This window comes from Malania oleifera, chromosome 9, assembly GCF_029873635.1.
Source record: "Malania oleifera isolate guangnan ecotype guangnan chromosome 9, ASM2987363v1, whole genome shotgun sequence".
Lineage (NCBI taxonomy): Eukaryota > Viridiplantae > Streptophyta > Magnoliopsida > Santalales > Ximeniaceae > Malania > Malania oleifera.
Genome location: NC_080425.1, coordinates 3319927 through 3600000, shown reverse-complemented (window position 1 = coordinate 3600000; position 280074 = coordinate 3319927). Strand labels below are relative to the sequence as shown.

At 36.3% G+C, this 280074-nt stretch overlaps 6 protein-coding genes across 10 annotated transcripts in view; 3 read left to right on the top strand and 3 right to left on the bottom strand.

Annotated features, from left to right (window-relative positions):
- LOC131164502 ((S)-ureidoglycine aminohydrolase) overlaps positions 1–8373 on the bottom strand; it is a 25224-nt gene extending 16851 nt beyond the window's left edge. The window contains exons 1-6 of one of the 2 annotated variants that reach the window (XM_058121753.1): positions 8141–8373; positions 7916–8047; positions 7284–7371; positions 7126–7202; positions 6335–6374; positions 6005–6071 (exon numbers count right to left, since the gene is read on the bottom strand). In XM_058121753.1, coding sequence (XP_057977736.1) covers positions 6005–6071; positions 6335–6374; positions 7126–7202; positions 7284–7371; positions 7916–8047; positions 8141–8177 — 441 coding nt within the window. In that variant the 5' untranslated portion in view covers positions 8178–8373. The remainder of the gene's footprint in view (positions 1–6004; positions 6072–6334; positions 6375–7125; positions 7203–7283; positions 7372–7915; positions 8048–8140) is intronic. The other variant, XM_058121754.1, reaches the window with a different exon arrangement.
- A 31051-nt stretch (positions 8374–39424) lies between these two features.
- LOC131164899 (uncharacterized) lies at positions 39425–203417 on the top strand. 4 transcript variants are annotated; one of them, XM_058122436.1, is made up of 35 exons: positions 39425–39685; positions 40246–40339; positions 47906–48000; positions 48923–49434; positions 49578–49788; positions 49887–50198; positions 50994–51147; positions 51295–51432; positions 62064–62145; positions 63161–63447; positions 63567–63680; positions 74906–75165; positions 83470–83721; positions 83833–83988; positions 100856–100993; positions 101126–101365; positions 101581–101708; positions 112122–112245; positions 120198–120359; positions 120461–120608; positions 120746–120846; positions 121446–121607; positions 137610–137657; positions 137762–137869; positions 144340–144414; positions 155169–155219; positions 172733–172876; positions 173005–173135; positions 176867–176954; positions 186651–186710; positions 186783–187008; positions 193899–194050; positions 194155–194225; positions 202328–202484; positions 202788–203417. In XM_058122436.1, the coding sequence occupies exons 1-35, from the start codon at positions 39509–39511 to the stop codon at positions 202950–202952; spliced, it is 5523 nt and encodes a 1840-aa protein (XP_057978419.1). In that variant the 5' UTR covers positions 39425–39508; the 3' UTR covers positions 202953–203417. The 4 variants fall into 4 exon arrangements, with proteins under 4 accessions (XP_057978419.1, XP_057978420.1, XP_057978421.1 ...); XM_058122437.1 differs by lacking the exon at positions 63567–63680; XM_058122438.1 differs by lacking the exons at positions 186651–186710; positions 186783–187008; positions 193899–194050; ... (1 more) ...; positions 202328–202484; positions 202788–203417 and adding an exon at positions 177917–178055.
- Positions 203418–223702: 20285 nt separating this feature from the next.
- LOC131164414 (subtilisin-like protease SBT2.5) lies at positions 223703–227857 on the top strand. The gene is made up of 9 exons (XM_058121579.1): positions 223703–223827; positions 223929–224079; positions 224748–225142; positions 225245–225340; positions 225513–225582; positions 225728–226010; positions 226138–226472; positions 226620–226887; positions 227127–227857. The coding sequence occupies exons 1-9, from the start codon at positions 223703–223705 to the stop codon at positions 227813–227815; spliced, it is 2412 nt and encodes an 803-aa protein (XP_057977562.1). The 3' UTR covers positions 227816–227857.
- A 463-nt stretch (positions 227858–228320) lies between these two features.
- Positions 228321–230260, bottom strand: LOC131164226 (uncharacterized). Its single transcript, XM_058121255.1, has 4 exons — positions 229911–230260; positions 229554–229790; positions 228736–228903; positions 228321–228634 (listed from the first exon to the last, which is right to left on the bottom strand). Exons 1-4 carry the CDS (start codon positions 229923–229925, stop codon positions 228581–228583), a joined length of 474 nt encoding a protein of 157 aa, XP_057977238.1. The 5' UTR covers positions 229926–230260; the 3' UTR covers positions 228321–228580.
- A 20113-nt stretch (positions 230261–250373) lies between these two features.
- On the top strand, positions 250374–254507 carry LOC131163799 (glutamate dehydrogenase-like). The gene is made up of 9 exons (XM_058120554.1): positions 250374–250702; positions 250847–250960; positions 252621–252842; positions 252986–253060; positions 253221–253337; positions 253437–253687; positions 253820–253895; positions 253994–254080; positions 254175–254507. The coding sequence occupies exons 1-9, from the start codon at positions 250595–250597 to the stop codon at positions 254358–254360; spliced, it is 1236 nt and encodes a 411-aa protein (XP_057976537.1). The 5' UTR covers positions 250374–250594; the 3' UTR covers positions 254361–254507.
- A 1866-nt stretch (positions 254508–256373) lies between these two features.
- On the bottom strand, positions 256374–259750 carry LOC131163800 (light-harvesting complex-like protein 3 isotype 2, chloroplastic). The gene is made up of 3 exons (XM_058120555.1): positions 259169–259750; positions 257041–257178; positions 256374–256940 (listed from the first exon to the last, which is right to left on the bottom strand). Exons 1-3 carry the CDS (start codon positions 259560–259562, stop codon positions 256690–256692), a joined length of 783 nt encoding a protein of 260 aa, XP_057976538.1. The 5' UTR covers positions 259563–259750; the 3' UTR covers positions 256374–256689.
- Positions 259751–280074: the final 20324 nt, after the last annotated feature.

Here is a 280074-nt window from a genome sequence, read left to right as displayed (position 1 = left end):
GAAACATGTTATTAGTATTAACCCTATTAAACACAACCAACCAAATAAAAACCTTAATTTTGGGGGGAACTTTGGCCTTCAAAAAATTCACACTAATCAAAAAATCACAAAAAGATTTGCAAGAATAAACCCAAGAAGAATCCAATGCCTGATACCAAATATTTGAACCAAAGGAAACACAACAATTATCCAAAACCAACAATAAAGACGCAAGCTCATCTGCCTCCTCATCATTAAGAAGAAATAACTACATTATGCCCTAAAGTGAATCAATAAGACGAGGAAAAGAGGCAGACAAAGGCAACATTGCCCATCCAGATATCTTCCCACAAACCAATAAGAGAATCCTCGAGGCTCAAATTTTAGTATGAGGAATAAAAAGGGGATAAATCTTACTAACAAACCTCTACGGACTCTCTAATGAACATCTTAATCCCAAGTTAGTACCCCAACCATTTCTCTACAATCCAAACTTACTTTTAATGACTTTATGGCAAAGAGAGGCAGCCTCTAAGGGGAACCGCCAAAGCCATTTAGCCAAGAACCAAGCCTCCCTCTGATTTAGAACTACACACCGCATCCCAGCTAACCAAATGATCCATCTTACCCCCAACACCAAACCAAAGGGAATCTATAATTACTTTCTCCAGCTTACTAATGACATCCAAAATAATTCTAAAAATAGACAAGTAATGCTAAGGGTACAAGCAAGGCAAGACTCAATTCTTTCAATTTTGCAACAGGATGGCCAATTCTGAAATTTTCCCCACCTAGGAGACTTAAGGCTTCTTCTTGTTGTTGTTGTTGTTATGACCAATCTAGGGATTTTCATTTTGGGAGAAATCTCAATGAGAGAAAAACTAATGAGCTTGCTTCATTGACTATCGTGCTCGATTCATTTCATGACGAGTTGGGTAATGGTAAACGTGTTTCGAGTCGTCTTCTTCTGGGCATTTCTCGTTCAAATGTTACTTTTCTCATTTGATCCATGACCCTAATGTTAGACCTTTTTCCTTTATTCTCAAATCAAAGCTAAAGCCTTCAAAGATCAAGGCCTTTTCTTGAATTGCTATCCTTGAGAAAATCAATACTAATGATTTACTTCAGAAGTGAAGACCTAACAAGGCCATATCTCCCCGTGTTTGTGTACTTTGGTTTAGGCAACAACAACAACAACTAAGCCTTAAGCCCAACTAGATGGAGTCAACAACATGAATCCTTCTCCTCCAATTTGCACAATCTTAGGCAATAACCTTTCAATTGTTTTTTCACATTACTGCTTCTCTTGGACTTTTTGGAATAATTTGTTTGGGATATTTGGTAAAAACTAGTGCGTGCCTAGCTTCTTTGAAGTGTTTTTGTATTATTATATTTGGAGGTTTTGGTAAGAGGAAAGAGAGGAAAGTTTTGCAGCAATATAATGTTCTGGCTATTATTTTGTGCGTGTGGTTGGAAAGAGATGCTAGAATTTTTAAAATTGTAGCCACTTCTAGTAGTGTGCTTTGGAGAATAGTAGTCTCCCTTGTGTCCCTTTGGTGCTTGGAAATGGATTCTTTCATCGTGCTTCTTTGGAAGACTTGCAGCAGGGTTACTTGGCATTAATCCATTGGATTTTTGTCATGCATTTACTTTCTCTTTGATTAGTTGCTTCCCTTTTGTAATGGGAGGAGATCTTTTTCTCCCTAGTTCTTTCCTTTTTCCAGCTTCTTTCTCATGCTCATTTCTTCCTTTAATACAATTTTTTGTTTATAGAAAAAAATATATATGTTGACTTGCAATCACCATAATCATTTGGGATTGCACTTTGGGACTGAGTAGCATAAAGAGGTAATTATATAAATCAATTTTCTGGGCAGGTTTCTCAGCAGGGTACCAGCTTAGGAAAGCCCAAGTGACTACAACATCATGCCATGGAGAAAATTTAGGATTGCAAGTATATCACACTTCACATCATGTTTGGAGCCCAGTGCGCAAAGCTCCAGCATATGCGGGATTCAGGGAAGGGACAGACCACAATGGGTCTATATACGCAGTCTTACCTTGCATTTTTTGCAAGAGGCAGTTTCCACGCCTCGAACCCATGACCTCCAGGTCACACAGCGACAAGTTTACCATTGCGCCTAGGCTACCCCCACATCATGTTTGGAACATAAGCCCAAAATGTCGTGAAGAACTTTGACCCATCAATCTAATTATATTTTCAATAATCCTTATATCATGTTTTCTTGAAACTCTACAAATTGCAAATAATGTGTTTTCTCATAATTAAAAGAAAAAGCATAACATTAAGCCTTATATCATGTATGATAACATTTCCAAGAGGTCTTATTGACAAAACTAACAAGATTTAGGTTATGCTTGATTCACTAAATGAATAGATTAGAAATAACATGGTCATCGTACAAGGAACTAGGGATATAATAGCTTATAAAAGAAAAATGTCATAAAGCAAATGATTGTGCAAAATTTTCTATTAGTCTAGAACATGAATAGACAATGAAAGACTATTCCCATATTTCACCATGGGATACTACTCCACATCAGATGGAATAACACAAACTTTTTCCATAAATAACATTTTTTAAATTAATATATTCATATAAAATTTCTATTTCATTCCCTCACATATCATTGTAAAGAAGTTAATTCAGGAAACTAGGATTAGATTAGCAACTTGGAATAAAGGGACACTTATGGGTAAAAGCATGGAAATTGTGAACACAGTAATCAAAAGAAGAATTAATATAATTTGCTTTCAAGAAACTAAGTGGGTGGGGAAGAAAGCTAGAGAAATTGATAAATCGATATTTAAATTTTGGTACACTGGAAAAGAAAAACATAAGAATGGAATAGGAATTATTATAGACAAAAACTTAAAAATAGCGTTGTTGATGTAAATAGAGTAGGGGATAGAATTATAAAAATCAAGATGGTATTAGGACAAGAGATAGTAAATATCATTAGTGTTTATGCTCCTCAAGTCAGCTTAGCAGAAAATCTTAAGAGACAATTTTGGGAAGATATGAATAGTATTATACAAGGCATACCTGGGACAAAGAAAATATTTATATGAGGATATCAGAATGGACACGTTGGAAGGGATAATAAAAACTATGAGAGGATACATAGAGGACATGGATATGGAAACAAAAATAAGCCTGGGGAGATGATCTTAGACTTCGCTATGTCATATGATTTTAGTATAATGAATACTTGCTTTAAGAAGAGAGAATAACACTTAATAACCTTTAAAAGTAGACAAAATAGAAGTCAAATAGATTTTTTTTTAACTAGGATGGTAGATCGTTTATCATGTAAAGATTGTAAAGTTATTCCAAGTGAAAGTCTAACCACGCAATATAGAGTCTTAGTGTTAGATATATGTATTAAAAAATAGAAGAAAAATGATCAAATAAACCAGTGTAAGAGAACTAGGTGGTGGAACCTAAAAGGAGAAAATATAATAAAATTAAAAGATAAAATGATCAAAGATGGGATTGTACTATAGAGGATGGGATAGATACAAATACTCTTTGGAGTAGTTTAGCTAGCTCTATTAAAAAGATAGCAAAAGATATTTTAGGTGAACCAAGGGGAAGATTATCAAATAGCAAAGAAAGTTGGTGGTGGGATAAAGATGTACAAAAAGTCGTAAAGACAAAAAAAATTTGGTATAAAACGTGGCAAAAATGTAGAAAGAGGGATAACTTTGAAAAGTATAAGGAGGCGAAAAAATGCAAAAAATGTTGTTAGTGAAGCTAAATACAGATCATTTAATAGTTTGTATGATATATTAGATACAAAATAAGGGGAAAGAGATATATTTAAATTTGCTAAAGCTAGAGCAAGGAAGAGTAAGGACTTGGGAAATATAAAATGTATAAAAAGTGAGGATGATATTGTCTTGGTTAAGGACGAAGACATTAAAGAAAGATGGTGAAGTTACTTTAGTAAGTTGTTTAATAAAAACCAAATAGAAGGCTTAAACCTAGAATTGTCAAATAAGGAAAAGACTAAAAATATGAGATTTATTCGTAAAATTAAAGTTAACGAAGTTAAGTTTGCACTAAAAAAGATGAAAAAGGGGAAAGCTATAGGACCATATTACATCCCAATTGAAGTTTGGAAATGCTTAGGTGATAACGGAATTATATGGTTAACTAATTTATTTAATACAATTATAAAAACTAAGAAAATGTCAGATGAATGGAGGAAAACACTTTAATACCTATATACAAAAATATAGGAAATATTCAAAATTGTAATAACTATAGTGGAATTAAACTTATGAGTCATACGATGAAACTATGGGAAAGGGTAGTTGAACAAAGATTAAGGTTAGAAACGAAGGTCTCAGAAAATCAATTTGATTTTATGCCTGGGAGATCAACCACGGAAGCTATATATCTTTCAATAAGATTAATGGAAAAGTTTAGGGAAAAGAAGAGGGACTTGCATATGATATTTATTGACCTAGAGAAAGCATATGATAGGATACCTAGGGAAGTTCTATGGTGGGTTTTACAAAAAAAGGTGTATATTGTAAGTATACTGATGTCATTAAGGATATGTACGATGGAGTAATGACTAGTGTAAGGACTATAGATGGAGAAACTAGAGAATTTCCAATCACCATAGGTGTACATCAAGGATCTGCTTTGAGTCCTCATCTTTTTGCTTTAGTGATCGAACAACAGACTAAGCATATTCAAAAGGAGGTTCCATGGTGTATGTTGTTTGTAGATGATATTGTATTAATTGATGAAACTAAGGACGGAGTAGAGGTTGAGTTCGAATTATGGAGAGAAGCTTTGGAATCTAGAGGCTTTAGGATAAGTAGAAATAAGACAGAATAAATGAAATGTAATTTTAGTAATGGTAGGAGGAATATTGGAGACAAAGTTTAACTTGATGATGGAGAAATAAATAGCACTTGTAGATTTCGGTGCCTTGGATCTATTAAGCAAGTTGAAAGAGAAATTGAGGATGACGTAATGCATAGAGTTAAAGCAAGTTGGGTAAAATGGAGAAGTGCTTCAAGTGTGCTTTGTGATCGTAAAATACCCTTAAAATTAAAAGGGAAGTTTTATAGGACGGCTATAAGACCAGCTATGCTATATGGATCAAAATGTTGGGCGACGAAAGAAACAGAATATCCAAAAAGTAAAAGTTGCCGAGATGAGAATGCTTAGATGGATGAGTGGTATAACATTGAAAGATAAATTAAGGAATGAACGTATTAGCGATAAGTTAAGTGTAACTCCTATTGAAGATAAGATAAGGGAGGGACAACTCAGATGGTATAGACACTTGCAAAGTAGGCCCTATAGTGCGCCAATGAGGAAAAGTGAGTTAGTTACTGTGGGGGACAGTAGAAGGGGCAGGGGTAAATCTAAAATAACTGGAAAAGAGATAGTGAGTAAGGATTTAATATCCCAGAATCTATCAAAAGAAATAGTCCATGATCACATAAATTGGCGGAAAAGGATTTATATAGCCGACCCCCACCTAGTGGAGCTTAAGGCTTGGTTTTGTTGTTGTGTTGTTGTATTCCCTAGCATAGCATTGCATGCACCAAATGTAACTTTGGTGATTTGTTACAAACTAGGCATGATTTAAGTCAATGCTCCAACCTACTAGGAATGCTAACTCCAAAATACTTTGCTAGTATTCATTCAAAAGGAAAAGAGAATGTTTCATTTTCCTCCTTCTTCCTCATCCTATCATATTCTAGTCGCACTAAATAAATATTCCAACAAGTGAACTAACTATCATCTCTTTCTCATAGTCGAGCAAACAAGTCAAACAACATATAAAGGTGTAACATGCGAATGTGTATCAATGTAGTGGTGATAAACTCACCTAGGATTATTGTGCTTGAGAGTTTTCAAATTTCCCTACACACTTAAGAGTAGCCACAACATAAAATATATTCATATTTTGAGAAATAATAAATAAAGACCAGCAGCCCCATATGTGACACAGTTCACAGACAAGCTCTTACCACCAGCTTGCCGCTAATGCCGGTTGCATTAGTGAATGTCACAGTACCCTGAACCACGAATACAAACCTGATCCAGTGAAAATAAAACAGAAATGACAAGTAGGTAAACAAATGGAGGATAAATCCAGTTTTTCAGACAAACAGTTTACAGGTCCATCCCATTTAGACTTTTTTTTGTATTGTAAGTGAAATCTTGTACTTGGTGGCAGTTGGCACCAACTTGGAACCACTTACACTTTTGACATTTACTTCTCAAAATACACGTGCACACACTAGATAACTAAGACTAAACAATAGAAGCACCGAAACAAAAAAAAAAACAAACAACACCTCTCAACATCATGTGGAGGAAGCCCAGATATCGAATTCTCTGCACAGGTAAAGCACAAATCATTAAGAATAGGGACAAAACAATGAATACCCAAACATAAGTAGCAGTGGTGCAAACATAAATGCAACAAGACCAAATCACACAATTTACAATCCTAGCATGCAAGAATCGTGGAGAAAATGCATAAACTTGTTCAATATTCACAATCACAAATTGCAGTATTACTTAGCAATCCATCCCTTTTATCAATATATTATAATAGACTCCAAAAGAGAGTAGGGTCCTACCAACCCAGTTGCCAGAACATAACAGGCAAAGCATCATTGATTACTAAATACACGTGGAAACAATGTAAAAGACAAAATATCTAACTAAATAACCAAGTTTAGTGCTGGCACTATCATTCATGGTCTTATTCTAGATGTCTGAGACACAAATACCAGATATCAGCAGTAAGGAGCCACATAAGTAAGTTTTTTCAACCAAATAGAAATAATAAGTCAATCATTTGGCAGGGCATGGGTGGGCTATTTTATATCAATAAAGACAATTATTTACATTCAAATTTCAAAACCCAAAATAAAGCATAACGGTCGGTTGAGCAATGACCAGAACTATAATGAATAACGACAACATGGGTGACAATGTCATTTTACTTGAAATGGGAAAAGAGAAATAAATGACCCAACCAAGGTGTTGACAAACATAAACACATCTGTCATTAAACACCAGACCCATGTCAAAACTCTTAAATGCAACAGAACAACCAACAGTTCCAACTTAACCAAACCTTGCATCTTCACCAGATACATTGCAAAGTGGGAGCCCATTGCTGGTGTGATTAAATACGCCCCCAGTGTATTGATCCTGTTGAAGCAATTCAAAGCGCAGAGTAAACAAGGATTATCCCTTTTCTAAAATGAAATAAAAATGTTAAATTGAGCATACCAGTCAGGTAAAGGACTGAATACATGACTTTCAGGTGTAATTAAAGCATGATCTCTTGCGTACACACTGCGGGTGAAGCCTGGCAAGTCTGCCACAAAATGACCCAATTAAACTTCCAATCATCATATCTGTATAGTGCTTTCTGCTTTAATTTTGCAAACGACTAAATGAAACTTCAACAACCCAAACTCCCCCCCCCCCCTCCCACCAAATAAATAAATAAAACCTACTAAATTATAAGTTCACATTTATCCTGGACTTTTATCCCGTTTCTCAGCAACTGAACGGCGTCATGCAAATTTCAAAGTTAGCAACCAAGTGTCATATTGAAGAAACCATGTATAACAAGAATTATGCAGCCTAAATTTTTCTAAAGCGGATGTTGGATTAATTGGAAATGGATGAAAGCGTTAAAACCCAAGGCGTGGAATTTTCGACCGAACTGATTCTAGTACAACTAGTTGGCTTTGAAGAGTTGATTTTCACTCTCTCAATACCGCCACAGATAGCACAATTTATGAAATTTTGTTTTCCGTTCCTTCCCCTCATTTCCCTGAACTTTATTGGGAACCAAACAGAGAAGTGAGGGTTTGCATCACCGTATCAAAGCAATAGAAGTCAAGATAGCTGACCCTCGAGATGAGAAGGAGAAAGAGTGGGATCCGTGACTTTGGAATAGAGAGGTCGGGAGTTGGAACCGGCGGCGATAACAGAAGGCGCCGAGCAGAAGCCATCTCCGGCAATTACGGATTTCAGCAGCAGACCTGGAGAGTCCAAACGGAAGAAACTCCATAACTCTTCTATACATACATACAGAGGTGCATAAATGGAGACAGAGAGTGAAAATGAAAAGTAACTACTGAGAATGATGGATAAGAGAGGGGAAAGCGGCATTTTGAGAGGGAGGGCTACAGTGGCTTGAGATTTGCGGCCAATGTCAGGGTCTGCTCTGCTTCACTAGCTCCCTCCTCAATCCAGCTTCTCCTCTGCGCGCGTTCTTCGTGAAGGGATAAGACGGAGTGGGAAGCGACCGGTGAGTGTGAAGTGAGTATTCTTTGAAGTAGAATATAAGATCGTCTTTGACAATATAACGTCTTTGATTTGTAGTTTCATTGAATTGGGATAAAATGTGATGAAAAATTTTATTTAAATTTATTTCAATCTAAATTTAAAATTTATAATTTAAATTTGTTTGAATTTAAACTCAATACTATTCTTTAAAAATGATGATATTTAAGGATTTTTAAACACTCGATTAATCTACCGAGATAATAAACTCATTTCTTTATCCTTCTTCCCTTAAATATCAAGATATTATTTTAAATGAAAAGTCCTAACTCAAAAAATTTGAATTTTGATCATTTAGTCAAAACCTATTTTATGCAGTTGCTTCAACTTATTGCGCTGGTTGATATTGTCAAAAATTTCCACAACGATTCGAACCCATATGCCTTAAGAAAGATTAGTAGGAATGTCTAATAGTGTTAACATAAGAGAGAAATAGTTGTATCGTGAATGAGAGAGTTAATGACTAACAATGATGTTCTTTATATTTTTATACATGCACCTTAGCCTTTTTTTTCCCCCCTAGTCATCCCTTCTTTCTCATAATCTTGTTAGCACTTCAATATATAGTTCTTCCAATAAAGGCTCCAAAGTATAGTTGTAAAGGTCAAAAATTATAAAATTATAAAAAAAAACATATTGCACTACTCTCAAATAGAATATAATTAATATAGAAATATATATCTATCTTAATGATCTTGAATACTCAATAATCTACTTAACAATTAATATTTAGCATTTTAAAGCATTTTATTACTTTGTGAAGTTGATTTTTTGACAAAATATTTTTTGTATTGTCGGCATTGGGTTCAAGTGGCCAATTGTGGTTATCAATATTTTGGTAACTAATGGAAATCAATACGTAAAATTGTAGAGACCCGGAAAATTTAATTAATGAAAGTAATAAAAGAAAATAAATGAAATAGAAGGAAAAGGGAAAAAGGGGGATCGGCAGGAGTTCGTCGACGAATCAATGGTCTTCGTTGACGAATGTCCCTCTAGGTCTTCGTCGATGAATGTCCCTTTAGGTCTCGTCAACGAAGTACATGTGTCTTGTTGACAAGAAGATACCGAGAGTCAAGGAATTTTGGGGAATTTCAGGTTCATCGACGAACCAGCTTCTTCGTCGACGAAGTGTTATCATTGGTTCGTTGACGAATCACTTTAACACGTCGACGAATGCTGACCTATAAATAGACCCCTGGTCATTTTCAACGTAATTTCTCTCATTTCTCTCTCTCTCTCTCTCTCTCTCTCTCTCTCTCTCTCTCTCTCACGAGGGTTTCGGTCCTTCTTCTTTCTCTCTTTGATTTCTGCTCCGTTTTAGGCCGAATCAAAGATCAGAAGATACCACGAGCTTCGTGGAAAGATTCTCTGCAACTTAACCGGAGCAGATTTTCAATTTAGAGTTCCGGAACACCATTCCAAAATCAGGGTAAGTGAAGTATTTTAGGGTTTAATGGGCTATTTGAAGTATTTGGAACCTAAGAAGTGCTAAATGAGAATTGCTATGAGAATTGAGTTGATTAAATTGGGGAAATGTGAATTTCAAGCTTTTGAGTTGCGAACGCCGTGGAGCATAGGATTTAGGGTGTTAGTGGACCTCTCAGTAAGTCAGGTAAAAGGAATAAATTATAACAGTATTTTAGAAATTATAGATTGAATAAATATGTGAAAATGGTGATATGATATTTTAACTGTATATATTATTATATGAATAACAGACGAAATTGTGTGGCATAGGAGTTATACTGAGAATATGTTTGAAATTGGGTTGTGTGAACTGCATGGTGAATTATGAGAATATGAGATAAACATATATTAAAATGTTTTTATACAGAAAAGAATATAAGAGAAACCCAATGATGTTTTTATGTTGAACTGTAATGATAAGAGAATTGTTTTATTGAAAAATAATGAAAAGTGATATATCGAAGAGTATTTTATGGGAAATGATGAAATATGTAACATGGATGTGTCTACTGGAAAAATGATGGAACATGATATATATGTATAGAAATTATTTCTATGATAAAAGTGGCAATATGAAATAATGATATATTTTATACTGAGAAATGTTGAAATACATGAAATGAGAACCTATTGCGAATACTGAATTGTGAATATTTAAATGTGAATGTGGAAATGTGATTATTATAATGTGAATATTGCAATGTGAATATTGAAATGAGAATATGAAAATGTGAATGTTGAAATGTGAATACTGCAATGTGAATATTGCAATATGAATACTGCAATGTGAATACTAAATTGTGAATAGTCAAATGTGAATGTTGAAATGGGAATACTGGAACGTGAATATGTAAATGTGAAAATGAGAACCCTGATGGATGGATTGTGATAGAAAGCACGGTACCGATGCTAGCAGATGATAAGTGCAACCACACGGTCTCATGGAAAGTGTGGCATGACAGTCGAATGAGCCAGTGAGAAGGGTAGTTTTGCCCCCTGGAGTCTGAACCAGGGTTAGGCAGGCCATTCGTACTACAAACGGGCATGTGGATTGTTTATTTTGATCTAACCTAGTAGGCCAACCACGATTTAGATCCAACCTTCGGACTGCACAACCTGAACCATGGGGGGAAGCATGGCATGGAGAATATCCTCGAGGTAGCCATGAGTTACGGACGCAGATGTATTAGTAATTGAGGACACTCATGAGTTAGATGATGAAATGGTAATGAGAAAAGAAAGAGTGTGAGTTTAATAACATAAATAATTAAGGTGAAGTAAAACTCTCCGCCTGAGGGCTAATTGAGTAAGGTGAGTGTCCTGATAAGTATCAGTTGTAGTCGTACTCGAGTTAATCAGGCAGGGTTACAAACAATATTAGAGCAAAGGGAAGCTACATGTATGGCCGTGTAACCTCCCCTATCATCGGGAACCTTCGCTGATGAACATGTGTTGCCTATGAATGAAACTAAAGCTTATAAAAGCTTGTGTTTTATATCTATATGAGTATGAATACATATCGGTATATTTTCTCAAAGTATATAAGCACTTCAAATGAGTATTTTATGATATAACTAAACTCGTATTGCCACACACTGTAAATAATTTATTCCATCTTACTAAGATGTGTCTCACCCAAATATATAATATTTCAGGAAATTGTGACAAACCAAGAGATAGAGCTCCGAGATAGAGGGGAGATGTAACGACCCAAAAATTACACTATTTTTTTTAATAAATAAACGCATAAACTACTTTGATATCTCTGCTATAGCATCCCAGGCCTCAGAAGGGCACTGAGGTATTCCTGTACATAATAGACACACCTATGCAGTGGAAAACATAAATCATACAACCATATATATACAATACTAGAATTCAGTGTTTCCAAACCATGGTTACATCTTTACCTCTCTCACCAGTACCATCTATCTCACAACACAACACTCTGTACACACTTACCCTATAGGTAAGGCAATCAAGAGGTCACTCTATCTGCGAGCCTGATCTGCTCGCCTAGCTGGCTCACTTGAAAAATGTCAAAGTAATGGGGTGAGACGGCGCTCAGTAAGCGGAAATATGTTATTACTAGTGTGTGGCGACCAAGTTGCATAACTATTATATTAACATCTGAAACTGTATAAAATGGTAAATCTGTATAAAGTATATCATACATTCATAGTAGTTTAAAATATAACTGTATCATCTGATTTTCTACTTTTCATACTTCTAATATCATACTCTATTTATCAAACACTGTAAATCTCTATACACATACATAACAGTGATTTTCCCTGGAAATATGTATGTCATGATTTGACCCCTTATGACAGGGTTGTGCGGCCCATAGGCGGGACTTAACTCTGGTTGGCCTACCAGGTAAGTCACTATACTCTACCCTTTATTAGTCCGACCAAACTGCATCCACTCCTAAGCACGAAATTGGAAAAACTACCTCGTCAAACCAGGCCCCCTCAACCAAGAGTTCTAGGGAGTTTGCAAGCTCTCCGAGCGTGGTTGACGGTACCCACATGCTATCTGAGATATATGGTTGCACTATTATCTATAATAGCAATGGTATCATGCTCTATTATCTATATCTGTTTGTAATATTTCATTAGGGATCTGATACTATATATATATATATATATATATATATATATATATATATATTTATATACTACTACTACTACTACTACTATAATTACTCTACTGTTTTCATCATGTTTCCAAAATAACCAGAACCCCGTAAATCTGAACTATATATACTGTGATATCTGGACCACATATCTATAGTAACTGACTATAATAACTATATATATTTGTCTATATAATCAGTCTGTATAATCTGTAAATCTGAGTGTTATGGTTTTAGGAAATATGGTATTCTATAATTACTGTAATATACTGATCTCAGTAAAAACTGTAATACTTGTTTGATAAATATCAGTCTATAGCTTTATATGCTGTAAATCATGATATACTGGGAAAAACTATATAAATTTTGTATCAGGTAAACATCCACTCAGGCCACACAAATATTAAAACTCACAATCTGTAAAACTGGATAACAAACTAATATAAATATAAATACACATAAAATTTCTGGTATCTTTGCTAAAATTTCGTAGCATAGCATATTTCCCTTACCTAAATTCTGAAAAACCCCTTTTTTTGTATCTGGTCCCACACCTGCAGGGTTCCCCACTCAACACCCTGAAAACCACATCTCCCATTACAAAACATCAGTATTTTTCCATGTACTACAGTTGCTATAACTATAGGAAAGGCAAATACTAAATAAAATGCCTTACTCTGAAACTGGGATGGAATTCAAGTCAGCCCCACCAACGATCCATTCCAGCAGACCTGAAGAGAACTTTCCCAGAAGCGTCGTGGTGGCCTCGAATTGTCAAACCGGCGAGAATCTGGCCTGAAAACTTAGAGAAAAGGAAGAGGGGACGAACTGAGGAGAGAGAGAGAGAGAGAGAGAGAGAGAGATTTGTGCGAGAATTCCAGCTGAAAAATCAAGTTTAGGCTATTTATACACTGGCCTTCATCGACGAGCCACGTCACTTCGTCGACGAGGTCAAGAAGGAAGTTCGTCGACGAATGCCTACTCTTCGTCGACGAAATTCAGAACTGAAAAATAACCTCTCAGTATCTTCTCATCGACAAGACAATTCCCCGTCAACGAGACCCTATTTAATTTTTTCCAATTTCAATTATTTTCTCTTCTTCTCCTATTATTAAATTATGAAAATTATCCGGGTCTCTACAGCCTACACCCTGATAAACAGGGTGAGTGTTTTGAGCTAGGGATTTATGTTACCCCTAGGGTGTTTTGCTGTTTTGGAAATGGATTGGACTTGTGTGTGTGTATATATATATATATATATATATATATATATGGATGCATATTACTCTCTATATTTGTACTCTGGATGGTTTGTAATTATTGACTTCCGTTGTTAGTGTAAAAACCTGACCCGTGAGATATGGAACAAATAAATAATAAAAGGGTAAAATTATAATTTGAGTAGGCTTCGTCGACGAACACAGTGTTTTCGTCGACGAAGGCCCTTCTATTGTTCGGCAATGAAATGTAGGGGTTTGTTGATAAGGAGAAGCCAAAAGATTTTGGGAAATCCTGAAATCTTAGGCTCATCAACGAGGCCATCGCGATGTCAACGAATTTTCTTCATTGGCTCATCGACGAGGCTCGTCGACGAAGAGGCCGCCTCGTCGACAAGGTTGGTCAGGTCAAAGGCTCTATAAATATCCATTTCCTTTGTTTCTTGTCCAAATTATCAAAATTCTCTCTCTCTCTCTCTCTCTCTCTCTCTCTCTCTCTCTCTCTCTCTCTCTCTCTCTCTCTCTCTCTCTCCAAAACTCAAAGCTCCACTCTCTCTCTCTAGATTTCTTTGTTGTTAGTCATTAGAATAGACAATCTGACGTTACTGTGAGGATCAAGGAAGGAATATCTACGTGTTCTATGGAACAGATCTTCGTTTTGAGGTCTTCGAGTTTTGACCCAAAAATCGAGGTAAGGCACGATTTTCATTTCCATTTCGGTAAATCTGTAAAGAGTAAGATTGTAAGTAATTATCGTACTATGATTTATAGGTTTTGGGAACTCAGTTCGCTGTTTAGGAGTCGTAGAGTTCGTGTTTGGATTTTCAGGGAAAGGTAAGGGGATTATGTTTATATCGATTATTTTTTAAATCGGATTCAGTAGAATTGTGGTTCACGATTCTGTGTATGTTTTGGCTAGTTATTTGGGGAAATCAAATGGGTAAAAATTAAGGGGTTTTCACGTTACACTTTTAGGAAAAGGAGGCGTTAGGTTGCATCTTTGGTTTCGTTGGAAAACCATGGATATATTGTTGAGTATATTGTGTTATGGAGATGGTCGTACCTTGACTTAGTTTAAATTGTATTTTGAAAAATCATGATTTTGTGTTTACCAAATAAGTGTGGAATAAACTATTATATAAATATGCATTGAGTTGTGATATGCTGAAGTGAGATATAGGAACGTGTGTTCCGAATTGTTCCAGGTTGTGAAAGAGTGCCCGACTCTATATCTGAGGGTGTGAAATACCACCTGACAGTGGCAAGAGTGTCCAACTCTATATTCGAGGGCGTGAAATATCGCCTCTTACCGGCCAATCACCATAGGGTGTGGATCCACCAGATGTACTAGTACGATGCCATTGGAGCCTTAGGCTACACCACGTGTCGAGGACACCGTGTAATGCGGGCTAGCTTCATGCTGAAGAGTGTGATGACACTAGGTTGATTGATTATTCGTGTGTTAAGAACTATACTAGAATTATATTGTGGAATACTAGAACTAAACTGTGTTATATTTTATGTCATGACAACACTCATATGCCACACACCGATATAATTTGAATCTGCCTTACTGAGATGTGTCTCACCCCTATCATATGTTTTCAGGTCCTTCGAGTAATCGGGACTAGCGTCGTAGTATTGGGAGCGTGGTGGTCGGTTTACTACGTAGAGTACTTGTGTAAGTACTTGGATATTAACATGGTTATCGTTTTGGGTATTGGTGGCACCCTTTGCTATGTTTTGTAATATAGAGCTTAGACCCTGTTTCTATAGACTCTAGTATGGTACGACGTATGTATGGAATGAATTCTTCTGCTGCGTATACGTCATGTGTCTGAATGTGTATAGGGTGTACGGGAACCCCACTGGGTCAGACCCTCATTAATTATAGTATCATGTGTGTTTTGTATGATACAGGGACAGGTTAGGTTACTACATCACACCCTGGGGCCCATCGTCGGGTTCGGGGCGTGACAGTTTGGTATTAGAGCTAACCAGGTTGTTAGGTTTTATCGACTTGGTTTGGCGTAGTTATGTGTATATACTAGAGTATAGGATGTAGAAAATGGGTAGAATAGGTCGAGGGCTGTTTTGTTGTTAGATAAGGACTCATTGGCAGTGTTTTATGTTTTTTATGAGATGACGATTTCAGTAAAATCACAGCAAACCATTGATGGTTTCATGTTGGTGTGATAGGATAGACCTGGACCCGTGAGAGTAATAGTTGACATGATTAGTTCTAATAAGTTGGTTAATTGCGTATGATATAGGAATTCTAACTGATTCCTATTCTATTTTCATAATGGAGCCCAAGGATAACAACTTTGAGAGTGGCTCCGAGGGGACTGCAAGCGATGAGTCTCCTTCTATGCCTCTAGCGTTAATAAGGTAGGTTATGTGGGAGGTCGGGCAGAGTGTTAGGAGACATGAACGTTCTCCTACTGCCGCGGGGTGTACCATCGAGAGGTTCACACGTATGCACCCTCCGACGTTTTTAGTAGGACCCGATCCAATGATCGCGGAGGACTGGGTTGAGAAAACCGAAAGGATTTTGGAGGTCCTACACTGCATAGATAAGTAGAGAGTCCTCTACGCTACCTTCCAGCTATCTGGGGATGCTAGGCGATGGTGGACTGCAATGAGTCTGCTAGAGAAGCAGAGAGCCGGTCCAACAGAGATGACGTGGAGCTGCTTCAAGGAAATGTTCTTTGAAAGATACTTCCCGTGTAATAATTTGCTTATTTTACCATTTTTTTCCATGATAATAAAAATAGATATAATAAACCTAGTAGATAATAATCAACCTGAACCCATGGGTACTAGGGATAGATCAGTAATACAACATGGAAGCCTAAGCAGCAGGAAACATAAAATCATATACATCTCATAGTACCATTTAACACAATACCAGAGTTTACTACATCCACTATATATATATATGTATCTCAAAACAATCAAAGCCAGCCCTAGGGTTGTCACCCAAAAATCCATCTAACCTTAGCGAAGGACTTACCCTTCAGATAGGGTAAGACTAACGAACTCTAGCGTTGTGGAGCTTTATCCACTCATCTATCCGGGGCTCCTGAAATGTTCATATAATTTGGGGTGAGACACCTCTAAGTAAGGGAAATAAACTAATGCAAGTGTGTGGCAACATGAGTATTTTCGTGTTATACATAAAATCATACGTAAACATATTCAATGAAATTGTCTGTATCATATCTAAGAAAACATATATAATCATAGCATGACAAAACATACTGGATTTCCATAAGCATAATTCATCTTATATAATAATAATACAAAACAACCCAAGAAGGTTAGCTGGCTGGTGTCATGTCTTATCCCCACATGATTGGGTTGTGTAGCCCGAAAACGAGACCTGACAATGGCTGGCCGACCACTGCCAAGTCAAAGCAAATTTCTGTAAGTACGATGGGTCTGCCAGACCTGGTCAGTACACTAAGGGCGCCAACACTACCATAAACCACATCAACTATCCATCCTCACGCTGCCTCGTATGATAGCGATAACATAATATCATAATGATCGTGATCACATAGCTACGGTACTGTGCTCGTGTAAGCCTAAATCAAGCCAAGTAGGTTTTGATAACATATAGCATATTTTTAAATTGTGATACATTGCTATTCCGTAATAATAATTGTCAAATTAATATCATCATATCACATTTCATATATAACATGAAAATCATCGGCCTTTACGCTGGCATTTCGTATTTTATCAATCACGGCCAGTACGTCGTATCACATATCAAATAAGAGGCTCGGACCATACGCCGGCATATCATATAAAAGGCTCAGCCAGTATGTCGGCATATCATGTGAGAACATCCTTGGCTCGTACGCCAGTATATCATATAAAAACTCTCAGCCCGTACACCGATAAATCATATAAAACTTTCGACCCGTAAGCCGGTATATCATTTAAAAACTCTCAGCCCATACCCCAGTATATCATTTAAAACTTTGTATCATTTAACATTTTTCCAAAAAACAATAATTAAAAATAAATTCTACTTATGCCACACAAAATAGGTGTTACGCATATTTAAAACATATCATCATTTATAGCAGTATTTTCCCAACATAATGCATATATATATATATATATATATATTCTTCGAAAATTAAATGCTATAAGATTATACATACATTTTTATAAAAACAACTAACTTAGTTTATCCCCTTACTTGGTTCCTGAAAAGTCCCTAAGATAATCAGTCCTGCACCCGTAGGGTTTCCCGTTCAACACCCTGAAAATAATATCCCCCAGAACAAAACTTCAGTATTTTCTTGACTACTACAATTCCTATAACTGCAGGAAAGTCAAATACTAAATAAGAAGTCTTATCCTGAATCTGGGATGGAATTCAAGCTAGCCCTACCAACGATCCACTCCATCAGATTTGAAGAGAACTCTTTCAGGAGGGTCCTAGTGGCCTCAGATCGTCGAACCGGTGAGAATCCAACCCATAAACTTTGAGAAAAGGGTAGGGAATCGAAGAGGAGAGAGAAAGGAAAGTCTGCAGGTGAATTTTAGGCAAAAAATGAAGTTTAAGCATATTTATACACTGACCTTCGTCAACGAGCCACGTCACCTCGTCCATAAGGTCAAGAAGGACGTTCGTCGACGAATGCCTATCCCTCATCGATGAAATCCATAACCGCGACATATCCTCTCGGTATATTCTTGTTGATGACACACGTCCAAGTCAACGAGCCTCTCATGTGTTCTCGTCGACGAATCCCCTGTGTTCGTTGATGAGGCCCTGTTACAATTTCCTTCCCCCCTTTCTTTCATTATTTAAATACTATAATTTCTCTGGGTCACTACATTCCGGCCTCCACAGGCGATGCTAAGGCTGATGAGTTCTCTGTTCTGACACTGGGAGTTATGACGGTGCAGGGGTATGCTACTTAGTATATTGAGCTATCCTGTTTTGCGTCATGCTTGATCTCGAACGAGTACGAGAAGATTCGGAGATTTGAGAAGGGCTTGAGGAAAGACATCCGCAGATTAGTGGGTATGCTGTAGATCCGTGAGTTTTCGGTTTTGGTGGATAAAGCCACTGTGATCGAGACCGACATTTAAAAGGATGAGGTGGATTAAGAACCGAAGAAGAGGCCAATGCCATATGGTTCTCGTAAGTAATCATAGAAGAAGAGGAACAATGGCTCAGGCTATCGCTAGAATACCGAGCGTCAGGGTTCTCAGGTGGATCAGTCGTGCAATCGTTGTATTAGATGCCACAGATGACATGAAGGTGAGTGCCAGTAATTTGGTGGTAACTATTACAGTTGTGGCAAATCAGGCCACATGGCTCATGACTGCCGCGCACCGAAGAAAGCCACGCCTGTATCCAGTGTGAGCCGTGGTAGCAATTAGATACCTCGGGGAACCATCCAGGCGAACACAACTCCGGCAAGGGTATGTTCTCTTACTCTAGCAGATGTTGACCGTGTGGGGAATATAGTGACATGTACCTTGTTATTGGTTTCAAATAGAGCTGTTGTTTTATTTGATTTGAGTGCAACCCATTCTTTTGTATCTGTGAGCTTCATAAAGCTATGTGGGGTTGAGACACAAGTTATAAATAAGGGATTATCTGTAGCTAAACCGTATGGGAGTGTAACGTCCTGTACGAGGAAGTTAGGAGGCTGCCTAGTAGAAATTCTGGGAAGGTTGCTACCGGCGAATCTTATGGTGTACGATATGTATGGTTTTGATGTCATACTAGGGATGGATTGGTTATCCTCCAGTTATGCTGTGATCGACTGTTGGGGAAAGGTAGTAGTGTTCAGACCTCTTAGGGAGCAGGAGTATGAGTTTGTAGGATAGTGTGTGCATTTGACGCCACAGATTCTATCGACATTACAGGCGAGGAGGTTACTCTTGGACGGATGTCAGGGGTACCTAACTTGCGTGAAGGAATCACCACGGGATGAGTTGAAGCTCGAGGATATTTGAGTGGTTAACGAGTTCCAAGATGTGTTTCTAGAAGACTTACCTAGTATACTTCCGGATCGTGAGGTGGAGTTTGCAATAAAGTTGCTACTTGGCAAGGCACCAATCTCTAAAACTCCGTATCAGATGGCTCCAGCAAAACTTCAGGAGATGAAGGAGCAGTTGCAGGAATTACTGGACAAGGGCTTTATCCGACCTAGTGTTTCGCCCTTGGGAGCTCCCGTTTTGTTCGTGAAGAAGAAGGACGGGTCGATGTGCATGTGCATTGATCACCGTGAGATCAACAAGGTGACTGTTAAAAATCGTTACCCATTGCCTCGTATTGATGATCTCTTTTACCAGCAACAGAGGACGCAGATCTTTTCAAAGATCGACCCATGGTTAGGGTATCATCAGGTGAGAGTTAGATCTAAGGATGTTGTAAAGATTGCTTTCCGAACCAGATACAACCACTACGAGTTCTTAGTCATGCCTTTTGGATTGACGATTGCTTTGACAGTGTTCATGGATCTGATGAATAATGTTTTCCATGAGTACCTAGACCAGTTTGTAATGGTGTTTATCGACCACATTCTTGTATACTCGAGGAGTCAGGAAGAGCATGAAAACCTCCTGAGGTTGGTCTAACTAGCAACGCTACCGTGTTCACAATACACTAATCCCCAGCGTTCCTAAAGCATATCATGCAATTTAGATAATAGAAATCACCATTTAAAATATTGATTCACATATATTTCTTGTTATTCCAAAAACCTGGCCCTCGACCACAAAATACAATCCGGCATATAGCCATCAATTAAAACTCGGCCCTTGGCTGTTAAATAATAATCCTGGCCCTTGGCCAATTAAACAATACCCAGCCACTGGCCGTTAGTTCAAACTCCTGCATTTCATAAACAGTTACAGTATTTTCACAAGCCATTCTAATATTTCTCAAACAATTCAGTATTTCACAAACAATTCATTATTTCAAAATCCCAAATCTAGATATACAATAAGCCATACAAATTAAAACATCTGCCACATGATTTTCCATATTTTAATATATCCATATAAACAAACAAACTTTCCACCATTTATTTTATTCAAAAATACCATACCATATATCCTAAGTTTGTAAAATCCATTTCGAATGGTTGGTTTTCAAAATAACCTTTAAATTCCCAAATGAATAAATAAATATATTTATATAAACATAACAATTAAATTGATTCAAATTTCATAAAATTACAGACTCAACTTAATCCCCTTACCTGATTCATGAAAAAACCCGCTAACACGTCGACCTATGCCCCACGGCATTCAAAATCTCTAAAACCCTAAAATTCAAACATTACCACATTATTCATCACAATCCCTAGAGTAACTTTCCCTAAAATTTTCCTAGGCTCTGAATACCCTAAATGGCATAATAAAGCCTAAATTATTAAACTTACCCCCCATTTAGGATTGGTAACCCAAAACTCCAATTCGAAAACCCTCTCCGGTTAGATTGTAGAGAATCTCCTCATGAGTCTCTTGGCAATTTCTGTTCATCAATTGGGCTTATAGTTTAAAAGAAATTGAGGTAAGTTTGAGAATTGACCTTACCCCACGAGATATGCCTACGTCGCTCCCACGACAGATCCGCTCCTGTAGAAGTGTCGGCGGCGACGAGCAGAGTCCAACGGTATTTTCAGATTTTTGATCGGCCGAATATCGGAAACGAGATAGAGGAGAGTGGGAGAGAGGGGACGTAGGCGCCTCTCTATGTCTTCTTCTTCTTCCTAAAGGATCCTTCAGGTTCTTATATATATATTATACATTATTATAATATTATATTATTATTATTATATTATATTATTTAATTAATTAATTATTATTTATTTATTTTAAATTTTAATTTTAATTTAATTTAAATTTTTGTAATAATTTTTTTTTTAGGATCGCTACATTCTCCCCTCACAAAAAGTTCATCCTCGAAATTTGTTAACTATTACCAATCATATTCTTAACTCACTACCCTTGTCTACAGAAGAGTCGGTAGCCACCCACATAGTGACCTCGTCTCACGTTTATTAAGAACCCAACGCTCCCTGCAAACTCTTCTAGAAGCTGGAAGTGAACCGCGGATCCCAATCTGAAACGATGGACACGGGTAGGCCATGTATTCTGACTATCTCCTGAACATAAAGTTTTGTCATCTTATCCATGGAATAACTAGTTCTAACCGGAATGAAATGGGCAGTCTTCGTCAATCTGTAAACTACTATCCATATGGCATTTTGTCCATGCAACGCTGAAGACAATCCCGATACAAAGTCCATCGAGATATGCTCCCACTTCCACGTAGGGATGTCAAGTGGTTGAAGTGGTTCCGCTGGCCTCTGTTGTTCTGCCTTCACCTACTGACATGTCAAACACTGACCCACAAATTTAGCAATTTTCTTCTTCATGTTACTCCACTAGAATGTTTCACACAAGTCTCTATACATCTTCTTGCTACTCGAGTCAACAACATAAAGAGAACGGTGAGCTTCCCTCAGAATCGTCCTCTATATCTCTGCGTCATCTGGCACACACAATCGAGTGTGAAATCTGAGAACTCCATCCTCAACAACATTAAAGTCTGTGTGTTGCTCATCCTATATCTTCTCTACTATCTCCATCAACTCTGCATCTTTCAATTGAGTTGTTCTGATTCTCTCCCATAAAGTCGGTTGAACCACCAGATTAGAAATGAACACCTAATGATTCCCTTCTACCAATTTAACACACAACCTCTCCAGTTCCATCACAATCTAGTGGTAAGCCATAACTATTGAGGCTGACATACTCCTAGATTTCCGGCTCAATGCATCGGTTACCACGTTCGCCTTTCTTGGGTGATAGGTAATGGTGCAGTCCCTTTATCAACTCGAGCCATCTGCGCTACCTCATATTCAACTCATTCTAGATGAAAAAGTACTAGAGACTCTTATGGTCAGTAAAGATGTCGCACCTTACACCATAAAGGTAGTGTTGCTAGATCTTCAACGCAACCACAACTACTGTCAGTTCCAAGTCGTGCGTAGGATAGTTCTTTTCATATTCTTTCAACTGGCAAAACGCATACGTAATGACTTTCCTTTGCCGCATTAGAACACAACCAAGTCCCTTTTGCGATGCGTCACTATAAATTACAAATCCACCCTCACTTGATGGAAGGGTCAACACTGGGGCAATGACTAGATGCTGCTTCAATTCTTAGAAGCTCTGCTCACATTCGTCGGTCCAGTCAAACTTCACATTCTTCCTCGTGAGTCGTGTCAAAGACCCTGATAATCTAGAGAACCCCTCGACAAAGCAGCGGTAGTATCTGACAAGACCTAGGAAACTTCTAACTTCTTGCATGTTCTTCGGCCTTGCCCAATCAACTACAGCCTCTATTTTGCTCGGGTCCACTGAAATCCCCTCCTTGGATAGCACATGACCTAGAAATGCAACCTATTCTAGTTAGAATTCACATTTCTTAAGTTTAGCAAATAACTCCTTTTCCCTTGAGCACCTGAAGTACTAATGTCAAATGAGCTTCATGCTCCTTAGGGCTCCTCGAATAGACCAAAATATCATATATGAAGACAATAACAAATTGGTCTAAGTACTTATGGAATACCCTATTCATTATATCAATAAATACCGCTAGAGCGTTCGTCAACCCGAACGACATAACCAAGAACTCATAATGGCCGTATTGAGTCCAAAAAGCAGTCTTCGATACATCATCTGATCTAACCTTCACCTGATGATATCCAGATCACAGATCGATTTTTAGAGAAAATCTGCGTACCCTGAAATTGATCAAACAGGTTATCAATTCGAGGTAATGGATACTTGTTCTTCACTATTACTTTATTAATCTCCCAGTAGTCGATGCACATCCTCTTCAACCCGTCTTTTTTCTTCACAAACAACACTGGTGCACCCTAGGGCGATACACTTGGTCTAATAAATCCCCTGTCGAGAAGTTCCTGTAATTGTTCCTTTAACTCCTTTAATTCAATAGAGCCATTCTGTATGGGGCTTTAGAAATTGGTGTTGTCTCTGGGATCAGATCAATTGCAAATTCTACCTCTCGATCAGGAGGCAACCTCGGTAAATCCTCTGGAAAAACATCAAAGAACTCCTTTATCACTGGGATATTTTCCAACTTGAGTTCCTCCTTCGGCGCTTCCTTCACCACTGCAAGGTAACCCTAGCATCCCCCTAAAAGTAACCTCTTTGCCTAGATAGCCAAAATGATCTGTGGTGCCGAACGCACACCCGACCCAACAAATAAAAACTCTTGCTCCCCAAGAGGTCTGAATACCACCTCCTTCCTATGACAGTCAATGCCCGCGTAGCTGGATGTTAGCCAGTCCATGCCTAGAATAATGTCAAAACCATGCATATCAAGGACTATCAAACTAGCAAGCAACACTCTCCCCTCAATCTCTGCTAGATAATCCCTGATCACCTTGCTACATATTAACACTGACCCTGTCGGTGTGCCCACTTCTAACTCAGTCTCTGACAATTGAGCCTCTAACCCACATAGTATAACAAATCCTCGAGACACAAACGAGTGGGTTACACTTGAATCAAATAATATAATGGCACTATTAGACAGTATGTAAATAGGATATAACCCGACTTAGAAATTTCACGTTTAACATAATTAATGCAATTATGGAATAATGGAATTGATATAATATACAAATTCTAATTTAATAATTCATATTTCAATTCTATCACAAAACCATTGAGGTAAAAATCTTCATCCTAACATTAATTTCACACACATACCCACTCATCCTAACGTTCCAACCTAAATTTCCTGAGTTCTAGTCCCTCCACCAAGAAACAAAACCATCGATTGATTTGCCATGATTTTCTAAAACTCGTGATTGATTCAAAAAATCACAGAAGTCTGTCAAAGGATTTCCACCTCCAAGCTTCAAACCAAAACCCCTCTTAACCTACCCACTCTTATCTTTATCTTATCTTAACATATACTCTGATAATTATCAATCCTCAGAATCTGCATAACCTAGCAAACCTAGACTCTCAATGACGTCTGTGTACCTAATACCTTAGTCATCATATATAAAGTACATACATGCAGCGGAAATAAAATACAAAATCCTCAAATTACATTACCAGAGTTCTATCTATCCTTATACACAAATATATCCATTTTCACACAATTACATACCATAAAACTGAACAAAAATAAATTTCTATCTATACATTACCTACATAAAATTTACACCACTAGCTCGACTCATCTAGTCTGTTAGACCCGATCTTTAGGATTCCCTGAAAAGACAGTTTGTAAAGTAGGGGTGAGACACAGTTCAATAAGGGAAAGACTAAGTTAATGTCAGTGTGTGACCAACATGCATTTAGTGTACAAAAAAATAGTCAGTTCACTAAGTAGAAAAACACATTTATGAAATCATTCTTATTTTACACTTACGCACATAATTAGTGAAGGATAGGGAAGATTACCCGCCCATACAAGTAGCCTCCCTTTACTCTAATACCATTATTGCTATTAAGGCACTCACCATTCTTAGCAACCTCTCAAAATTATCTTATTAATTATTTGTATTCACATAAATTAATAGATATGCATTAAAGACACTCCCTGTGACAAACACGCCATTTACTTTCTCCATGGCACGAGTTGTGCGGCTCGAAGACTGGACTAAGCCTGGGTGATCAGCCCAAACAAAGTCAAAAAACAACATCCTCGGCAAACACATCTGCAGGCATCCACAGCAAAACTACAGGTCCGACGCTCTTACTTCAACCTCACGCAGGCAGTCAGTTGGACCCCTTACACTTCTATCCAGACAGTGTGGGTGCACATGGTTTAACTAGCTGGTACTGTGCTCACAATACACTGGTCCCCAGGGTTCCTAAAGTATATCATGCAATTTAAATAATAGAAATCACCATTTAAAATATCAATTTACATATATTTCTTGTTATTCCAAAAACCTGGCCCCCAGCCACAAAATATAATCCAGCATATAACCATTAATTAAAACTCGGCCCTCAGCTATCAAATAATAATTCTGACCCTTGGCCAATCAAACAATCCCAGCCACTAGCCGTTAGTTCAAACTTCTGCATTTCATAAACAATTACAGTATTTTCACAAACATTTCTAGTATTTTTCAAACAATTCAGTATTTCACAAACAATTTAGTATTTCAAAATCCAAAATCTAGATATACAATAATTCATACAAATTAAATCATCCACCACACGATTTTCCATGTTTTAACATATCCATATAAACAAACAAACTTTCCACCATTTATTTTATTCAAAAATACCATACCATATCTCCTAAGTTTGTAAAATCCATTTCGAACGATTGTTTTTCAAAATAACCTTTAAATTCCCAAATGAATAAATAAATAAATAAATAAATTTATATAAACATAGCAATTAAATTGATTCAAATTTCATAAAATTACTAACTTAACTTAATCCCATTACCTGATTCCTGAAAAAGTCCGCTAACACCCCGACCTATGCCCCACGACATTCAAAATCCTTGAAACCCTAAAATTCAAACTTTACCACATTATTCATCACAATCCCTAGAGTAACTTTCCCTAAAATTTCCCTAAACTCTGAATACACTGAATAGCTTATTAAAGCTTAAATTATTAAACTTACCCCCGATTTACGATTAGTATCCCGGAACTCCAATTCGAAAACTCGCTCCGGTTAGATTGTAAAGAATCTCCCCACTAGTCTCTTGGCAATTTCCGCTTGTTAATTGGGCTTATAGTTTAAGAGAAATTGAGGTAAGTTTGAGAATGGACTTTACTCCAGGAAATATGCCTACTTCGCTCCCATGACAGATCCACTCTAGTAGAAGTGTCAGTGGTGACGAGCAAAACCCAACGGTATTTTCGGATTTCCAATCGGCCAATATCGGAGACGAGATGGAGGAAAGTGGGAGAGAGGGGACGGAGGAGACGCGGCGCCTCTCTGTGTCTTCTTCTTCTTCCCAAAGGATCCTGAGATCCTTCAGGTTCTTATATATATATATATATATATATATATTATATCATTATAATATTATAATATTATATTTATTATCATATTATATTACTTAATTAATAAAAATAATTAATTAATCTTTAAATTTTAATTTAATTTATATATATTATGTCATTATAATATTATATTTATTATTGTATTATATTATTTAAATAATAATATTAATTAATTTTTAAATTTTAATTTAATTTAATTTTTTTTAAAAATTAATAATTTTTTTTAGGATCACTAAAGTGATCATCAGGCTTTCGTTCCTAACTTGGTGATCTAGGCGACTTTATTTGAGCGTATTAAAGTCGCGCAGGCTAGTGATGCGGAGTTAGTTGAGACTGTGGAGAAAGTGCAGCAGGGGTTGGCTGTGGATTTTAACATCTCTAAGGGAGGTGTGTTGAGGTTTGGAATTAGGCTGTGTGTTCCAAACGATGACAAGATCAAAAGGACAATTTTGGAAGAAGCGCATCGTTTTTTGTGTACGGTACATCCTGGTAGCACGAAGATGTATTGAGATTTGAGCAAGTCCTTCTAGTAAAGTGGTATGAAAAGGGAGATTGCTCGGTTCGTGGAGCAGTGTCTGAATATGTCCGCAGGTGAAAGCTGACCATTAGAGGCCGGCAGAGCCATTACAACCTTTAGCTATTCCGGAGTAAAAATGGGAGCACATTTCCATGGACTTTGTTACCGGATTGGCGCTAGCGCTTCACAGGCAGAAATGCCATTTGGGTAATCGTGGACAGGTTGACAAAATCTGCTCACTTTATACCGATGGAGGTTAACTACCATATGAGTAGGCTAGTAGACCTGTACGTGCATGAGATAGTCAGAATGCACCAGGTACTAGTGTCCATTGTGTCAGATCAAGACTCGAGGTTTACCTCTCGATTATGAAAGAGCTTGCAAGAAGCACTGGGGACAGAGCTTACTTTTAGTACAATGTTCCACCCCCAGACTAATGGACAGTCGGAGAGAACAATACAAATCTTGGAGGATATGTTACGGGCTTGTGTGTTAGACTTCGGGGGTGGTTGGATGCAGTTTTTGCCACTAGTAAAGTTTGCATATAACAATAGCTTCCAGGCTAGTATCGGGATGGCACCGTTCGAGGCTCTGTATGGTTAGAGGTGTCGGTCTCCTCTGTATTGGGATGAGGTTGGTGAACGTCAGGTTTTAGGACCTGAACTCATGCAATAGGCGTCTGAGAAGGTGGGTTTGATCCGGGATAGGATTAAATAGGCTTAGAGTTAGCAAAAGAGTTACGCGGATGTTCGCCGCCGTGAGTTGGAATTCAAGGTGGGGGGGGGGTAAGATATTCCTGAGAATCACTCCAATGAAAGGGGTGATGAGATTTGGGAAGAAAGGTAAGTTGAGCCTGAGGTATATTGGACCATTCGAGGTTCTTAAGCGAGTGGGTCCGATAGCCTACATGATTGCACTACCCCCACTACTCTCGAGGATCCATGATGTGTTCCACGTATCCATGTTGAGGAGATATGTGTCGGATCTATCACATGTTATTAGTTACGAGAACTTAGAAATTGGGGATGCTTTAGCGTATGAGGAGGTACCCATTCAGGTTCTGGACCGTAAAGTTCAGAAGCTACATAACAAGGATATACTGTTAGTGAAGGTATTGTGGCGAAATCACGAGGTTAAGGAAGTTTCTTGGGAATTGGAAGTGGAGATACGCCAGAAGTATCCATAGTTGTTTTGAGAGGTAGTTTGGATAGTAGAGTTAGTTGAGTACGTGTGAATAATGCTGTTATTGTATTGTGATAAGTGGTTAGTCTCTGGGAGTGTGTGTAATTGTGAACTTACGAGATGGTATATGTATGCAATCACGGTATTCCTCCGCCATAAGCGAGGGTATGTATGTATTGTGATGGGGCTGCGTTGTAAGTGGCCGCCGACTTTTCCTAGAGTCAGGTATGTGTTTTTGAGTGTGTGGATGAGTTCATAAATGAGAGATTACAAATTTCGAGCACGAAATTTTTATAAGGAGGGGAGGTTGTAAAAACCCAACCCGTGAGATATGGAACAAATAAATAAGAAAATGGTAAAACAGTAATTTGAGCAGGCTTCGTCAACGAAGCTAGTGTTTTCATTGACAAAGGCCCTTCTATTGTTCGGTGATGAAATGCAGAGGTTCGTCGATGAGAAGAAGCCGAGAGATTTTGGGAAATCTTGAAATCGCAGGCTCGTCGACGAGGCCACCATGACGTCGATGAATTTCCTTCGCTGGCTCGTCGATGAAGACGCCGCCTCGTCAACGAGGTTGGCCAGGTCAAAGGCTCTATAAATATCCATTTCCTTTGCTTCTTGGCTAACTTATCAAAATTTTCTCTCTCTCTCTCTCTCTCTAAAACTCGGAGCTCCACTCTCTCTCTCTGGATTTCTTCGCCGTTCGCCATTAGAATCGATGATCCGATGTTACAGTGAGGATCAGGGAAGGAATCTCCACGTGTTATGTGGAACGGATCTTCGTTTTGAGGTCTTCATGTTTTGACCCAAAAATCGAGGTAAGGCTCGATTTTCATTTCTATTTCAGTAGATCTGTAGAGAGTAAGATTGTAAGTAATTATCGTACTATGATTTATAGGTTTTGGGAACTCGGTTCGCTGTTTAAGAGCCGTAGAGTTCGTGTTGAGTATATTGTGTTATGGAGATGGCCGTGCCTTGACTTGATTTAAACTGTATTTTGAAAATCATGATTTTGTGATTACCAAATAAGTGTGGAATGAACTGTTATATGAATATGTATTGAGTTGTGATATGCTGAAGTGCGATATAGGAACGTGTGTTTCGAATTGTTCCAGGTTATGAAAGAGTGTCTGGCTCTATATCCGAGGGTGTGAAATACCACCTGCCAATGGCAAGAGTGTCCGACTCTATATCCGGGGACATGAAATATCGCCTTTTATCAGTTGATCACTGAAGGGTGTGGATCCACTAGATGTACTGGTACGATGTCATAGGAGCTTGGGGCTACGCCACATACCGGGGACACCGTGTAATGGGGTCGGCTTCGTGCTGAAGAGTGTGACGACATTGGGTTGATTGATTATGTGTGTGTTGAGAACTATACTGAAATAGTATTGTGCAAATACTAGAACTGAACTCTGTTATGTTTTATGTCATGATAACACTCATATACCACACACCGATATAACCTGAATTTGCCTTACTAAGATGTGTCTCACCCCTATCATACGTATGTGTTTTCAGGTCATTTGAGTAACTAGGACTAGCGTCCTAGTGTTAGGAGCGTGGTGGTCAGTTTATTGTGTAGAGTACTTGTGTAAGTACTTGGGGACTATAATATGGTTGTCGTTTTGGGTATTGCTGGCACCTTGGGCTATGTTTTGTAGTATGGAACTTAGTCCTTGTTTGTATAGACTCTAGTATGGTACGATATATGTATGGAATGAATTTTTTTGCTGCGTATATGTCATGTATGTGAATGTGTATAGGGTGTACGGGAACCCCACGGGTTGGACCCTCATTCATTATAGTATCATGTGTGTTTTGTATGATACAGGGACAGGTTAGGTCACTACATCACACCTTAGGGCCCATCGCCGGGTTCGGGGCGTGACAGTTAGGGTTGTTTATTTTCTTCCAAGCGCACAGGCCCGGTGTCGTGTGCCCTTATGCATGGCTGAGTCACATCACCTCTCCACTGGCTTGCATTTTGAAGCCCAGCTCCAGCTCCCTTTCATTCAAGCCCACATTGCACTCTCACAATGCTTCTTTAATTTTTAAGCATGCATGGACCTCCAGCTTTGTTTTATTCTTCCAGCTCATGCATGTATGGCCCAATTTTTGATATTTTCATGGCTTAGCTATGTACACGGCTCCATTGAATTCGCGAGGCTTCACCCTGTATTTTTTTTTCCTTTTTGTTTATCTGTCAAATTTTCAAAAGACTTTACAATAATTAAATATAAAACCCATAAATTATCGAATATTGTAAATTTAGCTCAATAATGAAATACTGAACATAATTAGGCATTTAGTTAAAATTAGAATCTTTAATGCATGATTTTAAATGCCTAATTATGCAACTTTGACTCGTAATCATTTCTCCTAGGTCTATAAAATGTGTACATGTTTTCAGTTCAGCACAAACCAATAGGATTTAACATGTACTAATCTATTTAATTTTCTAACAACCTCGGAAATGACATGAAGATTGTGCATGTTTTTATATTAAGCACATACTATTTATAATTCAACATGCACCAGCTAACTAATTAATTGTTTTGCATGCATTATAAAAATAATCAAAAAGTTCACCTAGCATGCATTTTATCATCACTTATTCTAGTACATGGCTTCATTTTTAGGAAAAGTTCTACTAAAATTTCGGTAGCATGCCGTCTATAAATAGGACATTTTTCCAATTTTACCATGTACCAAATACCTGATAGGTTCAAGCAAACAATTCACAATAATTTGCATCATGCAGATACCCTTCAGTCTAAGCATGCGAGAACCTATATCTACTACCAACATGCAATTCACATCACTGCATCAGCTATGCAAGAGGCATACAGTCCAAGCATGCATTTCAGTAGTTTAAACAACAATTCATAAGAAATAAACTATATATAAAAAATATAATCATTTGACAGGTAATGGATAGTGGCATTAAGCACAATTGCAGATTATTTCAAAAAAATAATCCTTCCATCTAATATGATTAAAGCTTTAAACAAAGAATGGATGGTGGCATTCAGTACAGATATCATAAAGGCATTAAATAGAACCATAATAAAATGGTGTTTTGAAAATAAGCACATTGCCATAAAATATTTATTAAAACAATTTTATGCTCCCCCTCATTTATGTAGTCAAAGCACCATTATATTTTCAATTTTCACCTATAATGCTTTCAAATCTAAGCCAAGACCACCATGTTTGCTTTTTCTGGATGGTAGCCAATAGTGTAGTCATAATCTTTAATAAGTTACAGTCATCTTCTTTGTCTCATATTTAGCTCATTTTGAGTGAAGAAATATTTTAAACTTTTGTGGTCCATAAAGATTTCACATTTTCCTCCATATAAATAATGCCTCCAAATCTTAAGAGCGTACACCACTGCAGCTAACTCCAAATCATGCACAGGATAATTTTTCTCATATTTTTTAAGATGCCTAGAAGCATAAGAAATAACTCTGCCGTGCTGCATCAATATGCACTCAAGTCCCTTTAAGGACGCATCATTGCATATCACGAACCCGTTCTCACCTGATGGAATAGCTAACACTGGGGCAGTGATTAACCTCTGTTTCAATTCCTAAAAGCTCTTTTCACAATTATTAGTCCATTCAAACCTCACATTTTTTCTTGTGAGTCGCGTCAATGGACCTGATAGTCTGGAGAAATCGTCAACAAAGCGTCGATAGTAGTAAACCCAAAAAACTTCTAACCTCTTGGACATTCCCTAGTCTCACCCAATTCACCACTACCTCGATCTTACTTGGGTCAACCGAAACACTTGCCTTGGAGATCACATGGCCGAGAAAAGAAACCCGCCTCAACCAGAATTCACATTTCTTGAATTTTGCGCACAGCTTCCTCTCTCTTAATATCTATAACACCAATCTCAAATGATGCTCATGCTCCTCTAAACTCATCAAATAGACCAGTATATTGTTAATGAATACAACAACAAACTAGTCCAAGTACTAATGAAACACCCGATTCATTAAATCCATAAATATTGCTAGTGCGTTAGTCTACCCAAATGGTATCACCAAAAACTCGTAATGCCCATATCTAGTTCAAAATGTCGTATTCGAAATGTCCTCTGCCCTAACTTTCACCTGATGGTAACCCGACCGAAGATCAATTTTAGAATAGACCTGGGTCCCCTAAAGCTAATCAAACAAGCCGTCAATCTTGGGAAGAGGATATTTATTCATAACTGTTAGTTTATTTATTTCCCTGTAATCTATACACATCCTTATAGTCCCATTTTTCTTCTTTGTGAAAAGGACTAGTGCTCCCCAGGGTGACACACTGGGTCTGATAAATACTTTATCCTGTAATTCCTGTAATTGATCTTTCAGTTCCTTTAACTCGTTTGGAGCCATTCGGTAAGGTGCTTTAGATACTGGTGCTGACCCTTGTAGAAGATCCATGGTAAATTCAACTTCATGCTCCGGTGGTAAACCAGGTAATTCATCTGGAAAAACGTCTTAAAATTCTCTGATCATAGGAATATCAGCTTGTTTCAATTCTTCTTTTGGCAATTCTGTTATGTAGGCAACAAATCCTTGGCAACCATCTTGAATCAGTTTCCTCACCTAAATAGCTAACGCAAGTTGTGGTGAATAGCGCACACATGAACCAAGAAATTTGAATTCTTGTTCACCAGGAGGTCTGAAAACCACTTCTTTCAAATGACAATCAATACTAGCATGATTAACTGCCAACCAATCCATACCCAGAATTATATCAAACCCTTGCAAATCTAATATCACAAGATTAGCTGGCAAATACTTTTTCCTGAATGGTCACTAGAAAGTCCCTAAGTGTCCTCCTACATCTCATCACTGATCCAGTCGGCGTAGCTACAACCAACCCAACATCCAACAATCGTGTCTCATACCCCGTCAATTTAGCATACACCAACGAAATAAAAGAATGGGTGGCACCTGTATCAAATAAGACAACAACTTTATACAAAAAAGCAATAAGTGTACCTATAACTACGTCTCCAGTTGCCTCGGCATCACCCGGCATCAATGCATAGACCCTCGCCGGTGCAGTGTTCCTCTTCTGGTCTCCGCGGGGTGCCTAATAACCACCTCGAAATGGTCTGGGAGCTAGTCCCTATGCTGGCAATCCCTGAAATGACCAAAACTGATGCCCGAGTCTCCCACAACGATAGTAGATGTCCTCTCCCATCTTATATTCACCTGGATGCCTCCGGTCACATCTAGGACAAGTAGGAATAGTCCATCCACCCTGAGGACCATTGCTCCCCATCATCCATCCTTGACTACCTCTATATCGGTCTCCTCTCCATGGGCCTCGGTTGGAACTCACTTGAAAATCCTAAGGCGTGGGCCTCTTCCTTTGACTCTAAGTTGCTGCACCTCTCTGCATGCCACTCTCGATAACGACAACTCTATCCACCACCTCTGCGAATGCCTGAGCCTGAAAATCGATGACTTGCTCAAACAAATTCTCTCTCAAGTCTTCCTCAAATTTTCTTGCTTTCTTCTCCTCGTCGGGTGCCAAGTGTGGGGCAAATCGAGACAACTTTATAAATCGCGTGGCATATTGTGATACCGTCATTTGCCCCTGAGCTAAATGTAGGAATTCCACTACATTTGCACTTTGAGCGATAGTTGGGAAATATCGCTTGAAGAACAGCTCCTTGAATCGACTCCACATCATTGGCACATGATTAAGCCTCTGTTCCTCAATCAATCGCTCTGATCTCCACCAGCGCTTTGCCTCTCCTGTCAGTTTAAACAATGCAAATGACACCTTTTGTTCGTTTGTACATGCAAGCACCGCCAAAATTTCCTCAATATCGTGAACCCAATTTTTAGGCACAACTGGGTCAGCTCCTTCAGCAAAAGATGGAGGCTTCATCTGCGTAAATTGCTCGATTGTGGAGCCTTGCTCTCCCCCGCTCCTTGCCATCTCATCTATCACCTACTTGGTGACGCTGTGCAATATTGCATCTATATCTCCACCTCCCATGCTGAAGGGTCCTGGTCTATCATCTCTAGCATCCGTACCACTACTCCCCAGATCCATCCTGAAAATACAAAGAACACTATTTCAGGATCCTATCTCCCGTACAGATCTAATTTATTCCATTAAACTAAAATCTCAAATTTACTATTAACTATTCCCCCTGTTCTTAACTTAAAATCCAATCCTGCAACCCAGACACACAACTCGTCAATAGTTTACTATGGTTTTCCTGAAATCGTCGCCCCAGGAAAGACACAGAAACCACCACAAAAATCCTGTATCCAGGCCACAGAACAAAACCTCAAATCCTCTTCCTATATTCTGGTATTGTTTTCGCTACACTCTAGGATCTACAAAACCTAGCAACCTAGGCTTTGATACCAAACTGTAACGTCTTGCCTCTAAAAGCCATTTATTATATATATTTTTCCATTTAAACATATTTAGTGTATATATATGAGAAATCTTTCTATACTGCCTAATGAGAGCATCTCAGACCCACAAGAGCATTGAGGAAACTCTATACACAGCACATTCCTAAGTAGCGATAAACATAGAACTGTAAAACAATATTTACAATACCAAAACTCCAAAAGGTTCCAAAATATACATCACAAAATACCCAGCGACGTCATCAAAATCCTGGTATCTACCCCCAAACCACTGACACCACAGAAACACCTACCCTTCCAGAAAGGGCAGCGCTAGAAATCCTCTACCCGCGAGCCTGATCCGCTCGCCTAGCTGGATCACTTGAAAAATGGCAAGTCATTGAGATGAGACAACGCTCAGTAAGAGGAAGTATGCTATTACTAGTGTGTGGCAGTTGAGTACACATTTAATATATCGATATAATACTGATATTATAAAATAGGTAGGCTAGGATACTGTACAAATCACATTCATTATAGTTTAAAATACAACTACATATCTGAGTTTTCTAATCACACATAATTCTAATATTATAATAAAACTGCCGCTGCATGGTATATCCATATATATATATATATATATATATATATATATATATATATATGAACAACTGTGATAATACCCTGGGAACTAAATGTTATGATTTAGCCCCTCATGACAGGGTTGTGCGGCCTATATGCGGGACTTACTTTGGTTGGCCTACCAGGCAAGTCAATCCATATCTATATCAACAACCTGACCCATTACAGTCTCTCCGGGCATGCTCTTACTATATCTCATCTAACCGGCCACCTCAACCCAGCTTTTTAGGGAGACTGTATTCTCTCCTGGCGCGGTTAGACGAAATCCACACACTTTCTGAGATATATGGTTGCATTCTAATCTGAAATAGCAACGGTACAATGCTTTGTTGTCTGAATCTAACTGAATATTTCCACAGATTAGTATTGATATATATATATTTATTTATTTATCTTACTGTTTTTACCATAATATAAAAATAACCATAACATCTTTACTGCTCTGCATAATCTGAATTTCTAACTGAATAGTTGAATAAATTGAATATCTGAGTGTTATGGATTTGAAGTCATGACATTCTGAATATTATTTTAAATCTTATTTTTTGAAAACTGATATCAATACTTTCTTGCTATTTAGCTGTAAAACATGATATTTGTAAAACTGTATAAATATCATATTAAACTGTAATAAACTCATGCCCCACAATAAGGTAATTAAATCCTATGCTTTAAAATTTGCATCTCCTGATATAATAATAATAACATTCTAGAAGAACTGAATAATAAGCTGATATAAATAAATATATGTGTATACATAAAATCTTTTGATATACTTTCTAAAATCCCTAGCATAGCATATTTCCCTTACTTGCTTTCTGAAAACCCCCTACAAAGTCTAGTCTTACACCTGCAGGGTTCCCTGTTCAACAACTTGAAAACAATATCCTCTTGAACAAAACTTCAGTATTTCTCCGAGTACCATATTTCTTACAACTGTAGGAAAGCCAAATATTGAATAAAAAGCCTTACCTTAAATTTGGAATGAAATCCAAGGCAGCCACACCAACGATCCACTCCAATAGACTTGAAGATAACTCTCCCAAGAGTGTCGTGGTGGTCTTGGATCATCGAACCGGCAAGAATCCGACCCAAAATTTTAGAGAGAAGGGGGAGGGGACGAACAAGAGAGAGAGTGTAACGCCCCAACCTAGGTCTACCAAGGAGCACTGCATCTCTCCTCCTTCACTTGGACTAGACAACAAGGAGGCAGGCCTTATCGGACTAATGACTAGCCCACAAACCAACACATGTCCTTTTCAGTGTGTTTTGTCCTCACTCACACACTTCCTAAGAAAACTTTCCAGGTGGTCACCCATCCCAAGATTGCTCAAAGCCAAGCACGCTTAACTATGGAGTTCTTATTGGAAAGCTCCCGAAAAGAAAGGTGCACCTTATTGATATGGTTAGTAACATCTAATCTTTTGAAGTCTTTTCATCCATGGGGTATCACATTCTCCCCCACCTATAGAACGCAATGTCCTCATTGCGAACGCACATTTCCAAACCCAGGCGATGTGAATCTCATCACACTTCTGGCTGGGTGTTGGCTCTGATACCATTTGTAACTCCCCAACCTGGGCCTGCCAGGGAGTATTGCATCTCTCCTCCTCCACCTGGCCCAGACAACAGGGGGGCGAGCCTTATCGGACTAATGACTGGCCCCACAAACCAACACGTGTCCTTTTTAGTGTGTTTGTCCTCACTCACACACTTCCTGAGAAAACTTTCTAGGTGGTCACCCATCCCAAGATTGCTCCAAGCCAAGCACGCTTAACTATGGAGTTCTTATGGGAAAACTCCCAAAAGGAAAGGTGCACCTTGTTGATATGGGTAGTAACATCTAATATTTTTAAGTCTTTTCATCCATGGGGTATCACAGAGAGAGAGAGAGAGAGAAAGAGAGAGGAGGGTTTTCGCATGAAAATTCTGTAGAAAATTCGAGTTTAGGCTATTTGTACACTGACCTTCGTCGACGAGACACATCACTTTGTCGACGAGGTCAAAAAGGAAGCTCGCCGACGAAATTCAAAACTGAAATATAACCTTTCAGGTATCTTCTCATCGACGAGACACATGTTCCCGTCGACGATCCCAATAAACCACTTCGTCGACGAACACTTCGAGTTTGTCGACAAGGACCTGCTGTGACCCCTTTACAATTTCCTTTCTTTTTCCTTTTATTATTTAATTAATATAATTCCTTCAGGTCTCTACAATGTATATCAAAGCAAAATTTGAAACATAATATGTGAATGATACGAGATCAGAGCAGGGTTTCAAATATGCTAAGCAAATTGATTCAAACAAACTCAACAAGATATTTCAATATACAAAGCACAATGGAGTTGTTTGAAAAACTAGCTTTTGAAAATGATTTTTGCACACAAAAATATAGGTTTAGGTATCTTGCAATGACAATGCAAGAATCACAACCCTTAGAATCTTCCCACACAAGATTTATCAAATGAAATCGGTGGAAGAACTTTAATGCTAAACTCTCAAAGAAAATCAATTAAGCAATAATACAAGTGAGAGTTCTAGCTAGTAAGATTAAGCACAATAGCCTTAGAGGCACTCACAACACTTGAAAAATCAAGGGAAATGAAGTGTATGAGTGTTTTTGAGTAGTATAAGCTAAAATAGGGTTTTGAAAATTGAGAGAATTTTTGCCTTAATCAAAATGTTAATCCTTGCTAATTATGACAAATGAATAGGTATTTATAGGCAAGGAGGATTTTTTGACTGTATGTGACACAATAGGAATAATTTAATTTGTTTCAAAAGCCATTAAGAAAATTAACCCAGTTTACCCCATTAAAAAATTGGTAAAAAATATTTTAACCCGCGAGATTCGGGTGCCCGGCCTGAGGTTCGGGTGCCCAAACAGACACTATCAAAAATTCATTTTAAAACAGTTCGGTCGCTTGAAATTATGCTTAAGTGGCTGAATAAAAGTCAGTAGCCAAATGTTCATAGGTTCGGGTGCCCGGTACCAAGTTTGGTTAACCGAACTGACCAATTCGGTCGCCCGAGCCCATTTTGAACGTGATCATTCGGGCGCGTGGATTGTTAAAAAGGATCCTGACACAGGTTCGGGTGCCCGAGGGAGATATGCTCAAAAGTGGTTCGGGTGCCCAAACACCAAGTGAACATATTAACTGTTTGGTCGCCCGAACTCTCTCAATATTTTCTATTAAGTTCATTTTTAACCTGAATTGATTCTCTTGATATGATAAGTGATGTTGGAAACTTGTGTACTAAATGTAGGTACCTAAGGTCCAACTAGGGTTTATTATGAGCATACCTACCAACCAACAGTTTATTTAATATTAATTAAAATTATATATGATTCTCTTTATTCATTAAATAATTTAATTATTATTTTATTAATAATTAATAAGTTATAATGCATAATAAAATAATATCTAAATTATTTTAAATAATAATTTAATTAATAATTATATTAACTGTTATTTTTAATTAATATTGAAACAATTTATTAAGTAAAAATAATATAATATTGTTTTTTGATTATCAATAATCTTGTTCTTAATAGACGATTCTTCTTTTTTATTCCAAAATTGAATTATATTTTATTTATAATTAATATATTATAATAGGTACTAAAATAATGTATAATTATCTTATAATGTATTGTTTTAAATTATGAAATAACTACTAAATTTTTATATTTTCACAAAATTAATCTCATCTATGAATAATGTTACTTATATGTCAAAAAATTATCTCAAATTGATTTTTAAAATTCACTTAATTAATTTTTAAAAAAATAATTTTAAAAGAAATGTTTGTTGAATTGTTTTAGTGCTAATTAATCTATCTTTTTTTTTAAACATCTTTTTTTTTTTGAAGTGCTCTCAAAACGGGGGCTAAACCCCATTTAAACCCTTCTAGTTATGGTGCTCTCACGCTGCGGCTCCAGCCTCCAGGGTTATATTGTCACATAGCCGTTTGAATCGCACGCACCACATTTTCATTCAGCCACAGGCTGTTCTTCATAGAGCGAAGATGTCTGCAATAGAGACCCATCCCATGGCCGTCCACGTCGCTTCACTTGTACAAAGTTTTCGGCAAGTCCCGCCGGCGGCTGTTCCGGTGATGCTGGATTGCGTCATGGCTTCAGCTGGATTAGCTCCGTCTTCGCTCTTCTATCCTCTTATCGATTCTTTCCACTTGGCAACTAAGGTACATATCGTTCTTTAGAAACCCAGACTGCAAAATCTGTTATTTACTTGGTTCATCAGAAAGCTGTGAAATGGGAATACATGTTCAAATTCCATTTCTCTTTGTTGCCTTAGTTTTGCTGAAGAAAACAAGAAACTTAACACAGACTGAGTCAAGCGGTACTATTGGCTTAGTTGAATAAACACCGTTCTCATATCCTATAGAATTTATTTATTATCACAAGTCTAAGGCAATGCTTAGATGCCCGCAAGATAAAAAAGGTATTGTTTCGATGTGTTTGAAAGAAGTAATTTTTTTTAGTGGCTTTTAAGCCTACTTGGTAAATGTCATTGCTAAAGGTAGCACAACTTTTTGCTTCCAAAGGCAAGAGAAGTATCTCTGAAATGCTTGCAAAAATGATAACAACATTCTGGAAAGGCTATGAAGATATTGGTTAAATGCTAAACAAATGACACCTTATTATTATTGTTTTTATTTCTTTCACTTTGTTTTTTCCTGAGTAATGAATTAGACAGTAAATTAGACTTAACTCTAAGTCATGTTTGGTTGTTTTCTGATAGGAATCTGCCACGAAGCAAGAAAAATTGGATTCTGACCAATGTAACTATATTTCTTCTTTCATGCGTGCACTTTGTCACCTTTTAAAGAAGCTCGGTGAGTTATGCTTGTAGTTCATATTTTGGATCTAAGATTGCTCTTGTATTATTATTCTCTGTAGAAAAGGAGCATTACGTTGCATGATAAAAAAGGTTATGACGACCTTCTGGGTTTATTTCTGTTATTTTTGATTATAAAAGAATATGATTCCATTAAAGAAGGAAGAATGTACAGAAAAGGAGAATAAGAAATCCTCCTAAACAAAACAAAAGTAAAAAAAAAAAAGGAAAAAAATAAATGATACCGACAAAGATAGCCAATCTTGTTGGATGTCAGATTAGTTCACCCCTTTAAAGCATTCATAACCAACACACAAAGTGAAGCTAAGTATTAATCTTATCCCATAACCAAGAAATACATAGCTCCTTCCTAGACAATATACACACATTATGTTTGAACCATATACCCCACAACACTGCAAAGCATGTTTGTCTGCTTTGTTTTTATTGTTCAGAATTTGCATCTCATCTTTTTATGCAATGTTGTTTTGCATGGAGGGGGTGGAATAAGTTGGTTTATTGGGAGTGTTTTTGGTTTGTCCAGGCATAGTGGGGGTTTTTTTGGCAGCTTTTTTTGTTGGTTTTGAAAGGAGAAGAGCAAGGTAGTGCTTTGGAAATGTTCCTTCTTTGCAGTGATTGACCACACATGCGTGATGACTGATGAGGTTATTGAGTAACCTGAACTTGTCTCACTTGCCAACAAGACAAGGTGGAGTAGAAGAAGATTGCAAGGCTGTTGGACCCTCTTCAAGTACCAATGAGACCGTGGGAGAGTGTCTCACTTGACTTCATCTTTAACCTACGTTGAAGCTGGGTTTGAACTCAAAAACTAAGCTTGAGAGAGTTGTTTTTGTTTGGGGGGGGGGGGGGGGGTGAGGGGCATTTGAGAGGGAAGATGGAAGTACTCAGGTTTGGTTGGGGCGTTCTTATCATGTGGATATCTGGTCTAAATCCAAAGCTGATGTTAGGGAACTATTGATTAGATATTCTCCTGATATTGTGTTACTCAGAAACTAAGCTTGAGAGTGTTGTTTTTGGAGCTTCTGAGGAGCATTTGAGAGGGAAGATGTAAGGACTCGGGTTGGGCTGGGGCATTCTTGTTGTGTGGATATGTTGTCTATATCCAGAGCTGATAGCTTGTTAAATTTTTCTCCCATTTGGTATTGGTAGATGTGAAAGGTAGGGTGATGTAGGACGTTTCTAAGTAGCCCTAGCCCCACGGTTCATTCACTTGTTTCATCAACTCCTCATGTTCCCTCGAGTTCATTCTATAATGTGGTAAATTAGGCAGAGATGAACCAAGAACAAGGTCAATGACATGTTGAATGTCTCTTATTGGAGGTAACTCACTAAGTGGCTCAGAGATGACATCCTTAAACTCGGAAAGTATGGGTGATACTTCTAGTGGTGTTTCATGCTCAAGAAGGGTTGCCTTAGTCTCTCTAGTGACAACCACATGCACTATCTTTGTATCTCGACTCTCATGCTCAAACTGTTTTTTACTCATGATATTCAATGATTTTCCACTAGATTTTGTATTTTCCTTCTTCCTTTTCCCACCTTTCGGTTCTAGTGGACTCAAAACAATTCTCTTGCCATTAAACCTAAAGGAATAAATGTTGGCACGCTCATTATGTGAAACATCTGAATCATACAACCAAGGTCGTCCTAACAAAATATGGGCAACGTCCATGGGAAGGATATCACACCAAATCTCGTTCTTATAGTCGCCAATCTTAATGGGGACTAGGCATCTATGGCTCACGAGCATGGTAGTGGCACCAACCCATGCTACCTTATATTGTTGTGGGTGTGGCTCAACTTTCAATTCCAATTTCTCAGCTATAGATATTGTTGTGGGTGTGGCTCAACTTTCAATTCCAATTTTTCAGCTATAGATTTAGACACAACATTCATACAACTGTCACCATCTATGATCATCTTGCAACTTTTACTCTCACACTTGATGTAAGTATGGAAAATAGAAGTGCGACACCAGTCCTCCTGATCCTTGGGAATGATCATAATGCGTCTCATCACACTTAACTGGGCACTCTCATCTGGTTCACTTGACAACTCATCCTCGCTAGGTACAACTTCAGGAACATATACTTGATCCTCCTCAGACTCGTCCTCACAATCTTTCCTATCAAGTGCCAAGATCCTGGTGGGATATTGTTTGGCAAAGTGTCATTGTCTATGGCACCTGAAACACATTGCATTGCCAGAATTCTGGCGAGAGGATCCAGTCATGGGTGCTTTTCCCTTGTCCATAGGCTACTGGACTATGGGATTGCTCCCTCGGGAGGTGACTTGACCTGATTGTGCTGGTCGGGACTTGTCATAACTCTGTACCTTTCGAGAGTATGGCTCATTTGAAGAGGTACCAAACCGTTTTCCCATGGGCCCTTTATTCATATGCTCAAAGTCATGAACTAAATTATAGGCCTGTTTAAGGGACTCAATGTGATGGGGAAACAGTTCTCCTCTCCTCAGTTCAGACTTTAATCCTATGCGAAATCGGGAGATTTGCTAACAAATAGTCTCATAGACACCACATCTTATAGACAACTCATCGAATTGACTCATGTATTTTGATACGGTCATGCTACCTTGACGCAAACTATAGAGCTGATCCATAAGGTGTTCTTTATAGCTGAGGGGTACATACTTCTCCCTCAACCTATCCTTCATTAGGTCCCAATGCTGAATGGGCCTATGATCTAACCTCGCCTCTTGCCTCTCGACATTCAACCAATGGAGCTTGGCTTGCCTCGTCAACCTCATTTTTGCAAACTTAACCTGATGAGTGTCAGTCATCCTATACCAATCAAAATAGGAATCCATCTTAGTCAACCAATCTTGGAAGACTTTAGGGTCCATTTGTCCATCATAGGTGGGGCCTCTATCTTTACTTGACTCATCACATCCTCGTACGGATCGCGATGGTCCCTACGGTAAGGTCTCCTACCTTGAAAGCCATCAATGTCATGGTCATCATCACCCCAATGTTGGGCATAGGGCTCATGACGTGGGGGTCTCCTAACAAAGTCATCTTGGCGATTCACCTACCTTTGTGGAGGAAGAGAGAGATCTTTCTCTAGGAGGCACATGTGGGTCTCTAGGCTGTTCATCATCATTGCCTCGCTCAATGGGCGGCTCTAAATTATCTTGGGGTGGGTTATAGACTAGTTGGACTTCCAACCTGTCTAGTCTTTGGTGGGTCTCAACTAGCTCTTGATTCTAATCATGGACTTGATCTTGAAGCTCATCTATTGAGGCATCTCTCTCAACATCTGTCCTACGACCTCGGTAAGGATTCCTGGCTCGAGTAGACATCCTAGGGGTTGGGGAAGGATTCGGCAAACACTAGGGCGGCCCGTTGGAATGATATTTGGTCACACAAAGTAGGGTCAAATTTGAACCTAACCTAGGCTCTGATATCAATATGATGTAGGACGGTTCTAAGTAGCCCTAGCCCTACAATTGACCCTCTTTGTAGCACACACACAATGTCACAATCTATGAGGAGAATTGAACTAACCAAGCATGAACATCACAAACATATTCTAATGATCAAAAGTTGTTAAGATTTTGAAAACATATATGATTTGGTTCAAAAGCCCTTAGTTGATCATTTCATTCAAGTTATCAAGTTCACTTTAAAAGATGTTATATTAGAAGTCATAAATCACAAGTCCCAGCATACAAATCAAATATCCTTAAGCACGGTACTAGCAAGCATGTTCATGTGAACCTAACCTAGGCTGTGATACCAATATGATGTAGGACGGTTCTAAGTAGCCCTAGCCCTACGATTGACCCTCTTTGTAGCACACACACAATATCACAATCTATGAGGAGAATGGAACTAACCAAGCATGAACATCACAAACATATTCTAATGATCAAAAGTTGTTAAGATTTTGAAAACATATATGATTTGGTTCAAAAGCCCTTAGTTGATCATTTCATTCAAGTAATCAAGTTCACTTTAAAAGATGTTATATTAGAAGTCATAAATCACAAGTCCCAGCATACAAATCAAATATCCTTAAGCACGGTACTAGCAAGCATGTTTATGTTGAAAATCTAGGAAGAGTCTAAAGAGAATGAACAAGGCTGTTCAATCAAGGATTTGGGTAGAGTTTTAAGGCTAACGAGGTACTTTTAGGGGCTGTTTTAGATGGTCACAAACAAGGAATTGAAACGAGCTTACCAAAAGGTTCGGAATGTCAAACACCAAGACACACGAGTACTCTATTGCACCATGGACAAGCTTGTAGATCCTTAGGAATCTTGAGACAAGAATGAAGCTTGAGGTGGTTGTGGCTGTGAGCTATGAAAGAGGTGTGGGTGTGTAGTGTTGATGATGATGTTGATGATGTCGTGGTCTCTCACGACCCAATCTCCGTGGAGACGGAACGTAGCCTCACACTACTCACTCACATGGAGAGGAACAAGATTCACAAGTTCATGCAAAAGCTTCTTTTTTTAATTGATAATGCAAGATGCCTTTTACAATACAAGTAATGACATATTTATAGCCTTACATGCACATGACTTGCACATGACTTCTTAAGATATTAAAGAAAATACAAAAGTAAAATAAAACATCTAAAACATAGGTAATGAGGTTCCTAGGAAATAGTTTGTCATAGGAACTTGGTGCTTAGGAACTAGAATAATTATGCTAGTGGAGTCTAGGAACTTAAAATGAAATAAATGCTTCTTGAAAACCCAAGACTCTTTTGACTTGCAAGTTGTCATGCTTCTTGAAAAACCAAGACTCTTTGACTTGCAAGTTGTCATCCTCTTTCCAAGCTAGCTTCTAAGAGAAGCTTCAATTGCTGCAAATAAAGTTCACATCAATGGTGGACTTTGGGTGGTCGTCCATGTGTCACAATATCCGCGAAAGATACTTGAGGTACATGTTGATCCCCATCATAGGGCTCATGGGTAAGGTCTTAAATTTCGATTTCGACTCAAATTTCGAAGCTCCAAAAGTACGAAAATTTTGATTTTGATGTCAATTTCGATTTGAAAAAATAATGAAAATTAGTAGTATAGCATGGAATTCTTTGTGAAACTTTAGAAATGGTTAGCAAACATAATAATATAGGTTTTAGGACAAATATATAACACATTAAATACATCTATGTTTTGCATGAGGTTGAAAAGTTGTAAAATATTATGTGTATCAAACATATTTGTGAAATAATGTATATTAAACATATTTAGTTAATACAAATGAAATTCATTAATCATTTATCACATTAAATACATCTATGTTTTGCATGAGGTCGAAAAGTTGTAAAATATTATGTGTATCAAACATATTTGTGAGATAATGTACATTAAACATATTTAGTTAATACAAATGAAATTCATAAATCATTTAAATATTATTTACTATACAAATAATGATAGTTTAGACATAAATGGTTAAATAAAATGTTACTGTAAGTTTATTTTTTCATATAATTTCAAAAGCACTTGTAATAATCTTTTGTTTCGATAAAATAAATAAAATAAATTAAGAGAGAAATTTCAACTCCTAAATCTCTCGTTTGAATTCCGAAGAAATTTCAATGTATAGTTAAAATTTCGACAAGTTTCGCTAAAATTTCAAGATTTCGATAAATTTCGGATGATTCGTTGAGATTTCAACAGAAATTATGCAAGACAGAAATTGATTGCCATTTCGATTTCGAGGGTGACGGAAATTGGAAATTTTGACGGAAATTTTGACAATTTCATGGAAGTTTAAGACCATGCTCATGTGTGGGTCTCCTCTGTATTTGGGCCTTCTAGACCCACTTCTAGAACTTCTTTTTGGAGTGAGTTATTTGCTGTTTTGCCTTTTTTTTGTTAAATTTTTTTTTTACCCTGGGTGGATTGTAAGTGGTGGCTTCAACATTGTTAGGTTTCTTGTGGAAGGGTGGGGTTGGGAGGGCTACTTCTAGCATGCAGAATTTTGATAGGCTCATAAGAGATTGTGGCTGAAGAGACCTCATTTTTGGATTTGGTAACATGCTTTCTCTTGGTCTGTGGGTGGTGTTAGGATTCTTGCTAGTCAGCTAGACACATTTTTGTTGTGTAATGAGTGGGAAGAATTTGTTTTCAAATCTCTCCCAAACTGTTTTATCTAGATCTGATCATTTTTAGTCTTGTTGTAGTCTAGCAAGATTACTTGGGGTCTTAACTCCTGTTCGTTTTCAGATTTTATGGCTGGATCATGTTTTTCCATATTTTGTTAGGAATTCCTAGAGTGAGGATTTTGAAAGGGCGTGGGAAGGGTACATGTTTATGAGGAAGCTTAAGCATTTTAAAGAAACCTTGAAAAAGTGGTTTGGTGATGGTAGGATTGGGAAGGCTAGCATTTTGGGTGAGTTGGATTACCTAGATAGAAAAGAAGAAGATGTTAGTCTTTTGGAGAATGAGGAGGTTAATTGGGAGGATCTTATCCTTCTTGTTTTCCTTAATCTTTTCTCTTCTTGTACTCTTTTCTATCTCTAATAAAATTCTTTGTTTATAAAAAAAAAAAAGGAAAATAAAAATGAAGAGGGCACCAAGGACTAAACATAGGACCTCCTAATGGTCATGGCTATGAACCCTTGGCTTCCTTACATGTGGTCTCAACATGCATGGCTGCAGGTGAGCACCATTATGACACAAATGCTTAAGTCAAAGGTGTAGACCAACAATGTATATTAAATTATTCAACATACCTCCCCACATATGACCCCGCATCGCATGTGAAGAGGCAAATAGATGAACTTAACATGTGTATGAGCACAAATTGAGTAGAGTGCAGTATAATAGTTATAACTGGGGAAAAAAAACAGACATAACAATGCTTGAACCCAAGATCTTTTTGAACCGAAGGTCTGATAACATGTTGTATAACCTTTCTATTAAAAGCGTAAGCTTTTTGGTTTTGGGCCAATAGTGTATATCAAGCCTTAACATTCATCTACCTTTAAATCTTCCCAAAACCGAATCTGAGAACCATACCGCACTTTATTGTTGATCAGTGAAAAGGATGAGGGCTACGTTGATTGCATGCATATCTCTCACAGTACCCATTCCTATTCCACATTTTTCCTACATGGGTGCTTCATAGTTTTGAAATTTCCATGTGGCAGGTGCATGAACATGTACAAGAATTGTTTCCTTAACTTTTTTCTTGTGGGTTGCACTCCTAAAATCACATGCTAGAAATATTATTTCCTATTTTCGTTGTACTATTATTATTGCATATTCGTGATGCACTAGTATTCTTGCATATTTGCAATGCACTAGATTATTGCATTTATTGGCATGATATCAGTTGGGAAATCTAGTATCCTGTAGTCTTGGTCTCAAATGCATTTTTCAGTAATATATGCCATTTTGTTATAATTGTTATGGTGGTGCTTGAAGTTGTTTGTGTTTGTCATATCTATCAGACTAGTACAGGGTTGGCCATGAACTACAATTTCTTTCAAATCAAATGCTATGCACTAGGATAATTGTTCATCTTTGTCTATTGGGTTGGTTATTTACTAACTTTTCTTTTCAGGGGCAAATCATGGTGCTCTGGAATTATTTATTTTTAAATGTTATATTCCATTGACGATGATGGTGCATGGCTATGCTGGGGGAATCCTTAATGAGGTAAAGTCTTACTAATTCTTAGGTGGTGTAATCAGTTTCATTTGGTTCAGTTTTCTCCAAAGCTGAAAACTGAGCTGATCTTATCGGCTTTAAAATCTTTAAACTGAAACTGGACTGGAAACTGGTGGTTCAACAAGAATCAAATCCGCGGTTAAAATGGTTCCATTCGGTTTCTGTTGGTTTTTTCAAGTGGTTAATAAAGAAATATTTTTTCCTTATCAGTGTACGTTTCTCTAGTCGACAAAGAGGTTCATACTTCCACTTGAGCAAGGTACTAAAAAAAAAAGACCAGCCCATGCACTTTGCAATGCAATTTTGGACTTGAGTTATAGGAGTGAGGAGGACTCATCTTTCCTCATGTAGATGATGTGGGACAAACTACCCACTGCAGCCTTTCCAAATGCCTACTGCCTAGTACCCACGCCTCTCCCTTGGTTGATTGTCCCACATTGACAAAACAGTGAATGGGGGAGCCTTCCTTGATCTATAAATACTTAATCTCTTCTTCCTCAGCCATCTTCATTGATAATTAATTATGAATATAAATTATTAATGCATATTTTTTTTACCATAAATAAATATTAAAAGATCAGATATATATAATTTGGTTTCACAAAAAAATCAAAGCTGAAACTCTAAACCGATTTAAAAAAAAAAATTCAAGATCGAAACTGAGGCTGAAAGCTGAATGACCAAATCCGAAACGTAAGATGGCTCGGTCTTTGTCTAGTTTTGGTTTTTGGTAATTTTTGTATGCCCTTACCTATTAACATTTGTATTAAATTCTTCAATGTTTTATCTGAATTTTTTTCATGCTTAACAATATTTTTTTTTGTTTGTATGTTTGTATTTTTCCACTGTCATTGTTTTCCTCTTTCTTTCCATTTATTCATTTCTGTTGGTTGCATGTCACTTAATTAAGACTTCAGAATCATTCCTAGAGGTATTGATTGCAACAAATACCTGGGAAATTTTAGAGGCAACCTTGGTGCGTATGTTTCTCAGATCTGTGGGTCTTTCTATGGGCATGTATCAAAATGACAAATTAACTATGCATGGAAGGAGCAGCTGCACCACTTTTGAGGGTTCGCATGAGAAGACAAATTATTCAGAATTGAATAAAGAGTCTCCATTTGTACCTTTTCCATTAGCTTTATCATGTTATATTTTAACCTCATTATTGGATGCTGCTCTACAAAGTCACGGAGCTGTGGAAAGCGGCTCTGAATTGATGTCAGCAAATGGATGTTATGTGAAAAAATTTTCTGTGAACTTGCTATGGGATTTATGTAATATGTCTGTTCAAATGCTTTCACAAACTTTGGAGTGCCGGTCCTGTGCAGTTGGTTCCTTCCTTCCTTGTATTTTCAAAGCATTTGTTCTGCACGACACATTTGAAGTGTTAGTTAATGGGCAGAGACACGTATTTTCCAGGTAAAGTAAAATTCATCATGCATCTAGGTCGTTGTACTTCATAATCCTTTCCTAGGATTGAGATTATGTGATTGGGATTGTGTTTCTAGAATTTTTTCTTGAGTCCTTTTTATTTTTGTTTTTAATATATTGTTGCTTTTCAGGAAGCATTTCTTTATGAAACTGTGGATGTGCTGCAAAACTCTGTTTTGCCTGGGGCCTGCAGAAAGAAGAGATGCATATAGTGTACTCTCTCTGTATTTGTCTTTTTTCTCTGATACCGCTGGGTATGGGGATGCTTATGCAAGTCATGGAGCAGAAGAATTTGATGTGATAGCTGAAAAAGATTTTTGGAATGAAATAAAAAGAGGCTTGGTAGATTAATATGATTTTCATCCTCCCATGTGATTCCACTTTGATTTTCTAATGAAATATCACTTTAACATCTGTTTCTTTTTGTTGGGGTCTGTTAGGTTGATAAAGAGGGCCTTGTGCGGAAGCAGTGCTTGCATATATTGAAGATGGTGCTGAATTTGAATGAGGGAAATGAATGCTACTCTGGGTCTTCGGCAAAAGTATTGCATGAAAATAGTTCAATCCAACATGGTGTTACAAAAAGGGAGTTATGGGCTGAGAAGGAAGCCAAGTCGCTGGGGGTGGGGAAAATCTGTAATTCTGTTAATAACTCTTTGAGTGGTCAACGGAGGTGGGAGGCTTTCTTACTTCTGTATGAAATGCTTGAAGAGTATGGTACTCATTTGGTTGAAGCAGCTTGGAATCACCAGGTTTTTCATCATGTTTTTATACTCTGTCTCATCAGTTCATCTCTATTGAATTTTCTAGTGAAAAGGTTACATTCAATATGCTTTATTGTATTAGCGCTATTCACATAGTTAGGGAGGAAATGAGGGAGGGAAGGATTATCCTGTGCTAGTGTTGATTTGGACAGGGAGAATGGTTATCCTGCGCTATTGTGTTTTGGTAATCACTCCCTGCCCCCTTGCCCAGCAATAATGATGGGTGCGGGGTTCTAGCGCGATGGGGGAGCAAGATTGTGTCAAGGTTCAAGCAAGGTCTTTTCAAGGTTCTTTGTAAGAAGTGCTGAATTGAGGTTTTGGAATGGAATGAAGATTCTTGTTACTGAGGGCCTGATTTATGCTTGGCCAATCACTTAACCCTAGTCCCTCAGTTCAACTAGTCAATTTGATTGGGGGGACTGTCTTATACATGGTATAAGAAGCAATGCTTACATACGCTATTGAAAGTATGTACAGATGTAGCCAACCTCAACAACAAAAGCAAACCGAAAAAGAAGACTATGTAACTTGCGCTCCAGCCTCCCTGTTTTGGAGATGGGGAGCGGTGTCCTTTAGAATTCATTACTGGACTCACTGCTACTAAATATGCCTTCCTCTATGCCCACATAAGAACCACTTAAGCCTCAAATGGAATTATATTATGATTGTTTTCTAGTTCTTTTTTCTTTTGAGATTCACAGTTGTCACTGTATAATTTATTGAATGTCAGTTTCAAGAATGTTTATTTATTGTTGTTTGGTAATTGCTATTGGTTTCTTGCAGATAACTTTGTTGCTTCAATTTTCTTCCCCAAATGATGAGTATCTGAAAATTACTACTTGTGGAGTTTATGAAAATCAGATGGGGACTTTGGAGGGAATCTTCAATTGGTTAGGAGTTTTGTGGGAGCGGGGACTTTGTCATGATAACCCTCAGGGTATCACTAGTTTGTTAATGCAATTGTTTGATTGTGTAAATTTATTTATAGCAATTAAATTCCTGTGGGTTGTGTGAGCTTGTTTTTGTGTGTGATACTTTCTTGACATTGTGCATTTTTCCTTGTTTCTTTTTGTGTATATTGCAGTTCGGTGTTTGATCATGCAGTCATTCTTGGGTATCGAGTGGAAGACTCTTGGAAGTTGCACAAAATTTGTGCCTGAGAATTTTGTGTTGGGTCCATTCATATGGGGATTGAATGACCCTGTGCACCACAAAGATTTTGGTTTGTCTTCAGTCTATTTGCTTGTTTACATCAATTCCTCTCTGCAACTATAGCTGAACCTTTTGCTATATATTATAGGATTTAGCTGGCTTCTATATTATCAACATTTCAAGGGCTATGTGAACACGATAATAAGGCTACAGTGCCCCCATGGCTGATTACCAATAGTCGCTTTCCAGATGGAATTTGTGGACCTATCTTTGGCAGTATTTTTTATGTTATCTCATGGAATGCTCTAGGATGTACTTATGCATCACTAGTGCAAATTTATGCTTTGGTATCTATGATGTACATCTATACAGGAAAAACCCATATATTATTTGATGAACAAAGAAATGTATTAATAGAAGAAAATGTGAAGATACAATGAGATGGACTGGGTATCCTCCAAGCATACATGAATACAGAGGGAGCAACATACTAAAAAAAAACAGCATTCCAAGATTAATGAAATTCATTCCCTCCACACAGCACTTTAAGAAGCTTTCTAAAAAATCTAGTAGCAGAACAGGCATCTTGGTTGGAGAGGCTTTTTGAGGTGGAGGAGGTCAAGGCCATGGTGTTTAGTTTAGAGAATAGGGCTTTAGGGTCCACTTGGGGTGATTATAGGTTTGACAGCAGAAAGAGAGAAGGTTGAGGTGTCACACCTTCCATTTTGCTGATGATACTTTATTTTTTATTAAGGATAATGTTGAGAAATTCCAAAAATGTCTACTTTATTAAAGGTTTTTGAAAAGATTTGAGGATTGAAGGTCAACATGTCTGAAAGAGGTGACTGGCATTAGTATAGGTTATGGTGATATTGAGGGGTTCAAGGCTTTATCTGGTTGTGTTTCTTTAGCCTGGCCCTTTTGTCCTATTTAGGTCACCATTTAGGGGATAATTCTGCATTTGTGGCTTTTTGGTTCTGGTGGTAGAGAGATTGGGTTGAAGTGGAACAGGGCGTGCTTATCTTTAGAGGTTCATATTATGCTTATTAGTGCTACCCTCTCTAACATGCCTGTGTATATTTTTTATCCCTTGTTAGAAGTTCCCAAAAGTTTTGCGGGGTTCTTGAAAGGTTTATGAAGGATTTTCTTTGATTTAGTATGGGGCAGAATTAAAGAGACCACTTTGTAAGTTGGGATGTGGTTCGTAGACCTAAGGGCTTAGGCTTGTGGTATCTAAAAATATTTCCTTCATTGGAAAATGTTTGTGGAGGTTTCCTTTAGAGGTTAATTTCTTAAGGCATAAGGTGATTAGAAGTGAGTATGGAGTTCATCAAAATGCTCGAAGTACTAGAGGAAATGGTAGTGTTTCTCTTATGAGTCCTTGGAGATTTTTTTCCTAGGTTGCTCAAATTTTCTTTCCCTTTTCTTATTTTAGAGTGGGTAACGGTAACATGGTTAGGTTTTAGGAGGATATTTGGGTGGCAGAGGTCTCCTTACAAAATGCCTTGCCTTTTAAGGTTTTCTTTAGTTCACAATGCACCAACCACTTCTTTCTTTTCTTTCCAAGGGGGCTTTCTTTTTTGGAACTTTTATTTCTTTAGAAACCTCAATGAAAGAGAGCTAATGCCCTTCCTACCTTGCTTAGTATTTTTGACTATTTTGTTCCCCAAACTTGGAGCAAAATGAGGGCTTGGCTGGGACATTCTTTAGGTTTTTTGATAGCAAAAGAAATAGATTTCATTCAAGGATAAGAATGTTCAAAAGACCCTAGATTTGATGAGCTTCCCGCCATCAAGGCCATCTTGAATGAGGGTAACATGCCCATCTAGAGAAAATAAAGCACCCATCTAACCTCCTAGACACCTTCTTTACCAAAAGATCTAATAACCCAACAGTCCTAGGATTACCACCTAAAGGCATACCTAAATAAACCAGAGGCAAATCAAGACTACCACACCCAATGTTGGAATTGGTGTGATCCCAAGAGGGGGGGTTGAATTAGGTTTCAAAACTTTTTGGCTAATTTAAACTATGCACCGATTCACCACGTATCATATCCCATTCAAAAGTAAAAGCGTGTGTGTAAAATAATTTAAGCAGTGAAAACAAGCACACACGTTTGCAGTATCTTATTCAAATTATATAGGTGTACGCAAATAGTTATGAGAGTAAATATGAACAGGCATACATGTGTGGAAACTAAAGTGCAGGAATTTAAATAAGATAGAGAGAGAGTGACACACAATATTTGTTATTGTGGTTCGGCCAAACCAGCCTATGTCCCCGCCTTGGGCATACCCCCCAAGGATTACACTATCTCTACTTAAACGGGCAGAGCAGAAGCCGTTACAACCTCTCCTTACGGGGCAAGGTAAACCCCAGTTCAATTACAAGGCTGAGCCCAACTTGTCTCCCTTACGGGGCGGAGACTCCCCAGTTCAATTTCCCGGACTGAACCCAACCAGTATCACTTACTGAGTTGAGACTTCCCAGTTCAATTTACGGGCTAAACCCAATCGGTGCAATAAAAATATTTTTTGTACGTAAAACATGTTTCTGAAAATATAGCAGAGATGTACACATTAAGATCATAAAATGCACTCTAATATGATATAAGTTATGCTCACTAGAGAAAGGGTGGCACTCAAAAATTTAAACCCTATAAAGCATTTTCTCGAAAAAATATTTTTCAATAAAAATCAGGAGAACCTAGGGTTTGCTTTCAAAGAAGTTTTGCGCTAAAGAATATGTTTGATCTTTAGTTTGAAAAATAGTGTGCAAAAATATTGGCAAGCTAAAAATGAGTTTCTCCAAAAAAAATATTCATGAAGATGAAACAAGTGGAGAAACACCAAGCAAACTCTCTGAAGAATGATTTTCAAGAATAAATGAAATGATGAGAGTGTGTGCTTATCAAAGCAAATAAAGCCCCAAATAAAATACTCTCTTGTAAAATGTATTTTCAAAAATGAATGAAAGAGAGTTGGAGAGTATAAAACATATAACCCCAAAATGATTTTTGAAATAAAAGTGTAAGTGGGGGAATTTTGATTAAGTAAAAATTTGAGAGAAAAAAATTTGTTAATCAAAGTTGCTAATCAAAGCAAATGAAGGGGCATATATAGATTTTTAGAAAATTATGACCCTTGAGGGACACACTCGGTATTTTGGAAAAGTTTAATTAAAAAATAATGACGTTTTAGCCCTTAAAAAAATTTCCAACCCAAGAGGTTTGGTTGACCATGAACAAGGTTCGGTCGACCACTTTTATAAGTTCGGTCGACCGTGGCACTTTTGAACTATGGATTTGATCGATTGTATCAGGGTGATTCTGAACCCTTCGTAGGTTCGGTCGACCAAGGTAAAAGGCCGGTTGACCATTTTTGAGGTTCGGTCGACCAAAGGCTATTTTGAACAACAAGTTCGGTCGACCAAGTTGGTGGAAAAGTGAAATTCTCAGGGGATAGTCGACCGAGGAAGGTTAGTTCAAAAGTGGGTCGGTCGACTGAGCGAGTCAAACTTTTGACTCAGGGTTGGTTCGGTCGACCAAGCTGATTTGAACTAAAAGGGTTCGGTTGACCGAGCAAGTCAAACTTTTGACTTAGGCCTGGTTCGGTCAACCAAGTTGATTTGAACTAAAAGGGTTTGGTCGACCGAGGCTTTTGAATTAAGCCTAAAAACCCTTCGGTCGACCGAAGTCTGTTTTTGCCCCAAATATGACCCTAAATTTTTTCTAAACCTTTTGTATGATTTTAGTCTTTTAGAAAAAGGTTTTTCTTAGAAATGTTAAGTGCCCTAAGGTCATTTGGTTCCCTATGGTCAAACTATGGTCATCTGAGCATTCAAATCATATCATTCGGGATGTATGCATTACTACAGACTGGATATGAAAACTAAATGCATTTACAAATTGAAACATATGTCTTCTTCTTCTAGCTCTTCTCTTCATGGAATACGCCAGTATGATGTGTGCTTTAAGTCCTTTCTGGCATCTATCTTCCTCTTTTGTGTGTGCATTTTGTAAACCTATTCAAAACACTAGGCACACACATGTGACACTTGTGTTTGTCAACATCAAAACAGAGATCGGACTCAAAAAGCTAACACCCAACTAAAAAGGACAACTCCAAAATTTTAGAAATATCCAAATTAATACAAGCTATCCCATTACTCCCCCAATTTACTTTAAACTAGAGGCCCTCTCAAACATGTGCAAGATAGTAAGCTCATTTAAAAAAGACTCCCTATGATCATCTAAAAAAGAAAATAGTATTATTTGCAAACCACTGAAGATGAGAAACCACAACCCGCTTCCCACCCCAACATTCTCTTTATAGCCTTGCAAACCAATCTATTCGAAAGATACTTCGCTAAAATAAATAAACTGAAATACAAATAGTATCAATCAAATCAAAATTGAAATTTTTTTAAAATAAGGAATAGTGCTTGCAAACTGGTGTTTTTCTCCATGATGGACTTTCCCCTCCTCCTCCTCCTCCTCCTCCTCCTCCTCCGTCAATTAGGATATTAGAAGAATCATATGCGACTTGTTCCATAGCCTATCCACGAGTGTAGGATTTTGACATGTTATTTTTTTGATGGTTAATTGTGCTTTGGAGGCCTCATTTTTCTATAGTTATCTTCATTTTTGTTGTTTTCACAAAGATAATCTTGAAATAGACTAATTTAGTCGCAGCAAGTCTTTAGCATCTTCTTTGCTCCTCTTTGTCCATCGTAGGCTTCGAAACGGCTAGTGGAGTTTCAAAATTGGAGGAACAAGTGGATGATGAATTAAAAATTGATATAGAGTTGGCATTCGCATGGGGATGGCAATCGATTGTTAAGGTGGAGTGTAAAAATCTCTGTGCAAATTGCCTCAATCCCTTAGTCATTTCACTCATTTGGATATCGGATTTTTTCGAGGTACACTTCTCCTATATCTTGCTGAAGAGTGGGGAGTTCTCGTGGATTATCAAGGCTCTAGGGGTGATTTGCGAAGGAACTTAAGGTGTCGAAGAGCATATTTGAGGAGGCCTTAACCTTAGAGGCGGAGGCGCTTGGGTCACCATCAATCTACAATTTAATGGGAAGAGGAGATTCATATGCATGGAGAAGGGTACCGAAAGAGGAAAGAGGCGAGCCCTATGTATACCTAAAAGAATAGAAAAGGTCGGAGAAGATTCTTCAAAGCTCTTTTGAAGCTGTCGTCTATTCTTGGCAATGGGTTTGCTTTTTGGTGTATAGAATGTGGCTCCTTGAACCTTTTTTCTGTGAGTTTCACATGAAGAAGTGGAGTGGGGAATTGAGGCTGTTGGAGAAGCGATCTTTCACTGATGTCTTTAGAACAGTGCTGATGAGGGGGAGGAGATTGACAGAGAGGGACAAATTCCCTTGATTTCAAGGGCGGAAGGACTGCTTTCCTTACTAATTTGAATTTCAAAATTGTTTGCTATGCCAATTCAGGGTGTGGGAAAGAGGATTGGGCCTGTCTTTTGTGGGCCACCCAAAATAGTGGCAAAATGGGTTTTTAAAGAAAAGGGGGGCTTGGGCCCAACAGAATTCAGAAGAAACCTTTGTCTCTTTATGGACTTAAGGAAGTAAGCTCATTAATCCAAAGCCTAGCGAGAATCAGCCTGCTGGAAAGTAACTGAAGTAAGAGACGGTACCTAGTTAAGTTCTTGATTCCTCCAGTTGTAGTAGGCATGGATGGAGACACACCATCGGCTAAATTTTAGAAGGTCTCTCAATTTAAATACAGGAGTGGTGATTCTGAAGAATTGTGTTCGAATTTGGGGGAGAAGAGTATTGTAGCTAAAGATGCTGCGGAGCTTTTAGCACAAGGCAATTTGATGAGGGACATAATCGACTACTTGGATTATTAGTCTCTGTATCAAAAAGGCATTCGCAACTAGTTAGAAGTTGATCCATCAAGCAATAAGAGAATTGAGAGTAGTATTGACAGAAGTCTTGTTCATCCAATATCGTTCGATTTTGAGGCGACAAATGCGGATGGGAATGGTGATTATAAGGAAAAGTTCTCAAACTCGGAAGATGATTCTGTGACATTGAAAATTGTTTTTTGGTTGATTAGCTACGATCTGATTTAGTCATGGAAGAAGAAGATGATTGGGTTTAACCCTCAAAGAGACTTTCTGCAAATGAAGAGGATGAGATATCAAAGAAAAGCGTAATTCCCTTACAAGGTCAACATTTAGGAAGAGATCTATTAAGTGTCCTCTAACACTAAACAAGTGGATAATGATATTGTGAAGCACAACTCAGACTAGACTAAAGAATTGACTGAAAAAGGCCTTTGTCCCTTGGTCTTGAGCCTATCTGTGATAAGGTGGAGCTTGTTGGCATTACTTGTGATGTTAGAAGGGGTATTGATGAAGAGACAATTATTCCTTTGGGCGACTTGAATTCATCTGAATCTGAAAAAGGTATTCTTCCGCTTCCTATTCAATCCTCTTTTTCCCCCCCCTTTTTGATGCTTTATGCTGCAAGGAAGGTTTTTATGGCGGTAGTTTGTTTTTGGTCTAGGGTGTGGTGAGAGAGACTACAAAGACCCAAATGAACTCTTGAATGACTTGGGTTTGAAACTTGTGAGTTTGATGATGTGAGATTGGGATTGAATCCTAAAACTTACGAAAGGAAAAAGAAGAAGGTTCATAAAAAGATAAAGAATCTCTCCTCTTCTACTAATTATGGGGGTGGAAAGGGCACAGAGAAAGGGGCAAAATGCATTAGATTAAGAAGTTTGACAATTGATACCTTAGGGGTTTAAGGGATGTTTGGAAGAGAAGTTTGGTTAGGGAGGTTTTGTTTAGGAGTTCTCCAGTTATTGTTTTGATCCAGAGACTAAGCTTGTAGTCGATGGAGAGGTTGGTAGAGGGATTTTGGAAAGGCATAGTACGGATTGGGTCTTTGTACCCTCCTAGGGGTTAGCGGGGGGCATTCTCATGTTGTGGGACACATGTATTATCTCTAGAGTGGATAGTCTAGTGATTTTTTTTTTTTCGATTTCGTTAGAAGTGGGAGATTGGGATGGGTTTCTTCAGCATATGGTCATTCTAGGCTTGCTCTGCTCTGAGGAGTTCCTTTTGGGATGAGCTTTATTTTGTAAGGACTGGGGGGGTGATTTCAATGCGGTAAGGTTTCCTTGGGAAAAGGAAGGGCCGGGGGGGGGGGGGGAGATTGGGTTACTCCAACAACGCAGAAATTTGATTTATTCATTATGAGCGACTTGAGGGATATTCCTTTGAGTAATGCTTTTTCTTGGTTGGTGGATGGAGCTAGGGTGGTGGCTAGTAGACTTGATAGGTTCTTGTTCTCTTGCGAGTGGTAGGATGAGTTTCCTAATCCTCAAGTCTTTCTACCTAGACCCACCTTTGACTACTTCCCTATTTTTTTTGGAATCTAGGAAGGCATCTTGGGAATTAGGGCCTTACTCCCTTCAGATTTGAAAACATTTGGCTGAATTGCGATACTTTCCAACCTTTGGTGAGATATTCTTGGAGTGGGGAAGTGGTTAGGGTTGGGAAGGTTTAAGGTTTATGAAGAAATAGAAGAGGCTGAAAGAAAAATTGAAATAGTGGAATTGGAAGGTGTTTGAAGACATTAGGCTTAAAAAGGCTAGTATTGTAGAAGAGTTGGTTGAGTTAGATAGAAAGGAAGAAGTTATTAATCTCATTGGGGAGGAGGAATTGAAAAGAGTCCTTAAAGAATGAATTTAAAGAGGTTTTTTAAAGGAAATGAGAAGTTGGAGGCAGAAGACACAGTTTAAATGGGTAAGAGACAGTGATTGTAATTCTATACTTTTTCAGAGGATAGCAAGTGGAAAAATGAGGAAAAGTTTGATTAGGGAGTTTGAGGTTGATAGGGGGGAAATTATATTGGATAGTAGTAGGATCATAGATCATTGATTTTTATTAGAATTTATTTCCTAAGGACGATAAAAATAGATTGATGGTGGAAGGGTTAGAGTGGGATACTTTGTCTAATGAAAAGATAGCTTGGTTGGAGATACCTTTTTAGGAAGAGGAAGTGAGGTCTACCGTCTTTTGGATGGAAAGGGATGAAAATAGATTGATGGTGGAAGGGTTAGAGTGGGATCCTTTGTGTGATGACTAGACAGCTTGGTTCAAAAGACCTTTTGAGGAAGAGGAAGTGAGGTCTACCTTCTTTTGGATGGAAAGGGATAAAGCTTTAGGAACAGATGGTTTCAATCTAGCTTTCTTTCAAGAATGTTGGGCGGTGGTTAAGGATGGCTTGATTAGGGTTTTAATGAATTTTATTGGAATGTGATTTTATGCAGAAGTTTTAATTCTACCTTTACAAATTTGGTGCCTAATAAAAGCAGGTTTGTGAAGATATCTGATTATAGACCTATTTGTCTAGCACCCAACATTTATAAATAAAGTACTAGCTAAAAGGTTGAGTGCGGTGCTTGATAAGATTATCGGTAAGGCCCAAAGTGCACTCATGAACCCGGGGGGGGGGGGGGGGGAGACAGATTGTGGATGCCATTTTGAACGCAAATAAAGTCATTGAGGATATTAGGAGAAGGAAGAAGAAGTGGCTCATTTTTACGTTGGACTTTGAGAAAGTCTATGATAAGGTAAACTGGAACTCCTTGGATAAGATTTTTATGAGGAAGGGCTTCAAAGAGAGAAGCTGTAGTTGGATGAAAGGCTGTGTGTCAAATGTGTGTTATTTGTTGTTAAATCTTGGTTTAGAGCTACGAGGGGATTAGACAAGGGGACCCTGTCTCCTCATTTTTGTTTGTTTTAGTGGCAGATGTCTTGAGTAGGATGGTATATAGAGCTGTGGATAGAGGTTAAGTGAAAGATCAGGGAGTGGGGATGGAGGAGGTAATGAATTTCGAACCCCTAGTTGTTGATGGTACCATCTTTTTTCTTAGAGGATCGAAGGCCATCTTCTTTGAATATTTTGGGACTTCTTTATATTTTCGAAAAGGTTTTGGGGCTTAAGATTAATATGAGACTTCTTTATTAATATGCCTGTGGAGCAGGTTTGGGAGTTATCCTTGAAGGTTGGGTGCGTTGCATTATTAACTGTAATCCTATTCAGGGGTTCCTTTGAGGGAGTAATCCTAGATCTGCAAGCTTTTGGGACCCAATTGTCAAAAGAGTGTCTAAGATTTAGATGGGTGGAAAGGTGCTCTTTTTTCTCTAGGAGGTAGGATTACTCTCATTCAGTCTTGTCTTTCTTGTATCTCGCCGTGTTTTCTTTCTATTTTCAAAATTCTTGCAGGGGTGGCCAGTAAAATTGAGAGAATTATGTGAGATTTCCTTTGGTCAGGGATTGGGGGTTTTAGGGACCATATTGTGAGATGGGAGGTGGTTCGTAGGTCTAAATGGGAGGGTGGTTTCAGTCTTGGAAATTTGGTGTCTAAAAACATGACTCTCTTGGCCAAATGGCTTTGGAAGTTCCCGCTAAAGGGTTCTTCCTCGTGGCATAAAGTTGTTAAAGGCAAGTTTGGACTTGACGAGGATTCTGATTTGGGTCCTAGATCTTCTTTGGAAAGTCCGTGGAAGCTATTACTAGGATTTATCCCCTCTTTATTCCAGATACTAAATTTTTGCGCTAGGCAGGGGTTGCAATATTTGATTTTGGAAAGACATTTGGTTGGGGAATGTTGTTTTGTCCCACCTCTTTTCCTTTCCTATTTCGTTTGAGCTCAGGACAAGATGGATTTAAAAAAAAAAAAAATATTGTAGAGCCGAATGGTCCTTTAAGATTTCCACTGTTAGAGATCCTTGAATGATAGGGAGATGGAAGAGATATCCTCTTTTGTTAGTCTTGTTGAATAATTCTTTTATCTCTTTGGACGCTGATAGCTGATCTTGGCCCTTGGACTCCACGGGGTTTCATTCCTGCAAATCTTTTTGTGAGTTCTTGACTAGCTCTTTTCTATAAAACTATTTGGAAGGCCAAAGCTCCCTCTAAAATCAAAGCTTTTCTCTGGTTGTTTGTGCTTAATAGGATCAACACCAACTTGTAACAGACTAGAAGACTGTTGAAAGCTCTTTCTCTGGATGTATGTATGCTTTGTTTTAATTGCTTTGAAACTGCTCCACTTATTTTTTTTCGTGCATTTGGATTTTTCCTGGAGGATGTGGAACAAGCTATTTAATTATTTTGGGGAATGTTTGGTTTGTCCAGAGACAGCGAAGGAGTTTTTGGCAATTCATTTTGTCGGTTTTTGTAGGAAGAAGGAAGGTAAAGAGCTGTGGAATTGTGCCTTCTTTGCTGTATTTTGGGGCCTGTGGATGGAGCGAAACACGTGTATTTTCTTGGGAAGAAGCTGTCATTTCTGTTGGTTTGGGAGAAGATTCAATATTTGCCTTCTCTTTCGTGTGTTCATAATGGGAGCTTCAAAGGGGGGGGGGGGGGGTTTTGTTTTTCAGATATTCAGCGTGATTGGTTCCTTGTTGACTTGTTAGGGCATGTTGATTTTTCTGGATTGTTTTTCGTGCTTTTTGGTTTTCCCTTTTTGCTTTTTCTGGGGTAATCAAGAGTATGGAAAGTAGATGTCTTATTCTTGTGTTTGCACATTCTTAATCTATCAATGAATTTCTATTGTTATAAAAAAAATCTTGAAATGGGCTGTTGAATCTAATCTGGTAACACATGTCTTATTTTCATTATAATAAGCGTTTTGCATTTTTTTTCCAGGTTTAAAAGGAGTTTACACCTCAAGGATGATTGAAGGTGCTTCCAAGTTTTTACACCAATACACTAGTCATCTAAGTGTGAGGTATACTGCCCTATGTTTGATGATTTTCCCATTAGCAGTTGATCTTCAGTGTTCTGCAGGTGAAAAACAGCTGGAGAGTATTTGTTGCGTAACATATCTTGTATGAAATGTGCGGGAGATCATTCTTTTTATCATCGCTTCTTTTCTATGTACTCTGCACTAGGATTTAAGAGCCCAACTATACCTCACATGTATTGGACTTTTCTGATTATTAGCTAGAAGGATGATGTGCTGTTCATGCATTTTTCCATTTTACCTCAATTTATTAATTTTTTTTCGTGTTTTTTTTTGGGAGAGGGGGCATGGGCGTTTGTTATCTGCATTTTGAACTTGTAAACGTGGGTAACTTGGAATATCTTTCCAAGTTGGAAAGGATATCTTTTACTTATTGCACTACGTAAAACTTAAATAAACTTCTTCTACTTCACAATTATTTTAAACTAGAAGTTTACAACGCATATTATATGAGTATATGTGACGGGATTTTAAGAAAAAAAGTTGAAAAATTTGTACAGTGCTTATTTTTTCCCTATACCAGGTTACTAGTAATATAAACAGTATCACCATCTGTTTATGAACTCTGTTGGCTAATTCTATACGCTCAAAAGCTGTCCTATTGTTTCTTTCTACACATCCAAAAAATAGATATAGGGTTCAGATTGATTTATTTTTTCCCCATCCTTGCTTGTTTTAAATTTTTAATGGGAAATGGCAGTCACTCTCCCCTCTTTCCTTTCTCGAAGCTTTTTTTTTTTTGTTTTTTTGTTTTTCATACCCATGGTAATCTCTTTGCCATGAGAGACGATTTTGTTTGCCATACTGTCCAGATCAAAGGGAAATCAATTAGAGACTAAAGACTGGCTGTCAACTATGTTGGTAAAATTGCTGAGTAAATGACATTTTTGCCTATATCAATTAGGTGCTCTTCCTTTTGTGTGTTTGAGTATTGAAAGCTTTTAGCATCCACAAGGGCTCAACTAGTAGTTCATATATGACTCGCTTCACATGTTTATAGGGTGGGGATTTCATTTTTAAGCAGTTTAGCATCTCTTGCTAAACAGCATTCTTTTGGACGAGTTGGATTGATGGGCCTTGCCAAATGCATCGCTTCAGCTGCTTGTGGAGTGCGAACACATAGCATCAGTGAAGAAAATTGGTGCAAAGATGCTTTAGATAACGCGATCCAAGAGAAATCAGCTCCTAGAAGTCTTTCTCAGAATGATAAGACACAATATCTGGAGGTTCTGAGATTTTTAATTGAGAGCAGCAAGCAGCATTTCAATCCTAACTATCGTCTGCAAGGTATCTCTAATTGCTAATGTGGTTATATTTCATTCTATCTTTCATATTGGAATAAATAATCCTGCAGTAACTAATAGGGCATGGCATGATTATCCTGAGACCTTTGTGATGGCTAACAGTTTGCGTGAATGTGCTGGAGGCTGCTGCTTCATTGGTGAATACATTTGGTGTCTCTTTTGAGATACTCTTGCACTTTGTTTCAGCTTTGCCACGGGAATTTACTGATTGTGGTGGTATGTGAAGAATCTACAGCCCACATTCTTGAATATTTAATATTGTTTTGGAGCTTTCTTCTCTTTTAATTTTGTTTACGTTGAGTTAAATGCTTTCACCTCTCTTTCTGTCTGAATGATGTATTATGATTGCGTCCTCATTTAACTTAATGTGTATTTTGTTGGATGATTGTAAATATAAGTGGAGCTGATTGGTTGCGCCAACTGAAATGCTAATTGCTAATGAACACATTGGGAGCCCCCATCTGGTTAAACTAAATCACCAGAAGAAAGCAATGGGGCTAAGGGTTCTATCACTTAAATTCTTACTATGTCCTAGAATAACTAAAGATGGCACATCGAAGCTCATCCTGACTTGAACTCAATTTGTGTAGAAGGATGGATAAAATTTAAGAGACAAGTTAGATGGGAAAAACATAAGAGGCAAATAGAAAATGTAAGAAGATATGACATGGAATATGGATGGCCATTTTAAAATAGATGGTAGAATTGCAGTTGACAAGCTAGAAAGCTTTACGGATTACATCATTATGAATGTAAAAGAGTGGAAGCGATTAAGCGGATTCTTAATTTTTGTTGTAGGTTTGAGGACATGATGCTTGGTGAATGGCTAGATGAGGGGCAAAGTAATTTTGTAATTCATGTTTTGGATGGTTAAGATTTTAGTCCATAGCCATATGACACTTCAAGATCTTTGTAAAATACCTGAAATTTAAGAAAACATGGTGAATAATGATAGTTTATTGAAGAAAAAACTGTTGATTTTGAGTGGTCAGGAATATAGTAGTCATCGTAAAGTGATATTATAGTCATTCTTGCATACCTATAATAATAATATTCGCCTGCTCCAATCTCTCTGTATATCTAGCTCCCTATGTTAATAATTTGCTTTGCCTCCGAAAAACATCACATTAGAAAACTGACTGATTTCTCCATTATATTGACAACCAGGACGTAATAATGCAAAAATCTTATTGCTGCTGCAGCACTGCTCATATTCCTTAGTATCACTTGGAAGATCTTTAACAATAAGCTTAAAATTCTTCCTTGCTGAAGTGAAACTATGACAAGTTGTGTCCAACTTGTGCCTTTCAACTTTTGGGCACCAGCCTGATTAGATGAAGGGAATAGGAAGAGAAAGCGGCTGACTTATATGAATTTGAGCCATCCATATAGGAAAACACAACCAGTAGAACTAAGATAGACACAAACAGCCCCTAGAACTTACACTGCTAACTGCGAAAATAACTTTAAAACTAATTACTAGCTGCCAAGTAACAAATTAATTTGCGTGAGGATCCTCTACATACCACTCTAGGGCTCAGAGAACTGATAACAAAAGTTGCTAGTTTACTTGGGATTTACAGAATTTCAAAAAACCACACAGTGATGACTAATTGGAAATATTAGTGTTTTTTGCTCATCTTTTTTCTGCTTGTGCTTTCAGTTCTTTGTTTTCTGTTTGCCAGAGGACTTCTTATCCTCCATATTTTACTTCATCTCTTTCTTGTCCTATTATATTTCTTTGTTATAAAAAAGAAAAAAAACTCAGGGACACCTCAGACTTGCTTATGCTGCTGACATATTTTGTGGCTGACTTCAGCAGGTTGCTGTCCAGCCTGCTTCAATTGTGTCTCTAGTTCTCAGTCCTCTATCATATTTCTTGGATCAAAAAAATTCTCAGGGAGAAACTAAAAGGGAAGGGGAGAGGAATAGAAAAGGAAGAGGAAGAAAGGAAAATGATGAAAGATCTTTTGCTTTTTGTTGATTCCAGTTTCTGCTTGGGGCAATTTGGCGAGGATTGGGATGGAGGAATGAGAATAAGAGAAGAGTGTTGTGACAACTTCATCTTTTGGGGAAGGGAGAAAACAGAAAGAGATGATGGTTTCAGGATTCTGATTATGTGTAAGGGAGAGGTTAGGCACCTTATGACATCCATTCTACAAACGATTGTAGTGATTGGTTGGATGTTTGTCCTGAAGAAAAGAAATCAAAGGTGAATTGATGGAAGAGAGAAGAAGGAATGTTCCTGTCTACGCCCAAAACGAACACCAATAATGGTGTGATTTTGGGATAGAAGGGATGGCCCAAGGCCATTATTATAAAGCTGTATGACTTTTAAAGGAGAATTTGAGATAGGAAGGAAATAGGCCTCATAACCTTTAATTTTAAAATTTGAAATGACAATTTAGAAAGTCATTAGTTGCTTTGAATATGATGGATTTTGAAAGAGATTGAGTTTGAACATTGATTGAATGGAATCATGTTTGGAAGAAGGGAAATTTTTGAAAAAAAATATCGGATTTGCATATTGATTTGACTAAAACTATGATTTTTTTTTTTTTTTGAAAAAGGATAAAGTTTTTGAACACATCCAAAGGAATCATCATTGGCCAAATTGGAAAGGGACAAACTAGAGAAAGATATAGAAATCAAGAAACCAAGCTATAACAATATGAGCGCAAAACCCTAAGGAAGGTCTCCATTCATGATTTTTTTCTATATTTTATATATTTTCGTATATTTATTTGAAATTTTTGAGATTTGTTTAAAATTTTAAGGTTTTTTAGAAATTTTCTACAAAAATAAATAAATAAATAAATAAATAATATGAAACACTAGAGGAAGGGGAAAAAAACCTAAACCACTAACAAATGATAAATATAACAACAATGTTATTATAATAACAAATGGTGATGAACCATTGAAGATTGAACCCTAGCTCTCATGATCCATCCTCCTAGCCTCCAGTTGCTAAACATCTCAAAGCTTGACCTCTCCCCTAGATTTGATTCACGAGATATCTCAGCCTTCGACCTCTTTCCCAGTCTCCAATCACTGATTCACTAGAAATTGCGGTGATCTGTCAAAGCCCTAGAGAGACTCGCGACTTTTCTGAAGGTTCGAAGCCTCTTCTCTCCTAAAGATTTGAAGCCCTAGCTCCCTTGCTCTCTCTCTCTCAGGCTTGCTGCTTCCTACCCATTGTACATGTTAGAGCTTGGTTGCTGCTGAAATCTTTTCTCTCAAAAGCCAATAATGACGGCGAAGGAGGGACTCTTGAAGGCTCTTCATGCTTCCTAGGTGCAACTTTAGTGGTGTTTAATCTGAGAGGACGCGATGGTTCTCTCTCTCTTGGAAGGACCTTGACTCACTCTCCTCATTCTCTTGATCAAGATGCTATTAGTTATAGACGATGGGGATTTTTTCAGTCTAGATTGAAGGGAAATCTTTTGATCTGAGATTGGATAAAGTAGGTAGTGTTGGAACTTTGTTCATTTTAGAGAAGAATTGACAATGCGATCGATGGGTTCGATTTTCTTTAGCTGCAGCAAAATGGTTCTCACATGGATTCCTATTTCTTGTTGGAAATTTAAGCAAGGGTGTCTTTAGATCTTGGGTGGGTTTTGTTGATTATTGGATAGTGATTCATGTGATGAGGGCTAGGATATTCCTAGAATTAGGGCCCAGATGGAGGGGCAAATGATATTCAGTCCCTTGTTTGTCAGGCATTGATGGAATTGATAGTAAAAAGGAGGAATAAGAATCAATCTTGGTCTCACAGGGATTCCTATTTCTTGTTGGAAATTTAAGCAAGGGTGTCTGTCGATCTTGGGTGGGTTTTGTTGATTATTGGATAGTGATTCATGTGATGAGGGCAGGGAAATTCCTAGAATTAGGGCCCATATGGAGGGGCATATGATATTCAGTCCCTTGTCTGTCAGGCATTGATGGAATTGATAGTAAAAAGGAGGAATAAGAATCAATCTTGGTGTCAAAATAGTATCAGGAAAAATTGATGCTGATGTAGTTCCTTTGATTCATAAGGTTGGTGTTTGCTCGGTTCCTAATGACGGGGTTCGCCTAGGGACTCTCGTGATGGTGGTGCTCTCTCGCAAAAAACCCTCTCTTTGCACAGCTCGTTGGTGCTCAAAATCATGGTGATAGTATGAATTGATGGTGGGGTTTTGTTCAATACAGATCGAAAGGAGGTCCTTCAATATGAGATTTAATAAGATAGGGAAGGTTGGTGCTTTGTTTGTCCTTGAAAAGAACTGAAAGTGCAATCAGTGGGTATGTCTCTCTTCAGCTGCAACTTCATGGTTTTCTCATTGATGGTTGTGCAAGGGTTTTCAAAGAGTCCCGAGTGGAGTATGTTGATTATTGGATGGGGATTCATGTGACTAGGGCAAGGAAGTTCAGGGAAATAGGGCATGGATGGAGGGGTAAAAGGTATTCCATTTTTGTTTGTGAAGGGCTGAAAGGGGATGGATGGTCTCGATTTGGGGACGGGTTCATTGCTTTGGGGAGCTCTTGTCTGCTGGATCCAAAAAAGCAGATAACAAGAAGAACAATAATTGTTCATGGAGTTAGATTGTTTTAGGCAGCACAAGTGATGGTCAAGGTCGTTCGATCCCCTAAGAGTGCGCAGGAGCAGTTCTGCGCTTGCTGTGGGAAAAGAATGTCTGAAAAGTTCATTTTGTCAGATTTGCACAACCAATCGACACGGAAAAGGTTATTGCTTCCGGTTGAGCAACCGAGATCAGAGATGGCTAGGGTATCCTGTAGGGGTGATGGGTTAATGAAGATTGAGTGGGCACCTAGTCTTACTATTAATATAGATTTGGGCTGGCTGTTAGAGAATAATAAATCTCCTTTAAACTCTTTGCTGGGCTTGCTGATGAAGGAGGCCCAAGAGCAGTCTTGTGATTTGATATTGAGCTTGGGCAGTGGTAAAATGGAGACGAGTCAGGAGCAGGCCCATAAGACCTTATAGGTCCCAAACCAAAAGGAAGCCTTCTAGCCCAAATCTAGGAGGTGAGAGTTTTTCAAAGTAGAAGCAGGATGATTAGTTGTTATCTTCGAACGAGACAAAGGATGATAATCCTCAGCTGCGCTCGTCTTCAAGCAACATTCTTGGTGGGCATCAGGGTGGGTGTTCCAGCAACATCAAAGAGCAGGCAATGAAAGTAGGAAATCAAGGCGCTTTGCCTCGACCAGAGAAGAATGATAATAGGGGAAGCTTTAGGGGGTGAAAGGGGGGATTATGGCTGTAAAATTTTTATTTCTTGGGAATGTGAAAACTAGGACTTCGTGCTTGGGTCAGTTGGAAATCTTGATGGTAAGGGAGTTAGTTCGGATAATTTGAAGAGAGGAAAGGTTTACGCCCATCATAAGAAAGTGCAAACTAGTGTTGAAGGGAGGAAACTTAATGGATAAATGCGAGACTTGTCAGGTGAAAAAACACATAAATTATTCAGAGAGATTCCAAAGGTGTTCTAAGTATTGTGAAGGTGCCAATTGGTGAGAGAACCAAATGGTGCAAGGATAGTATGAGGTAGGGAGATGTTACGGATGAGGATAGTTGGGAGTAGCAATTTTGAATGCAAAAAAGGATTACTTTTGGATCATATTTGGGAGCAATATGGATATTGCTTTGATTCTTCCTTTGATCGCCTAGGGGATTTATCTTATGTGCCGCCGCCTCCTTTGGTAAGCTTAGAGGGAAATAATATGTTTGATGATGAGGTTAATAAGTTGAACAACAGGTTAAGGATGGAGTTCTACCTACTCCAGTCCAAGAAATCTCTAATCAAGACATTGAAACTTAGTGTTGTTGGATGAATTGGACCTCAAGTTGTCTGATCAAGGAGAAAATGAAGTTAGGCTTGATGGGGGAAAATATAAAGTGAATAAGAGTCAAAGGGAACTAGCTAATTTGAAGTGTTCAATGAACTATGATGGAAAGGGATTAAAGAGGGGATTTTTGGATTGATGTTAGCAGTTTCTTTATTGTTTTGCTTTTATTTATTTTTTTCCTGAGTTTTGTTTTGTTTTTTCCCTTTTTTTTGAGGATTTTGTATCGTTGATATGACTGTTCATTCTCTTTCTTAGTAGATTTTCTTTTACTATAAAAAAAAATAAAATTTGGGTTTGCTCATCCCTAAGGATGTGTCAGAGGTGGTTGTGTGTTCAGTGTGGTGGGGAAGATGCAAGAGGAGACCCTTTAGACAGTTTTGCATGATCAATTGGTGTGGCTAAGGGAGAAGGTTCTGGCAGAGGAGGTTAGTCAAAGGCGGCTAGGGTGTTCTGCATGAACAATGTGATGATGAAGGTTGGGTGGGCTGGGCTTGTGTCTTTGACAATTAATTAGACATGGGTCAGCTGTTTGAAAGAAATAAAGTCCTAAAATTTCTAATGGGCCTTTTGGTTTAGGAGGCTCAAGAGCAGAATTTTGATTCTATATTGGGCTTGATTGGAGAGGTGAAAATTCCATACAGTAAATCACAATTGGGCCAACTGGAAGGGGAGGCCCAAATGCTTAGTTAGGTTCCAATAAAAGAGCCTTCTCATGAAAACTTGTGAGGCTGTGGGAGCTAATCTATCCTCAGAACGGAAGGAAGATGTTTGTGATTCGGCGTTTAAATCATCTTCTAACAAGATCTATGGTGGTCAAGAGGGGAGAAGCAGTTGCTCTGAAATTAAAAAAGAAAAGGAGGTGAATCAGGTAGGTGGCCTGCTAAAAAGTCTACTAATTTTCTAGAGAGTGCTTACAGCCCGTTTATTGACTCGGGAAGCAAAAGGAACACTATGGTGCTTTCCCAATTGACAAGACTCACAATCAAGAGTAGGCACAAAACAAACTAGGAACAAGACATTTTAACTTTTCCAATGAAGGATGATCAAGGCGACAATGAATTTGGAAAGGTGTGGCAGCAGCAGTGCAAGCGGTAGAAGAAGATAGCGGTTCAAAGTGATAAGAGTCCACCAGCTTCATGCCCTTCACCAATCGTCTTCCTCGTCTTCAAATTGTAAATAATCACAAATTTGGGAAAGAATGTCACTGAACAGTTCATGGATTTAGTAATTTTGCTGACGGGCATAAGATTGAGAGGAAACTTGGGATATATAGAACCAAATGAAGAGAAATCGAAGAAGTGGGATTCACAATGCCAATTCCCTTGATTGCAGTGGTGGATCCATCAACAAGAGTAACACAAGGTGAATTTGCAGGATTTTAAAGACTGGAGAAAAAGCTAGGTATACCTGTGATGTGATTAGTGGCAGCAGAGTCTATGACCCAAGGACTAGGATGATAAGTACTAGATGAAAGACATACAGTGAGATTACCTGTTTGGGCAAGAGATGCAATGGGAAGAGAAGTTTGTTGTTACGCTTGATACTGTTGGAACTTGGAATACTCTTCCTCTTTCATGGATACAGTCATACAGCACGTTGCCTCCCACTTGGCCCCAAAGGTGAGGAGTTGGTGGTGGCTGCATTGGCTGCCCCCAAAGGTGGGAAGTCAGTGGTGGCTGCATTGGCAACACATGAAGGTCTGTCATGAATATCCCAATACTACTCAATAGTATGATTACTCTGTCCACATTGAATGCACTTGCTAGGAGTACCTCTACCTCGTCCGTCTTTACCACTACGACTACTTGAACCACCTCAATCACTTTTGTGGTTGTTTGGTAGAGAACTACAATCACCTAGTATAGCAAAGGCTGTCCTTTCAGAGCTAGATGCAAGAGTAAGAGAATGCGTGCTAAAGGAAGCATGAAGGACACGAGAATAAACATTGGCAAATGATGGCAGCTTGGCAGTACTAAGTAGAGGAAAGGTCCTCTATTTTAAGGGGAAAACGGGTCTAAATGCAAGCTTTATCAAAATGGTTGTTGACGCTCTTATAGTTGTTGTACCATCGTATGTAAGATGTGGGAGAGTTTGAGGAATAGAGGGGGAGAAATAGGGAGCTTTGGGGGGAGCGTAGAGAGAGAGAGAGAGAAGGGGAAAAGAGAGTTTGAAAGGAACTCTACACTAGGTTGACACTACCCCATTATATAATTGATGGGAAATAATGCTAAAAATTATGGTTTTGCCCCTACTATTTTGATACCTGATAGTGATGAACATTGTTAAGCAATCATGGTGCCTAAAGCTTAAGATGTTATGCAGCGGGCCTATGTTGTATATCAAGCTATCCAACATTGCATTTTTCTTGCAATTGGAACCTAATATGACATCATATTAGGCATCTTGAAAAAAATTGTTTGTAAAATAAAAGTGTCACCATTAGTTTGAAGTTAGCTTTATCCTATTTTTTTGGCAGGCAGCAGTCAGCTTGACCTATTTGTTTAAGAAAATTTCTCTGGATGCTTGTGCTTCTTTAAGATTGGGAAGTCAACTTTCAATTATAGGGAAATGGCAAAATAATTCTTAGTTTTTTTCGTGGAGTGGAAAAGGTTCAAAGGTCAAATATTGAGAAAAATGTAGTATGTAATATTGTCAAAAATTGCCAAATTACCCCCGGTTATACATTATTGTCTTTCTCCAGATTTTATTTTGTTCTTTCCCTCTGTGCTGCACTGTCTCGAGCCAAGCTTTTTCAGGGCCATTATTCTTGCCTGTGACCGTTTGTTTTGTGTACATGGGATGGTAACCATCATGTAAATGATATTGTAGGTTTTATTCTTTGAGTTGGATAGGCGGGTGAGATTTCCCACAGGTGCTGTGAAAAATGGTTTTCTGATGGGTTGTCTATTTTCAGTTGTTGGAAAGAGGTTTTTGTAGCATTCGATTTGGTAATGTGCGGTTTTGGTTACCAATTCATCTAAAGGTGGGGAAGTTTTTGGAGTTTGGGTTGGCGTGGATAGGGAAGAGATATTTGTTTTTTGTCCCTTGTGGTTCTAAAGATGATGAGTGCTGAAACTTTGAAAATGAGTTTTGTGAGTTAACTAGGGATCTCCGTGACAAGGTTGGTGGCAAAGATGAAGGTACTCAGTGAGATCATCATTTTTGGAGTCTAAGTTCTGGCGGTAATGAAGAATGTTGAACTCCAAGGCTGTGAACTAGCAATCTTCCATGGAGCCGGGGTGTGAGGGCATATTTTTTTGTGATGTGGTGGTGAGTTGAATTTCAAGGATCCCTAGCATTCAGAACTGCAGATTATTGTTTCTCAGTTGGTGACGACAATTCCTGCAGTGAAAGCGGTTAGGTTTTCTCCTGGGAGGATGTGGTAATGATGTTTGGGCCAGGGAGCTTGCTGATTGTTTTGGACCTGAGTCAGTTAATTTAGGGGAGAGTGTGTTTGCAAATATTATGATTGATTACTAGATCTTTGAAGTTGTCTTGTTTTGCTGGGTGTGGTATCCTAGATTGTCATGTTCCTCTTGATGATAATTCAAGGTTTGTTGGTTTTGGGATCCAGTGGCAGAGAAAGTGTCTGTCTTGATGGGTAGAAGGTGTTTCTTTTTTTCCCTATAGGTGGTTCTATCACCTTTATTCAAGCTTGTCTTTCTAGTATTCCTCTCTCTCTCTCTCTCTGCTTAGAATTCCAGCCAGTAGCTCTCATTATTGAGAACATTGAGAGATTGGGATCGAGAAGAAGGATCATTTTGTTGGTTGGAAGATTGTTTATAGGTCTGAGAAGGAGGTCTTAGTAAGTTAGTATCTGAAAATATTGCTTTGATGGGGAAATGGCTATGGTGGTTTCTCTTAGAGGAGAATTTCTTTTGGCACAAAGTTATTAAAAGTAAGTTTGCATACTGGTAAATGGGTGAGATACACATACTGGAATAAGGGGTTCCTTTGAGATACCTTGAAGGTGTATTTTGTAGGTCTATTCTCTCTTTATACCTTATACCAAATTTTCTGCTGGTAGTGATTTTCACATTCTTTTTAAAGATCCTCTGTGAAAACTTTCGGGTGGGTGATTCTGTGTTAGTGCGGTTTTCATTTGTTTGTGTGTATCTTTTCTCCTCATTGCACAATGGTGTTATTTCTTATTTTTTGATCACTTATGTGGATAAAAAATCCTCTTGGGATTTCTATTTTCATAGGTGACTTAATGATAAATAGGTGGAGCAGCTTTCAGTTCTCCTTTATTGTGTTTGCTGGAGGGTTGCTGTCGATCTAGTAGGAGGGGCATTTGGTCATGGTTTCTAGATTTGTTAGGGAATTGTTCTTTTAAATCTTTCTTGGAGCATTAGATCTGTGAAAAACATGTCCTTTCCACTTCATCGTAGTTTTTGGAAGGCCAAACTTCCCTCCAAGGTAAAGCTTTTATTATGGTTGGTTGTTCAGTTGTTCTTAATTGAGTTAAGACTAACAATCTGTTGCGCTATTGGAGGCCTTCTAGGCCTTTTTTTCTTTATATTTGTACTCTATGTTTTGACTATTGTCCAATCTGATTCTCATCCTTTTCTGCATTATTCTTTCTTGTGGAAGTTTTGGAGTAAATTGTATTATTTTTTTTTGGAAAGAGCTGGGTTTCCCTAAAATCAGTGAAGGATTTGCTGGCTATTTCCCTACCAGGATTTTAGTAGGAGTAGAGAGGGCTGAGCTTTGTAGAGGTGTTGATTTTTGTTATTTTGTTTTTATTTGGTTGGAACAGAGTGCTTGTATTATAGAGAAGAATATGGATTGATCTATGCTTCAGGATAGGATTCAGCATATAGCTTTGCTAGGGGCTTCTGCAGCTGGTTGTTTTAAAGGGTTGTGTTTGAATCTACAGCGTGACAGACTGGCTAGCTGTGTTATTTTGACTCTGACTTTTCTTTTATCTTTGTTTGCTTTTATTCTTACGAGGATTTCTTATGTTCCCTTTTGTACATTCTTTCTTCTTTAATAAGAAATTTCTTCTTTTTCTATAAAAAACTTTTATATTGGTACATGACAGCCTGGACAATAAATGTGCATAGTAAAATGACTGTTACTGACTACAACTGTTTTGGACTCACTAGACTTAAGAAAAACTAATAAATGGACAATGGACATTGTAACTAGATTCACAAATCAACTTTATCAATAATAAGCTTGGACTTGGGCAATGTCACACCTTGAATGGACCATAATAATGATACCTAGATAATAAAATTTGAAGCCCGGTGCGCAAAGCTCTCTCCCGCATAAGGGGGGGGGTCCAGGGAAGGGGTGGACCACAAGGCAAAGAGTGAACTGTTTATTAACTGATAATTCAGTGATTCACCACTGCATTATTTTGAAAAATTATTTCGTTGAACATATGGTTTTCGGTTCATGTACTTTCTAGTAAGTTCTTTTGCACCCCGACCATGCCCTCAACCCCCACCAATTTGAAAAAAAAGAAGAAGCAAAGAGAAAAATGGGAAAAAAAAATTGGAAATGTGATTCAGTAGTTGTCTTAACCCACAATTTTGTTTGAGGAGATTAAAGCTGGTAACTCTCTCTTCTTCTCTTTGTAGGTATCCTAAGAGTAAAAGTACAAGAGTGGCTTGTGGGGTCTGGTAACAAGTACTCTGGTGCCAATTCCTGTACAAAAATGCAGCTCCTGACAAGTCTTCTGGACTTCCCTAAAAATTTTATAAGTCATCAATTTTCTGTTGGTTTTTTTGATGATTATGATGATCAAGATTTGGATTCATGGGGATCTGAAGCTGAAAGATGGGCAAGAGTGCTTTTTCTTGTAATCAAGGAGGAACATGATTTGGAACCAACATTGATGGTTCAACTTCTTAAACTCTGTTAAATCTAACTGCTTTCTTTATATTCTTCTTAGTTCTATGAATATATTCTGCTGCTTGGTATGGCATTTTATCAGATTTTTTTTTTTTTTTTTCAGTTTTATATCATTGTGCGGTTAAATTTGTTTCATGTGCAATGGCTATGGAACTTGGACCAATTTTTGGTTCAATATGTAACTTATGCATTCATAAATTGATTGAGATTCTAGTATCATTTTATGAGGAAAATTTATTTTTTTGGTTCTTGTAGCTTAGCCAATATTGCTTTGTAATTCTTGAATAAGAAGGTTCTCCAATGAATTTTGCCTCCACAGCCTAGTCCTTCTTTTGTTCCATGTAGGTCTATCATGCTATCATTTTGTAAGAATAATATTGCATCACATCTCTCTCTCTCTCTCTCTCTCTCTCTCTCTCTCTATGTTTCTTTTTAATCAGAATCTTGACTCTATGATGGTCAACATGCAAATAAAGGCTATTTTACTTTTCTAATTTTATTGTATTTTTGTTATTTATTTAGGGTCATATCATTAAGATTTTAGGGTATTATTTTTTCGAAGCAAGATTTTAGGGGTATTATTATTTGAGAAACTAGTAGTTTAGTTTATCACTGTTGAGATTTTGATTAAATGAATGATTTAAAAATTGGCCTCTCCCTCTATTTATAATACAAATCAAATACATTCTGATGACCGTATTTCCCTTACTAACACTCACTAATTAACATACTAACACAATAATTAATGCTAAAAGTCTAAAAGACTATAATGACCATTAACACTCCTCCTCAAGTTGGAGCATAGAGATCATATGCTCCAAGCTCATTGCAAATAAATTTAACAAGAGCACCCTCCAAAGCGTTGGCAAACAAATCAGCAAGCTACATATTGGACTTCACATAAGTGGTAGAAATGAGCTTTTGAAAAAGTTTCTATTGAAAAGGCTGCCAATTCTTGAATGTTTTTCGTCCACTCATGGAAGACTGAGTTAGGGGAATATGAAGAGCAACTTTATTATCACACATCAAGTCCATAGTCTGAGAATGTAGAAAACCCAATTCTTCCAACATGTTCTTCAACCAAACAAGTTCACAAGTAGTGTGAGCCACAACTCTATACTTTGATTTAGCACTTGACCTGGCCAACACAGTTTGTTTCTTACTCTTCTAAGTAACCAAATTACCATCAACTGAGATACAATACTTGATTGTGGATCTTCGGTTGGAAGGCGATTCGGCCTAATCTACATCAATATGTCCCTGAATAAAAGTGCGACCCTGATCTTGATATAAAAGACTTCTCCCAAGTACACCTTTGAGATTCCTAAAGATGGGAATTATTGCGTCCTAATGACTTGTCCTTGGAGAATCCAGAATTTGACTCACAACACTTGTTGCAAAAAATATGTTCGGTTGAGTGGCTGAGAGATAATTCAACTTTCCAATAAGTCTTTCTTAGCATCTAGGATTAGGCAACAATCACCCATATTCGGCACAAACTTGCTGTGAGGATTCAGATGTATCAATTGATTTGGATCCCAACAACCTAGTCTCATCCAACAGATCAAACATATACTTCCTCTGACAAAACAGTTTTCATATAAGATCTAGATACTTCTATACCCAAGCAATATTTCAACTATCCCAAATCTTTGGTTTGAAACTTAGTTTGTAGAAAGTATTTAAGGCTCTGAATACCTTGATCATCATCACCTATAATTACAATATCATCCACATAGACACTAAGAAGGACCCTACCTGAAGAAGTATGACGATAAAACATTGAATCGACTAAACCATGCTTTGGAGACTGTTTTAAATCATATAGCGCTTTCTTGGGCGGACGCACAAAGCCTGACTCCCCTTGAGCCCAAATGGTTGCTCCATATAGACCTCCTCCTCAAGATCACCATGCAAGAAGGCATTTTTCATATCTAACTGATGCAGAGGCTAGTGACAAGTGGTAACCAAGGACATGAACGTGGAAGTATTGATGTAAGTTTGGCAATTGGGAAAAAAGTGTTAGAATAACCCAAACCATATAGTTGAGTATACCCCTTAGCAACAAGACATGCGTTTAGACGAGCCACATAATCATTAGGGTTGGCATTCATAGTGTATACCTAGCGACAACCAACCACAGGCTTGTTAGGAGGAACAAATACCAAGTCCCAAGTATCATTGTCTTGTAAAGCATTCATCTCTTCAGCCATGGCATTCCTCCACCCAAAGTGGGCTAAGGCTTCCGAAGCAAATTTGAAAGGGCAATAGATGATAGATTAGTAACAAAATAATAATAGGAGGGCAATAAGAAGTCATATAAAAGATAGTTGGAGATGGGATGTTGTGTATATGTGCATTTACCGTTCTAGAAAGCAATGGGAGGATTAGCATTGTGGGAAATATGATCACTAGACGAGGAAACTGAAGGCATGGTAGTGGAAGCTAGAGGGGACTCTTTTCCTTGTGCTGCCATCGTGAATACACTTGCAAAATAGGATCAAGACGATGAGAAGGACTCAAACTACATGGGGACACGAGTGGTTGATTGGATAAGGACAACAAACTAGAATATGGAAGATTAGGCAGAGGAAAAGACTCATTTAGATCAAATGAAATTATGGACTGAGTGTAGTAAGTTGTAGACTCAAAGAAGGTAACATCTGCAGAAATAAAGAAGCAATGTAGCTAGGACTATAACAACAATATCCCTTTTGAGTATATAAGTAGTCTAGAAAGACACATTTTATTGCGCGAGGATCCAACTTATGCAACTTGGGAGTTAGTTGATGAGCAAGAGACACACCCAAATATATGAGGAGGTAGAGAGAATAGAGATGAATTAGGAAAGAGAATAAGTAGGGAATTTTACCACTAAGAACAGTGGATGGCATCCTACTGATTCTAGCTAGTAGTAAGTACAGTATCACCCCAAAACACTTTAGGTACATGCATTTGATAAAGTAAGGTGTGAGTGGTTTCAAGGACATGTCTATTTTTCCTCTTTGCAAACCCATTTTGTTGAGGAGTTTGGGAACATGATGATTGATGAATAATATCAAATTGAGTCATATAAGTAGTGAATTGACCATAGAAATACTCTTTACCATTATCACTCTGAAGTATTTGAACTAGCAAACCAAATTAAGTTTTATTTCAAAACAAAAGACACAAAGTTTATGAAATAACTCAGAATGATCTTTTATCAAATGTAGCCAAGTCATCCTTGAATAATCATCTACAAAGATTAAAAGTACTAGAAACCTAACTTGGACACGACTCTACTAGGACCCCAAACATCAGAATGGACTAACATGAAAGGGCATGCAGCCTGTTTATTGACTAAGGAAGCAAAAGGGACAAGGTGATGCTTTCCTAAATGACGTGACTCACAATCAAGATTTGACACAGAACTCAAATCAGTATCTAGATGTTTTAACTTTTCCAACGAAGGATGACCAAAGTGACAATGAATTTGTAGAGGTGTGGCAGCAGCAGTGCAGGCGGTGGAAGGAGATAGCGGTTCAAAGTAAAGACTACCAGCTTCATGCCCTCCTCCAATCCTTTTCCTCGTCTTCAAATCCTGAATAACCACAGACTTGGGGAAAAATTTTACTAAACAATTCATGGATTGGGTAATTTTTCTAACGGACATAAGATTGAAAGAAAACTTGGGAATATACAAAACCAAAAGAAGAGAAATAGAAGAAGTGGGGTTTACAGTCCCAATTCCTTTAATGGCAGTGGTGGATCCATCAATAAGAGTAACATGAGGTAAGTTTTCAAGATATTGAAGAGTACTGAAAAAATAGGTATACCTGTGATATGATCAGTGGTAGCAGTCTATAACCCAAGGACTAGGATGAGAAGTACTGAATGATAGGTGTGCTGTAGGACTTCTTGTTTGGGCAAAAGATGCAATGGGTACAGAAGCTTGTTATGACTATTGATACTGCTAAAGCAAAAGATGCAATGGGTACAGAAGCTTGTTATGACTATTGATACTGCTAAAATTAGGAATACTCTTCCTTTAACATAGATACAATATGTTGCCCCCACTTGGCACCGAAGGTGTGAAGTGGTGGCTGCATTGGGTGCCCCTAATGGTGGGGAGGCGGCAATGTCTGCATTGCAACACATGAAGGTTTATTATGGAGATCCCAACGCTGCTCAATAGTATGATTACCTCATCCACAATGAGCACATTTGTGAGGAGTGCCTCTACCTTATCCATCTCTACCACCATACCGCTCGAACCACCTTGATAACTTCTGCCGTTGTGTGGTAGAGAACTGGAATCACCATATGTGGCAAAGCCTGTCCTCTTAGAGCCAGACGCAAGAGCCAGAGAATGTGTTCTAAAGGAAGCACTAAGGACTGGAGAATAAGCATTAGCAAATGATGGCAACTTTGCATTACTAAGTATCTGGGACCAAACTACCTCAACTCGGGTTTCAAACCCATTAAAACTTGAAGAACTATCATTTGCTCCCTTTGCTTTTGCATCTCACAAACATTAGCGATTATAATTTGCACGATGTTAAGCTCCTTTTAAATACGTTTCATCTCTCCGTATCTGTAATGCTCCTATCCTCTATTGTAACTGAATGTACGCCTGGGATAAATCATACATATGTGGAATGTTACTAGAGTAAAAATCCTTGACATAAACTCAAATCTCCCTACATGCATCTAGATGCATGCACATCCGTGGAATCTGGGGTTCTATTGAATTCCACTAGAGGGAAACAATCAAGGCATCTTCTTGAAGCCATACTTCTTTTCTCTTCTCATAAGGACCTGATTGAGCAAGTGGTCGAATTTTCCTAATTCAACTAAATAAACTTGAACAACCTTTGACCATTGAACATAATTCTTTCCATCCAACTTTTCAGTTGTTATTTTTGGCAGCGATGAAGGAAACATGTTTTTGTGATTCATAGACTCCATCCCAACACTCACAAACTAGTAGCCACACTACTCTCAAACAAGAAGAACAATCAAAACAAATTGGGACAACCACAAACAAGGTGAAGCACTGAAACAACGACCGATGAGGTGAACCACGTGCAAACTGATATAGCACTGCCATAGCCTCACCAATCAACTTATGAACACTGCCACAGCTGTAGGAAAATCACAGAACACCTTTACGAACAAAGAACAATGAACAACAACTAATGGATTACCACGAGAGCATGGTCGAAAAGGTTGGATCTTCGAGCAAAAAAACATGCCCAACAGCGTGATAATATGGTCTAGGAAAGGAATCAGAGCTTGCTGGAGGGAAAAAAAAATCAGGAGGTGGCTGGAATCATTCTCGCATGCCAGCATGTGTGTTTGGAACTGCTGGCAGTCGGATGGCGTGTGGTGAAGTTTCCAGCAATGGGATTTTGTAGGGTTATGTTTCAGAGGGTTCTGGTGGTTCAGAGAAGTGCAGAGAAGGGAGGGTGTTTCTGGCGACAGCTGAGTATGATTGGGTTTAGGTTTGATCACACTCTGATATCATGTTCAGATTTTGATTAAATGAATGACCTAACTTGAAGATAAGTCTCTCCCTCTATTTATAATACACATGAAATACATTAAAATGAGCCCAATACCCTTACTAATTCTCACTAATTAACATACTAACTCAATAATTAATACTAAAAGACAAATAATCATTAACAATCACAACAGCAACAAATGCAGCAGAAGCACCACCACCAACAACAACAACCAAGCCTTGAGTCCCATTAAATGAAAGAGGATTAATGTGCCCTAAATTAATTTCCTTATCTTCCAAGAATTGTAAGCTTATAACATAACTCCTACGTGTTGGCTGTCTGTGAGTTTACACTTAAGCTCGCAAAGTTTGCAATTTCATCCTAAATCGCCTTGCATTCGCAAACATCTCCATTATGATACCAATCTCTGCTGCCCCTCCACCATCTCTAGCTGTCATTAATAACTTGCAGGAATATGATACCCCGTGTTATGTTGTTGATGAGCTGTGAATAGGCTTCAGCATGAGCTCCTACATGAGCCTATTCGCATGCTTATCCATAAGCTTATAAATGAGTCAGATTATAAACCGAAATGAGCTATAGCTTAGCATTGCTCATGCTTGGCTCATTTATTAAATGGGTTTGAAAACTAAAACTGAGTGACGGGCTTTAAAACTATGGTTGAATTTCACTCATTACCTTAAGCATAAAGTTCAGTGAGCATTTGTTGAACCAAGATCCGAGCCATGTATGCGTTTGCAGTCCAATTTCCAAGGCGATGCAATAGAAAAGATATATCAGAATGAGAAAAGAATGTATCTAAACTTTGGTCATTTTCATTGAATGTTTGTGATTTGGTTGGTGATTGACCCACTTTGCTGGATAAACGGCCCTTTGCTTCTATATTAATTGAAGACTGTTGGAACAAGGCCTCTATTCTCGTGAGCAAGGGATCTCAATGCTTTAAAATTTATCCTCCCCAACATATTAGGATTGCCTTATGTGGAACCTTTACCACTTTCATTTGTGTGAAGCTGGGTTCTTGTTGGTGGATGTATAGAGCATTGGATGACTATGGAAGGGAGTAAAATACTAAAGTTGGTCTGTTGTTGTTTCAAAGATGCATTTTGTAAATTCTGCACTTGTTGCTTCAATTGATACCGCATTAGGTTTGGATAGACATTTGGGTGGGAGATTCTGTGGTTTGCACTTCTTTTTCTTGTTCGTATTGGCTCACCTCTTGCATAATGGTCCTATCTCTTTGTTCTTTTTTATTTTTATTTATTATTTTATTATTTTATTATTTTTATTTTTATTAATGTGGATGAATTCTCTTGGATTTTTCATTTTCAGGGGGATGGTGGGGAGCTGTTGGAGCTCTCCTTCTTATCCTATTTGTTGGAGTATAGTTGTCCTTCTATGGCAGAATTCAGTTATGAGTCCTTGATTCTTTAGGAGAGTATTCTTGCAAATCTTTTGTTGAGTATATGACCCATCTGTGCATATCTTTTCCACTTCATTGTACTATTAGGATGGCCAAAGCCTCGTTTAAGATTTAAGATCAATATTTGGTTAGTTGTTCTTGAGAAGTTAACTCTGACAATCTGTTGCAGAGTGAGCGGCTTTGTAAGGCTTTATCTCCGGATGTTTGTTCACTATGTTTCGATAGTTCAGAATCTTTCTCTCATTTCTTCATTATTGTTCCTTTTCATGGTGGGTGTGGAATAACTTAATTTGGACTATTCGGGGAGAATTAGCTGTGTCCGTGGTTGGTGAAGGACCCATTGGTTTTCTTTTTAGGGTTTTGGGAGTAGAGATGGTGTGGCATTGTGGAGGTGTAGGCTTTTTGCTATGTTATGACTTATGAGGGATTTGGTTGGATCAAAATGCATGTTTATTCACAGGAAAGAAGATGTCTTCATCTATGCTTTGAGACTGAATCCATTACTTCACCTTGGTTAGGCTTTTGCAGCTGATTGTTTTAAAGGGATGTCTTTTTCAGACTTACAGTGTGACTGGAGGGCAGTGCTGTTTTGATATTGTGCTTTTTTTCTTCGTATATATTTTAAGGAGGGTTTCTTATGCTTCTTTTTTTACTTGCTCATCTCTTTGATAAATTTGTATTTATTCCCTATAAAAACAAGAGGTGTCTTTTTTGGATCTATGGCGAGATTGGAAAGCTGTGTTATTTTAATTGTAGTTTCTTCCTTTTTGTTTTCTTAGGAGGATTTAGGATGTCTTATTTTCCTTTTTGTACTTTCTTTCTTTTTTAATGAAATTAAAATTTATTATAAAAAACAAAACAAAACAAATAAAAGACAAAATATTTTGGCCATCTACATTGCTGTCCAATGTAATTAAAAAATAAGAACTTTGATCCATCCATGTTGAGCTTAAGGAGGAGTGCTTCTTCTTCCTTGAAAGCTCGCCATCTTTAGCCGAAATATGTTGACAATGTTTTGACAAATGCAAAATTTCCTATCCGCACCTCTGTTCTTTGTATCATATGGTTTTTTGAAAAATGGTAGCACTATTGCTACTTTCTTAATGAAAACATATTGTGAACTATAGGGATTTTTTTGCCATGCCAGATTTAGGGCATCTTAGACATTCATTCTAATAAAATGAAAAAGAAAGGTTTTTCTATGTTGTGTTTGTCCATTGCATAGAGACCTGATCCTACTGTTCTATTGTCAGCTATTGATATGCAGATTTAAATTTTCCTATGGACTAATGTTGCTGATTTATTATTATTGTCTATGGGAGGTTTGAGTGACTTTGGTCTTATTTTATTTGTGCAGTTGCTTGAAAATCATGGTATTAATATTTGCAAGATGAACAAACATTTGGATTGGAAGCCCGTTAAATTTCTCATCCTTATCCTGAGCCTGGTTCAGGAGCTTCAAATAATGCAATATAGAGCGACTGACTATCTTGTAAAAAAAGTTGATTCAGAAGCAGAATGCGGTTCATTTGAGAGAGTGGGTCAGTTAGTTCCAGAACAAGACTCCATTTTGTTTGAGAAGTTTGCCAAGTGTTTTCTTTCTATATTGGTATGGAAATCCAAGGGCACCAGTCTCTTTTGATTTTTCCACTAGACTGTTGTACCTACAACTTAATATTGGCAGTGCTCCTATTTGAAAATATTTCTACTTTTCATGCAGGATGATTTGATCTCTTTTGCCAACTTGTCTTGTTCCATATTCTGGTCAAGCGTTGTGATAGAGGACACAATTCTACCTTCATCTGTTACTGGAAAGCTTGGAGGCCCAAGTCAACGTCGATTGTCATCTTCTATGACTACTTCAGTGTTGCAAGCTGTATGGTTCTGTGCTTGTTTGACTGTCGTTGGCTTTTTAACTAAGAATTTTTGAGAAGAATATTGAATAATGTGTGCTTATGGCCTATAATGAGCAGTGTCTTTTTTTTTTTTTTCCCTTTCTTTTTGTGGGTTTTATTAGCAAAGAATTTTTTTTTTGAAAAAAAGTAGAGGAGAAAATTAGAACATGGGGGAGTGGGCATCCTTCACTGAAACAAGAAAGCAATTCAATCAAATCAAATAAAAGAGAAAATATCTGGAGTAAAAATATAATGGAGTAAAGCAGTCCAGTTTTGCTGCATATTGGTTTATGAGATGCTTCTGAAAAAACCACCGAACATGACGGTGACACGAAAAGACCACCTTACCCCAAACCAGTGTAGTAGGATTGACAATAGCCTTGAAGATCTTGCATTCCTCCCTAACCATATGCTCTGAAAAATATGAAAAACTGTATACTTTGTAAGAGCTTTTGCCCCCTTGGTTTCTTGTGAAAACCCTTAAAATGGAGAAAACAAAGGCTGTCCAAGGAAGGACATATTAAGCCTTATTTTTGGTTTTTTCTTTGTAGTGTTTAGGTTTCCTTATTTCATTTCTTGCTTCCAAAGCATATTAAGCCATTATGTGATTGTAAGGGATTTTATTTGGAGTTGAATATTATGAACTGAAATTGTGTATCAGGGTTATCCCTTTTGTGTGGAGATGTGAGGTCTTGCATAAACTTGGTATCAGAGCTAGCCTACTGCTGTACTGCCATCATTGTCCCACCACCATTAATCCTCCCTCAATGACATCATTGTTGCTGTATTTTGCGGCACTGCCAGCCACTGTGAACTCACAAGAGTCGTTGCCCTCATTGCCCTCATTGCCTTGTCACCGTCTGTCCAGAGAAGTTCAACATTGCTGCTTTGGTGCCGACCCACTAGCTCAAGGTCGACACCCACAGTAGGGACTTTCCATCACTTGTGGCCAAGTTATCTTCTTTCGATACAAAAAGAAGAGGTTTCACTGAAGAATAAAGAAAGTACAAAAAGGATAATTAGACATCCTCCTACAAAGAAGATAAAACAAAAGTAGAAAAAAAAACTACAATCAAATCAACAATGCCTTCTAGTCTCACAGCAGATAAAAAAAGACATCCCTTTAAAACAGTCATCTGCAAAGGACCAAAAGAAAGCCAAATAATGAATCCTATCTCGTAGCAGGAACAGGTTATCTTCTTCTATGTAAAAGTGCTGTATTGCAACCAAATTCATAGAAAAACTGCAAAAATCCCACATCTCCGCAAAACCAAGCTATCTCCACCCTTAGGAAATAGTCAAAATCCTCTACACCATCCTGCGGAGGAACCCAATTTTCTCCAAAGAGACTAAACAACTTATTCTATGCCTTTAAGAGAAAGGACAAATGAAAAAATTATGAGAAGTTAATTTTGAACTATCAGAACATAAGTACACACATCTGGAGATGAAGTCTTCAAGGGCCTCCTACTCTGCAATAGATTGTTGTTGTTAGGAATATTAAGAACAACCAACCAAATAAATTAATATTAGAGTGAACATTGGCCTTCCAAATATTAAGATGGAGCAAGAGGATATATTAGTTCTAAACTTCTATTCAAATGCTCCAAAAAAAAAGATTTACTAGAATAATCCTTGAAGAATCTAAACCGAACGACGAAATGCCCCTCCTGTCGGGAGGACTGCAACAACAGCAACGCAGAAGAGAGTTCCTCAACCTCCATATTTAAGAGACCTGAAAACATGGAAACTCGCTGAGGTATTAAACTCATTAGAAATCAGAAAGGGAGAAACAACATCTTTATGCACCAAAGATAGATGATATAGACAGCGAAAAGAGATGATAAAAATGCAGAATTACCCAATCAAATATCTTCCTAAAAGCGAATTCTAGACCCATTAAACAAAACAAATTTGGTAGAAGGAATAAAGAGAGAATAGATCTGCATAGTACAGCTCCAAGGACTCTCAACAATACATCTTGTTCCCAAATTTGCATCCTACCCATTTTCTTAGAGGCCAAATTTACTTGAGATATCATTATTCCAATGGGAGTTCTTTTCTAAGGGAAACCTCTGAAGTCATTTACAAACTAAAGTAGTGTTTTGGACACCAACTTAGGAAGATTTGAACCCCCTCCATCTTAGACATACAATCTTCCACTTAATCAAATGATCCCTCTTATCCAACCAAAGAAAATCTCTATAACTATCTCAATTGTACTAGTTATCCCAATAAAAAATCTAAAAATATTAATTGTAAGGAGGTATACTAGAAAGACGAGCCTTAATGAAGCTGATATGGCCTCCTAGAGAAAATAAGGCACCCTTCCACCCACCCAAATGCTCATACACCTTCTTTGTCACTAAATTCCAAAAAAATCGATAGACCTAGGATTACCACCCAAGGGAATCCCTAAATATGTCAAATGCAAAAAATCACTAGATAGCACACCTAGGTAAAAAAGCCAAGTCCAAGATCTGCTAGTACTAAGAGTAGTAGCAACAATCCCACTCTTGATCAATTTTATTTTTAAAATAGCGTTGTACTTAAAATTTTGGAGGATCGTAAGAACAATTCAGAAAAGACTCTATGATCACCTAAGAAAATAATGGTATTGTTGGAGTTATTCCATAGTCATTGTCATTGTCTAGACCTCCTCATATCTAGTCCATAGTCATTGTCATTGTCTGGACCTCCTCATATATCCATCATTGATCACATAGTGATGACTTCATCATTGTCCATGCCATGGAATCTAGGTTAAATTCTCACCTTCCTTTGTTGGACAGCTGTACTTTGTCGAGAAGCCTCACTAGCATTCGCCCCCTCCATCATGAACCATTATAAGTTCCTAGCCCCTCTTCCCCTATTCTTTTCAACAGAAGCCCACATGGCTAAGCCCTATACCAACTATGCCATCATTTACTTGATCCAAATTTATCCAAAAACTCACCCTATCCTAACTCTAGCCCCAAACTTGGACCCATGCTTGACGGAATATGCCCATAATTTCTTGATCCAAGAGAATATGACCCAACCCCAACATATGAGCTGACTAATTAAAATCTAGGTCCAACCTTCTAATTCATAAATCAAGTTGCTTTGTTTTTGTCCAAGCCAAACTTGTTGACCTGCTCAAATCAAACTAGTCCTAAAACTGGACTAACCTAACTTCAACTTCTTCTTGTCTTGATTAGGGCAGATTTAAAAAGAAAAGGGAAAAATGCTATGGTTATAGTTGTGAATTTAGACTTGGGTGTGTGACTGATTCGGCAAAACTGGACTGGTTGGACAGTCAAATTAGAGGGTTGAACCTAGGATGTTAGCATAAGATAATAGTATATATTAATTTATATATAGACCATGGTCAAATTATTGTTTGGGACACTAGAGTGGCATCTATTAAGAAAGTCCCTGAGGGGTCTTATTCTCTGTTGGCCCTCCTAGACATTAGACGTGTAAGGGAGTGGTGCTTCAGCGTATGGCTTCAATGTCATCTCTTTGAGGAGCCAATTCCTTGAGAAGTTAGTAGATGTTTTTGGTTTGTGTAATCTTTCCTGGGCTATTGGGGAGGGGTGGGGGCCGGGGGGGGAGGGTGTTGGAGAGTTGGTTTCAATGTGTCTTGCAATCCTAAAAAGATCCTAAGGAGGCTTTGGACCTCGACGATCATGAGAAAGTTTGAGTTCTTTATTTGAGATTGTGGGCTTAGAGTAGGGATGTTTTTGGTTTGTGTAATCTTTTCTAGGCTATTGGGGGAGGGTGGTTTCAATGTCTTGCAACTCTGAAAAGATCTAAAGGAGCCTTTGGACCTCTATGAGCATGAGAAAGTTTGAGTTCTTTATTTGGGATTGTGGGTTAGAGATCGCCCTATTCATATCGATCGTTTCACTGGAAGTGAAGCTTTTGGGGTTACATAGGCTTGTTCTCGTATTGACAAATTTTTGTTCTCTAATGAGTGAGAGGACATGTTTCCACGTCTCATTCAGCAAAGACCCACCTTTGAGCATCGCCCTTTCCTTTTAAAGGTCAACCCTATGAAGTGGAAGCCCACCCCTTTCCTTTTTGAGAGCAGGTGGTTAACCTATCCTTCCTATAGAGTGTGTGTTGAATTGGTGGAGCGAGTGTTAGTTAGAGGAGTGGGAGGGTTTAAATCCATGAAGAAGTTGAAAATTTTGAAATAAAATATTGAAATTTAGGTAATGTCATAGATGCTAAAAACTACATCTTCTTCAAAATTGCGGGGTTGGATAGGCTAAAAAAGAAAAGATTTTGTTGCTCAAAATCTTCAAGTAGATTTTGGCCTTTTTTTTTTTGGATAAAAGAGAAGATATATTAAGGAAGAGAATGTACGACTAGCCCAAGGATACTAAACCCTAAAAAAGTAAAAGGAAAAACAAAATCAAGAAACAAAAGAGAAAAAGATAAAAAATCCAACTAAAAAAAAAAAGCTAAAACTAACCAAGAAACCCCCTCTTTAAATCCTTACCATCATAGTTCACTAAACAATTCAAATTAGCTAATTCCTTATGACCCTTCTTCACCTTAGTTTTACCACCATCTAGCCTACCTTCATTTCCTCCATGATAGGACAAATTGAGGCCCAAGTTTTCAGCATGCTTGGGCTTGGCTCGGAAGAGTGGGAGCTTCGGCTCCAACTCAGGCTCGAGCTCGGCTTGAGATTAAAAATATTAGCTTGGGCTTAAGCTTGAGTTCGACTCATTTGTGGGCTTGGGTTCAGACTCAGGCTGAAATTTTGTAAATAACCTAACAATAACGATTTCATCCACCTATTTTGTTTGGCTTGGGATTTGTGCCTTTCTCCTTGGGCGGTTGGGCTAGTATTGTACTGTTTAGATTGGGCCAACTTAATGAGCCTATTAATGAGCGCGTTACTGAGCTCCTTAACAAGCGTAATCAATAAGCCCATTTGAGCCAGTTATCGAGCCACTCATGTGCCGAAACAAGCCAAGCCCAGTTGTGCTCACGCTTGGCTCGTTTACAAACCAAGCCTAAAAATTGGGCTTGACTCTCACTCATTTAGATAATAAACGAGCCTAAATGAGCCCTTAATGAGCTGAGTTCTTGATCCGAGCGTGAGCGGTTTGGTTGTTTGCAGCCCTACCAATGAACTCTGAATTTGAAGGTCTTTTCCAAAAATTTCTTGAGTTGGAGTAGGAAAAAATCCATCTTTTTTCCTTTTGTTCTTCCTTAGAAACATCATTCTCAAAAATAATAATTCTATCTAGCACTCTTCCCTTCTAGAGGAGGAGGCGGCATGTAAGATAAATCCCCAAGACAATAAAAAGAAGAGTTGGAAGAATAACCATGTTGATCTTGAATCTGAGGCAAAATTAAACCCGTGACACAAACAAAATCACTACTATCTGCACCATCATCATCCAAAACATCCCCATCCCTTACTAACCTTGCAGTTACTAGCCCTTTACCAATTGGCTCCTCCACTATACTTAGCTCAACTTTTGATCTCTTTAAATTTTTTTTTTTGCTATTTCACTAGATGAATCTTGAATTTCTTCAAGATGTTTCTTAATTTCAAAACCCCTTTGCACTTCTTTATAGCAAATGTAAACCTTTTCATCCCTTAGATTATCTGAATTGGCTCTATTACCATATGAAATTCCTTGTGAAGCTCCCCTAACTTCATCCTTGAAACCTTGCTCACTAGCATACTTCTTTTAAAGAGGAGAAAAACCACCCACAAGAATATTATTTGAATTTTTAGGAACCAACCTTTCTAATATAGCGTCCTTTTCTTTTTTGTTTTCAAGACAACTACTCCTGTCCTCTTGATCACCATGTATTTAATTTAAGGTTGAGTGAAGCGCTAATGTAGTTGCAGCTTGCTTTTGCTCTGAAAGAAGATGAAGTCTGGCTGCCTCATGGGATTTAGAAGAAAAACTCCGGGCTTCATTCAGATTGGGGACCTAACTTTTAACAAGATTAAAGGTAGTAGGAATAAACTTTTGGGCTTGCCCATTCAGTTGACCTAGGCTTAACCAAATTATTTTCTTTCTCCTTAATCAAGCTTATAGTATGATCATTATACTGATTTTGTGGTCCTTAACCGAAAGGCCCATGATATGTTTTAAAAGGTCTTTGGGCTATCAAACAGCCAACCCAAACCTAAAGTTATCATTAAAGACCATGGCCCAATTCGTTCAATCTTCATCAATTGTTTGAAGTAGGAAACCCTAGCCTCCTCCGTACTCAACCTCTAGTTGGAATCCTTGCCCTTAGCAACTTTGACTTTTGGAACGAAGTAGGCCAAAGGATTACCTTTTGCATCTTCCATTGACAATGAACACTCACCACCTCCCACATACCTTTAGAAATTGCATAAGCACTAGCATCGTCACTATTTCAGGCTTAAAAATCAAATTGACCAAGAGTGACATTGCTGGCATCAACATGGTGGGGAGGGTCTTTCAGGATTTCAAATTGGTAGTAGGTTGTGATTCCCTTGAATGGCGTCTATCATATCTTGGCTTTGCTCTTGGAGGTAACCCAACTCTAAAGTCTTTTGGTGCCCGTGCTAAAAAATATGGCTAGGAAATTGGAGGGTTGGGAGAGGGCATCCCTTTTTTTTTTTGAGGCTGTGCACTCTTATTAGTTCCTCACTCTTTAACATCCCAAGTTTTCCCCTCTCCTTGTTTGGAATTTTCTTGAATGTTTCCAAATATGTATATAGGGCTGATGCCTGATTTCATTTGGTCGCGTTCAACGAAGGGTAGGAGAGACCATCTAGTTAGCTAGGATGTGGTTAGCAGACTTAGGTCTGTCTGAAGGGTTTGGGCATCGGGAACATGATGCCAAAAAAAAAACGTCTCTTGTGGGCGAGTGGCTTTGGAGGTACCTTTGGATGTTCATTCCCTATGACATAATGTGATAAAGAACAAGTACAAGATCTAGCGGAACGAGTGGGATGAAAGGCAATGATACTCATGTTTGCCCTATGATATTCGTGTCCTAGGTAGCTAGTCAACTCTTTCTTCTCATCAGGTTCAAAGTGCACAAATGTGAAAAAGTTTTGTTTTGGGAGGATGTGTTGGTGGGGAAATCCTCATTGGTGTTGAAGGTTCCTTGTACATTTAAGCTTTCATTGCTACATAACACTCTCATCAACTCCTTCAATTCTTTTCATGGGGATTCTTCTTCATGCGATTTCCATTTGTTTTTAACGAATCTCAATGAAAGAGAGGTTGGAATAACATATTCCTTGCATTAGAGAGGATGAAAGTGTGGCAGGTTGATTCACTGGGTATGTTCACTTCTAATTCCTTTCTCTCAAGGCTTTCGAAATCCCTATTCCTTTACCGTTTATCTTTGAACCACATTATTTGGAGGGCTAAGGTGCCCGTGAAGATTTAGGCCTTTTTCTGTACCATGATACTAGAAAGGATTCACATGCATGATCTTCTTTGGAGAAGAAGGCCCTATAAGGCTTTTAGAGTCTTAGTCCAAACATGTGCATCATGTATTGTGAATGCAATGCAATGAGGGCTTATCTCTTCGTGGATTGCAAGGTAGCATTGTAGCTTTGGAACACTCTCTTTTCTTATGTTGGTGAAGGGTGGGCGGCACTAGGAAAGATGGGAGAGCTGTATGGGTTAAGTTTAGGGGTTTTGAAAGAATAAAAAGGGTAGAGCTTGTGGATTGAGAGGCATGCTAGGATTTTCAATTGTTGCTCAACTTGTTCACGACTATTATGTGATAGAGATCATAGAGGGATATTCCTTGCTTTCTTTTGGGTGCACTCTCTTTGTGTTTTTTTTGGGGATTGTCACAATCCAACCCGATAAGAGATTATAAGGCAGCACTTCTGTAATAAAAACTTGTATAGTTATTATTTCTTTGATTTGTTTCTTTTTTTGGCGTCCTTTGGATCTCTGGGGAGGACCCATTGTCCTCCAAGTCATGTACTTTGTTTTTTGGATACTAATCTTCTTTTATCCAAATAAAAAAAATATTACACCAGCAATACCATATAAAATTGATGCCAAAACGATCAGTAATGACCTTCTAAATAATTTGTATTAGTTTTCTTATTTTTCGGAATATTCTTGAAACTTATTATTATTCTTGTTATTTACATATATTGTTTACTCATTAAATAAATGAAAGACTGAAAATGATGTACTGGACTGGTGATAAGCCACTGTGAGGTCTTGGGTTTGAATTGGAGCATCAGGGTGCCATTGATGCCATTTTCATTTTTAAGCAAGGGACTAGGTTGACCTGTCTTTGGTCCTGGTTTATGCTAGGTCGGCTGGATCAATGCCATTTCACGTCATTTCCATTTCCCTTGGATCCAAATGTTAAGGTTGCTGTTGCTGCATGTTTTAGTGCAGTTATGATAATCACAGCTCTAGTTATTTTTTATCCAAACAATGAAATGAAATATGTGTTTGAACTTTTTTTTCCCTGCTAAGGGCAGGAGGTGTTTGAATTGACCTTGTTAACTTTTTCTGTGATTCATGGTAGGTCTAATTGACACAATAGGTGGATTTCCATTCTTGCAAGTATTATCAAGATTAAGTCTTCTCTTGTTACGCTCAAGCTCAAATGTGATACATTGATCCTTGATATATGCCACTATTTCCTTGTATATTGATTCATGTGCTACCGTGGTGCAACCAAACCTAGTCATGGCACCCTTTGAAGATTTCAGTGAGCAAAAACATGGTCATGTTGACAATGATTCAATAGGCATTGCAAAGCTCCAAGCATTGTTTAGGGAGTTTGCATTTGTGGGTCTATTATCCGGGAGAGGTACCTCAACTCCACCAGTGTTCCAAGTTTTGGACTTGTTACGTGGAGTTTTGAATACAAAATGACTCTGTTTTTGCTTTCAATATCTTGACAGGCTTGATTTTTGATCATTTTGCATTTTAAAATTTGATGGGTTCATATTTATGATGAAATTGAAGAGTCCAAAGGAGAACTTGAAAGATTGGAATAAGGAAGTGTTTGGTGATGTTAGAATTAGAAAATCCAGCCTCTTAGGTTAGGAGGAAGAGATAAATCTCTCGGAAAGTGAGGAGGCAAAAAGGATGCCTTTGAAGAATGAGTTGGAAGCGGTGGTTCTTAAGGACATGAGGAGTTGGAGGCTTAAGACCAAACTTAAATAGGTCAATGATGGTGATTATAATTCTAGTTTCTTTCACAGGATAGAAAATGGGAAAATTAGAAAGAATTTCATTAGGGATTTGGATCTAGGGGGTGGGAGAGTTATTACCGATCCTAGTTGAATCACCTTTGAGATTACTAATTTCTATGTTATTTCATATTCTGAGGAGGATATTTGCAGACCAATGATTGAGGGGTTAGAGTTGAATCCCATTTTTGGAGATCTGATGCGGTGGTTAGAAAAAAGGTCTTAAATTTAGATTTCGACTCAAATTTCGAAACTCCAAAAGTACTGAAATTTCAATGAAAATTTCAATTTTGATGTCAATTTAGACTCAATCTGAAAAAATGATAGAAATCAGTAGTATAGCATGGAATTCTTTTATGAAACCTTAGAAATGGTTAATAGGCATATTAATGTAAGTTTTAGGACTAATATATTGCTAGTTAAATACATCTATATTGTGTATGAGGTGGAAAAGTTGTGATATAATATGTGTATCAAACATATTTGAAGATGATGTGCATTAAACATATTCAGTTGATACAAATGAAATTCATAAATCATTTAAATATTATTCATTATACAAATAAGGGTAATTTAGACATGAATGGTCAAATAAAATGCTGTTGTAAATTTATATGAATTTAAATATTATGTATTATACAAAAGATGATAATTTAGACATGACCGGTTAAATAAAATGTTGTTTTAAGTTTATTTTTCATATAATTTCAAAAGCCCTCGTAATAATCTTTGGTGTTGGTGAAAAAAAAAGAAGATAATTTAAGAGAGAAATTTCACTTAAGTCCTAAATCTCTTAGTTGAGTTCTGAAGAAGTTTCGTTGTATAGTCAAAATTTCAACAAGTTTCTCAAAAATTTCAAGATTTATATAAATTTCAGATGATTCATTGAGATTTTGATGGAAGTTATGTAAGACAGAAATTGATTGCCATTTCGAATTCATTGAGATTTTGATGGAAATTATGTAAGACAGAAATTGATTTCCATTTCGATTTTGAGGGTGATGGAAATCAGGAATTTCAACTGAAATTTCGACAATTTCGTGGAAATTTAGGACCATGGTTAAAAAGAGCTTTTGATGAGGAGGAAGTGGGGGGGGGGGGGTAATTTATGGGATAGAAAGGGATTAGGCTTTGGTTCCAGATGGCTTTAATATAGCTTTTTTTTTTTTTAGGACTGTTGGGATGTAATTAAAGGTTATTTGATTACAGTCTTTACCAAATTTTATGGGAATCAAATTTTGAGAAAGAGTATTAATTCCACCTATATTGCTTTGGTGCCTAAGAAATCCTGTACTCATTGATCTTGTTAGAGGTTGTATATGTCTTTTAGTGTTACTATTATTGAGTGTGTTAGTATGTTAATTAGTGAGAGTTAGTAAGGGTATTACTGTCATTAGAATGTATTTAAAGTTGTATTATAAATAGAGAGAGTGACTTGATAGGTTAGGTCATTTATTTTTAATCCCAGGGGCGCCATATTCTAGGAGCCCAAACTATGTGATTGAATAAATCCTCCTCTATCTGTTGTGGTCGAGAGCTCCTTCTTTGTATCATAGCATGATCTTATCTTAACCGTATTTTCCTCAACCGTTGCCGGAAAACACTATTTCTAGGGCTGTTTTTCCCTAATCCACCTCCATCCCATACTAAATCACAAAAACAACCATATACCCATAATCAGACTCCCCCGATGACCCACCCCGCAAAACCCCACAGCCGGAGGGCCCTCCACGCACCTCCATCCGCCGGCCAAATGCCAGCAGGGTCGAACCCCGGCACTTGAGAGCAGTTCTGGCCACTTTTTTTTTTCTTTTCTTTTCTTCTGCTATGCTCTGATTCCTTTTTTAGAGTATATTATCTAGCTGTTAGGCCAGTTTTTTGCTAAAAAATTCAACCATTTTTGACGATGCACTTGCGGTATTCCGCTAAATTCTGTTCAGGGTTTGTGAAGGCTTCCCTGTAAATTTTTTGGAGCCGTGGCAGCGTTCGTATGTTCATTTGTGAGGCTGTAGCAATGCTATATCTGTCGGTGAGTTGTTCAACTTGTCCATGGTTGCGTCGGTGTTATACTGATTGTTCTTCATGTTTTTGGTGTGGTTGCTGTTTGTGAGTGCTGTCACTGCTGTGGCAGCGCTGTATCCATCGGTGAGTTGTTCACCTCCTCCGTCGTTATGTCGGTGCTTCACATAGTTTGTGATTGTCCCGATTAGTTTTGACAGTTCTTGTTTTTGGTGTGATTGCTGATTTGTTAGTGTTGGGATGGAATCTATGAATCCCAATTTTTTTTTATCTGCATCGCTATTGCATATAACGACTCAAAAGTTGGATGGAAAGAGCTATGTTCAATGGTCTAAAGTTGTTCGAATTTATTTAGCAGGATTAGGGAAATTTGACCACTTGCTCTAATCTGAGTCTTTTGATGAGAAGAGAAAATTCATATGGGTTTAGGAAGATGCCTTGATTGTTTCCATTTTATTGAATTTGATGGAGCCACATATTGCACGGATGTGTATGCATCTAGATTCGTGCAAGGATATTTCGGATTATGTCAAACTTCTGTACTCCAGTAATATTACATGTATGTATGATTTATCCTAGGAGTCATTTTAGTTACAACAAGGAGATAGGAGCATTGCGGATTATTTTTGAGAGATGAAACGTATTCATTAGGAGCTTAATGTCATGCAACCTAGATCTGCCGATGTTCATGAGATGCAGAAGCGGAGGGAGCAGATGACAGTTCTTCATGTTTTGGCAGGCTTGAGACCTGAGTTTGAGGTAGTTCGGTCCCAGATACTTAGTAGTGCTGAGCTGCCATCATTTGCCGATGTTTATTCTCGTGTCCTTTGCGTTTCCTTTAGGACGCATTCTTCTGTTCTTGCATCTGGCTTTGAGAGGACAGCCTTTGCTACACAGAATGAATGATTTAGTTCTCTGCCAAAAAACTACAAAAGTTATTGCGGTGGTTCAAGTAGTCATAGTTGTGGAGACGGATGAGGCTGAGGTACTCCTTGCAAGTGCACTCATTGTGGACGGAATAATCATGGTATTGAGTAGTGTTGGGATCTTCATGGTAGACCCTCACATGTTGCCAGTGTAGCCACCATTGACTTCACACCTTTGGAAGCTACCAGTGCAGCCACCACAGATTCCTCACCTTTGGGGTCGAGTGGAGGGCAACATACTGTCTCTATGTCAGAGGAAGAGTATTCTAAGTTCTAGCAGTATAAAGTGTCACAACAAGCTTCTCTTCCCATTGCCTCTCTTGCCTAATCTGGTAAGCACACAGTATGCTTGTCATCTAGTGCTTCTCGTCTGCCATTGATCATATCACAGGTATACCTAGCTTTTTCTTCACTCTTCAATATCCTGCAAATTTACCTTGTGTTACTCTTGCTGATAGATTCACTACCAAGTCAAGGGAATTGGAACTATAAATCCCACTTCTTCTATTTCTCTACCTTTGGTTTTATATATTCCCAAATTTCCTTTTAATCTTATGTATGTTAGCAAAATTACTAAATCCATGAATTGTTTAGTCACATTCTTCGCTGATTTTGTGGTTATTTAGGATTCGAAGACGAGGAAGATGATTGACGAAGCGTGTGAAGTTGGTGGACTCTTATCACTTTGAGCCGCTATCTCCTTCTATCGCCGGCATTACTGCTGCCACACCTTTCCAAATTCATTGTCGCTTGGTTCATCCTTCATTAAAAAAGTTAAAATGTCCTATTCCTAGTTTTGAGTTTTGTGTCTAGTCTTGATTGTGAGTCGTGTCAGTTGGGAAAGCACCATCATGTTTCTTTCGCTTCCCAGTCAATAACTAGGCTGCAAGACCTTTTATGTTAGTTCATTTAGATGTATGGGGTCCTAGTAGGGTCATGTCCAAGTTGGGTTTCTGGTATTTTGTAACCTTTGTGGATGATTATTCAAGAATGACTTGGTTATATTTAATAACAAATCGTTCTAAGTTATTTCATGTATTTTATGCCTTTTTTTCTGAAACAAAGACTCAACTTGGTTTGCCAGTTCGAATACTTCAAAGTGATAATGCTAAAGAGTTTTTCAGTGGACAATTCACTACTTATATTACTCAGTTTGATATTGTTCATCAATCATCTTATGCCCACACCCCTCAACAAAATGGGGTTGCAGAGCGAAAAAATAGACATCTTATTGAAATCACTCGCATTTTACTTTATCAAATGCATGTATTTAAAGTGTTTTGGGGTGATGCTGTAGTTGTTGCTTGTTATCTGATCAACAGAATGCCATCCTCTGTTCTTAGTAGTTAAATTCCCTACTCCATTCTCTTTCCTAATTCACCTTTATTTTCTCTTCTTCCTCGTATATTTGGTGTGTGTCCTTTGTTCATTAACTAACTCTTGGGGTGGATAAGTTGGATCCTCGTGCTATAAAATATCTTCCTAAGCTAGTCGTACACTCGAAAGGGATATCATTGTTATAGTCTGGGCTGTATCGCTTCTTTGTTTTTACCGTTGTTACCTTCTTTGAGTCTACACCTTACTATACCCAGTCATTGAGTGCTTCTGAGCTCAGTGAGTCTCTTCTACATTGCTGTCCTTGCCCAACAAACCATCTAAGTCTCCATGTAGTTTGAGTCCTTCTTATCGCCTTGATCATCCTAATTTGCAGGTGTGTTCACGACGACGGATCCAAGGAAGAGAGTCCTCTCTCGCTTCTACTACCACGCTTTGTTTTCCTCGTTTGATGATCTTACTTCTCATGATGTTGATCCTCTTATTGCTGTTCAGAAAGGTAAACACACATGTACTCAATAGGCCATTTCCAACTATGTTTCTTATGACTCCTTATCACCCTCCTATTATTGTTTTGTCACTGCTCTATCATCTACTATCCTTCCTAAATCTGTTTCGGAAGCCTTAGCCCATTCGGAATGGAGGGATGCTATGGTTGACGAGATGAGTGCTTTACTTGACAATGGTACTTGGGACTTGGTACCTCTTCCTCATGAAAAGTTTATGGTTGGTTGTCGCTGGGTTTACACCGTGAAAGTCAACCCTGATGGTACTATGGCTCGTCTTGTTGCTAAGGGATACACTTAGGTGTATGGTTTGGATTATTTTGATACTTTTTTTCCTGTTGCCAAACTTACATTAGTACGTCTGTTCATCTCCTTGGCTACTACTTGTCACTGGCCTTTGCATCAATTAGATATAAAAAATGGCTTCTTGCATAGTGACCTTGAGGTGGAGGTTTATATGGATCAACCACTTGGGTTTGTTGCTCAAGGGGATTCAAGCTTAGTGTGTCGACTCAAGAAGGCTATATATGGTTTAAAGCAGTCTCCTAGAGCATGGTTTGGTTGTTTTAGTGCTGTAATACGTGAGTTTGGTCTTCGACGGTGTGCTGTGGATCATTTAGTGTTTTATCGTCATACTTCATCAGGTAGGATCCTTCTTGTTGTTTATGTGGATGGTATTGTTATTACAGGTGATGATGATACAGGTATTCAGAGTCTCAAAAATTTTCTACAGACTAAGTTTCAGACCAAAGATTTGGGACCGTTGAAATACTTCTTGGATACAAAAGTATCAAGATCTCGTATCGAAATTGTTGTGTCACAAAGGAAGCATGTTCTTGATCTGTTAGAGATGAAATTGGCTTGTTGGGATCTAAAGTGGTTGATACACCCATGGATCCTAACAGCAAGTTAATTCCTGATATGGGTGATTTGCTACCTAATCCCGGATAATGGCGGAGATTTGTTTGAAAGTTGAATTATCTCATGGTTACTCGACCATATATATATTTTGCAACAAGTGTTGTGAGTCAATTTCTAGATTCTTCGAGGACAAGTCATTGGGATGCAGTAATTTGCATCTTGAAATATCTCAAAGATGCACCTGGGAGAGGTCTTTAATATCGTGATTAGGGTGAAACTTATATCCATGGATATACAGATGCAGATTGGGCTGGATCGCTTTCTGATCGGAGATCCACCACTGTATCTTGGTTGGTGGTAATTTGGTTTCTTGGAAAAGTAAGAAACAAACTGTGATGGCATGGTCAAGTGTTGAATCAAAATATAAAGCTATGACTTACATTGCTTGTGAACTTGCCTGATTTAAGAACATGTTGGAAGAATTGGGTTTTCTGCATTTTCAGCCTATGAAGTTGATGTGTGATAATCAAGCTGCTCTTCATATTGCGTCCAACCCAGTCTTTCATTAGCGAACAAAGCACACTGAAGTTGATTGCCACTTTCTTTGGGAGAAACTTGTGCAGAAGCTTATTACAACTACTTATGTGAAGTTGAACATGCAGCTTGCTGATTTGTTTACCAAAGCATTGGGGGGGGGGGGGGTGTTCATGTTAGATTCATTTATAACAAGCTAGGAGCTTATGACATTTGTGCTATAGCTTGAGGGGGAGTGTTAGAGGTTATATGTGTCTTTTAGTATTATTATTATTGAGTGTGTTAGTATGTTAATTAGTGAGAGTTAGAAAGGGTATTATTGTCATTAGAATGTATTTAAATTTGTGTTATAAATAGAGGGAGAGACCTATCTTCAAGTTAGGTCATTCATTTTTAATCAAATCTTAACATATCTATTAAGTTATTGTATTTTAGAGCCATTAGTCTAGCCTCTAGTGTTTATAAGATTATCACAAAAGTATTAGCTATTAGGTTGAGCGTGGTGCTTGATAAGACTCTCTCTAGTGCTCAAAATGCATTTGTGGTGGGAGGCAATTAGTGGATGCTATTTCGGTGGCTAATGAGCTGGTGGAGGATATTCGTGTCAGAAATCTTATGATAAGAGTCAGTTGGAGTTTCTTAGATAAAATCTTTGTGAGAGAGGGATTTGGTGAGTGATAGTGCCAGTGGATTAGGGGCTGTTTTTCTAGTGTGTGGTTCTTTGTAATTGTGAATGGTGAACCTAAGTCTTAGTTTAGTGCCTCAAGAGGTATTAGAAAAGGAGACCCACTGCCTGATTTTTGCTTGTCCCAGTGGCTAATGTTTTGTGTAGGATGGTGGATAGGACACTGTGGGGGTTCGTGAAAGGAGACCCACTGTCCCCTTTTTTGTTTCTTTGGATATTTGTGTGACAGCTTGCCATTGTTTCTTTTTTTTTGGTCCCTTTGTCATTTTGCTTGGAAGATTTGGAACACGTTGTCTGGTGTTTTGAGTGCAAGTTGAGGTTTGTCTTGTATTGTTGGAGGAATTGTTGGTTACTTCTATTTTAGGTTCTGGAAGGAGGAAGAATCTGGATGCCTAATGCAAATATGGTTTGGATTATTGTGGGGGTTATGGTTGGAGCATAATGCATGGATCTTTTTGGGGAAGAAGTTGAACTAGCTGCTGGTTTGGGAAAAGATTCAATGTATGTCCTCTTTGTGGTTTTTTAGGTTGAGTTTTTTGAGGGGAGTAAGCTTTCCAGAGATTTAGTGAGATTGGAGGAATCTGTTGGCTTGATTTTTCTTGTTCGTTCTTTGTTGTTTTTCAATTTTTCCCTTCTGGTTTATTCTAGAACTCTTTTGGAAAATGTGTTATTCTCTTTTCTATTAATTCTTCTCCTATTAATTAAGTCTATTCTTTTGCTATAAAAAATTACATGTAGCCTGTATTTATATTTTGTTGGTATTTTTCTTGTATTTTTTTTAAAAATTATTTATATTGATGGCAGATAGCTTCCATGAGGACGGTTGCTTCAGTCTCATCATGGTGTGCACAGTTTAAAAATGATGCTTTGCTCGACTTTTCTTTCACTTTTTTGTGGAACTTCTTTTGGAAGATTGTTTCATCTCCAGCGTGTGATTCTGAGGTATGCTTTAGCCTGTACAATCTTCCTGCTTTAAAGTTTGACGGATTTATGCTGCGTTGAAGATCTCATTTCCTTTTGGATTGTAAATTTTTATTAACAAATTTTACTGAATGATTTGCTATTCTGGGTCAGACTGGAGCAGAAATTTTTGTTGCAGCATATGAAGCTTTAGCTGCTGTGCTGAAGGCCCTAGTTTCTGCTCTCTCTCCTTCAGCTTTTGATCTCATGTGTAATGATAAATCATTGCTTCCACAAGTAGAGGGCAAACCTTTGCTAGATACTCTGGTTCTTGCTTTTCTTCAGAACATCAATAATCTCCTCACTGTTGGAGTTTTGGTGCGAACTCGGCGGGCAACTTTGATGAATTGGAAGGTGATCAATCTCTTTTTTTTTTTTTTTTATCATTTACTTGGGTTACTAGGACTAGGAGCACCAATTGAATAATTTAGGGATAGATATAACAAGAAGGCAACAAAGTAGCTGTATGACCACATTGTTCTATCGTGAATTACTTCTTCAATTTAGAATTGTCGTTGGCAATGATGAATTGCTTGAAAAAGTTTGACTGACTTTTTATGACTATTCAGTGGCTCTGCCTGGAATCTCTGTTGGCAATTCCTGCCCATGCTGCTGCAAAAGTAAGTCATTTGGAGAACAGTATCATCTTCTTCTCAGAGAGCACAGTCAAATTTATATTTGGTGATCTTGTTGAGAGGTAAAAAATGTGATAGCCAACTTGTACCAGTCAAATTTATATTCACTACGATGATCTTCATTGTGGATAATACGCATGAACAGGCTCATAATCTGGCAGAATTTTTTTATACTTCTTGAGATGTTTGTGTTTATTCTAATGTTTAAGAAGAAGAATATCATTGCATTTGTGGTGTTTGTTTAGTGAAAGAAAAAGCATGTTAATAGAGAAAAAATGTAAATCTCTCGAAGCAACCAGCAGCACCAGCCTGTAAAGAAGCCAAATACCGAATCTTATCGCAAATGAAAAACCAAGAAATCTTCTTCTCCAAAAAAATGGGATTGATCCTTTCCATCTAAACGCCCCAAAATATAGCAAACAACCACATCTCCATAGAGGATGTCTTTGCTTCTTCCAAACCCCAAAAAAGAAATAACCAGCGTATCCTCCACAGACTTTGAACAAAGCCAACATTCCCCAATGAAAAAAAAATGACTAGTTCCAAATCCTCTAAGAGAATGAACAATGCATAGACAAATAAGTGGCAGATTCAAAACTGCCAATGCAAAGAACACACACATCCAGAGATAATCCCTTAGAAGGCCTCCTATGTTGCAACAGATTGTTAGTGTTTACTCTATTAAGAACAAACCAAATAAAAACCTTTAATTTTTGAGGGAACTTGGCCTTCCAAATCATATGAAAGAAAGAAAAAGACAAATTCTCTTGGGTCAAGAGCTCAGAAAGAACTCCAATTAAATTCTACTGAAGACTCCAGCTCACATCCTCCCTATTGGAAGGACAGCAACCATCCTATATTCTCAAAAAAGTTGCAAGTTCCTCTAGCTCTCTATCATATAAATATCTATGCAAATGAAAATCCCACAAAAAGTTCCATTAGAAAGCACAAAGGAAGAAATAGGGCCATTATGTACTGAACAAATACGATACAAACGACTCTCAATTTTGGTATTAGGAATAAAATGTGGATAAAACTGATATAAAAATCTCGGACTCTCACAAGATCTAAAGCCTAGATTGATATCCCATCCATTTCCTTATATTCGAAATGTACTTTTAATTACTTTATTCCAAAGTGAGTCCTGCTCTAAAGGAAACCTCGATAACCATTTACTCATTAAGGCAGCGTTTTTAGAAACTTATTTCCCAAGGCCCAAACCCCCTTCTGTTTCAAACCTCCAGACCATCTCCCATTTGACCAAATAATCTTTCTTGTCCCCTACCTCTCGTCAAAGAAAATTTCTTATGTTCTCTCAATAGTTCTGGCCACCCAATACGAACTTTAAAAGTTGGCAAAAAGTGAGGAATACTAGAAAGACATGACTGTATAAAAGTTACTCTACCATGTAAAGAAGAAAAGCACATTTACACCCATAAAGACACTTAGACACGGTCTTTACCACAAAGCTTAAGAGCCCACGGAACTCGGATTACTACCCTACAAAACCCTTATGTACCAAAAAGGCTAGTCAAGGATAGCACACCTGCAATGGAAGCAAACTCCAAAGATCTATTGCCTCCAAGATTGCTAGGTACTACACTTTTTTCTAAATTTCCTTTTAATCTATAAACACTCTCAAAAAGTTGCAAAATTGTGATCACGTTAAAAAAAGAATCCCTATCATCCTACATGGAGATAGTATCATGCACAAACTGATGGTGAGATGCTAACCCCTTATTAGTACCCACTCTAGTACATCTCACAACTCCTATGTGAACTGGCCTATCTGTCAATCCATTCAAACAGTTAGCAACCAAGACAAACAAAAATGAGGACGAAGGGTCTCCTTGCATAACACCTTTTGAATCTGTAAACCACTACTTAGGCTCCCCATTGGTAATAATAGAAAAAGAAGTATTTGATAGCAACCCCTTATCCAAGTCTTCCACCTAATCCCCAAACTTTTCCTTAGCAAAATCCTATCTAGGAACTTCCACCTGACTTGATCATAAGCCTTTTCAAAATCCATTTTTAAAACTACACCCCTGCCTTTAATCCTCTTGACATCCCCCACCATCTCATTAGCAACTAAAATAGCATCTGCAATCTTTACGTATTGTTGACAAAAGCACTTTGAGCTTGAGGGATCGTACTTCTTGTTACTAAATTCAACCTATTGGCAAGCAGGTTAACAATAATCTTATACACTCATTATTCACTTATAGTCCTCCAATTTTTCTTTTCTTTCCCCTAGCTTCTTTGAAAAAATGTTCATAGTTACAAGGAAATGGTGTTTTGAACATGTTCATAATTTTTTTTTTCACCTACTTGAAATGGTGTCTACTCTCTCTCTCGCAAAACGACCTCCTCTCTCTCCCTTACGAATCTCCCTAAGGTTTTGAGTGTAATAGGAGATGTCAGGTCTCTATTCAGATCGAAGGGTAGACTTTCGATTTGAGATTGGACAAGGTGGAAGTAGATAGGTTTCTGTTCATGTTCTAGATTAATTTCTCTTGGACTAGATGGATTAAACTTTCAAAAAGAGGCAGTTCTCTGGTTTGCCAATGGTCTGCCAAATTTTGTTCGATCAGAGAGGGGTTCTTGAAAGACTTGTAAGGGAAATTTGCTGCATTGGATGTCAATTAAATGGACTAGGGTGGGGAAGTCTTTGGAGTTAGTGCTGGGATGGTAGGGTAAGGGGTTTTTTGGTACCACTATCAAAAATTAGAGAAACGAAAACCAAAAGCCAGAAATGGAAGCTAAAAATTAGAAACCAGCAACTTGTTTGGTTAACATTTATAAAACTAATACAAATTAAAAAGTTAATTAAAAAAATGCTCATTTTCATCTTTAAATCAAAATATTATAAAATATGATTAAAATAATAAAATTACAAATAATACACATTAAAAAAATTACTGTAATAATAATAAATTTAATGATAATTATTTTACTTAATTGTTCTACTTTCAAAATTTACTTTACAATTAAAATTTTATTGGACATGACAATTGAAAAATAGTAAAAGTATTTGGTAATTGGCTTTATTATTAATTTTTGAAATTTATGTATATTTTTATTTTAAGTATATTTAAATTCATATGATCATTTAATTTTGGCTTTGATTTAAAAGTGTATAAAATGAATAATTTAATCCAAAAAAACTATTTCTGGATATTAAAATTTCTGGCAGCAGGTTGCTAAAATGACTGAAAATCATAAAATCTGGTTTTCTGTGTGAAATAGCTAAAGATTTTTGTGTTCAACCTGGAGGTAGAGGTGTGGAGAGCCCTTATGTGAGCAGATTGTAGAGTCAGAAGGGAAGGCAGATGAAAGAGAAGGTTGTGGAAGTAGAATCCAATAAGGAAAGCAGGTTGTCGTGAATGGAATTGAGGAGTTGCATGTAGAATGTGGGATTGAGCTCAAGTCAAAGACTTTCGGGGAGCTGAAGCAGGAGGATCTGTGTTCAAAGATGCACTTTCACACTGCGCAGGCAGCTGAGCTTGCTGATATTGCAACATTGCCTAGGGTTTCGAAGGATGGTGCATTTCTTGTTGAGGCAGCTAGGGTTATGTTAGAGGAAGAAGAAGATAAAATTTTGGTCTAGGCCACTTAGTTCTGGTTTTGTACCTGGGCCAGTTAATTGAAGAGGGAGGAGCCTCATTTTTATATAAATTCGACCTCTAAATTGAACGGGCCCATTTTGTTCTAGACCTTATTTGGAATAAGAAGAATGGCTGGTCTCATATGGGGTCTTCTCAGAAGGATTAGGACCTGAAGCGGGCCCATCCCAAGAGAAAAGGTGATCAGGCTAATCACCTTACAGATTCTGTTAATGGGCAAGCCCAACACCCAAATCCCAATACAAAGTCGTGGAACGTAGGGAAGAAGGATCTTCACCCATCTGTAAATGAAGATCAATCTCCAGCTCCCCAAGATTCATGATGAATAGGTCATATTGCAGAGCAAATACAGGATGGTAGCTCGGATTTGAAAATTCTTGGGGACAGAGGAAAAAATTAAGTGTATCAAAGTGGCTGGTTATTCTGGGTCTGCGGAGGGTCAAGAGGATGGTGCATCTAAGGCTTATGGAAGTGATTGTGTTTTGGGGAGGATATCTGATGTCTCAGGCCTTAAGTCAGATAAGTTTTAAGGATTCCAAGGTTTATAATCATCTGACGGCTGCACTAATGGGTGGGAAATGAGGATATTATCCGAAGAAACGAGAAAGCACTTTGATGAGGTTGTGTCAGGGATTTTAAAGAGGAATTTAGAAGGAGAGTTAAGTATAGTGATAGACACACACGCTAAGAAGATGGGTAATTCTTGTGATGGGGTTAGCAAAGGAAAGGAGGTTATGAAATGGGGGATTTATCAGATAACAATAGTGATGTTCTTAGTGAGTTTGATTGTGGTGGGATTTTACTGCTAGATGAAATTAGGGAACAATATGGCTATGTTTTTTATTTCAGTGATGTTTTAGGGGATTATTATATGCGCACCCATCTCCGTTGGAATGATTGGAGAGGTTTTCTATCGTTGAAAACAACGGTTTGGTTAATGATTTGCAGGGCAGGGATGGTTTTTACCAACTCCAGTGGAGGAGATTTCAAGGAAGGATTTAGAAGTTCAAGATCTTATGGATAAATTGGACTTAAAATTTTGTGATCCTGGAGAAAGTGAGCACGTTTTAATTGCTGAATTTTTATTATTAATTTATTTTTTATTTTTTTTTGCAGTGGATTTTTTGTCCTCTTTTGTTGTATCTTCTCTTTCTCTATCTAATGTACCTTCTTTTATTATAAAAAAAAAAAATCTTATGCACTCTAGTAACCAGACCAGTAGGCCAAAAAACAGCAACATACAAAGATATACTCTTCTTAGGCACCAAAGTGATGAAAGTAGAATTAATACCCTTGCTCAAAACACCATTAAAGGACCCCTTAACAATCTTTATTAAATCCACTCTAACCACATCCTATCAATCCTGGAAAAAAGCCATATTAAAGCCATCCAGACTTGGTGCCTTATCCATCTCAAACACGACCTGCCTAACCTCGCTTTCCTCTAAAGTTCTCTTCAACCAAGACTGCTGATCAAAGAAATGGTTTTCCACTCCAAACCCTCAATCATTGTCCTATTTGCATCCTTCTTAGGAAAAAAGGGTTTGCAAAAAGATCAGTAAAATTCAGTAGCTATCATATCAGGATCAGAAATAACTTCTCCTTCCCTTGCACCCAATTCCCTAATAACACTCTTACTTTTACCATTATCCAAACTATCAAAGAATTTAGAATTACAATCACCCTTGGTTGCTAACTTGTATTTAGTCTTTTGTCCATCTTGTCACTTACCCAAAATAACTTCCTCTAACTCATTAGTTAAACCTGCCCTCTTAATCCCCTAATTCACTGAAAGATTCCCTTCTCCTGCGTTGCTGTCCAACACATCCAAATCCAATATCTCGACATTCCACCTCTTCAAGATAACCTTAAACCTTTTAAGCTTTTTCACAAACCTAAAACCATCTGAACCCACATCAACATCCTTATTCCAGGAATCTCTCACCAAAGACAGAAAAGACTTACGATTCAGCCACATTTTTTCAAACTTAGAAGGCATAGACCCCACCTAGCCTTTAAAGACTCTAATAAATCATGGCAATGATCAGACATAAGCATAGACAATAACAATTGAGAAAGAATTGGAAATCCCTCTTCCCACTCTACCACAAATAAGAACCTATCCAAACAACTAGCAACAGCCTTTTCCCTTCGACTGGCGAAGAAATTGTGGCATTATCCATTTGAAAGTCTCTTAACCCACGCTCCCCTAATAAACCTTGAGAATCTAGGTATACTCCCAAGAGGGGGGTGGGGGGGTTGGGATTTCCACAATTACTCAAATATAATTTTGATAATCAACCAAGTATAGTCAATATTTAATCCAATTTTAAATCTTTGATGTTTGAAGCCCAGCTGATAAATTCTAAGTTTCAATTTTGAATCGTTATAAACAAATCTCAGAATCTTTTAAATTAAAACTTAGATGACAATGAATGATGAAATATAATTTCAGAGATATGATAAAACTTGTAACTTTAGCAAAATACTTTTCAGCTTTGATATTCAAAATCAGAATTTTACTTTTGAATATATCAATCAACCAATACTATAGTATGCTGATTTCAAATACGAATCAAAAACCAAAACTCCAGCAATTCCCAAAATTCAGAAAGTGTTAAAGATCATACACGCAGGTTATATACTTGCAGTAAATTAAAGAGAGTAGGGAGAAGAGCTGAGAATCGGATTTTTTACAAGGTTCGGCCAGCAGCCTACGTCCTTGCCCCAAGCAACCGCTGTGAGGTTTTTCCTTTCCAACTTATTTTCAGGCTAAGTTACAACCTCTCTCCTTATCAGGTGGAGTCTCCTCTCTAACAAGAATACCCTTTCTTGCTAGGCAACGATCCAACAACCTGAATCGTCAATACAACAAAGAAAAGCGAGAACAACTTTGGTTCGTACAAGAACACTCTCAGTTAGAGCAGAGTGTGAGATAACTCTTCAATATCCCAAATATGGAAATCCTATGTAATCTCCCCTTGAATTTCAGATTTGGGGTAATATGGTTGTTGTTCAAAAAAGGTGACATCCATGGAGTGATAATATCTTTTAGTAGTTGGTGAATAGCATTTATAACCCTTTTGGTTTGGAGAGTACCCGAGAAAAATGCACTTCAGGGCCCTAGGATCAAGTATACCCTGGTGTTGACTATGAACATGAACAAAAGCTGAGCACCCGAATACTAAAGATGAGTCGAGTATTGGGAAAGGACTGAAGTAGAGTTTGACAGGGAGTTTGGAATTTGAGAACACAAGAGGGCATTCTGTTTATGAGGTAGGCTGCAGTGAGAATGGCTTCACCCCAAAAGTGTTTCAGTACATGTGTAGAGAACATGAGGGTGCGGGCAGCATCTAGTAGGTGCCGGTTTTTTCTTTCGGCAATTCCATTTTGCTGAGGAGTGTCCTCACAGGAACTTTGGTATATTATACCTTGATTCGAGATAATCATCAAGAATGGATTTGAAATATTCTTTGGCATTATCAGTTTTCACAATCTGTATTTTTGCTTGGAATTGTGTTTGGATCATGGTGTTAATATTTTTGAAAATCTAACCTGCCTCTGACTTTTCTTTCATGTGGAATATCCAGGTAAGTCTAGTGTGATCATCTATAAAAGATATAAACCAGTGAGATCCAGTAATATTCTTGATCCTAAATGGCCCCCGCACATCACTATGAATCATTGAAAAGGGTTGGGATGCTTTGTAGGGTCGGTTGGGACTTGGGATAAGAGTTGCGTACATGTTTTTAAAATTAACACTTCTCACACTGAAAATCATTTGGATTTTTATTATTGAATAATGAAGGAAATAGTTTCTCGAGACACAAGAAATTTGGATGTCCTAACTTGTAGTGCCACGACATAATTGCACTATCATTATTAGAACGAATGACGGAAAAATAACTTTGACTTCTAGACACTAAACAATCGGATTTGTGGGTTGTTCCTTGAGGAGGATCATTAACCTTGAGAAGATAGAGCCCCGAACACAGCTTAGCACTGCCAATCGTCTTCCCCGAATCCAAGACCTGAAATTCATGCATATTTAGGAAAAATTTAGTAACACAATTGAGATCCCGAGTGAGTTTACTAATAGACAGTAAATTGCAATCCAAATTTGGCACTAATAGAACTGAGTTGAGTGTTAGGTTCTCTGAAATTTTAACAGAACCTGTACCAGCCACCTTTGAGATTGAACCATATGCTATCCTGACTCTTAAATTTTCATAACAGGGACTATATGTAGAAAAAAATTTTCCATCTCCGGTCATGTGGTCCGATGCTTTTGAGTCTATAATCCATGGACCTAGCTTCTCCTTTTTAACATTAGGAGCACTTAAAAACTTACCTTCGTGTGCCAAAGAACCGGTACCAACCACAGTAGTAGGGGCTGCTGAAGATTGGCTGAACATTTTCTGCAATAATTCAATTTGCTCCTTGCTGAAGAGATTGGGCTCAGGTGGTGTTGGTTTATCATCTACCAAAAAAAAATTTCCCCATCCTTCTCTGTTGTTGGCAAAGCGGGAAGGTTTCCAATTTGCAGGTTTACCGCATATTTTCCAGCAGGTGTCCTTGGTGTGACCAGGACGTCGACAACGGTCACACCACGACCTCCCTTTCTTCAGTCTACTGTCACTGCTATTATCTGAGCTGCTGCTGTTGCCTGAGACCATGGCTTCTTGATTGGTGGTGAAGTCTGAGACTGAAGAGGTGGAGTCGTGTCTGCCGGTGGCCATACCATATTTGGTCATGTGGGAAGATTAGGGTTTGGAGGATGCTCTGATACCATGTTGAAATGTGGAAAAGAAAACTGAATATTCCACTAACATATGAAAAAGATTACATTCCCTTTAAATAGATGATAATTCTCATCTAATTACTAGGGATATTTACAACCTTCTGAAAATAGAATATCCTATTTAAAATGGAAAGCAGTAAAAAAGGAAAGATTATCTACAAAATCGGGTAACATGCTACCCAAATCCCCTAGGATAGTCGTGGAAACAAAAATAGCTAACAAATCAACTGATTTGTTAGCTGTAAATCTCCTAAAGATCATCCTCTAATAAAGGCTGACAGATATCTAACAATTCTACACATACCTTGTCTTCTTCAAAGATTGAGAAATCCCATTGAAAAAAGAAGTAAGAAATCAGCAACTTGAATCTTCAAGCTTTAATATTTAACAAAGTATTCCCCAAGAAAACTTAAAGGAGTGGAGAAAACCGTAAGCTTGAACATGAGCCTCGTCCTTCTCTCTCTCTCTCTCTCTCGCATTAGTGAACATTTCCCCCTCTTGCGTACGTGTGTTTCTCAACTTTCTCTCTTGTCTTGCCTCCTTTTCATAGGGCAAGGGGAGACCAAGTGTTGCCTTAACTCTTCTATTATTCAAATACTGCTTAGCACAAAAAGTTTATTTTCCTTGTCCAACATGGGTGTTTGGGCAACAAAGCTTTATCTTTTATTAAATATTCAATAAAAACATGTAGAACACCCAATTCTAACTAAAAAGGACCTCAAAACGTTAAATTGAAGCCGTAAAGTGGTTCGGACCAACAATTTGCGTACTGAAACACTAGAAAGGGGAGAAGGGCTCAATTTAAATGCTCTAAAATCAAACTCACCCCTCATTCACAATTATTAAAGGATATTTGCATTTCTTGATGAAACTGACCTTGAACAAAATAGGGTGTCAACACCTTGAAGGGACTTCTACTGTGCAAGAGATTGCTAGTGTTAACCCTATTAAGAACAATTAACCAAATAAAAGGCTTACTCTTAAGGGGGATCTTTGGCCTTCCGAATGGTGGAATGAAGAGGAAATACAGATGTTCAAGGATCAATAGCTCAGGCAAGGACTTGCAATACTTCTCATTTGAAGCATCTATAACCCACGATGATGGACGATTTCCATCCAACAAGCATAACAGAAAAGCGAGCTCCAATACCTCCCTATGATCTACAAAAATGAAAATCCCAAGAGAACTTAACCCCATTTGAAATAGAAAAGGAAGAGGCAGTTCCATTATGCAATGAGGATAGCCGATACAAACAAAGGATGCAAGTGCGAAGCGTGAATTCATCCATCCAATTGTCTCCCCAAAAATGATGTGATTCCCATTACCTGCAATATATCAAAATGCTTAGTCTTTTTTGGTAGAAACAAGAAATTCATTAGATTAAGAAAGAATGTACAATCAGGAGAGGAGACATCTCCTTAACGAGATCTGGGAATATACGGAAACACAAAACAAAAAAAAGAAAACACAAAAAATGCAGAGAACTCAAATCAGCATGCCCTTAGTGGGGACTTCCAATTCCGCTGAACATCTCTCAAACACATCCCCATAAAATTTCCATTGCCTGCACAATGTGAACAGTCAAAACAAAGCATACATATATCAGGGGATAGAGTCTTTAAAAGTCTCCTCGTCTGCAGCAAGTCATTAGTATTTATTCCATTAAGCACAACCAAACAAAGAAATGCTGATTTTATGGGGGATTTTGAGCTTCCAGATTACTTTGTAGAGTGGAAAAGAATGATTGGTACCAACCAAGAAATCAAAGAAAGATTTACAGGAAAAAACACCCGAGGAATCCAATGTGCATAGAATATATAAATGCATTAAAAATTCAAAACATGTGTAAAATATACTGAAATATAAGATATATTTAAATATTAACTCTGTAGTTCATACTTCATCTGCTGGGTCACTGGTTGAATCCCTATCTGGGTTTTGAAACATTGCTTGTATTTTAATTGGTTTCTCATAACAAAATAGCTGTATGCTTATGGTAGATTCTTTATTCTTATGCCGCAAAACTTCCTTCTAAATGATTTTTCAGCCTTGAGAATGCTGGGGAAGTTTCTATTTTGCCCATTCTGAGATCAGTCAGATTGGTTCAGGGTCTGCTTGCTTCTGGGAGACTGCATTCCGCTGTTTCCTCTTGTGATGATGTGGATACCCAGGTTCACTTTGCACTCTTGTTATTACGGCCTTGCATTTTTGTATGTTCTTTGAACATGTTTTCCTTTTTTTTTTTAAATCTATTTCTTGGTGGATGTTAATCACACAACCTAAAAGCTTAAGCTATTTTGGGTAACAATGTGTGTTGTGTTTGACACCTTTGCTCATGTGCGGCCTGTATCCGTCAATATTTGGCCTAAAAGTTTAAGCTGTTTCAGGTAACAATATATATTGCGCCTTGACGCTTGCTCATGTGTGGCCTGCATCCTTCAATATTTGGCCTACACATGGAATGATATTTTTTAATGTGGGTAAATGCTATGATTGAGAATTGAAATGAGAACATTGCGGCAACCGGGACTCTGATGCTCTGTTAAATTATCACAACACCTCAAAGCTTAACTTTTAGGTGTTTTATCCCCCCAAGCCTTAGCAGCTGGTGTGAGCTTGGATGCCATGGGTACATACTGATGTATGCATGTCTAATGTATTTGATGCAAGAGTACTAAATGCTTATAATGGTTGGGGAATTAATTTCTGTAGTTTTTATAGTTATTTTATTATGTGCGCAAACATAAATTTGATTTTTGTCTTCTCTTTCTTCTAGCCACTTGTTTGAGTTCGGTTGCTATAAAAGTTTCTCACATAAATTTATTGCTTATAGAATGGTGATTTTAATGGTCTAGTATGCAGTACGGGATAGTAAATTTGATGCCATGTGTTTGTTAAAGGCAATTCGAATTTTTAACTAAACTGCTATCTCTTAGGATTGAGCATGCTGGGGACTGGTTGGTCCTTTTACAGTTCAAAGCACTGTTCTCAAATCCATATTTATACCCAAGTCATGATAATTCACCACTTCATGTATAGATGGATAATTTTGTGAGAGAAGGCAAAGTAGATCCTGTTAGGATATTAAATTTTTAGTTGTTATTGTTCATTCTATTATTAATTTGTCTTTTTCATGTCATCTGTCACATCTGATCCAAGGTGGTATTGATATTTTTTGTCCATAGGTTCCATGGCTTCAAATCTGAAAACATACTTTAGGGGCCTATGAGAGTCACTCTCCCTTGCTGCTGCCGCTCTCTTTCATCTCTCCTTTCCCTATTTCAACCAGGTCCTAAAGAGATGGAATTTGGAGATGTTTGGTTATTTTGGGCTGTTATTGGTTGCTTAGTATAATTACTTGTTAGATTAGCACTTCGCCTGAAAGCTTTAGCTGTTCGGCTGTGGCATGTCCAGCCTTCTTGCATGTGGAGACGGAAACAAACACTGAATAATACCCATTATTGGGAACATGAAAATTTTATAAACTTACAATAAAGCGGGCAATAAGACTGCATCTCAGGACCTCTTGGCAGCCATGGCTCTAATACTATGTTAGATTACCACTTTACCTTGAAGCTTAAGCTGTTAGGTTGTGTGCCAACAAGGCATATCAATCCTTAACATTACTTATGCTAGCCAGTGCGCGTTAGTATATGTCTTATTGCCATGATGCACTTGACGTGTATAATAAATATAGAGGGGTCCATTGCTATGATTAGGTTTTCCATTGATTTGACACTGTTAGCATGTATAGTGAATTGTCTCCCTAGTGTTTTTTTTTTTTTTTGTGTGGGAATAGCTCTGAGGGTGTGCTTCATTTGTTTCTTCGCTGTTCTTTTGCTTGGGGCTTGTGGAATTCCCTTTTTTGGATTTCCTGGTGAAGTGGGGGTTTGTCCAAGGTCCATGGAGGAATTCTTTCTTATTTCTTTCATTTATTTTGGAAAGGATGAGGATGTTAAGAGGCTGGGGACGTGTACTATGTGTGCTGTGCTTTGGGGAATTTGGTTGGAGAGGAATGCTAGAATTTTTCTGGGAGGAGATTGTCACTGGGGCTTTTTTGGGACATGGTGCCATATTTGGCTTCACATTGGGCTAACGGTGCAGGCTGTTTTAAGGCTGTTGGTGTCAAGATGTTAACCGAGATTGGTTGGCTCTATTATGTTGATATACTTTTCCTTTTATTCTGTGTTCTTGAGTGAGGACTTCTCGTGGGCTTATGATGTTGGCTGTTTTTAGGGCTGTTGGTTTCAAGATGCCATCCGAGATTGATTGGCTTTATTATGTTCATATATTTTTTCCTTTTAGCCTGTGTTCTTGAGTGAGGACTTCTCGTTCTCTGCAATGGCATCTGTTTCTTGTGAAGTTTAATATAGCTTTTTCTATCAAAGGGAAAAAATGGTATTAGAGCTTGGCCTTGAAACTTAAACTCTTAAGTGCTGCTGCCACTGCCAAACCAAGCCCAGAACCTCACAACTCTATGCATGTTTACCACTTTATGATGGTTGTGCGCACGATATCAGGCCTTGCACAGACCCAGTGGCTGACTGAAAATTCCTCTGGACACTGCTGCATGTTCAGAAACATAAAAACTAAAACCAATAACAGAGGTACACTTTGACATTGCCAATTTGTGAAGCCCTGAAATCTCATTGCTGGAGGTTCCCCCATACACCTTCACACCTTGGTTGAAGGTTGATGGTCAAATGTATGGGTGCCGGAGGATATGTTGATTTTCTACGCTCTGTGGAATTCGATGTGACCCCAGATTGCACGGAATTTGAATGTATCCAAGGAGGTTTGGACTATGCCAAACTCCTTTCAGTCTACTAACATAACCAGCATGTACAATTTCTCCATGGAGTACTTTCAGTTTCAGCTACACTAGGATGTCACGGGTGGCATTGAGTATTTTTTGGATATGAAGCACATCTATGAGGGTCTCAAGATCGTGTAGTTCATAACAGCTGATGTCCACAAGATAAAAGGGCAGGGGAACACTTGATAGTTCTTCAGGTCCTAACAGGTTTGAAATATGAGTTTGAACTAGTCATCTCCCTAATTTTTTGCCATATTCTGGTGAATTTTGATGCCTCCTCCATCACATGCTTTGCACTTGTTACATAAGATGATCTCAGCCACGAGGAGTAGAAGGTCCTGGGGTAGTTCGAGTAGTTGTGGAGGAAGGCATGGGCATGGTAAAGGCCCCTCATAAGTATGCTCATTGATGACAGATGGTTCTTACAAGTGAGCAGTGTTGGGATCTTCATGGTAAGGCCCATGCATCATGGATGCTAGTCCTGCCAGATTTTGGCTTTAATAGTTCATGTATTGGAGAGTAGCATGCTCATCAGCTCATACTGTATCTGTCTCAAAGGATTATTTGAAGTTCGGAAAGCTTCTTTCCGACTGCATCTCATGCATAGATATGTAACCATATAGCTTGCTTGCCATATGGTATCTCTCCAACTGGTCCTTGGGTTATAGATTCAGCTGCCACTGACCATATGATACCAACTTCTTCTCCGTCCTCATTCTGCATGTTACCCTTGCTGATGAGTTCATTACTACATACATTAAATCTACTTCCTTTGTGTCTCCTTTTATGTTACTGTATTCATTACTCTTGTGTCTATTAGCAAGATTACAAATCAATGAATTTTTATGTAATCTTATTTTCTGATTTTGTTGTCATTAGGATATGAAAAGGAGAAAGATGATTGGCAGAGGACATGAATTTGGTGCACTTTACTACTTGTGTGCCTATCTCCTGTTGCTTGCCTTCTTTGTCTTTGTTGGTGACATAAATTGATTGGCTTTCAGAATGCTCCTTTATTCTTCTTACCTCCTCGCATGATCTTAAATTTTGAATTGGGCTAAAATTTTGAGGCTTCAAAGCACAGAAATTTAGACACAGTTTGATGTCAATGTCAATTTTGGTTTCTTTTTTAAAAATGATGAAATATGCTGTTCTTCTTACCTCCTCGCATGATCTTAAATTTTGAATTGGGCTAAAATTTTGAGGCATCAAAGCACAGAAATTTAGACACAAAGTTTGATGTCAATGTCAATTTTGGTTTCTTTTTTAAAAATGATGAAATATGCTGTAACCGTAAAATGTGGAGTTCTTTATGAAACATTTGAAACTACAAATAGAATAATAATGCAATATTGAGAAATAAAATATTATAAACAAAGTACAAAAGGACAGGTATGCTGTGTATAAGGTGCAATAATTGTAATATAATTATCATATTAAGCATTTTCAATTAATATAAATGAAATTCATAAATAATACAAAGAAATATAATTTTCTATTTTTTTTTTGTGGAACATAATTTATTATTTGTTATTATTTAAAAGTTAGGAAGGTGTTCATATTTGTCTTTTAGATTCAAGAGAATGAAAGATAAATTGAGAGAGAAATTTATTTCGTTACAATTCTTTTGTTACCAAAGAGAAAAAAAGAATTCGATTTGGGTTTTGAGAAGGAAATTTCATTTCATGGTTAAATTTTGGAGAAATTTCATTTAAAATTTGAGATTTCTCTAAATTTTGGATTCTTTGTGGATAATTCAATGGAAATTTTGTAAAATGGAAATTGATTGACATTTTGATTTCGAGGGCGGTGACAATGGATTTGATGTGGTGTGGCAGCAACATTGCTGGCAACAAGAGAAGAGAGTGACTCAAAGTAGTAAAGTCAACTAGCCTCACGTCCTGTGCTAATCATCTTCCTGGTCTTCAAAGCTTGAATAAGAATATAAATAAGAAAAAGAGTTTACAGAACAATTTAGTAGCTTTGTAATTTTATTAACGTACATGAGATTGAAGGGGGATTCAGGAATGTATGAAACAGAAGAAAGATATATGGAGGGAGTAGGATTTACTGTTCCTATCCCCTTAACAGCAATGGTGGACCGATCAGCAAGGGTAACTCGAGGCAGATTATTCTTGTGGGATGCCTAATACTGTTGGAACCTTAAATGCTCCTCCTCTGAGGTAGTTATAGTACATTGTTCACTCGAACAAGTCGCTGATGAGGGAAACACACTTTTTGATTTTGAGGACTCCATCCCAGTGCACATACTACCTTGATAGAGAAGCAGATCGGAAATATAAAGCGAACAACTTGTTTTTCAAGTTCGATTCCATCCTAATGCACAACCTTCGACAATTAATGAAACCACATGCACACAATGGGGTCAGCACGTGGGGTCGGCCTTGGCTGCCTTCAACCGGAGCATGAGGGCGTGTGGAGGAGTCTCTGGAGATGACATTTCAATGGGCGGCAGATCGGCGGTGTCTGTGGGTGATTATGGTGTTATTTTTGCAAAATCTATAGTTGTTTTTCGTGTTTTTGAGCTGGCTGTTTTTCTGGTCTATGGTGCTGTTGGAAATGCTTTTATGATTGTAGACATGCAGCAGATGGTGGTTGTGACAATTAGGGTTTAGGTCTTAGAATTATGCTCTGATACCGTGTTGAATAATTTGGTAAATGAAAGGCCTAATCACAATGATAGGTCTCTCCCTCTATTTATATTATATGTAAGTATATTTTGATGACCATAATGCCCTTTCTAACTTTCTTATTAATATAATGCTAACTCATTAACAATGCTAAATGACTAAAATAACCATTAACGTATGTCATATACATGAAGAAGTTAATGGTAAAGCAAAATGCATGATGAGCTAATATGGTAAATGCTAGACAGGGCAATTCAATGTGGGAACAATTTGAAAATGTTAAAGTTCACCCTTAGAAGGGAAGTGCCTGTAATACATAAAGTACAACAGCAAAGAAGAATGGATATGGTTTTATATGATTTTGCCACTTTGGAATCAATATCCAGAACCATCCTTAGTTGGGTTAGTCACATGCTTTTGTAGCAGAGTGGATGTAATTGCATTGACTTGTGATGCATGAAGAGATTTATGGATATTTCGAATATGTGAAGTTGCTAGTAAGAGATTTATGAACTTATTGTTGAGTTTTCTAACTGTTTGGATGTCCATATTTTGGAACAGGCTTGCATCTTTAATATTCATTCAATGATAAAATATATATTTTTTAAATTCTTGCTTGTTTTTTATACACTCAATCCCCATTTTAGGTTGTTGGAACACATACTTTATTCTCTTGCCATACCCAGTTACCCCTTAATGAGGTTGAATTCTTTATGTGCTCCATTCATAGGACATCCCTTTGAATGTTGTTGGTACTTGGTACTCCATCCTATCCAGCTGTTACTATGTGACCAAGATCTTAAATTTTGACACCGACTAAAATTTCAAGGCTATATGAATTCAGAAATTTCAATATCGATGTCAATTTGAATTTTAAAAAATGATGGAAATTATTAGTAAAACATGAATTCTTTTATGAAACTAGAGAAATAGTTACTAAACACAATAATGCAAGATTTAGAACTAAAATATCACAATTGAAATGAATTAATGATGCGTATGCAGTGTTTAGGGTGCAATAACTGTAATATAACTATCAGATTGAATGCATTCAATTAATATAAATGAAAATTTTAAATTAGTTAATATCATAGCTGGATATAAATGATGAAATAAAATGTAGCTAATATCTAACTTCAATTTTTCATACAATTTCAAAGGTCTTAAAGGTGTCATTTATATCCTTGTAGAAATCTTTAGTTTTAAACAAACAGAAGATTGATTAAGGGAGAAACTTCTATTTGGGTTTCAATCTCATTTTAATTTTGATGAAATTTTGTTCTATAGTTAAAATTTCAAAAAATTGCAATTAAATTTCAAGATTTTGGTAAATTTCAGATGATTTATGGACATGTTGTTAGATTTTTTGTAAGATGGAGCTTAACTACCATTTTGATTTCAAGAGTGGTGGAAAGCATAGTCTTAAATTTCCGCAAAATTATAGAAATTTTTTATTTTTGTCGTCCTCGAAATCAAAATGGTGGTCGATATCTGTTTTACATAATTGCCATCAAAATTTCAATGAATCATCTGAAATTTATCTAAATCTTGAAATTTTAGTGCAACTTGTCGAAATTTTATATGTGGAACGAATTTTCCTCGGAGTTCAAATGAGAGATTTAGGAGCAAAGTGAAATTTGTCTCTAGTTTACTTTTTTTTATTGAAACAAAAAGATTAATACTAAGGCTTTTGAAATGATATGAAAAAAAAAAACTTGCGATAACATTTTTTTATCTAACCATTCATATATAAATTATCATTATTTGTATAATAAGTAATATTTAAATGATTTAGGAATTTCATTTGTATTAACTGAATATGATTAGTGCACATTATCTTATCAATATGTTTGACACACAATTATATTACAACTTTTCCTCCTCATACACAATATAGATATATTTAACTTGTAATATATTAGTTCTAGAACTTATATTATTACTTATATTAATCATTTCTAAAGTTTCATAAAAGAATTCCATGCTTTACTACTGATTTCTGTTATTTTTTTTCAAATCGAAATTGAAATTGACATTGAAATCGAAATTTCCGTACTTTTGGAGCTTCAAAATTTGAGTTGAAATTGAAATTTAAGACCTTGGTGGAAAGTGAAAATTCCAACAGAAATTTTAAAAATTCCATGGAAATTTAAGACCATGTATGTGATGTATTAACAGAGTTTTTAGGTTATAAATGTTTGAATGAAGCATATTAGATGTTCTGAATTTCCCACTTAGGGTTAGATCAGCAATTTGGTCTGCAAGACCCAAGAAGATTGGTGGACCTCTCTTCCATGGGAGTAGCATATTGGTTGGCAAAAAATGGGTTGTGGTTTTCTTGGTTTTTTTAATGTATTTTTTTTTGGTTCTCTATGGATTATGAAGACTCTGCTACCCTTTATTGTTCGATCATTTTAATTTGTTTTGTTTGGTCATTTGCTTTTCTTTGTATTTTATGAAGCTTACTTGTAATGTAAAGCACTTATTGATTCCCTTGCATCACTTACTAAAATTTTGTTTCTCATCAAAAATAAAGAAAAAAGGAATTCCTAAGAGTCAATAGGGATCATACTTTTTCATTATCTATAACTGCTCCATTTCTCTCTCTCTCTAAAATCACACATTTACATAGAACTGTAAATGATTTTTGATGCAGATGGTGTGGAAACTTGTTCGCTCTTCTTGGATATTGCACATCAGTTGCAACAAACGGAGGGTTGCAGCTATTGCTGCTCTTTTGTCCTCTGTCTTGCATTTTTCTCTGTTTAGTGAGGAGAGGATGCATGTTAATGACAATGCACCTGGGCCTTTAAAGTGGGTGTGTGGCAGCTCTCTCTCTTCTCCCTCTATACTCCCTCAAAAAAGAAAAAAAAAGGAAAACTTCTTTATTACTTTGACAAAGCTACAACTTGCCTACAGTTCATTGAAAAAGTTCTGGAAGAGGGTACAAAAAGTCCACGTACTATTCGTCTTGCTGCATTGCACCTATCTGGGCTGTGGCTTTCAAACCCCAAGATGATAAAGTACTACATAAATGAGCTAAAGTTGCTATCACTTTATGGTTCTGGTACAGCCCTATGAAAATCTCTTCTTTTTTATTTTTGTGTTCTGCCTTTTTTTTTTGGTCTGCCATCTTAAAAATTTATGAGTTTACAATGTCATGATGCAATTGTATTTTCTTTTTTTGATATTTTTCTGCACCAGTTGCATTTGATGAGGATTTTGAAGCTGAATTAGCTGAGAACCATGATGCAAGGATTGAAGTATCTTTATTGGCTAATAGCCCAGAACCTGAACTCACTGAAGTAAGCTTAAAGTGTTTAAATTTGAACTTAATGCAGTATGACAATGTGGCATGTTTTCTTGATGAAATTTCCATTTTTTTGTTAAGGCTCTGCAAGATCTAGGGTGTTATTGTCATTATAGAAATCAGAGGTTTTTTTTTTTTTTTTTTAAGAAAGCATAATAAACGGGTGGCTGGTCTATGAGGATTGATAATTCTGGCTGTGGTTTCTCGTCTATGCATTGGAGCATAGTGTTGGTGCTTTGCATGCTAAAAGTTTTTCATGTGAGAAGGACCTTTTTATGGATTTAATGATAGAGGACCATTTTGAATGGGATTTTTTACCTATCATCTTTCTCTCTAAAAGGGCAACCAGGTGAAGAAAGCTCCCGCATATGTGGGGTCCATGGAAGGGGCAGACTACGTTGGGTCAATAGTACACAGCTTTATTTAATGATTTTTAAAAAAAAAAAAATTATTGTGGTTGCTGCATCCTCAAAATAGGCACTAGTGATATTGGGTAATTGCTAATTATTATAAGTTTTGATGTCCTCGTTTGGTATAAATTTCTTTGTGGGACTTTCTGACAATAAGCTATTAATTATTGAATTTTCTTATCAGGCATTTATCAACACAGAGTTGTACGCACGTGTATCTATTGCTGTGCTTTTTTACAAGCTGGCTGACTTGGCTGATATGGTGGGATCAACGAATGAAAATGATGATTGCCATGCTGCTCGTGAATCTGGAAAGTTGTTTTTGTTGGACCTTCTTGATGCTGTGGTACGGACATGTGATTTTTTGTGACTTAATTGTTAATAAAACGTTAGGCTCTATAATAATTGGAAAAAATGAAAATAAAATACTCAAAGAATATATTAAATTAGAGTTTTGCATCATATGTTCTATGAATGGTATTTCTGTTTCTTTTTTATGACTCGTAGTTAATATTATGCTTAGACAATTTGTCATAGGTGCTGTGTTTTTAGTTTCTAATACATTAGAAGCTAATTTTTAGTTTCAGATATTTAGATTTATTCAGTTGCTTCTGTTTATTTTCCACTTTGACGTTTAAAGAACTTAGGTCTTATAGGGTTATTTATGTAAATCATTTTGTATTTTTTGGTTTTTTGACATAAGTTTGATCACTATATGCAAGTGACTATGATATCATGTCATAGTCTAGTATGGATTGTTGACAATCATTGTGGACACATGATGTTGTAGGCTTAGAACCATTTTTAGTTCGGGAATATCATATGCAATGTCCAGTGAATTATATCCTCTTTTTTTCTCCTCTATCTAAAATTTCTTGGTCGTTATAGCTGTGGTTGAGTGGCAATTTTAAACATGTTGTATACCATATTTTAGTATTAGTGGTTAACGTAACTCCCTGATTTTTGGTACATGTTTTTGGTAATGTGCTTTGTCTTCCTTAGGTGACATTGATGCAAACAGCGTAGTATGAGTGCTGCGACAATAACATGTATGATAGATCTCATAAGTCATCATGGAATTCTATGAAGCCTAGGAAATTTTTATTATTGTTATTGTTAGATTACCACTTCACCTAAAAGCTTAAGCTGTTTGGTTGTGGGCCAACAAAATATGTCAAGCTTTAACACTCCTCTGCACAGTGCAGCTCGATTGCACACAAAGAGATAAACAAATGATTAGTGTCACCTTATTGTAGGGAATAAGATAACTTTTAACCACTGCACAATAAATGCGAGCAATAAGACTAGAACTCTGGACCTTTTGACCAAGGTCTTAAATTTTAATTTTGATTTTGACTAAAACTTTGAAGCTCCAAAAGTACCAAAATTTATAGAAATTTCAATTTGATGCCAATTTCAATTTCAATTTGAAAGAACGATGGAATTAGTTGTGAAGCATGGAATTCTTTTATGAAACTTTAGAAATGGTTAATAGACGTAATAATATAAGTTTTAGGACTTGCATATATTTTAAGTTAATACATCTATGTTGTGTCTGAATATTTTAAATCAATACATCTATGTTGTGTCTGAGGCGCAATAGTTGTAATATAGTATGTGTATTAAGCATATTCATATAATAATGAGTATTAATATATTTGTAATATAAAATCACTATTAAACATATTCGATTAATATAGATGAAATTCTTAAATCAATTAAATATTGTTCATTATACAAATAAAGATCGTGTGGACATGAATGGTTAAATGCGATAATGTGGACATGAATGGTTAAATGCACGGTCTTCAATTTCCATGAAATTATCAAAATTTCCATCGAAATTTCCGCTTTTCGTCACCCTCAAAATCAAAATGGTAGTCGATTTCCATCTTGCATAATTTCTATCGAAATTTCGATGAATCATCTGAAATTATTTAAATCTCGAAATTTTAGCGAAACTTGTCAAAAATTTAACCATAGAATAGTATTTCCTTAGAATTCAAATGCGAGATTTAAACACAAAGTGAAATATCTTTCTTAATTTATCTTATTTCTTTTTTATTGGAACAAAATATTATAAGTTATTACAAGGGATTTTCAAATTACATGGAAAGTTAAACTTTCAACAACATTTTATTAAACCGTTCATATCTAAATAATTTTTATTTGTATAATCAATCATATTTAATTAATTTTTGAATTTCTATTATATCAACCTAATTTGTTTAATATACAACAACAACAACGACAAAACCAAGTCTTTGTCGCCCTAGGTGGGGTTGGCTATATGAATCATTTTCCGCCAATTTAGGCGATCATGGTCCATTTCTTTTGATAGATTCAAGGATATTAAATCCTTACTCACTATCTCTTCTCAAGTTATTTTTGGTCTACCCCTACCCCTTCTACTACCCCCCACAGTAACTAAGTCACTCTTCCTCACAGGTGCACTATGTGGCCTACGTTACAAGTGTCCATACCATCTGAGTCGTCCTTCCCTTATCTTATCTTCTATAGGAGTTACACCTAACTTACCACGAATATGTTCATTCCTTAATTTATCTTTCAATGTTATACCACTCATCCATCTAAACATTCTCACCTCGGCAACTTTTACTTTTTGGATATTATGTTTCTTCGTTGCCCAACATTTCGATCCATATAACATAGCTAGTCTTATAGCTTTCCTATTAAACTTTCCTTTCAATTTTAAGGGTATTCTACGATCACAGAGCACACTTGAAGCACTTCTCCATTTTACCCAACTTTAACTCTATGCATTACATCATCTTCGATTTCTCCTTCAGCTTGCATAATAGATCCAAGGTATCTAAATCTACAAGTGCTATTTATTTCTTCATGATCAAGTTTAATTTTGTCTCCAATATTCCGCCTATAATTACTAAAATTACATTTCATATATTCTGTCTTATTTCTACTTATCCTAAAGCCTCTAGATCCCAAAGCTTCTCTCCATAATTCTAACTCAGCCTCTACTCCGTCCCTAGTTTCGTCAATTAATATAATATCATCTGCAAGCAACATACACCACATAGATGTATTTAATTTGTCATATGGTAATCTTAAAGTATACCTTATTTTGTCTATTAACCATTTCTAAAGTTTCATAAAAAAATTCCATGCATTGCTACTAATTTCCATCGTTTTTTTCAAATTGAACCAAAATTGACATTGAAATCGAAATTTCCATTGAATTTTCCGTACTTTTGGAGCTTCGAAATTTTAGCCGAAATCAAAATTTAAGACCTTTGTTAAATGGAATGTTGTTATAAATTTAATTTTTCATATAGTTTCAAACATGGTCTTAAATTTCCACGAAATTATTGAAATTTCCACGACATTATTGAAATTTCCGTCGAAATTTCCAGTTCCCGTCACCCTCGAAATCGAAACGGCAGTCGATTTCCGTCTTGCATAATTTATGTCGAAATCTTAATGAATCATCTGAGATTGATCGAAATCTCAAAATTTTAGCGAAACTAGTCGAAATTTGAACTATGCAATGAAATTTCGACAATTTCGTGGAAATATATAGAATAAATATTATTTAAATGATTTATGAATTTCATTTTGAAAACTAAGGTGTAGTCCCAAGAAGGGCGAGTGAATTGGGTTTTTAAAATTTTCTTTTAATTCTTTTCAAGAATCCTTAATCTCTTTTAATTCTTTTAATGAATTCTTGACTTCTTGTTGATTTATCCAATACGTAACAAATACTTAAGTCTTTATACAATTTTGAAAAACAATATTCAATCCATAACCAACCCTTCGTTCTTTATTCAATTTCCAACTAGTCACAACTTGAGTATCAATTTCCAACTAGTCACAACACAACTCAAGTAAATAAAAACTTAAACGTTCAACCAATCATTCAACAATCAAAGTGTTCAATCCACAAATACCTAATCAAGATGGCCTTTTGGCAATTTTCATCTTTTCAAGAATTCAAGATATTTTCTTGTTTGCAGCTTTGTAAATATATGTAAACCCTGTGGTAATGAAATTGATTCTTCAAAGCAAACAACAACTCAAATTCCCAATAACTTAGAATTTAAATAAACCCTTAGTTAATTTGTCTTTGGGTGTTAACCAATCAACGTATTCCCTTTGAGGTTTCCGCAAAGTATTGATCAATCAACATACTCCTTTTCAGTTTCCGCAATCCCAAATCAAAATTAAACTTTGGTTTATTTAATTTCCAATTCACGTAATTTTTATGATCCTTTTAAAACATCCACGCAGTTTATATATGCTGAAAATAAAGAGAGTAAGTAAAAGAGAGTGAGAGCGGGTTTTTTATGAGGTTCGGCTTATCCCCAACCTATGTCCTTGCCTTTGGCAAACCACCAAAGGATTCCACTAAATCAGTTTCTTTCCAGGTGGAACAACACCGTTACACACTCTTTCAATAGGTTAGAGCACCGTCTCTCCAAGTGATACCCCACACTCGGTCACTCCTTCAATAGGCTAGAGCTGCACCTCTCCAAGCGATACCCCATGCTTGGGCAATGATTCAAACACCTTGAATCGTCCAAGAACTACAAGAAATATGAAGTAAACGCTGCGTACAAGAACACTCTCAAGCAAAGCAGATTAGTATAATATTCAGCACTATGAACTTCAAGAATTTAAATATCAAGATGAAATAGAATTGATGCTCAAGATAAGAGATCACCAAGGGTTCTTTAGTGATTGAGAAAACTCAGTATTAGAATCGTAGGCTTGTGAATCAGCATCAATTCAAATGAATTCTCTCAGATGGAGTGTGAGCAAGAAAGAGCTTTGTGAGAGATTGAGAGTTGAATGCTTGAATGCTGTGTGATTGCTTGGTGATTTGATTTCTTGGGTTTAAAGGAGTATTTATAGACTTTTTAGGATGAGTTTCCTTGTTTCCCAAGTTACTTGGAGTGTCTACCAAGTTTTTATAACGTTCATATTTGAAAAACTAATTTTTAGAAATTTCCCGTTAAAGTTCAAAATTTAAAAATTTTGTAGAGTCAGTCGGTTGGATAAGCGACTGGGTAGGTATTTTTACAGGGTCAGTCAGCTGGATAGGGGGTTGAGACCCTTTTGTCCGCCAGAAATAAATTCCAGGAAATTTGTCAATCGGCTGACTGATCTCAGTTCAAATGGTCAGTCCGCTGACTGATCTAAGTTCAAATGGTCAGTCGGCTGGGCAGTTATTCAACAGGTATGTTTAGTTAGTCGGCTGGGAAAATTCAGTGTATTCTAGTTAGTTGGCTGACCAGTCAATTTTTTCAAAATTTCTATTTTTTTAAGCTTTTAAACCTTTTGTTATTTGAAAGACTTAAATGTGACTTTTCAAAAACATTTTCCAAGGTTTTAAAAAACTGGTCTCTAAGTCTTTGTTGCATTCTAATGAGCTTCAAAAATATTTTAACAGATATTTAAAAGATGAAGCACTTACATAAAGACTTCTTAGGACATTTGACATTCTAAGTGCTTGAGTCTTAATGTTTGTTTTCTTTGAGCTCTCTTGCTTTGCTTCAACCTTCGATATACTTTAAGCTCTTTAACATCCATGCTTAAACTTTGTTTGGTCATCCTTGTATGCATATACTTGAGCTTCAAAAACTTGAATCCTGAAATATTATCACTCAACCAAATATGTTAAGTTCCTCTTGTTTGTTAGCATTAAAACAGGATGTTAAGTCTTGTAAGGCCAACACATTTGTATTAACTGATTCACTAAATATGTTTAATGGACATTATCTTACAAATATGTTTGATGCACATATTATATTACCACTTCTCCAGCTCATCCACAACATGGATGTGTTTACTTGTAATATATTAGTCCTAAAACTTACATTATTCTGTTTGTTAATCATTTCTAAAGCTTTATAAATGAATTCCATGCTTTACTACTTATTTCCTTTATTTTTTCAAATTGAAATCGAAATTGATATCGGAATCGAAATTTCCATACTTTTGGTGCTTCGAAATTTGAGTCGAAATCGAAATTTAAGACCTTGGTTTCAAAAGCCCTTTTAATAATCTTTTGTTTCAACAATAAAGAAAAAAAGATAAATTGTGAGAGGATTTTCACAGTGTCTAAATCTCACATTTGAATTCAAATGAAATTTCACTATATACTTAAAATTTTGTCAAGTTCACTAAAATTCAAGATTTCGGTAAATTTCGGATGATTCATTGAAATTTGGACAGAAATTATGCAAGGCAGAAATTAACTGCCATTTTGATTTCGAGGATGATGGAAAGCGGAAATTTTGACAGGATTTTGGATATTTTCGTGGAAATTTCAGACCATGGTTCTGACAACCATAGCTATGATACCATGTTAGATTACCACTTTACCTAAAAGCTTAAGTTTTTATGCTTTGGGGCAAACTATGTATATCAAGATCTAAAGATTATTTAGTTTTTCTTTTCACCCAATTTAATTATTTTAGTTTTATTCTTAGCTGAGTGATGCTGTAGCACAGCTACGGTTTCTGTGCAAAGCTAGTTAGTAAATCATATCATGTAATGAAGTTTTATTGGTTTTTGGGAAATGAATTTTAGTGTTGAAAAATTGAAACCCCAAAATCTGAATCCTCTATACTCTTATGTCAAGCACTAACCCCTTTCATTATGCAATGCTCCACCAGCAGTTGTTTGTGTTAGTAGAGCACCAATTTGGTCCATGCTACCACCTACCTGCACACTAGTTTTGTCGTTTTAAAGCTGAATTGTCAATATTCAGTGGTGAAGAGGAACCTAATTCTTTGCAAGATTGATTTGTACATGGATAAAGTGTTTTCCTATAAAGAGGTGCCAAGCAAGACTGCAAGAAGAGGTTTGAGTATGCTATTTCTTGTCTTCATGAATATTCAAGCCAATTGTGGTGTTTTGGTGATCAGTGCAATATATCTGTATGAGCCAATATTTGGGTACCTCCAAATATTGGAAAGATATGGATACCTTCTTGAATGACAGATTTATCCTTCAACAACTAGGAGATGAAAAATTGAATATCAAACACTGTTGCGTATCCTAGAATGGTGAGGACGTAGGACTTGAAAAATCCATGAGCTGTATTCTACATGTTTGACTCTGACTTATAAAATTTATGAGAATTTATGTGACGTCTCATGAGTTAAAAATTGATCTCTAGACCTTAGATTTTCAGTTCGTCAAACTCACGATGGTTAGGGGCAGGAGAAAAACAGGATTTTCCTATGCAATCATGGAAAAGTAACTCCATACCATTTATCTTTTGCTCAGTTTGAGGTAAGTCAAACTCCTTGTTTCTATTTCTAAATTTGAAAATAAGAAAGAGAAGTCAGATAATTTATGCACAAAAGAAGTTCACTCTGCTGCGTGTTGTCCTCATCAGAGACCTTACGATTAATATGGAGAATCCTATACCCTATGGAGGATGATAGGGATGAGCTGTGGTTGGACCCCTAAATAAGCAGTGCATGGATTGTGTGGAGGAAGGTGGAGTTGAAGAAATTTTTTTGTAAATGTCCATGTCTTCAATGCTCCAATGTGATCATTGGCCACAGGTGTCACCTGTTTTTTTCAGTGTTATGGGGTTAGTAATCATGGAGATGTTAGTCATGCTGTTCACGTTAATGTGGTTTCTGGATCTTCCCTGAATTTGTTTTTCTTATTGGTTTGTGTTTCTCTGGTGGTTCTCCCAGCCACTTACGAGTTCTTAAAGACTGTTTGAGCCATGTTAAGGAAATTATTCTTACACTTGGTTGAGTTTCATTTATTTTGCATAGGATGGAATTCCTTATCATGTGATATGCAATCAAGTTGGGACTTTCTTTTTTATTTTTTTTTTCTTTGGGAGGATTTTTGGGCTCTATGATGGAAAAGCATTGACTGTATGCATGATCTGATCTGTCTCTAGTGTCTCTCCCATCCAATGTTTTGGATGTTCAACCCCAATGATTGTGTGACGTGCCATGTTTCTCGTATATGTTCAATTTCAATTCATACCCAAGTTTCAGGTGAAGATTTAGATGGATCGCCTACCATGACATATTTTAAGGCAGGTTTTTTTGAAGCAGTGGCAATTGACTTGCATAAAAAAGTATATAAGCTCTCAATGAGTCATCCAGGAATTTAAAGAAGCGTAGAAGATTTTGATCATTTATAACTTAATTCAATTTTAAAGTGATTTGCTTGGTCTCCAAGGCCAGTAGCCTATGAATTGTATTATGTAATGAATGTTTCTGATTGGTCACATGTGCCCTACATTAGATTTTCTTAGGATTATTGTACTACCAACATATGGTATAACAAAGGAGGCTAAAATTTTTGAGCCTGTGTAGCGGAGATAATTCGCAGATCTTCCAGGATTTCCTACATTATAGAATGAAAATAGAGGGATGCCATGTTAGTTATGGATGATTAAGTGACCATATTGTTGCAGCCTTGTATAGTTTGGACAACACATTGCAGATGATAATGATTATTTGGTTTTGTTATGGAATTTCCAATTTCTTTTATTGGTTGAGTATTTTTACAGTAACCCTTTTATACTGTGCTTTCTCGGAGACTAATATTTGCTCTTCTGCATATACCAAATTATAGTTCTAGAGGATGATATAATCTCTATGTGATTTGTTAAGTTTTGAGTTTCTATTTCTTTTATTTTAACAAAATTTGAAAACCAGTTGACATATGTTGTTAAAGTATTTTGTAAACTAGAAGACCTAATCAAAATGGTAGGTCTCTTCCATTGTTTATAATATATTCCAAGTACGTAACAATGACCATAAGACCCTCACTGACACCCTAACAGATGCCTACTAGCACAACAATAACACAGCAATAATGCTAACTAGTAACAATCCCCCTCAATCTGGAACTCAGCTTGAGTGGTTGCTGCAAAGAGACCTCCTCTTGAAGATCCCTATTAGGAAGGCACTCTTAACATCTAACGGATTGTCTGAAACCACTTTTGAAGAAGTGTTTTTTAGTAAAAGAGTGTTGAATTTAATAAGTGCCGATAATAAGTGTTGAACTGGAAAAGTGCTGAAAGTCATAAGTGGTGTTTGGTCGTGCTTAAAATAAGCATTATTTGGAGACTCACTTTTATTATATGGTGGTATATGAATTTATATTATTATATATCATCAATAGTTTAATTAATATATATGAATAAAATAATATATGATTTTTAAATATACTTTAAATTATAAATATTAATATTTTTAATTAATAATTATTTTAATTAAAATTTAAATATTTTCTATTAAGTGAAATATTAGAAGATTATTATTTTTAATTGACAATAATTTTGTTATTATTGTATATTCATAACATATAACTATCATACTCATTTATGTCGAAAAATAACATTATTTAATTAAATTAAAAATTTTAATTTATTTAGTGTTAGTTTAAATTAATAGATGTTTCTTCTTCACTCCAAAATTGAATTATATTTCATTAATAACCAATATGCCATGATACATAATAAAAGAATATATGATTATTTTTAATATATTTTAAAAAAAAATATTAATATTTTCTAATTGAAAATTTAATTGACAGTTATGTTAATTGTTTTTAATTAAAATTTAAATATTTTCTATTTAGGAAAATAATATAATATTACTATATTTTAATTAACAATATTGTTGTTATTAATGTATATTGATCTTACTATATTTTTATTAACAATATTATTTTTATTAATGTATATTTCATTAAAAATAGTGTTAATAATTAAACTTATAATTTTTACTTATTTAATGTTAATTTAAATTAATAGGCGGTTTGTTTATTCATTCCTTAATTGAATTGTGTTTAGTATGTTATAATATAGAGAAAAATAATATATAGTTATTTTATATGTTATTTTGTAATATATTTTAAATTAAAATAGTGGTATTTTCTATTTAAAATTTTAATTAATGATAATGTTAATTGTTATTTTTAAAATTTTAAATCAACATTTAAATAATTTTATTAATTAAAAAAATGTATTATTGTTTTGTTTTAATTAACAATAATCTTGTTCTTAATGTATGTATATAAAATATGATTATCATATTAATTTATCTTAAAATAATATTAAATTTATTAAATAAATATTTTAAATTTATTTAATATTAATTTAAATTAATAAATGGTTCTTTTTCTTCATTTTAGAATTGGATTATGTTTCATTAATATTTATAGCTCTTAATAAAATAATATATGACTATTTTCTACTATATTTTTGAAAATTATAAATTACCTCTAAAATTTATTATATTTACAAAACTAATCTGCTTTGAACAGTGTCACTTTTAAGTTTCCAGAAAGCTATATTTCATTATTTCTCAAAATTCACTTCAAATATTCTCTAAAAAGTTATTTTGGAAAAGCACTTTTTGCAATACATACTTGTTACACTTACAGTGCAAACCAAACGCCAAGTGTCAAAATAATCGAAACAATACACTTGAGTATATCTTTTAACAACTAACCATTGCTTCAAACAAGTCACTAAACCCTAAGGATTAACTTTCTCAATATACACCAAGCGACAACCAACCAGACTTATGAAAAGGAGAAAGTGGTACTAGGTCCCAAGAGTTATAATCTTAGAACATGCAGTTCTGCAACCATTGTTGTCTTGCAACTAGGATGGGATAAGGCTTTAGAAACAGAGCTCTAAGAAAAGGAAGATAGAGTATTAACAGAACAGTGATATGGTGTCAACAAAATTATAGAGAACGAAATCAAAGATTCAAAGATGAGTACCTTTTTGGACAGCAATGGGAAGATCAATATCTTGGGAAATGGGATCACCAAACATGGAACGTAGAGGAGTAGTAGTAGACGTTGGAGGAGGTTCTCACCCCTTGAGCCACTGTCGTGTATACACATGCAAATTAGGATGATCAAGGTGAAGAGAAGGACTTAAATTAGAAGGTGGTTGTGAAAAGATAATATTCTAGAGTTTAGAAGGCTAGGCAGAGAAAGGGACTCATTTTGGTCAGAAGAGCTCTAAGGATTAGAATAGCATGGCGTAGTCTCAATGAAGGTAACATCGTGGAAATGAAAAAATGATGCAAGGTTGGATTATAAGATTGATATCCCTTTTGAGTACATAAGTGCCTAAAAAAAATGCAACCTAATTTTTCCAACTTGTTCTTCAACCAAAAACGTTCACATATATTGTGAGTCATGACCCTATACTCTGACTTAGCACTTGACCTAGCCACCACAGTTTGTGTTTTACTCTTTGAGGAAACCAAATTGCCACCAACAAAGATATAGTACTTTGTTGTGGATCTTTTGTTGGAAAGTAACCCAGCTCATTCTGCATTTGTATATCCTTGTATTTAAGTGTGGCCCTAATCCTCATATAAGAGACCTCTCCGATGTGCACCTTCGACGTATCATAAGATGTGAATTACTACGTCCTAATGACTTATTCTAAGAGAATCAAGAACTAACTTAGAACACTTGTTGTGAACGATATATTCGGTTGAATGTGTGTGTGTGATATTCAACATTTCAACAAGTCTTTGGAATTGTCTTGGGTTTGGCAACAAATTAGTCATATCTAGCACTAACTTAACGTTAAGATCCATGGGTGTATCAACAAATTTGGATCCCAACAACCCACTATTTGGTTTGAAAGTTAGTCTGTAGAAAATGCTTTAGGCCTTGAAAATGTTGATCATTATCATGAGTAATCACTATCATTCTCATACACAATAAGAAAAACCCAATTGGATGGAGTACGTTGATAGAACATGAAGTGAAATATGGTCAAAGGCCAAACTTAAGTACTATAACTCTGAATCGACCAAAGCATGCTCTGGGAGACCGTTTTATGCCATATAATGATTTCTTGAGCCAAGACACTAAGCCTGCACTTGAGCATAAAATCCAAGTGGTTGCTTCATATAGACTTCCTCTTGAAGATCACCATCTAGGAAGGCATTCTTCACATTTGGCTAAGGAGATAACAAATTTACTAAGGCAAGTTTCACAACTAGGGAGAATGTGTCTGAATGATCCAAAGCCATACGCTTGAGTATATCCCTTGGCAAAACAGATGTGACTTAAAGTGTGCCAAATAACCATTAGGTTTGACTTTCACAATATATACCCAACGACAACCAACCACAAATTTATCAGGAGGAAGAGATACCGATTCCCAAGTATCAGTTTCCTATAATGCACTCATCTCTTCAACCATTGCACTCCTCCATCCATAGTGAGCTAAGGCTTTAGAAATAGGTTTAGGAAGAGTAATAGGAGATAGAGTAATAACAAAACAATATTAAGAGGGTGGCAAGAAGTCATAGCAAAGTTAGAGATAGGATGTTTTGTACATTGACCTTTGCCTTTCTAGACAACAATGGGTGAATCAACATCATGGGAAATGGGATCATGAGGCAAGTAAACCAAAAGCTTAGCAGTAGTATCTGGAGGGGACTTGCTTTCCTTGAGTCACCGTTGCTAATATACTTGCAAATTAGGATAATTTAGGTAATGAGAAGGACTCAAACTACATGGAGACACATGTGCATGATTGGGTAGAGATGATAAATTAATATCTATTAGGCAAAGGAAGAGATTCATTAAGATCATAAGCACTTAGGGATTGACAATAATATGGTGTAGACTCAGAAAAAGTATCGGTAGAGATAAAAAAATGATGTAGAGTAGGATTGGGACAATGATATCTATTTTAAGTACACAATTAGCCTAGAAAGACACATTTTATAGCATGATGATTCAACTTATCTACCTCAGGGGTTACCTAATGAACAAAGGACATACACCCAAATAACTAGGTAAAGAGAATAGTGGTGTTCTGGAAGAGAATAGAGTGGGGAATGTTACCACCAAGAACACTAGGGCCCCAAACTTTGGAATGGACTAACCATAGTTTTAAAAATCGATGCGTAACAATTGTTATGGACATTATGTAAAAGTATCGGTGGCTTCTGAGACTGTTATGAGGCTATATCTTGGAGGTACTTCAATTCAAAATTGAAAAGGCCGTTACGGGCCATTACAATGCCAGTGTAGCTGTGAATGACTAAGATAGGTTTTCGAGTCCTTTTTCTTGCATTTTCCCCCTCTCTTTTCCCTTTATTGAAGCCTAGAAACTCAATTTTAAGGTGGTTTATCTAGTTGTCATTTTTTTATTTAAAAAAATTCATTTTTTGCGTTTATTTTCCTTGACATCTAACAGTCATTTATTTATAATTTCCATTCAAATAAAGACCGATTTTTCTCATTAAATTTTATATGTTCGTATTCTATGTTCTTTGAATTTTTTTTCTATTTTTCTTACACCTTGTTTTGAGAACAAAATATGTTCTATTGGATGTATTTTTGTTCTTGTTTAACATATGAACATTTTATTTTTAATATAAAATATTAGGACTAAAAGAGTGGAAAATATGGAATTCTGTACAACATTTTTATTTATATTTGTGACTACTTAGTTCGAATTTCACTTAAAATGAAGAAAGTAGTGAAAAGTAGCAAATGCAGATGTTTTCTATGCAAATAATGAATTCACAAATATGGTTGCCATTGCCTATTATAAAACCCGTGTGATTGCTGTCACTGTTGCATGGACGCCATTTCCATTATGTGGACTACTACTGTCATTTAAAACCATGCGACTAACATGAAAGGGCTTGCTGCCTATTTATTGACTTAGGAAGCAAACATGATGATGCTTTCCCAACTGGTAAGATTCATACTTGTGACTAGACATAGGACTCAAAGTAGGAACTGGCTGTTCTAAATTTTTCAATGTAGGTGACTTAGGCGACAATGGATTTGGAGTGGTGTGGCAGCAGCAGTGCAGGGGGTAGAAGGCAATGAAAACCATAACCATAAAATCAATATTCGCGGGGGTTGAAACACTAGATGCTAGGGCTGGGGAATTTGTGCTGGAGGAAGCATAAACATCGGCAAAGGATGGCAACTCTATACTACTAACAATCTGGGACTGAACTGCCTCAAACTGAGGTTTCAAATCCGCTAAAACCTGAAGAACTGTCATCTGCTCCCTTTACATTGGCATCTCTTGAACATCAGTTGTTATTAACCAAGGTCTTAAATTTTGATTTCGACTCAAATTTCGAAGCTCCAAAAGTACAGAAATTTGCACGAAAATTTTGACGAAAATTTCGATTTCGATGTCGATTATAATTTCGATTTGAAAAAATAATGAAAATTTGTAATAAAGCATGGAATTCTCTCTGAAACTTTAGAAATGGTTACCAAACATAATAATATAAGTTTTAGGACTAATATATTGCAAATTAAATACATCTATGTTTTGTATGAGGTGGAAAAGTTGTAAAATAGTATGTGTATCAAACATATTTGTAAGATAATGTACATTAAATATATTTAGTTAATACAAATGAAATTCATAAATCATTTAAATATTATTTATTATACAAATAATGATAATTTAGACATGAATGGTTAAATAAAATGTTACTGTAAGTTTATTTTTTCATATAATTTCAAAAGCACTTGTAATAGCCTTTTGTTTCGATAAAATAAATAAAATAAATTAAAATAGAAATTTCACTTCACTCCTAAACTTCTCATTTGAATTTTGACGACACTAAAATTTTGAGATTTCGATAAATTTCAGATGATTAGTTGAGATTTCGACGGAAGTTATGCAAGATGGAAATTGACTGCCATTTCGATTTCGAGGGTGATGGAAATCAGAAATTTCGACAATTTCGTGGAAATTTAAGACCATTATTGGTGCACAATGTTATGTTAAGTTCCTCTTGGATGCACTTCATTTCTACAAAGTATTGTGTGACACTCCTATCTCCTTTTTGTAATGGAAAGCACTCCTTGGTATATATATATATGCATAATGTTGTTGAGTACAGGAGCTTGGCATAAACTTAAATCTCCTTGCATACTGCAACATGCATGCAAGCATGCAGCTGTGGTTCCATCAAGTTCACAAGAGGGAGACAATCAATGCATCATATTGAATCCACACTTCTTTCCTTTTATCATCAGAGACCCTTGATTGGAACAAATGTTCATATTTACTTTAGCCTGTCAAATATACCTCAAACAACCTTTGACCATTGAACATAATTCTTTCCAAATTTCCAGTTCTTGTCTGTGGCAATGATAGAGAAAACATCCATTTGGGATTCTTGGACTCCATCCCAACAGTTACAAACCAGACCAACGAAAAACAAGGTGAACGATTGAAACAACTGTAACATCCACAAGCAAGGTGAAATACTGAAAACAACCATCACTGCTTTACTGACATTACTCTGCCACAGCCCTAAAGAACCAACAGACAAACAATAACATCACCACTGCCTTAAGAGACTCATCGGTGACCTTAATAGTACAAACAATAACTAACGAGTTGCCATGAGTGAATGATTGGAAAATGTTGGATCTTTGGATAAAACAACTTGATATTATGGTCTATGAAAGGATTTAAGTTATTCTGGAGGAGATTCCTGAAAAACAAGCTGGGGAGAAGTCTCATGCATTGGTGTATGGGGTTGGAGCTGGCAGCAGTTGGCTGGCACATGGGAGTGCATGGAGAGTCCTCTAGCAATGATCAATGATGTTTCACAAACCCATAGATTGGAGGGGTTTGGGAGTGTATTTTGTTGGTTTTGCAAAATATGGAAGGCTTTTGGAGATTCTGAAAAGGGCAGCAACATCTAAGAGGTTTCTATCAACTGCTGTGTTTCTCGCTTTCTCGGGGACCCTTGGGCTTGTTTTTGAGCTCTAGAGGTGCGGTTGATCACCTATAATGGCAGATTTGCATAGGATGATCGGGTTTAGGGTTTGGTTTGGCAGTAGGGTTTTGGTTGGACTTGCAGCACTTGCTTTCATGCCATGTTGAAGTATTGGGTAAAATGGAAGACCTAATCACAACAATAGGTCTCTCCCTCTATTTATAATATATGTCAAGTCCTTGCCAATGACCATAATACCCTTATTAACATAACACTAGCACAAATGAATAATGTTAAATGCCCCAGATAACCATTAACAATACCCTACTCACACTTTACCATGCGTGGCAGCAATGCCAAATAGCTATTAACAGTTATGTTCAAGTTCACTCATTTAAAATATTGTGGGGAATTTTTATGTAGTTATGTGCATGCTTTCTCATTCGGATAAACATGAATGCATATTTTCTCTAAATGGTTAGTTTGAACAGCTTTGATCATAGGCACATATTTTTTGGTTTGGAAATTCTCTTTAGTGATTAATCAATGAGTTTCTTGGACAATTTCTTTTTTCAGCTATCAGCAGCCAACTGAGCTATTGATTGTTTTACATCTTAATGTAGGTAAATGAAAAAGATCTTTCAAAGGAGCTGTATAAAAAGTACAGTGCAGTAAGTTATATTTTGATGAATAAGGATTTGACATTTGTTTATTGTGGAATGATTCACAAAGCTTGGGGAATTATTTTGGTTATTGTATTTCTTTGCATTGTCAGATCCATAGGCGTAAAGTTCGTGCTTGGCAAATGATATGTATTTTATCACGTTTCGTTGATGAAGATATAGTTCAACAAGTTGCACGCAACTTGCACATATGCCTCTATGTAAGCAGGACTCACATTGAATTTTCCTTTATAGTACATTAAGAATATCTTAGAAACATTTGGCCCTGGCTTTGGAAGATATTTTCAACTGAGTTAAAATTCTTATTTATTTTGCATTGCTTCTAGGTTGAGTTGGGGTAATGGAGATCTAAGGTCAAAATTTTACCAACCAAATTTTTTTTCCCAACAAGTTTATTTCTAGGTTTTCATTGATTAACATATCAATTTTTTAATTTATTTTTCCTTGCTTCTAGGTTGGGTTGAAGTAATTTTCCTTGCATTATTTCTAGGTTTTCATTGGTTAATATAGCTTTTTTTTTTTCTTTAGAAATCTCCTACCATTCCTCCTTAAGAATGTCTATGTTTGTTGCTTAGTGATTTGGGATTCATGATTGTTTAATTTCATTAAAAAATGTGTAATTCAGTTTTAAAACTGTCCGTACAATAAAATTATTCTTGCCAATGATTTGTTATCAATTAATTTGTTGCAATCATCACGCCTTTGTTGAATATGATTGTTTTGATTTGGATTTGTTTCAAAAATATGATAGCATTGTCATGTGGTGAGGTTCAAATTTTTTATTTTTGAACATGCATGCATACATATGTGTGTGTATCTATATATATATGTTATAAATTCCAATTCAGACAGAAATTCTGAGGGTACAAAAATTGGCATTTTGATATGGGTGCCAAATTCGATTTCAATTCCTATTTTTAAAAAATAACAGAAATTACTGGTGAAGCATAGAATTCTTTTGTGAAACTTCTGATATTCTTAATAAACATAATAATGCAAGATTTAGAAGTAAAATGTTTTAAATACGTTAATGGCACTGTTTAGTTAATATAATGAAATTCGTAGATTAGTTAAACATTATTTATTATACAAGTATGGACAATTTAGATATAAATGATCAATTAAAATGTGAAAGCTGATATCTAACTTTAATTTTACATACAATTTTTCAAAATGTGACAGCTATGATTCATATCCTTCTTGTAAGAGTCCTAGTTTCAACAAAAAAGGAGATTAATTGAGAGAGAAATTTCACTTTGGGTTTCGATTATCAAATTTTAGTTTTGAGGAAAGTTTATTTTATTCTTAAATTTTGACAAATTTTACTGAAACTTCAAGATTTTGATAAACTGCAGATGATTTGTGGAAATTTAAGTAGAAAATTTTAGGATGGAACTTTACTGCCATTTTAAAGTTAGTTTTCTAGTTTTCTTTTTCTTTTTCTTTTTTTTTTTCCCCCTGCTCAGTCAGACGCTATCTTTAAAATGTTTCTGTGTAAGGCATCAATTATTTAGAATCAGCATTGGTTGTTAGCTATAAAAGCCAATTAGTTGGCTAAGGCATTTTGCATTCTTCTATATTTTTAGTTAATTAATAATGGGTGGCCAACTGTTCATGTCCATTTATAATTTGTTGTGTGATAGAATCTAAGTTGTGAGAATAAGTTCTAAGGACGTTACAAACATGCTATTTATACTTCTTAGCGTTGATCTCTTAAATGCTCTTAGGGAGTGTTTGGAAAAATTAAGCATTAAATGCTGAATGCTGAATTAAACTTTGAATATTTTGAACTGATTCAGAACTTGATTGAACCCCTTAACACTGAAAAGTATAACTTGTTTGGTGAAACCTAAAAAAGAAAGGGCAGCCTAGTGCACAAACCTCCTGCATATGTGTGGTCCGGAGAAGGGGTGGGTCATAATGGGTCTATAGTACGCAGCCTTACCTAAGTTACCTCACATTTTTGCAAAAGAATGTTTCCACGCCTCGAACCTGTGACCTCCAGGTCACACAGCGACAACTTTACCTAAATTTCTAAAATACATGAAAATTTCATCTCCTCGAAAATTTCAAAATTATCAAATCAATTTGAAAAATTTGTCTCTTGTACTTGCAGCATATCTTTGCCTCAATTCAAACTTATCAAATAAAAAAATCCATTCTTGTTTTTGCACCAAATATGGTACATCAATTCAGATTTATAAAATCCGAAAAAAATGGTTTCTTAGATTTGTACCAAATTTGGTGCATCAACCATCTCCCCAAGTATCATCATATCAAATTAATAAAAAAAAAAAAAAAAATTCATTTCTTGTGATGGGTGGTGCAAAGATGAGTGATGGTGGAGCTGGATCAAGATGATGGCCATCATGTATCCATTTCCTACTCCAGATAGAGGAGAAATTGAAGACCTCGCACTCCATGACCTCCCTCGTCGACGACATCTTCCAGTTCTTCTCCTCTTGACACAGCTGCAGCCCAGACGGAGAAAATGGGTTGCAGGCTGGTGGGCAACTTTTGAAATCAGATCTTTGTTGCTCCAGATCTGGTGATGGTTATGGGAGGCTGGTGTGGAGAGATGGGTGGCCACTGCGGTGGTCATCATGGGAGGTGGTGTGTGAAGGCAGCGATGGCCAATGGTGGTGTCATGGTGGTGGTGAGAGTATGGGTATGGTAGAGAGAGAGGTGAACAAAGCTGTTGGATGAGGCAATCGTGATAGTACTAGGAATGCCTTCGAATGTCTTTTCAGCAATCAAATGAGTGCTCGCTGAACCAGTGGTAATAAGTGGACATTTAGATGTTCAACCAAATATAATTGGTTATTTAACAAAACCTATTCAGTTAACCAGTTCTGTTTAAAGCCTATTCAGTGCAAACAAACACCCAATTAGTAATAGTATTGTGAATTGGCATCGAAAATCCAAAAATACCAGTTTATGTTATGCTACAGAGATGATTAATCTCGAGTTACCAAAACAAACACAAGGGTGCTTGTCAGAGAACATGTATATTAGGCTTGACCATGTTAAGAATATCTAAAATGGACCTTTACTAGTCAATGGATGGTCTCGATCGCAGTTATGTGAATTGTCCCTAGACCTTATGCATTGTAGTTGTCTTGTAGCTGAGCTTCAAATTTTTGATCATGCAATGTGTTTATTTTCTCACCAAAGAATTAAACATGTATGGCATATAGTGGTTTAACTCAAAGAGAATGTTAGTAATTATGTTGCAACTCACAGAATCATTGGCCAAGGTGAAATGAGGATTAGAAAAAAGTGTCTAATATCATTAACAAGTATAACTATGTGTAATATGAAAGGAAATGATTCTAGAAATGTCTCTTGCGCTCTCAAAAGTGTCTTTGTCATTCTCGCTTTCACTGTCTTGCATGCTTCTCCCTCTTCTTTTTTCTACAGATGTGATCGAAAGAGGGTACTTAGGAGAATCTCCTCAAATTGGTGCAGATTGAAAGCAAGACTTTTGATCTAGGCCCATAAAAGGTTCAGGAAGGAGGTTTTGTTCATTTGGAGGAGAGTTCTTGATTCAGGAATTGGTTAAGGATTGCTCTTTTTTCAGCTGCAAGATGGGTGTGCAATTTGTCTCGAGAGTTTCACTCTCCACAAACCATTTGGCAGAATGCATTTTTGGGTGGTGAATAGGTCAAATCGTGAAGGCTAGTTTTTGGAATTGGGAGTGCGATCAAACAATAACAAGTACTCTATCTTGCTCGTGGGGGCTTGAAAGGGTAAAGTTGGAATCATTTTGTTGCAGCTTTGGAATCAGTGGAAGGTACGACCAGTTGGAAGGATGCGCTGGTGGGAGATTCGTAAAGATCAAGTGGGGTGGGTGGTGTTGCAGCACCTGTGGAGGTATGGTTCAATCTCTGTTGGATGTGGCGGCAGGCACTGTACTGGAAGACTTCGTTGCAGCTAAGGTTTGTCACAAGAGTAATGGAGTGGGCTTGGAGTTGGATGGGGTGCGTGTTATCTACATATTTTTGCACTTGGGTGTGATGTTTGGTGCTACTGGGCTAGATCTAATTAAATTTCCTGGGTAACCCATGGATTTAACTAAATTATTGTCTCCAATATATGCCGATACTTGGGTTCTAGTCTTGTTGCCTGCATTTTTTGTTCGTTTTTCAAGAATTATGTTATTCCATGTAACCGGTGTTGTTTGTCATTTGTTTATCTCTCCATGGGCAGTCAGGCAGTGCGTGCAGGGGAGTGTTATGGGTTGATGTACATTGCTGGCCCCAATCTAACATCTTCAGCTTTTAGGCAAAGTGATTGTTTGACACTCTTGGTGGAATTCATGCTCTGAATTATTTCAGTGGGCAGGCTATGGATTAAAGTAAATTTCCTAGCAAAGAGGCCCAAAGCCCATTTAATAATTTCGGGCCGATGGGTTCAGTTATTGATGAAAATAGGTGTAGCAATAGAAAAATACTTCACAAATAAAGACAGAGATTTTGGAACAGTATTTTAACAACTTTGTTTGACTCAAATAAATCCTCAAAATAATAAAAAGGTTAGTGCCATGAATTTCAGTCCAGCAGATAGGGCAATTTTCTAGGCGCAATAACAACTTAATCCTCAGATCAGCCTCCAATACTAGATGATACTTTGCAGAGACTTAAGAAAACAATCGAGGAATATCAAGCCCATGGTCAAAACAATGTATGTTTTAAGTTATAGGTGCAAGCATGAAGCACCTTAATTCCACGCTAAATCTGAACAATTACTTGTTGTGGTGCTGTTTCAGAACAGTATCAAACAGTAAAAGTGGCTTTTTGCCAGCATCTCTTGCGTTTTGCAATGATGGAGTGGCTGGTAGGCACCACAGAGTTGAATCCTGGAAACCAAAGCTTCCATATCTTCACGAACATAGCTGCTCTGGAGCTGAGCTTTGCAGAGAAATCTTCTCAAGGAAAAATGCCAAAAAACCTCTGGATAGGTATCTGAAGGCTTTTATTTATATATTTATACCAACCCAAAGGCTTCCAAGAGAAGCCAACTCCCATTTTGCACATAACGCCGTATAAAAACCAACCCCCTCTAAAAACCAGTTAACCAGTTATCTTTTAAACCCTACCAAAAAATAATTCTCATCACAGAAGTACACCCCTGTGGATGGAACAATTTTGGGGTTTATTTTAGTCAAATTAGCAAGGCTTAAGAGCAGTACATTGCTGCCCAAAATTTTTTGGATGGGATGGGATTGTCGTTGGTTGATCCTGGAGGAAATGAAGTTCAGTTGGATGGAGCTAAAAGAAAAGTGAGGAAAGGTTAGTGGGAATTAGCAGAGGCCTAAGAGCTTTATCAATTATGAAGGGAAAGGTGTAAAGAGGGGTTTTCTTATTTAGGGTTTGTTGGTTTTTATTTTTTTATTTTATTTTTATTTTTTTATTTATTTTTATTTTTTGTTTTCCTGCCATGTGTATCTCTTGTCCTCTCCTAGATAATAATTCTCACTTCTCTTTCTTAATATATTTCTTTTTCTATAAAAGAAAACTATGGGACATATGAATGTACTAGAGGTTTGGCAATAATTCCATGCTATACTCGTTTAATTGAGGAACATTAATTGATAAGGAAATATTCTATTCCATGGTAACTTCAGTTGTGTAGATTAGCCTAATATTATTTGCCTTGGTGTCCTCACTCATAGATAATCGAAATCTTGATATCATTAGGGTAATTTTTAGGCTCTGTAATTCAACTTAATTATAAGGTATTCTAATGGAATCATTTTTTGAGATTAATGTGATTGTACTCATTAAAAATGAAGAAAGGGCCATGCATAAAGGTGAGAGGTTAAATGTATAAAGTAGAGTAGAATTGGATAAAAAGAAACATAATTAGGATTAGGCTTTATTGGGTCCAAGAGCCTCTCTCTCTTTAATATTTTGAGATGAGCATGCTTGATGGAGTATTTTAATTCGAGTTTACCTTGTGTGGATGCATGCAAGGTTTTAAATTCAGTTTTGACTAAAATTTTGAAGCTTCAAACATACTGAAATTTCAATGAAAGTTTTCATTTCAGTGTCAATTTTCAATGAGGTAAACTAAGAAATTTCACATTGTGTAAATCTCACATTTGAATCCAAGGAAATTTGATTCTATAGTTAAATTTCAACAAGTTTCTCTTAAATTACGAGATTTTGATACATTTCAGATGATTCATTGAAATTTTGACAGAAATTAAGTGCGATTTCAATTTCGTGAGTGATGGAAAACAGAAACCTCGACAGAAGTTTTGACAAGTTCATGGAAATGTAGGATCATGGATACGTACGGATGCTGTTCATTTATGCAGCTATCAAAAAAGAATATCCCCAGATCATATGTGTCTTTGAGTGCATTTTTTTGTTTGCTTATTTTTGCCAATGAGTCTGTGCATGCATGGTTGCCTTAGAGTAGTTTCATGTTCTTTATTGTAATAATAGCCTGCTGAAATTGCTCCCCGATGTGAGGAGAAGACTTCCATCATGAAAATGCTGAATTTATCCTTTATTCCTTCATTAGTTCTTTTATTGGTTTGAGGATATGATTTAGTTCGCAATTAATAATTACTGAATATTGATATCATCTGATTTTTCTAATTGTTATTATTATTTTAATTTGCAACTTATAATAATTTTCTAATGTTAATTTTCCCTTTTAGAGAAACAACTTCCCTGGTGTTCGCCAGTATTTGGAAACATTTGCAGTACATATCTACTTGAAGTTTCCATCACTGGTAAGAATATTTTTAAAATGATTTTAAGGGGGAAATGTGGTCATTACTTTTTCTGGTTACTTTATGAAAGAAAATTTCTTTCTAGAGCTCTTGTATAAATTAATATTTTTATTTGATGTACTGTCAAATTCATTTAGGTAGTGTTTTGGGAGGAAGGATTGCAGGGCTTGGATTTGGATTAATGGGGATTTGGAAGAAACTCAAGATAATTTTATACTATGTTTTCTTCAATCCATACAAATCTAAATCTGAACTCTAAATTCCACACTCCCAATGCAAGTTTAAAGAAGTTCCACTTGATCTTGTTATTATTATTATTATTATTATTATTATTATTATTTTATTATAAAAGTAAAATTGAGCGAGGATACTGAATTCCTCAAAAAGAAAAAAATAAAAAACAAAATCAAAGAACAAAAAGGAAAATAAATAATAATAATAATAATAATAATAATAAGATGAAATTATCCAAGAACGCCCCTCCTTAATCCCTTACAATAATAGTTCACCGAACACTCTAAATTTGCTAATTCCCTTGACCCTTCTTCGCCTAAGATTTACCCCCATCAAGCCTATCTTCATTTCCTCCATGATCAACAAATGTGAGGCCCAAATTATACAACAAATTCTGACTTTGAATGTCTTTATTAATAGAGACTTGAACTGGACTGGGGAGAATTCCATCTTTTACCTTAAGTTGTTCTATAGAAACATCATCCACAAAAATGTTGATTCCATTTAAACCTTCTAGAGGAGGAGGTGGCAAATAAGTTAAATCCCTGAGACAATCAGAAGAAGAATCAGAAGAAAATCCTTGCTGCTCCTGAGTTTGATAAAAAATTATGCCCTTGTCACATTTAAAATCACTATTACCTATGCTATTGTCATTCAATACATTCCCCCATCTCTTACTGTCCCTAATTGTATTAACCCTCTCAACGGCAGGCTACTCCCCTAAAACCACCTTTAGAATCTCTTAAGAATTGTTTTTTTTTTCGTTGCAAGAAGAATCCTGATTATCTTCAAAATGCTTCCTCCTTTCAAAACCTTATTGTGCACCCTTACGACAAGCGTAAACCGTTCGTGTCTTCAAATTATTTGAATTGACTCCTTTATCATCTGAATTCCCTTCCATACCCACAATAAAGTCCTGATTTTCAACTTCACAAGAATCAAAATCCTTGGAAGAAGATCCCCCAAACTCAATCCTGGAACCACACTTAGTATCATTCTTCTCCAGAAAAGGAGATGCATCACTCTCTAAAAAATTAGTAAAGTTTCTTGCCACCCATCCTTGTCTCCTTTGTTTCCAGAGCGCCTGCTTCTCTCCTCTTGACCACCATAGTTCTTGTTTGAAGATGATTGAAGCAATGATCTGCCTGCATCTTTCTTCTGTTAAGAGGTGATATTAATTCCTGTAGCCTCACAGGTTTTCAGAAGAGGGGCTTCTTTTCGAATGGAGACATTGTGGCCTGCCCATTCTTTTGGCCCAACTGTGATTTACCCTGTTGAATATTCCCCCCTCTAAACTGGCCCAATATTGAATCAAAGTTCTGGTCTCGTGCCTCCTTAACTAAAAGGCCCATCAGAGAATTTAAAAGGCCTTTATTACTCTCAAACATTTGGCCAATATCTATATTGATTGTCAAAGACCTTTGCCCAGCCCACACAACTTTCATCATCCCTTCATCTATGCAAGAAGCCCTAGTTGCCTCTGGTCTAGCCTCCTCTGCTTCTCCTTCAGCAACATCAATTGATCGTGCAGAGTTGTTGGCAATGTCTCCCCTTGGATCTCCCCCCACAATGAACACCCTCCATATGACAGCCCACTCCCACTGTATAGGTATTGTCCACTTTGGGGGAAAACCCCTCACGGTTTGTCCTTAAAAGGCACCTACACAGGAGAGGGACCTGATCTCCATATAAGCCGAGGCCCCTTCACCTCCCCGTGCAATGTGGGACTCTTCCCCACTCCAAGAAGCTCAGTTTTGGGCTCTCTTACCCCACAAGGCACAGTATAGTGGGTTAAATTATTAAGGAATAGGGTGAGCTACCACAAGCTCAACAGGAATTCTTAATTCCCCCTTGTTCAAATAAGGATTTCAACACTTAACATTTGATTTCTTATATGCATGCATAATCATAAGGTGCATGAACGCACTTTTTATTCTAAGCAATATGCATGAACACACTCTTTACCCTAAGCAATCTCTTCATCTAAAGTTACTATCACAAAACATCTAAATAGCATGCATTTACACAATTTTTCAACATAGCAGCGCTGTCCCAACTAAGTGCACATTTTATCTTAAACAAGTGCAAGATTTCAGCTTCACCAACCACTGCTTAATGCAGAAATAACAAGAAGTGCCAAAAAAGCTTGGCCAACCACTGCTTAATGTGGAAATACTCTCTGGAGGTTTAAGGCCTTTCACCTGCTATCCTGTGCCTTGTCGGGGCAGGAGACAGCTCAGAACTGAGGTTCTTGGGGTGGGGAGGAGTCCTGCATCACTCAGGGAGGTGAAGGGGCCTTGGATTATATGGGGATTGGATCCCTCTCGTGTGTAGGCACCTTTGAGGAAGGCCAAAACTGTGAGGGATTTGCCCTCAAAGTGGATATACCTACACAGTGTGAGTGGGCTGCCACATATCACCTCTGGCACATCCTTAGGGATTGATCGAACTCCATTCTTGAGAATCAAGTGAACTTCATCATTGGGAATTGAGCAAGCACCAACCTCAGGAATTGGTTGAACTCCATTAGCTTCTGATCGTCCTAATACTAACTACAGGATCGTTTCTCATTACTCTTGTTACCATCAACTCCATCAGTGTTTGACAGAAAGGAAATTATCAAAGCATCGTTCTGTTCCTGAAACTGAGACCACCCATTGCCTTTGGATCCTTTAGGGGCAAAGATAGCAATTATTTTGCTTCTCCATCTGTGCCTTAATTCCATGAATTCCACTGCCCTCATTGCATGAATCACCAAATTAGAAAAACCCACCAGAAGGCTACAAAAATCCCTGCTTAAACTTCCAGTAAGAGATGTGAACCCATGTGAGAATCATTTCACTGCAGCTGAAGAAAATCGAGCCCACCGATTGCGTTGTTGATTCTTCTCTAAAATGAACAAAGCTCTAACCTTCCCTACTTTATCCAGTCTCAGATCAAAGGATTTTACTTCGATCTGGACTGAACAAATCCCCATCATGAATACGTAACGACACTAAGGTCTTGATTGAGAGAGCGAGGAGAGTGAGTGGGGTCCTTCACTTGAGGGGGAAAGCCATCCTTCTTACTATCCCTAGGTGTGACTTGCATAGGCACCTCTACAGCTTTGGATGCATGTGGTGTATCAAGGTAGGTGGCGGTGGTACTCATGGCAGGCAGCCCAGCAAGACAATGGAGGCGCTGTGGTGGCGGCGAGATGGTCCAGATCTTGGTGGTGCTGGCAGCACATGCAGCAGCAGCAGCAATGGTGCGGCCAAAGGAGATTGAGGTGGTGGTTACTAGCAGTGAGGGAGTGAGAGAGAGGTGCCGAAGAGGTGCCTGGTGGCTAGCGGTGGTGGCAGCTGCGCACGACACCATTTTTTTATTTTTTAATGCACCATTGTATTTTTATTTCTATTAGTTCCTCTGTTTTTTCTTCATCTGAATGAAATGAAAATTTTGAGAATTGAGGGACTGCCTTATATTTAATTTTTGTAAAGTGATGACCTATGTAAGTTGTGAATGTTATTTTTACTGAGCTTCTTTTTAGAACATAGATCCATAAAGGAATTATTTGCTTTTGCAGAAAATATTTAACATTATCATGGTTTTAGTGCTCATGCTGCCATCGTTCAGTGTAAACAGCGTACTTAAAACTTGTTATGTAAGAATTCAAAATTAAAATTAAAATTTCATTAAACATTATTTACAACCTAGATGAGAAATGCATGGATAAGCCAATAGTGGTTTCCAGTTCAGCTCAACTTAAATTGCAAGAAGTAATAGCGGATGCTTAGAATTGGCTCAAGCTTGGTTGAAAGTTGTTGAAGGTCTAGGGTCTAATGATCTTCTTGGTTCTCTTTGAATTATTCACGTCTGACATAGGCAATTTCGTAAAAACACTCATTATTATTAATTTTTTTCATGCTGAATTGTTTTTTGCTATTGTTGGAAACTCTTCCAATAGAGAGATTACGATAAACAACAGTGCTTCAATATTTTCATATACTAATTTTAGTTTATTTTATTTTTTGTTAGTGCAAACTGGAAAATTTTGCATTGTCAAAGCAAATAGAATATTTATTTATTTAGAAAAATTCTCAATAAAGATGATATATTAAGAGATGAGAAAACGCTACTACCTGAAAAAGGGCGAAAGGAAAAAACTAAATACAAAGAGAAAAACCTAACTAAGAATTCTAATTAATAAAACCCCTCATTAAACCCTTTCCTTTGTAATTTGCCAGGAACTCCAAATTTGCTAATTGATGTTGACCCTTCTTCCCCTTTTACCCCCATGCAAACTAACTTCTCTACCTCAAAGATCAGATAGCCATAAACTCTGCTTATCCAAAAATTGTTGAGCTTGTAAGTTCTTCATTTTAGCCTCAGCTATATGAGTTGGACAACCCATCCTTGCATTGCTGCTTTTTACCCATTCCATTCTCATTTATCAAAATAATGCTCCCATCAAAGATAGTGGCAGTGTGGCACATGTGATATATCCCTGCATGAACAGACAATTCAGGATAGCAACATTGTTCATGAATTTCATCCCAAAGCAAACAAGGGAGCCACATGGAATTCTCAAGATTCTGTGTGCGTGGACGTGGGAATTAAAAAAGAAGTGGTTGAAGGACCTTAACCTAACAAGCGTGGCCTTTTGTATATGGGAGTGAATAGAACTAAAAGAAAAAGGAATTAAATTTCTCTATTGACCGACAATGAAATCGTTTTGGAACTCAAATTTGGCTGCAAGTGTGATGGCTACTATGATTCCTAAAAGATCACAATTGAACTTACTGCTAATGCCCATTGCAACTGTGGAACTCAAGTTTTCACATCCTGTATTACGTCCTCTGGCTTGAAATGAGCTGGGAATGCCAAAAAGAGTTTTTGTATGTGGTGGATTATGTGGAGAAATTTTTTAAAAGTGAGCCTTGGGTTACTCTGAAGTCATTTAGCTAATGTCCTAAGAATAGAACTGACGGATAATGCCTTAGCTTGGCGAAATTATGTTGCCAGAAAAGCTTAGTTTATTTAAAGAGGCATGCTCCTGTTGAAAGAAAAGTGTGCTTTATAGGTGATGAATCTACTTATAATCATATTGTCGTACCGTTGATTGTTTGCTTTTGTTTTCTCTCTTATTTGTAAATGGGGCGGCACCCCCTTGTTGCCCTTTTAGTGAGTTATATTTTTGCTGAAAAAAACTATTATACATGCATTATACACACACACACACACAGAGATATATATATATATATATTTCTGTGTGTGTTTGAAATAGAGAAATATTAGTAATAAACCATGCAACCAAGTTGATTCCCTAAAATATTGTTTAGTTACAAATTATTGCTTCTGTATTTCTGAGCAACATGAAATATGATAGCCATTACAACTTAGTTTTTTTTTTCTTTTTTTTTTTTACATGTAAAAGAAAAAAGAATAAAAAAAACAGCTTGTGTTCTCTTTACGACTCATAAGGGAATCATCTCCCCATCCCTGTGGAAATACATAGATAAATAAGCCTAAGTTCACATCATTTCGCATTAGTCCTAAAAATCTACTGGTGGTGAAAATCCAACCAATATAGGAGGTGCATAATCACCTCCTTGACCATATCCTGAACCTGAATCATTTTCATATCCATATCCATAAGTTGGGGCTGGGGCTAGCTCCCGGTAGTGATTAGAAGATTGACTAGACCCAATAGGATAAGGTCCATGACAATATGCATGATATGGATCATAATTATGAGGTGGTAGAGGTGATTATACAGGGTAGTAATCACTATCATGAGATCCATATGATCATGATGAATCATTTATATGTATCTTCAGCAAAGTCACGATCTTGCTATCGGTGACTTCTTCTAGGTTGTACTCCATGACTCCCACTAGGGCCACTACTAGTAGCATCCTCCTCCTAGGTGTGAAGATTGCTCATGAGGAGGAATACAAATCATAATTTTCCGGTATATTTTGTAATCCATAATGACTAGAAGGATACATATCTCCTACAAATGATGTTCCTGTCCCATACGCATAGTGTCACGGACCCCCAAAATGGGACTCAAGTATGGGCCGTGTGGCACTCGTTGAGAGCTCTCCCTCGACAAGTCAGCCAACTCTCACACGTTCAAGCCTGCAAGCACGAGCACCAGGTGAGTCTCAATACTCAAGGAAAACAAGGAACAATAGGATTTCACATGAACAATATATTCTTATACACCGAATAAGACTATAACAATCAGAGACATCATAATCCAAGGCAACAGAACACCACAATGAAAAGAACTACTTGTATTATTCATCCACAAGAGAATCACCATACAAGCGATAACACAGATATTCATATATTCATTCTAAATCCCTGAAGAATACAATTATAGCAATATCTCACTCCCCCATTTTCCCCATTACATTGTCACACCCTAACACATAGCCTATAGTTGGCCTTGCTTGTAATCATATATGGCACCTCCACCACTACCACCATCACCCCTAGCACCACTTCCACCACAACCAATATTATCATCATCACTCCGTGGGCCCAAACCCATGTTGTCATCACTTTGTGTACATTCAAGACTTGAACTTGAATAATGCTCATTTGTTGGTGGTTGATCACCTCCTTTCACTGTACCACCACCGTCTTCATCTTACTAGTTCAAACTACCTTGACAATTGAGTAATGGATTATGGTGCTTCTCTTTGCTCTAACTGTGGAGTCAAAAGGATCATCTTCTTCAAAAAAATAGTCCACTTAGATCAATTATTTTCCAATAATCCTTGTAAAGATGGCAATATTTCTAATGGCAAGCTTCGCCCTATCAATTGCTCTATGTATGAAAGCCATGGTTGGTTTTTCATCGTATCAACGAGTTTAAGAACTATTACCAAGGGTTTCTACACTTAATTATGTATAACGCCTTTTGCCAAAACTCTTTCCCTAATATAATCTTCTTTACTTCATATGTTGGGCTTGATTTTGCATCCCAAACCTTGAATATTTCCAAGCATCCAGTGTGAGAATTTCCCTCAAAGCTTGTTTATGTCTTACAATGGCATCTAAGGCAATAAAGTTTGTGACAAATCGAGTGATGGTAGGAAGAAGCAATTCTCTATTTTTTGAGAATTTTTTTTCATGAGATTCACTATCCACGTATGGTTCTAAATGAATGAGTTTATTGTCTTGCATCTCCTAAGATTTTTTTGACATTACTTTCCTTACCAATATCTTCCAAAATAAGGTCTATGCAACATAGAAGTTAAAAGCGTGCCTAGGCGTGAGGTGCAGAGAGGCGAGGAGGCCAGCACCTCATACCATGCGAGGCAAGGCGACCTGCAAGAGGCGCAGTGAGGTGCGATGAGGCACAGGGGGGCGCTAGGCGCCGTGAGGCATGCCTTGAAAATTTCGAGTCTATTAAATGAAAGATATAGCCAGAGGCCAAAGCCTTAGCCCTCATTCGACTCGAACAAACAGGAGCCCTAAGCACTCTTCGACCCTTTGAAGCCCCATGATCCTTCGCGAGTTCGTCTTGCTAATTTCGAATATGCAGGAGCCTTCGCGAGCCTTCGAACCAGCAGCGTGAGTTCGTCTGCGAGCCTTGAACCAGTAGGAGCTCGGGAGGTTGTCTTCGAGCCTTCGAACCAGCACCGTGAGTTCGTCTTCGACATTTTGAACTAGCATGACCCTTCTCGACTTCGTCTTCCACATTTTGAACTAGCAGGAGCCTTTGTGACTTCGTCTGTGAGCCTTCGAACCAGCAGCATGAGTTTGACACTTTGTCTTCGATATTTCGAACCAGCAGCGAGCTCGTCTTTGAGCCTTCAAACCTTCGTAAGTCGTCTTCTTCTTCTTCTTCTTCCTTCTCCTCCTCCTCTTCTTCTTCTTCTTCTTCTTCTTTCTGCTGCTTGCTTCTTATAATATTATATGTAATTAAATATGTAGTTTAATGTAAGTTTATAACTAATACATAATATTCTTTTTACTGAATTTGGCTACTGCTGCCTGCTGCCTCTTCTTATGATATTGTATGTATCTGCTGCCTGCTGCTTCTTCTTATAATATTAGTTGATAATTTATTTTAATCTTAAACTTCTAACAAGTATATTTTACAAAATGAGAAAAAAAATGCAGGTTGAAGATTCGTAATAATTAATATAATAATCAACAAGTATTAAATTAGAGAAGGTTGTTTGACCAACATAACTTAAGAATTCACTAGTATTGAATTAAACTTAAGCTGATATTTAGATTTTAGACTCTGAAATCTTTTATTGTACTCTTTTATTTTGATGTTGAACTATGTTGAATTGTTGATGCTTTTGGCCGTGGCAATTTCATTAAATTTCCAAATTTGCTATTGAATGTTTTGGCATTTTAAATTCTAATATTACTAGATATTGATATGTTCATATATCAATTACCCCAAATAGGCATTTTACAACATTTTAATAGTTGTGTGCCTCACCTTCGTGAGGCGCGCGCCTTTGCCCTGCACCTTGGCTTCAAATACCCTTTGCGCCTCGGCTCGCCTCGCGCCTCTGACTACTATGCTATGCAAAGAGTTGCACATGTTGTTCAATAGAGCTTAGGCCTCTTTTTCATCAATAATTCCCCTTCTGCCCTTTTGCGTCTTCATTGTTAGTCAGTACTTGAACAACATGCTCCTCTCCAATTTCATCAACAACTTCGTCCACTAATCCAAAATGAAATTATTGATTTAGTAAGTAGTGTTACTATTAACTAAGAATATATAAGTCTATAAAACTATTTACATAGACAATCTAAATTAGAAAATTACATCAAATAATATTCCCCATCTTGGCTAGGCATATCTAAGGCATCAATTGACTTATAGAACACAATGCCACTTGCAATAAACAACAAAAAATTATTGTGCTTTCTAGTTGGTCCTGACCATCACTCATAATGCTTCCACCTCTCTCCTTCCATATGCCAGCAAAAGATGATATGCCAGCCAATGTCCTCACTAGATAGCTCGTCATTTCCTTTCTTGTTACGTGGCATCTTGATTTGAAGAGTTCTACACAATACAAATATGAAATACGAAGTTATGGTCCTTATGGAGGATATAACATAGTAAGTAAACAGTAATTAAATAGCAAGTTTAACGATAACATAAACGATAGATTGCTGGATACCTAATTAACTAACATTAACTAAGAATATTTAAGTTGCTAAATACTTAATTACTAATTTACTCACTAATAAGTATTACTTATTGTTATTACTTAAATAGTGAAATCATACTATATAGCTAGTATTTACCATTTAGTAGTAGTGAGTTACTAACTTACTACTACTAAATGGTAAATACTAGCTATATAGTAGATATGTAAAATTAGATTTAGTTATTAAATACTTACTAAATAAATAGTTAAATACAATTATTATTTGAGATTTTTTTTTTAACATGGAATATAATCTTTTGTAAAAAAAAGTAGATAGTTTAGATCTACTTCACTACTTATTGTATTTCTTAGCTTGCTAAAATAAATTCAAGATCTTTTAATAATTAGATCTATAAATAAACTTAGATATTAAATAATTAGAACTGCTAGACTACTTGTGATATTTCTTAGCTTGCTAAAAGAAAAACAATGCAAGATCTTCAAATAATTAATGTTATAATTATTGAGCTTGGTAGCCTTGCTTCAATAAAAAAAGAGGGGGGGGGGGGGACTATACCCAAGGCCCCTAACTACCGAAGTCCCCAACAATCAAATTCCAGCTTAAATAATAATTAAAAAAAAAAAAAAAAAAACTTGAACAGGAAAAGCTGAGCTGCCAAATAGAGGATTCAAGATTTCAAGCCAAGTCCTCAACAAGCTCAAAATTTCTTCCTCCTTGATGAAATTTCAAGTGAATAACTTGAGTTCTAAGTGGAATCAACAAAATTATTCCTAAAACAAGGGGAAACCGGAGGATGTTCTTCCCCTTGAAGTTCAAACACCAAATCAAAGGTAAATTTTGTGTCTTGGAGGTTTAAGATTCATAGATGAAGGCTAGACGACTGTTGGGAGAGGGAGAATGAAGCAAAAATCAAAAGAAATGTGTGAGAAATTGGAATGAAATGGGACAAAAGAAGTGTCAGCAGTGCATAACGGTCCGTTATGGGCTGTAACAGAGCTATAACGGCCATTACAGACCGTTACAGTGGCATAACGGCTGTTACAGATGTGAGTTTCATCCTTGCTGCATTAGCGGTCCCTATCGGTTTTGCTGGCTTGATTATCCATTATGTTACAATCATTATTTTAAACCATGTTCATATATCACCAGTAGCATTGATATGTTGATTTATATGATATATGATATTTGAAAGTATATCTTGGTGTTATCAGAAATTTAGATGAACTTCAGGATAGAGTTTCCTATCTTATTTTTTCCTTATTGCTTGCTGTTGAAATCAGTTTCAAACCAAGCCATAATTATGTAGTTACATTTTACAGCATTGATTATTTCTTGAAACTATTTTCTGATTAATGTGTTTATTATTGCATCTATCATAGGCTAAGGAGCAATTAGTTCCTATATTTCAAGATTACGATATGAGGCCTCAGGTAAATATTATGCTTGAGAGGTATTTGACTTCTAATTGTTGTTTTTGGCCCTTTTTTTTTTTTGTATACTGTTATTTGTGGTGCAAACATAGGTTCTTGGAACTTGATTTGTAGAGGGGAATATTTGAAGACTTTTGATGGCAGTAAAATATAGAGAGGAACATAGTGGATAGCATTCCTGGAAGAATAGGAAATCTTTCTGGGGAAGGAGGAGAGGTTTTGTTTTATTCTCTCTTGTTGCTTTTGAGGTAGATGGTACTTCCGTTTTATTCTTCTTTTTTGGCATGATGCTTGATGTGGCAACATGCCCTTTAAGTAGCTATTTTGAAGATTTTTTTCTCCTTTAAATGAGACTCTAGTGCATACATGCTCAAGCCAAGAGTAGAGACCTGGCAAGCAGCTGGGAGCACTGCAGAGCCGACTTGCTGCAAGTTGCAGATATTTTAATCTCTTTCTGCCTATTTTGTACCAGTAAACAACACAGTATACCAGTTAACTTTTTTATGTAAATCTTAGTGTTCTAGAGTGAGAGGGGAAGGATGAGATAGAAAACTTTGCAAAAAATCAGAAATATTCAGGGAAAAGCAGAAAAAATAAAGAAAAATCAAAGGAAAATTGGAGAAGATGAAAACCAAGGTAGTTTTATTTCCAATTATTCACCTAGGGATTTTGCATAAAAAAATTGAATTCCTCAAGTGAAATGATAGAAAAATGTATGTAATTAAATCCTAATAGAAAAATTAAATCTAATTGCCACTTTATCTGGGAGAAACTTGTACAAAAGCTCATTACAACCGCTCATGTGAAGTCTGAGTTTCAACTTGCTGATTTGTTCACTAATGCCTTGGGAGGTGCTTTTGTGAAATTCATTTGTGACAAGCTGGGAGCATATGATATATATGCTCCAGCTTGAGGGGGAGTGTTAATGGTTATTTAGTCATTTAGCATTATTATTATGTGTTATAATTTTGCTAGTAATAAGTGTGAGTTAGTAAGGGTATTATGGTTATTTCTATTGTACTTGACATAAATTATAAATAGAGGGAGAGACCTATCATTGGGCTTTTGGCTTTGGTTTTGGGTTTTACCACTTTACCTAAAAGGTTAAGCTTTTAGGTTGTGGGCCAACAATGTATATCAACTTTTAATAGATTTATTGGAATCAAATGAATATAAGGGCATTTGTGGGCGACGCAAATGACAAAAAGGAAATAGCTTTTTACTCTACATTTTTTTTTTTTTTTTGTGTGGAACCACTTGATCTCAATTGTTTAGCATATTTTATCTGCAGTATTTTGTTATCTTTTCTGAGTTATATACATGTATCATACTTAGGTGGATCTTTCCTGTCTTTAAAACAAAACCTTGCTTGTTTACAAAAGAAACAGGAAAAAAATTGAGAAAAGGGGCGCCGGGGGGGGGAAGGGGAGAGGATACCTCTTGTTTTAGACTGCATTCCAAGTTTCCCTTGTCAGGAGTTGTGACTGTATATCAAGGTGTTACCTTGAACTTCGGTGGAAGTTCAAATGCTCATGAAACTTAATCTTTTATTCATGGAATAGTTTTCAATTTTTGGAAAGGATACAAAAGAGGCACTTGATGTAGGATGAGAAGTGGGTACTTGATGGATAATTTTGACCCAATTTGGAACCATATGTCAAAGAATAGGGTAAATGGATTACATGTTGCAATATAGTGAACCGCTTAGATTGAGGAGGATATGCAATGTAATCCTCCTAGAGCTACATCAACAACTTCTAAGGGCCAACCATCACTCCAATGCTTTAAATGTCAAGGTTTTGGGCATTGAGCAATGCCCTAACCAAGTCACGGTTGTTGCAAAGAAAGAAAAGGAGATAATGACACTCAAGTAGTTGAAGCCATAATTTTAAAATCAGTGTGTTACAAAGCCGTTATGTTCTTTTATGAACTGTACAGGCCATTGTAGTGCTAGACTTGCTATGAAGACCAAAACAGGTTTTTGAGTCCTTTTTTTTGAATTTCATCCTATATTTTCCTTTTATTGAAGCTTAGAAGCTCAATTTAAGTTGCGTTATTTAGTTAGTGATTTTTGAATCAAAAAAATGCATTTCTTGGTTAATTTTCCTTGGAATTTAGCATGTAGCTTTTAAATAACTACCAATAAAATAAATCTGACCTTTTCATATGTTTGTATTCTATGTTCTTTCAATTTTTTTTTTTTCTATTTTCTTACAACTAGTTTGGTGTCTAAAGTATGTTCTATTGTATGCATTTTTGTTCTTGTTTAACATATTAACACTCTATATTTATTTTTCAGATAACAAAAACTCCATTAAAGACCAAAAGAGTACAAAAGATGGGATTTTAATATTTCTTTATATTTATGATTGCTTGTTTTTGAATTTCAGTTATGGTCAATATAGTATTGAAAAGTAGCAAACACATGCTTCTTCTTGCCAATAGCAACTAAAGCAACCAAGATGGCACTCAATAGTTGTTGTATATTTTATATTTAAAGTGATTAAAATTTACTAAAAATCATTTAGAACATTAGCATATAGGATTATGGGATGAAAACATGTGAATCTGTATGTTTTTAAGAAATTTGGTAATGCAAAAAAACGAGTTCACGGTCACGGTGTCCATTTTCTGTTATGTAACGTCTACGACGGCCGCTGCCTTTACCTTACACAAGTTGTTACCAAATTACCAATATTTAGAACCATGGTTGAAGTTGAAATACAAATCCCAAGTGACTTAGATGAAGATGGCAGTGTGAAAATATGTTTAGTGCTTCGACATATGCTCTCTTTCCACAAGGTTGAAAAAAAAGGGAAAAAGGAAGATTGGAGGCGGACAAACATCTTTCGAACTCAGATGATTTGTCAAAGCAACTTTGTAATTTGGTTGTTGATCGTAGTAGTTTTACAATTGTAGTTTCTGAAAAAGCTGTGAAGAAGTTAGATTTGGAAGTCAAACCTCATCACGATCCATACAAAATTCCTTCAGTGAATAATACCAACTTAATCCATGATCGTTGCTTTTTTATGTTCAAGATTCGTTCCATTGTGGAGACAATGCAATGTGATATCCTTCCTCTCACGGGTACGAGGCGTGGAAACAGCCTCTTGCAAAAGCTGCAAGGCAAGTGTACTATAGACCCATCGTGGTCCGTGCCTTCCTTGGACCCCACATATGGAGGAGCTATGTGCACTGGGCTGCCCTTTTATATATATATATATGGTTACTTGATACTGAGGTTAAGCATGATGGATATGAGAATTCTTATTGCTCATTGTTGACAAGAAAAAGTGTAAGTTGATTCCATGTCGAGCTCTTCCACTCACCAAGTTGAAGAATATAACCTTACTTTCTTATGAAGCAACATAATTCTATTCATGGTGATGGAGTCCTTGGTACTTTCCCCCAACTTGATGAAGTAGAGTTCTTTCCAGAAGGAGGGAGTTGATGTAGGACTAGAAGGGGGTTTCTAGATGGCTTAGTTCGACCCAATTTGGAAGTCTATGTTGAAGAATAGGGACAATGGATTATTGGGTCAATGAATTTTTGGGGTGCTTGTTTGTAATATTTTTGTATTTTAGGGATATATTTGCAATTTCATCTAGTTTTACGGGTATATGTGTAATTTCATATATTAGAGGCTTTCTTATAAATAGTGTGTGAAAGCCGTGTAGAAAGTGATTGTTGAATTTGAATTTGAAAATAAACGTGTGATTCCTTCTTGTATCTCCTCTCATGGCTGCTGATCCTTGATGCTGGCCTTCATCAGCATTTCATCTCTATTGCTTGTTATAGTGAAGCTTTAGAAACTTGAATGGATAACTAATTTGTATCAAATTTTCAGTCCAGATAGCCACTGTTGCACGATTGTGAAATAAAAAAGATCTTGTTAAGGTATTATTTTATCTGGTTTGATTGGACTATGAAATGTTATTGTTTTACCAGTACACATGCTTACATATTTCTGTGTCCTATAGCATATACAAATGTTATTATGGATGTATGTACATACGTATGTATACAGTAGTGCTAGTCATATTCTATAGACAAAGCAAATTTCATAAAATTATTGGAAAGTATAAATAACTTAATTGTGCTTTGGAATCAATTTGGTTAAGGTTTTGAATACAGTTTTCTGTGTCTAGAAACGTGAAAGAACCATAAAAATTTCAAGTTTTTAGGAAACAATTTCAAGGTGTTTCCTTGCTTTTGAATAGAGTTTCCCGAATACAATGAAACCCAGGGATATCCTACGTTTTAATAATAATAGTATAAATTATAAATATAACAATACTATTAATTATAATTATAGTAATACTCATTATTATTGTTGTTGTTATTATCGTTGTTGTTGTTGTTGATTAGTAGTTTATTGAGAAATTGTCACTTGGACCAGCCTTAACCTAACACCATACTGCCTTTTTTTTTTGGGAACAATTTTGAAAACATCTAGCCAAATGTGTGAAGTATAAAATATACATGATATCTCGTCATTTTCAAGAAAAAACAATACAGTAACTCCTTTTTGGATCCTTGACCCAACGAGCCCATAATTGCTTAGTTTCAAACTTGATTGGCTGCGATTGTTGAGGTAGCTTAGTGTGTAGTACTCCTTAAATCCTCCAAAGCTTGCTTTCTTCTCGATAGGAAAATTTTTATGGCTTCTTGGTATGGAGGTTTTCTTATTTATTTTGCTTGGTTATGTTGATAGGGCTTGGAAATTAGGATTGTTAATTGTAAAATTTTGAGGTCTTTGAGAGGATAGGTTTTGATGAACAGTAGTGGCATATATGTGGTAAGAATCCCCTTGGTATCTTTCTCATTGCCTTCTTATTGTTTCTTGTATGCGTTATAAAATTGTTGCTAGCAAATCTATTATGAGTAGGTCTCTTTTATCATTCTCATTCTGAGCCTTTTTTTTTTTCTCTTGAAGTTGATGTTTCAGTTCTTAACCTCTGCTGAGGTTTTTGATTAAATGAATGACCTAACATAACGATAAGTCTCTCCCTCTATTTATAATACATATCAAATGCATTCTAATGATCGTAATAGACTTACTACCTCTCACTTATTAACATAACACTACCACACTAATAAAACTAAAAGACTAAAATAAGCATCAACACTCCCCCTTAAGTTGGAGCATGGATATCATATGATCCTAGCTTGTTACAATTAAATTTAACATGAGCACCCTCCAAAGCTCTAGTAAACAAATTAGGAAGCTGTATATGGGACTTCACATAAGTGGTGGAAATGAGCTTCTGCACAAGTTTCCCCTGAACATAGTGGCAATCAGCTTCAATGTATTTTATTCGCTTATGGAAGACCTGGTTGGAGGCAATATGAAAAGTAGCTTGATTACCACACATCAACTCCATACACTGAGAATATGGAAAGCCCAATTCTTGCAACATGTTTTTCAGCCAAACAAGCTCACATGTAGTGCGACTATGTGAGCATCATGGCCTTATACTCTAACTCAGCACTTGATTAGCCACCGCAATTTTTTTCGTACTCTTCTAGGAAACCAAATTATCACAAACAACAATACAGTATGTGGTTCTAGATCTTCTGTCTGAAGGTGATCTGTTCTAGTGTGCATTAGTATGTCCTTGAATATAACTGTGACCCTAATCTCAATATAAGAGACCTATCCCAGGTGCACCTTTGAGATATCTCAAGAAGCACATTACTGCATCTAGAAATTGACTCACAACACTTGTTTGATTGTGAGATATCTCACCTCGAGATGCAAAAGATCTAGAAATTGACTCATAACACTTGTTTTGATTGTGAGATCTCTCACCTCAAGATGCAAAAGATATGTTTGGTTGATTGATTGTGAGATCAACTTTCCAACAAATCTCTCGTATCATCTAGGATTAGGCAACAAATTACCCATATATAGCACTAATTTGTTGTTAGAATCCATGGGTGTATCAACCGATTTGGGTCCTAACAACCTAGTCTCATCCAAAAGATCAAGAACATACTTCCTCTATGACAATAATTCCCAAACGAGATGTGGATACTTCTATACCCAAGAAGAATTTCAAAATGGTCCTAAATCTTTGTTTTGAAACTTAGTTTGTAGCATGGTCTTAAATTTCCACGAAATTGTCGAAATTTCTGTCAAAATTTCCAATTTTCGTCACCTTCGAAATCAAAATGGTAGTCGATTTCCGTCTTGCATAATTTCCGTTGAAATCTCAACGAATCATCTGAAATTTATCGAAACCTCGAAATTTTAGCGAAATTTGTCGAAATTTATCGAAACCTCGAGAGTGAAGTGAAATTTCTCTTTTAACTTATTTTATTTATTTTATCGAAACAAAAGGTTATCACAAGTGCTTTTAAAATTATATGAAAAAATAAACTTATAGTAATATTTTATTTAACCATTCATGTCTAAATTATCAATATTTGTATAATAAACAATATTTAAATGATTTATGCATTTCATTTGCTTTAACTAAATATGTTTAATGTACATTATCTTACATACATGTTTGATACGCATACTATTTTACAACTTTTCCACCTCATACAAAATATAGATGTATTTAATTTGTAATATATTAGTCTTAAAACTTATATTTTTATGTTTGTTAACCATTTCTAAAGTTTCACAAAGAATTTCATGCTTTACTACTAGTTTCCGTTATTTTTACAAATCGAAATCGAAATCGACATCGAAATCGAAATTTCCGTACTTTTGGAGCTTCGAAATTTGAATCGAAATTGAAATTTAAGACCTTGGTTTGTAGAAAATGTGTTAGGCTTTGAATATCTTGATCATCATCATCTGTAATTACAATGTCATTCACATACACAATAAGAAGGGTCCTTCTCGATAAAGTATGATAATAAACACAGAGTGATCCACTGCACATCGTTGGAGGCCAAAATTAAGTACTATAGCACGGAATTGACCAAACCATGCTTTCAGACATTGTTTTAAACCATATAATGGCTTCTTTAGTCGACACACTAAGCTTGACTCCCCTTGAGCAACAAACCTAGGTGGTTGCTCCATATAGACCTCCTCCTTAAGATCACCATGCATGAAGTCATTCTTCACATCTAACTAATGCAAAGGTCAATGACAAGTGGTGGGCAAGGAGATGAACAAATTAACTGATGTAATTTGGGAACCAAAGAAAGTGTGTCAGAATAATCCAAACCATACAACTGAATATACCCCTTAGGATGGTCAAAATGATGGGAAGGACTCAAACGACATGCAGATATAGGTGGATGTTTAGGTAAGGACAGCAAGCTAGAATTTGGAAGATTAGGAAGAAAAAGAGACTCATTAAGATCAGAAGCACTCATGGAATGAGTGTAGTATGGTGTAGACTCAAAGAAGGTAACATTGGCAGAAGAAAAGAAGTGATGCATCGTAGGACTATAACAATGTATCCCTTTTGAGTGCACGAGTAGAATTTTATAGCATGAGGATCCTACTTATCCACCTTGTGAGTTAGCTGACGAACAAAGGACACACCCAAATATACAAGTAGGTGGAGAGAATTGAGGTGAATAGGAAAGAAAAAGTAGTAGGGAATTTTACCCTCCAAGAATAGAGGATGGCATCCTGTTGATAAGTTAGTAAGCAGAAGTACAACATCACTCCAAAACACTTTAGGTGGGCACACGATAAGTGATGAATAATAACAAACTGTCGCATATAAGTAGTGAATTTAGTCTCTTGAACTAACTTCCTTACTTGCCCACGTCCAAAATGATGCAGGAATCCTCACATATTTGATACCGTACCCGGGCACCAACACGGCGCATCACTTTGGGGTGAAACCTAGCCCACTCTTAGCCACTTTTCACTACATCTGAGTGGTATAACTGCAACGTGTCGCTCGTAGGGATTGCCCCAACGAATATATAGTAAAACTTCATATATAGTGATCTGACAAATTTACACTAGCTGTCAACTACTAGATGCAACCCTCCTCCTTTACCTGGGCTTGGGACCGATTGTATGTGAAAAGATTAGGACATTAAGTGCTGACTCTCTCGAAAAATGAGCAGCTCGGAAGCTATCCCAAGTATAGGAGTTTTGTTGTGTAATATTCAGCCCAAAGGCCAGATCGTCTCCTCAGGGAATGCGGTTTAATCTCAAATTTTAAGTATTTCCAATTGAAAATAAACAGTTACAGAACTCAGTTCAGATTCGGGGTTTTCAGGATTGGTTGAGATTTCTTTTGACAAATTAAACGAACATGCAAATTAAACCCTAATCCTAGCACGCATTGAATTAAATAACGAAAAACAGAAATCCTACTTCTAATCAGGCAGGAATTGAAACATGCGTTGAATTTCGGAGAAAACTAAAAACGATAACTTTAGCACTTAATTAAAACACGCAATAATAAAATGCAATCAACACAAACACGAATGATAAAAACCGAACTTGAACCAAAATCAAAATTCAAAGGCAAACAAGAACTCGAGCGAAAATTAAATCTTTAATGATTTAAACAATAACTAGACACGATAAAAATAATAACTTTAATAAAACTCAATCAAACTTCAACAAGATTTAAATTTTAAAGAAACAACTAATTTAATTTTTAAAAACAAAAATATTTTTTTCTTTTTGTATTTTATTCTTTTTTTTTTTTTAGAACCAAACCGGATTTAATTAATTAACTAAATAACCCGAATCACTAATTAAATCTACCGCTAAATTTACTTAAAAGAAAATAAATAAATAAATAAACTTGAATAATAATAAAATCCCTAAACAATATTCAAAATTTAAAATTGCAATTAATCCTCAAAAAAAATTTAACAAGATTCAACTAAAGATAAAAAAAAAGAAAGGAAGAGAGAGAGAGAGAGAGAGATGCAGGCCGTAGCAGCAAGAAGCCTAGCTCTCGGGTTGCTGGCCGCAGGAGGAGAGGGTGGCTGGGTATTCGTGGTGGCTGGAGAGGGCAGCAGCAGTGTGCAGTGGGTGGTTGGCCAAGCTGGAGGAGGGGCTCTCAGGACCAGCAGCAGCAGCAGCGGCACGAGAGGAGTTCGGGTTGCTCACGGATTACAGCAGCAGGTTGTGGCTTCTCGGGTGTTCACCAGCAGGGGGTTCGGGGCGGCTGAAGAGAGGCAGGGAGGAAGAGAGTTGGCCGAGAGAGGGAAAGAAAAAGGAAAGAGAGAAGGAGCAGGGGGTTCGGGGCTGGCAGAGAAGAAAGGGAGAAAGAGAGAGCTGATAGGATTTGAGAGTTGCAGGAAAAAGGAAGGAGAAAGGGAAGAGAAGGGAAAGGAAAAAGAAGGAAAAGAAGGGAAAAAGGAGAAGGAAGAAGAAGGGAGGGGAGCTGCGGGCCTCAAGAAGAAAACAGAAAATAAATAGGGGAGGGGGGCTGCCCTACGCAGCGAGATACCCGGATACAAGGACCCGACCCGGCCCGGCTGCATGGCCGGGTCACATCAAATATATATATTATTATTATTATTATTATTTTTTCTTTTTTTCTTCTTCTCATTTTTTTCTCTGCGAACGAGGCCAATTTGGATCCTTTTGGAGCCCGTTTCTCTCGAAGCTCAAAACACGGAAGTTGTAGATAATCTTCTCATCTTTCTCCAGAATTTTGAATTATCTCGATTGGAGCTCGAACGGAAAAGTTATGCACGAATTATGAACTGATGCCAGTTTAGCTCCTGATAATTTTTCTGTGATAAAAAAAATGCCAAAAATTCATAAATTGCTCAATAAAACCCAAATATTATAAATAGGACATCGTGTTAAAATATTGAGAGTAATTAGGCATTTAATTAAAAATATAAGCCCAATGCATGAATTAAAATACTTAATTACGCAGTTTAAGCGCGTAATCACACCCCTCAACTAAAGTTTGGCTAGTCCCTAGGAAATAACGTGAATGAATTTTAGGCTGGCATCCACAATTACCGACTCCAGCAAACATGAAATTAATGCCTATGCACAATCATACCGTTTCACATACAGGAATATAAGTGAATTTGACACAAGTTCGTTCATATTCAATGCATACAACTCCGAAGCACGTCACTCATGCAAGTTTCATCATTATATAGCATTAAGAACAATATACTCTCATGAAGTTAACCAGCGGTACAATTCATAGTTAATGCGGTCATGTAAGTTCGAGTATAAATAGGTGAAATCTTGAGGAGTGTGTGATATGTGCGACTCATTACACCTAGGATACCAGTGGAAACCTAAGAACGGTCGTTTTGACTCGGCCTAACTGGTAATTTTCCTCAAGAAGACTCAAAAAGAATGGGTTCATTCGTCCTTTGTGAGGAGGAGTGTCGCGATGAAACATCCCACATATTGCAATGAACAAACGTTAACTATATGGAGTGGATTAGTTTGAAAAGGATTTAGCCTATTTGTCAGGTGTCAGGTCCATCGCCCTGACATCTTCTCACCTACTCGCCATGTCCAACTGAGACCACCTTAGATCAACTTATTCATAAACTTGACGTGAATACATTTGAGGCATTAAACTGTTGAAGAATTTTCATATGTGGAGAACATGTGTCGTGTCTTTGACTTTTTTGTGGTATTTCTGTGGAGCAGAAATTAACATGTCATTTCATGTGCATTTCTATTTTTTATTCTTTCTTCTGTTCATTCTTCAATTTCTGTCTTTTCTTGGTCAATTCGGATTGTCATTACACTTCTTTTGTTGTCTTCATACCATCAATAGGAATTAAGCTCAAACAATAGTCCATGAACTAAGTCTATTTCTAGGGGTGGCTCAACCTTCACTTCTTGAGTAGGTTACAAGACCTAAGTTTCTATCTCCCCACTTGATGTCACCTCTAGGCTAGCAAATAAAAAACAAAGACTAGTGTACAAAGAGTCGTCCAGAAGAAAAGAGAATCGAGTTTTGTGAACTCTGATTTGATGTTAACACTCAAAAGGACCATAAATAGCTCAAGGATATCTCACAAGGTGTCATTGTTGCCACGAGTGTTTTCTCAATGCTCACAAAGAACCTAAGTGCAATGAATTACGTGAATGTGTCTAATCAGCCTCATGAGATGCCGTGTAAATACAAGAGATTATATAACCAGATTAATACGAGTGTACTACCAATCAATTCTTTATGGAGTTACAAAGTCATATAAAGAGAAACTACACATAAATGACTCTAGTGTGTAATTCTTGGGTTATATGCAAGTATGTGAAGGGTACATGTCAGTGTTAATCATGGCATAATCGTGTAATTCCTCAATGCTCTTTCTTTCTTTTTTTTTTTTTTTGTTTTTTTATTATACAACCCAGCAAGTATACGTGCAAAATTTAATATCAAAATGCACCCCCCCCCCCCCCCCCGCCCCCCCCCAAAAAAAAAAAAAAAACTAAAGTGGAACATTGTCCTTAATGTGAAAGCATAGGGGAAATAGAAAAATTGTACACGAGAGAAGTAGGGTGTACCTGGGTGGAGAAGTAATGAAAAAGAAAAATTGAATTACAAGAAAATGTACCTGAAAATTAACTAAAAATAAAATAAGGTAAAACTAAATGAAAAGAAGGGAAAGAAAAACATCACAGTTGTCTGGCAGAGGCTATGGAGGAATTTCGTCTGGTGGGTGCAGGTCTATAAATTGAATTAGCGGGTCTCCAAATTTGAGCCACCACAATGAACCAGTCTTCATACCTGCAGGAAAGTCAACCTCAAATGAATTAATACTCTTCAAAATACCAGACAATACGTGTGTAGATTGTCTTTTTTGTTTTAACAATAAAGGGTCTTTATTCAGCATATTTTCCAGGAAATTTACTTCTTTAGGAACTGGTGTTTGAGGAAAAATTGTTGGAACAATTACCTTTAGTTCTTCAGAAGCATTAGCATTAAAAGTTTTACCTGGTTCCTTGAAAGTTAAACATTCACCATTCTGCTCACCCTCTTTATCGGGTGTACTGGTCATCTTACCACTGCAGGGATTTGCTTTAGCATTGGACTCCTTGACAGTTATTCCAATCAGGAGTGACGGTTTCACGACTGTTAAGCTCTGAGGATAAGGTACCATAGGTTGGTACTCCTTATTAGTATCAGCCTTCTCATTAACTGACTGCTTCACTTCTAGGTCCGCTTCCTCTGGTTTTTCTTTGACTTCATCTGTTTCAACCGTAACTTCAAGTGCTGGGACAACTGGTTGTCTGACGATGAGCATCTCAGGTTGGGAAACTTCTTTCCCGCTTCTCAAAGTAATGACGGCCTTCACTGTCTCATGAGAATAATTAAAATGACGGGAAAAACGCTAATTTAAGACTAAGACTGACATTCCCTGGCAATGGCGTCAAAAACTCGACTCATTCGGAAAATGAGCAGCTTGGAAGCTATCCCAAGTATAGGAGTTCTGTTGTGTAATATTCAGTGCAAAGGTCAAATCGTCACCTTAGAGAATGCAATTTAATCTCAAATTTTACGTATTTCCAATCGAAAATAAAAAGTTACTGAACTTAGTTTAGATTCGGGGTTTTCAGGATTGTTTGAGACTTTTTTTGACAAATTAAACGAACATGCAAATTAAACCCTAATCCTAGCATGCATTGAATTAAATAACGAGAAACAGAAATCCTATGTCTAATCAGGCAGGAATTGAAACATGCATTGAACTTCTGACAAAACTAAAAACGATAACTTTAACACGTAATTAAAACACGAAATAATAAAACGTAATTAACACAAACGCGAACGATAAAAACCGAACCTTTAACAAAGTTAAGAACTTGAACCAAAATCAAAATTCAAAGGCAAACAAGAATTCGAACGAAAAATAAATCTTTAATGATTTAAACAATAACTAGACACGATAAAAATAAGAACTTTAATAAAACTCAATCAAACTTCAACAAGATTTAAATTTTAAAGAAACAACTAATTTAATTTCTAAAAACAAAATATTTTTTCTTTTTGTATTTTATTCTTTTTTTTTTTATAGAACCAAACCGGATTTACTTAATTAACTAAATAACCCGAATCACTAATTAAATCTACCGCTAAATTTACTTGAAAGAAAATAAATAAATAAATAAACTTGAATAATAATAAAATCCCTAAACAATATTCAAAATTTAAAATTTCAATTAATCCTCGATAAAAATTTAACAAGATTCAACTAGAGATAAAAAAACAAAGGAAGAGAGAGAGAGAGAGAGAGATGCAGGTCGTAGCAGCAAGAAGCCTAGCTCTCAGGTTGCTGGCAGCAGGAGGAGAGGGTGGCTGGGTGTTTGTGGTGGCTGAAGAGGGCAGCAGCAGTGTGCAGTGGGTGGTTGGCCAAGCTGGAGGAGCAGCAGCTGGAGGAGGAGCTCTCAGGACCAGCAGCAGCAGCGGCGGCATGAGAGGAGGAGTTCAGGTTGCTCATGGGTTGCAGCAGCAGGTTCAGGTTCTCGGGTCTTTAGCAGTGGCTTCTCAGGTGTTCACCAGCATGGGGTTTGGGGCGGCTGAAGAGAGGCAGGGAGGAAGAGAGTTGGCCGAGAGAGGGAAAGAAAAAGGAAAGAGAGAAGGAGCAGGGGGTTCGGGGCTGGCAGAGAAGAAAGGGAGAAAGAGAGAGCTGATAGGATTTGAGAGTTGCAGGAAAAAGGAAGGAGAAAGGGAAGAGAAGGGAAAGGAAGAAGGAAAAGAAGGGAAAAAGGAGAAGGAAGAAGAACGGAGGGGAGCTGCGGGCCTCAAGAAGAAAAGAGAAAATAAACAGGGGAGGGGTGCTGCCCTACGCAGCAAGATACCTGGATACAATGCAGCCGGGTCACATCAAATATATTTTATTATTATTATTATTTTTTCTTTTTTTCTTCTTCTCATTTTTTTCTCTGCGAACGAGGCCAATTTTGATCATCCTGGAGCCCGTTTCCCTCGAAGCTCAAAACACGGAAGTTGTAGATAATTTTCTCATCTTTCTCCAAAATTTCGAATCATCTCAATCGGAGCTCGGACGGAAAAGTTATGCGCGAATTACGAACTGATGCCGGTTTTAGCTCCGGATAATTTTTCTGTGATAAAAAAAATGCCAAAAATTCATACATTGCTCAATAAAATCCAAATATTATAAATAGGACACCGTGTTAAAATATTGAGAGTAATTAGGCATTTAATTAAAAATATAAGCCCCAATGCATGAATTAAAACACATAATTACGCAGTTTAAGCACGTAATCAAGTGCATCATAGGCAGAGTTCACTAAAAATACTAAAAGGCTAAAACAACCATTAACAACCTCCATTCCTTCTATTTGATCATGTACTCTTAATGCTCATATGTCATAGTTAAGATTTTTTTGTCCCTTATTTGTTATTTTTCTCCACATATGTTTTAGTTCACCAAAAGTTTGTTTTACGAACATGGTCATTACACAATATCACATGCGGAGTTCACTAATAATACTACTACAACAACAAAACCAAGCCTTAAGTACCACTAGGTGGGGTAGGCTATATGAATACTTTTCCGCCAATTTAAGCGATCATGGACCATTTCTTTTGATTATGTACTCTTTATGCTCATCTATGTCATAGTTAACATTTTATGGTCCCTTATTCGTTATTTTTTTCCACATATTCGTTCACCAAAATTTTGTTGTACAAACATGGTCTTTACAATCGCAACCTATATCGTCTACGATCCTACTTTACTAAAACGATCTGGATCCTACATAAAATTGCAAACTTGTAGGATCGTAGTAGGATGGTGGGATCAATAGGATCATGGTAGGAGTGCATGATCCTGCATTCTTTTATATTTTTAAAATCTTTACGAAATTACATTTCATATAGACTTTGATTTTTTCTTGTATACATGAAATGAACAACTTAAGAAGTGATTTGGTTTATTTCACATTAATGAAATTCAACAGCAACAACAACAAGCCTTAAGTCCCATTCTATGTTTAGCTTCACTAATAGCCTTCTTTGCATATTTTCATGCTTCTTCATATTTTTCATGATTTTCTATATTTCTACAATTTTTCCATATTTTATGCCAATTTCTTTTTATCTTAACAGCTTTTTGGACTTCTTGACCCCACCACCAACTTTCTTTACTGCCCGAGTATCTTTCTTTGGACTCACCTAAAACTTCTTTTGCTATCCTTACGATAGAATTTTCCATTCTATCCCAAATAGTATTTGCATCAACCTTATCCCCTACTATCTAGTCACACTTTTTGATCATTTTATCTCTAAATTTTACTTTTTTATCTCCCTTCAAATTCCACCATCTAGTTCTCTTGCATTGATTTATGCTACTCCGTCTCTTCCATTTTTTATATGTATATCTAATACTAAGACTCTATGTGCGTAGCCAAACTTTCATCTAAAATAACTTTACAATCCTTACAAGATAGATGATCCTTGTTCTTAGTTAAAAAGAAATCTATTTCTCTTTTGTTATACTCACTCTTGAAGGTTATTAAGCATTTTTCTCTTTGTATAAAACAAGTATTCAATATAATAAAATTGTAAGACATTGCAAAATCTAAGATTGTATCAACAACCTCATTTTTATCTCCACATTCATGACCTCTACGTATCTTCTGATATCCTTTATTATCCTCTCCAATGTGACCATTCAAATCAGCTTATGAATGCCTTTTCAGACTTTGGTATCCCTTGTAAAACACTATCCATGTCTTCCAAAAATTGTCTTTTAAGATTTTATTTTAGCCCTATTTGGGGAGCATACACACTAATGACGTTCACTATCTCCAAGCCTAAAACTATCCTGATGTTAATGATCCTATCCCCTATTCTTTTAACGTTTATTACATTATCTTTTAGGTCTTTGTCTACGATAATACCCACCCATTTTTATGTTTCTCTTTACCAATGTACCAAAGTTTAAATCCTGATTTAAATTTCTCTAGCTTTCTCTCCTACCCATTTTGTCTCTTGAAGGCGGATTAAGTTAATTTTCCTCTTATAAATTATTTCCACTATTTCCATACTTTTTCCCGTAAGAATTCCAATATTCCAAGTTGCTAATCTAATCTTAGTTTCTTGTGCTAACTTATTTATGCTCTCCCTTTTATACTGATCCAGTCTATTTCCTTGACCTAGGTGAATTTCATAAGAATTAATGACAATAAGATTTGACAAAGTTTTACGCTGGTTGTTAGCTACCTAACACAACCCTGCTCCTTTATCCGAGCATGGGACCGGATGTGTGTCAAAGAATTTGTATTATACAGGTGAAGTACACGTTTGCGTTGTTGTTTTTTTTTTTTTCTCTCACCTAGAAAAATTTCTAAATCACACCCATCAACTAGTAGAAACCACACACACCTTTTTTTAATACAAATGCATTAAAAAAAATTAAAGCATGCAATTTTGAGTGTGAATCAAGCTAGACTGCAATTAAAAAATCATGCAATAGTACTTTTTGAAAAAAATTGTATATTCCAAAACTCGCAAATGAAAATCACAAAAAAACAAATATGCATATATTAAGCCTACAAATCATAAACACAAAATCTTCACTACTAACCAACTATTAGAAAGTTTTCTAATAATAGTAATAAGAAAAGAATAACAAGAGAGGAGAAGATCTCACCAGTGATTGAAACTAAAAAGCTAAAAGGGGAAATGACAACCGCTTGAGAAATACTACAGTATGTGCCCCTTGCCGCAGTAAATTTTGATGCTGCTAATGAATGTCAATCGAAGAATATTTAAGCAACAATTGCAAGAATTCTTCAACTTAAATTCAAGATTCAAAATCCTAGAATTGGGTGAAAAGAAAGGAAAGAAAAGAAAGTTCAGAGAGGGGATCTGTTTGGTTGGTGAGAAAACAAAACCAAAAAGGAAATAACAGAACAAAGAAAATGAAAAAAAAAAGAAAGAGAATGGAAAAGAAGAAGATGGGAGGTTAGAAGAGTTTCTGGACAGAAACTGCCAAGAGACAGCAACAGAATTCAGAAATGAGAAAAAGAGTTGAGAGAGTAATGGAAGAGAATTAAAGAGAAGAAGAAGAGGAAGAAGAAGAAGTAGAAGAGGAAGAAAAGTTTAGCTTTTCTTTGCTAAGACTTTTTATTAAAAAAAAAAAAGTTGGATTTTTATGTTGTATGGTTGTTTGTTGATTGATGCATGTGAAAAATTATGTTCTTGTTTTTTTGTAGGTAATTACTTCATTTTACTTAATAAGCTAGTTTGATTAAGGTAGGAATACGACAATTGAACATTTAATCCTTTTCCTCTTTTTGTAATATGAGGACTTGACTATGAGAACATTTTATCCTTTTCCTCATATAAATTTATGAAAAAACAACAAACTAATGTATTTTTCATACTTATTTGTGTATTTAGTTGAATCTAACAATCCTCGATAAAATCCTGCAAACAATCCTTGAGATCCCGTGTAGGATCCCAATTTTAATAACCTTGTGCACAAATATTTTTAAAATGATAAATCTACAATTTAATTTCTTAAATTTATTTTAAAAATGCAGATTTATGGAAAAGAATTCAATAATGCTTTTTTTTGATATTAAAGTTGGGCATCAATTGCAGGCTCTCTCTTCTTATGTGTTTATAACAGCCAATGTCATCATCCACACACATGAAACAGCTCGATATAGGCATTTGGATGATTTACTTCCTCCTGTAATTCCATTATTAACATCACATCACCACAGTTTACGTGCTTTTACTCAGGTGTGTTTCTTCGAAATTATTGAATGCTCCGTTATTGCTCCTATTTGCATTCCTAATCTAACCATGGTTAATGTTACATCACAAAGGTAACTTGTTGCACTTCGTTTTTCTTTGGTTTATCAATGCAGTTACTAGTGTACCAGGTTCTTTGGAAATTGTTGCCTGCCTTGGGTGCCAGTGCCTCTGAGTCCATATCCTTAGAGAAAAGGTGCTTTGAGGATTTTAAATTATACTTGGCAAAGAACTCTGACTGCATGAGGTATGCTATTTGGCTGTTTTCAACTCTATATACCATGGATGAGCTGTGTTCAAAAAATTCTCATTGGTGAAACTATGTGTTTTTATTGACAAGCTATGCATTTTGAATAATTCAAGCTTGCACTTGTCTTTGATGCATGCACACATGTTCACATGATTTTTCCTAATCTATGAGGTTTGGCACTATCAGAAGCTCTTTTGGTTTTGTGCAAAATATATATATATATATATATATATATATATTTATAATATTTTTTTTCTGCTTCTTTTATTCTTGATATATTGTAAATTCCAAATGCAGGCATGTTGATCAAGTGAATTACTACATTTATTGTGGAAGCTATTAATGGTTTAGAGTGTAGTTGGTCATCTTTAATGTTGCATTTCTTAATTAACAGTGCATTAATCTTATTGGAATTTTCAAATGAGATGGGTTTGAAATGTTTCCATTGATTTAGGTAAACCTGTTGGCTTGGAATATGCTGATAATGTAGCTTTAATAGATTCTAGTTCTTTTAGTATTTTCTGATAGTTTTAGTTTATTACCTATATTTATAGATATCTTGCAAATAATATACCTTGCAAAGAATATACATCTATTTATAGGGGTCTTAAATTCAAGGATGCTGCCTTGGTGGTTAATGAAATTTAGAGGATATGAAGAGGAATCAGATAAACATTTTTTTTCCCTTTTAAACTTAATTTTTGAGGAGGCTTATGACTAGGTTTGTTGCATTTTCCTTTATGGGGTCTACAATATGAAAGGATTTGGTTCTAGACATAGTCTTAAATTTCCACGAAATTGTTGAAATTTCCGTCGAAATTTCCGATTTCCGTCACCCTAGATATTGAAATGGCATTCGATTTCCGTCTTGCATAATTTCCATTGAAATCTCAATGAATCATCCGAAATTTATCGAAATCTCGAAATTTTAGCGAAACTTGCTGAAATTTTAACTATACAATAAAATTTCCTTAGAATTCAAAGGAGAAATTTAGGAGTGAAGTGAAATTCTATCTTTATTTATTTTATTTATCTTGTTGGAACAAAAGATTATTACATGTGCTTTTGAAATTATATGAAAAAATAAACTTACAGTAACATTTTATTTAACCATTCATGTCTAAATTATCATTATTTGTATAATAAATAATATTTAAATGATTTATGAATTTCATTTGTATTAACTGAATATGTTTAATGTACATTATCTTAAACATATTTGATACACATACTATTTTACAACTTTTCCACCTCATAGAAAACATAGATGTATTTAATTTGTAATATATTAGTCCTAAAACTTATATTATTATGTTTGTTAACCATTTCTAAAGCTTCACAAAGAATTCCATGCTTTATTACTGAATTCCGTTACTTTTTCAAATTGAAATCAAAATTGACATTGAAATCGAAATTTCCATCGAAATTTCCGTACTTTTGGAGCTTCGAAATTTGAGTCGAAATCGAAATTTAAGACCTTGGTTCAAGTTGGAGAAAATGGATTAGGGGTTGTCTTTCCTCAGTGTCTTATGCAGTTATTGTTTAAACGGTCAACCTAGTGCCTTATGGGGGTTTTTTAGGGTGGGCTTCTATTGCCGTTTCTTTACAGTAGTGGTGGATGTGTCGAGTAGATAACTAGTTGTTCGAGTAGTGAAGCATGGAAGGAGGGGATTTAAAGGAAGTGGTTGTTTGTCATTTACAATTTGCTAATAATACTCTTTCCTCTTGTCTGATGTTGCTTTGTTTACGTGCTTACTATTTTATCTATCTTTGGTTAAAGTTTAACTTCTTTAATATTGGGGTGGTTCATATTAATTTAGATGAGGTGGTTTCATACCAGTTTGTAGGTCTGGTTTGTCACATCCCTAAGTTTGGTAAGTGATTAGCTATGACTCCATGCAAAATCGACGGAGGCACTAGGCCTAAACAAAAAATAATATTGCAAAGACTGTCCTTTACAAGTAATAAGTCAAAAGATGGTTTAAGCTCACCCTGCTCTTTACATTTGGCTTTATTCATTTTATATACAAAATCATTCCCACATGTCAAAATGTTAGGGTGGTTTGGGGGAGAATAAGAAGGATAAACTGGATTTGGTGTGCTGACCAAGGCCATGCGTGGTAAGTATGTCATCCAATAGAATGATGGGATGCTAAAGCTGGAATACGTACCACCAATGCAAGCCCTCGGAAGATTATTTCTTAAAATTTGCATCTTCTACTTAGTGAGATTTTCTGTTGGCAATGTCGAGAGAGTTTGGTTTTGGGAGTTGATTTGGACTGGGGATGCTACTTTTGTGTTGTTCACCCTCGTCTTTATTGTCTCCCGTATTCGAACAAGAAGAGAAGAGCAACAAATGTCTAATAATATATAGAAGAACTAGGGAAGAAAGGAAAAGAAGAGGAAGAAGAAAGAAGTAAATGTGTCTGACAGATAAGAGGTTAAGAAAAAGATTGATCTATCTCCTTCAATATCCCATATATAAGCAATATTTGTAGGCAACTAAGAAACATTAATAAAAAAGGGCAGCCTGGGGCACAAAGCTCCCACGTATGCACCCTCTGGGTAAGGGGCAGACCACAATGGGTCTATAGTACGCAACTAAGGAACCCTAATAATTTAATAAAAAAATTATAGAATAACCTAAAGTTAATTATAACATCAAAATGAGCCAAAAATAACCAAAATTCCTAAAATAGGAAAATGTTTGAAAGCCAGCATGTTCAGTCCACTGTCAAGTTGTCATAATATCCCTATTACTTTTTCTTGGGACTTTTCTTTCTGCTAAAATCTGAATGAGGGGGAAAAAACTGATCTTGTTCAGTTTTTAGGATTCCTTGATTATTTTTCCAACAAACATTGATCCAAGGTTCTAGCTTATGGAGAGCTTGGGAAAATTTTTCTAAATTCCTTTTGATCATCTTAGTTGTGTCTCTTATGATAACCAGTTACCTTCTGATTCATTCTTTGATCTCAAAAGCTTACACTCCTTCCAAAATCACAGCATTTGGTTTGCCATTCTTGATATAGTCAATACAAATGATTTGCTTCAGGCTCGAAAGCCTTTTAAAGCTGTGTCACTGGATGTTTATATTTTTTATTTTCAGAGAAATGAAACAAAGGCACATTTTTTCCTGCATTGCTATTTTTCATAGCATATTTGGAGCAGCCTTTTTTTTTTTTTTTTAAACAGCATTTGGTTTGTCATTCTCTTCTGGGGAGTTTTTTTACTAGTAGTTTTAAGGACTTTGGAAGATGTGGAGGTGAGCTAGTTTGCTGTGGTTTGGTGTATTTGATTGGAACGCAACTGAAGAATCTTTAATAGCAGACTGTTCTCATCTAATTTGGTATGGAGCATGGTTTTTTTTTTTGGGCTTTGTGCTGGTGTACTATTTTTGGCTTCTTGTGGAGTGCAGTGATTGGTGAGCTTTGTTATTTTAGTACCCTTTATATTCTTCTTATATATATATATAGATTTGTATTTTATACGACTTCTGGTTCTCTAATGTTTCAACTCTGTTCTTTTATCTAAGACGTAAACCTTGCATGTTTCTTTTGCCTTCATAGCAACCTGGGGTGGCAAAGGCAGTGCTTAGGCCCATTGTAAATGTTATAGTTTCAGTAGTGACTAACAAATGTAGTTTTTATCTTTAATTTTTTAAAAGCATTACTAATACTATTTGAATTTTTGGAAAAAAAAATTCAAACTTGTTCTATTAATGTTTCAGGTTACGAGCATCAATGAAAGGATATCTTGATGCATTTGATCCCAAGTGCTCCATTACTCCTGCTGGAATCTTTACTAGCCGAATCGAGGTTAGAGTCTACTGTATTGAAAACCAATTAAAACATTGGTGTCAGTCTTTTAGATAAGCTAGCATATTTTTGTAAATGAATGAAATGTGGTAAATTTGAAATTTTGAAAAATATGAAGCTGACATAAAAGACATATTGGAAACATGGTGCCCATAGAGGACAGTTGTGGACAAATTCAAAGCATGTACTGATAACTTAGCTCATGAAATACTGCTTGCAGGTATAAAGGGGCTAAATGAAATATGTTCTTTGTATACATATATATGATTATAAACACTTACGTAGTTTCAATTATAGAAAGATACGAGAATAAACAAAAATACCATTGAAAATTTTTATTCATCGATCATTATCATTATAGACAATGCTAACAAAGATAGAGGGGCTGAGATAGAAAAAGAAAACAATTTATCACCTGTGACATCTACTCATGATTTCGAATCTATCATGTAATTAGGGGTAGGCAGGGTGCAGTTAACTAAGTCAATGAGCGATGCACAGTTTCATCTTGTTAACGGAGATAATTCAGGGAATTAGGCTGTATATAATGCTGATTAGGCTGTACATAATGCTGAAGATCTGGCAGCATTTAAGTGCTGAAAATCAGGCAACAACTATGTAAATCTCTTCTATATAATGAAAGCAAACCTAATGGAAAGGGCATTCGGACCAAAATTAACATGGTATCAGAGCCCCCTTTCTGATTCCGTCGTTTTGGTCTTAATCACTGGGTGCGATTCTCATTGCTGTTTTCTTTTTTTTTTAATCTCTCGGTTTCAGTAAGTTCTTTCTTGCTTTTCATGGGCGTTGGGCTTCTCTGTGGTGTCCACTTTGGTGGTTTTGAGTTTCATTTGAGGCTGCCGGAATTTTTTTCTTTTAGTTCCGCACGCTGTCCTTCGTTGCGGGCTACTCATCTCGGTGTTTTTCTTGTGGTGGTTGCGCATCTTTGTGGCTGTCGGCAGTTTCTGTGGTGGTCAGCAGCTTCGACTCCTCCTGGTTTGATCGACGAAGGTGCTGTATTTCTTCCTCTGCGTTGTCGTTTTTCACACAGAGCAGGTATTTCAAATTAGGCTTCCGTTTTTTATCTGGGCCTTCCGTGTTTGATCTGGGTTTTTTATTTCTGCTGGGCTTTTGTAATCTGGTTGTGTCTGCGGACCTCTTATTATTTAGATTTGGACCTGATTTGAGTTAGGCTTGCTGTTTATTTGGTTGACTGCTTGGTCTAATTTTTTTTAGTGCCTTTCATCATGTCTATTGAAAAGACTATTGTTCGATTTATTGGAAATAATTTCTCTATGTGGGAATTCCAATTTAAAATGTTCTTGAAAGGGAACGAATTATGAAATCATATTGATAGTTCTGCTCAAGTTCCCACTGATGAAAAGGAATTTGCACAATGGGAGGTCAAGGATGCTAAGGTGATCTCTTGGCTGTTGGGGACAATTGAGTCTCACCTTGTGACCAATCTTCGCTTTTTTATTATGGCTCAGGTTATGTGGGATTATCTCCACCATATTTACCACCAAGATCACAGTGCTTGGAAGTTCCAATTGGAGTTGGAAATTAGTAATTACAGTCAAGGTAATTTACCTATTAAACAATTTTATTCTTGTTTTATTAATGTTTGGAGCGAGAATTTTGCTATTGTTCATGCTAAGGTTCCCCCTACGGCACTCGCGGCTCTTCGAGCGGTTCATGCTAAGAGTCAACGCTATTAGTTTTTGATGAAACTTCAACCTAAATTTGAGCCTGTTCGAGCCAATTTACTGAACCGTAATCCGGTTCCTTCTTTGAATATTTGTTTGGGAGATTTATTTCATGAAGAACGGTTATCCACTTAGATGGGTATGACTTCTAAGAAAGTATTTTCTGAGGCTATGAATGTAGCATATGTAGCACAAGGGAGAGGGAGGAACAAGTTGCAATGTTTCAGTTGCAAGGAGTTTTGTCATATTGCTCATGACTGTCCTAAGAAAGTTTGTAACTACTGCAAGAAAGAAGGCCATATCATCAAAGACTGTCGAGTGCGGCCTTAAAATCGCCAATCCCAAGCTTTTCAGACTATTGTTCAGTCTTCTTCTTCTTCTTCTTCCACCCACTGTAAGCTTTGACTCGTCTGTTCTCACACCAGTAATGGTCCAACAGATGATTGTGTCTGCTTTTACGACCTTAGGCCTGCAAGGTACGACTACTGACTCAACTTCTTGGATTGTTGATTTGGGCGCTTCTAATAATATGACTGGTAATATGATGGGTCTCCATGGTGTTCGTAAGTATGGAGGCACGCAAAATATTCAGATTGCTTACGGAAGTACTCTTCCAATTACCGCTGTTGGTAAATTGGGCTCTTTATTTTGCAATGTTTTTGTCTCTCTTGGATTGTCTGCCAATTTGATTTCTATTGAAAAATTGGTAGATAATAACTGTGATGTTCATTTTTCTCGTGGTGGTTGTCTTGTGCGGGATCAAGTGTCAAGGACGGTGATCGCGAAGGGGCCTAAAGTGGGACGTTTATTCCCTTTACATTTTTCTATTTCTAATGTTGTTTCTCTTGCTTGTATGGCTACTGCCAATAATAATGAAGTCTGCCATAAGAAATTGGGTCAATATAATCATGGTCTTAAATTTCCACGAAATTGTCAAAATTTCCGTCACCTTCGAAATCAAAATGGCAGTTGATTTCCGTCTTGCATAATTATTGTCGAAATCTCAACGAATCATCCGAAATTTATCGAAATCTCGAAATTTTAGCGAAATTTGTCGAAATTTATCGAAACCTCAAGAATGAAGTGAAATTTCTGTTTTAACTTATTTTATTTATTTTATTGAAACAAAAGGTTATCACAAGTGCTTTTGAAATTATATGAAAAAATAAACTTATAGTAATATTTTATTTAACCATTCATGTCTAAATTATCAATACTTGTATAATAAATAATATTTAAATGATTTATGTATTTCATTTGCATTAACTAAATATGTTTAATGTACATTATCTTACAAACATGTTTGATACGCATACTATTTTACAACTTTTCCACCTCATACAAAACATAGATGTATTTAATTTGTAATATATTAGTCTTAAAACTTATATTTTTATGTTTGTTAACCATTTCTAAAGTTTCACAAAGAATTTCATGCTTTACTACTAGTTTCCGTTATTTTTTCAAATCGAAATCAAAATCGAAATTTCTGTCGAAATTTCCGTACTTTTGGAGCTTCGAAATTTGAATCGAAATCGAAATTTAGGACCTTGAATATAATTATGTTGTCTTGGCTCATCTTATGAAACATGGTTTTTTGGGCAATAAAGATTCCTTTTCTTCTTCTCCTGTATCTTTTGATTGTGCTACTTGTCGTCTTGGTAAAAGTAAAACTTTACCTTTTCCTGCGCATGGTAGTCATGCTTCTAATCGCTTTGAGATTGTGCATACTGATGTTTGGGGTGTGAGTCCTGTTATTTCTCATGGTCAGTATCATTATTTTGTGACATTTATTGATGATTATAGTCGATTCACTTGGATATATTTTCTCCACTCTAAAGCTAATGTGTTTTCTGTCTTTCAAAAATTTGTTGCGTTTGTTGAGACACAGTTCAGTACTTGTATCAAAACTTTATGCTCCGACTTAGGGGGGGAGTACATGTCTCATTCTTTTCAGACTTTTCTTCAACAAAAGGGGATTATTTCCCAGCATTCTTGTCCTTATACCCCTAAACAAAGTGAAGTCACTGAGCGTAAGAATTGTCATCTCTTAGATGTTGTTCGTACTTTGTTGATTGATTCTTCTGTACCTTCTAAGTTCTGGGTAGAAGCTTTATCTACTGCTGTCTATTTGATCAATTGTTTGCCTACTGCCACTCTAAATTATGATTCTCCCTATTTTCAATTATTTGGCCTATTTCCTGAGTATCAATCCTTACATACTTTTGGGTATGTTTGTTTTGTTCATCTACCACCTGTTGAGCGTCACAAGCTTGCTGCCCAATCTGCCAGGTGTGCCTTTATAGGATATTGCCCTACTCAGAAAGGATTTGTTTGTTATGATTGTCATGCAAACAAATTTCGGATCTTCCAGAATGTGATATTCTTCTAAAACCAATATTTCTTTCAATCTCAGGTTATTTCTGATACTCCTATTACTCTTCTTCCCACTTTTGATGATGTGTCTTCTTCTATTGAGTGATTTAAACTAGGTGTGGTGTATCATCAACATCCTCTTCCTTCTTCAACGCCCCTTCTAGACACTGATCCGTCATCTGATTCTGCGGTTCCTTGCCGCTCCATCTGGGTTACACATCCACCAGATAGGTATGGTTTTCCTCATACCTCTCTCAACACTGTTTCTGTTCCTCACTTATATACCCAGGCAGCCACCCAAGCATGTTGGCAGCAGGCCATGCAAGAAGAAATCCAGGCTCTTCAAGATAATCACGCTTGGGATCTTGTGACTTGTCCCTTTGGTGTCAAACCTATTGGTTGTAAATGGGTATACTCAGTCAAATTTTGGTCTGATGGGTCACTGGACAGATATAAGGCCCGTATCGTGGCTCTTGGGAATCGGCAGGAGTATGGTATTGATTATGAAGAGACCTTTGCACCTGTTGCCAAAATGACTACTATGTGGATTATCTTGGCACTTGCTGCATCGCAGGGGTGGCCTCTCTGGCAGATGGATGTGAAGAATGCTTTTTCTACATGGGGATTTGAAGGAAGAAATCTATGTCTTTACCTTCTGGCATGTTTGCTACACCTTCCTCAGAGGTTTGTCAGCTACGCCAATCCTTGTAAGGACTGAAACAGGCTCCGCGTGCATGGTTTGATAAATTTTGCTCTACCCCACTTGCTTTTCATTTACTCGGAGTCAGTTTGATTCCTCTCTTTTTCTTCACAAGACTTCTGGATGAATTGTTTTGCTTCTGGTATATGTTGATGACATTGTAATTACTGGCTCTGATACTTAGTTAATTAAGCAATTACTACAGCATCTCAAGGCCTCTTTGCACATGAAAGATCTTGCCTGCAGTACTTTCTTGGCCTTGAGGTGCATCTTACTCCAACTGGTATGTTGTTACACCAGCACAAATACACGCAGGAAGTGATTTCATTGGCCGGTCTCCAATCGGGTAATTTTGTTCTTACTCCCTTGGGGGTAAATCTTAATCTTCGTCAAGAGGAAGGCGAGTTTCTATCAGATCCATCCTTGTATTGGCAGCTTGTTGGGAGTTTGAACTACTTAACGATTATTTGTCCTTATGTTTCTTTTTCTGTGCAGCAAGTCAGTCAATTTATGCAGGCTCCCTGACATCTTCATTTAGCTGCTGTCCGCCACATTATCCGATATCTGAAGGGCACCTCTACACGCGGGTTGTTCTTTCCTGAGGAATCTTCCTTACAGTTGGTGAGGTATAGTGATGCTGATTGGGCCGGATGTGTGGATACTCATCGCTCTGTTATTGGCTGGTGCATGTTCTTATGCAACGCACTCATTTCTTGGAAGAGTAAGAAGCAAGACAGAGTTTCCAAGTCCTCCACTGAGTCTGAGTATCGTGCTATGTCTTTCGCATGCTCTGAGATCACATGGCTTCGTGGGTTATTGGGTGAACTTGGTTTTTCTCAGCTTCATTCCACTCCTCTTCATGCTGATAATACCAGTGCTATTCAGATCGCCACTAATCCTGTCTTCCATGAGCGTACGAAACATATCGAAGTCGATTGCCTTTCTATACGTGAATCCTTTCACAAATGAGTGATTACTCTTCCTCACATTTCCAACGAACGTCAAACAACAGACATATTCACTAAAGCTCTTTCTCAGCACCGGCATCAGTTCCTGGTTTACAAATTGATGCTTCTTGATTTACCAGCATCAATTTGAGGGGGTATGTTAACGGAGATAATTCAGGCAATTAGGCTGTAAATATGCTGGTTAGGCTGTAAATAATGCTGAAAATATGGCAGCATTTAAGTGCGGAAAATCAGGCAATTAGGCTGTAAATAATGCTGAAAACCTGCTATATAATGAAAGCAAACCTGATGGAAAGGGCATTTAGACCAAAATTAACACATCTAACCTTCATCTTATCTTCTGGTAATTAACATAAAAAACAATTATTAATTTGACGTCATCAAAGTTCTAAACTTTAAAACATTAAAAATGTGATTAATCCAAGTTCTCCATGAGATTGTTGCTGGAGATTAGCATGAGAAGCAATTATGAATTCAACATCATCAAAGTTCTAAACTTCAAAACATCAAACATTAGGGCAACTCAAGCTTATCATGAGGTTCTTGAGTATAAATTACTATTGATATAAAACAATAAATACATGTAAGAAAAAGAAGGAGAGAAGATGACGATGATGATGATCCTTAACCAATGAAGTTCATAATCATCCTTGTGTCCAAATGACAATTTGCATGGGGTTACAAAGCTATGAAATGCATCAAGCACTTCGCCTAACAGTGCTAAGAGCTGATTCAGATGAGATAGGCAATGATTGATACAGGCACAACCTACACACAAATAATGGTAACAGCAAGAATTTGTTGCATAGCAGGAAGCCTTCTATATCTTTGGATGTGTACGCTCTTTGTTTTGATACTTCAAAGTCTGCTTCTCATCTTTTCTTGCATTTTTGGTTCCTCATGGAGAGTTTGGAATAAGTTGTTTCGATTTTTTGGAGGGAGGTGGGTTTGCCCAGAATCAGTGGAGGACTAGAGATGGATCAACTTTGTGGATGTGTGCATTTTTTGCTGTTTGTTTTGAGGTAATATAGTAGGAATGGAATGCTTGTATTTTTACATGGAAGGAGAGAGAGGGAGGGAGGGAGAGAGAGAGAGAGAGAGGATTTCTGAAGGCAGCAAAGTTAATTGATACGTGGCACCCCGTGGGGGGAGTAAAATGGGTGTGATTTAAAACGAGTTCAAGAACCAATTTTGAAACCAACAAGCACAAAAATAAACCAAACAAGAAAGCTCAAGGAAACACCAAAGTTTATAGCGGTTAGATCATATGTGACCCTCAACTTCAGCAACCCCACTTGGGTGATTTGCCATGTCAAACTCAAGTACAATCCAAGCCTTAGATTTCGATTTCAACTAAAATTTTGATTCTCCAAAAGCATGTAAATTTTAATAGAAATTTTGATTTCAAAAAACTATTGAATTAGTAGTAAAGCATGGAATTCTTTTATGAAACTCTAGAAATGGTTAATCGACATTATAAATAAATTTTAGGACTAATATATTATAAATTAAATACATATATCTTGCATATAAGGTGCAGTAATTGTAATATAATATGTGCATTAATTATTAAACATATTCAGTTATTACAAATAAAATTCAGTTATTTAGACATGAATGGTTAATAAAATGTTGTTGCTAATATCTAACTTCATTTTTTCATATAATTTCAAAGGCCCTTGTAATAATCTTTTGTTTAAATAATAAATTATGATAAATCAAGAGAAAATTTTCACTTTGTGTTTAAAACTCACATTTGAATTCCAAAAAATTTCAGTCTATAATTAAATTTCGGAAAATTTTTCTAAATTTCAAAATTTCCATAAAATTTGGATGATTTATTGAAATTTTGACGGAAATTTTGTAAAAAAAAAATCAACTACCATTTCAATTTCAAAGGTGATGGAAAGCAGAAATTTCAATGGATATTTCGACAATTTGTGGAACTTTAAGACCATGAGTACAACACATGCTTTCGGCCATAGTTGTTAGAATCTTACGATTCACAATTCGGTTCATACGATTCGTATCAATTCCATACCAAATCAACTCAAATCTTACTAGCAAATCTAAAAACTACAATCCGATGAATCGATCTGAATCTATTGATTCACATGATGGTAGGCCTATTATATCCTGATAGATACGACTAGTTCAAAACCTCATTTCCTTTTCTTTTTTATTTTATGTTTAAACAGTTACTTTCCACTCCTTATCTATGTCTTTTGTGCTAAAAAAAGGAGAAAATAGAAATTTAGCTCTAGTATTGCCTTCACAACAAAACCATTCTTCACTCTTGGTGGAGTATAGTTTTCTGCCATTGAGAAGACGGGGCAGAACACTCTGCTAAGGCGGTACTCATGTTTTGTTGTGTTGTTAAAATAAAAAACTTTTGTTGTTTTTAATTAGGTTGTTCAATTATTGTCATTTCTTAAGTTAATTATTTTTTATCTTTAATTCGAGAAACAATATGCATGTAATATTTTTTTAATTGTCGATAAACACCTAAAGTTCAGTTTTTTACTATTTTTTTCTTAATTTCTGTCCCTTAAACTGCACAAGTTCAATTTTTTTAGTAATATTTCTTGACTCATTCCCGTTTCATTTGCTTAGGAAAAGCATACACATGAAATATGGCTTTTATATTGGCAAATTTTAATTATATTGTACTATTTTACTTCTTGTTTGTACATCAATATGTGCATATCATTTAGAATTGATTTTGGAAATTTGTGCCAAATCTTACAATTCAATTCGATTCTTGATTCCCAAAATTGGAATTTTGATTCATGATTCGAATCTCGATTTGACAACTATGCTCTCGGCACACTAACTCTTGATCTAATACAACATGACTTACAAATCCAATAGAGAACAATCCATACATGCTCGAATAAGAAATACAAAAGGTAAGTAAGCACATAAATGTATATCAACATGAGTTGATTTATGGCAGTATCAGATGTTGACGAGTAAACATACCATTAGAGAGTAGTTCCGTATTTGTGCCCTTTCAGCGCGGCACACAATTTCAAACTGTAGTTTAGCAACTTGATTCATTCTCAGAAGAAAACTTCTTGATGCACACAAACTCGAGATCAAATTTTTTCAAGATAGAGAGACAAGATCAAAAACATCACACAAGTTGAATATAGGCACTCTTTTTTATATTTCTCTTCTCTCTTTCACATATCTTTTGTCTATCTTTTGTTTGTATATGTTCAGGCACTGCATACTAGGGTTATAAGGAGGGAAGGATAACCAGAGTTGGTTGTGAACTTCAAAGATTCTCCAACGGTTCCTTGCTTGTTTTGGAGTTTTCCTTATCCTTTGCTTAACATAAATGTAGCAAACAGATTCCATAATTTGAGGAAACACAGATATTCAACTTGATATTATGGCAACAACTGACCAAAAATCCATGAATTTAAATTCAAAAGTGTCACTTCAGACTTCAGAGCTGCTGCCATTCCAAAGTAAATTGTATACAACAGTACTTAATAGCAATATATAAATTTAATTATGAGAAGAATATTCAAAAATATTATATCAAAACACTGTCGAAGCTGGGCAAAATATAAGTTTCTGCTGTGTCCATCCAGCGGTGGACTCGTATCATGACTTTGAGTTTATTCATGTACAAAGGTTGGCCTAACAGCCTGCCACGAGTTTACTTATGCTAGGAATGAGTCAACTCATCGTATCTAGTAAATGTAACAACCTCTTTTTAAGAAACATTTTGAATCCCAACATGGTTAACAAAAAAAACAAAAAAATTATCATCACCAAAGTTTTTTAGTATCTAAATACCATGAAACATGTGAATAATGCATAAATCACTTAATTTGAACATACTCACCACACAAATACTACATCCACAATATTTGCACATGTTACAACTCTGTTATTGTTTAGTTTGTATATAACTTTTGGTGCAATGCTGCAGGAGCTTGAGTTTGAATGTGTTCCAATATCTCTTATGGAGCAAGTAATTACCTTCTTAAATGTAAGCATTTGATCATTCTTTCTTCTTTTTGTTGTGTGCTTGGATTTGGTACCTTATTTTCAATTGTTACAGGATGTTAGGGAAGATCTCAGATGTTCCATGGCAAAGGATGCAGTGATTGTCAAGAATGAGACCTTGAGGATTGTTGAGAATCTTAAACGTGTGGACACAAAAGAGAATCCATTTTCCCAGCATATATCATTAGATTTTCAGAAAAAGATTACCCTCCCTAAGCATGAAAGGCAGGATAATGATTCTAGTTCCTCTGGCACTAAAGAAAGTTACAAACAACTTTTGGGTATGTATGAATTTTCAGAAATCATTTAGTGAAGGGAATAGTAAAAGTAAAAATTAATTTGATTGCATAATAGCAATTTATTTTCTATTGAGTATTTGAGTTAAACATTGGAACAAGCCTTTTTCTTAATTTTTGAATTTGATATATTTAGAGTTCCTCTCTAAGTTATGCAATAGGAATTGATTATCTTAGCCACAAGAATTGATTAATCTCTGAAATTTTTTAGATTGTTTTGGAGGTGGAATTGTGTATAGTATCTCCCTTTTATGTTGCCATTGATGTATAACATCTTGCTAATTGGATTTTTCATGCAACTGGACATTTTACTGACAGCTTGCTCAGCTGCATATTTCATCAAAATGGTTGGGACTCTAGAAAAAGAGGTTCTTGTGCGAACCCCTAGAATTTCATGTTTCAGGTTGCTTGTCTTTTCTTTGCCCTTAGCCAAGTCAAGTAGGTAGTGGTAACAAGGTAGGGTTTCGGGTGGATGCTTGGGTGGGTGAGGGCTCTTTGACGTTGATGCTGCTTGGCTTGTTTAGACTTTCTAAACTTCGCAATGCACCTATCAGCGCTTTTTTCTTAACACTCTTGATGATTTTGTTCTTATGGAGATGAGAGGGTTTGGCAGGGTGATTCGTCATGTCTTTTTTCCACTAAATCTTTGTTCCTCCATCTCCTCAATTCTCCTTGCCCCAGTTTCTTCCCTTGGGGCCACATTGTTTGGAAGGCAAAGGTTTCCTTCAAAATTCAAGCTTTTATCTGAACTATGACATTGAACAGAACTACATGCTCAAGTTGCTATTATAGATTAGTAAGCCCTCTAAGTCTATCAATCAAGACATGTGCGTGATGTGGCCCCACTCTAGTAAACCAATGTTCACCACTTCCTACATTGTAGAATGGTAATCAATGTCTCAATTGCCCCCCTTTTCTTGTTTTGGTGAAGCTTTGGTGCCTCCTTGGGTGTTGACTGTTGAGTGGTTTTTTGCATGTACGATATTGGGGTATTAGCAAGAACAAGGAGGGAGAAGCTTTACGGCACATAAGTGTTCTTTGCCTCTTTCTCATCCCATTCTTTTGGATTTTTTAGGGGTTTGCCGCACCCGATCTTGTTAGCAATTGGCAGGCAGCGCTATTGTAATTTTTTCTGGTTTTTTCCTTTTCCTCTCTGGAGGGCATTTTGATAAATTAAGGAATGAACATATTCGTGGTGAGTTAGGTATAACTCCTATAGAAGATAAGATAAGAGAGGGACGACTTAGATGGTTTGGACATCTCAAACGAATCTTTCCCCCTCTCATGTGTAAGGGACTATGGAGCCTCTTGCTATAGGCTTTGTTGAACCAAACAATATAGATCAAAGGAAAAATCCTTCGATCTGCCTTTGGACAAGTTCAAGGGGATCTTCTCTTTGCTCATGGTGGAGAGCAATGTCATTCGTCAAGTGGGTCAGGTTTTTGAAAGGGGTTGTATCCTGGTTTGCTAATGGATTGTCGGTCTTTGGTTAGATGGAAAGGGGATTTCGGAGTATTTGTAAAGGCATCATGTAATTATGGTTGTCACAAAGGTGGGAAAGTACTTGGAGTTAAGGTTGGGGTGGAAAGGTAAGAAATTTTCAGTGTTTATTCCTAGCGGTGCAAAGAGTGATAGATGGTGAAGCCTCTAGATTCCAAAACTAAAATTACATTTCATATATTCTGTCTTATTTCTACTTATCCTAAAGCCTCTAGATTCCAAAGCTTCTCTCCATAATTCTAACTCAGCCTCTACTCCGTCCCTAGTTTCGTCAATTAATACAATATCATCTGCAAACAACATACACCATGGAATTTGAAAAGGGGTTAGGTAAATTGTGATGGAAAGGGTTTAAAAAGGGGTTTCCTTGGTTAATATTGTCTACAGTCTATTTTTACTTTGTGATCTTGTGTTTTTTTTGTTTACTCTCTTTATTCTGTTTTTATGGTATTATTTGGCGGACTCCTTGTCCCCGCACATTGTACCTTCCCTTTTTTCCTATCTAATATAGCTTCTTCTTTTTTTAAGTATATTTTTATTTATCTTTAATGGGTAATTTGATTCTAGGATATTAGTTTTAAGGGAAGTGTATTCTTGTTTATTTTAGATTTTATTACTAATTTTTTATTCTCAAAGCATGATGAGCCTGTACTAATTTATTCAGACTTGCATTAAAATTGATTCGTACGAACATTGTCTTGCATCAGTAAGTGAATCTTTATAATTGGGAATCATTATTTATTTATTTTGATTGACAAAAAAAATTATTAAAATAGAAGAGAGAGGTAGCATCAAAGGAGAAGGATTAGACATCCTCTTAAAAATAAAAAAATAAAAAAACAACAACAACAAAGAAGACTAAATTTAAAAACATCTACCCAGTAGAGCTTTCCAATCTTGCTGGAAATTACTGTTAGCTTTCCAGACATTAAATTCAGCAACAAGACTAGAACCCAGGTTACCCAGCACCTCCCGGAAGCCATCGCTTTGATGCCATCTTAGATTACCACTTTACTAAAAGCTTAAGTTGTTATGTTGTGAGCAAAATATATATATCATGCTTTAACAATTACTAAAACACACACTCACTTGAAAAGTCCATTTGTACAATCCAAGAGTGATGCAACCCAAAAAAAAAATCCCAAAGTGAATTCATTGCCGGGCGCTGGCCTTTGAAGTCTGAGCCTTTCTTCCAGCTAAGGACGCCTAAGAGTTGCCAACATAATAGAAGTCCACAACCCAGATACACCTGCTGCTCTCCAAAAGACCAAGAAGCTTATTCCACGCACCAGGCAACACAGCTATTTTTTGAACAGTAGAAAAGAAAAAAATGGGCAAAGATTTTGTGGAATATTTGAATGTCCTAGTACTTTTTAATTCAAGGGTTTTTCAATCACTGCAACAGAGTCAACCAACAAAAGAAACATGAAATGTTTATGTAGGACTGGAGAAACTGCATTTTTTTGGGGAAATGGGCTGCTATTTTGAGTGTGATTACTTAGTAAGCATGAGTGAGGGTATTGTGGACTCTTGATGTACTTGACATACATTATAATAGAGAGGGAGACCTACTGCTTGTTTTTTTAATTTTATAATCTATGTTAACATGGTATTAAGGCATGGTCATTGGTCACAAGAAATAAACCCTAAAAACCACGGTCACGGCCAAACCGAGCCCTTAACCCACAATCCTCTTCATGTTTACCTCCATAAGAGAGTTGTGAGCGCCACCATAGGCCTGAAACCCAACACCTGCTGCCAGTAACACAGCAGTTGCTGGAAAATTCCTGGATGACGCTGCATGTTTAGAACGCCATAGCCACCCACAGACAGTGCAGATCTGTAAATCCCTGAAATTCCATTGCCGGAACTTGCCCACATGCCCTCGTGCAATAGTCGAGGGCTGACAGCTCTAATCCAATGTGTTGGTACCATGGTCTTAAATTTCCACAAAACTATCAGAAATTTCTGATTTCTGTCACCCTTGAAATTGAAATGGCAGTTGATTTCTGTTTTACATATTTTCCATCGAAATTTCAATGAATTATTCGAAATTTATTGAAATCTCGAAATTTTAGGGAGACTTGTTGAAATTTTAACTATAGAATGAAATTTTTACAGAATTCATATGAGAGATTTAGGAGCGAAGTGGAATTTTTCCCTTAATTTATTTTATTTTTTTATTGAAACAAAAAGATTATTACGAGGGATTTTGAAGTTATATGAAAAAAATAAACTTACAACAACATTTTTTATCTAAGCATTGACATCTAAATTATCATTATTTTTTTATTTGTATAATAAATACTATTTAAATGATATAGGAATTTCATTTGTATTAACTAAATTTTTTTAATGCACATTATCTTATACACAAATTATATTACTACTTTTCCACCTCATACACATTATAGATGTATTTAATTTGTAATATATTAGTCCTAAAACTTATGTTGTTACGTCTATTAACCATTTTTAAAGTTTCATAAAAGAATTCCATGATTTACTATTGATTTCCTTTATTTTTTTTTTTCAAATCGAAATCTAAATTTCTGTTGAAATTTCCGTACTTTTGGAGCTTTGAAACTGAAATTGAAGACCTTGGTTGGTACATGAAGCTCCATACAGCCTTGTTCTTGGTTTGATTGGTCTCTGGTTCAGATCCCTTTATAAACCATGTTACCAAGTTTTGGTCTGGATTTTAGCACAAAAATCCTGTTAAGAGTATTGCAAAAATTGAAAGGCCTGCTCTCTGCATCTCTCTCCCCTGTTGTATATTCCTAAGTTTTCCTTTAGTCTCTTGTTTGCCGGCTAGATTACAGAACCAATGAATTCTTCCATAACCTTATTTCCTCATTCTGTTGCCTTTCAAGATCTGAAGACAATGAAAACAATTGGCGGAGGACATGAGCCTGGTAGATTTTACTACTTTGAGTTGTTATCTCCTTCTACTGCATGCACTGCTGCTACACTACTTTAAATTCATTGTTGCCTTGGTCATCCTTTGTTCGAAAAGTTAAAACAGTTGATTCCTACTTTGAGTTCTATGTCTAGTCATTAGTGTGAATTTTGTTAGTTGGAAAAGAACCATCATGTTTCATTTTGCATCCCCAGTCATTAATCTAGCAGTCAACCATTTCATGTTAGTTGATCCTGATATTTGTGGTCTATGTTGTGTTGTTATCATATCTTTTGTGCTTTTATTTTGAAATAAAGTCTTGATCTGATTTGTCGCAATGCTTCGAATTGATAATGCTAAGCAGTACCGCAGAATCCAATTCACTACATATATGACTAGATCTTGTATGATTCATCAGCCATCTTGTGCCCACACTGAGCACAATGAGTCACAGTGAGGAAAACAACCTTTCGTCAATGTCACGCATGCCATGCTATATAAAATAACTGTCCCTAGAGTGTTTTTGAGTGATGCTGTTTTAATTGCGTGCTCTCTTATCAACAGAACACTGCCCTACTTCCTAGATGGTAAAATACCCTGTTCAGTTCTCTTCTCGAGTGCTCCTTTGTCCTCACTACCTCGCCATATAATTGGTGTATTTCCTTTGTCTCCGTTAACTCCAGCAGGAAATAAGTTGGATCCTCATGTTATCAAAAGTATTTTTTTCTAGGCTATTCTTGTACTCAAAAGAGCTATCACTGTTATAGTCCTGCTTTGCACCATTTCTTTGCCTATGCTACTAATGTTACTCTTTGACTCTACACCATCTTTTTTTAGGTACTTGAGTCTTGCTAACCTTAATGACTCCTCTTGTTTACCAGGTCTTCTGGCTTATTGTCTCATCTTAATCATCTCCTCAGTTGTCATCTCCATAGAATCCTCTGTTGCCTAGATCATCCTCATTTTCAGGTATACACATGACAAGTCGATAACATCTGAGATCCTAGGGGAGGTCTTTTATATCATACTATCTGGATGAGGCTCACACTCATGTATAGGGATATACTAATGTAGATTGAGCTGGGTCACCCTTTGGCAGAAGATACACAGTTGGATATTGTGTTTGTGTAGTACCCGGGTATTTTGGAGTAAGAAAAAAATTATAGTGGTCCACGAGTGCTGAGTCAAAATATAGGCTCATGGCTAACAATAAATATGAACTCATTTGGCTAACATGTGATAACCAAGCTCCTTTTCATGTTGCCTTCAACATAGTGCTCCATAAGAGAAAGAAACACATTGAAGTTGATTGTGGTTTTATTCAGGAGAAACTTGTGCAGAAGTTCATTTCAACCACTCATGTGTGGTCAGTGACTCAGACTACCAACTTACTGATTTGCTCACTAAAGCTTCAGGGGTTGCTTGAGTTAAATCAATTATAACAAGCTAGGAGCATATAATACCTATACTCCAACTTGAGGGCAGAGTTAGTGGTTATTTAGTATTATTACTTATGTTAGTAAGCATGAGTTAGTAAAGTGTATTTTGGTCTTTGTGATGTACTTGACATATATTATACATAAAGAGGGATCTAAACTCTGTTAACAGTATTTAAAAACCAAAAGCAAACCCTCTAGCAAGTTTGCCTGCTGATGTGTACCATGAGCTCAAATTCAGCACACATACAAAAAAATATTCCTAAATGTATACATAAGCATGCAAAATACTTGTGTGTGATTGTATGAGAGAGTGTGAGAGTGAAAATCCACCACAAGAAGCTTTTGAAGCTTGAAGATGCAGAAAGCTTACAAAATGCTCAATGCAATGGACTAGCAGATCTGGTTTGTCTTTCCCTTTGATTTGTCTTGTTTCTACTTTCCTGTAAGGAGTTCAAGATATTTAGGCTTTTATTTTTAAAAATTTATAAGTTTTTCTTCAATTAAGTAAGAAATTTATTGCTTAGAAAAAAATATGTTCAAGTACTGGGGGTTCTGTATATTTGGTATTCTGTCTATTTTCTGCTGATGATCGTGCACCTGATTGATTGTAATCAACTAACAGCATTTTCCTGCTTGGTTTCTTTGTTTGTGAAGTATTTCTGCTAATTGCTATTTTTTTTTTCATCTTAGTATTGGTGCTTGATTGCTGAACTTGAATGCCCTGGGTTGAACCGTAGCTTTGTTTTGACTTTGACAAAAATGACAATCTCACCACCACCACCCCCCCCCCCCGGTTCTCCCAAAAAAAAAAAAAAAAAAACATCTTGGCAGTGTGCAAAGCATGGTTACTAGTGACTAGATTTCAGCCCATATTGTACCTCCACACGAAGTGTAACTGAATAGAAATTATAAAAGAAAGTATGTTTCTTCATAATATTTGGTTGCTTATGAATATTGTTCAGCTCATTATTAACTTGCTTTGTTTGTAAAGTTGGTGGAGGCTGAAACTTGTGTTGACCCTTGTGTGTAAATGATAGAAATAGAAAAGGAAGATCACCTTCTTGAGCAGTTATTACTATCAAGAAGTTTAGCTATGGAAAGGATAAGAGCAAGTCGGCAGCAGTTTGTCCTTGTTGCATCACTACTTGATCGCATACCTAACCTTGCTGGATTAGCGCGGACATGTGAGGTGCATTAAACAGGCTCTAACAACCCTATTTGTACTGATTTCATTCATGTTTTCAAGAATTTTTGCTGTTTTATTGTACTCATCTCAATCATTGTTTGTGATAGGTATTTAAAGCAGCTGGTTTAGCCATTGCAGACACAGATATACTCCATGACAAACAGTTCCAACTCATCAGGTTTTGATAACAGCATAACACTATTTATTTTGTGATTTGTTTAGTTCTATTTTTCCATTCTATCTCAGTCACAATATTTTTTTTTCGGGGGGTGGGGAGGAGGGGTGTCGAATGGGAGGGGGATAGATTTTTGGACTTATGCCTAACATGCTAATCCTAGGTAATTACCAAAATTATGGGCTGAAGTTGACCATTTCTGATTTCCTTTTATTGTTGTTTAAATATAGAACCCACTCCTTGCAGTCTCGAAGCAATTCTTCTGTTTTTTTTTTTTTTTTTTTTCCAAAAATGGATATGTGACTGCTATTGCATGTCCTTGCTCATTGTAGAATTCACACTTGTAGAGAAAGAGCTTATGGTTGTGAACACCAAATATATTTAAACTTGACTTTGGAGTTTCCATGTTGAAAGTTGTCATATCTGTAAGTAATGCACCTGCAGTCAACTGTTTGCTTACAACTCGTGTGGTCTTTTCATTGGGTACTGTAGGATGATAAATACTTGGTAGAGCAATTGATTTCTTTTGATATATATATATATATATATATATATATATATATATATATATGTATAAAGGGCAGCCCGGTGCAGAAAGCTCCCGTGTATGCGGGGTAACAAAAGAGGACAAAAGAGAAAAGATAGCTCAGACAGAAATAGCTGAAGCCCAAAGAATTCTTGTGCCAATGATGAACAAGGCCAATGATCCACCAAAGCTGTGTTGTGTAAAGATGCTTCATGAGAAAGTGTTCTTTCGTACCATGGTCCATGAATAAAATTATGAGTATTATTTTATCCTAGGAAGTACTGATTTGAGTAAGAGATATGGGTACAAATACAATAAGATACTGATACATGGTGTTTGAAAATCTTGGATATGTATGGTGGATCATTGAGTTCTTTAATTGAAAAAACTGAAACACAAAAAAGGTGGTTTATAATGGGCTTTTGGGAGAAGAAAATACATAAGCAATTGAGCACCAACCACAATGTTGTTCAAATCATAATCAAACCATAACAACTTGGATAAGTGGATGCAGTAAATTTTGCCATTTCATAGCTTAAATCTTTAAAGCCATGATTATTATTAAATTTTTTATTTACAAATTAGTGCCCCATATAAATTTGTCCTAATTTTACCCATGGTGTATGTGATCCTGATTCCTGACGAACACTCGACCCAAGACATTCCCTGAAACTCACCTCAATAAAAAGTAAGACATATAGTTTTCTATGCACCCTGCCATATCTGAGTTGTGCCCATATCATATACATGAGGTGCTCCACGACTCCCACCTAGAGTACCATGTTTCATAGATTTAATCTTTTGTTTTGGAATTTGGTTAGGTTTGTGGTTATATTTGGGTTCTCATCAGTTCTCTCTGACTATTTTATATAGACATAAACTTTGTGTTTGAAGATACTGCCTTAATTAGATGATCTAGAGTTAGCGAGAAGTGTTTCTACTCTCCTAATCATCAATTGATTATCAGGTGGACTTGGATCAGTTAGTTTGCTGTGAAATTTTAAGTCATTTACCACGTGGCCTTGTTTAGTGGGTCCTATATTTATTGACGTGTCCTTTGTGTGGAGCATGGTTCTCAACAGATATTGTGTTCCAGCATGCAATTTGAATTTAGGATCATTGTGTGATTCTTAGTAGCTTCGCATGTTCTGGAACAAGCCAAAGTTCAATACAAGCAGTATTCCATGGAAGTGCATAAAGCTCTGGTTGGCCTTCCTTAAAGTTTCAAAATATCTCTTAAAATCACCTCAATTTATTGATTTTTCTTTTTCTGGTGATTGTTATCAATGATGAAAGGTTTGTTGCACAAATTTTATAGGTGGAATTGATGTCTGTTTTCTGACATAATGTGGTACATGCGCTAAAATTGAGCCGAACAAAGGAAAGAGCTGGTGTTGGGAGGCTTCCTTACACTAGCTATGGTCTTAGATTTCCACCAGATTGTCAAAATTTCCTCTTTATAACACCCTTGAAATCTAAATGGATGTCAATCTTATTTTTGACAAATTATTCAGAATTTATTGTAATCTTGATATTACAATCATTTTTTTCTGGAAAAAAAAAAAAATCTTGACCATGTTAAAAAAAAAACATCCTTGAAATTGAAGTGTGGATTCTAGACTCAAAATTGAAATTTCTTTCTTAATCAATCTTCTATTTGTTGAAACTGAAGGCTATTACAAGAGGGATAAAAATGATCACTTTCAGATTTTTGAAATTTTAAGCAAAATTGAACATAGATATTAGCTACAACATTTTATTTATCCATTTATGTCAAAAGAGTTGTATGTTTACGATATCTAATATATCTTTGATTTATGAACTACATTTATATTAATTGAAAGTGGTTAATATGTTTATTATATCATAGACATTGCCTTATATATCCATACTTGTATAACTAAAACTATCAAGGGTATAAGGTCCGCACAATAGGTGAATGTGGCTTTACTATTAAGTGCGTGAGATGCCACCGACAAGGATGAATTTGAGTCTCTTAGAAAGTGCATTTTTTCTTTGGAATAGTACAAGAAAATGTGAAAAAATTGGCACTTATTTTAATTTTATTTACTCTAAGTTGAAATGTATCTACATATCTTGTGTCTTGTGTGCTTCTTTGTTTGGATTCTATCTAGATAAGATTTCTTCTTCTTGACAAAGCAAAATTTGTCAATTTGACATCACGAAAGCATTCTCATATAAAGATATTAATTGATCTTTTCATATTGGCAATTGCTAATAAGGCTTGATTGTTAACAATGTTGTGTAAATTCAAAAACCTAATCACCCACGTTTGGCAATAATATGCTATCAGGATCCATGGGGCGCATTAGGTTGAATCCCAACAGCTCGGTCTCATCTAAAAGGTCTAGAACTTCCCTTGTGATGAAAAAATCCCAACAAGAAATGGATACTATTGGATTACCACTTTACCTAAAAGCTTAAGCTATTAGGTTCAGTGTAGATCAAGCCTTGACGCTCCCCAACACGTGCAGCCCAACATCACGTGGAGAGATAAACAAACAATTAATAACATCCATTATAGGAGTAAGATAATTCTTAACAAGCACACAATAAAAATGGGCAACAAGGCTAAAACCCAAGACTTTTTGGTAATCATGACTCTAATACCATGTTAGATCACCGCATTACCTAAAATCTTAAGTTGTTAGGTTATAGGCCAACAATGTATATCAAGCCTTAATAGATACTTCTATACCCAAGTATTTCAATGGTCCTAAATCTTCAGTCTTAATTTCTTTCTACGACAGGTGCTTTTGGCTCATTATCAATTCACAATATCATCCGCGTACACAACGAGTGAAATCTGACCAAACCAACCAAACCATGCTCAGTGAGAATGCTTTGGACCATATAAGGGTTGCTAACCTCCCCTATGGACCTCTTCATGACGATCAAGGAAGGCATAGGCATTCTTTTTACTGACTCATGCAAAGGCCAATGAGAAGTGGCAAAAAATAGATAAAAGGTCCAACTGAAGTAAGTTTCTTCAAGGAGAATGTGTCAGAATAGTCCAACCTATTTATCTGAGTATATCCTTTGGCAACAAGACAGGCCTTCAAGTGAGTGAAAGGGCCATCAAGGTTGACCTTTAACAATTTACACCCAGCAACATCCATTACAAACTTATCAACACAAAGAGGTACCAATTTTCCCAACTATAAAGCTCACATCTCTTCAAATATTGCAGCCCTGAACACAGAGTAGGATAAGGCTTCTAACATAGACTGGGGAAGGGAAACAGTTGATAAAGTAGTGAAAAAACAGTAGAATAAGGGTGACAAGAAAATAAAAGGCACAACAAGAGATTGGATAATGAGTGCAGGTGTCATCTGCCTTTCCAAATGCTAATGAGGTTATCACAGGAAATGGGATCATCAAAAAGACACCAAAGGCATAGAATTAGGATCTAGAGTGGGCTGTCCTCCTTTGTTGTGTCTATGCTTGGAAGATGTGAGCTAAGTGACTAGAAGGATGTACTGAGATGATGGCATGGGAGGACAACTAGGATGAGATAATAGACTAGAGTAAAAAAGACTAGGAAAAGGAAAGGACTCATTAAGGTTGGCACATCTCAGGGAATTGCAATAATATGTTGTAGACTCAAAGAAGGTTAGAAGAGACAAAGAAATTATGTAAATTAGGACTATAACATTGATATCCCTTTTAAGTACAAGAGTTGGCCCAAAAAAAAAAAATACATTTGATAGCATGTGAATCCAACTTGTCCACTCTTCAACTTATTTGATGGAAAAAGAGCACAAACCCGAATATATGAGTAGGTAGAACAAAAGAGCATTTGAGAAAAGTATCGAATGGGGAACGTCACCACCAAGGACACAAGATGGCACTCTATTGATAACAGTGGAAGTATTGAGCAGGTATGTGTGACTTCAAGGATATATCTATTTTTCCTCTCTAAGACTCAATTTTGTTATGGAGTGTGGGCACAAGATGACAAATCATACCCATAATAAATGATATAGGTATTGAATTGGGTACTGAAGTAATCGTTAGCATTATCACATATCTTTACAAGAAAATCAAAATGAGCATTTTTTTTTCAAAACAAAAAGCACACGAGATATTAAACCATTGATCTTTCATTAAATATGGTCAATTCACCCTCGAGTAGTCATCAACAAAAGTAGTAAAATATCCCAAACCCAAATTTGATGATACACAACTAGGACCTCAAACATAAAAATAAACTAGCATGAAAGGGTTGGTTGCCCATTTATTTGACTTGGAAAGCAAAGAGAACAATAGTGCTTTACTAACAAGACACAGACTCAAGACTAGACACAGAACTCAAAGTAAGAACAGCTATTTTACCTTATCCGACAAAAAAGATTTGTAGATAAATCAAAATGAGTATTTATTTCATAACAAAAGACACAAAATATATTGAACAACTGATCTTTGATTAAATAAAGTCATTGAAAAAAAGTAACAAAATCTGAAACCCAAATTTGACGCTATGCGACTAGGACCCCAAACATTAGAATGAACTAGCATAAAAGAGTTGGCTTCATTTTTATTGAATTGGATGGCAAACAGAGTAGGACGGTGCTTTACTAACAAGGACTCGCACTTAAGTCTAGACACAAAACTCAAAGTATGAACAGCTATTTCAACTTGTCCACAAAGGATGACCAAGGCAACAATGAATTTGAAGTAGTATAGTAGACTCAAAGCAATAAAGTTCACCAATCTCATGTCCTCCACCATCATACTCCTCATCTTCAAATTTTAAATGACAAGAGAGTGGGGAAAGAATGTTATAAAACAATTAATGGATTTGGTAACCGTGCTAATTGACGTATGACTGAATGGAAATTGAGGAATATACAAAAAAGGATAGAGAGTTGGGGGGGGGGGGGGAGGAGGTGTATTTATTATCCTTATTCCCTTTACTGTAATAGTGGACCCATCAATTATAACACGAGGTAAGTTTTCAGCAAGGTAGAAAAAGTTGGGCATGCCAATCAGCCTTCAGTAGTACTTATCGGGTTCTGCTCATAAACAACTAAAAGGTAGGATCTTTTGACAAAATTCCATCACTAAAATCTTGATAACATGTTTTATAGGGGATTCGAACAATGTAGAACCAGTTCAGACCAAAAACATGGTTCCATGAAGCCTTGCATGCCTGTGCTTGAAGTCAGTGCTACCAACCTTCTACAGGTGCATGAGGCTGCACGAGGGAGGCTCTGGCAATGGGATTTGAGGACTTGGAAGATCGGCTGTGTCTGTGGGTAGCTATGTTGATTTTGAAAGATCTCAAGGGGGTTTTTTGTGTTCCTGAACATGCAACATCATCCAAGATTACAATGACCATAACAACCTTACGACCTCTATTATTAACAAATGTAATGATGCTAAATAACCAATAACGAGTAACTGAAATTGAGCCATGGCCTATATGGGCTTTGATTATGCTCAAGGTTAGAAGAACGTTGAAGCTTTTGGATGATTTAGTGACTGTAGACTTTTTCCTTAGGCATTGGAGCACCCAAAAATAAAAGAAAAAAGATGCATTAGGAAAGATGAACATAGAGAAGGTTCGAGGATTGGATGGTAGTTTGTTAAGGTTCAAAGGTTTATTGGAATTTTTATGCACTTTCAATAAATTTGTAAGCTATTGAATGAGATCATGAAATGGGAGGGATGCCAAATGTTGTGATACTTTGTCATGTAGGATTGAAATTGGATAATTGGATCAATGACTTTGAGCCAATTTGGATACCAATTTCCAAACATTTTGTTGCCTTTTTCCTCCGCTCTCCTCCTCTCCTTTCTTCTTTCTTTGATGCTGCATCTTTTGGTATCAAAGCCCAAATTTGACCCTTTTTCTTCAACTTTTGACCCACCATCTTCACCTTCAATATTTTCTTCCTCTTCTTACAACAACAACATTAAGCCTTTAGTCCCACTTGGTGGGGTCGCTACATGAATCCTTTCCCGCCAATTCACCCGATCGAGAGCGTTTTCCTCTATTAAATTAAGGGATATTAAATCCTTCCTCACTACCTCATTCCAAGTTATTTTAAGCCTATCCCTATTTCATGCTGAAAACAATAACTAACTCACTCCTCATCACGGGTGCTCTACTAGGTCTGTGTTTCAAATGCCCAAACCATCTAAGCCGCTCTTCCCTTATCTTGTCTTCAATCAGTGCTATGCCTAAATTATTGCGTATATGCTCATTTTTTTCTTTATCTTTTAATGTTATACCATTCATCCACCTTAACTTCGCATTTCAGCAACTTTAACTTTTTGTACATATTATTTCTTAATTGCCCAACATTCTAAACCATAAAGTTTAGCCAGCCTTGTAATCTTCTTATAAAACTTTCTTTTTAATTTTAAGAGTATTTTGCGATTACACAACATACATGACACACTCTTCCATTTTACTCTACCTGTTTTAACTCTATGTACTACGTTTTCTTCGATTCCCCCTTCCGCTTGCATAATAGATCCATGATATCTAACTCAATTAGTGCTATTAATCTCTTGATTATCTTATATTAATAACACAATCACAAAAATAAGAAACTATAAAGAAAATATTTTTGAGTCAAATGAGACAATTTCTAGGCACAACAGCAGCTTAATCCTCAAATCAGTGCCTGTTCTTGAAGACTGCAAGTGTTGCTGATACTGTTCATTTAATCGATTTAAGGTTGGTGTGCACAAGTGTGGACATCTTCCTCTCCCTCCAATCCCAAAACCACATTCTTCTGTCTAACCTGCATATGAAGGCAATAATGCTTCATGAACTAGAGCAGCTTGATTATTGTGAGTAATTAATGTGTCAGCAAACCACAACCATGATCGTCTTGTCCACCTTCGCCAAGCAACAAAATCTGACATTGATTCTCAAGTTTTAGAGTCACAGGAAGATACTCAAATTGAGGAGGATATTAATAAAGCTAATGGTATTGTGACTGATATGATGAATTCTCAAGTCCATGTTGAGGTATTAAGTGGAGATATGTTAATTATCAATTAATCAAATATATGGCCCTAGTTAGAGCTGTTTAGCGGAACAACAGCCTATAACAAATCCCCTAGTCATAGCATGGTTTGTTACTTCAGTTGAGTTAAATATTCAAAAAATATCTTTCTTGTGACAGTCATTATTGTTTTGTCGTAATTTCCCAATGAACGGAGTTTGAATTTATCTAATTTTTTCTGTTGCAGTTTTCTGTGAAAATGAAACGAGTCAATTTGGCATTGTTGTCCACATGTTCATTGAAAGGGATTCTTTTAACTTCTGTTTTATAAAACTTGGAACTGTTTCATTGTTGAGTTTGTTGTGTAGAACAAGTTATCTCAGGTTGAGCTGCAGAGCCCTTGCCTGAAATCACAATTAAGTCTGTTTCCATATCGCAGTGTTTCATAAGACATTTATATTGCGTTGCAGTTATCTTTTTTCATTTAACCTTTTGTTATATTTTGGATTTTTCTTCATATTGCAAAGTAATTTTAGAGTCCATCTCCTTTTACTGTATTGTTTGCCTGTTCATTTACATGCTGTTTCATTTCCTAGTGTGACTGCAGAGAAGTGGGTTCCCATAATAGAAGTCCCTGTAAACACACTGAAAGTTTTCCTGGAGAAAAAGAAGAGAGAAGGTTTCTCCATCTTGGGATTGGAGCAAACCGCAAATAGTATACCTCTTGACCGGTATATCTTTCCCAAAAAGACGGTAAGCCGTGATTGAAAGTGTTCCCGCATTTTTGTTGACTGCCTTTTGTTTATATCTCTCACACTTCAGTTTGTTTTATGTTTAATTAGGGGGGAAGGTTGGCATTTGGACATTCCCATTTATATTTGTGCTTATTGTTTTAGTCCAATACACAAGAAGCTGCCTTTTACCAATTTTGATCAATTTTTTCAAAGAAAATTAGCTTATCCTCAGTTGAGTGGCCTCTAGGGGCTGCCCTAGCAGCTTGCTAGTTGCATCAAATATTTATTTTTTTGAATATTTATTTACTTGTTGTTTTTCCAGGTCCTTGTGCTTGGGCGTGAGAAAGAGGGAATACCAGTGGATATAATCCATATTCTGGATGCTTGCATTGAGATTCCACAGTTAGGAGTTGTAAGGTCACTTAATGTTCATGTTAGCGGGGCCATTGCTCTCTGGGAATATACTCGACAGCAAAGATCCCAATAGCTTTTATATTTGAAGGCAGATGGTGCATGCTCCGAGTTGCAGCATCCAGGTTGTTGCCATATATGCACTGTGGTTGAATCTGCTAAAACCTCCCCCCTTTTAAACAAAGAAAGATGGCTTGTGGGACGAACAGATACTGTTCGTGTAAAAAAGCTTGCATTGGACCAGAAACAGGAAAGAAAAAACAGTCTTTTGAGTCATCTAACATCATGTGTTTCACAGTTTTGGGGAAGCCATAGGTAAGTCACTGATTTGATCAATGAGCTGCTTCTGTATATATATATATATATATATATATATATATATATATATATATATAGAGAGAGAGAGAGAGAGAGAGAGAGAGAGAGAGAGAGATTTTCCTCATCTGTGCATGAAGTTTGTTCCAAAACTACAAATGATAATAATGCAGCATACAGGCAGGTGTGCATGTTCATTCAGGCTTTTAGTCAAATATTATGCATGTTATGAGTAATGTGTATTACACCCACTACATTTGTATTCGCTAAATAGTCAGCAGCATCTCTCACCATCTGCAATTGAGCAAAGTAATGGTTGTCAACTGTGAATGGCAATTTAACAATCTCATTTGGAGATTGAATTTTTCACTCAAATTGTGTCTTAAATTTTTCTTTTCATTTCGAAAACCAAACATGGCCCAACTGTTAAGCTCTTGAAGTTCTTTTTTTTTTTTTTTAAATAATTTTGGGAGGGGGGTCTTACCGGGAGAAGACCTGGGAAACAATATGGGCAAAAAAAAAAGTTAAAAAAAAAAAAATCACAGAATGTGCCTAAGGCTACTACAGCATCATATCTGATAGCCTTCTTTATAGTTACAAGAGTCAAGTCAAAACCAAGTAATCCATTATTTATGTCCCTGTTTTTGGTTATATTTTTATTTTCAAAAATTAAAATTGGATGTAGTATGTTTGGTTAAATGAATATTTTAGCTTGAAGTTAGATTCTAATCTCTTCAGAAAACATTTGTAAGTTACAAATTTGAAACTTTAAAAAGGTAAGAAGGTAGTCTTTTTCAACAAGCTATTCAATCTTGTTGGTACTAGGGGATGGTTACAAGTAAATATGGGTAAGCGTCAATTTGAATCGAAAAGCTTAAGTCACTAACTCACGGGCTAAATCATGTATGAAAGTCTCTCATTCTCCATTCAAATTTTCAATGTGAAACAAATTCGAAAGTCAAATTGTTAACATTCTCCTTGTGCTCAGTGTCATATAACTAAGCACAAGTCAGTACTTGATCATAGAAAAGGTAAGAAATTATGGGAGACCAATCATAGTAAGTTGGATGTAGGATCTAACGCTTCTCTTCTACACGTTTCGTGCGATCACATACGCAAACACATGAGCTTAATTCGACCCATCAACTATGATAACACTTTTTGACAATGCAAGAGAATTTGCACAGGTGAATTCAAGATTAACAATTGAGCATTAACTTTTAACATAAAATTTTTTAGTCATTACATCTCTGAGTCTTACCATGTATATACACTCCACTCATCCTTCACTAGCCACACATTTCAACATAATTTAATTAACAACACCATCTCAAAATTAGCTCTTTCTGTCTATCAACTCCGTTTTCACACGCATCAACATAATTTTTATAGCAATCTCAATCTTCAAAATATATATATATATATATATATATATATATATATATATATATAGACACACATTACCTTTAGGGTTTTACTTTTCAACTAGTGTTTGTGCATGTTTAAAAATTTTAAACCCAAAAAAAAAACACTAATATTTATACAAAGATATTTAATAAGTGAAAAGTTGAGGGAGAATTTATTTGACATATAATAAAAGGAAATTGTTTTGGGCGTCGGAGGGAGTAATGTTGTGTACTTTATTAAAGTGACCGTCAAAATTCCACGAAACCTCTATTTAATAGAAACCATAGTAGAGGCCGAAGGAGTCAAGATTCTTGTTTGAAAATTTTCGGGTACAACTTTGGTTGGTCTTGATATTTAATCTATGAAAAAATGAGTGAAAAAAACTTTTTCCACGCAAGTTGCAATTTAACGCTCCATTTAAACTTGAAAAAAATAATTTTTTTAGAAAAAAAATATTAAAAAAATCTATCTTCATATTTAATTATTAGGGAAACAAATTGAAGAGCAAAATTTTAATTTTACATATTAGTAATTTTAAATTTTGATCATATTACAATACTTTTATATTTTTAAAATATTACTTTATATGTAGAGAAAATACAATAGAAATTAAATTTTATTTATTTTTTTATTTTTTCAAACAAATTCTTGATGAAAATGGAACTTAAAATATTATACGAATACAAAATGTCATTCGCAAATTATTATTTACTCGATTAATCAAATTGTGGAAAGGTACCATACACAAGATTTATGAACTGAGAATTATCTAATATTACCTTTTGTTTATACAACGTGACGCAATAAGAATGAAATTGGTATGGTAGAAATAAAATTTCTTAAAATGGAATTTGAAATTTGAAATATTTTCAAGCAAAACCCAGTAGAAGTTTGGTAAACTAATAATATGATAGCCCCCCAAAAATCCTTAAATTTTTGTTCATTTATGTTGGGTTTCCCTCCCATGCATTAAATGTGGGTCAAATTTTTCATTGGTGTTTTGGTTTCTCAAGAAGCATGCCCAGTTGTTCCCTGACTTCTCCCCAATTTTGATCTCCATTCTCTGATTTTCCATACAGCAGTGGGCTCTCTCTGTTCTGTGTTTTTCCTGATACAACACCTCAGTAGCTGCTCACGTCTAGAGCCAATCAGTCGTCTTCTCCGTTGCTGGTTGCTGCTCTCTCTTTTCGAGCGACTCCGGCAGTTGTATTATTATCAGCATATTGGAATTTTTGGTGAGACGTTTTCATCCTACTGCATTTGTTATATACTTTTGTGTATTTGTAAGGCTTGTGCCTTTTGTACCCATTTTGTATAATTTAAGTGATAGTGGATCTGGACCACCGTGCTCGTGGACATACCTCTGTTGAAATTGGTGCATTCCTAAGAGAGGAGGGTGAATTTAAATTTTAAAATTTCTTTCTACGTTAAACCAGATATCAGTAGTATTTCGCAACCTAAGGTCTTTCTAAACAGATTGCAATACCCACAAGAATTTAACTGAGCAAATAATCAAAGCAAGTAAGTAGGCTCAGTAATTCACAATCATTCAAAGTGGATATGTAAAATAATCAAAACAGTAAACAATAACATATAGGTGCGGAAAATTAATTACGAAAATATAAAGTGTACACACGATATGTTATCGGGGTTCGGCCAATATTGCCTACGTCCCCACCTCAAGCTCACAAGTAAGAGAATTCACTAAATTTGCTTACTTGTGGGTGGAGCGACACCGTTTACAACCTCCCTCTCCTTACTAGGTAAAGGAATACCCTAGGTTAGATTTATAGGACTAACCCCAACCTATATAACACCTTAACGGGATGGTGCACCTAGTTCTCTTAACCAGGTTTGAACCAGTCCGGTGCTCATCTAACCGAGTCTAAACAATTCGGGACTATTCACAGAGCTAATCTCCCTCTTTCGACCACCCGTTGGGAATACAACAGATATTCAAATAATTTTTGTGTACATGGAAATGCTTCTACTACAAGCATATGTGTACTACAAGCATATGTGTACAACAATAAGTACAAATACACTCACGTATGATATGCAAATAAGCTCAATGTGAGGATGTGACTTTCATAAAAATAATCTTTGAATAAAAATGTGTATGGTGAGTGCTCAAAGATTTTGTGCCCAAATAAGAAATTTCTCAAAAAATATTTTTCTAAATAAGGTGCTAGAGAATCTAGGGTTTATAACTCAAAAATATTTTTACAAGCATAAGCAAATGTGTCTTTTAATCTTGCAATGGATGTGCAAGATTCACAAGCAAATAATATTAACTTTCAAGAATATTTATCAAATGAAATATGTGGGAGAAACTAAGGTACTACTCTCAAAATAAGATATAAAAAATATATACAAAATGAAAGTAAAAACGATTTAGATTTGTAAAACAAAAGCCCAAAAGATGTTTAAAGCAAAGCTCTCTTGAAAGATTTAACAAAAGAAATAATAAAGAGAGTATATGTTGAGTATAAAATTTGCAAGAGTTTTTGGGCTAATCAACTTGCTAATTATAAGTAATAAGGGGGTATATATAAAGTTGAGCAAAAATATAACCGTTGGGAATTTTTAGAAAAGATTAATTAATTTTTAAGTGTGTTTAAGAATTTAAAAAAATGGCTGACTTGAGGTTCGGTCGACCGTGTTTAAGGTTCAATCGACCACATTACTAAGTTTGGTCAACCAAGGCAAATTTGAACTATGGATTTGGTTGACCAACTCAAGACGATTTTGAACCCTTTGTGGGTTCAGTTGGCAAGACAAGGGACGGTCGGCTACTCATCTAAGTTCGGTCGACCTAGACTAAAATGAACTACACATTTGGTCGAATGAGCAATTGGGGTGTCAGACACTTTATGGTTCGGTCAACCGAGGATGATGCGTTCAAAATAGAATGGTCGACCGAGTGAAGGCAACATGTTGACTTATGGTCGGTTCGGTTGACCAATACATTTAAAACATCTAGTGGTCGGTCAACTAAGGCTTGGTCAATATATTGACTTCAGCCAGGTTCGGTCGACCGAAGTGTTTATAACGCAAATCGGTCGGTTAACCGAAGCTACTTAAAAATGAGCATTTATGTCCTGTTAAGTCCCTTTGCTTTTTAAACACTAGTGAACAAGCTTATGACATTTTAGTTTAAGGGTTCCGCTGACCGAGACTTTTAATTAGCCCTAATCTTTGACCCTAACCAATTAGCTATTTAAGAAAAGAGTTTCTGTGAGAAGTGTCGGTCCCTAGGGTCAGTCTACAGCCATCCTGAGCTTATCATCCATATCATGCATGTCATGCATGATTATAGACCAAAATTTAAACTAAATGAAATACAATAAAATTAAATGTCTTCTTCTTGATCTTTTGCTCTTCACTTCACGGAGTATGTCAGGTGTATCTGCATTAAAATCCGTGTTGGCTTCCATTTCTCTTAATCCTTATGTGTGTGCTAAAATATGAACCTGTTCATAAACTAAATACAGCAGGGACTTGTCGACGAGTGCCCTATGCTCGTCGACGAGGAGATCCCTAGAGTCAGGAAATTTCAAATTTTAAAAGACTCATCGGCGAACTCATTATTCTCATTGACGAGAGTCCTTTGACTCGTCAACGAATCATCTATTCTCGTCGACGAGTACACGTGGACCAGCAGCCTATAAAAAGGCTTAAATTCATTTCTTGCAGAAGAATCACTCTCCTCTCTCTTTCTCTCTCTAAGGGCTTTGGCTCCTCCTCCTTCTCCCTTCAATTTCTCCCTTAAAATCATATCGATTCGACAATCAGACGTCACCATGAGGTTCCAGGGGCGATTCTCTCCAAATTAATTGAAACGGAATCATAATTTGGGGTTCCTGGGCACCACCCCAAAACCAGGGTAAGGGAGTTGTTTTTAATATTAATTAATTATTTAATTTGTGTGGACTGGGGAATGTTAGGATGTAGGTATTCTGGGGTTGAAATGATGGAGTTAGGGTTGTGAAATACAGGGTTTTGTGTAGCCATTGCAAGCATTGGTTAGGATCCCTGCGAGCATTTCCTTGGGAAATTAGGTAAGAGGAATAAATTATGTTAGAAATTTTTAGAAATTCAATTGAATAAATTATAGTATGTGAATATTGGAATAATGTTTATGGTTTTCTAAATAATGTTATGGGTATGAAAATTATGGTTGAAGTATTAAATATATATTTGAGAAAAACCTTAGTAATTATTATATTAAGAATTATACTCAAATTGTGTAGCATGAAAATAACCAATTAGAATATTCTATGATGATATACAACATATTACGATTTTGTACAGAGATCAAAAAAATGCTATGTATATGAGTTTATAATGATTTCATAATTTTATGAAAATGATGAAAATTGTGAAAATACTAGAATTTTTGAAATAATAGTGGGTAAAATCCTGGGGGAAGGCGAGACGTAATGCCTTAATGATAATAATTACAGAGAGATCCCGAGGGACGGCGAGACGTAACGCCCTGATGATGATAATTACAGAAAGGATCGCAGGGGACGGCTAGACATAACGCCCCGATGATGATAATTATAGAAAGGATCTTGGGGGACGGCTAGACGTAACGCCCTGATGATGATTTGAGAAAGGTCCCGAGGGATGGCGAGACGTAATGCCCCGATGATGATTATTGAGAAAGGCAAAGGAGGACAACGAGAGGTAATGCCCCGATTCTCGGGACTTAGCCTGAGGGTTTGTTGCGAGGGACAACGAGACGCAACACCTCTCAGCGAGTGCTTGATGTGTATGGCTGGATTGGGGGATGGCGAGACGTAACGTCTCAATCCCAGCAAATGTAAATTGTGAATGGAACGTGTGGAGTGTGAAACTATTAAACTACATCATACTATCTATGATATGCTATTATAAGTATGTATATATATATATATATATATATATATATATATATATATATATATATATACATGTTTGTGAGTTTATTATAAACTGTAATGATATATGTGTTTTGAATTCTAAAGTTCGATTTAATTATATGGCAGTATAAAAATAATTTACTAACCTCCAAGATTTGAATCTGTGGTGTGGACATTCATCAGGTCCTTGAATCTCTCCCAGCAAGCCTGGAATGTCTCGTCATCTCTTTGCATGAACTGACTGATTTGCTCCTACAGGTATTGAGTTCTCTAAAAAGGAAAGAACTTATGTAAGAACTCACACTGCATTTCAACCCAGTTAGAAATAGAGTTAGGTTGTAGAGAATTAAACCAAAATTTTGCCTTATCTTTCAAAGAAAAGGGAAACAAGGGAAGTTTGATATATTCATCAGTTCCAGCCCTATTAATGAAAGTGGTGCAGACCAATTCAAAATCGGTTAAGTGTTGGTATGGACTCTCAAAATCCATCCCATGAAATTGTGGTATCACAGATAACATGCCATACTTAAGATTGAAGTTCGGTGTATCCTGTGGCAACATAATGCATGAAGGTGTAGATGTGCGTGTGGGCTGTAGAAAATCCTGAAGTGTACATGGTGCAGGTGCAACTATGACTTCCTCAAAGAATTGGTCAAACAAATTGCTCAAATCAATTTCAGAATCACTCTTAAAACTAACAGGAGAACAGTCAAATTTTGTACTTTGTGTATCCCTACTAATGTTGTGAAATTCTAAACAGTCTATTCAAATTATCTCGAACCCAGGGCATCAAACATCAATGCAGGCAGCAGAAATCCACTAACATGGCGGCAAACAAGTATGAACAAATTTTTCAAATTTTTTATTTTCTTTTTTTATTTTTTGATTTTTTTGATTTTTTGATTTAATGAAAAATCAAAAATAATTGGAAAAACACAAATTTTGAAATTAAAACTGGAACTCCCCGACAACGGCTCCAAAAACTTGACTTACTCAAAAAATGAGCAGTTCGAAAGGTATCCCAAGTATAGGAGTTACGTCGTATAATATTCAGTCCAAAGGCTAAATCGTCTCCTCAAGGAATGCAGTTTAATCTTAAATTTTACGTTTTTCCAATCAAAAATAAAAAGTTACTGAACTCAATTCAGATTCGGAATTTTCAAGATTGGTTGAGATTTCTTTTGACAAATTAAGCTAACAAGCAAATTAAACCCTAATCCTAGCATGCACTAAATTAAATAACAAGAATGGAAACCCTACGTCTAATCAATCAAACATCAAAACATGTGCTAAACTTTGGAATAGAAAAGACGGTAACTTTAACATGTAATTAAAACACGCAATAATGAAACTCACACAAACACAAACACAAGTGATAAAAACCGAATCTTTAACAAATTTAAAAACTTAAACCAAAATCAAAATTAAAAGGCAACCAAGAACTCGAACAAAATTAAACCTTTAATGACTTGAACAATAACCAGACACGATAAAAATACAAACTTTAATAAGACTTAACCCTAAACTAAATCGAGTTTCAACAAAAATTAAGTTTTAGAAAGAACAACTAATTTAATTTTCTAAAAACAAAAATAATTTTTTTCTTTTTGTATATTTTTTTTTTAGAACCAAACCAAACTTAACTTAATTAATCAAATAACTTGGATTAAATCTACCGCTAAAATTACTTGAGATAATAAATAAGTAATTAAAATGCAATAATAGTAGAACACTTTAAATAATACTCAAAATTCAAGCTTTTCAAATAACCTCAATAAACAAAAAGATAACAATATTCAACTTAACAATAAAAAAAGAAAAGAAAAGAAGAGAGAGAGAGAGAGATATAGTCGTGGCTGGTCTTGGTGGCTGTAGCAGGCATGGGAGGAAGCGGAGAGCTCAGGGTGTTGCTGGAGTTGCATGAACAAGGGGAAGAAGCAGCAGGCAGCCGAGAGTCTTCACGAGCAGTGGCTAGCTGGAGCAACAGCAGGGGACCTCCTCGGGTGTTCTGGAGAAGCTGGTAGCAGTAGTGGGGATGCACAATAGCTGGTAGCAGAAGGATGGCCACTCGCAGCAGGGTGGTGGCTGGAACAGAGAGGAGTGTCCTCTCGAGTTGGCTTCGGTGTGGTTGCAGCAGGGGGGTGGTTTACGGCTGCAACTTTTGGCTAGGGGTTTCAGGAAGCTTCATGAGCAACAGAGATGGAGGTTCACAGCAAAAGAGGTGGCTGGAACAAAGAGGAAAGAGGAGGACTCAGTAGCAAGTGGTCTTCGAGCTTCTCAGGGTGATGCATAAGGAGGCTCACAGGAGAGTAAGAGGCTGAGGGAGAGAGGGAAGGAAGAGTGAGAGATTAGAGAGGGTGAGAACAAGGAGAGAGGCTGAGAAGGGAGAGTAGGAGAGGGAAGGGATCTGTAACAAAGAGGGTTGAGAGAGAAGAGGGCAAAGAAGAGGGGGGGGGGAGAGAGAGAGAGAGAGAGAGAGAGAGAGAGAGAGAAGAGGGAAGAGAAAAGGAAGGCAAGGAGGGTGCACTAGGGATCCTTGAAGAAGAGGGTAAGAAAAATTAAATAAGGAAGAGGGGCTGCCCTACCCACGCACAAGCTACCCGATCCGACTGCATGGCCGAGTCACATCAAAGGTGTAACGACCTCAATTTCTTAATGTAAAATGTAGCATAATAAATAGAAAATCACCCCGACCTCGTAGGTAGCGGGGATAGCCTGACATAAACAGCGGAAACCTAAGCAGCAGTAAGCATAAAATCTCAATCATCCAACCATAAAACATAATACCAGAGTTTACTACATTATCAAAATACTGTGTATATATATATACAATCTCCAAAAAGTCAAAATAATTCTAGGATCATACAACAAAAATCTCCTGATCCTAGTGCAACGCTTACCCTTCTAGTAGGGAAGCTAAACCCACTTAACGGCGGCCTTGACCTGCCGCTCCCTCTAGGTTTCATGAAAATCATTTAATATTCGGGGGTGAGACACTTCTTAGTAAGGGAAAATAAACTAAATACAGCTGTGTGGTAATGTGAATATATATAATGCAGTTATACATATACAATACATTTCATATATCAGTGAACATATGTCAAAACATACCGAATCATCATATACTTTCATACTATTCTAGTAACTTATATCATTCATAAATCGTATGTTATATCTGATAATACTAAAAACATACTCAGGATGAATAGCTAGCTGATGTCATGCATTACCCCCCATGACGGTTTGTGCAGCTCGAAGGCGGCACCCGCAATGATTGGCTGACCACTGCTGAGTCAAAAAGTGTCTGTAAGTACGATGGGCCCGTCACACCCTGGTCCGGACTGCCAGGTGGACATCTATAACTCTACACTGAAAGCCACATCGACTGTCCATCTCCCACCCCCTCGTTGGGTGGTTAGCACAAGTCTGAACATAGATATATGATCTATATAGCTACGGTATCGAGCTCCTGAAACTGAACTAAACTAACATCTGGGTTCTAATAACATATAATACATGATATTATAACATCTTTCATAATTACATAATTACGGCCTCGTGCCGAACATTTCATGATTACAGCCTCGTGCCCAACATTTCATATATAATATTCTGAAAATAAATCAATCATCATGCAAATCAAAGTCATCATATACTGCATTATTTCGTGATTTTTCAAAACATGTTTTTCTCGTAAAATTTCCATATCATAATACATTCATACAAAAATAATATTCATGCCATACAAAGCTGAGTAAATCCGTACGTTTCATTCTAAAATCACATTTCTATATAACAGCAGTATTTTCCCAATAACATACATTTTCTCAATAATATTCATATGTAATATATGTTTTTATGAAAATAAACTTACTCATACATAGTAGTAATTTGCATGGAAAATAACTGCTTTAGTTTATTCTCTTACCTGGCTACTGAGAAAGCCCCAAAAATATCCCGGTCTAACCCCCGTAGGATTTTCTGATGAATACCCTAAAACTGAAAACTCCTAGTATTAAACTTCAGTATTCTCATGCGTACATCATTTCTTATAACTGTCGTAGTATCAAATTTGGTTTAAAAAGTCTTACCTTAACTTAGGGATGATTTCCAACTTGCTTTCACCAACGATCCGCTCCGACAGATTTGGAGAGAACTTCCCCAGGAGCGTCGTGGTGGCTTCAGATTGTCGATCCGACGTAAATTCGACCTAAAAACAAAGAGAGAGAGAGAGAGAGAGAGAGAGAGAGAGAGAGAGAGAGAGAGAGAGAGAGAGAGAGAGAACCAAAAGGGAGAGAGAGTGGGCAAGTGTTGCTTAAGTGTGAAGTTAAAATCCAGATTTTTCTATATTTATAGAACTAGATTCGTTGACGAGCCACGTAATTCGTCGACAAATCCTTTAAAAATTTCGTTGACGAAATTCAATCCTCGTCGACGAAATTCAGTCGGCTCAAAACCTCTCTCGGTATTTCTTCGTCAACAAAATTTAGTATTCGTCGACGAATTCTCTTAAACCCTCGTTGACGAAGCCCTAATGATTCCCCTCGGTTATTCCTTCCAAAGTGCAATGTCATCGACGAATGCAAATCGACTTCCTCCTTCTATTACTGTTTCCATTTCCCTTCCTCTTTATTATTTAAATTCCATTTTTATTCGAGTTGTCACATTCTCCCCTCCTTATAAAATTTAGTCCTCAAAATTTACTATTCATATAATTCATCATCCCTTAGTAGGCAAAATGATCTACTTATTTTATTATTTACCCTCACTTATAGCGGAGGAATATCATGGTTACATTTCAAGTCTTGGGGGATTACATATACAAAAGAAAATTTCCCCCAAAACTAAAATACCCTTTACTACTAGAATTTTACATGTACCTACAAAAGAAACATTACCTATTACTTACATTTCTTAATTACATCTAATCTTCCTAGAAAAATTGCAGGTATTTTTGTCTGATCTGCTCCTCGAGTTCCCAGGAAGCCTCTTCTACTGCATGATTCCTCCATAGAACCTTTACCAAAGGAATTTTCTTATCACGTAGTTTCTATTCCCTTTTGTCCAGAATCTGCACTAGTACCTCCTTATATACTAACGAATCACTAAGCTCTAACTCACCAAGCTGATAATATGAGAAGGATTTGGGACATATTTCCTCAACATAGATACGTGGAATACGTCGTGTATTCTGGAGAGTGTAGGTGGTAAAGTTAGCCTGTAGGCCACCGGCCCCACTTTCTCTAAAATCTCTAACGGATCGATAAACCTAGGGCTAAGTTTACCTTTCTTACCAAACCTCATAACTCCTTTTAACAGAACTATCTTAAAAAATATGTGACCACCCATATCAAACTCCAAATTCCTGCGGCGATGGTCGGCATAACTCTTTTGTCGGCTCTGAGCTGCACTGATTCTTTCCCTGATAAGTCGAACCTTATCGTATGCCTACCGTACCAGCTCTAGCCCCACAACTCGCCACTCACCTATCTCGTCCCAATACAAAGGAGATCGACATCTCTTACCGTACAGTGCCTCAAATGGTGCTATGCCAATACTGGACTGGTAACTGTTATTATATGTGAACTCTACCAGTGGCATGAACTAAGTCCAACTATTCCCAAAATCTAAAACACATGCTCGAAGCATATCTTCTAATATATGTATCGTCCTCTCAGTCTGCCCGTCTTACTTAGGATGGAATGTCGTGCTAAAAAATAGTTAAGACCCTAAAGCTTCCTGTAAGCTTTTTCAGAACCGTGACGTGAAACGCGTGTCTCGATCTGACACTATAGCTACTAGCACTCCATGAGAACGAACTATCTCTGAGACATAAATTTTTTCCAATCAGCTGAGGGGATAGCTAATCTTGATAGGGAGAAAATGGATGGACTTAGTCAACCGGTCTACTATCACCCAAATCGCATTATGGTCATGCGATGTCGACGGCAACCCCGAAACGAAGTCCATGGATATATGATCCCACTTCCACTCTGGGATAAATAACAATTGCAACTGTCCCGCTGGCCTCTGGTGCTCAGCTTTTACCTGCTAGCACATCAAGCACTGGGCTACATACTCGGCAATCTCTCTCTTCATACCACTCCACCAGTAAAATTCTCACAGATCCCTGTACATTTTTGTACTACCGAGATGAATTGAATACAAGGATCTGTGAGCTTCCTCTAAAATAGTCCTCCTAATGTCAATATCAGCAGGAACACATAGTCTGGAACGGAACTGCAAAGTTTCGTCATCTAAAATGCAGAATTCCTCTCCCTAACCACTCTGCACTATGTCCATCACCTCTACTAACTCTGGATCTTCCTTCTGAGCAGCTTTAATTCTTTCCTGTAGAGTAGGTTGTACCATTAGGCTGGTGATACATACTGGAGTATTACTCTCCATCAACTCTATACCGAGTCTCCCCATATCCAAAATAATCGGATGCTGGATCTCCATAGCTACTAACACTGGGCTCGTAGTCTTCTTGCTCAACGCATCAGCTACCACATTTGCTTTCCCGGGGTGGTAACTGATGGTACAATCAAAATATTTAATTAACTCTAACCACCTTCTCTACCTCATATTCAATTCCTTCAAGGTGAAGAAATACTTTAAGGTCTTATGGTCAGAGAAAATCTCGTACTGCTCGTCGTACAAGTAATGCCTCCAAATTTTCAATGCGTGTACCACTACAGCCAATTCAAGATCATAGGTAGGGTAGTTCTTCTCGTATTCTATCAACTTTCTGGATGCATATGCCACTCCTTACCATGATGCATCAACATATAGCCAAGTCCCTTTAAGGACGCATCACTGTAAATAATATACCCCTCACCCCCAGACGGGATGATCAATACCGGCGCTATAACTAACCTCTATTTCAGCTCCTGAAAATTCTGCTCACAGCTGTCGTTCCATTCAAATCTAGAATTCTTCTTCGTCAGTCGTGTCAAAGGTCCTTAAAAAGCTGAGAACCCCTCGGCAAAACGACGATAATAACCGGCTAACCCCAAGAAACTCCTAATCTTCTAGACGTTCCTCGGTCTAGCCCAGTTCACCACCGCCTCTATCTTACTGGGATCTACAGAAATTCTATCTCCTGAGATAACATGCCCCAAAAACACAACTTTTTCGAGTCAGAAGTCACATTTACTGAATTTTGCATACAACTTCTTCTCTCTAAGAATCTGCAAAACCTACCTCAAATGTATCTCATGCTCCTCATAGCTCTTTGAATAGACCAGTACATCGTCAATGAAAATAACCACAAACTGATCTAAATATGGATGAAAAATCCTATTCATCAAATCCATAAATATCGCAGGAGCATTTGTCAAACCAAATGGCATAATAAGAAACTCGTAATCTCCATACCTAGTCCTAAAAGATGTCTTCGATACATCCTCTGCCCTCACCTTTACCTGATGGTAACCTGATCTGAGGTCAATTTTTGAATATACTCGTGTATCCTGGAGCTGATCGAACAAATCATCAATACGAGGTAGAGGATACTTGTTCTTAATTGTTACTTTATTAATCTCTCTGTAACTATACACATCCTCATAAACCCGTCCTTCTTCTTTACGAATAGTACTGGAGCTCCCCACAGAGATACACTAGGTCGTATGAAGCCCTTATCAAGTAAATCCTGCAACTGATCTTTCAATTCTCCCAACTTTGCTGGCGCGATTCAGTACGGTGTTTTAAAAATCGGCGTTGTACCTGGAAGTAGATCAATAGAGAAATCTACCTCACGATTGGGCGGCAAACCCGGTAATTCATTTGGGAAAACATCCATAAATTCTTGTGCCACAGGCGTATTGATAAGCTTCAATTCATTTTCTGACATTTCCTTCACAAAAGCCATGAATCCCAGGCAGCCATTTTGGAGCAGTCTCCTCGCCTAAACAGCTGAGACCATCTGAGGTAAATCTGAATTTTGGTTTCCTTGGAGATCTGAATATCACTTCCCTTGCATGACAATCTATAATAGCAGAATTAGCTGCTAGCCAATCCATGCCGAAGATGATATCAAACTCATGCATATCCAGCACCACCAAATCAGCAGATAGAATCCTCCCCTAAACATCAACTGGACAACCACGGAGTACCCTACTACATCTCACCATTGACCCGGTTGGTGTAGCCACTAACAGTTCAACATCTAATGATTGCATTTCCGCCCCACATAATTTAACACACCCCAAGGACACAAACGAGTGCATGTCACCATAATCAAAAAGTGCGGTAACTTTAAATAAAAACATATTAACCGTACATGTCCCCACGTCCCTAGCCGCCTCAATATCGCCCGGCATCAAAGCGAAAACCCTACCTAGGGCCATATTCCTCTATTGGCCTCCCCGTGGCGCCTGGTAACCTCCTCATGCAAGTTTAGGAGTAGGAGCAGCACCAATATGAGCTTGGAAATCCCTCATCACATGCCCTGGCTCCCCACATTGATAGCAAACACCTCGTCCAACACGACACTCCCTGAGGTGCCTCTTCCTATAGGTCGAGCAAACTGGAGGTGGCTGTACACCCTGAAAACCGTGATTCCCGGTCTCTTGCCTCCGGTCTCTATAATAACCACCCCTCTTCCATGAACCACGTCCAACCCCCTGCTAGGAACCAGAAGGTGTGGACCTCTTCTTCTGCCTTTGCTCCTCAACCTCCAACCGCTCCCCAATCTCCACTATAGTGGCTTTATCCACTAGCTCAGCAAAATCCCGCAACTTCAATATCGATACTTGCTTGTAAATTTCCCTCCTCAGACCTCTCTCAAACTGTCGTACCTTCTTCACCTCATCTGGATTAATGTACGGGGTGAAACGGGATAACTCGATGAACCTTGATGCTTACCGATGTACTGATAGCTGTGTCTGCTTCAAATTCAGGAACTCCTCAATCTTAGCCTCCCTAGACGAGGCTGAAAAATACCTATCAAAGAATATTTCTTTAAACCGCTCCCACGTCATTTCCACAGGAGCAATCCTCTGTTGCTCTAATAATCTCACCGCCGACCACCATCTCTCGGCCTCTCCAGTAAGTTTATATGTGGCAAAAACTCCTCTGAACACTGCAGTACTGCAAATATTTTCTCTATCTCCTGCACCCAATTTTCAGCGACTGCAGGGTCTATCCCTTCTGAGAAAGCCGGAGGATTCATCTTTATGAACTTCTCTATCAAGCTATTGTGGCCTGCCAATGGACCACCCTGTTCCTTTGAACTCCTAGCAATTTCTGCAATAACCTGCTATGCCACACTACGTAAAATGGCATCCGAATCACTACCCGCGGCGCCTGAGGGTCGAGCCCTCACTCCCACTAGCATGGGCACTATTGCCACCAGAGTCCATCCTGAAAAATAAGTAACTTAACTTAGTTGCCCCTTCTCTATACATATCATCCAACTTATATAATATATTCTCCTAATTAATTCATATCTTCTGATCTTGATTCAAGGTTCAATCCTATAACCTAGATACCCAACTCGACGATAGTTTACAATGACTTTCCTGAAATCGTCACCCCAGGAAAATCATACAAACTACCACAGAAGTCTTGCATCTAGACTACAAAACCATACCTCAAATTCCCTTATCCTATACTCTGGTATTATTACTACTGCACTCTAGAGTCTACAGAACCTAGTATCCTAGGCTCTGATACCAAACTGTAACGACCTCAATTTCTTAATGTAAAATGTAGCATAATAAATAGAAAATCAACCTGAACTAGTAGGTAGCGGGGATAGCCTGACATAAACAACGGAAATCTAAGCAACAGTAAGCATAAAATCTCAATCATCCAACCATAAAACATAATACCAGAATTTACTACATTATCAAAATACTGTATATATATATACAATCTCCAAAAAGTCAAAATAACACTAGGATCATACAACAAAAATCTCCTGATCCTAGTTCAACGCTTACCCTTCTAGAAGGGAAGCTAAACCCACTCAACGACGGCCTTGACTTGCTAGTCCCTCTGGGATTTCTGAAAATCATTTAATATTCGGGGGTGAGACATTTCTCAGTAAATGAAAATAAACTAAATACAGCTGTATGGCAACGTGAATATATATAATGCAATTATACATATATAATACATTTCATATATCAGTGAACATATGTCAAAACATATCAAATCATCATATACTTTCATACTATTCTAGTAACTTATATCATTCATAAATCGTCTATTATATCTGATAATACTAAAAACATACCCAAGATGAATAGTTAGCCGATGTCATGACAGGTTGTGTAGCCCGAAGGCAGGACCCGACAATGGCTGGCAGACCACTGTCGAGTCAAAAAGTGTCTATAAGTACGATGGGCCCGCCACACCCTGGTCCGGACTGCCAGGTGGACGTCTACAACTCTACACTGAAAGCCACATCGACTGTCCATCTCTCACTCCCTCATGGGGTGGTTAGCACAAGTCTGAACATAGATATCTGATCTATATAGCTACGGTACCAAGCTCCTGAAACTGAACTAAACTAACACCCGGGTTCTAATAACATATAATACATGATATTATAACATCTTTCATAATTTCATAATTACGGCCTCGTGCCGAACATTTCATGATTACGACCTCATGCCGAACATTTCATGATTATGGCCTCGTGCCGAACATTTCATAATTACGGCCTTATGCCGAACATTTCATATATAATATTCTAAAAATAAATCAATCATCATGCAATTCAAAGTCATCATATACTGCATTATTTCGTGATTCCTAAAAACATGCTTTTCTCGTAAAGTTTCCATATCATAATACATTCATGCAAAAATAATATTCATGCCACACAAAACTGAGTAAATCTGTACGTTTCATTCCAAAATCACATTCCTGTATAACAGCAGTATTTTCCCAATAACATACATTTTCTCAATAATATTCATATGTAATATATGTTTTTATGAAAATAAACTTACTCATACATAGTAGTAATTTGCATGGAAAATAACTGCTTTAGTTTATTTCCTTACCTAACTATTGAGAAAGCCCCTAAAATATCCTAGTCTAACCCCTGTAGGATTTCCTGATCAATACCCTGAAATTGAAAACTTCCAATATTAAATTTCAGTATTCTCATGCGTACATCATTTCTTATAACTGTCGTAGTATCAAATTTGACTTAAAAAGTCTTACCTCAACTTAGGGATGATTTCCAACTTGCTTTCACCAACGATCCGCTCTGGCAGATTTGGAGAGAACTTCCCCAGGAGCGTTGTGGTGGCTTTAGATTGTCAATCCGGTGTAAATCCAGCCCAAAAACGAAGAGAGGGAGAGGGAGAATCGAAGGGGAGAGAGCGAGGGCGAGTGTTGCTTAAGTGTGAAGTTAAAATCCAGATTTTTCTATATTTATATAACTAGATTCGTCGACGAGCCACATCATTCATCAACGAATCCTTTGATAATTTCGTCAATGAAATTCAGTCCTCGTCGACGAAATTCAGTCAGCTCAAAAACTCTCTCGGTATTTCTTCATCGACAAAATTCAGTCTTCGTCGACGAATTCTCTTAAACCTTCATTGACAAATCTCCTGTATTCGTCGACGAAATCGACTTCCTCCTTCTGTTACTATTTCCATTTCCCTTCCTCTTTATTATTTAAATTCCATTTTTTTTTCGGGTTGTCACAAAAGGTTTTGTATATTTTTTTTTTTCTTTTTCTTTCTTCTTTCTTCTTCTTTTTATTCCTTTACGAACAAAACCAATCTTGACCCCCAAGGAGCCCGTATCTCTCAAAGCTCAAAACACAAAAGTTGTAGGTCATATTTTCATCTTTCCTTAGGATTTCAAATTGTCTCGATCGAAGCTTGGACGAAAAAGTTATGCTCGAATTGTGAACTGATGCTGGTTTTAGCTCCCGATAATTTTTCTACGATAAAAAAATGTCAAAAATTCTTAAATTACTCAATAAAACCCAGAGATTATAAATAGGACACCTTGTTAAAATATTGAGAGTAATTAGGCATTTAATTAAAACTATAAGCCCTAATGTACAAATTAAAACGCCTAATTACGTAGTTTAAGTGCGTAATCAAAGAGGTGTTAAGTTTTTTTTATTATGTTGGCGTTGACCTATTTTTCAATAGGACCCGTCATATAGTATTGTCACCGTAGTAGAGTTTAACAACTAAGTAATGGATGGATTGGTATGGTATGCACAATATGTTATTCAACGAAATGAGAATTTTTACCTTGGAAATATTTTTATTGATTAATTTTAAAGAATAAATTAGGCTTCCATTTTGATGTATGGTTGTGTATGCCATAACCCATAATTATAGTAATAAATTTTCTATAAAACTTGCCTATGCAATTTATGTTGATGCAACTTTTTGGTGTGTTCAAAGGATATGAGATAGAAGATGGACGCATAGATCAAGTTGAACTTTAAATTAAAAAAAAAAAAAAAAAAAGTTCATGTATTTAAGATTGTTAAGATGCATTTAATCATTTTGATTAGTCTAAATGATGTTTTTCATTGATAATGACACTTAAATATTTATTAATTTATAGTAATTAATAATTTATTACCTTCATTATATCTCATTAGAAAATGATATAGTTATGAATTAACTACATTGATCTAAAATGATTAACAACAACTAGCCTTTAAATAGAGGTTGGGTTCTTGACGGCCCAAAATTCAGCAAATCGTTGTTGTTTGGTCAGCCTTTAAAATAGCTTTAGATTGCTTCTAGGAGAATCATCAATCTCCCTGGTGTTGATTCGGTAAGAGCACAAATTAAAAGTTTTTTTGATTATTTTATCCCTAAAAAATAACACAAATTACACATCCTCAGCTCTCCTCCCGCGATCGCCCAAACGATTAATCCCTTATCTCTCCAAGTTGTCACCTCTCTGGTCTCTCCATTGTTGAACAGGCACTTTTAGTATTGTCTTTCTTCTTTTGACATTCTTCTTATTTGGCATGTTCTTTCTTCTCCTTCTCCTTCTCCTTCTCCTTCTCATTGTTCCTTTTCATTTATGTTCTAGCTAGTTTATTTATTTATTTATTTTTCCCTAGTTATGCTTTGGTTTATCTACTAATGCAAAAGATCTCAAAATACGATTTGGTAAGACCCATCTTGATTGAATTATTTTTCGATAGGTGTGGCTTTCAGTTTTGGGAAGACTCAAATATTTTTTTACATATTAAAATAAAGTCTGCTCTCTGGTGAATCCAAACATACAGCAGAAAGAGACCATGAAGGCAATAGATTTTTTAACTCTCCCACTTCCATTGGACAGGAAAAAAAAAATTGTATATATAAAGGATCAAAATGTTAGATCTATTAATGGAAATTATAAAACTAAGATTTTAGCAAGAGAAAGGTGAAAAAAATGGAGAAAAAGTAAGTATTTAGTTGAAGTGTTACTTAGAAAAAAATAATTTCTTACTATGTTTCACAATAAATAATATTTTATGTTTTAAGTATTTACATTAGAAAATATTTTCAATTAATGTTTTTATGTTTTATATTTGAGACACTTTTTTTTTATATACATATATATATATATATATATATATATATATATATATATATATATATATATATATATAATAACTTACAACACATGTTTGCCCCTTAATAATTTATTGTCTTCAAAGAACTTCTAAAGAGTATGTTGAGTGTAAGAAATGTTGGAGCAGTGTCTTTCACTCTTTCCTCATGGCCTGCCTCAATTGCTCTACTAGAACTTATATAAAGGAGTGCTTAGCGAAAAATATTTGTCCAACACATTTAGACCAATTGTCATGATGAAGATTAGGTATAAATAATAGAGTACTTTGCAAAAATACACATGAACAATTTAGAGAAGCCCATTAGACTTTGGTTACATAATGCTCGTCCCATGCCGCTCTTTACCTTATTACATAGCTTCACGAATATTAGATGCTCAAACCATTAAGATGTCGCTTAGATAAATGACAAAGAGAGCTTTTGCTGACAGCGTGTTCGCATCAATGACCTTACCTACTGTAAGAATCAGGTAGTTTGAAAATGAGAAAGGCACTGACAGTTGTGATAAATAAAATTACATGCAATTTTTTCCTCCATCACCTAATTTACTATGAAATGCTTAATTACTGTTGACACACCTCAAATGAAGTAGCAAGCCGAACTCTTTAGTTTCCATCTGTTGCTTATCAATGGCATTTGTTTCCATCTTTCTTCTCTCTCTGTCCTTTGCCGTAATATGGAGTCCTCTTGTAGTACAAGCCAAGGTCTTTATGGTTCTGATGGAGGAAGACCCTGTCGTTTTGCACAAAACCAAGCAAGACCATCCTTGGTTCGATCTTTCTCCCTTTTTTCTCTGTTTAAGTTTTTCATGTACTACTCTTTATTCTTCTTCTCTGGGTGACCGAATGGTAATAGGAGTGACGAAGATGATGTGGTTTACAAAGAAAAGATGAGTACTGGGCATGACATTTTCTTAGAATCTCTCATCCAGACTGGTTCATACAGCAAACTCTACAGCTACACTCATTTGATCAATGGGTTTGCTATTGACGTTGCATCTGAAGAGGTATATAATGAAACCCCATCCTGATTGATCTAGCATTCTGATAATGATTAAAAATCTAATAAAATTTTCTGAGTACACCCAAATTTTAAGATGTTTCTACCCTTGCAATATTGCTTGACAGGATCTGGTTGGCTCTGAATTCTGCCTTTTTTATCTATCCATTTTTTTCCTGCATCCATGAACTATCTGTAGCATTCATCAGCTAGTAAGTTACAGCTCAAGGAAGCCTATTCTACTTGCATAAGCATGTCCTCTTATCAGCAATACCCAACAAACTCCCACTTGAGATTATTTCTTTCTGTTTTCAAAAGAATATTTTTTCTGTTTTCCTTTTTATTCTCTTTTCTGTTAGTTAGTTAACTGGGAATATTTCCCGTCTTCTGCCCTGTATATATACAGGCCATGGAAAATTAATACAATTCAGTTTCTCTGATTCATCTTCTCTGTTGTAGTTGTATCTGCTTTTTCTATTTTTCTATCACCTCTTAACCAAAAGAAGGAATAAGGAAAAAAAAAAATGAAAGAAAGATGCATGTTACCTGCTTTGTTCAAATGTTCTCTTTTCTAAAGGAATTTTGATCAATATAACATATCGGATAGAAACTGCAAGAGAGGGGGGGGGGGCGGGAGGGAAATGGGTAATGACGATCAACATTTGTTTTTTGTAGGTTCTTGATAGTCTTCAGCTTGCAGAGAGAGTTAGAGCCATCCATGAAGATGTCAAAATGGAGAAGTTTACTACACACACCCCAGAATTTCTAGGGATTCCTGCTGGTGTTTGGCCAACTCTAGGAGGGGCAAATAGTTCTGGTGAGGGGGTAGTGATAGGTTTGATTGACACCGGAATTAACCCTCACCATCCAAGTTTTATAGCCCAGGAGGGTCTGGGTAGAAATGGTAAAAAATTCAAGGGGAAATGCACTACTGGAGAGCTGTTCCCTCCAGCAGCTTGCAGTGGCAAGATAGCAGGGGCACGATATTTTGCACGTGCTGCAGTTGCTGCTGGAGAATTCAATGTCACACGTGACTATGCATCCCCGTTCGATGCCGACGGTCATGGAAGGCAATTTACACTTGACCTTGCTTGTAATATTTTCAAGATTTTATTTAGAAATTATGTTCCTTCAAGACCAGTGTCATTGCAATTCATCTTGCAACTTAACAGCCATACAGCCTCAACAGCTGCTGGAAACCACCAAGTTCCTGTAATAGCCAATGGATTCAACTATGGATATGCAAGTGGCATGGCTCCGGGAGCCAGGTAAGGCAACCATACTTTGTTTTTTTCCTCCCTCTTGATCATCAGGCCTCACAGTCTAATCTTTACCATAGATTTCCATATCACGCAGCTCACTGATGAGTAGTCTCCAAGTGCTTTGTATAATTCTACCATGTAATACAAAAGGCAGTTGTTTGATCTCTTTTTTACTCAGGATTGCTGTCTACAAAGCGCTCTGTGCTTTTGGGGGTTACATGTCAGATGTTGTAGCTGCTGTTGAGCAGGTATGTATAATATGGGCAATTGGTGATTGATTGGAGCTAGATTTGGTTACAAATTTCGGCATCTAGTTGTCTCTTTCTCTCTTACTTTTATGGGGAACAATATTTGTTCATCCAACTATTTTAGCAGTGCGTGCTTTTAATTTAGGCAGTTGAAGATGGAGTTGATATACTAAGCCTCTCTATTGGACCACCTAGCATCCCTTCTGGCCCCTCTGCTTTCCTTAATGTGCTAGAACTGGAGCTGTTGTTTGCTACAAAAGCCGGTGTCTTGGTTGTTCAAGCTGCAGGCAATGGTGGTCCCTCTTCCAGCTCAATCCTATCTTTTAGTCCATGGATCATGAGTGTCGCTGCTTCTGTCACTGACCGCAAGTACAGCAACTCCATCAAGTTGGGCAGTGGACAAAGCTTCACAGGCACCGGCCTTGCACGTTAGTGTAAAGACTATAGTACTACTTATGATCAATCTAACAAAGGAAAACACCTTGTTAATTTTCAGAATTCAAGTATTGAACATCTTCAAAGAATGCATTTATGCTATCCAAGCTTTTTTTGCAGCTCCAACACCAGGTGACCTAATGTTCCCAATAGCAGCAGCAGCCAATGTCTGCCAAAGGAATGCTGCGGTTGGTTTCCTGGCTGTTGACAGCTGTCAGCATACACAGCTTTTTATCCCATCCTTGGTCAGGGGGAAACTGATCGTATGCACCTATACCTTTGACTTTGAGTTCGGGGCTGCAAGCATTGCAACAGTTGCAGAAACGATGCAGAAAGTGGGGGCTGCTGGGTTTATAATCACAATGGATCCTGACATTGGTTCTCAGCAAATTAAGGGCACCACAGTGACCTTGCGAGTCCCTGGCATTGTCCTAAACAGCATGGAAGCTTCCTCGGTATACAGCACACAATGTTTATAAAAAATGTTATTGAGTTACGAATTTCACACTGTCCCTGTGTTTTCTATTTTTTGCCTGAAGGCCAAGTGATACATTATGCAAAATGGAAGTTTGAAGAATTGGAGCTGTTCATTTTATGTGCAGTCTCTATGGGAATATTACAACTTGAATACAATAAGGAGCAGAAGTGGAAGAGCAGTTGCATTCACCGCAACAGCGAGGATTTTGGATGGAAGGCAAGCAACGTATGCTGGACAGGCACCTGTTGTGGCATCATACTCATCAAGAGGACCTGATGTGAACAACGCACTTTTGCAGACAGCAGACATCCTTAAACCAAATCTTGTGGCTCCAGGGTCCTTAATATGGGCTGCGTGGAGCCCAAACAGTGAAGGAGATCAATATTTCAAAGGTACAATCCACATTAATTTTTTGGTAAATTTTAGAATTGAAGCCTAGGACATGGACATTCACAATTTTGAACATGACCACTTCAAGTTGCTGACTGCAAATTCAACAAACAAAACAGCTTTTCAATTTCTTTTCTTCATTGGAACACAGTCCATTACAAAAGGTCTCAGATAAAATTATATCCTCGGTGTGATTTCGAAGATGCACTCAAGTTACACATTTTTTCCATATTTCATACAGGGCAAAATTTCGCACTCTTGTCAGGAACAAGCATGGCTACCCCACATGTAGCTGGTGTCGCAGCTTTGATCAAGCAAAAACACCCCAAGTGGAGTTCCTCCGCTATCATATCAGCAATGATGACAACAGCGGATATAACTGACCACTCTGGTGCCCCCATCCTAGCACAAGAAGCAAACAGAATAGCACCTGCAACCCCATTTGACTTTGGAGCTGGATCCATAAACCCTTCTCGAGCCATTGACCCTGGACTTGTGTTCAACATCAATTTCAGACACTACATAGAATTCCTCTGTGCAGTTCCTGGTGTTGATGATGACTCTGTGAGACGAGCTGTTGGCATTGGGTGCCCAACTAAGACCCAGGCATGGTGCTCAGATTTGAACACACCAAGCGTAACTGTTTCGAATTTGGTTGGGTCGAGAGAGGTAATCCGGTGGGTAACAAATGTGGCTGGTAAGGCAGAAACTTACCAAGTAATTGTCAAGGAGCCATTGGGTGTGACAGTTAATGTCTTGCCACGAGCTTTTAGAATAGCTGCAAATGCTACGAGGCATATAAGCCTCAAACTAGAAGCAACTGAGGCAACAAATGCTTATACATTTGGGGAGATGCTACTAAAAGGAAGTAGGAAGCATGTAGTTAGAGCTCCTATAGCAGTTTACGTGAGCAGCATTTTACGATCTTGAATTTTTTCATTATAACTAATAAGAAATTGAAATGTTTCTTTTTGAATCAAATTTTGATTTTGTGCCAATGCCTCTCACCGACACACTCAATAGAAGGCTTCAATATGGCTCTTGCCTTTTTTTCCCTCCCCATTTTCAGGTAGTCTGCTTGATGCACCAGAGCACTAAACTACAAGATTTTACCTCTTTAGAAAGGATGAATCTGGATGATTCATTTCCAAAACCCATGTTGCATATTTGAAAATGGCTGACCTCATTGCTTCTCTCTCATGGTAGCATCAAGGAATATCATTTCTTTGTGCTAAACAAGATGTATTTAGCTCATAATTTATTAGATAATTTTTATGAATGTCAACTCAGTATTATTAGTAAATTACTCACAGTTTTTCAATCATTTGATACCATAGTTATTCCTTAATAAATTATCACTATGAGGTTCGATGCGACAAAGCAATAGACTTTAAATATGTATCAAGAAACATAGTCGTCATAAAAGATGGAAATCTCAGACAACAAAATATATTCTTTATTGAAACAAATGTGATTCGTTTAATCTGTGCCGGGTTACATACAAGAGATAGTTCATATAAAAAGAATGAATGTTTTTTACCATGTGTATAAGTTCTTTAAGTACACAATAGTATAAATAATGCAATACCACATTCATTCAATATCCGAGAGCTATTCTTTTCATTTCCTTCTAAAATGCAAAGCACCTTGAGGGATGTAGATAGTTGCCGGCCACATGAAGCCTTACATATGCTTTCACTGTGTACAGAATAGTTTAGAAAACACTCTAGAGGTAAATCCCCGCCTCTTCTGCATCAGAAAAATGGTTTAAGTTAGAATCTCAATCTAGCTAGGAAGTAACACTCAAGAGCAAATGATGGAATTTGTATTGCATCCAATCAGTTCATTACAGCTTTCTTCTTTGTAGCTGTTGATTCATGGTGCTTCTTCTTCCTCTTCATCATCTTCCTTCTCTCATTCTTAGCTTGAAGATTTGTCGACGATTTGAGGAAGTCTGGAATCAAGATTTGCCATTTTGGACATCTTGTATGTTTTGGCTTGCCCTGACCAGTGATATCCTATCAGAAGCAAAACATCAACAGAAATGTGCAACTGCATTAATACACATATATATAAAAGGAGTCTAGACACAACGGTAAAGTAATCATTGTGTGACTTGGAAGTCAAGGTCTTGTTGAGCTGCAGTAGGTGGAGACATCGGCAGCACCAACCCCAGCCGCTTCTGTTGAATATTGAGCTGTGGTAAGTGAAGAACGGCCGCCACCTCCACCAACCCTGCCCACCTTGTTTGAAATTAAGTCAACTACTCCACCCCCAATCCATGACCATATATAGGAGATGTATATGTGCGTGTAATTGTGTGGAAGAAGTGTGAGGAACAGAGTGGAATTGTGTTGAGAGAGAGAGAGAGTTGAGTTGAGCAGTGCCTCCTCGTCCTTGTAATTCTTTTCCCAGTTTATAGTGAGATTGGTGTGCTCTGTCGACTTAGGTCAGAGTGGACCGAACCACGTTAAATCTGGTGTTCGATTTTTTGCTTGTTTATATTTGGTTGTATGTGATTGTTGTTCCTAGATCCCCAACAGGTCTCTTATAAAAATGTAAGGCCACAGCTCTCTCTCTCTCTCTCTGCTTTACATTGCCTTCTAATAATGTCTACATTGCCTTCCCTTCTAATAAAATGAACACCCAAACAAAAAAAAAGGGGTACCTCGGCTGCTGCAGGTTCTTGGGGGATGAAAAATTTGGGATTTTGGGGTGTAGATGCTGCGCATCGAGCAGACTCCCTAAGGCTGTGGGAGTAGTCAAGAAGCTCAGCCCTCCTATTGTATCCCCTACAGCCACCGCCACCATCACGGCGACGGTGGTGGGTTGATGACACCCATCTTCTCCTTTCCTTCTCCACATACACACTCACCACCACGACCTTCTCCCTGCAGCATTCATCCTGGAATTCAAAGTCACCCATCCATTAATAAAAAATAAAAATAAAAATAAAAAACAGAGAGAGAGAGAGAGAGAGAGAGAGAGAGAGAGAGAGAGAGAGAGAGAAAGAGAGAGAGATGACCGTTTCTGGGTTCATCTTGAAGAGAGAGATCAGATGATAGATTGGTTATATACAGAATAAGTAACGGCAAAGCCCCAACAGGACATTGGTGCATTGGTTGAATCTAGACGAACTTGATCATAGTCTGATCATGTGAATTTCATGAAATATACAGAGTGTGGATAGGGAAATCTGAAAACTGCAGTTTGGAGACAAATCGTATCGACATTCCTTGAATCATTAAATGGGCAACAAGCAAATATAGAGATTCATTTATTGATTGATTTGGTTTTTGTTTGGTGAGAGACATGGATTGGAGATCGAACTTGACACAATTTCTTTTGAAATATATAAAGTTTACGCATCACCAACACAGTATCCCAAGCATGGCTTCCCCCCCACTCCCCACTATTGATCATCATCCCAGCGCAAGCTTGCTTTCAAATTAAGTCAAATCTGTGAAAATGGGGGACAACAATAACAATTATTATTATTATTATTATTATTATGATAAAAAATATTTTTTAAAAATACTCTATTTGGTTTTTAAAATCTCAATGCAAATGTCTAGTAATTATAAATTAAAATTTATAAAATTTATAGAAAATAATCTTTTTTGTACAACTAAATAAATAATATATTTTTTTTATGATGACCTAATAATATAAGATACGTATGTATTAAACTCTTTCCGAATATAAAATATTTACATTATATGTGAGTTGACATATAGATTAATTACTTGTTTTGTTTTAGAAATTATCGAAGATCCGTCAGTTACTTTTTTTCTATTAAAATTTCATGTAAATCAACTTGAAAATACTAATATGTTTTAATACTTCATTTAGACACTAATTAATCAAAATTAATTCAGCAATTAGCTCAAGAAAGAATAAGAAATAACAAAAAATATATGTTCACAATTTATTTTTGTGATGTTTTAAAATATAATTTTTCTAATAAATATTTTTTTTAAAGAACCGAAAGCCACCCACATAAGGGGTTCATTCCAAGTTTATTAATAACTCTCACTTATGGCGAAAGAATATCGTGGAAATAAAAACACACTTAGGGCTTACATAATAACTAATAAAACACCCCATGTATCAAACCAAATAAAATAAGAAAACAAACTTATATCAAAACTAAAAGGAAACCAACTAAACATATCTCATATAAGTCGTACCCATCTTATCCAATCTATACAAACTTTTGATAATTTTAAGAAGTCATAATTTTTCAATAATAATATTTTATTAGTTAACTCAACAATTAACATGATTAAAAGATGAAATAGTCGCATATTTATCCAACCTAATAGTAAATATTGAAAATAATACGTAAACATGCAAACGTATATTAAAAGCAATTAGGTGAAAGAAAAAAAAAAGTAGAATCAATCAATTTTTTTTATATATCTACTATTAATAAAAGTTGTCAAAAAAAAAGTGCAAAATTAGGGATGCCAAAACGGGTTAGTGGGTCAGGTTTGAATGAATTGTAAACAGGTAGGGGTTAAACAGTTTTGAGCTCGGGTTGACCCATTTATTAAAAGGTGACTAACAAGTAAACTCAAACTCATCCAGTTAATCAAATGGGTCATAAACGTTTACCCATTAAGAACTCATTCATGATATCTTTAAAAATATAATTTATTTATTTTAAATTTTTTAAAACATTTCATATAAAGTGACATGATTTTTTTAAAAAAAAAAAAAACAACATTTTTTATTTTATTTATTCATATCTAACAAAAAAACATAAAACATAAAAAATAGTACATCTCTTTAATTAATATTTTTAAATGTAATATACATATATATATATATATATATATATATATATGTATGTAACACCCCAAACCCGAAACTAGGGTCCGAAGTATTATTTGAAATATATCTTTGCTACCATCTCATGACGCCCCGAACCTGCCAAGTGGGGTCCAAGTGTCACATGTTCCATTTACCTGAACTTGGTTCTAAATCAAATATGCAGTAGAAATAATAACAATTCTTCCATAATATACCAGAGTTTCTACATCTATATACATCTCAAAAACATAACCCAACATCCAGTATTCACAACTCTGAAAACATAAATATACCCAAAAGAAAATTTACATATACATTAGTCCATACCCTCTCTTTCTCTCTCTCAAAAATGCTACAACAACTCCAGCTCTTTAAGCTCGATCTCGTGAAGGTCCTAAAAAGATGAAATTCAACTATCGAGTAAGACACATCTCAGTAAGGATGGAATACATTAAATCAGCGTGTGAAAATCATGAGATTTAAGTACAACATGTAACACCCCAACCCCGAGGGGCCTGAGATATTAACTTTTTACTATTGATTTACAGCGAAAGCAAAATAAACTCAATTTTTATTAAACCAAAGTGCTAATTATCCATATTACAATCATTTATTTCAAAAGAAGAAAAATTACACAAGGATAAATATCTGACATCATACTAATATTTTTAAACAAATCTTTATTTTTCTATCCCCACCCGCATGCTTGTTAAGCCTGATTTCAAACATGTTCTTCAGAGTTATTTGAAATAAAAATATGATTAGAGTGAGACGATGCTCAGTAAGTAAATAAGATTATTATTAGTGTGTGGCCAAAATGAGCTTTTTAAAAATTTCGTAAAATAATATTTAATACTATAACTTCAAAATTTTTTTTAGAATAAATATAAATTTAAAAATTTCTGCATAAAACTTTTGTCATTAATTACAACAGTAAAATTTTATAATTATATACTATAACTGTTAAATTAAACTTTTAATTTTAAAACTGTATAAACATTTAATGATAAACATATATATACTTTTCCTTATACGTTTTCCTTAGATCGTCATTTAAGCACAAAAATGATCTTTTTCACGTAAACTTACACTTTTCCTTCAAATCATTAGTGACTTTGTACACGTAATTAAATATGTATAAACATATATTATAAAAACCACCCTTAGGCCTGTTTGCCGTAAGTCATTTTTACCCCCATGACTGGGTTGTACGGTCCGAAGATTGGACTTAACTGGCTGGCCGACCAACTAAATCAACGTACGTAAACTTTAAGTGAGATTTTCCTTATTAAGTCCTGGTCCGGAACCAGGTGTGCACTCAAGAGAAATCCACTAACATAAATAACCACTCTGTAAACAGTGTGGGTGCACTCTGATCTGTATAAACTTTAAGTTGCAGTATCGAGCATCTATAACTTTGAACTTTCGTTGCCATAAGGGGTTTTAAAATCATCTTATTATAATTTATGTAATTTAAAATAATATCGTGAAAATCTAATCTTTACTCATATTTACATAAAAAATGTAACGTAAAAATAAACTCATGCCACACAATTTTTGTGTTAAAAATATATATAGTTTTATTTTTGAATAAAAATAAATGCTGAAAATTTACCCGAGGGGATTAGAACTTTTCTTAACCCAAAAATATATGCAAGTATATTAAAGATAGAACTGGTATAATCAAATACACATAAAAATAAACTCATGGAAATTTTGTGGAACTAATTAACATAATTGAAATTTATTTATAAAATAAACTCGGGTATGAATTTTAAATAATAAAAAACTAACATTATTAAAATTTACTTACCTTCTTCTTTTACCGTGTGCTACGAATACAATAACTATCTTTAAAAAATGAGATCGGAAAGAGTGGGTGAGTGAGAACTTACTCAAAATTCTCTCTCCACCACAAATTCTTTCACTCACTAATCCTTCTCTTCCTTAGAAAATTGTTGTGAAAAATGAAGGTTGAGAGCTCCCTATTTATAGGAAAATTTTGAGGAAGAAATGGAATTTATAAAAGTGTGGGGAGATTGGTGAAATTATAATTTTTTTAAAATTAAAGAATGGGCAAGGGATGGGCAAGGTATGGGTTGAGTATGAGATGGGGATGGAGGCCATGTGGGAGTGCTTGCCACCATTCCCATTAAATAAATTTTTAATTAACTACTTACCTAATTAATTAATCAATTAGTTAATTAATTATTTTATTATTTTATTATTTTTCTTAATCATTATTATCATTATTATTATCATTATTATTACTTTTAAATTATTTTTAATATTTATTTATTTTATTATTTATTTTTGAACAAGAATTAAATTTAAATTTTGAAAACTCATATGGGCCCCACATAGTCTTGTGGGCCCCACACAACTTCAAGACCTGAATGGATCTTACGTAACTCGAATAATTCTTATACGATTTTATACATCCTAAATAACTTTGAAACTCGTGTAAACCTCCATACAGTTTCAGGACTCATGTGGGCCCCACACAGTCTTGTGGGTCTCGCATAGGATATCTATATTATTATTATTTTATCATATATTTCTATAAATTATATCTGTCAAAACATTATTTTATGTACTTATTTACGTATATAAACAGTGTCTTGTTGCTCCGGGACTCATGTGGACCCCACAAAGTCTTGTGGGCCCCACATATGATACCTATATTATAATCATCTTATTACGTATTTTTACAAATTATGTCTGTCAAAACACTATTTTATGTATATATACTTATTTACGTGTACAAACAGTGTCTATCCTGTTTATCTTATGAAATTCCACTTTGACCAGGCCGACCTCCAGGAAGCGACTAAGCCGCAATAGTCTTTGAGCACTCGCTTAGACAAGGTCTTTCTTAGGCATCAAACATGGAATCAAGGATCCTACAGAAAAACACATCTGTATTGATATTAACTCAATAACCATTTTTATTATTTTATTATTGTTGTGCTTTAATCATATATATATTTTTGAGTCATCACACAACATATATGTATATTCATTATTTTCAAATGAAACCAAAATTATGAAGTCATTCTCTGTTCCTACTCATACACATGTAAGGTATTTTACCAACGAGAGTTCCCAAGAATAGGGGTGATTACCCGTCCATACAAGTAGTACTCATCTGCTCTGAAACCTTAAGCAACCTACGGTCATAACTTAAGTATATCAAGGCACTTACCTTACTCAGTAAGCCCTCAGGTAGTTAGTTTATCTCATATTCACGCATTCATACAAAGGTTTACCAGCAAAAGTTCCTGAGAATAGGGAAGATTACTCACCCATATAAGTAGTTACCCTCTGCCTTAACACATTATGCAGCCCGCAGTTACGTCTAATACCTATCAGGGCACTCGCCTTTCTCAGTAAGCCCTTGGACGAAGAGTATACCCCGCCCTAAATACATGTAATACTACTATATTTAAGACTGATAATACTTTACTACATTACTCTTTATGCTGTTATCTGGGTGTCATTCATTACATTCACATTCATTTTATATATTCATGTGTCACATATTCATCATCTCTTTCTATATTCATGTTTGTTTTCATGTCATTTTCTTCTATTGTTATTATATTCGTTGCTTCCATAACTGCCATTTCCATATCCATTATTCTCATATTATCCATGATTAACTTACAATTATACGTTTAGAACCCTTTATACATGTGATAAATCCTAATCATGCTTCCGCCCCATATGACGGGTTGTGTGGCTCAAAAGCTAGACTTAACCTTGGTTGACCCTCCAAAGTTAAATCAACCACATTCTACAGTTTGTAGGTCCAATTGGCTGTTCCCACACTGGTCTAGACTCCAGGAGGACACTACCCTTCCCTAGTACAATCGACCATCTCGTCTCCACACTCTACCTAAAACGTGTGGGTGCACTAGCGCTTCATACATAACCGCAACAATACTGTGCCCTTTTTCTTGATCCACCGAAGTTCTCAAACCATACATTGTAATTTAACATTACCAAACACATGCAAATTAAATCATATCATATCTTGATTCTCAATGCATTTCCAGCATTTCTTGCATCTCATACATATATCATAGTTTAACATAGAAACTTCATTTTATAAATGCCACACAATTTAACAACATATTTCATACTTCCACTGAAAATAAACCAACCCATAATCTTTGTTCATATACTGAAAATATACATTTAATTTCTTATACAATTAACTAGGAAATCTGTCATTTTAACTTTCCATTTTCAAAAATAATATCTAATACCACAGCCTTAAGCTCAGAAATTTACCATTCAAACGGTTGGTTTTTCAAAACCCACGTAAAAATCATATACATATATACATAATATTTTCATTTTTCATCAGTTATTTTCTCAAAAATCCTAATTTAATATATTCCCCTTACCTGATTTCCTAAACTACGCAAATAAGAATCCCAAAATAATACCTATGACGCTCACCCGAACCCTGATTCAAAAACCCTAGTTTAATTAGATAAACCCCAAATAACATATTATTTCAACACTTTCTCAACCCATAAACCACAATAAAAGTTTAAAACCCCAAAAATTAAGAATCCTAACCCTTACCTCAACTTTGGAGCGATTCTTGAAAAGTCCAGTTTAGAAATCTGCTTCGTTAGATGTGTAGTGAATCTCTCCTAGAACACTGTAGCGGTTTCTATTTGTTGATTTGGGGTGAATCCGGGCTGAAAACTTAGAGAGAATTTAGAGAGAACGTTTTTAGAGAGAGAAAACAAAGAAAAAAATGATTTCTTTGCAAAGAAGCTTCATCAACTCTTTTTATACACGCCGTTGCCACGTGGCTTCGTCGACGAATCACAAAAGGGAGTTCGTCAACGAAAGGATACATTCGTTGACAAAACTTAAAATCTGAAATTCACTCACTTGGGATCTCTTCGTCGACGAGGGACTGAACTTCGTCAATGATCTCTAGAAGAGCACTCGTTGACAAAGATAGGAGATTCGTCGGTGAGGTCTGCTATTCTTTCTTTCAAAATTTTCCCTTTTCCCATTATTATTTATTTATCTATTCTATTTATTATCTTTTCTAATTTTTAAATAATTATAATTTTTCGGGTCTCTACAATATATATATATATATATATATATATAAAATATCAAATTAAACGGGTCACTCGTGGGTACCTAACCCAAACCTGCCTAATTCGTTTATTAAATGGGTCAGGTTCGGTTGACTTGTTTATAAATGGGTTACCTTATTCTAAATCCAAACCTAATTTAAATGGGTGGGTCATGAATCATCCATTGGGTTTCGACCCATATTGCCACCCCTATGCAAAATAGAGAAGGTGGATTCACATAATTCACCTCATCAAATGGGAATCTTTCAACGTTTGTATTGTTGTTGTTTTATTTGCTATTAATAAAAGGATAATGAGATTGTTTTAAATATATACATTTTTTCATAGTGAATCTATTACAAAACTTTTTATAGGAAAGGGAATTAACGTGTAATTAATAAGCAAAATTGGGTTCTCAAGAACCAAATCTAGTAATGGAATTAATGATGCTGATACGCCAATATTAGTACGCCCATATTTACAAGTATGCACATGGAGGTAGGCAGTGGTAAGGTCAGTTTTGGATAATGTTAGATGTCTCACATAACTCCCACTAAATTATTAATAATCCACAGTACGACTGTGAAGCAACAATTGATGGTTTTACATAACCGTCCGAAATCTACTTGCATGAGTTACTTGCAACTCATAGTTGCTTGTAACTCCCTATATATAATAGTATCTCATGCATGCCAAGCTGGGGAAAGGCCTACCCTTGTTACTATAAAAAGGGGATCTCGGGGGGAAGTAAGCATCTCATGCTCTTTCACTTTCCTATTATTGTTGTAACCTAGAAGTCCCCATAGTTCCTAACTTAGACATCGGAGTGGTCCTCCAAGCCATTATTATTTGATTCTTTTCAGGTAGTCAGGTCGAAGGATGGTCCACAAAAGTCGTTCGATTTTTGGCAACAACAGATGCCTCTAATTAGTTTAGAATCGTTACTTCTCTAAATGATAAATTTCGTGATTTGTTATTTAGATAGTTTTTTTGTTCTTCATAATACCCAAAAATTATAGTCTACTCCATTCTATTTTTAGCAAAAAAAATCTTACTTGTAATTTGTTTGTTTAATGATGAGGACACTTCTTCTTCATTATCAAATCCGTTTACAAAATATTATTCTATTATTTATGAACAAAACACTTCATAAACAAAATGTCATCGATCTAATTGTACTTGAGAATATCGGCCTTAAATTTGGACTTATATGAATTTAGATAAATGAAATATAGAAGTATACTTGATTCTATCTAAATTCATACAAATCTAAATCTAAAGTCTTAAATCTTTTGATAAATGAAATATTGAAGTATACTTGATTTTGTTTAAATCCATACAAATATAGATCTGAAGTTTGAAATTTATACTCCTAAACCCAACCTTACCATGTGTTTGGAATCATGAAATTGGGGTATTGGATTTAGACTTGTCGATTTTTGAATAAAATACTAATACAACACAAATTTCTACTATATTTTATCCAGATGCACACAAATCCAAAATTCAAGATTCATACTTCCAAACACATATTATATTTGGAAGAATGAATTTTAAGCCTTAGATTTGAATTTGAGTGAACTTGAACAAATTTTAATATAATGTTATATTACATTTTTTTTTGAATCTATATAAATTTAAATTTAAACCATTTGTCAAACATAGGTTTATTGAATTGACAAATCAATAAATACCTGTACCATTGCAATTTTTTCTTATTTTTTACACTCTTCATCTTAAAACTACTAAACAAAAACTTGCACAAACATAAGCACATGTATCATGAATGACATGTGTATGTTAGTACATGTGTGTCAGTGATGCTATGAAGAGCAATTGAGTCAAACCCTCTTATATATATGAGCAAATATTTTATAAGATCCTAATGGAACCCCGAAAAAGTACCGCTAACCTTTTCTCTTACCTGTTAATCAATGGACCCAACTTTTACCTTTTAACTTATACTTCTATAGAAACATTAGATGTAATATATACTTTGTCGCTACAAGACATAAATCATGCGTCTACCACGAGCTAGCATGGTGGTTCTCAAATCTCAACACTTTCATGAGCGTGGTTTTATAAACTGACTAGTAACCGACTCAAGAAAGCCACTAGATCAGTCTATTGGACTAGAGGGAAAACCTAGTGGTCAAATTGTTGATGTAATGATTAAGATAGCAGCAATAATAATTCTACAAAGAATTAGTCATAAATCATAAGCACACATTAGTTAACTAGAGGTAAAAATCATCACTAACATTATTATTTGATAAGAAATAAGTCTCATATATTACCAACGGGAAAAGCAACTTAAGCTAAACTCAAAGAATCTCGCTTATTGATGAATTACAAACAAATTTAACATCATCAACGATGGACTTCATAACAATATTACTGCCAATTACAGCATCACCATATAAATTCTCATTTTGTGTCCTCCAAATGCAATACATTGCAGCTGCCAAGTGGTCTTTCTTAACCCATCAACTTTTGAATTTCTACCTTTCTTCAATCACTCTATGTTTCCTTGCCAATTTTCAACCATACCTCCAATATTAAGGATTGAACAAGCTGAAAAGAAAAATGTTTTCTAAGTTTTTTAGATGATTTCTTAATTCTATACTAGAATTACAAAAAATAGAAGGACAAATGTTAATACTCCCATTTTTTATTAATCTCCTTGAATTCCATGACCACCTCCAAAGGAAGACTTTTTATCACTTGGGTCAATCACTACTTATACTTTGAATCTTTGTTTCTAATACTAAGATAAACAATTTTAAAGCGTCGACTATCACTCAATATTAGAACTCATAATGTCTGTATAGCCATAATACTAGAGTATTTAGAGATTGAAAATTAGTGTTATAATTAAGGTGTGTGCATTGTCATAGAGATGAAGATACTATTAAATAGGGATAATGTTAGATTACCACTTTACCTAAAAGTTTAAATTGTTAAGTTGTGGACCAACAATGTATATCAAGTTTTAATACTCCCCCACACGTGCAGCCCGACAACACGTGGAGAGATAAATACATGATAAATAGCACCCATAATAAAGAATGCAATAATTTTTTTTTTTTAATTTGCGAGCAATAAGACTAGAACCCAGGACCTCCTTTTAACCAGCACGTGGAGAGATAAAACACATGACAAATAATGTCATAGAATAAAGGCAGGTGACAAGATTAGAACCCAAAACCTCTTGATAACCAGAGCTCTAATACCATGTTAGATTACCACTTTACCTAAAAGTTTAAGTTGTTAATGTTAGGACCGAAGGAATCCATGGGTGGGCTTGATACACATGGGTGAACACCAACTTGATCCAAAAGTTTAAGTCTATTGGATCTTAGATCCAACGATGTATATAAGCACCCATCATCCACTCTAATTTTCCAATGTGAGACAAGCTCACAAGTGGAATTCTCAACAATCTCTCCCTTACTTGTGAGTTTCAATTGCTCCCCCTTGAATGGAAATCGTCTCCCTTTTGGGAGTAAGCTCAATTCTCCAACAGTAGCTCAAGTGGGCCTTACCACTGGTGCCTTACATGCGTTGGATTGCATTCCACGTGCCTCCGAACCAATCCTACCTCTCACGTCTTGACCCTCTCTAGATCCATCCGCAGCCTAGATGATCTTTATTGGCCTTAACCACACACTTGGTTCTCCAACTGTTAGCGCGTTAGGAGAATTAAATTCACGTCTCGATTTTTTACGATGTCGCTCACCCAGAGTTATGAACTGTCGTCTCTGATACCACTTGTTAGAACAAAAAAAACCCATGGGTGGGCTTGATACACTTGGGTGAACACTAACTTGACCCAAAAGTTTAAGCCTATTGGGTATTTGGTCCAACCATGTATATAAGCACCCATCATCCACTCTAATTTTTCAATGTGGGATAAGCTTACAAGTGGAATTCTCAACAGTTAAATTGTGGGTTAACAATGTATATGAAGCTTTAACAGATAAAGGGAATTTTTTTTTTTTTTTTATAAGTCCATTGGGAAGCTTATTGGGCCTAGACCACACAACAAGCAACCAATTTGTGTTCCTAAATCCCTCCTACTTTTTCCAAATCTTAAATATAAGATGTTTAGTGCGAAAAGCATCATTAATCAAACCATTGGATGTCCTTCATATGGTGTTTGGTTTGTGTGTTGAATCAACAATTTTGAAAATCCTCGTTGATTTTTTGGTGTTAATACATTTGGTTTTACATTTTATTATTAGGAATCTCATTCTCGGGGTTGATGCATATTTCTGCAAAACTCTTCAATGTCAGCATCCCTATTTTCATTTTAAAAAGGTGGTATCTAGATTCGCAACCTGGAGAAATAACATAAACTTGTGAGGGAGGAGAAAACAAAATAACTTGAAGTAGCCTTTAAGATATAATCTTGTTTTAATTAATACTTTTGATATTGTATGAGTTGGGTAATTTTTTAAATATCTTATTATATATATTGAATTTTGTGCTAAAATACTTTGTGCAAATAATTTTTCTAGTGTGGTATCCCTTATCCAACTTAAAAAATATTTTGGTAATTGAAAGTTATTTTATCATTATTTTCGTAAATAAACCAACAATTGCAATATGGCATTCCCACGAATCTATCAATAATAAACTTCTACTCTAAACTTGGGAATCCTACATTCCAAGTATTAAAATTTAATCACAATTTTGGAAGAAATCTTATATGATATAGGAACATGTTTTTTTTTAAATATTCATGGGTAGTTATAGGAACTTTGTGGGCACATGTGCTTCGCGACTTTTAAGTGATAATTGTAGCAAAATAAATGAATTAATTAATCATTTTAAAAAAATATTAAATATATATATATATTTTAAAATATTATAGTAGGATAGTTAAAGATGATTATACAGTACTTTTGGGTCATTTATGGATAGTTATCATAACACTTTTTGAAGTTTTCATGAACAGTTCTAGTGATTTTTTTAAAATATACATGAGTACTTATCGGGACATTTCGAGAATGATAAAAACTAAACCAACAAAGGTGGAAACTGCAAATCATGGTGATCACCTACAAGGAAGGAAAATGAGCTTAGAAGACCTTAGATGGCTTCTAGGAGGATGGGTTTTGACAAATTGAATTCCATCAAGCTTTAATTTAGAAACGAAATTAGCTTAGTAACAAGGTTTAAGGTTAGAGTGAAATTGGCCTTCCAATTAGACTAAGATAGAGGAATTAGAAACAATTGGGACCTAATGGGATGAGATTGGCTCAAGTTGTAAGGCTTATCATGTAGTTGGGCCTAAATTGGAGTCCATGATGAGAAGGACTTGGGCTTTAAATTAATGGGCTTAGGTTAAACAATTAGGAACAATTTGGGCTTTGGCGTTATATGCTTTTCGAGTTTGTTGCCATCTTGTGTTTGTGAGAGGCCTCGGATTGGGATTTGATGTATTTATTTACGCTTAACAAATGGAGATGTCATAAAAATGGCACGAAGATGGAATAACGTAAAATGGGACGAAGATGGAATGACTTAAACATGAAGGAATTTCTGCATTAATTTCTCTATAGTTAAGAAATATATTATGAAAACACATTAAGTTGCAGATTTTCTATTTCTATTGATGATTTTTAGGCATTTGTAAATTAAATAAAAATGAAAACTAGATTTTATAATTTTTGGTTATTTTGGCAACTTGCTGTGAAAATATTTTATTATACAAAATTAATTTTTTTTAGATTAAATCATTTATTTTATTTATAATTTTTAATTAAAATTAAAAGAAAATGATCATATGAATTCAAAGCACAAATAAAACAAAAATTCTCATAAATTTTTCCATAAAAAAAAACTAGAAAATAGTAAAATTCATTTATGAAATATTTTTACTATATTTTAGTTGTCACATATAATAAGATTGTTCTTATAAAAAGTGGATTTTGAAATATACTAAATTAAGTAAAATAATTATAAAAATTTTATTTTATATAATATTTCTAGTTATATTTTTTATTATTTTAATCATATGTTGTAATTATTATTTAATTCAATGAAAAAAATGAGCATTTCTTTAATCAAGTTTTTTATTTATTTTAGTTCTACAAATATGAACCAACTTTTATTGTCATAATTTTTAACAGTGATACAAAACGCTCCTAAGCATGCATTGGCTGTAGATTGTGCTTATATATATTTGGGCCCTTTAATGGTAGAACCTAGTGAACCGGGTGTACTACTTCGGAGCCTACTGTGGACTTCTCTTATGATTTTTGTAGTTAGCAGCTCGTTAGCAATGGGACCTGACCCTTGCAATCAACATGTACTCTTTTGAGCTTCGAAAATGCCCCATGGAGCGGTACAATGAACAGTAAAGCCAAACTCGACATAACAAAAAGCCACACCATGAAAGAAGGTTGGTAGAACTTCTATACACTACTGGCATATCATCGAATCGACTCTACTCTCTACTTTAGGCTACGAGCTTTCTTCACTTATGATTATCGAGTTATATCTAGTCTCAATTCCCTTGCTACTCTCGTGATAGATTATAGGTTCCCTTTGCCTCGAGCTGTTGGGACCAACCTATTCGGTTCTAGGAGTTGTGTATATATATATATATATATAGAGAGAGAGAGAGAGAGAGAGATTAAAACGTTGAATCAAATACAATTCTATATATATTCTACTTACATTTTTAAAAGTTTTATAATACAAATCAAATAAAAATATTTTTCAAAATATATATATAAAAATATTTTTGATTTCGCAAACTAAACGTACTCCCGAAAAACATTTTTCGGTGGTTTATACATTGTATGGCCGGCCAATCCTTTGAAAATTTTTACGCTTGCTTAGTACGCCGGCCAGCTGTTTGAGGATTTGACTCAGAGAAATTAAAAGGTTACGGAAAACGTGAAAACTGAAGAGAAGTTAAAGATGAACTATGACTTCTTAGGGAAGGACAGGAGCCCTTGGCTTGTGAGAGCACAGCTAGCAAGGTTGCTGTAGGAATACATGTGCACAGCCTTCAACATATGTTCTTAATTTCCCCTACCAAAACTGTTTCAAAAAGCTCAAGGACTAAACCATCACCTGAGCCCAAATTCTCTTGTTAAAGTTTGAAGTTTTCAAGTTAAAAGCTTCGGGTTTGAATTTCAGAATAAGTAAATACGTGAGACATGAAATGAAAATTAGGGTAGGGGTGTTCATGGGTCGGGTTTAGAGGTGGACTAAACTTGTGAACCAACCCATATCGTCGGGTTATGTAAAATGGAAAACCGTCGATCAACCCATAAACCATTCGAAACTGATTTTTTAAGTTGGTCTGGTTCGGATTAATCAAGTTTCATGGTCAACCTATTTGACTTGGACTTAATATAATTAATGAGTGGTGTCATGAATATACTTATGTATAATTTTTTTCCTTATATAAAATATAATTAATAAAAAGTTAGTTGTTTTTTAAAAGTTAAAAGTACGTTGGACATATTCTTTAATTAATGTGTGTTTTGAGTAAATTAATTAGTTTCCACAATCTTGAATACTTTAAATAAAATTATTATGTTTTCTTTTATATTTATCACTCTAATTATGATCAATTTTAACTAATTTTTTCTTGAATATTATAAATGAAATTACTATATTTCTTTTATATTTATTGCTCTAAATATGATCAATTTTAACTAATTTTTTCTTGAATATTCTAAATGAAATTACTATAATTCGTTTATATTTATTGTTCTAAATATCATCAATTTAAACTAATTTTTTTATGTTTGAAAATTCGAAATTTACAGTGGGCCCCACATCCACCCTCCATACATGATCGTAGGTCTCACATTGTTTAAGATTCAAGTAAAAAGGTTATTGGAAGAAGTAACGGTTACAATCTATTTGATTTTATCATGGACTCCATGCGATTTACTAAAACTTTTCTCCTCATGTTTTCAGTGGGCCCCATATCCACCCTCCATACATGATCGTAGGTCTCACATTGCTTAAGATTCAAGTAAAAAGGTTATTGGAAGTAAAAAGGTTATTGGAAGAAGTAACGGTTATAATCTACTTGATTTTATCATGGACTCCATGCAATTTACTAAAACTTTTTTCCTCACGTTTTCCATGACACCAAAAGTCAAGATGGTCAATCTTTTCTTCCTCAGTCTTTACATATATATATATATATATATATATATATATATATATATATATATATATGAATTATGAACCATTTAAGTTGTCAGGTTGACGGCTGGCATTTGTAATTTTAGAAGAAGATGAGGGCATTTGTGACCTTTTCTTTGTTTTTGTTTTTTCCTACACTCCACTCATGTTATTGCAACAACCACCGGTCCCATGTGAGTGTGGGTCTTACTAAGTAACCACTTGTCAACAAATCTCACTACTTCAAACAGTGAGATTTGCTTTTTTTCGATCTTTTCTCCCCTCCTTTAGCATAATATTATAATATATATATATATATATATATTATTTACTATAATTTAGATATTATATTAATTAAAATAATAGTTTTGAATATTAAATATTAGAATTAACTATCAAATTTATTATAATAGATTTAATAATATCACAAAATTATATTTAACTTATTATGTAACAACCCGAAGAATAATGGTATTTAAACAATAAAGAGAGAGAGAAATGGAAATAATAACTCGAAAATTTTTACACAGGATCTCATTGACGAAGCCACGCCTCGTTGATGAGAAGATACCAAGAGAGGGTTTTTAGACAGTCTGAATTTCATCGATGAGGAGGTAAGGTTCGTCGACGAAATTACTTAAGAACTCGTCGACGAGGTAACGTGTCTTATCGACGAATCCAGTCCTATAAATAGCTTAAACTCATATTTTTAACCAAAATCTTCAGTGTGGAACCCTTCTCTCTCTCTCTCCTATGACCCCCTCCCCTTCTCTCTTCAATCCTGGCCCCATTTCTCGCCGGATTGAAGATCCGAGATCACTGCGACGCTCCTGGTGAAATTCTATACAAGTCTGCCGGAATAGATCGTGGGGAAAGTTGATTTGAACTTCATCCCAAATCCAGAATAAGACATTTTATTCAGATTATGCCTTCCTTGTAGTTATAAGAAATGTTGTAGGTAAGAAAATACTGATATTTTGTTCTGGGGGATATTGTTTTCGGGATGTTGAGTTAGGAACCCTGCAGGAATATGACTAGAATTTAATAGGGGCTTTTCAGAGTTAAGATAAGGGAAATATATTATGCTAGCAATTTTTAATATGTATACAGAAGATTATGAAAGTGTATTTATAAGCATGTATATCATGTTATTTTCCAGAAAATTATAAATACTATTTTTATAGCAGAATTATAGAAATTGAGCATGAGACTACGTTTATTCAAATGTGTGGCATGAGTTTATTACGGTACCATATATATATTTATATATATATATATATATATATATATAGTTTTTATAGTGTTACACATATTTAGATATTTCGGAATATTAGAAATGAATGAGACTTAGAGTATTTTCAAAGAAAAACATGATTTCTAGACCATAACACTTAGACAAATTATACAGTGATAGCATCAAAATGCTATAGCAGATATACAGAATATACAGATATTATATATAGAGCACACAGATATTATGTACAGAGTATTCATATATTATATACAGATATTTTATACAAATATAACAGACAAAAAGCACAAAAGATACATATAAATATATATATATATATTTCAATTAGGTATCTCAGATAATATAGCTCAGAAATATAGTGTTATGGTTGTTTTTGAAATCATGTTAAAAGCAGTAAGATGAGTATATATTTACATATATGTATACAGTATTACATAATATCGGATCCCTGTGGAAATTACAGACAGATATAATTACAGTAGAGCACGGTACCGTTGCTAGTACAGAATAAAGTGCAACCACATAACTCATATAGTATGTAGATTCCGTCTAACCAAGTCAGGAGAGATTGCAGTCTCCCTAGCGAGCTGGGTTGAGGTGGCCGGTTAGACGATGTTAGAGTTTGGAGATTGCCCAGAGAGGTTGCAGTGGGCTAGATTGGCGGATATACAGATATAGATTGACTTGCCTGGTAGGCCAACCAGAATAAGTCCAGCCTACGGGCCGCACAACCCTATCATGAAGGGTTATATCATGATATACAGATCCCAGGGTATAGCAGAAGTTCCTATGTACAGATATATCACACAGTAGCAATTTTATATTATTATACTAGCAGTACCTTTTGATAGCAAACTTAGATACACAATCATATTTTAAAGAGTACATGATAGATATATATATTCTGTACAGTTTATCAGTTTTCTCATATTACAATATTATTTCAGTATTTTGAATATTTAACTCAACCTTCACACACTAGTACTAATATATTTCCAGTTACTGAGCGTTGTCTCATCCCAGTGACTTATCATTTTTCAGGAGATCCAGTTAGGCGAGCAGATCAGGATCGCGGGTAGAAGTTGACTTGAGCTGCCCTTGTGGGAAGGGTAGGTATTTTTGAGATAACAGTATTTTGGGATAGTGTTCAGTTTATAGTGACGTCACTGGGTATTTTGTGTTTTAAATATATTACATAGCTCTATAGTTTTTTGGTATTGTATTGTATTTAGCAGTTCCCAGTTTTATGTTCCGCTGCTTAATTATATATGACAGACAAAGTTTTCTCAGCGCTCTTTGGCCCTGAGATGTTATTATCATTATTCAGACAGATGACATTTATTATATTCAGAAAAAAATATATATATATAGCAGGTTGCTACATATTATATTGTAGAGGTTGATATTGTTTAAAAAAATAATATAATCAATGAATACAAAGAACTAAACTATAATAGAACCAACTTATATTAAAATATTAGAATAATTTAATAAATATAAATTGTAAAACATCAAATTATCGGATATCATTTTTGAAATTTAACTTTTTAATTAATTATGACATGATTCGAAGGTTTGCTTTATTGTTAAAAAAAATGATATGACAAATACAAGTTGTATTTAATTACACATACATTCGATCATAATTAATGTTATCTAGATATTATATTTGTTTAAAAATATTTTAACGAAATAGGTAGAATTGATTTTTTTTTCTTAGATTTAACATTTGAAATCCTCATGAGATGTTAGTATAACATACATCTAAATCTTGTTTTTCTAAAATAATTTCACATTTAAGTTGTTTCACAAGCGAAGAAGAGTTAACACATTTTATAATTGACTAATAGAATACAAAATTTTGATATTTTTTTAAAAAATTTGATCGTCTTTCTCAATGTTTGATTTTTAAAATATTTATTTGTACTTCATAAAATTATCATTACAAGTTAAATAAATTTTTTTTTAAAAAATTACTTTTTTGCCCAATACCGGCATGAAATGATATAATATTGTTCAAATATTATAAAATGTGTAATCTCGCTCAAACAAAAAAATGCAAACTCTAATATTAAATTGTGTAATCCTAGTTCCTTGAAAAGAAAAAAACACATTTTATCATCAATGCCAATTTCCCATATTAGATATGCATTAGGCAGATTTTGGGCTTATAAGATTGGTTCAAACTCTAACTATGTGAAGCGCTTTTTATAGGACAAATCCGTGAGATCGGTGGACCAAAGCAGATAATATCTCACCGAAATTGAGTTCATGTGGGTGTATCCTATACAGTGATGTAAGTCGCTCTGATGAGGATGTTAGAGACTGGACGGGAGAGGATTAGGGCCGGCCTGACCTTAAGGCAATTAAGGTGCTTGCCTTTTTGGGGCCCTTAAATTTTTTTTAAATATAATAATGTTAACATTATTTATGATACTCTATTCTCATACATTGACTTTCCCACTATCAAGTAAATAAAATTATATTTTAAAATGTAAATAAAATGCAATTTAATTTTTTCTTTTTCAAGTAAATTTTGGGGTCCCCAATTTTTTTTAATGTAATAATGTTAACATTATTTATGATGCTCTCTTCCTATACATTAACTTTTCCATTATCAAGTAAATAAAATATAGGTTGAATATAAAACTTTAATTAGTGATTTTGCATATCAAAAAGTTAGAAAAATTAATTTTAAATAAAAATAAAAATTAAAAAAATATATCAAAGACCCCTAATTAAATTATTCGCCTAAGGCCCCATATTATGAAGAGCCGGCCTGGAGAGGATGTCAAAGTCCTTTGGATGTGTATTATGAAGATTCTGAAATTATAAAGTTGGTTCAAATTTTACTTATGTGAAGCTTTTTTTTTTAAAACAAAAGTTGAAGCCAGTCGGTCAAAGTAAATTACCAACTTATAAAGTTGGTTTAGATTTTAATTAGGAGTCTAACACTTACAAATATCTCAAGAAATTTTTTTCTTGAAGTGATTATGGTTTCAAATACATAATTAATTAGATCAAACAATTCAAAAATAATAAATATTTTTTTTTCATGCGTAAGCAGAAGTATTTGGGGCTCAAATGGCAATTAACCCATACGACATGTGGTGACCTTCTCTTAATTTCTACCATCTAATTTGTAACCATTAAATTAGTTTAAATGACAAGTTTAATTAAAGAGTATTAGTAAGTATTTCTTTAATTGTACTAATGAAATGCATAAGAATTAAAATAAATTTCATTTAATGGTACATAGATTGATTTATCATTTCACTCTTCTCAAGATAAAATAAGGGAAATGACTAAATCTCAAATAACTGATTTGCTCATCGACAAAATTAAATGAAAATGTAATGACTTTTAAAACAAACCCTAGATAAAATTAAATAGATAGATAAGCAAAAAAATTAAGAAATTCTCTCGGCCTCTAAACTTTCAATGCTAATTATCAGAAATAAAAAAAAAATGCACAATTTAATAAAAATAAATAGAAAGTTTATTATAATGGCATAGACAAATTAAGATACGTATTTATTAGACTCTTTTATAAGCTTACCAATAAGTTCAATTTCTTTCAAATATTTGAAATTGTGTAACCTTCTATATTATTTAGAATGAATTTCTAACTATTGTTAAGTTATTTCATCTGCATGCATGTGTGAATATATAAAAATGACCAAAAGATAGTTTTCTTAAAAAAATTTGGCTACTCGATCGTAAATTGATGTAGGGGATAGGTATAATTATCCAAATTAAACCAAATGTTTAGAAAAATTTGTCAAAATTTTGAAATCTTAGATAAACAAACAAATAAAAAAATCAAAAGGCATTCTCTTACTTATTGTGTGAGTGGGTTTTAAGTATTTTTGGATTAAAAAAATTTTGAAAATAAAATGATTCCAATTAACTCAACACTTAATCAAATGGCTTTCATATTAATGAAAATTAGATGAAAAGGTGTAATTATTTTATATTTATATATATATATATATATATATATATATATATATATATATATATATATATCCTTTTGGAGAACCCATATACAATACACAAAAAAGAATAACAAAAAAAATATTTTCTCTCACTTTCCTAAAATTTTCTTTCCTTTTTTATATTTTCCCCAACTCTTACCAACGACCGCGAAGCAAATCAAAACAAGGAAACTCGCCGTTGAAAAGGGTAAAGCAGATGAGAGATTTGTCGCCATGCATGCACGCATCTATGCCCTAGCTCTGCCCACTTCCCATTTTGCATAAATACCCACCGCCTTAACATCATTCTTCCCCCTTACTCCTCCTCTCACAACCCGTCTTCTCCGTTTTACAACCCACCGCCGACATTCACAGTCGCCGCCGGCAGCCCGCCATGAACGCTCTCGCAGCCACCACCCGGAACTTCCGCAACGCAGCGCGCATTCTGCGGTTGGACTCCAAGCTCGAGCAGAGCCTTCTCATCCCCCTCAGAGAAATCAAAGTACATGCATGCACATGCTAGCTTGCTGTTGCTAGCCAGCTGCATGCTCTCTTTGTTTTTGCTTTTCTGTTTTCGTGTTCTTGTTTTTTGTTTTTTGTGTATTTGTTTTCCGGCGGTGCTGATGAATGGTTCACGGCGGTGCAGGTTGAGTGCACGATCCCAAAGGACGACGGGACTTTGGTCTCGTACGTTGGATTCAGAGTACAACACGACAATGCACGAGGTCCCATGAAAGGAGGCATCCGTTTTCATCCTCAGGTTCTGCGTTTTTGTTTTTGTGTTTGTGTTCTTCGTATAAGGTTTGGATTTTTAATTTTCTTTAATTCCTTTTATGACCGGGATCCAAGTTACATTACATAAGCTGTTTTAGGGATTGAAGACTTACACATTCAGTGAATTTGCCACAGAGCGTTTCTAAAATGGGTACTATTGGATTTGGTGAAATCAATAACTGACGTCTGTTAGCATCCCAGTCTTCGGGAATCGAACTCAGACTCTCTTTGAATAGTCGTCCACTTTTACCAATGAACCACACGTGATGGACTCATGTGTCGATATTAATTAATGTCAATTCTCGTACTGCATTAATTAATGACATAGTTGATTATTTGGGTTTGCTTAGCCTTTTAATTAATGGGGTTTATTTATTACATTTTTGTTTTCAACTTTTTAGCATAGCTTTGAATTTGCATATGGATCATGTGTGGTTTTTCAAAGTTTGTCAAGCTAAAGTTGTCGAGTCAAGTGACCTATTTAATAAACCATTTATTTTTCTTCACTGGTATTAAATACTCTCTTCAATTCTAAGATTTTTTCTTTGAATAATAAATAGAATTATCAAAGTAACATTTAACCTTTGAATTTGGGAGTTTTAGATTTATACTAAAATTGAAATTTTATACTTTTTTGTCTAATTCTAAAAAAAAAAATTTATTTTCTTGGCTTCCCTTTTATGAAAATGTAAAATTGAGGCTCGTTCTATCAATTTTATATTTTATTTATACTTTTGCATTAAAAAATTGATGGGTATGTAATTTTGTATGCTAGTTTGTGAGCTTTGTCACAATTAAATTGGTAATTGCAATTTTCTTGTGTATAATGACTAATAATTTCTTTGTTTTACCATTAGAGCTAATTGTGTTTGCCTAGAGTAGAAATAGTAGAAAGAAAGTAAAATGGGATCTTGAAAGTAAGTGTGCTAGAAATGTAATGGGCATAGTGGAATGCAAAATATGACAAAAAAATAATAATTTTAATAGCTTATAATGGCTTTAAATGCAAATAAAAAGTATAATTTTAACGAGTTTAACGTGTTCGAACACAATAAAAAAAATATAGTACCAGTGACGTCAATTTATGACACTATCATTCCAATATTACAAGCTCGAAGTAAAATATTTTCTATCATACAAATACCTAAACATAGTACAGTCGAAAGCATAATTTTTAATCTTTTAAAATTTTGAAAATGGCTAAAAAGTATAATTTTAACGTCTTATGATGACTTTTGACATGATACCCCAAAAAAAAAAAAAAATACACACACACACATATACACAATTTTAACAACTTATATTGACTTTAAACATTGACAAAAAATATAATTTTAATTAGTCTAACGTTTTCAAATACGATAAAAATAATATGTTTAACATATGACATTTTCATTTAGACTTCAGGAACTCACAATAGACCCTTTTAGTAATATTTTATATTATTTTTTTTATGTTTAATGTTAAATTTTAGTAAACATTGCTTTATATGAATATAATTTATTTTTATTTTTTTAAAAAACTCATCTTTTTTTTTTTTTTTAAATAATGATTTGATTAATTAAGCTTCTAATTGAATTCCATTGATAAGCTTTTATGAGTTTCTAGCAATGTACTGAAGCTTTGGTCATTTGCAACAATGGAAGGTCGATCCAGACGAAGTGAGCGCCCTGGCGCAGCTAATGACATGGAAGACGGCGGTGGCCGATATCCCGTACGGCGGCGCCAAGGGTGGAATAGGATGCGACCCGGCGGAGTTGACTTGCCGGGAAAGGGAACGCCTCACCCGCGTCTTCACCCAGAAAATTCACGACTGCATTGGGAATCACACGGATGTTCCCGCCCCTGACATGGGAACCAATTCCCAGGTCTTCATTCCCAGTCGCGGGAATTCAATTGCCTTTCTCCCCATTCTCTCTCTCTCTCTCTCTCTCTCTCTCTCTCTCTCTCTCTCTCTCTTTTTTAATTCCAATTTCAAAATCAAATTTCTCTTGTGCTCCCATTTGAACAGACAATGGCTTGGATTCTGGACGAGTATTCGAAGTTCCATGGGCATTCTCTGGCTGTTGTTACAGGGAAGCCACTCGTAAGTTAATTTCAAACAAAATTAGATGTCCCGGAGGTAGCTGATCAATTTTCCAACGAACCCTAAAATGATTAAAATCGAAACCCGATCGAAAGAGTGAGTCACATTTTATTTATGTGAGCTGAAAGATACTGATGCATTCTGAATTTTGGTTTCGTAGGAGCTCGGAGGATCGCTGGGTCGGGAGGCTGCGACGGGGCGCGGAGTGGTTTTTGCAACAGAGGCTCTACTGGCAGAATATGGAAAATCAATTTCCAATATGAAGTTCGTCATCCAGGTAGTTTTTCATCTGTTGATTCATCTGGGTCGGCTCTGTTTTTCATCTGATGATTCCAAATCTAGTTTTTAACCATCTGTTTGTGTTTGATATCCTCAGGGTTTTGGAAATGTGGGATCTTGGACAGCCAGGCTTGTTCATGAGCAAGGGGGGAAGGTCATTGCGGTTAGTGACATTACAGGTGCTGTGAAAAACCCGAACGGGATCGATATCCCGGCTCTGCTGAAACACCAGGAAAGCACTGGTTGTCTGAAGAATTTCCCAGGAGGAGATCCTATGGATCCAAACGAGTTGCTTGTTGAGGATTGTGATGTTCTCATTCCTTGCGCCTTGGGTGGTGTTCTCGACAGGTATGTCTTCTCCTTTGCTGGGAATTGTTCAGGATGTTTACAACTTAGTACTTTAATTTCTACTTCCTAAAGAATTCAGAGAGCTCAGCAGTCAACACTGATGATGGGTCGCTCATGTTTTGCTGTTCCAAGGGAAAATGCTGCTGATGTGAAGGCAAAGTTTATAATAGAAGGTGCAAATCATCCTACCGATCCCGAAGCAGATGAGGTATTGTTGTTGTTGTTGAGCACTTGAACCTGGAGCACAACATCCTACTTTCCTAAATTCCCACGACAGAGAAACTGAAATTGTATTGTTTTCTGCAGATTTTGTCGCAGAAAGGAGTCATCATTCTCCCCGACATATATGCAAACTCTGGAGGCGTGACAGTGAGCTACTTTGAATGGGTTCAGGTAACAGAGACTGAACAAATGGCCCTGAATGCTGGCTAGTTTTATCATATATGCTAATTTGAGCTCACAATTTCTCCAATGGTCATCTCTGCAGAACATTCAAGGGTTCTTGTGGGATGAAGAGAGAGTAAACAATGAGCTTCAGAGGTACATGAAGAAGGGTTTTAAGGACATTAAGGCAATGTGTCAAACCCATGACTGCAGCCTCCGAATGGGGGCCTTCACCCTGGGCGTGAACCGGGTGGCACGAGCTACCCTCTTGAGGGGTTGGGGAGCTTGAAGACTTTATGATATTTGCACTTTCTATTCTTCCTGAAGAAGAAGAAAGAAGAAAAATGTCAACACTCAATTTTCAGTCTTGTATTTTAAATATGAGAGAAACTATCATTAGCCAAAAGCATAAATTTATGTAGCTAATTTTCGGTTTTGAGCCTGTTGATGTTGAAGGTCTTGTAGCATGTGGGAGGTATTACCTACTTTAACACAAAGATCTCCCAAAAGAGTGGCTTGTATGAGTGACTTGAGCTCCAACCACAGAAGCCAAAGTTTCTCTCCAATCTCAACTGAAGTGGTATTTAGACCCTCTCTCATACATCACCACTCGGTTTGGTTAGTTTGAGCTTTTCACCATCAAATGTTGATAACAAAAGTAAACATTTAGCTCACATTAGATATTGTTTGTTTAGACTTGTGGCACCACAATTTTTTCCTTTTAAAAGCATATGGTATGGGCTAGTGACCTTAAGCTACACTTTTTCTCAATTCTCAACCAATGGGGAATTTCAAGTCCTCCTTTATCATCATTAAAAATCAAAAGGAAAAGATAGTCAATAAGCTAATTGTAAAAGATAGTCAATGAGGTAATTGTACATCACCATGAGTCGAGAGAGGAGTTCGGTTTGGTTAGTTTGAGCATTTCACCGTTGATTGTTGATAGCAAAAGTTTAGTTTTAGCTGATATTAGATATTGTTTGTTTAGACTTTTGTGCTACACAATTTTTTCCTTTTAAAAGTATATGGTATAGGTTAGTGAGCTTAAGCCAAATTTTTTTCTCAATTCTCAACCAATGAGGAATTTCAAGTCCTCCTTTCATACATCATCAGTTATCATCATTAAAAATCAAAGGAAAAAAATAGTCAATAAGGTAATTGTCTGCTAAGGTACAAAATATTCTTATTGCCTAGTATACAAACTCTAAAGGGTGGATCAATTAATGGAGGGGATCAAAATTAGTTTTCAGTACAATGATACTGCAGATAAATAATGAGAAGCAAAAATAGGTGAATAGAGTATATGAATTTACTGTTGACAAACAAAGGCAATGAGCTGTCAAAGTATTGTGTGAATGGCCAAATGGTTTGGCCTTTGAGTTCTGTATATTATATATAGACTTTACAAGAATGCTATACATGAAAAGTAAATAAGTTTCAACATGCTATACATGTAAACTATAATCTGTCAAGCCCTATATATGTAAATTATAATCTGTCAAAATATATGCTAACTGTATAGAATCATGAATGGAAAACTAAGAAAATAATTGTGGGCTGAAATAAGGAAAGAAATCTTTTGCTGTATGTTGTTCTGTTGACTTGGGCATTCACCAAAAAGCTACAAAGACAGGAACCGCATTTAGATACCAGATGGTCCGATTGAAACCACATGTATCTGTTACGAGGAAGTGTATTCACTTTCTAGGACCATGCCATTTATGGGCAACCTCTTCTACCACTTTATGTAATTTGTGGGGGATCTATAAATGATTCCCTGAATTTTCAAACCATTTTACCAAAGAAATTAATCATTTTGAAATAAAGGTACCCTAATTCGAAAGAAAAAATATCATTTAAAGGTAGAAATCCACTAGAAATGCAACCAAAGGGAATCCAAAGGCACTCTAATTCGATCTTATCATTTGTTTCTTCTTGCAATTCATTTGGCATATAGTCTATCCCAGTGTAACGCACTGCAAGGAGAAACTTACCTGTATGAGTGGCATGGTTTATTCCCATCAAACAAACAAAACTACACAAACACACAACATCCCATTAGCAAAAAATATTACAATGACTAGTTCTACATCACCGCTCCACCCAATCAATGATAATTGCAGGCCAGTTTGTTCAAATTCAAGAAAGTGCAGCTTGTGGGCATGCATGCTACTGTTTCTTATGATTTGCTGCTAAACATTGCGCCTAGTCCCTAGATTTTGAGCAATGACATCGGTACCAGGATTTCAAAGTTTGTCAAAGCCAGTGACATTTCAATTATAAAAGTCCAAATTTTTAACAATTAGAAGAAGAAAAAATTCATAATGAATTGCCATGATTCCTTAATACACAATACATATAAATGATGTGTTTCTTTAGCCCAAAAAGGAAATTGCCACGGATTCCTTAATACACAATACATATAGATGTTGTGTTTCTTTAGGCCAAAAAGGAAATTGCAAAAGCAGAACATTTTCGTGTGCATGGAAACTGAACAAACTTGAAAGAACTTAAAAAACAAAGGAGGGTGAACAAAACAGAGACACTACAGCTATGCAGCATTAAAGTCAGTCCCCTTGAGAGTTTTCAAGGGAAAGATCACAAACAGATATTTGATTTTAGTCATTCTTGAAACTGCCAAGGGTCTCATCCTTCCAGGTTGCTTGCCATTGCTTGTCGTAGAAGGTTGTCTCCTCTATAAGCTTCTTCAGTGTCTCAATGTCTTCATTCTTTCGAATTAGAAGAACTCCTACTACAGCTACAAGTAATAGTGTTTTGCAGAAGAAGTTGCTCATTTGGTCAACAAGGCCTAAGCCAGTCAAGCCATCCACGAAATAAGCCATGAAGAACCCAATCATTGCAGCACGACCTGCCAGAACTCATAAACATCATAACTTGGGTCAGGATAGGATGATCCAGAAAAGTGCCAAAGAACAATTTTGATCAAAATTTCAGAGGGACAGACAAACCATTGAGTAGTTCAGCTTCGGGAAGATGGAACCTCTTTACCCACGCCCACCAAGGTATAATAGAGGTGTCAAAAACAACAGGATCATCATTACTGGATGATTGAGGACTATCCTCAAGCCATTTCCTCCTCCTAACCTCTGTAAAGGATTAGTCAAGGAGGTCCATTAGAAACCAAGTATGTCCTGAAGAGTATCAGGAAGAATAACAAGTTAATTATGAAGAAAAATATAAATATAATTTATATATGACTCCCATTGTCACCTCCAAGTTGCCAAAATGATGGTAAATTTTGAAAAAAAATAATAATAACATAAAATTGAAAAAATCGAAAATGCAACACCCAGTGCACAAGGCTCCCATGCCATATTGGGTGCCTAGAGAGACAAATAAGGCAATAAGGATTCACATATCCTTATCTGCACAATGCACAACTCTTTATTCTTTCTTTCTTTTTTTAGTGGCTTCACAAGAATTTGTATTGCTAAGATGATAACAAGACATAAATAAGGCAGTTATACATACATTTCTACTTGACATCTCTTCCATTAAGTCTTCTAAAAAAGTACAAAGCATTATCGTAAAAAAATATATGGAGAGACAGAGATGGATAAAAATATATTAAAAGAGAGGAAAATATGCTAATATGACAATTTATGTCAGCAGAAAAACAGGGACGCTTCAGAATTTAATCAACTATGAAGAATTGCACTAGCATAGAGTAAAGAACTTCAATCAATGGATGACTATTTTCAGATGTGGGATCAAAGAAGTTGGTCTTAACCATAACCTTTAAGGGGGGAAGGAGTCTGCATAGCTTGTGCATTAACAGTGAGACAACTTACTCTGCACATAATTAGTTCATCTGCAGAAATGCAGATTTCGCTCACCCACTAATTAAGCACCCCATCAATGTTTCAACTTTCAATCGACAAGCTGCAAGAAACAGACCCATTCTAACCATACATTCAGCTTCTCCAATCCCAATCATATATAGATATCTTAAATAATCCTAATCAACCTCATCATTATGAAAACAATCATGGATGAAGAAACTGATGAGAAAACTTCAATAAGAATAAAATTCTAGTTAAAAGCCATCTTCTTAATTACACAACATGATGTGTATCTTTGATGAGAATGAAAATTAGAATCATAGATAAAAAGCCATCTTCTTAATTGCATGACATGATGCATTGCTACTAATTTCTTTCTTGGCACAAAAGAGGAGCAATCTAAAGCAACGACAACAACAACAACAAAGCTTTAAGCACCACTAGGTGGGTTCAGTTATATAATGGGGCGTAAGGTGAAGGCAATGGGGGTATGCGCCCCCACCCCATCCACAATGTGTGTGTGCGTGCGAGCACATATATGCATGCTGTGCATTTGAAAAAATGGAATTATAATAATAATTTTACAAAGCATCTTTCTATTTTAAAATTATTGAAAACTATATTTTGCGACTTTTTTTTAGAACAATGAAATTTCAAGGTTAAGTTTGCTTGAGGTAAAAGAAAATCCTGGATCCACCATTGTGGCTATACGAACATTTTCCACCATTCTACTCGATATCAGGCAACATCCTCTGATTACTGGAGTACTGTCAAACCCTTTCTCATAATCTCGTAGGCTCCATCCAAATTATTCTATATCTATTCCTCCTACCACCTCTCTAGAGCCTCTAAGATCAATTTAAGGACAACTGGTTTAAAATGCCTAAATAACATCATTTCCATTAAAAAATGCTCAATTCAAATCATTTACGCCTTACCAGCTACCTGGATACAGCAGCAAAGATCATCCCTCAACTGCTTCATCCAGAGTAATAAATTCCACTGAATCACGGACTATTGAGGTTTTCATCATCAATACCATTAATTGTTGATCCCAATTTCATTTCATCAACACCAATCAAATGAGCCCCCAAGCATGTGCAAAGAGGAGATGGTGTTACAGAGCAGAATTATCTGCTTAGCAGATAATTATCAGTTTTACACCAATCAACTCGAATCAAAGCCTAACCAGCATCAGTAAGAGCAAAACCCACAAACGCAATTATCAAAAAATTCACAAAATAAGGAGATAGTCAAGGACTCCGGACCATAACAGCTCAAACCAAGGCCTCACCGGCGTCAATAACAGCATCCCAATCAGTCTTCCCGTCTTTCTGAAACTGCTTCACGTCCCAAGTCCCACCGACCCATCTGGGATTCTCAAACTTGGCTACCATCGTCGCCGGCGACCCGTTGGAGCCCACAGAACTCTCACCCTTCTCCGGTGTCGAATCTGGGCCGGCCGGACCAGACTCTGGAATCTTCTGAGCAGCATTTTGGTCCTCTACGGCGGCGGCAGAGGTCTGACCTGCGCCGGCTCCGTTCTCTGCAACTTTTGGGGAAATGAGAAATGGGACTTTCCTGGGTCGGAGAGAGAGATAAGGCTTGTGGGTCAGTTGGGGTTTGGAAGAAGAAGGAGAAGGAGATAGGGATAGGGGGTGGAAGAGGGGAGGAGAGAAGAAGGCCATGGAGATTGGGAAATTGAGAAAAAAAGAGAAGGGGGGGGGGGGGGGGGGGGGGGGGGAGGGGAGGGATTGCTCAGAGCATGCTCTTGCTGCTTGCTCGGTGAGCAATTCTGAACCCCAGAATCAATCTTGAGGCTTTTGATCTCTGTGATTAAAATAATGAAGAATGGAAAGTTTGTGTTTTGACAAGAAAGTCAGACTGTCGTCAAGCCATATATAAATCGTACACGCTAGCCGTCCACCGTCCACGGCGGCCGGAGTTACAATGCCATCAATGCCGCAAAGCACATGTTTGTATTGTTGGTAAAAGTAATAATCTTTATTAGGTTAAACTTCATCTTTTTAGTAACTAAATTAACTTTAATTCACCCCATTATCAATATTGAAATTTTAAAATAATTTTTTTATTATTATATATCTTGGTTCCCAAATGAAAATTTTAAATAAGCCTCAATACTCCAAAAAAAATAGAAAAATATAAAACATCTAACATTTTCAAGATTAGTCAAGTTAAAATATTATCTGTAGGAATATAATTAATGAGTTAAATTTTTAACAATAGTGAAATTTAGAAGAATGGAGATAATTTAACTTTCTTATTTTCAGTTGATGAGCTTGGAATTTTATTTTTTTTTTTATGTAGTTTTTTTGGGTTTCATTTTTCATGTGAGGGTATGGAGGCAAATATTTTAGTAAAATTATAAAAATAGAAAATGAAACTATAAATAATTATTTAATTATACTAAATATATAAAAATATATTCATATTCATCATCTGATGTGCGTAACTATATATAATAACTAATTTCTACAGATGTTGTAACGACCCAAAAATTTTGTCTTTTTTATTTTTTTTCATACTGTTAAAAACATAGAATTACTCTGATACCAATAATGACATTCACATTGTCATCTTGGACCCAAAGTAGGTACTAGGGATACCTGTCTATAAATACATACTATCTATGCAGCGGAAAACATAATATATCTCAACTTTATATACAATGCCAGAGTTCTACTATCTCCATAAATATATATGTGCATCTCCAAAAATCATAAAACGTCGTAGGGATTATACAAAACACATCTCCCAGCTCAACACTTACCCTGAACCTAGAATTGTACCAACACCTCCTCTACCTTGGAACTCGCTCTGCTTGCCTGTCTGGATCTCCTAAAATATTTTAATTATGGGGTGAGACACCTCTTAGTAAGTGAGATAGAGTATCATTAGTGTGTGGTGGCATAAGTTCTAGCGTGTTATAAATATATATACTGCAAGTAATTTAGATGTAATATATATATATATATATATATATATATATATATATATATATATATCAAATGTAACTGATAAAACATGGAAATCTATACTTTTAAACATAAACATACTATGCCATAATAATTTTTTGTAACATATAGATCATTTGCAATATCTTATATCACTGAAATTTTCCCTTGGATGGATAGCTAGTTGATATCATGTATTACCCCTACATGATTGGGTTGTGCGACCCATAGACGAAACCTAGCAATGGGTGACCTACCATGCTAAGTCAAAACTGACTTGTCTGTAAGTACGATTGGCCGGCCTAGCCTGGTCCGGACTGCCAGAGGGGCACATTACTCTTCTTTGTGCTCAATCGACTATCCAATCACCAACACTCTATCTGAGACGTGTGGTGGCACTAATCTAAACTGATAGCTACAGTACTGTGTTCTTAAACTAAACTAAGCCATCGGAGTTCTACTATCATATAGTATATTTCATAAATAATTGTAACATAATTCGTTTCATCTGTGTGAAATATGTCATATAAAAATTTCTAAATAAATTGTTATATATATATATATATATATATATATATATATATATATAATCACGGCACTGGGCCGACTGTGTAACGCCCTAAGCTGGGTCTGCCAGGAGCACTGTAACAACCCCGACCCGCCACGTGGGCCCAGAGTGCTACTTTAGTGACGTCTGTGTACCTAATACCTTGTTCATCATAAATAAAACACATATATGCAGCAGAAATAAAATACCAAAATCCTCAAAGTACATTACCAGAGTTTTAACTATCTTTATACACAAATATATCCATTTTCACATAATTACATCCCATAAAACTAAACAAAAATAAAATCTTTATCTACATACTACCTACATAAATTTACACCTCTAGTTTGGCTCCTTTAGCTCGCTAGACCTGTTCTCTAGAATTTCCTGAAAAAATAGTTTGTAAAGTAGGGGTGAGACACAACTTAGTAAGGAAAAGATTAAGTTAATGTCAGTGTGTGACCAACATGCATTTAGTGTATAGAAAATAACCAGTTCACTAAGCAAATAAACACATTTATGAAAACATTCTTATTTTATACTCACACACACAATTAGCCGAAGATAGGAAAGATTACCCGCCCATACAAGTAGCTTCCCTCTGCTATAGTACCATTACTACTACCAGAGCACTCACCTTTCTCAGTAAACCCTCAAAGTTATCTTATTAATTAACTGTATTCACATAAATTAACAGATTTGCATATAAGACACTCCCTTTGACAAATACGCCATTTACTTCCCCATGACACGGGTTGTGCGGCCTAAAGGCTGAACTATTGTCCTGGGGGATCCACCCAGATAATAGTCATTTGTACTCTCCGCTAACATACTCCGCGAGTCTCTGCAGCTCCAACTACTGGTTCAATTGCCCTCACCCAAGGGGTGCATTCACCTCACGCAAGCAAATCGGACAAGACCACCCTACACCTCTCAGCACAGGTGTGGGCACACACGACCACATAACAAATCTCTAACAACTGTACCATGCTAACAATACACTGGTCCCCGGGGTTTCTAAAGCATATCATGCAATTTAGATAATAGAAAATATCATTTAAAATATTAATTCACATATATTCCCTGTTATTATTTTTCACAACTATTTCAGTATTTCTCAAACAATCCAGTATTTCAAAATCTAAAATCCAGATATACAATAATCCATACAAATTAAATTATCCTCTACACAATTTTCCACATTTTAACATATCCATATAAATGAACAGGCTTTCCACCGTTCATTTTATTCAAAAATACCATACCATATATCCTAAGTTTGTAAAATCCATTTTGAACGGCTGATTTTCAAAATAACCTTTAAATTCCTAAATTAATAAATATATACATAAACATAACAATTAAATGGATTTAAATTTCATAAAATTACTTATTTAACTTAATCCCCTTACCTGATTTCTGAAAAAATTTGATAACACCCCGGCCTACGCACTAGGCGTTCAAAAATCCCTGAAACCCTGAAATTCAAATTTCACAACATTACTCATCACAACCCCTAAAGTAACTTTCCCTAAAATTTTCCTAAGCTCTGAATACCCTCAATAGCCTAATAAAACCTAAATTATTAAACTTACCCCCGATTAGGATTGGTACCCCGGAGCTCCAATTCGAAAACTCACTCCAGTTAGATTATAGAGAATCTCCCCACGAGTCTCCTGACAATTTTTGCTCCCACGATAGATCCGCTCCAGTAAAAGTGTTGGTGGTGGCAAACGGAGCCCAACGGTATTTTCAAATTTCCAATCGGCCGAATATCGGAGAGGAGATGGAGGAAAGTGGGAGAGAGCGAACGGAGGAAATGAGGGGGGGGTGCCTCTGTCTGCTGTTGTGCGTGAATCCTAAAGGATCAAAGATCCTTTAGGAAAGTTACTATATATATATATATATATATATATATATATATATATTATATCATTATAATATAATATTATTATATTACATTAATTAATTAATTAATTAAATTTTTTTAAAATTTTAAATTTAATTTAAATTTAATTTTTTTAATAATAATTTTTTTTTAGAATCACTTCATTCTCCCCTCCTTATAAAAATTTTGTCATCGAAGTTTGTTAACTATTATCAATCACATTCTTAACTCATTACCTTTGTCTATAGAAGAGTTGATAGTCACCCACATAGCGGCTACGTCCCAAGTTTATTAACTACTCTCACTTATGGCAGAGGAACACCGTGGTTACAATATTGCCTTTGGGAAATTACAATAATCATAACAAAGTTTCCCAAAGACTATCCGTAATTAAAACTATACACCACTAACCACACAACCTACTCTAATCCCTTTATATACCATCATACCCTTACCTGTCTGACACTAGCCTTCGCTGAACAGCTGCGAGTACTTCTGGCGTATTTCCGTTTCTAACTCTCAAGAAGCCTCCTCAACTACATGATTTCGCCACAGCACCTTCACTAACGGTATATCCTTAGTACGCAGTTTATGTATTTTCCGGTCCAGAATCTGAACTGGTACCTCCTTGTATAGTAGAGTATACCCGATCTCCAACGATTCATAACTGATCATATGCGAGGGGTCTGGAACGTACCTCCTCAACATGGACACGTGGAACATGTCGTGTATCCTGGACAACGCTGGGGGTAGTGTTATCATGTACGCTGCCAAACCAATCCTCTCCAGAATCTCGAACGACCCAATGTATCTAAGGCTCAACTTGCCCTTCTTTCCATACCTCATCACCCCCTTCATCGGAGCAATCCTCAAGAATATCATATCACCTACTTCGAATTCTAGCTCTCGTCAGAGAGTATCTGCATAACTCTTCTGCCGACTTTGGGCTGCCTTAATCCTTTCCCTTATAAGTTCGACCTTTGCAGAGGCCTGCTGAACAAGTTCTAGTCCCAAAAGCTACCGCTCACCTACTTCATCCCAGTACAACGGAGATTAACACCGGCGACCATACAAAGCCTCATATGGTGTCATTCCAATGCTGGTCTGGTGACTGTTATTGTATGCAAACTCAACCAACGGCAGATATCGGATCCAACTACCTCCAAAATCTAACACACATGCCCGTAACATATCCTCAAGGATCTAAATGGTTCGTTCGGACTGTCCATCTATCTGAGGGTGAAATGCAGTACTGAAAGTGAGTTGAGAACCCAACGCTCCCTGGAAACTCTTCCGGAAATGGGAAGTGAACCGTGGATCTTGATTTGAAACAATTGACACGGGCACGCCATGTATTCTGACTATCTCCTGAACATAAAGTTTTGCCAGCTTATCCATGGAGTAACTGGTTCTAACCGGAATGAAATGGGCAGTCTTTGTCAATTTGTCAACAACTACCCATATGGCATCCTGCCCATGCAACACTGAAGGCAATCCCGATACAAAGTCCATCGAGATATGTTCCCACTTCCACATAAGGATGTCTAGTGGTTGAAGTGGTCCCGCTGGCCTCTGGTTTCCGCCTTCACCTGCTAACATGTCAAGCACTAAACCACAAATTTAACAATTTCCCTCTTCATGTTACTCCACCAGAACGATTCTCGCAAGTCTTTATACATCTTTGTGCTACCCGGGTGAACAGTATAAAGAGAGCGGTGAGCTTTTTCCAGAATCGCCTTCTTTATCTCTGCGTCATATGGTACACACAATCGAGTTTGAAATTTGAGAACTCCCTCCTCAGCAACATTAAAGTCTATGTGTTGCTCAACCTGTACCTTCTCTACAATCTCCATCAACTCTGCATCTTTCAACTGAGTTGTTCTAATTCTCTCCCGTAAAGTCGGTTGAACCACCAGACTAGAAATGAATGCCTGATGATTCTCTTCTACCAATTCTACACCCAACCTCACCAGGTCCATTATGATATGATGCGAAGCCATAACTGCTGAGGCTGACGTACCCCTAGATTTTTGGCTTAATGCATCGGCTACTACGTTCGCCTTTCCTAATTGATAGCTAATTGTGCAGTCGTAATCCTTTATCAACTCGAGCCATTTGCACTGCCTCATATTCAACTCCTTCTGGGTGAAGAAGTACTTGAGACTCTTATGGTTAGTAAAGATCTCACACCTTACACTATAAAGGTAGTGTCGCCAGATCTTCAATGCAAACACAACTGCTGTCAGCTCCAAGTCGTGCGTAGGATAGTTCTTTTCGTACTCTTTCAAGTGGTGAGACGTATACACAATGACTTTCCCTTGCTACATTAGAACACAACTAAGTCCTTTCTATGATGCGTCACTATAAATTACAAATCCACCCTCACTTAATGGAAGGGTCAACACTAGGGCAGTGACTAGACACTGCTTCAATTCCTAGAAGCTCTGCTCACATTCGTCGGTCCAGTCGAAGACTTTGATAATCTGGAGACCCCCTTGACAAATCGGCGGTAGTATCTGGCAAGACTTAGAAAACTTTTGACTTCTTGCACGTTCTTCGGCCTTGCCCAATCAACTACAGCCTCTACTTTGCTCAGATCCACTAAAATCCCTTCCTTGGATACCACATGACCCAAAAATGCAACCTGCTCTAGCCAGAATTCACATTTCTTAAGTTTAGAAAATAACTTATTTTCCTTGAACACCTGAAGTACTAGTCTCAGATGAGCTTCAAGCTTCTTAGGGCTCCTCGAATAGACCAAAATATCATCTATGAACACAATAACAAACTGGTCTAAGTACTCGGGGAATACCCTGTTCATCTGATCCATAAATACCGCTGGAGCATTCGTCAACCCGAACGGCATAACCAAGAACTCATAATGGTCGTACCGAGTTCGAAAAGAAGTTTTTGGTTCATCATCTGATCTAACCTTCACCTGATGATATCCAAATCACAGATCGATTTTGGAGAAAACTTGCGTACCGTGAAGCTGATCAAACAAGTCATCAATTTGGGGTAATGGATACTTGTTCCTCACTGTTACTTTATTAATATCCCGGTAGTTGATGCACATCGTCCTCGACCCATCCTTCTTCTTCAAAAACAACACCGATGCACCCCAGGGCGATACACTCGGCCTAATAAACCTCCTGTCTAGAAGCTCATGTAGTTGCTCGTTTAACTCCTTTAATTTAGCTGGAGCCATTCTGTATGGGGCTTTGGAGATTGGTGCTATCCCTGGGATCAGATCAAATGCAAATTCCACCTTACGATCAAAAGGTCACCCCGGTAAATCCTCTGGAAAAACATCAGAGAACTCCCTTATCACTAGGATATCTTCCAATTTGAGCTCCTCCTTCAGTGCTTCCTTCGCCATTGCAAGGTATCCCTAGCATCCCACCAAAAGTAACCTCTTTTCCTGGATAGCCGAAAGGATCCATGGTGTCGAACGCACACACAACCCAACAAATACAAACTCCTACTCCCCAGGAGGTCTGAATACCACCTCCTTCCTACGATAGTCAATACTCGCGTAGCTGGATGCTAGTCAATCCATGCCCAGAATAATATCAAAACCATGCATATCAAGGACTATCAAGCTAGCAGGCAGCACTCTCCCCTGAATCTCAACTGAATAATCCCTAATCACCTTGCTACATTCTAGCACTAACCCTGTCAGTGTGCCCACTACTAACTCTATCTCTTACAGTTGAACCTCTAACCCACATAGTTTAACAAATCCCCGAGACACAAATGAGTGGGTTGCGCCTGAATCAAATAATACAATGACAATATATGAGAGTATGTAAATAGGATATAACCGGACTTAGAAATTTCACATTTAACATAACTAATGCAAATATGGAATAATGGAACTGATATAATATACAGGTTCTAATTTAATAATTCATATTCCAATTCTATCACAAAACCATTGAGGTAAAAATCTTCATCCTAACATTAACTTCACATACATACCCACTCATCCTAACATTCCAACCTAAATTTTTTGAGTTCCAGTCCCTCCACCTAGAAACGAAACCATCAATGGATTTATCATGGTTTTTTGAAACTCGCGACTGATTCAGAAAATCACAGAAGTCCGTTAATAGATTTCTACCTCCAAGCTTCCAGACAAAAACCCATCTTAACCTACCCAATCCTACACCTATCTTATCTCAACCGATACTCTAGTAATAATCAATCCTCAAAGTCTGCAGAACCTAGCAAACCTAGGCTCTGATACCACCTGTAACGACCCCAACCCACCACGTGGACCCGGAGTGCTACTTTTTATGACGTCTGTGTACCTAATACCTTATTCATCATAAATAAAACACATATATGTAGCGGAAATAAAATACCAAAATCCTCAAAGTACATTACCAGAGTTTTAACTATATTTATACACAAATATATCCATTTTCACATAATTACATCCCATAAAACTAAATAAAAATAAAATCTTTATCTGCACACTACCTACATAAATTTACACCTCTAGCCTAGCTCCTCTAGCTCGCTAGACCCGTTCTCTAGGATTTCTTGAAGAGATAGTTTGTAAACTAGGGGTGAGACACAGTTTAGTAAGGGAAAGACTAAGTTAATGTCGGTCTATGGCCAACATGCATTTAGTGTCCAGAAAATAAGCAGTTCACTAAGCAGATAAACACATTTATGAAAACATTCGTATTTTACACTCACACACACAATTAGTCAAGGATAGGGAAGATTACCCATACATACAAGTAGTTTCCCTCTGCTCTAGTACCATTACTGCTACTAGGGCATTCACCTTTCTCAGTAAGTCCTCGAAGTTATCTTATTAATTAACTGTATTCACATAAATTAATAGATATGCATATAAGACACTCCCTGTGACAAACACGCTATTTACTTCCCCATGGCACGAGTTGTGCGGCCCAAGGCTGGACTATTGTCCTAGGGGATCCACCCAGACAATAGTCATATGTACTCTACGCTAACATACTCTGCGCGTCTATGTAGCTCCAACTGCTGGTCCGATTGCCCTCACCTAGGGGGTGCATTCACCTCACATAGGCAAATCGGACAAGGCTACCCTACACCTCTTAGTACAGGTGTGGGCGCACACGGCCACATAACAAATTTTTAGCAACGGTAGCGTACTCATAATACACTGGTCCTCAGGGTTCCTAAAACATATCATGCAATTTATATAATATAAAATACCATTTAAAATATTGATTCACATATATTCCATATTAGTCCAAAATCTGGCCCCTGGACATAAAATACAACCTAGTCAAAGCCGTTTAATCAAACCCCTGGCCCTTGGCCGTTAAATCAAAGTCTTGCATTTTTCACAAGCAGTTCCAGTATTTTTCACAACCATTCCAGTATTTCTCAAACAATCCAGTATTTCAAAATCCTAAATCCATATATACAATAACTGATACAAATTAAATCATCTGCCACACAATTTTCCACATTTTAACATATCCATATAAATGAACAGACTTTCCACCGTTCATTTTATTCAAAAATACCATACCATATATCCTAAGTTTGTAAAATTCATTTCGAACGGCTGGTTTTCAAAATAACCTTTAAATTTCCAAATAAATAAATAAATATTTATATAAACATAACAATTAAATGGATTCAAATTTCATAAAATTATTGATTTAACTTAATCCCCTTACTTGATTCCTAAAAAAAAAACCTGATAACACCCAGACTTACGCCCCAAGCGTTAAAAAACCCCTAAGACCCTGAAATTCAAATTTCACTACATTATTCATCACAATCCATAGAGTAACTTTTCCTAAAATTTCCCTAAACTTTGAATACCCTAAATAGCCTAATAAAGCCTAAATTATTAAACTTACCTCCGATTTAGGATTTGTACCCCAGAGCTCGAATTCAAAAATTCGCTCCAGCTAGATTGTAGAGAATCTCCCCACGAGTCTCCTAACAATTTTCGTTTGTTAATTGGACTTATAGTTTAAGAGAAATTGAGGTAAGTTTGATAATTGAACTTACTCCAGGAGTTATGTTTACGCCGCTCCCACGACAGATCCGCTCCAATAGAAGTGTCGGTGGCGCCAAACAGAGCCCAACGGTATTTTCAGATTTCCAATTGACTAAATATCGAAGAGGAGATGGAGGAGAGTAGGAGAGAGGGAACGAAGGAAATGAGCGGGGGCCTCTGTCCGCTACTGTGCATGAATCCTGAAGGTATTAATTAATTATTTATTTATTTATTCATTTTTAAAATTTTTAATTTAATTTTTTTAATAATAATTCTTTTTAGGATCACTACAAGCACTGCGTCTCTCCTCCTCCACCTGGACCAAACAACAGGGGGCGGGCCTTATCAGACTAATAAATGGTCCCAAAAACCAACACATGTTATTTCCAGTGTATTTTGTCCTCACACACTTCTTGAGAAAACTTCTCAGAAGGTCACCCATTCCAAAATTATTCCAAGCCAAACACGCTTAACCGTGCAGTTCTTATGAGAAGACTTCCGAAAAGAAAAGTACACCTTGTTGATATGGGCAGTAACATCAAATCCTTTTTAATTCTTTCTTCCATGGGGTATGTAACGTCCCGGCCCTCCAGGTGGGCCTGGAGTGCTACTATACATACATAATATACATATCTCTGATACCATACATATACAACCCGCCCAATTAAGGGAAAATCGGGTGTTCCATACTAATCTACATAATCATACATAGTGGAAAAACATAAACATCTATTACAAACTTACCAAAGTTTCTAACTGTTTCCTCTATACATTCATACATACTAAAAACAGAATCTGTTATTACAATCCCCAAAAAGATAACCTGGCCAAAGCCCAGTACATATACAGGAACTTACATGAACTATTAATGTAATAACCCGCAAAAAAAAATGTAGAATAATAATAATGGTCATTTAGTTAGTATCAAAATGAAAGTGTTCCTCTGTTAGGATCCTTAATTCCATGTTTGATGCTTAAGAAAGACCTTGTCTAAGCGAGTACTTAGAGACCATTGCGGTTCAGTCGCTCCCTGGAGGTCAGCCTGGTCAAAATGGAATTTTATAGGATAAACAGGGTAGACACAGTTTGTATAAGTAAATAAGTACATATACATAAAATAATGTTTTGACTGATATAATTTATAGAAATATATGATAAAATGATAATAATATAGGTATCCTATGCGGGGCCCACAACATTGTGCAGGGTCCACATAAGCCTTGAAGCCGTATGGGGTTCCATATGAGTCTTGAAGCTATGTAGGGCTCATAAAATCATATAAAAACTATTAGAGTTATATATGACCCACTTGGGTCTCAAAGTTGTGTGGGGCCCACAAGACCATGTGGGGTCCACATGAGTTTTCGAAATTTGAATTTAATTCTTTTTCAAATAAAAAAAATACTAAAACATAGCTTAAAATAATAACAATGATAATAATAATGATTTTAAAAAAGTAATAATAAAAAAATATTAAAAAATTAATTAATTAATTAATTAATTAAATGGGAGTGTCGGCAAGCACTCTCATTTCCCCCACATGATCTCTATCCCCATCTCATACTTAGCTCATACCTAGCCCATCCCATACCCATTCTTTAATTTTAAAAAAGTTATAATTTCACCCCTCTCCCCACACTTTTACAAAATCTATTTTCTTCCCCAATATTTTCCTATAAATAGGAAGCTCTCAACTTTCATTTTTCACAAAAAAAAAAAAAAAAAATTCAAAGAAAGAGAAGGAATAGTGAGTGAAAGAATTAGTGGTCGAGGGAGAATTTTGGTTATAATTAAATTCTCACTCACCCACTCTTTTCGATCTCATTTTTTAGAGATATTCGTTGTGTTCGTAGCACAAGGTAAAGAAAGAGGTAAGTAAATTCGATTATGTTAGATTTTTATTTAAAATTTTTATCCGAATTTATTTGTAAGTAAATTTTGATTATGCTAGTTATTTTCATAAAATTCTCTCAAGTTTATTTTTACGCATATTTAATTATACCAATTTTATCTTTAATATACTTACATTTATTTTTGGGTTAAAAAATGTTCTAATTCACTCGAGTAATTTTCAACATTTCTTTTTATTCAAATATATATATTTTTAACACAAAAATGGTGTGGTATGAGTTCATTTCTACGATGCATGTTTTCATGAAAATATGAGTAAAGATGAGATTTTCACAATTTTTATTTTAAATTGCATAAGTTATAATAAGATGGTTTTAAAACCCCTTATGGCAAAAAAGAAAGTTCAAAGTTACAGATGTTCGGTACCACAGCTTAGAGTTTAAACGGATCAGAGTGCACCCACACTATTTACAGAGTGATTATATAAGGTAGTAGATTTCTCCTGAGTGCACACCTGGTTTTGAATTAGGACTTACAAAGGAAAATCTCACTTAATGATTATGTACGTTGAATTAGTTTGGTCGGCTAGCCAGTTAAGTCCAGCCTTCGGACCGCACAACCCAGTCATGGGGGTAAACATGACTTACGGCTAACAGGCCTAAGGGTGGTTTTTATAATATATGCTTATACATATTTAATTACGTGTTCAGAGTTATTGATGATTTGAAAGAAAAGTATATGTTTATATGAAAAGGGTCATTTTTGTGCTTAAATGACAATCTAAAGGAAACGTATAAGAAAAAGTATGTGTATGTTTATAATTTAATATTTTTACAGTTTTAAAGTTAAAAGTTTAATTGTCACAATATATGGTTATTAAATTTTACTATTATAGTTCATGGTAAAAGTTTTATGTAGAAAATTTTAAATTTACATTTATTTTAGGAGTAGTTTTGAAGTTATAGTGTTGAATATTGTTTTACAAAATTTTAAAAGCTCATTTTGGCCACACATTAATAATAATCTTATTTACTTACTGAGCGTCATCTCACCCCAATCATATTTTACATTTCAGATAACTCTGAAGGAGATATCGAAAATCAGGCATAGCAAGCATGCGGGTGGGGATAAAAAAAATAAAGATTTATTATAAATATTAGTATGATGTCAGATGATTATGCATTGTGTAATTTTTCTTCTTTTGAAAATAAATGATTGTAATACGATTAATTAACACTCTTATTTAATAATAATTGAGTTTATTTACTTTCGCTGTAAATCAATGGTAAAAAGTAAATATCATAGATCTTTCGGGGTTGGGGTATTACATTTGGTATCAGAGCAATGGGTTATAAGTTCTGTAGGCTCTAAGAAATAATTTTACCAGAGCATAGACATAAACCATGATGTGGGTAAGATCGGGTAAACTAAGATGTTTTTCTTTTGCCTATAACTTTGATTAAACTTTAAAGATAAGGTTATGATTTTAAAATAACTCTAGTCCTTTCCCTCAATATGGACCCGAAGAACAACAACGTGAGTGTTGAAGGAAACGAGAATAATATGGAGACTTGCAATGGAGAAGAAATCAATGCTACTACAGTGTTGCGTGATATGACACAAGTCATGGCGGAATTTCTGCGGAACTCCAAGGAAAGGAATGGTCCATCAACCCATGAAGGTTGTATGGTTGAACAGTTCAATTGAATGCACCCTCCGACTTTTAAGGGAAAAATTGATCCAATTGCTGCAGAAGATTGGATGCAAGCAATGGAAGAAATACTACGAGTCCTTCATTGCACGGACGAACAAAATGTGTTATATTCTGTCTATAAAATGACTGGTGAGGCCAAACACTAGTGGAACTCGAAAAATTTACTCCTAAAGGCAAGACCAAATCCAACAATCATTATGTGAGAGCGTTTCAAGGAAGTCTTCTTCGAACGTTTTTTCCCGAAAACCACCAGAGATGCTAAGGTCAGGGAGTTTTTGGAGTTAAAACAGGGAAATATGAACGTACAACAATATGTAGCAAAATTCATTGAATTATCCCAGTTTGCATCATATTTGGTTTCGGACGAATTAAAGAAAGCCCGAAAATTTGAAGAAGTCTTGAACTTAAGGATTTATGAAATGGTAACAGTATTCGAGCTTGAAGACTTCTCCAAATTAGTAAACAAAGCAATGAAGGCAGAAGAAAGTCTACAAACGAGTGCGGAAATATCCGACTAGAGAAAAAAGCCCATGCCACAAGGTTTCACTCTAATAGAATCAAGGACCTTGGAAAAGGAGCAACAACAACAACAATAACAATAATGTGGGGTAAAGGCAAACAACGAAAAGTCCAAATAACGCACAATGCACCCCTTGTCCAAAATGTAACAAAATACATAGGGGTGAGTGTCAAGCCGGATTAAGGGTTTGTTATTCGTGTGGTAAACCTGGTCATATGCAATGAGAATGCCCACAAAACAACTCCTATAACCCAAATCAACAAAGAGGAGGTAACTAGGCACCTCGAAACAATAATCAGCAGAACACCACTCAGGCGCGTGTCTATGCCATAACTCCAGGAGATGCAGAAAATACTAATGATGTGGTGACAGGTATTATTCTCATATTCTCCAAGAAATTAGTAGTATTATTTGATTCTGGAGCCACACACTTTTTTATATCTACAACTTATGTTAAAATATGTGGGGTAGAGACTCAGCTATTAGAAACTGAGTTATCTGTGGTTACACCAACGGGAACCTCGGTAGTATGTATAAAAATACTTAAAGGTTACCCAATTTGTGTTGAGTAAAGAATACTACAGGCTAACTTGGTAGTATTTAGTATGCATGGGTTTGACGTAATTCTTGGGATGGACTAGCTAGCTTCTAGCTATGCTAGTATAAATTGCTATAATAAGGAGGTGGTGTTTAGACCTCCTGGAGAGCAAGAATCAAAGTTCAATGGAACTCATGTATGCCCTTCACCAAAAATATTGTCGGCGATCTAGGCAAAGAGATTATTCTTGAATGGATGTCAAGGGTACCTAGCATGCGTGGTGGAGGCACTAAGGGAAGAATTAAAGCTTGAGGATATCCTAATAGTAAGGGAATTCTCTGATGTATTCCCTGAGGATTTACCTGGGCTACCTCTTGACCGTGAAATCGAGATTGTTATCGACGTACTACCAGGGATGACATAGATACTCAAAGCTCCATACAGAATGGCACCGGTAGAATTGAAAGAACTGAAGGAACAATTACAAGAGTTGTTGGACGAAGGATCCATCAGACCCAGCGTGTCACCATGGGGAGCACCGATACTATTTGTTAAAAAGAAAGATGGATCGATGAGAATGTGTATTGATTATTGGGAAATAAATAAAGTAATAATTAAGAACAAGTACCCAATACTTCACATAGATGACTTGTTTGATCAACTCCAAGGAACATAAGTCTTCTCAAAAATTGACCTTCGATCAGGGTACCATCAAGTGAAAATCAAATCAGAAGATGTTCCAAAGACTGCATTCCGAATGAGATATAGTCACTATGAATTCTTAGTCATGCCATTTGGAATGAACAATGCCCCTGCTGCATTTATGGACCTTATTAATAGGGTCTTTCGTGAATATCTAGATCAATTTTTGGTAGTCTTTATTGATGATATTTTGATTTATTCAAAAAGCCCCCAAGAACATGAGAACCATTTGAGGCTAGTACTCAAAGTACTAAGAGAAAAGAAACTCTACGCCACACTTAAGAAATGTGAGTTCTGGCTAGAAAGAGTTGTATTCTTAGGGCACGTGATATCTAACGATGGTATTTCTGTGGACCCAAGTAAAATAGAGACAATAGTGGATTGGGTAAGACTGAAGAATATTCATGAAATTAGGAGTTTCCTAGGTCTAGCAGGATATTATCGTCGATTTGTGGAAGGGTTTTCTAAAATATCTGGTCCTCTGACAAGATTGACAAGAAAGAATGTGAAGTATGAGTGGACTGATGAATGTGAGCAAAGCTTTCAAGAATTAAAGCAACGACTCATCACTGCCCCGGTGCTGACAATTCCATCAGGAGAAGATGGTTTTGTGATTTACAGTGATGCATCTCGGAAAGGGCTCGGGTGTGTATTAATGCAATATGGGAAGGTCATTGCATATGCTTCTCGACAACTCAAGGAGTACAAGAAGAATTATCCACCACATGATTTGTAACTGGCAGCTGTGGTATTCGCACTAAAGATCTGGAGACACTATCTGTATGATGAAAGGTGTGAGATTTTCACAGACCATAAAAGTCTCAAGTACTTCTTCACACAAAAGGAATTAAACATAAGACATGGAAGATGGTTAGAATTAATCAAAGATTATGATTGCACCATCAACTACCACCCGGGAAAAGCCAACGTGGTAGTAGATGCATTAAGTCGAAAGTCAATGAATGCATCAGTCTCAGAAATGGTAACCCAACATCAAATCATGATGGACCTTGAAAGATTTGGTGTGGAAATAGTGGAAGGAAATCATCAAGATCTCATTGCTAATCTGGTAATCCAACAAACCTTATCGGAGAAGATTAAGGCTGCACAGATAGAAGATGCAGAGCTAGTGAAGATTATGGGTAAGGTACAAAGTGGACTGAAGGGATACTTTAACCACTCTGACGATAGAGTTTTGAGATTCCAAACTAGATTGTGTGTGCCTAATGACAAAGATATCAAAAGAAAAATCTTGGAAGAAGCTCATCGATCTCTTTATACAGTACATCCCGGAAGCACGAAGATGTATCGGGACTTGAGAGAGTCTTTTTGGTGGAATAACATGAAAAGGGAGATTGCACAATTTATGGAACAGTGTCTTACTTGTCAATAAGTAAAGGTTGAACATCAGAGACCAGCAAGACCACTGCAACCACTTCACATTCCCGAGTAGAAATGGGAGCACATCTCTATGGATTTTGTAATTGGGCTCCCTCCAGCACTCCATAGACAGAACACCATTTGGGTGGTTGTTGATCGTCTAACGAAGACCGCTCACTTTATTCCAATCAAAGATAACTACTCTATGACCAAGCTTGCAGAGTTGTATATTCAAGAGATAGTTAGACTACATGGTGTGCCCGTGTCTATCATATCAGATCAAGATTCACGATTCACATCACAATTCTAGAAGAGTTTACAAAGAGCCTTAGGATCCCAACTTACTTTCAGCACAACATTTCATCCTCAAACTGATAGACAATCGGAGAGAACCATTCAGATATTGGAGGATACATTGAGAGCTTGTGTACTAGATTTTAAAGGAAGTTGGATTCAGTATCTGCCGTTAGTTGAGTTCTCCTATAACAACAATTATCAGTCCAGCATAGAGATGGCACCATATGAAGCGTTATATGGTCGAAAGTGTCGATCCCCATTATATTGGGATGAGGTGGGTGAACAACGACTTTTAGGTCCCGAGATTATACAAAGGACCTTTGAGAAAATGAAGCTCATTTGGGACAAAATAAAAATTGCTCAAAGTTGGCAAAGGAGCTATGCAAATACTCGTCGGCATGAGTTGGAGTTTGAAGTGGGGGATAATATATTTTTAAAAGTCGCTCCAATGAAAAAAGTCATGAGATTTTGGAAAAAGAGCAAACTAAGCCCCGAGTATATTGGACAATTCGAGGTATTGGAGAAGATTGGTCCAGTCGCTTACAGAATTGCCCTACCTTCTGCACAATCGAGAATTCATGATGTATTCTATGTCTCAATGTTAAAGAAGTACATTCCAGACCCTTCTCATGTGATAAATTATGAGTCATTAAAAGTTAGTGACACTTTATCATATGAAGAAGTATCAATTCAGATTTTAGACAAGAATGATCAGAAGTTACGCATAAAGAAGATTTCATTGGTAAAAGTGCTCTGGCACAACCATGACATTGAGGAAGCATCATGGGAACTAGAAGCAAAAATATGCCAGAAATACCCACATCTTTTCGACGATAGCAGGATCGGATAAAAACACAACATTATACAATGTACTCATTTTAATTTTAGTAAATTTCGATAACGAAATTTTTATAAGGAGTGGAGGATGTAATAACAAAAAAAAAATGTAGAATAATAATAATGGTCACTTAGTTAGTATCAAAACGAAAATGTTTCTCTGTTAGGATCATTGATTCCATATTTGATGCCTAAGAAAGACCTTATCTAAGCGAGTGCTTAGAGACCATTATGACTCAGTCGCTCCCTAGAGGTCGGCCTCGTCAAAATGAAATTTCATAGGATAAACAAGGTAGATACCGTTTGTATAAGTAAATAAGTAAACATACATAAAATAATGTTTTGACTAACATAATTTGTAGAAATATATGATAAAATGATAATAATATAGGTATCCTATGCGGGGCCCACATAAGCCCCGAAGCATTGTGGGGGTCCACATGAGTCTCGATGCTGTATAGGGGTCATAAAACCGTATGAGAACTATTGGAGTTATAGATGACCCACTTGGGTCTCAAGGTTGTGTGGGGCCCACAAGACCATATGGCCTACATGAGTTTTCGAAATTTGAACTTAATTTTTTTTCAAAAAAAAAAACTAAAATATAACTTAAAAATAATAACAATGATAATAATAATGATTTTTAAAAATAATAATAATAATAATAATAATAAAATATTAAAAATTAATTAATTAAGTAAATTAATTAAAAATTAATTAAATGGGAGTGTTGGCAAGCACTCCCATTTCCCCCTCATGATCCCCATCCCCATCCCATACTTAGCACATACCTAATTCAACTTTAATTTTAAAAAAATTATCATTTCACATCTCTCTCCACACTTTTACAAATTTCATTTTCTTCCCCAAAATTTTCTTATAAATAGGAAGCTCTCAACCTTCATTTTTCACAAAAAATTTTCAAAGGAAGAAAATGATTAGTGAGTGAAATAATTAGTGGTGGAGGGAGAATTTTGGTTATAATTAAATTCTCACTCACCCACTCTTTCCGATCTCATTTTTTAGAGATATTCGTTTTGTTCGTAGCACAATGTAAAGAAAGAGGTAAGTAAATTTGATTATGTTATATTTTTATTTAAATTTTTTACCTGAATTTATTTGTAAGTAAATTTTGATTATGCTAGTTATTTTCATAAAATTCTCTCAAGTTTTTTTTTCGCATATTTAATTATACCTGTTTTATCTTTAATATACTTGCATTTATTTTTGGGTTAAGAAATGTTCTAATCCACTCGGGTAATTTTCAGCATTTCTTTCTATTCAAATATATATATATATATATATATATTTATTTATTTATTTATTTTTAACACAAAAATTATGTGGCATAAGTTTATTTTTAGGATGCATATTTTCATGAAAATATGAGTAAAGATGAAATTTTCACGATATTATTTTAAATTGCATAAATTATAATAAGAATGTTTTAAAACCCCTTATGACAAAGGAAGTTTAAAGTCATAGATGTTCGGTACCGCAACTTAGAGTTTAAACGGATCAGAGTGCACCCACACTATTTACAGAGTGATTATATATGGTAGTAGATTTCTCCTGAGTGCACACTTAGTTCCGGACCAAGACTTAATAAGGAAAATCTCACTTAATGATTATGTACGTTGATTTAGTTTGGTCGGCCAGCTAGTTAAGTCCAGTTTTCAGACCGCACAACCCAGTCATGGGAGTAAACATGACTTACGACTAACAAGTCTAAGGGTGATTTTTACAATATATATTTATACATATTTAATTACGTGTACAAAGTTATTGATGATTTGAAAGAAAAGTATATGTTTATATGAAAAGGGTCATTCTTGTGCCTAAATGACGATCTGAAGGAAACGTATAAGGAAAAGTATATATATGTATATAATTAAATATTTTTACAGTTTTAAAGTTAAAAGTTTAATTTAACAGTCACAGTATATGGTTATTAAATTTTACTGTTATAGTTCATGGTAAAAGTTTTATGTAGAAATTTTAAAATTTTTGAAGTAATTTTGAAGTTATAGTATTAAATATTGTTTTACGAAATTTTAAAAGCTCATTTTGGTCACACACTAATAATAATCTTATTTACTTATTGAGCGTCGTCTCACCCCAATTATATTTTACATTTCAGATAACTCTGAAGGGTATATCGGAAATCAGGCATAGCAAGCATGCAGGTGGGGATAGAAAAATAAAGATTTATTAGAAATATTGGTATGATGTCAAATGATTATGCATTGTGTAATTTTTCTTCTTTCGAAAATAAATGATTGTAATATGATTAATTAGCGCTCTGATTTAAATAATAATTGAGTTTATTTACTTCCGCTGTGAATCAATGATAAAAAGTAAATATCCCAGATCCTTCGGGGTTTGGGTATTACAATCAAAACACTATACCCCAAAATCCCTATAGCAGTCTAGGACCGGTTTCTTACAGGACCTGAAACAAAATTTGTATATTGGGGTAAGACACTTTATAACGACCCGAAGAATAAGGGTTTTTAAATAATAAAGAGGGATAGAAGAGGGCCTCGTCAACAAAGACAAGTTTCGTTAACAAGGGTACAAGAGGGCCTCGTCGACGAAGACAAGTTTCATTGACGAGAAGATACCGAGAAAGGATTTTTGGAAGTCTGAAATTCATCGATGAGGGTGTAGGTTCGTCGATGAACTTTCTACAGGACTCGTCAATGAGGTGACGTGGCTCGTTGACGAATCCCGCAGTATAAATAGTGCTTAAACTTAGTTTTTACGCAAAAATTTCAGCAAAGACTCTCCCTCTCCTCTCTCTACGGTTTGTCTCCCATTTTTCTTCGATTTGGACCCCGTTAGCCATCGGATCGACGAGCTGAGGCCACCACGATGCTCCTGGGGAAGTTCTCTCTAAGTCTGCTGGAGCGGATCGTCAGTGGGACGAAGT

Coding starts and splice junctions, on each gene's coding strand:
- LOC131164899 (XM_058122436.1), top strand. CDS start 39,509: ATGTCTGCAATAGAGACCCATCCCATGGCCGTCCACGTCGCTTCACTT. Junction 40,340..47,905: donor TCACCTTTTAAAGAAGCTCG/GTGAGTTATGCT, acceptor TTTTCTTTTCAG/GGGCAAATCATGGTGCTCTG. Junction 49,435..49,577: donor CAGAGACACGTATTTTCCAG/GTAAAGTAAAAT, acceptor GTTGCTTTTCAG/GAAGCATTTCTTTATGAAAC.
- LOC131164414 (XM_058121579.1), top strand. CDS start 223,703: ATGGCATTTGTTTCCATCTTTCTTCTCTCTCTGTCCTTTGCCGTAATA. Junction 226,473..226,619: donor ACAGCATGGAAGCTTCCTCG/GTATACAGCACA, acceptor TTTTATGTGCAG/TCTCTATGGGAATATTACAA. Junction 226,888..227,126: donor AGGAGATCAATATTTCAAAG/GTACAATCCACA, acceptor TATTTCATACAG/GGCAAAATTTCGCACTCTTG.
- LOC131164226 (XM_058121255.1), bottom strand. Junction 228,904..229,553: donor AAGAACCTGCAGCAGCCGAG/GTACCCCTTTTT, acceptor TGCTTCTGATAG/GATATCACTGGTCAGGGCAA. Junction 228,635..228,735: donor CAGCTACAAAGAAGAAAGCT/GTAATGAACTGA, acceptor TTTCTGATGCAG/AAGAGGCGGGGATTTACCTC.
- LOC131163799 (XM_058120554.1), top strand. CDS start 250,595: ATGAACGCTCTCGCAGCCACCACCCGGAACTTCCGCAACGCAGCGCGC. Junction 250,703..250,846: donor TCCCCCTCAGAGAAATCAAA/GTACATGCATGC, acceptor ACGGCGGTGCAG/GTTGAGTGCACGATCCCAAA. Junction 253,338..253,436: donor ATATGAAGTTCGTCATCCAG/GTAGTTTTTCAT, acceptor TGATATCCTCAG/GGTTTTGGAAATGTGGGATC.
- LOC131163800 (XM_058120555.1), bottom strand. CDS start 259,562: ATGGCCTTCTTCTCTCCTCCCCTCTTCCACCCCCTATCCCTATCTCCT. Junction 257,179..259,168: donor GGATGCTGTTATTGACGCCG/GTGAGGCCTTGG, acceptor AATCCTTTACAG/AGGTTAGGAGGAGGAAATGG. Junction 256,941..257,040: donor CGAAGCTGAACTACTCAATG/GTTTGTCTGTCC, acceptor GAGTTCTGGCAG/GTCGTGCTGCAATGATTGGG.